The following is a 214,257-nucleotide window of genomic DNA, read 5'->3' as shown; positions in this document are numbered from 1 at the left end:
AAACCACAGAATGTGCTTCCTCCTTGGCAGTCTTACTATGCTTTTTATTTTTAACACCAAATAAATACAAAGCAATCTAATAAAAAACAGCAGTAAATCTAAGAAACTGGTTGCTTTTAAAAGCAATACTATTAACTAAGTTTAGGCCCCAGATATATGATTTGGGAAGGGAAGAACCTCCCCAGGTCTGTAGGACAGATGGCTTTGCATATATGACTCAGTATTTCAGCCAGGATTTGGGATTGTGGGGGCTGGAAGGATAGGGTTTTGCAAGGTAGAAACAAGAGGCACTTGAATCTCAAAGGTTTTTCATGAGCGCTAGGAGTTTAACTACTTCATGTACTTTTGACTGTACCTTTCTGAGATATTTCCTCCACTGATGATGGAGGAACCCCAAAGGAACTGGTCTTCCATCTGTCTGTCTCAGTGAAGAGCCTAGAGCTGGGTGGACAAATCTGGTCACACCAAGCAAGGCTGCAGCATCAATAAATACCTTGCATTGCCAACACGTGTATCTTGCCACTTCCCAGCTACTCTGCACGTCCAGCATAGCCCCCTTTTCCTATTTTTGTTTCAATAATCTTTGCCCCAGTTTTCTCATTTCTCTTCATGCCAGTGAAATACACATGCACAATGCAGATGGAGGACAGACAGGAAATGGGATCTGGTGACCGGGTAGAAGCAGTGGGGAGAAAAATAAATCTCTTCATATCCATGGCCATTGTTTCAATATTCCTACAGTCTCCTCAGGTAAAGGACTGTATACACTGCTGAGTGGGGCACACAAACAATTTCACCCTCACCTTGTAAATACACACTCTATTTACTCTGCAGTTCGCTGTGAGATTCAAACTCCCAATTTTACAGAACAAGAATCCCCTCCAAAATACTCCAAAACCAGTTAAAAATAAAATTAAAAAAATAGATAGCTATTAAAAATACTTCCTTGTTTCTCCATGAAGGGGAAGGTAGTTTCTGGTCTCTGTGAATCAGTAAACCCTTTCTCTCCCTGGGGTCACCCTCTGGAAAGCTCTTAGCTCTGGTGCCCTGGGGTCCCCCCTTGCAGAGCAGCACGACGTCCATGAGCTAAAACTTCTGCAGGAATTTGAGAACCAGGTCACGCAGTTTCACCCTCAAAGGTTCATCGTTGTCACAGATGATGTGTGTGGAGTCCTCCTCAATCTGAATGAGGGTTTCTGCCTCCTGGAGGAGTACGATGTGGCCCTTGGCTGTGTCCTCCACCTTCACGTCACTGAAACCATGCTACATGCAGCGTTGAGGAGGGGTTAAAAGAAAGAGATGTTACTACAACTCAGGAAAACAGATAAATGAGTAGGGCACAGGGGGATGGAGAGGGGAAAATGGTTACAAAATAAGAGTGCCACTGCAGACATCCTAGATCTCAAGGCTTTGCAGAGGAAACACACACAGACCCTCATTATACAGATGGATAAACAGGGAGGTTAAACCCAACCTTTTCCACAGCAATTGCAAAATCCTGAGAGGGAAAGAGGACAATAGCTCCTTTCACTACAGAAATGACCATCTGCTGACATTACTACCTCGAAGATGATAGTGGAGAGCTACTGAACTCCAGAACAAATTTCTTCACAGACAATCCTGCCCTTTTTCCTGCCAATTTTCTCCAAGGAATCCCACATGCGAGAGCAGGGCTCCACAAAGCAGTAACCAACTGCCTGCAAGTTCAGCCACCAAGCCCCTGTCCTGCAGCTCCCCAGAAAACTTCACAACAGTGGAGACATTTCCAGGATCTCTTCTTCACTCGCTTACCTTAAATACTTTTGCGACCTTCTCCCCACTGTTTCAATTTATTGCTGATAAATCCAAAAGTTATATAGGGAAAATTCACCCACCCAGAGTGGCCCCAAAAGCTCTACTTCCATGAGAAACCAAGAGGAAATGACTGTCAGGAAGCCCCTGTATCAGGCCATCTCTCCATGGAAACTGTTCCCTCCATATTCAGTGCAGGGATACAGGTTTCCTGAAGTACTCTGCTAGCTTATAAGCTCTTCTCCATTTTAAGCTACACGAAAATTATTTTCCCCTTCTCTGCTAGTAAAGCAGTACATTTATGAGATTAGAGTAGAAATCTGCTTGAACCTCACTTGCCACTAAAGACTTAATACCTTCTCAAGTGTCTGCACAAACTGGTCCACAGGAATGGAGCCACTCAGCAATGGCTTCAAAGGTTTACACTCTGGCACGTCATCATTCACTCGCTTTCTCTTCTTGCTGGCAGGAGGTTGCGGAGGTTTTGGAGGGAGCTAAGGGATGAGAAGGTGCACAGTAATGCTTGAATCAGATCAGCTTATTATAATGTAGTTGGAATGAAAAGCACATGAGACAGGAAAGGCATACTGATTTTGTTTTCTGGGACTACAGGGGAATATTGCAGTGCTGTGCTGAAGAGGAGAAATCCAGCCTTGGACTCCACTGCAGCTCTGCACACAGAAGCTACCGTTTATAGAAATAAGTCAGCAGGTTTAGTTCAAACCTCCATCATCTTGAAACTTCTGTCAAATTCAGTTCTGTTCAAATTTCTGTCATGCTAAAAGGCCTGTCTGACTCAGCTCAAGACCGAAGCTTTCTATTTTAGCATTCAAGTACTCTGCGGTATTTTCTAGGAATCATGCCTTAAAGAAATCAATACCTTGAAAATCACGCTCTAAAAGATGTAACAGGTTGAGAAACAGGCAAATCCAGAGCAAGTAACTACCCAGGGAATGAGAAGAATGGCTAATTTATTTCTCACTGGCCTCAGAAAAGTGAGCTGTTAGGAAGAACTTGAATACAGACAGGGAGGCGTGAGAGATGCTGCAGTGCCTGAAAAATCACTGAAGTGTGATCTGGGTGTAACTTTGTGCTGCTTCAGAAAGCTTAACTGATCCCTGAGACCCTTCTCCATCAGCAGGGAGGGCGAGGCAGGGTTAGCACGTGCAGCGGTAGCTGACCCAGTGCAGTATGCTGCTGCATGTGCAGGCACGGTGTGGAGCTAACTAAGCACTTTTGAAAGATCATTTCATGGAGATGAAAACCAGATTCCTATAAGAACAGTGGGGAAATTATCATGTAAAATAAGTTACCTCGAAGGAGGTGATCCTGCCCCTTTACTCTGCTCTCGTGAGACCTCACTTGGAGTACTGTGTGCAGTTCTGGTGTCCTCAACATAAAAAGGACATGGAACTGTTGGAAAAAGTCCAGAGAAGGGCCATAAGGATGATCAGGGGACTGGAGCACCTCCTGTATGAAGACAGGCTGAGAAAGTTGGGGCTGTTCAGCCTGGAGAAGAGAAGGCTGCGTGGAGACCTCATAGCAGCCTTCCAGTATCTGAAGGGGGCCTATAGGGATGCTGGGGAGGGACTCTTCATTAGGGACTGTAGTGATAGGACAAGGGGTAATGGGTTGAAACTTAAACAGGGGAAGCTTAGATTGGATATAAGGAAGGAAATTCTTTACTGTAAGGGTTGTGAGGCACTGGAATGGGTTGCCCAGGGAAGTTGTGAACGCTCCATCCCTGGCAGTGTTTAAGGCCAGGTTGGACGAAGCCTTGGGTGACATGGTTTAGTGTGAGGTGTCCCTGCCCATGGCAGGGGGGTTGGAACTAGATGATCTTAAGGTCCTTTCCAACCCTAACTATTCTATGATTCCATGATTCTAGGTTCATGTGCCCTGTGCCGGGATTGTTAGGTTATGGAAGTGTCAGCACTGGTCTTTCCCAGTGAACTAGCAACTCAGTCCCTGGGAAAAAGGTGCTGGTAAAATTTCTCCCAAAATTTTGGGAAGACTATTTGATAGGGGTGCGTCTGCATGACACACGGGGAATTTGCCTGAAGCAACTCCAGTGCTGTGTAGCACCCAGTACTCTCCAGGTGACAGCCTGGTCTCCTTTCAACTCTGGATCTTTCCCATCATGTAGCATCATGTCTGAACCTGCTGTGGTGATGTCCCCATGTTTCTTTCAACAGCCAGGGAAGGCTGTTTTTCATCCTTAGGAGAGAAATGCCATCTGCTAGGCTCCAATTCCACAAGCAGGGACGCACTTGACTCACTTCACAAACCCCACCATTTTCCCTTTAGCTGGTGTGCCTACGTGCATGCATGATGTTATTTACGCATGAATCATTCACATGGTTCTGTGTTTGTAGATAGAGTTTTTGAGGCTTGTCTACGCACAACTTCTGTAACTCCCAGAGGTTCCAGGCTCAGCCAATACTGACAGATACTGCTGTGCTGGCTTACCTCATCCACTTATGGGGGCTCTGCATTTTAAGGCTAGGTCCACATTTATTTGGTATCAAGGATCAGTAGAGAAGAGATTAAATGACCACCACAAAAGAGAAAGCGGTCTCAGATCAACTGGATTGCAATATTCCATTTTTTTCAGTGTTACCCAGTGTTGCAAGGGAACTGACTCGGAAAAAGTAAGACTGCCTGCTCTGCACCGATATAAATCCTTCAATGATCTTTACATCCCAGCATTAAAGACATTGCCACACTGGCCCCTCTTCCCAAGTGCAGCTTTGCTCTGCTGCCCAGTGAGAAAAGCAGCAGCATGCAGTGTGGCTTCACCAAGTTCCCTGCATGCTTATGCGTCAAAGGAGAAAAGGCATCAGGGCATCCACCACTAAGCAGGTCCACCAGACATCTCCTTCTGCAGAGGACTACTGCCATGAATTGCGGTGTCAGGCTAAAGGAGGTGGTAGAAAGAGAATGTACACTCTTTGCACAAGGATGTGCAATCTGCTTCTTAGAGAACAGGGCAATTTAAGGAAGACAGACAGACCCTTCACACGTCTGATGTTTTAAGTCATCTCTCTCCTCTCACCCTCAGTTCTAAGTCCATGGGAGGATAACGCTGATCCTGGTGGGTGGGTTATAGAGGAGAGCAGAATGATTTGTAGCCTCTCTTCAGGAATAATCTCGTTTCCCTTTTTATCTTCACCAGGCACGTGGCCAGTAAAAAGAGGGTAGAGATTTATCTGCATCCCACTCTCTACTCTAAGTGTAATTCCTCACTTGCACATGCCAGGACAAAGCATCTGACTGTGCTCCAATAGGAAAAGAGCTGTTGAAGGGGTTGTCTCATGAGAACAGCTGGGGTCCCAGATGGCAGGAAACCCAGTGTAAGGATATTTTTCTCCTTTTCCCATTATACTGTACCTGCAGCACATGCTTGTTGTCTTTAGTATGCAACACGGCAGAAACTGTTGCTAAGGAAATACCAGGCTTAATCTCCAAGGGCACAAGCGAATCTGCAAGCTAAAGCAAAAGAAGGATTTTGTTCAGCAAGTGATAATTTCAAACTTCGTATGACTCCAGCTGTGATTTAAATTGGCAGCATGGTATTTTTAAACATAGACTAATGAACTGTAAACACAAAACCACTGATACAATGACAAAGTGCTCCTCTTACCTGCTCTGTCCTCCTCCCAGCTCTTAAAGCTACTGACTTTCATACCGTTATCAGAGCAGCACAAGGTTTTCAATAACCAAGGCAAGCCTCAAAAAGCTCAATTAAAAGGAACCCTGGTTTAAAAAGACATCAATTAATTCATCAATAATTTTGATTAGTAAAACTCAATCTAATTTGGCATTGCTTAGTATGTTTGTTGTGTTGATGGACAATGAAAAATCCAAGCCATTTTCTTTTCAGTTCCTTACTGCTGCAGCATTCTGACTGCAGAATAGCTGGAAGAAAGGAGTTTGCCCTTTAAAACCCAGTGGCTCTGTTGACTGGTCTGAAATTTTTCCTCACAACACTGTACAAAAACCCTGCCACTACCTTTTCTGTAATTCCTCTCTGAAAGAAATAAAATTTAGCTTTGGCTCCATCCTTGAATTCAGTGGCAACCTCCCAAGCTCATCTGCACAGGGGGTGTTGGCAGTGAATGTGGAGTGGGCAGTACTGTATCTGCTGAGACTTGTGGAGGTTGGCCAACAGGGAAGCACCTCTCCCAGCCCTGTTTCCAAAGGAACACTGCAGAAAACAGTGCTCATGAACACAGGAAATTATTCTCTTTTTCCCTCTGAAGGAATTTTAGATGACATACATTGTCATCTAGGCACTAGGTGCCCTGGAGTTCTGTCCATGACTGCAGCCAGCACCTAGTCCTAGATAAAGAGGTACCTTCACACTACATGGGCCAGCAGCCCGAGCTCCTTCTGAGTATCCCTCCCTGTTATTCACTGTGGACCTGAAGGCCCGGGTGCATGAAGTCCGCTCTGTGCCTGTGGGGAAACCCTGCAGATTCACAGAACAAAAATGGGTAAGATTGCTCGTGCATTATACCTATGAATGGGAAGACTTTTTAGACCTGAGAAGAAACACCTAAAGGGACAGAATCCACTTGGCTGTTTATCCTGATAGTTGTACCATCAACCTACCCAGAGCATCAACCCAACTCATGTAAAAAGAGCCTCTACAAGATGACCTTCACGGTTCCTTTTCATTTCCAAACACATGGCACCTCCAGTTGGAGCCATACATGAAGAAAAGCTTAACCTCCTGGTAAACAAATTGAAACTTCAGTCAGCTACTGCAGCACTTCCACAGAGCAAAGCTCTGGAGAACCAGCTAGCACAATTGCCCTGCCAGCAAGGCAACTCCAGCAGGTTTTTAGCAACCTGGTCTAGTGAAAGGTGTCCCTGCCTGTGGCAGGGGGGCTGGAACTGGATGAGCTTTAAGGTCTCTTCCAACCCAAACCGTTCTATGAGTCATTCTAATCTTTACCTTGCCAGATGCTCCCATGTATGAAAAGCAGGAGAGAAACTGAACGGATTTTTGAAAAACATGTACGTTCCCATTTTGCAGACAAGGCACCTGAGGCAAAGAAAGATTATATTCTTTACCAAAGACCATCTAGTGATTTCTCAACAGGATTCAAACCAGGAGAGGGATGGAGCAGAACAACTGAATCCTGCCATTTCTCAAGAGACTTCAGATACCAATACTTTACTACTGAATACTCAGGTCTGCCATAAATTATGATTATGTAGGCGATCGCTGTATTACTGCAAAGCTCTAATCCTTGTGAACATAGAAGCAAGCGAACTTGACTTCAAAAAGCACTCACTACAGGCCTAATCCTTTTGCCACTGAAGAACTGAGAAGGTTTTCCTGTTTGTTGGCTTCAATGACAGCAAAGTTCAGCAAATTCTAATGACACATGAGAATCTTACCTACCACTATTAAAGCTGCAGGAACATTTTGAGAGCACCTCCTTGAAATAAAACAGTTGGATAGATGATTGTGTTGGAAACACACAGACATTTTAGGGCTGCATTCAAATCCCCTAAATTTTGCACATATTCAGACTTGGTGGATCTTAGAAATCAAAATTTCATGGAGTAATTCACATTGCTGTCTCTCTGGAACTCTCTTCAGGATCTTTGAAGCCAGCAGTTTGAACACAGCCTTTACAATTTGTTGTTGAAGGCTAAGAGAATGAAAATATAATGATAATCATTGCTTCAGATTTCCCCTGGGACCTAAAAATAGTAACACTTGCAGCAGTGTGTTATAGCTGCACTTTGCAGTGGTCGAAGGCACTTTCCATTTCTACAACCTTCCAGAGGAGGATCAATACGAAGTGGGCTCTAATGAAGAATACATGGAACAATGACAAACACTGAAAAGAGAAAGGTCCTTAAAAAACAGAGCTCTGCTTAGAATCCAAGTCCTCTTCTGCTACTGAAATACTTTTGTTATTAACATTTATATAGCTTTTAACCACACAGCTGGTGAACAGCAATACTTTAATTATTAAAAGTCAAACAGTAAGGCAGATGTTAATCTTTATTTTCTCTAAGATATTGCTTTGTCTCACAGCCCTCTCCATGTTGTGGCCAATCCTCTTATTATAGAGGTTCACTGACCCAAACCAAAAAGGTCATTTAATCATATCCAGTAATTCACCCACCAAGACTAGACAGCAGTGATATACTCCCTTCAACGGACCTCCTACACACACAGATCACAGAACTCTTCCAAAATGCTGGATTAAAGAAACTCTTCTCAGAAAGACAGCAAAACATGTCTATACTCCAAGCAATGGCAACTCCACCATTTCCTGTCACAAGCTGTTCCAAACCTTAATTTTCCCTGCAGCTAGGAAACTGTGTCTTATTTCAAGGTTGAATTTGTCCAACTTTCAGTTTCTGGATCTTGTTATGCCTTTGTCTGTGAGACTGAAAAGCCCCCCACTATGCAAGAATAAATGTGTCTTCCTTCCAGTCATTATCACAAGTCTAATGCCACATGCTGGCACCAGGAAAGTCACGAAAGCAGAGACACACAGCACTGAGAACTAACATCACATTAATCAATCCCCTGCCTGGGGATGGGCCCTTGGACTGCCTTAAGACCAACTTGTCTATGTATGTGTACTGTGTATTTCATTTTTTCAATCCCTCCTGTTAAGGGAAGTTTAAAACAGAGACCAACCAAAACCTAAGTCATTGACTCTCAGTAGTCTGAAACTGCAAGTGTTGATGTGAACCTTGTAACGGCTACGGGAGAGAAGACTCAGCTTGGGATGTGCTGCTCCTGTGATCAGAGCTGTCCATCTATGCTCTTACAAAGCAAAGACATTTTTAATGTAAAATGCAGTTGAATCTTTTGTCTAGGATTGCATTTCACACAACAAAATGAGATCTGACGCACAGTATGTGAAGCCAAACACTTCTGTTAGCCAAACTATAGTTATTTATAAAGAAGAACAAAGTACAAGTGTTAGGTTTCTCTGAAGTCTCTACTCAGGATTCACAAGGGACAACTCTCCCTAGCCTTATGGTCACATGCTGTCTTCTGTCACCAGCCCAAAATCCTCTTGTTGGTAATTAAGGGATGAACAATAACTGAGGATAGGATCTGAAACTCTTGGAGGGGAAAAAAAAAACCCAACCCTGAGGCTGAATAATCAATGAATAGAATCAGGAGAGGACCAGAATTTTACCACACATGGTCTTGGTCTTGTGGATGATTTTCCCAGGGACAGACATACACCAGTCAGTATTTTAACATCCAAGCTGCAGTGGTGACTACCAGTGAATTATTCCTAGATTTCTATGACACTTCTCCAAACTCCTCCCTTTTCCTTCTTCACCTCTAAGTTTTATAAGTGCAACAGCATTATGGTAAGAAGTCTGACCCAGCAAGGAGAGGCAAAGCCTGAGCTGAGTGAGGTGAGCTGGACCTTCGCCCTCTAGGACTGGAGCAAAGAGGAACAGGCAGTAGCACAGCAAAGCTTAGCAATACTTAAAATCTCTTTAACCTTTAAGATCTGAAATTCACTGATGTATACACTAGGTTATAGGATGTGTATTTAGAAATGGACACAGCTGGGTTTTTACATCAACATTAAATATGTATTTTCCATATCTGCACACTGTGCACAAATGTATGAACTCTGCCTTAGAGGTAGAAGCCAGAGTTGCAATTCTGGATCAAACCAGAGAAATCAAAGACATGAAACAGAGATGTGAAACCACTGGGCAGAACAGACCCATTATGAACTCAAGCCATTGCAAGTCCTTAGAGAAAATAAAGAATAGAGTTGTAATTCATTCCCTGTAGCAGGGACCAGTTCTGTTCAGTGCTTGAGCAATACGTAGAACTCAGAAATTATACTAGAGGGGTCCATCGTTAATGCTACTGTACTGTTTAAGAACATAAAAGTACAATAAAGTAAATGAAGGAAAAATTTTAAATATCATCAATAGTTGATCACATGTGACTAACACAAGAGCTTCCTCTGCTAAGACAACTACTGAGGGAATTGGGGCAGCCCCAGTATGTGCTTTATGAAGCACTACCAAGGTACCACATGGGAAATTACAAACTGGATTTGCACAGCAGCCCTGAGGTGGGGAAGGCACTGGCTAAAGCAAAGATATTCCCAGACTGACCCCTAAAGAGGCTGTCTTAAGCCTACGCCCATACAATTTTTATAAATGACTCAGTACAGAATGAAGAGAGTGTTCAGAAGGCCTCACTGAAGTTTGTAGAGGCACCCTCAATAGAAAGAAAGATCAGACTATCATACAGGAAAAACTAGATGACCTCAAGAACTGGAGTGAGAAAGCCAAGACAAAATTCAATAGTGTGAAATACAAGGCCAGGGGCTGGGTTAACCAATACTGAGAATTTCTGCTGTGAGCTGGCAGCTCCTGGAAATGACAGAGGTGAAGAGTCCACGGGTACTAGTTCATCCCATGAGTACTGAGAGTCACAACTGTGACACGGCCATGAAAAAGCTAAATGCAGCTCCAGAAAATACCAGGTAATTCTAGCTGAGATGAGCTACTGCTATTACATGGGGCCCAGGAAGATCTCATCTGAACTACTGGTAAATTGTGGGTAATTTAAGTTCAAGTAAGATATTTTGAAGGGTAGATTAGGGCAGGAAAAGCTGTCTTGTACGGGGAAACTAAATATCTTTGCTTGTTTAGCCTGGTAAAAAGAAAGCAAAAAGGAGAATTTGATTATGTAAACATCACAGGGAAAATACTGACAAAAGGGAAAATCTATTTATGCTAAAACATGATGTTAAGATAAGTATGTGCAGAACAGCCATGAATAAACGTAAGCAGGAAATTAGGATGTTTCTAGCCATGAGAGACAGTGGGGGTTTGAACAGCATTCTAATGGGAACAGCAGGGGCAAAAGTCTTCATAATTTGAAGCTGGTGCCTAGCATTTTTTGAGGCACATTATAAACTCTATTACTAACTGCACCTGGGTTCTGGACAGGTAACCCACGAGGGCACTTCCATTTCCGGGTGAAATGATTGTTTACAGCCTCGTAGCTTGCCAGGTATGAAGAGACTCTCAGCCAGATCCTAGCCCTTAAAAATAGATGCAATTTGTATGCGACAGAAAAATATTCTCTCCCATTTATTAGAGAAAAAGCCCAAAGATTTTGAGATCTGCCTGCCTTCAGAGGGAGTCCACCAGGGCCCAGGGAACAGTTTCACAGAGGATTTTACAGTAAGTAGTCCTCAGCAAAATCTGAACAAAGAACAACCTGCCTCATCCTCCATCTCTCCACTCACCTTGCTCCTCACACACATCAAATCCAGTTTCTGAATGCAGAAAAGCATCTTCCCAGTTTAACTTTAATAGGAAAAAAGTGACCAAATATTCCACATGCTTAAGAGCTGTGAAATAGCCCTTTCACAAGTAGGGTTGACCTGTATAGTCAGTCTTATAAACAGAAGAAAATACATGCTCTTCATGCTGTCACTATATTTGGATAGCAATGTTAGGAAAGGAAGGCAATTTACCTCACCTCCTACCTCCCTGCCTCTTCTTATCCCTTCACTATTTAAGCACCAGGAGCTACGTTGTCACTTAAAACCACACACAGAAATGCACAAGAGGTTATGGCGTGGGCAGAACTCTCAAACAGATTCAGCCTTGGCTTTATACCATCTGCTAAATCAGGCAGAGTCTGAGTGCAGAAAGTCTGCAAGTATCAGATCCTGCAGAGGAAACAAATAGATATGTAGTCAAACACATGCACTGAAGGGGAAAAGCCTAAAGATTTAAATATGCCTGTGCAGTAAGCATTCATGACCAGCAAGCACATTAAACAAGGCACAACTTTGCTGCAGGCTACTGTGCAGTACAATGAATTTGAGGAATTTTTGTAATGAGACTTAAAGGAACAAGGGCATTTCCAATAGAGAAGAATAAACATCTGAGAACTAAGGGCATCTATATAATCATTAGTGGGTGATCCGAGTCATGTCTTGTTGGATCTCCAGCCTCAGATTTTACAGAATCCAAGTGTTTTAAATGGGATGATTAAGTTGCTAAACTAACCCTCACTTAATAGATCTTTCAGTCTCTGTGGGTCTGATACAATTCTCTCTGGAGCAGATTTTCCAGTCTCATTAACTTCAGTGGATGAAGACTCATGCCATAAATATCTGAAGTTTTGATACTATTGCTTGCAAATGCCTACATCTTAGCTTTACTCTTCCATAGAGGCAATATCTAGTGGAGAAATAAAACAAGCTGAAGGGATAGTTCTGCAGGTTTGAGCAACAAAATAAGCCTCTACTTTTTCATGTACATGTTCCATGTTCAACTAATGGACCGGGGCTCCTGATCAACGTGCTGAAGCCTAGAAATCCAGAAATATACACACTGACCAACCAACAAGAAATAATCCTGGGTGAAAACATAAGCAGTAGTCTCAGTACTAAAGCTAAAAAATGGCTTTTTGCCAGTCCCGTGCCAAGAGACAGTTTTACGAAGGTATTTAAGAAGTGTAATGAAGTAGATTTATGGCTGTTTAATGAAGCTCTTCCCCAGTGTGCTGCTCATCCTGGGAGCAGGCAGGAAACAGTTGTTTGAGGAATGTACAAGAGGATGGTGGAAGCCAGAACCAGCTGAAGCAGAAATAAGCCTCAAACTTGAATGACAGGTAGGGGAATCAAGGACATAAACATCTTCAAAGTAAAGGCAAGCAGCTTATAGATGCAAAAGATCAGTATTTTGAAAGATATCAAAAGAGCATCAACCACAATATTAAAAAACAAAAATAGTAACCAGTTTACGGGTCAGAATGTCAAGTCAGAATGTGATATTGTTGAAGCTGACTGGGGAGAGGTGTGTGGCTAGAAAAGAGGGTTATCTTACAGTCAGCCATCAAAAGTAAGGGAGAAACAAACCTAGACATTTATATAGGCAGGCAAATGCAGGCTGGGAGCAGAAAAACAGATTTGAGTTTCATCAATCTAAATAGGGCAACATGTGGGTAAGACCAACCAGAAAAAAGGTACAGAAGAAACAACAACAAAATGAAAAAAAAAAAGCAAAGGAAATGAAGGGTAGCACATTCAAAGCAAACAAAAGAGGGGAGGAAGGAGGAGAATTCTCTGCAGAAGCATGGGAGGCTGAATGACCAGGCAGAAGAGACATTGGACTGAGGTGGGAGACATTTTTAAGAACAGAACAGCTGACTGCATTGAACACCAATCACATAAAGCAGAAGACAGCAGACTTCAGTTGCTATGGCTGTGTCTAAGAAACGGACGGTAAAAGCTGGGGCAAGAGTAGTTTTGGCAGAATGTCAAAAGGTGAAGTCAAACTCAAGAATGAGGGAGGGACTCTAGGCAATTTTACAGTCAGTGGATTCAGTGAGCTGGGAGCTGAAGGGAGGAATGACAGAAGTAGAAGCAAGCAGGTGGGTTACATTTCATTTACTTTATAGTAAGACTATGGAATCTTTATACAAGGGGGAACAGTCAGAGAAAAAGGAACAGACAGATCAGGAGACTGGATAATGTGGGTTTACCAAAATAAGCTGAGCTTTAGAAGAAAGACAAAAATTAAAACTCTTCAGTCCCTGAAACTTGAAGGAAGTTGGAGGGGTAAGATGAAAGCTGCATTTTGCCTTTCTTTCTCTCAAAAAAGGAACTGGCAAGATTCAATGTAGAAAGATAAGTCAGGCCAGGAGAAAGTTGGGGTGGCGTGAAAGCTACATCATTATAATGGGCTGCCAATTCTTCTCTGCAATAGCTGTTTATAATTTCACTTCATGACAGGCTGTGCATTGCACATTCACACTCTCCTATACTGGCCTGTGTTCTAAAGAACTTGCAAATAGAGTATTTTAAACCACAAAGCCCTCACTGAAGTCAGTCTGCTGCTGAAATCAAGTGATCCGCACCATTGTTCAGCTGTAATTAAACTGGAGGCACATTATTTGCTCAAACACTACTGTTTAATTTATCTGTTTGCTCCAGAAGGTGTTTTCCATTTTCCCATCATTCTCCTGTGAATAGACAATGCCTAGCCAATTTCCAGGAAGCAGTCTTTTTCTTTATTATTTTTTAAAGTGAAAAGCAGATGCCAAGAAGAACAAATTAGTTAAAATGTGAAGGTTTCCACAATCCCTCTGAGAGCCATTCCAGCCTGGTGCCTCGGGACTGTTAAAACCTCTCTCTAAACAAAAGCTGCTCCAAGTGTAAATCTCATTAACATACAACAGTCCTGCTTGACCTGACTTTGCTCTTCGGTGAAGTGATTGAAATGTAGACAAGCTCCAGCAATATAAATTTACCATAGTCTGACAGGCCAGAATCTGAACCACTATAACAGTTTTGGAAAGGAACTTTCACACTATCATACCATCAGTCTGTACTGACTGAAACCAAACTGAGACAACTGTTTGATTTTCAAAAGCTTTAAGACAGACAGCAGTTTGAGCACATGTCCATGTCTAAGAAAGGGCTGTGGCTGTTAGGACAGGGCCCTGATCAGGGCTTCATTGAAGCAGACGTTCATTTATGAGGCTTTTAGCTGTACTTTAGACACAAGTCTCAGCCCTGCAGCTCATGTAGCAATTACTTTTTTTCCAGGGTAAACTTCATCATTGCATTTTTGGCTGACACGGTTTTGACAAATAAAAAGCCTTTGCAAGGTTTGCTAGGAGCTATGAAACACTCTTTCCAATTGCCACTTGAGCCTTCACAGAACTCCAGAGCTAGTGGTAGTCCATGTGAAAAAAAAATGCCCTTTCCTTGCAATATAAAAATTCCTATATATTCAGGTATTGGATGAGACTACTGAAAAGGAGACATTAGGCAGCAAATATTCCCCACCAGTGAGCCTAATCAATCATATGTGCAATCCTGTACTGCCCAACAGACCCAGCAGAAGGGAAAGTTACAACCATTTTTTGCCCCCACTGTGAAAGCCCTGCCTGAAACCAACCATTTGCATCAGCCTCAAAAAAATGATGCCCTAATTACCTCTCTGCACAACAGGACAGACAGACAGGGCTCTTCTGCTGGGGAAGGGAATGAGGCAATCCATGCAGATGGCACATAAAAATTATTAGACCACAACAGGAGGTAAGGTGCTTATTTAAGGGAGTTTAGCATCAAAGGAAATACAAGCATCTGCTCCCATTTATTTCAAAACCAAAAAATGATCCTTTGGGATTGGCTGTTGTAAGTGGTTACACAGAGTAGGAGAGATGACATAGTGACACTATGCTGCTCAGACTCAATGACCAAAGTCACAGAGAGTGGGAGACAACATACCATCCCTCCCATGCTTTATTACTGCTCTGCACATCAAGCCGGAAGCAAAAACTGGCTTCCCATGGTGATGTGATGAAGACATGCTGAAACAGAGATTGTCCTGGAGACACAGTCTGTGATCACTACAAAGTTGGCATTGTTATTCCTCCAGCAAGTTCCTAACCTCTAGCAAGGTCTAACTCTCAAAGAACTCCCGCAGGCAAGCAAACACTACATACCTAACACCATTGGGAAGGACAAAAGCTTTCCTGAAAGTCTCAGAGATTATCTGGTATGCCTAATTTTTTGTATCATATCAAAAAATCTTTTCAGTAGTGTCACTACGTACCAAGTAGCTTTTTGTAACAAGTTGGTAAGTTCAGCTTTGGAACCAGAGTGAATACCTGGATGTGGAAAAATCACTTAATGTTTCTACTCCCTGAGCACAGATACCTGTGAAATTAGGACTCCTGAGTGAACAGACTGATGTTCGTTAGAGGGAAAAAGGGACACTTCTGTCAACACTCCTGCCTGCAGCTTTCTGCTCAAGCTCTCCAAGTTAAGAGTGAATGCAACAGAAACCAGCTCTCATCTTCTGCGTGCTTTTTTGCTGCCAGTTCCCAGGTTGGTGAATATAACATTGTCTACAGCAGTTTTGGGAAGTGCTCTTATTTCTGTGCACTGCTTTCACCTAGAGGTATAGGAAGAATCCATTCATTTTGGTGACAGCACCTAAAAACTACTGGAGACTGGGTTTGAGAAATTGAGAGCTTTTTCACATAAATAGCTTCCAATGAGACTGAATCCACATGGCCTCTTGAGTCTCAAGTGTAAGGGATCCTGCTGCCAACAGCCAAGCCAACAAGAGAAACACTGGCTTGTTTTCTGATGCAGTCTAGCCACATGAGCCTTTGGATTAATAAGCTTTGCCAAGGAACTATGCAGTCTTTGGTGTCCTTTCCAATGTGAGCTGCATTTTGTTGTTTAGACTTTGTGCTGATCATACAGGAAGACTGACAGAGCAAGAAACTGAACCTGCCATTCGCACAGACCAGCTACACTTTTAGACAACCCTCCCCCTTGATAGGGACTTCAAAATGTCTGAGGGTTGGTGAATATTCATCTGTAGCATCTGTGCTAACTTGCATTCTATTTGCAGGGAAAGCTGGTACTCACTCTCTTCACAGGGCTGACACCAGGGATAGGCTCACATACAAAACTTCACTCACCCTCACAGTTCAGGGGACAACCCAAAGCTTCAGTAGAATCTAAATAATAGGTAAGCCATGTGCTGGCTCTCTGCACTCAGAATATAAGATTTGCTTTGGTCACACTGGTGAATGGAAGCCATGTTTTGATACTCTTAGGTTTAATGGGATCCAATAAATATGCAAATTTCCAAAACAATTAAATATGCATGCCATGATGGAGTTGCATCCAAGTATATTTTCCAATTAAATAATCCCTCCTTGTCTCTGGCAGTCCTCTAACTAGTGGGCTGGGAAGACTCCTTACAGAAGCGATGTACAAAGCAGACACTCGTGAAATGGTAGGAATGGGTGTTGCAGACTGGCTGAGGGATGTCATTAAGGGAGTACCAGTCTGTATCGATGTTCGGCTTAACTATGGGCGCTTCCTCTACTCTCTGAGGAAAAGTAGACTTACATATTCGACAGTTTCCAAATGGCAGTAATGCCTGTTTGTAAAATGCCATTGTGACCTTCAATCCAAGGAAGCATTTGTGCTGATTGGATTGTCAAAAAAATATTTTAAGATCATGTCTGTTAGAATATGGGTTAGCCTTTGTATTATGGACACATTTATATTTGATTTATGGGGTTAATAAATTATTAATAAATGCTGCAGGAATAAGCAGTCCACAGTACAGAGGGCTACAAGCAACCAATTAACCTGCTGGACTTCAGCAGACTGGAGGAATTAAGTGTTTATTGGAACTGCTATAATACAAATGAGTCACCTCACTACTGCCTTTAACATATGACCGAATACTGCTCCTCAGGGGAAAAGCTATTTCTCATGGTAGGTACAGCTAGGGAAGGACTCCAACTCCTGGCTACAAACTCAGATTCCTGGGATCCCTTCCATGGCCCTGGGCCACTAATTCAAACTGCAGTGCCACAAGTTACTTATATTTAAACTGGAGATGACTGGCTTGCCTCACAGATGGCTAGCAGAGATTGCCCTTTGTTTTGTATCAAAGAATCACTGAATAGTTTGGGTCAGAAGACCACTTAGTTCCAACTCCCTGTCCCGGGCAGGGACACCTTCCACTAGACCAGGTTGCTCAATCCCCCAACCAGCCTTGCCTTCAACATTGCCAGAGATGTGGCAGCCACAGCTTCTCAGCGCAGCTTGTGCCAGGGCCTCAGCACTCTCACAGGGAAGAACTTCTGCCTAAGATCTCATCTGTATCTCCCCTCTTTCAGTTTAAAGCCGTTTCCCCTTGTCTTATCCCTACAGGCCCTGTCAAAAGACCCTCTCCAGCTTTCTTGTTGGCCCCTCTAGGCACTGGAAGCTGCTCTAGGGTCTCCCTGGAGTCTTCTCTTCTCCAGGCTGAACAGGCCCAGCTCTCTCAGCTTGTCTCCATAGGAGAGATACCATATCTCCTTGCACAGGACAATTAACCTGAACATATTTTTGCTTGCCCACAATTCTCCTTTAGTTTACACAGTGAAATTCACCCTCAGAAATGCTTCTTTCTTAGCCATCCATTTGATCGGAAGTGCTTTATGTGATCATAATAAACAGTAAATCACAGCCCCAAGATATCAGTCAAAGGGGCTACTGAAGCAAGAGCCTGAATTCGACTGTATGAGCAAGAAGCCACCATCTTTTTCCCCACTTTTGCTACTTACTTCTGGCATGATTTCAATCTTCTCATAGCGCCGCTTGTATGGAAGGGTCAGCACCTCTGCTCTGCGGTAGGACATTGGTGGAGGCTGACAGTCTATCATCAGATCTGTGCGATGAGACTGGGTGGGTGGTGGCTGAGTGTACTGCTCCGGGCAAACGACATGAAGAGGCTGGAAAAGAATGCGGTGACTTACAAAAATGTGTGGGTGATTCTGTGTGCTGCCCTACAGCAGTAATTACTACCATAAGGAGGTCTGCAGGTTGTTGTTAGCAAGCTAGTTTATCTGCATGAAAAAAACATGCAAAAGACGCAACCCAGAAGATCCAGTGAGTATCGGAACAAGGTGTTAAGGGGCAGGCAGTCTTTGCTTTGTGTACAACAGTGTCCAGACTAACAAGGCCTACATTTGTATCTTTAATCACCACTTCAGTATCAGTAGTCTTGTTAACTGCCATAGGGAGAAAAAAAAAGAATATTCAATAGCTTTTTCTTGTGAATTCTTGTCATCTATATTGGGAGAAAACAACAGTAGAGGCAAAGACCATCATACAATGGTGTGGAGTGAGGCAGATGTATCAACATGCAAAGCTGCAAAAAAGCACAATAAACTCTGAGTTTCCGTGACCTGTCAGCAGTATAGTAACAAAGCATAAATAGGCTGGTTGCCACAAGGATCGCTGCAGTATATAAGGAAGCCAAAAGACAAGACAGTGTTTCTGCAGACTGTTTTGGAAACAGCATTATACTTCAGTAGTAACATGGAAAGAGATGCTTGTCCAAAAAACAGGCAGTGGCAATCGCTATCAGTTGCGTGATGACAAGCCAGGTCACAGAACAGTAAGATATAGTGATCCAGGCATTGTTAAATGGTTTGGAAGAATATGTATTTTTGTGTTCAACAAGTTGAAGATAGAATGAAGGGAAAAGCTCAGCCAGGAAAAAAAAAACAAACGGGTATTATGTCATGAGTCAGAAAGCACATTTAAGTAGAAACAAACTGCATGGTCAAGTAGAAGCCACAAAAAAAAGAGTCAAAGGGGGAGAGCACAGACTACATGAATGCTTTGGTCTTCTTCCTAGATAGAAGTCTGGATTTTGCCAATGGAGTAAGGAAAGTAGTGGATTTGGAAGAAATGTGAGAGTGAAACTCCAGAGCAGCAGTGCCAGGACCAAAGCAAGTAGCAACTGCAGGATAAAGAGCAGAGGAGATGATTAAAGCTGAGGGTGTTGAGAATACTCAGTACTCAGTACCCTTTATATTAGACACAGCCAGGCCTATTCAACAAACAAGAAAAAGAATCTAGGGGAAAAACTTATTATGACTACATATACCTAAAAAGGAAGAAAGACATCTACACATCACCTGCTCTGCACTTTGACCTTTTAGGGATCTTCTAGCCACTCTGTGCAGATTGGCAGTCATGTCATGCTCATTTTGGAGCAGCATGATAAAGGAGAGCTCAAAGCCATGTGCTCTGTCATGGAAAAAAGAATCTGGCTGTTGTCTGAATTTTGTTGTTGTTTAATGTGAGAGTTGTTCACAACTGACCTATTTGTGTGAAGAAACGTAAGAAAAGGCAACAGAAAATTAATTACCTGAACTTCTTTGAGTAATTTAGACACCTGAATAAAATTCAGTCTTGTGTCAATGGGACAGTAAACACATTTCATCGCCAAAGGTTGGTAAGGAGCCAGGGCATCCAGGTAAGAGAAATCAGGTTCTGAAAAGAGAAATGTTGAAAACACTGAATGCCTATTAAAAACAAAGATGGCCCAATGCCTCTCTGATTCCATATTCTAGTCTAGACAAATTGTTGTTCCGCAATGTTAATTCTGCTTCAGATTTCTCTTCCCTTCTTCCTTCTCTCACCCGTTATTTTCAGTTAATTTGATGAAAATTATGCCCACAATTAGTCTTACCTTAATCAAGCAACAGAGCAATACTATTTCATTTGAACACATTATTGCATAATTTTTATAACAAATTTAAAGAAGACAAAAACATCACCTCTTATTTTTAATCAAATCCTGTAAAAGAAGGCAAGACTGAGACATTTTGGGTATCATAAGGTAACACAAATGTCAGCTTGTTTTTCACAGTGACAAAAAAGCTCATATCTTGATGAAAGTATACCGATGTTCTCTGCTGCAGGCACATTGCTTCCCAACTCCTTTTTTCCCTTACAACATATATACATATTTTTTTATTTATTTCTGAACAAAGTGCCAGGTTTAAACAGGTGGAAAAACAAGGGTCCAAAGGTCCAAATGTTAACACAACCCTAGAGAATCTGCAGAGAGCCCTCCTGTCGAAGGACAGACAATTGAGGTTTTTACAATCATGCCAACAGAGCAGGTCTAGTTCAGGCCGGTATGAAGTGAAGGTTGTCTTTGGTAGGGGCTATTCGGAAGGAGATAAGGCTTTTATTAGTTGTTATCTTTATTAGACCTAGCAAGTCTCAACTCCTGTTTGTACTTTTATTATTGACTTTTAAAAATCAGATTAGAGGTTTGCCAGGGAAAAGTCATGCATTGAATGGGCTTTTACTTACACAGAGAGTAATACAACACTGAGAATACTACAGAGAAACACTATTTTTTTTTGGTGAAGGAAAACGTAGGTCTCATAGGTGGCGCAGTGTAAGATACATGTAGCCACTTGATTCTGGGGTCCACTAATGGTCTGCAAAAGACTTATGCCATCACTATTCACCTGGTAATTGTGGGATAGATCACATAAAGGGAATGCTAGAGAAAGAAAGACTGGAATTAGCCTGGATAGTACAGAATGAGAAAGACTTATCTACTAGATACATGAAAGACTTATCTACCAGACTACTCCATACCTCAGGGTCTCAAAGGGCAACCCGCAGAGCAAAGCACAGTTGCAAAGCACCAAGCCTTGCTAGAAAACAGTATGAGGTATTTCTCTGGTATCTGCTCAGGCTGTGCAAAAGGATGAAGAAAAAGGACATTTAAATACAGACTTCAGTATAGATTTAGACAGCCATCTTCTGCAGTTTTATATCACCCTGATGAGAGCACTGGCTGGATTTCTCATGTAGACAGAAAGAAAAAGTGCTTTTAAAACTTTACCACAGGAAGTTCAGCACCCAGCACAGCATCCAACATTCAATATTGGGCCTCATTCTACTGATAAAGACAAGTTAATTGCTAGGCTAAAAATCTGCTACTGGCTAAGTCCCAGCGATCACGATGTGGTTATATTTACCCTGTGAGAACAGAATATAGCATCAGGCAATGATACATAAGTTTGGAACTGTCAAAGGGATAATTTTCCCAAGTTTAAAGCAACTGTCAGAATAACTGCCTGGGAACATCAAAGTGAGAAATATTAACAAGAAATGATAGTTTTACAAGAACATCTTACTAGATGCCCAAAAAGCCATGAATCCACAAACATGAAACAAAAATTATACTGGGCAAAAAGCCATGCTAGTTAAAAGCAGATGTGTTAGTGGCAGTGAAACAAAGCCTAAAAATATTGATGTAGAAAATGGGAGCTAATGGCAGTATAGTTTAACTGCAATGAACAGAAGCTTAAAAAAAAAGAATACTGAGAAGGTGTTTACTGAAGAATGGTCAGTGGTCAATTAGGGTTAAATCAGAAGATACTTTAAAATTTTTTGGAGAAAACCAGAAAACTTAAGTCAGACATGGGAGGTCTTCTGCTAGAGATGTACAATGAAATTAGAAATAGCAAGTTTAAAAAGTCATCAGAAGAGAGGTTTTCCAGCCTCTCTGGTGTTGTGGATGGCACATGGATTTGACTGCTTGTACCTGATAATGCCACTTAGCCTATTCAGACTAAGTATTTTTGAATCTTTAGGCTCAGATAACGTACAGATATGGATTTTTTGATCTAAAAATCCAAAATGGCATCCAGTTTGTAGTCTCTCTGAACAACTGTTAAGAACGTAAAAGCCTTGGAAAAGTGAGAAATTCTAGTGAAGGAATTCTAACCCAGGATTTTTAAGATTTAGAACTTACTGAAAACATAACTTGAGCTAGTCTCACAATGAGCTCATGGGACATACAAGGAAGAGCTGATCTGAAACTACCAAGAAACCAAAACTCACCTGTTTGATGGAAGACAGAGCTTGTCAAGGACACATACTGACTTTTTCCTGACAGAATTACAGGTATTTAGCTTCCCCACCCACCAAGAGACCTGATTTACTACTGTGTTATAAAATCTTCCACTGTACTGCACTGATGTGGCACACATGAGCTGTTTTTAAGATCTCCTAGGGAGTTAGTTTTTACAGCATTGTTGTAACTGGAGAGACAGCAAGAAGCAGACTTCCTTCTACTGTGTTTTCTTCTAGAATTTCTTTGTGGCTTAGTGGCATTCAATATTTTTTAATCAATAATCTATTCAATACTGCTTCAGCAGTAACATTTGCAGATAACACAAGCAAGCAGAGCAGCACTACGGCTTGCTCACAGCTGGTGTCCTGCCTATTGGCTGCAGCTGCTGTTTTAGTCCATATTCTTTCATAGTTGCCTTTTACATTACAAATTGGAAAGGTGGAGACTACCCATCTCCTGCAGACTGAACAAGCAGTGTCATCATTAACAACACTGGATGGCCTGTAGTTTAAAGGTCTTAATTACTAGAAGCTAGGAATCTTTCACAGGAAAAGCTAGAAAATCATCTGCTATCACACACTGCTTCAATGAACCACAATTCTTCCATAATTACAAGAGATTTTATCTTAAAACAGGAGAAGCTACATAATTAAATAAAATAAATCCTGGGCATTGATGGAGGTGCTTCAGATTTCCACTGGAGTTACTGAGAACAGAAGAATTTAATCTCTTAGGAATTTCTGTAGACATTAATCACAATCATTTAGATTGGAAAAGAGCCTTAAGATCATCGAGTCCAACCATACACCAAAACACTTCCAAGTCCACTGCTAAACCTTGTGTCTGTTCCAGTTGAGACAGTCATAAGGAATTAGGAACATATCACTGAGTGGGTATGCCTACACACAGAGTCCAAAAGCCATGGATAGATGAATTTAGGAAACAAAACCATCACAAGCACCTGGAATCAGTGTGCACTCCAAGGTCATCACAACCAAAGCAGATCTCACCTACAGTTTAATTTGAAGTATAAAGTAGAATGAACCTCAAAAGACCATGACTTAATGTATCTGTTACGATGGCCATTCAGATGCCTTAACAACTTTCCAAAACCATGTTTTAATAGAAGCCTCCTCTATTTCCTTATTTCACAGAAGGAAAGGTCAATTACCTCTCCCTATAAGAAGGCACAAATTAAGAGTTCTTGCCATCAGAGGCCAGTTTCTGACGCCCTCACTGATGGTGGGTAGTACATTCAGAACATGATTAATGCCACCTATTTCCTAGGGATTCCTGAAATATACAACCCAGCAAAGGGTGTGCGCACCCTGGTTTTAACTGAAGTCCCAGCTGGACTCCATTTTGGAGCAGAATTCCCTATTTCCAAGACAATGCATATCTATATTGCAATGTTACCAATTACTTTAATTGGGGCATATCTCTTGAAACTGCCTTGAAGGTCAGGAGTGACGGGTAACAGCTATAAAACAAACTGATTGCTTGAGGTTTTGGCGAAAGGGCAGGAGGAGGGATGAGGAAAGGTTTGTGATTCCAATGAAACATAGAGAAGTGTTCCTCCTTTCTGACCAGTACCAATTAGGTCTTGCCTGGATTTGACTTGCAGCCAGCCACTTTCAGTACAAAAATTAATTTCCTGTAGACATTTTACTGCTGGGCATAACAGAGATTTTACTTAGAAATGGCGCGAATGGGCTCTGCGTGGCAAAGGTTGGCTCTGCAGAGCTAAAACAAATTAAATGGTGCAATAATTATGTTTCTCCCTACAGTCAATCCTGGGGTCTTAATTTAGATGAGCTCCTACTGAACTCATAAACTTCTGCCCCAGAACAAATGAGTAAGGCCCTTAGGATGTGGCCAACTTCTTGTTAATTTGGTAATGATATCTGCATTTTACTTACCTGTGAATATAACAGTGTTCAAGCTAGATTTCCCCCATAACTCCATGAAATGAACCACATCCCCAAATCTAAGAGAAGGATGTCCAGTGAAAACAACACATGGCTGCTTGAAGTCGTTGCTGAAGTCTCCATGGATGCTGGGATAATGTTTCAATTTGTTTGTCTGAATGAGCTGGAAGAAAAACAAAAATCCAGACATTACAAACTTTTCACACCTCTACTCTGTAGTTTAGTGTGTTTATTTACATGAGATTATATTCTACAGTTTATTTTTAACTCATTACTGAGTCCTTTCCTGCATATCCCCTAGATTTTCCAACAAATTTAGTCATGACTATCCCCATATGTTATGAAAAGGAAGTGAGAGTATGGGGCCAGGTGCCTCCTAGTCCTTGCTCTCACTTCTTTGGTACAGCAGTACAGCTACAGAGAACTGCAAACACTCCCTGCTTAGACTTCCCTGGAGTGAACAGAATGCTCAGCTGCCAAATTCAAAATAAGCTGCTTTTTCCTATTTGCCATGTCTACAAAGAGCTCTGGGCACTGATATTTAGCCCGAGTTTCTTGCATCACAGTAGTACCAAGGCAATTTCGCCTTCAGCAGTATGTTACTGTGAGTTTCATTGGTGTAACGGGTTCACACAAAGTCAAGTCTTCCGAAAAACCATATGAAAGAACAGACTGACTTGCTTTTCCTTAACTATCACTGAAACTACTACTAACGATGAGCCAAGCAATAAGTACTTGTGACTAGAGCTGGCAAACAGAGTGCAATCAACCACGCAGGTGGAACAGATTTCTTTACTAAGGTGGGGAAGTTTATTTATCAAGGTGCTTTTGAGGAAGAATTTTGCTTCATTCCTCCTGCCACTGTTTTCTACTCTGCAAAGCAAGGTTCAACTTAAAAAGCAGTTTAATAGACTAGTCTGCCAAGCACTCTCATGCAATATTTTGCAAGTATTTTCTTGGCAGGTATATGTATCCTTCCCCAGCCTGAAAATAACAGTAAATATAGTTTTCTTAAAGAGTATGCAATGTAACATAATGAAATCACACACTGAACAACTGAAAACATAAAGAGTGGTAAAAGGGTGTGAAAGAGAGGAACAGTAATTCCTTTGTCAGCTGTTTTTTAAAGGAGGTGGCACTGCTCATCAAAGATCTCACCATACTTTGCTGCCTCCTGCTAGGAGTTGCAACATGGCTCAGAATGCAGAATTCCCATATGCAGGGCTCAGCAACACGTTTCTGGGGCTGTTGTGCCATGGAACCCCAGATGACAGAACTAATTAGCAAAGAGAATGCTCTTCACTACGTGTCATAACTTGACGTGTGCATCACGCCTTTCTAGCACAAAAACCTGCCACTCAGGACGTTGCTTTTCACTGTAACATATCTGATTTTCAAAAGAGGAACTAAGAAAGAACATTGTGATAAGCAGCTCCTCTGGTCTCTCAAAGCTGTAATTCATCTTTTTAGATTCTCTTTTATTTGTTACACTTTACCATGGTAGATCTAACTCAAGATAGTGTGCCTATATGGAAACGAACAGAAAGATGAGAAGTCTAATGCTTCCTTTAAGCCTTTTAGCAACTTATGCACCACAAAGCACTTCAGAACTTGAGGATATCACACAATTAGGTTCTTAATTGAATTTCGCATCACTGAGCAAAAGCATCAACCCTACTCAACTTCTAGCTGCCATCACCTAAAAATACGTTTTGGTGCTAGAACAGACAATGTACAAACTTACCATCAATGCCCTTTCAACAACAGGAAGTTGGCTGCACACTCCTTTGTTGCCGGCAGTTTGGTCTCCTTCAAGTTCCTAACAGCAAGTATTTTGCTGCAATTCTGCATCTGACTTCTGACACAAACTTCTGTTTGTAACTGCTGCCCCATACCTAAATGGCTAGAATGGAACTGGATTGGTATCTTTCCAGTGGTGGGCTCCCCGGTGATGGACACTGTTAAGATTCAACTAGACAGGATGCTGGGCCATCTAGTCTAGGTCACGCTTTGCCTAGAAAGGTTGGACCAGATGATCCTTGAGGTCCCTTCCTACATGGGACTATGTGATTCCTTCTGGGGTTTGATGTAAGATGGAAGCTGTAGGAGGACACAGCCTGTTACTTCCACATGGATCCTTGGATCATGGAAGAATTATCTAGGGGACTAAACTTTTTGCAGCTTACTAGTAATACCAAAATCCTGTTTAGTCTGCAAAAGGGAAATTTGGAAAAAACATCCGGTAACCATTCTGGTGGTTAATATGCACTGAATCTTGAAAACACATTTCTGCAATTAAGACTGCAAAGATTTCTGATTAACACATCTGGAGTGCAATATTTAGAATCTAAACTTAGCTTCAGTAATAAAAACTGCAGTTTAGCAGACAATGGGCAAAACAAATCTGATTCCATAAAATACTGGCATTTAAAAGTATGGGAAGGAAATGGTCCCATGAAACCAAAAGCCTCAAAACTGAAGCTGCAAATGCAGTTTCAATTGGGTAAACGGGAAGAAGGGGATAATTTCTACCTCATACAGTAAATTAGATATGTGACATTCCAGGGCTAAACTTTGTCAGAGACCACCAGATAGATATATGAAATACATTTTTACAGCTTTATAGCAGCCTGCAAATACCTTAAGTGGGCCTACAGAGAAGCTGGAGAGGGACTTTTGACAAAGGCCTGTAGGGATAGGACAAGGGGGAATGGCTTTAACCTGACAAAGGGGAGATTTAAATGAGCTCTGAGAAAGGAATTCTTCCCTGTGAGGGTGGTGAGGCCCTGGCACAAGTTGCCCTGAGAAGCTGTGGCTGCCCCATCCCTGCCAGTGTTTGAGGCCAGGCTGGATGGGGCTTGGAGCAACCTGGTCTGGTGGAAGATGTCCCTGCCCGTGGCAAGGGGCTGGAACTAAGTGAGCTTTAAGGTCTTTTTCAACCCAAACCATTCTGTGACTCCATGAAGCACACTTCTGAAAATCACAAACTGTTATTCCAGAGTTCTGTTTCACAGGTTCCTCAGGATTATATACATATCTGCATATAATCACAGCATTTAAACCTTTGCTAAGGTGTGAGAGCAGCACTCTGTGCAAAAGCATTCTTTCAACAGCCTATTTCACTGTTATAGCTATACAAATGATCATTGTTTATAAACCTAAAAGCTGTATTCTCTTCAGAGCATTACGGAAGCTTCAAATCTCCTCCTGTTACTTTGTAGAGAGAAAAAGGACCTCTAATCCAGTTTTCAGGACCTTGTTTTTTTTCCTGTGTCATTCGTTTTATTTTTCTCTAAATACTTTATTATTTCCAGCGACAAACCATCTAGCCCATCACTGTGCTGCACTGCTTCTAACTGGGGTACTAAGGAGGGAAAAGGGACACATACTGACTCCTCAGCACCATGTCCTGAATTGTGGTGTTCAGGTGTTTTTTCCATATTTACTTTTTATCTTGTGAGATCGTTTCTTGTAAGTCTACTGAAGCTCCATACTAACAATCTCTCACTCTCACTACTGGACTTGGCAGTGGTGAAAGGCTACAGAAACAAGTTTAAAGGCATTCTGTTCACCCCAGTGATAAAGCAGCTAGTAGATTTTAGTGTCTAGGGCAAAATGTCTCCTAATTACCAAATCAAAAATATATGGAGCTGAATTTGCAAACCAGGTCCAACAAAATTTCACAAATCATTAAGGGGGCTAAACTTGCAATGATTTGTAGAGGTCTTTTATATCTAGATATAAGACAGGTTGTATAAACACAACGGTCATTACTGTGTCACATTCAGATCTTCACTCTGTACTAAGATGGGGCTAAAACCAATGCCTGGCATTTAGCTAACCAATATTTTCACAATGGGACTGAATGCTGGAAACCAGAAGCAACATTCAGAGCATATTTCTACAGAAATGACCATTATTGACTGAAAGCTTAAAAGATAGAGGATGGTAAAGTACTGAACCGAGACTGAGAAGAGCTGCTCTTTTCCTAAATCCCAAACGGTTATGATTCCCTTTAAAGCAGTAGACTTGATTTAAAGGGTCAGCAACTGCTGCTATAAACAGGATAAATCTCCAGAGCCTTTGTGTATGCTTTATTGAAGTGAGCCAAAATGCACTGCTATTTACTCTGTCTGTGTTTTTAGGTGTGTGTGTTCTGGATCCAGAATTTTGAACAGATACGTTTCTCATCAGTGAATGAGTGATGCATTTATTACTTCACCTCCCTTTGTAAGACCAATACGAACAGGGGCCTAATTCTATATAATACTATAAGACAAAACACAATACTACACAATCATATGGTCCCAGGTATTTATTGCTTTTAATGTGTTACACAGAAACCGGTATATGGAGAAGGGAATCAAAGACAAAGATGACAAATGCTAGTATTTAACACTACAGAATCAATATTGTTCCCACCCTGGTTATTTTTTGAGTCAGAAAAAGAGGCTTTTCAAAGCCATTTCTCTTAGATGTTGTTAACAGAATCCTTAACAAGAGGACAGTAAATCCAAATTCTTCCTCCACTAGTAAACAATGATCAATATAAATTACCTCTCAATTTTTTCTGTTGCTGACATTTAGAGGAGTCTGGATTCACTTATCTTACAGCCTGAAATCATCTATTTAAAGACTGAGCAGAAAGGAAAAGGACAGAAAGCTTCTCATTTTGCCTTGCTAGAATAATTCCAGCTATTCATTTATGAATTCTCTACCTCCACAAAACGGATGGTGTGAAGCGTACAATCCATGGTTCCTTTTTAAAAAGCTTGGGGAGATGGCCGATTCCTCAGCTGGGGCTGTGTTAGGATGGGACATTCCCATGCACTCAAAGGATTTGGTAAAACATACGTATTGGTTCTGAGATACCAGAATAACATTTCTAAACAAAACAAATTACTGATTTATGCTCCACAGCATTCCAGCTAGCCATTGTGGAGCTTAAACCTAAGCCTGTTTAGACAGCTGATCCTAGAGTATAACTGATATAGTGCCTTGGAAGTGAAAGCCACCACCTCCCTCAGCCAGTCTGCTATATTCACAAACATTTGGGAACTCTAGTTCTTAAGTCTGCAAAAGCTTCCAGTGTTACTGCAGATTGATTGAGCTCCTTTCTCTCTTCCCCATCACAGACACTGCTGGTGAAAAACTGAGGGGAGAGCCATCCACACAGAGTGATCCATCCCTTCCCTAACTGACTGCTTCTCCACTTTCACAGTTTTCCTCCTGGGAAGTCACTGGTTGTAATGTACAGCAGTCCTGCTCCATATCCTAACTCCCTTCAACAGAGTCACAGCAACTATCACACCAGTTATCAGACAGAAATGCCTTTTAGAAGCAGCTCTTTTAAATTGTGCACTGCTAAAAGACTGCAGATGAGACTTCAAAAGCTTGTGTAAGAATACAGACACTCCATCCATATTAACACTAGTAGGAACTGATGTCCAAATCCATTCTTACAAGCCTAGAGCATTATAGCCTGCATTCCTTGCTCGTAACAGAGAGAAAAATACATTCCCTGTTCACTTGGACAAGATGTTAGGAAATAAAATGCCACCCCAAAAAATTGCACACAGTTACCATGCAGGAGGAAATATGATGAACACCTACTACAACATTAAAGTGGAAGTAACAAGGAGGGAAGTAGAAGTGTTTTGGGTTCTCTGCAGAGATGAACAGTGTATCTAGTTTTATTCAGCGCAGCAGAACAAGAAATGAGCTCAAAACAGGTAATAAATAATAAACCTGGAAAATTTCCATGCAAAGAGGCTGGAAAAGCTTCAAACAACTTAGTACAGATAAAAATAATAAAAATAATTGTAGAGAAGATGAAGATAGTTTTACTTATCCTCTTGTAACAATAACAAAGGGATAGTTAAATGAAATGCAACCATAAGGGAAGTAAATACTCTTTTACACTATGCATCAGGCACCACTGGAACTTACTGCTGCAAGAGACTACTTCGACAATTTGGGGGATTATTTTTCCTTGTTTGTTTTTAAATCTTGCAACTGAAACAACAAACAGGAACCTCAAGTTTCAGGACCAGACAGCATGCTGGGCTGGACTTATTCTGTAGATAATTAGAAGCTTATTTCCTGGTCTGTCCCCTTCTGATGTATCATGCCAGGCATATTATTAATGCTTGCTCATAACTAAGAGGCATGTCTGAGTAATCCCCTATTTTCTTCCAACAAGAGAGCAGCTAAGCACATCTTTTCATGATGGGCAATTTCCATCTAGGTTACATTGCAAAAACCTACCATTACTTTGAAAAAAGTACGGCAATTCTCCACTAACAACCTGGCCATGAGACGTGATCATTTGATGTCTGCTTCTGATACTCATTAAAATCTCCCTTAAGTGCTAGCAAGCAGAGCTCCTGATTGTGAGGTTGTGGATTCACAGATTTAGAAAGAGTGTGTTCACCTAAGACAAAAAGGCTGGCTGCTGATAAAAGCTCTAAATTAGCAACTGGAAGCCTTGAGTCCAAGTCCTTCCTAGACTGATGGTATGGCCATGGGCAGGTTATTCAGGCCAGGTCTGTATTAAGACCATTTTGCTTGGTGAAATTACACCAAACCATCACGGCAGCTGAGTCTACTCTGGATACTCTGTGCACAGGCATCACAGGGTTTCTGCCCAGGAATAAAACTGCATTTGTTAAAGATTGTACTGAAAAGAGGTTATGCAAGATATTTCACATATAAGTTACATATACAATGTTGGCTGCAAGGTTTTGCCCTTCTTCTGCTTACACTGTTTTTTCCAACTCTGTATTTCATAGAAAAAAAAGAAACCCAGCCCCTCTCCCATGCCTTAGAAACAGTATGACAGCATTAAACTGCAACCAGCTGTAGGTACCAATATAACTGGAATGCAGCCCAAGGTGGCTGAGCATTACAGGAGTAAAAGAATGACAGTAGCTGTCTCAGAGGACAGCAGCAAGGAATATAATGCAGGGTACCTGACATGGATGTCCTGGCACTGTGTTGGCAAGCATGTCTCACATGTCAGTCATCTATATAAAATGCAGTATGCTTTGTTTGAAACTAAACTAAACCAACCCATGCCCCTTAGAGAAGAAAAAAGGAGCAATCTGATCTGGTGCTCTCACACGTCTAAACTTCAGTGATTTGTGACCTTAGGAAAAACACTAAATGAAATAGCAGCCTCAGACTTTCTTTGCCTGGGTATTACTTTGTTTTGGTTTTGCTACTAAGCCAGGCTTTTGAAAGAGGTTTGCTGTATGCCTAGGGCTGCTGCCTCCCACCATACAAACTGGTTTTGCAAAACAGCCAATATATATCAGGAATTAGTAATGAAGAGACCCATTTTGCTCATCAGGGAATGGGGGTAGCACAGGTTACTCCCACTTTCCACTGTTTACTCCACTTCCCAGTGTTTACACAGCAGCATGCATAAGTGAACACCCGAACACACAATTTTAGTTATTTGAATTGAGGGGAAATATATAATACTTACTTCAGATGGTAGCTCAGTGCTGAAATGCCTAAAGGGTACAGGCATTTCATAGTTTGGGAGCCACAAGGATGTGCATTCACAGTATGTTGTGTCATTCAGCCCATTTAAGGCAATATTTAGGCAAAAATGTAAGAAGCCTAAGAGCGGCTGCCTGTCAATGATGTCCATGGGTCTGGATAAAGCTGTTTGTGCACCTCATAATAGTATGTCCCAAGCTTTGTGGGTCATGATCTGCATGATTTGGCCTTGTCAACCAAAGGCTGTACCTGTAACAGGCATGTTACTCCCTCTGTGCACTGCATTTTGTTATCCACTGATCTGTTATCCACTGCTGTGAGTCATTTCCTAGATAATTACCTTGATCTGCACATGAAGCATAGAGGAATGTCTCAATAGCTAAACAACAATTCGGCAAAATCTCATTATCAAAATGCCTCTGGAGAATATAATATGTCCTAAAAATTAGAGGACACAGTTATCACTCTATAAACACAAAGACCCATCATATAAGATGGGTCAATTAATCCAGTCTTTGACAGCTGCATGTTCGGCTTATTTTTGGAAGAGCTTTCACTTAAACCTGCCAGTTCCAGAGCATATTGTGAACTAAAATTTGAAGCAATGTCTTTGGTAGAATATAGGCTGTCACTAGGCTGTCACTGAAACCAATGACACTGTGGATCAACAAGGACATCCCAGAAAGCAGAGATTCAGGGGTAATTAGAAAGCACAACCAGCAGCATGGCTACAGAGTCTTTGTATTCTTGTATATTTCTACAGACTCTAATGAAAAGTCCCTCTCGGGCATCTTTCAGATACTGGAAGGCTGCTATGAGGTCTCCATGGAGCCTTCTCTTCTCCAGGTTGAACAGCCCCAACTTTCTTAGCCTATCTTTGAACATGAGGTGCTCTATCCCCTTGTCTGTCTGGAAAGAGTCAGGACTTCTGGTTAGATCTACTTCCAACAATGCCTCTGAAGCACCTACAGGTGATACATGTGATGGGCAATGGCAATTTCCAAAACAAGCCCCCTGATGAGATATCTTAGAGGGAAAAAAAAAACCAAAAAACCAAACCCAAACAATGCCTGAAAAAGCATTTTAACCTTTGGACTCTTAAACCTGTAATTGCCACTCTGCACATCTCATCAAACAGTTCTAAAAGAAGCAGTTTTCTGAGACTGCATGCCCCAAATGGTGTCTCACAGGAGTAGATTTAGCTAAATTTCTCAGTCCCATTTCTTCCTTTCCTAGACAGTCTCTCATTTACTGCTACCGGTTCATAGTGGGGAAACTAAGAGACATCATTTCCTGACATGCAAGATAACTCCAAAGGTATGATTTATACCACATTTATTTAACGTCTAGCTGCCTAAACCTTCCCCTCAAGTTATTATTTTGTTGCAGAGAAGATCCCCTCAACATGGGTTGTGAGGAGATCCCCCCAAAGACAAGAATCTTATTCTTTTTTGCTTCACTAAGATGCTAGCTCAGGTAATTTCATTTAAAATTGTCAAAGACAGCACCCAGTGCTGCAAGGTTTTTTACATTAGACCTCTCCTTCAAGATACCATTTCTCCTGCAGCAGACAACATGGTGCCTATCTCAACTAGGGAGATGCTGGGATGACTAAGCTGTCTCTGTTAACAAGCTCTTAGTTTTACAGATTTTGAAATAAAGTGCTTGGACAAAGGGGATATTCATGGTTGCAGTCTGATAAGAGCAAAGATTCACCATGTGTACACCAGATAGCCTTCTGCGGGGGAAGAAGTAAAGCAGGCAAGCATATGTAAGTTATATGCTGAAATAAACATCACGGTAATTTTTTTGAGCTGAGGGAACACCATCATTCATTCCTCCCCCATGCTCCCAAATTAATCACAGAAAGCAAAAGAAAAAAAACCCAAACTTGCATGGATAATTTCACAAAACTTAAATAGCTGTGGAAGTGTTCATCAGGAAAGCAACAGCCACATAGACCTGTGTTCCAAAAACCCAATCACACTATGACCTTAGCAAACAGCAAGACCGTGGTTTACTTACCTCAGCATGGGGAAAGGGAGGTTCTGGAAGATACACCTTTGTTTGTTTGTTATGACACAACCTTTAAAAGAAAAGGAAAATCAGCCAGGCTAGAGAGCTGCAGAACATCCTACAGTATCTGCTGCCATCTACTGTTAAACGCTTTAGGAGAAAGCCATTCCACACCTGTGGCATCAGGTGCAAAATCACCAATTTGTTCTGTTGTTCTGTTTAGGGGACCAACACCTACAGAAAATAACAATTCAGTCATAGCGAGACAGAATAAAGAAGTTGCAAGACAGCTGAGGACAATTTTTTACACACAATGTAGAAGAACTCCTTTGCTGTTGAAGACAGATTTGTAACTCAACATCCACATAATTTCATAGAGCAGAGCTCAGCAGCATTTGCAAAGCCAAATCGCCCATCAGCAGAAAAATTCCACTTACCTCATCCCACTTCTCAGCAGTGACTTGGTCGTTCCCCTATGCATTTTAGTATTGCAGCTACAAGGTTGGTTAACTGCCTCTCACCATGGCATAGTGTTCATTGTTACCTGAGATTCTACATCAGTCATTTATTTTTAAAACATAAATAAATATTGAAGGTTGTTGATCAGCTCTAGCCAGACTCATCTTATTACAGAAGTTGAAAAAGGATATTTGTCACAGGTCTGTGTGATGTTGCAGCTATCTGTAGTGACATTGTCCTGGTGGCTCTTTCTGGGAAACACTACCTGTCTCATACTTTCTTTACTTTATTACACAGCAATAAGCCTGGGTCAAATGAAATTTGATAAAGTCTGAGAGATACTAAGAGCAGGACATTTATTTTGGCTGACTAAGCAGTAGAATTGGAAGGCTGGAGTCCTGAATTTCAACTCCTGTTCCGACCCTCTAGTTTCCAAATGTTCAACCTCTGCCTGCACTTCCATGTAAGTAAAATGTTCACCTCACACATAAGTGTTTGGAGATAGCTAATGCTGGGTTTGACTTTTGAATATAAGTCATTGCAGCAAAGTAGATCTCCAAAAAAAAGGGTGTCTGACCACTTGGGTGTCTGAGTTGCGCCAGCGAGATGCAGCAAGCAGAACGACCTAAGTGGCACAGGTAACGCTGCTGCTACTTTGACAGCATTATTGCAACAAGGACTATATACTAGGTAACTACCACTTCACCTGCTACTGAAATGAAATCACCAATGAAGTACAAAACAAACAACTGTTTAACTATAAACTGCCAAGAGTCAACGCAACCTGGTGAGTACATAAAGTCTGGCCCAGACATCAACGCTTGATTTTCCTGCTTCTGCTGAAAGCAACATAATTAAATACACCAGATTTTAATCTTCTTTACAATCCTCCCATGGGATCAATCCACTTAAGATTTCCAGGACATATCTTCTTTCCTGAACTCCAGACTTAAAAGGGCTGGAGAGGAAGAAAGGAAGGCAAAGCTAACTTACTCTATTTAATAATCTAGAGAATGTCTCAATTTGTAAGAATTCAGGAACAGTTACAAGTGGTTGGGGTTTCGTTTTGATGTCTCTGAATCACAGAACCGTTGAGGTTGGAAGGGTCCTCTTGAGATCACCCATCCAAGCCCCTTCTCAACCACTACAGCAGGTCATCCAGGACTGTGTCTAGTTGGGCCCTGGAGCCTCCGTAGACAGCAACTCCACAAACTCGCACCACAACATGTTCCAGGGTTTGAACTCCCTCATAGTAAAAAAATGTATTTCTTCTGTTCAGACAGAATTTGTTTTCATGTGTTTTAATTTGTGCCTCTTGTTCTGTCAATAGGCCCTGTGGAGAAGAGTCTGGCTCCCTCATCCTCATTTCTCCCCATCAGGTATTTCTACACACTGATAATCATAGAATCTAGATCATAGACTGGTTTGAGTTGGGAGGGATCTTAAAGCTCACGTAGTTCCATGCCCCTGCCACAGGAAGGGATACCTTTCACTAGACCAGGTTGCTCCAAGTGCCATCCAACTTGGTCTTGAACACTGCCAGGGATGGGGCAGCCACAGCTTCTCAGGGCAACCTGTGCCAGGGCCTCACCACCCTCACAGGGAAGAACTTCTGCCTAAAATCTCATCTCAATCTCCCCTCTGTCACTTTAAAGCCATTTCCCCTTGTCCTGTCCCTACAGGCCCTTGTCAAAAGCCCCTCCCCAGATTTCTCGTTGCCCCCTTCAGGCACTGGAAGATGCTCTAAGGTCTCCCTAGAGCCTTCTCTTCTCCATGCTGAACAAGCCCAGCTCTCTCAGCCTGTGTCCATAGAGAAGGTGCTCTAGTTTGGTGCTCAAGCTGTAGGAGAGGTGTGTCCACCAGGAAATTGAGCCGTTGACTACAGCTCTTTGAGTGTAACCATCCCCTTCCTTGACCTGCTGGTAGTGCTCTGCCTAATGCAGCCCAGGATACTGCTGGCCCTGAAAAATCTATTTTCCTTATACAGTGATACCATGATATAGTTGTGGGGGCACTGCATAAGGTGCACAAACAGGCAGAGCTAAAGTTCACTCATGTCAGGTACATAATTTAATCATCAGTGCAAGTACCAAAAAGCACAGACTACTATGTTTGTATGTTCTATAGGAAATGATGTTTCCCTAATATAGAACATCCACTTACACACGTACACACGCCCTTGTGACTAAATAAATGTGTTCACAATTCTCATCAAGTATATACTGGAGTGTGTCAAGTAAAGACAACCTGTATACATCTATTAACCATAGCTGAGTATCTGAATTAAGGCTGATGAAGCAGCCCTTTAACACCTACCATTCAGCAAAGATCTGGGAGAACTCAAGGGAGCTGTTGGCAACAGGTGAGATGAAATAAAAAGGGATGTTGGAGAGTCCAGCAGAGTCAATATACTGATACAGGCACTCCAGCAGATCATATATTACTCCAGAGGGATAACAGGGAACAAGCACATTTCCTCCATTCCGGACAGTCATAGCTAAGAGAGAGAGAGAATGAGAAAAATCAATTAACAGGGTTCATATTTAAACTTTTTAATAAATTACTTTAATCCAAATATCACATAAGGTATAAAAAAGCTATCACATGAATTAGCAGAAGACATTATGCATATGAATAGAGAGGAACACTTATGATCATTAAATACATTTATTTACTGCCTTCTCCAGGAAGCAAGACTGGAGAAAACGATTATACTCCATTAGCTGGGGGGCACATAACAGACTGAGCACAAGCTAAACTCTTGACACGAGAGGGCGGTCTTGCACTGGCACATGAGAATAAACCTCATCATCAAAATAAACCCTGATCCATCTATATTAGCTGTGGACCAGAGGGGAAGGACAACAGTTCACAGGTCTCAGCTGAAAGCTCTACACATGGTAAACTGCTCTGTACTTGTTCTTCAGTACTCCAGATGAAAGGCTTAAGACAAGGTTATTTCAAACAGCCCTTGAAGCTAGAAGTGTATGGTGGACTGTTTCTCCTTTTTAAAAAAATTTAAGTATTTCTGTCATTTCAATGTAACAAGAACAATTTAAAACCTCTATGAATTGCATGGGACTAGAGAAAAACGTGGAAAAGGAAAAAGAAAAATAGGTTTACTCTGTAACTGAGACAGATTTGAGTCCAACAGCAAAATATTTTGTTCTATTGGCAGAATAAATGACAAAACGCTGTACCTTACGGGAAACTGGAAATCCTTTGTCCAGCTCACTGAGCAATTGCTGCCTCACTAGGATTTCATCTGTGGTCTTGGGGTAAAAACATCTACTGATGTTAATTGCAGTGCAGCAGCAGTAACATTATGCATCAAGGCATTACACAAAAAGCTGTGAAAGAGTCTGAAAAGGCATATATTACAACCCTCCATAATCACTTCCTTGACTTCAATTTATTGACAAGCTATGATGGGGTACGGATTTAGCACATTAAGGGTCTTTTTGCCCCACCTGCATGCTGAAGGAGGACTTTTATGGCTGAATGTGTTTAAAGGTTTTACAGAGTCTGGGGAAATGCAGAGACTCTCTCATAGGATTTTTCACATGCATTTAGGTGCTTAAGTCCTTTTAGCAGCCACTGCCTATTACATGCTGTTCGCAACAACAACTGGTGGTCCAAGACACCTTCTACATCACAGTTATATTAGAAGTGCACTGCAGTGAATTATTGCCTAGGTTTTATCCAGGGCACATGCAAAATGTATCACCAAAATATCTGTGATTATGAATAGCAATATTTTACATTTGTCTAGAACCTGAGATGTCACAAAACATCCCAGCAATGTGTTATATTATCCCTCTTACGTGGGAAAGTTTAAACTGTCCCATCTGTAAACAGGATGTGAAGAGAGGGATGAGATTAAGAACAGTATTTTCAAAGCCATCTGGGGGATGAAAGTTAAGTCTCTGGCTCCAGGACCAGACTTTGCATTGCTTTATTTTGCATCTAAAAATTCTGCACAGAGGGAAGAGGAGTACCTAGATCCATAGCAGCAGGAATGCTGCATGGGCCAGAGATAGGATGCAGAGTGCATTAGTGGTCAGTGGAACACGACAAGAGTTATGTCTGCAGGTCTGTATCTGCGCTGAACAGATACTGGCTGAAACACCAAGGTGTGCGCCTCCAAGAAATGGGTGCCCTCTTCTTTCCTCAGGCACCAACTAGCTTCACCTGGTTAAGACAAATGGCTCACCCTTCCCTTTGAAGATGCTGGAGGAACAGCTTTCATCTAATGACGGGCTGGTGAAAGAATTTGTCCAGGACATGAAAAATGTGAGTTTCATTCCAAAGACTCTGTGGTGTGTTGACCCCGTCTGGAGGCTAGGTGCCCCACTTAAGCCCCTTCATCACTCCCCTTCTTTTTCAGTGTCATGCTCTGCCAGTGAGAAGGGGCACAAGAAGCTGGAAGAAGCAGAGACAGGACACCTGACCCAAGCTAGCCAAAGGGGTATTCCATACCACAGAATGTCATGCCCAGTATAGAAACTGGGTGGACTTACCTGGAAGGCCCAGACCACTGCTCCGGTCGGGCTGGGTATCAGTCGGTGGATGGTGAGCAATTATATTGTGCATCGCTGGTGTTTATTGTTTTCTTTTCCTTTTTCCCTTTTTGTTTAATATTCTCTCCCCTTGTTATTTCCCTTATCATTATTATTATTGGTGGTAGCAGCAGTGGTTTGTGTTACACCTTAGTCACTGGACTGTTCTTATCTCAACCTGTGGGAGTTACATTCTTTTGACTCTACTCCCCATTCCTCCAGGAGTGGGGGGAGGAAGAGAGGTGGGGAGTGAGTGAATGGCTACCTGGCTCTGACTTACTGGCTGGGCTTCAACCATGACAGTTCTCTGTGGCATGAAGGGTTGAGATAACGACAGATCTGACCAGAGTGTGTCTAATTGTATTTGTGATAAGCATTCATTGTTTTTGGATTAATAGTCACTTGTCACAATGTTTATTTATATGCTCTCAGAGTTGTTGTGCTTAGTCACAGAGTTTCAGCACATTGTACCTTATTTGCAGCCAGTATTTGCTGTTTTAGCATTTATCAGCTGGTGGGGGCTGGGCTAAGCCTATTGTTTCTCTGTACTTCATGGTAATGACTTTTAATACAATAGACTCATCGATATGAAACTGATCTGGCATGCATTCTCAGCGTGGTCATCACCTCTATACTTTGGGAGGCATATAATGGAAGTATTTAGCAATTACACATCTTTTTTTTTCCTCCTCAGGTGGTCAACCTATGAAGGAGACATGCACACACACACACACACACACACACACACACACACACACACACACACACCCCGGACAAAGGGGGAGAAAATACAATGCTAGGCTCATGGGTTGAGATAAGGACAGGGAGAGATCACTTTCCAATTACCATCATGAGCAAAACAGACTCAGGGAAAGGAAATTAGTTTAATTTACTACCAATCAAATCAGAGCAGTATAATGAGAAATGAAACCAAACCTTAAAAAACACCTTCCCCTCACCCCTTCCTTTCTCCTAGGCTTAACTTCACTACCAAACTCTGCCTCCTCCCCTCCAGCAGCACCAGGGAATGGGGGTTACGGTCAGTTCATCATATGTTGTCTCTGCCACTCCTTCCTCCTCAGGGGAGGACTCCTCACACTCTTCCCCTGCTCCAGCATGGGGTCCCTCCCACAGGAGGTACTCCTTCCTGAACTGCTCCAGCAGGAGTCTTTCCCACAGACTGCATAAACTGCTCTAACATGGGCTTCCCACGGGGTCACAGCCTCCTTCAGGCACCCCCTACTCCAGTGTGGGGCCCCGCATGGGCTGTAGGGGCACAGCCTGCCCCACCATGGGTTGCAGGGAAATCTCTGCTCTGGTGCCTGGAACACATCCTCCCCTCCTTTTTCACTGACACTGGGGTCTGTAGGGCTGTTCCTCTCACATTTTCTCACTCCTCTCTCTGGCTGAAGTTGCTGGTTTTGCTGTTACACAGAGGAAGCTTCTGGCAGCTTCTCACAGAAGCCACCTCTGTAGCTCACTGAATACCAAAACCTCGCCAGGCAAACCCAATACACTTTGAATTCACAGCTCTCCCTTCCCTGCAGCCATTGGTTCACTATGGGAAAACAACCAGAAGTTCAAGATTCCTAGGGTCATGGAGAAAGTAACAGAGGATAAGGTCTTGGAGCAGTTGCCAACTTGAGTTTCTGTTCCCAGGAAAACTATACAGCTGGTTAACAATACTTAGTATCTCAATCAGGGAATGGAGCACTCTTCCAGCTAGCTGCCCTACCCAGGGCTGCTGGTCCCTTGAATCTTGTGCTGTTGGTGGCACAGTGATGCATCCTTGAAACTGGCCTGGTGCATACTTCTCCCCAGGGCAGGAAAGGACAACAGCATGGCTATCCCACCTCTGACAAGGCTCTGTGTGACAATTTTTTTGTTTAAATACACTACTCAGTTCCTTGGTACAAGTTTATACATATGTGGTGGGGTCAGCACAGCTGGGCACTGCTTCTTGAGGGTGCTATTAAGTGGTTCCATAAAGGGATAAGAGCTTCTGCCAAACAGGGATGAAAACCTCTACAAGCATATTGCTTCTCATGCAAACAGTAGGTCCAATCTGGCTCTCTGCACCACTACAGCAACTTTCTGCAGTTGTCAGTAAGAAGACACGTATATTTGAAAGCTGTTTAAGCCCAATTTATCCCCGTGACTGATGGATGCACTCTCTTGATAAAAGTTGCATAATAATCTTGGCATTTCAAATTTAGTCTCCTTCAGTAGTTCCATAACAAGTTTTTCAATTTACAGCTCACAATGAGATACTTGCTTTTCGAACAGCTGCCACCACAAGGTCAAGTTGGCACCTAAAAAGCAAACTGTGCTCTTTTCTGCTCTATATAAACATACGCACTCATACACAGAGGCACGATCGCACATGCACACAAAATATCACAAACTGTCCCTACAGACAGTCTGGCAAATTTGCTGATGATGCCCAAGGCAATGTAAAAATACAATTGCTTTTCTTGAGCTGCAGGAGTGCTGGTGCTGCAGTGCTTAGCGTGGAAAAATGGGGTTTGGGCTAAACTGAGAGGAACTGGGAGATGTGCCAAAGCGTGGCTTCAGTGCTGCACACACAGTGCTGGGACGAAATCATACGTGTGACTTGGTACTAATGGGAATTGGCATCTACAACTCTATACGCTGGGATAAAAACAGAGATCAAGGTGAAATTTTCACACTTCCATTTCTGTGCTTCACGACACTTATTCACAAACATGCCAGTACCTCATGATACACGTTTTTGGTAAATCCCCAGTGTCTGCTTTAGGGTTTTCACCTAGTGCATGCTGAGCTTCTTGTGAAGCGCCCTGAGCATTTTGGAAATGGGAAAAATATATGAAAATCATTGTGCTCGGCTTGCCTTCTCCATTGCTTTTCCCAGTAATTTATTGCTTTTTGGACTTTTTTATACGTTTGAAAGAAAACTGATTCACTATTTTCTACTCCTAATGTTGGGTAAATGTCTAAGTACTGCTGGTGTCATGTAAAAGACAACCCTATGACTGCATTATTCATAAAATTATTTAATTTCTTCAGGTTGATGTTTTGGGAAATACCACTCAAATCCCAGATTCTTACAATGGTATTATTTTAAGCATATATCTTCCTTGAGTCTTTAATAATTTTCTAATTTCTTTGAGTATGTCTCCTTCAAGATAAAAGCTGGCTTGAAGACCATCTGCAAAACCCTCAAAATAGTTCAGAATGTTTCTGTAAACCAAAGCAACTTGTGCAGATGAACATTCACCTGTACCTACATATATAACACATTTATTTATATGCGTTAATCTTTTGGATTTTGCTTTGGCTCAAGCTACATCTCTTTAATTTTTAAAAGCTTTTTAATTAACAACAGTTTCACTCTTGTTTACTCAGCATACAGCTGTTGCAGTTCAAGACATGACTGACCACGAAGATATTTGCCGGAGAACATTTGGACCTGATGGAGCGAGTCCAGAGGAGGCCACTGAGATGCTCTGAGCGCTGGAGCACCTCTGCTATAGAGACAGGCTGAGAGCTGGGCTTGTTCACCCTGGAGAAGAGAAGGCTCTGGGGAGGCCTTAGGGCAGCTTCCAGTGCCTAAAGGGGGCAACAAAGAAATCTGGAGAGGGGCTTTTGACAAGGGCCTGTAGGGATAGGACAAGGGGGAATGGCTTTAAACTGACAGAGGGGAGATTTAGATGAGATCTTGGGCAGAAGTTGTTCCCTGTGAGGGTGGTGAAGCACAGGCACAGGTTGCCCAGAGAAGCTGCGACTGCCCCATCCCTGGCAGTGTTCAAGGCCAAGCTGGATGGGGCTTGGAGCAACCTGGTCTAGTGGAAGGTGTCCCTGCCCATGGCAGGGGTTGAAACTGGATGAGCTTTAGGGTCCCTTCCAAACCAAACCATTCCGTGACTGTTATGATTTGCAACAGAGTTGGCGGCAGAGCAAGACATAGCACTCCTCAGCCTCTCCAGGGCAAAGCGTAACATTTCAGCTCAGATTTGCTTCTGTGGTGGTTTACGGTAAGACAATCAGATGAGACCATGCTATTATCTGTCAAAGGGACTGTAACCCCCATAAAGATCCATAATGGACAGAGAAGGGCAGCACATCTGGATTTAGTACAAGGTCACCAAAGCTTACCTGTGACATCTCATAGGGTAATAAAATTAACAATTCTTAAAAACAATGAAAACCCAGACCATAATACACACACACACACACACACACACACACATAAACACACATATCACTAAGGAAAGGAAGTCACAGGTGTTAAGAATTAACACAGCTTCAAGGGGAGGTCAAACAAGTTCCTGGAAGAGAAATGCACTGAACATTATTAACCACACAAAAGCCATGTCTGATTCAGGAAATTCCTAAAAGAAAAATACTTGAAGGCTATGAGATGAAGAGGGAAAAGTATCCTATAACCTCATTCTGTTCTGATCTTCTCTAGGCATCTGCTGACAGCTCCTGATGGAGCCAGGATGTTGGCAGAGAGGGTCTTTGGCATAATCGATGATTACCATTCTTACAAAATGCCAAAACACACTCTATTAATAGCTATTTACATGACAAGGAATCATTGCCCTGTAAATCAGCTTCTCATGCGAACAAAACCCACATCATTTTACCTTGAACATCACACAACAGGACCTATGACTCCTGTTTGAACTGTCACGCGTCCTAAGTAGGGATATCTGATTCTGATTTAAAGTTGGCGGGTGATGGAGGAGTCTATCACACTCCTTGAAGTATCTGCCTTCCACTACCAAGGCAATCTCACACTGGGCTTGTAAGACAGTACATAGATATTCAGCATGTGTGAATATGCACAAGGATTTTAAAATGTGGAAAAAAACCAAGTATTGCAGGTTTTTTTTACTTCTCCAAGCATGCATTCATATGTAAAAAGTAAGATTAAGAATTTGCACTTCAGTCCTATTCTTAACCTTATTCTGCAATTTTGGGTAAGCCACCTAAATACTACAGCTGAGATTTCTCTCAGGTGTGTGATGGGAACCAAAACACTTTCTTACAGTAAGAACTTCTAATGTCTTTTGATAGCCTTTGTAACAAATCTCCTATCACAAGCTTTTTTAGTCTTCTTTTTACAAAGTATTTGATTTAAAATAAAGAGAAGATATATGATAAAAGAACAGAAAATATACAGCAGGACAGACATAAGGAAGTGGTTTGATGAAAGAAGGGTGAGAGCACAGAGGAACTGAGATGGGGGAAGGGGAGAAAAGGGGAGAACAGCACTGGATGTGACTTTCCAAACAGTCTGGAAAATACTGCCATTCACACTGATACCACAGCTTTGCAATTATCAGCTTTTCCAGCTGTGAAAGCGTCTGATTAGGTTTTATATTTCTGGGGTCTATAAATATATCTTGGTATTTTTTTTTAAACAGAGATTGTGCTGTTTGCTTATGATATATTTAAAATCAGGTGTAAGAAGGGAAGCAGATGTACTTGTTTTCAAAACTGAAAGTCATAAAAAAAGCATGTAAAGATTTTGCTCTGGCTGATATACAGGAAGGAAGTAGTAATATTACAGATGGGAACAATATCCAAAACCTAGGCAACACGTAGTCTGTTGGCAGCTAAGCGACATACTTAGCAAACCAAGAGCAGCAGATGATTAAAACTCATTATACCTGTTCCATTCCAAAACATTTTAGGTACAACTTGTGTCTCTCCAAGCACTTACTGTATTAATGACATCAGGAGCACATCGTAAAATCTAAACAGCTAGTTTTATGCCAGAAGCTATAGCTGGACAACTTATTCAATTCCAGGAATCTCAGAATTATTTCCCACCAAGAGCAATGAATAAGATGATAAAACAGGCAGAAAACTTCTTTCAACAACCTACCCAAGTTGCTGCAGAATTCTCCTACCATGCCATCTGGGTTGGCAGTTGGGATTTGCGTAAGACCCGTCAGGATGAGAACATCACTGTTTTTAAGAGAAGCCTGGTCCATGGGCTGAAACAGAGTACAGTGAAATAAAATGAGTAACATGAGAGTCATAACACAGGTTTCTCTGCTCTCTACAAGAAGACTGCAATGCGTAATAGACGGTGGCCAAGAAGGAGAACACATGGTCCTCCATCTGTGGAAACCTAACTGGACTTAATAAAAACACATACAACTGTTTACCTGCACACTACAGCCCAAAACAAACAATAGAACTGTAACCAGATCCATCTCAAAGTAGTCTCCATAGACTAATCATTTCATGGCCTCAGGAGCTGAACACTGCAAAGGCAATAACTTGCTGAGAATGTGGCAGTATGGTCAGGAACGATTTGACACTTGAATTCTTATCTCTGGCTGCACTAGGTTCCAGCTCGCTTCCTTTGGCAAAGTAAGGTGCCAGCTTTGATTTCCAGGGCTCACTGTCTACAGGAGGCAATACCATTTTCCTCAACCTCTTCCAAGGAGAATCAGTGGATTCTCTTCAGAAGAGGTCAGTGAAGAAGCTCTCAATTTTGTGCAAGAATCTGAATGCTGCACAAAGCCTGCCCTTGGCTGGGGAGTCTGCTCTTCTGCCCACAGTGTTACAAGTATGACTTTCAAATAATCATTTAAGATTGTTTGTGCAAGGCTCTTCCAAAGTCTGTCCTTGTGAAATGGTAAATGGCAACTGCTGGTAGAAAAAACAGTTTAGATTCCTTAATATTGGGAAAGTTTATCTAAGAAATACACCAGTTTCTTTTTTTTTTTTTTAATACACCTATAAAATTAGGCCAAACAGACAAGTATTTCCATAACAGTCAGTAGCCGAAAACAGGTGAAAAATCATAGCTTCAACTGGACAAAAAACCCCATATAATAAAAGTAGTGCTCCCAATGCAACACCAGACCTAAAAGAATAGAGAAAATATAACTTGGCTTACCAGTCTCCCTAGTAAATCAGATTAGCACTATTCCCTCCTCCAATACCTTTCTTTGAAGACTGTACTACAGGCTAAGCTATGTCAAAGTGTAATAAATGTCTTCACAGGACTATGACCTCCAATGCGCTGGATCTACATTGAACGTCGTACTGATGACCTCTGGTCCTAGGCGCAATCCTAGATTTTGCGATTGAAGTGCTGGAGGTAGCTATCAAAAACATCTATCCATGCCATGTCTGCTTCCTGAGGGACAGAAGAGTTTCTATCCGCACAGTCTATCCTGTGACTCACAGCAGAGGGACTGATGATTAAACAGTCCAAGGAAACAGTGTAGCACCTTGGCCACTGGCAGGCAGCCTAATGTTAAAGCAAATGTTGCTCCTGCCTCAACTGTGCTTAAAGATTTGTTCCACTGAGGTCAATCATTTAACATGTTTTATATTGGCATTTTATTAAAGCAGAATGAAAACATACCCACTTCTCTCCATTAGCAAACATAGAATTGATATCCAGAAACAATACATAAGTTTGACCTGATATTAAATATATATTCATTATACTCAAAATTTAGCATAATCCAATCTTGAAAAGGCAAAATCCACTCCTCTCTCTGCAGATGCAGTGCAGCTATGGTGAAAAGTGAACTTTCAGCCTTGCTCTGTGCTGGGATGCACTTCCCACAGCTACTGTTCAAGCAAAGGTAGGTAACTGCAGCCAGATGTGTGGTACTTTATGGTTATGTATTCTTAATAGACTCTAGTCTCACCAACCAGGAAAGATTTTGACCAGAAGAGACTGACAAAGAGATTTCCTCTACAAGACCACTGTACCATTAATTTCCTTGCTCACAGCTCCTCAGTGCCATTCTTAAGTAGTTGAGAAAGACCTTGCTCTGTTAAAACATGCAGGGGAATTTCATATCAACTTTGACAGAAGTTTACGCTGTGCATCACCATGTTGGACCTGACCAAACAGGTGAGATTTATTGCAATCTTTGACTCTCCATCGTGTGTCTGTGAAAATGAAATGCCAATAATGCAATAAAAAATAATATCGAATCTGCCTGTGATAATGTACATAATGATTATCCCGTATTAGATACTCATAATTTCAGATGCTATTGCACTGAGAGGGCTTGAATTGATTTTGGGGGGTTAATGTAAAGAATATGTCTTGAAAGGCTTTTAGTGACATGTCTGAACCTGTACTGTCAACTCTTGCTCTCCACTTCAGTGGCAATTGGTGTCAATTCTATCCTCAGTGGAGGGTGAAGCAAAATTTTCAATAGAAACCATTTGCCAGAAGACAGAAGTAAAGGGAACAATTAATGATGCCAGAACTCTCAAAGAAACCTTTTCAAGCTGTTCAGTTACTTTCAGCAGCTATGAATACAATCTTGCTGAACCCTTCACCTGCTCTTCCTACAGACCGGCTGAGGATTTTGCAAGATATTCCTGCTACTGCATCCAGGATCGATCCAACGGCCAGCATTCACTGCACCCAGCTTCACCTAATCAGCACATCCTGGGCCATATCTAAGCTAAGCTAACTGCTTCACTTTCTACCAGTTGTTAATAGAGATGGACTGATTGCAGACATAAACTGCTGGTTTTTAGATGTAACCTAGATGTAACATAAAATGTCAAGAAAGCTTTAGGCTGCAATTTATGCCAAAGAAGCAATTTCACTCTCCTCCCGTGACTCCTAATTCCCATCAGTGCTGCCATCTCCACAATGTCAGCTCTTAAATCCCAGTGCTGGCAGAAAGGAAAAGGAGGAAAGAACTGGGTGGAGGCCCAGTTTTGGTCAGGTAAGATGAATCTTACGCTGTTTAAACCCTGAGAGAAGGAAATGCTTTCCAGGCTTGTCTCTATACTAGACAAGAAGTAAGAGGGCAAAGCATTTCTCCACTTGTATGGCCAAATAATCTGTGTCTTATGACCCTAAACAAATGGCTGATGAGAGCCTGGTCAACTGAAGCTTGCTTGTAATACCTATGGAGGAAATTCCAGAAGACTGGAAAAGTGCTAATGTTTTACTATTATACTCTGGATATAGTTTTACATAAACATATGCTGATTAACTGGATCTTCTTTTTGAAACAAAATGCAGTGACTGTTTTCATATGCTGTTAAAAGACAGGAATTTCATGATGACTGCTCACTATGGTTCTATGGAGAAACAGGTCAGAAACAACTTTTCAGGCCCTGAAGAAAAAATGCTGCTTTGTTGAACACAATTTTGACTCTGTGCCACTCAAGATATTGTTATCATTACATATTGTCTGTCAAACATCAAGCACATGAAGAGTTGGCTGGCAGCTCATAAAAACCACTAGTCATTACAGAATCACCATACTGTAGGAACTTGTACTGATGTTAACAGGGATTAACACTAGGACAAAAAACTATCCATTGTCTTAAAAACTATCTGGGAGCAAATGCAAGATGACGATGATATTTGATATGCAAAGGATATCTGGTAACATATTTGGTGTGGTTGTTCTGGGTTCAGCAGTAGCAGTCATTTTTCTCCTTCTTAGTAGCTGGTGCTGTGTTTTTGACTTTCAGCCTGGGAACAGCGCTGATAACACTGATGTTTTTAGCTGTTGCTCAGTAATGTTTACTCTGACCAAGGACCTTCTGAGTCTCATGCTCTGCCAGGGACGAGGGGAAGCCGACAGGAAGCAGAGACCGGACACATGACTGGAATACCAAAGAGGTATTCCATACCACAGAATGTCATGCCCAGTATATAAACTGTGGGCAGTTACCCAGAAGGGCTAGATTGCTGCTCAGGTCGGGCTGGGTATCATTCGATGGATGGTGAGCAGTTGTATTCTCTTCCCTTGTTATTTCCCTTATCATTATTATTATTGGTGGTAGCAGCAGTGGTTTGTGTTATACCTTAGTCACTGGACTGTTCTTATCTCAACCTGTGGGAGTTACATTCTTTTGATTCTCCTTCCCATTCCTCTGGGAGTGGGGAGAGGAAGAGAAGTGGGGAGTGAGTGAGTGGCTATGTGGCTCTGAGTTATTGGCTGGGCTTCAACCATGACAGCTCTTTGTGGCGCTCAACGTGGGGCATGAAGGGTTGAGATAATGACAGATCTGACCAGAGTGTGTCTAATTGTATTTGTGATAACATTCATTGTTTCGGATTAACAGTCACTCATCACAATGCTGATTTATTGGCTCTCAAAGTTGTTGCTCTTGGTCTCAGAGTTTCAGCATGTCACACCTTACTTACAGCCAGTATTTGCTGTTTTAGTGTTTATCAGCTGAGGGCCTTGGGCTAAGTTTCTTCTTTCGCTGTACTTTATGGTAATGACTTTTAATACAATAGACTCATTGATTATGAAACTGATCTGGCTTGCGTTCCCAGTGTGGTCATCACCTCTATACTTTGGGAGGAATATAATGGAGTATTTAGCAATTACACATCTTTCTTTTTCCTTTCCTTGGGGGTTCAATCTATGGAGAAGATATTCCCTCACACCCTCTGCTCCCTCACCAGGCTATTTACAGCGGGAGTAGATTCTGGAAGAGTTAAAGATCCTGAATATCCTTTCAATGGCCTTGAAAGCACCCTGCTCCTCTTGCTGGGAACCAGCTTGTTGCTGCATATGCTCTCTATGTTTTGCCTACGGCGTTACCACCCTGAGAATGCCCCATCTTGTCTGCTCAAAGAAGCTAAAAGGGCTGGGTTTGGGTGTTGTCTAGGGTTAGACAACGATATAGGAGGACCACCAAGATATTTTTGCAGAGGCTGGACAGTCATGAGTGGCAGGGTGTGTAGGACAGTATGGGCAAGTATCTAGTCCAGTGGGTCCCTCCAGTGCTTTGGAAGCATCGGAGATGGAAGGCAGCTGTATGGAGTCCCCAGTGACAAGTTGCAGAAACTGCTGAAGGAGAGGGTGAATCGAGTCAGTTTGTGTCCTGGGTTCAGCAGTAGCAGTCATTTTTCCCCTTCTTGGTAGCTGGTGCAGTGCAATGTTTTGACTTTCAGCTCGGGAACAGAGCTGATAACAAGCGATGTTTTGGTTTGGCCAAGGACTTTGTGAGCCTCATGCTCTGCCAGGGAGGAGGGGAAGCCAGGAGGAAGCAGAGACAGGACACCTGACCCAAACTGACCAAAGAGGTATTCCATACCACAGCACGTCATGCCCAGGATGTAACGGGGAGTTAGCCGGAAGGGCTGGGAGACGGCAGGGTTGGAGGAGGTATCGGTCGGAGCTTGGTTGGGCCTGGGGGGCGAGTTATCGGTCGGCTGGTGGTGAGATGATGTATTCTCTTCCCTTGTTATTTCCTTTATCATTATTATCATTGGTGGTAGCAGTAGTGATTTGTGTTATACCTTAGTTACTAAACTGTTCTTATCTCAACCCGTGGGAGTTGCATTCTTTTCGATTCTCCTCTCCGTCCCTCCGAGAGCAGGGGGAGGGCAAGAAAGGGGGGGAAGTGAGCGAACGAGTTACCTGACTGGGTTTAAACCACGACAGTTCTTTTTGGCGCCCAACGTGGGGCACGAAGGGTTGAGATAACGACAGATCTGACTGGATTAATAGTCACTCGTCACAATGCTGATTTATTGGCTCTCAGAGTTGTTTTCCTTGATCTCACAGCTTCAGAATGTTGTAACTTACGTAGAGCCGGTATTTGCTGTGATAGTGTTTATCAAGTATGGGGCCTGGGCTAAGGTTCTTGTCTCACTGTGCTTTATGGCAATGGCTTGTAATACGGGCGGGCTCCAGCAGCAGGGCGGGACGGACGTGGCCGTGGACTTGTACCTGGCCGTCCGGCTGCTCTTCACCGCCCTGGCCCTCACCCTACTCTCCATCTTCGTGAGGCTGCGGGGAGCCGAGGGGGAGCGGCCCCGGGAGCCGGCGGCAGCCGAACCGGCCCGGGAGAGCGGCCCCGGGGACCAAGCGGCGGCGGGAGCGGGGCCGGAGGCCGCGAGGGGACGGCGGCCGGTGGAGGAGGTCGGGGCGGTCGAGGAGCAGAAGGAAGGGGCTGCCGAGCAGCGGGAGAAGGCGGCGGAGGAGCCGAGCCCCGCGGCCGAGCCGAGCCCCGCGGCCGAGCCGAGCCCCGCGGCCGAGCCCAGCCCCGCGGAGGAGCCGAGCCCCGCGGCCGAGCCCAGCCCCGCGACGGCCGAGAGCGTTTCCCGGAAGCCGCCCGCCGAGCCCCAGGAGGATGCAGGAGACCACGCAGCATTTCCCAGCAAGGCAGAGGAGGAAGAGCTGGACTCAGGAAAAGGGAAGCTGGTGGTGGGAGAGCCGGCAAGCACAGCAGCTACACCAGCCCCAGTGACAAGCACAGCAGCTACACCAGCCCCAGCAACAAGCACAGCAGCATCAACTGAGAGTTCTGAAGGTTTTGAATGGCCTTTGGGTATCCTTGGAACCTGCCTGCTGATTGTGATGGGGATCAGCATGTTGGCACACACACAGGCTGTGTTCTACCCACAACCATCTTGTCTGATCTCAAAAGTTAAGCAGAGTCAGGTTTGGGTCTTGTCTGGGGTTAGACGACAATATAGGGGGACCAAGAGGTTTTCTCCAAGGCTGGACAGTGATGAGTGGCAGGGTGTGTGTGACAGTATGGGCAAGTATCTAGTCCACTGGGCCCCTCCAGTGCTTTGGAAGCATTGGAGATGGAAGGCAGCTGTATGGAGTCCCCAGCAACAAGCTGCAGAAACTGCTTAAGGGGACAGTGAATTATTTTGAGCCTGGTGGGCCCATGGCACTTCAGGCCATCAGAGCAGAGATGCAACACAGAGATGGACTCATGATCAAGGGGTGGACCTAGCAATGGACACTATTGCCTAAGTTATTCACGAGTGTGAACACTGCACACAGTCTCTCCTGCTCTGGAAGACTGTTACAAGAGATGGAGCCTGACATCATGGACCAGATGGACTCAGCAGCTTTATAGGGACTGGTCCATGCACTAAGATAAGAGTGATGGTATATGGAAAATGTGGGATCTGAGCATGACGTGAATGGTATGGAATAAGGGGTGGATAATGTCCTGGGTTCAGCAGTAGCAGTCATTTTTCCCCTTCTTGGTAGCTGGTGCAGTGCAATGTTTTGACTTTCAGCTCGGGAACAGAGCTGATAACAAGCGATGTTTTGGTTTGGCCAAGGACTTTGTGAGCCTCATGCTCTGCCAGGGAGGAGGGGAAGCCAGGAGGAAGCAGAGACAGGACACCTGACCCAAACTGACCAAAGAGGTATTCCATACCACAGCACGTCATGCCCAGGATGTAACGGGGAGTGAGCCGGAAGGGCTGGGAGACGGCAGGGTTGGAGGAGGTATCGGTCGGAGCTTGGCTGGGCCTGGGGGACGAGTTATCGGTCGGCTGGTGGTGAGATGATGTATTCTCTTCCCTTGTTATTTCCTTTATCATTATTATCATTGGTGGTAGCAGTAGTGATTTGTGTTATACCTTAGTTACTAAACTGTTCTTATCTCAACCCGTGGGAGTTGCATTCTTTTCGATTCTCCTCTCCGTCCCTCCGAGAGCAGGGGGAGGGCAAGAAAGGGGGGGAAGTGAGCGAACGAATTACCTGACTGGGTTTAAACCACGACAGTTTGCCAAGCTGTAAGCCATCCAGCTGGCCTTGGACATTGCTGAACAAGAAAAGTGGACAGTACTTTATCTCTATACTGACTCATAGATGGTGGCAAATGCCCTGTGGGCGTGGTTGCAGCAGTGGAAGCAGAGCAACTGGCAATGCAGAGGTAAACCCATCTGGGCTGCTGCACTGTGGCAAGATATTGCTGCCTGGGTGTAGAACCTGGTGGTGAAGGTACACCAAGTAGATGCCCATGTACCCAAGAGTCGGGCCACTGAGGAACACCAGAACAACCAACAAGTGGATAAAGCTGCTAAGACTGAAGTGGCTCAGATGCACTTAGATTGGCAACATAAGGGTGAATTATTTTTGGCCTGGTGGGCCCATGACACTTCAGGCCATCAGGGCAGAGATGCAACATACAGGCAGGCTTGTAATCGAGGGGTGGACTTAACAATGGACACTATTGCCCAGGTTATTTGCAACTGTGAAACATGTGCTGCAATTAAGCAAGCCAAGCAGTTAAAGCCTCTTTGGTATGGAGGATGATGGCTGAAGTACAAATACGGGGAGGCCTGGCAGACTGACTATATCACACTCCCACCAACCCGCCAAGGTAAGTGCCATGTGCTTACCATGGTGGAAGCAACCACCGGCTGGCTGGAAACATATGCTGTGCCCTGTACCACTGCCTGGAACACTATCCTGGGCCTTGAGAAACAGATTTCGTGGCAACAAGGCACTCCAGAGAGAACTGCGTCAGACAGTGAGACTCATTTCAGGAACAACCTTATAGACATTAGGGCCAAAGAGCATGGCATTGAGTGGGTATATCACATCCCCTACCACACACCAGCCTCTGGGAAAACTGAATGGTACAATGGGCTGTTAAAAACCACACTGAGAGCAATGGGTGATGGGAATTTCAAGCATTGGGATACACATTTACCAAAAGCCACCTGGTTGGTCAACACCAGAGGATCTGCCAACAGGGCTGGCCCAGCCCAGTCAGAACCTTTACATTCTGTAGAAGGGAACAAAGTTCCTGTGGTGCACATAAAGAATTTGCTAGGGAAGACAGTCTGGGTTATTCCTGCTTCAGGTAAAGGCAAACCCACTCTTGGGATTACTTTTGCTCAGGGACCCGGATGTACCTGGTGGGTAACGCAGGAAGACGGGGAAGTCTGATGTGTACCTCAAGGGGATTTGAGACAATGAGCTCAACTGTATGCCTGCTATGTAGCACTTTTATAGCCCACCAATTAGATGCCTTCAGTTCACCAGCAACTGGCCCTGACTTCCCTCCAACCATCATTCCAACAAAGAATGAACCTTGAAGAAACTAGACCAGCTCAGCAGTGACCAGATGAGTTCCGCGGTGTCATCAGCAGGCAATAATCCAACACTGCACACAGCCTGTCCCGCTCTAAAAGACTGTTACAAGAGATGGAGCCTGACATCATGGACCGGATGGACTCAGCAGCTTTATAGGGATCGGTCCATGCACTAAGCAATATATCTGTGTGTGTGTGTGTATGTGTATACATATATATATATGTGAGACAAGAGTGATGGTATATTGAAGAATGTGGGATCTGAGCATGACATGAATGGTATGGAATAAGGGGTGGATATTGTCCTGGGTTCAGCAGTAGCAGTCATTTTTCTCCTTCTTAGTAGCTGGTGCAGTGCTGTGTTTTTGACTTTCAGCCTGGGAACAACGCTGGTAACACCGATGTTTTTAGTTGTTGCTCAGTAATGTTTACTCTGACCAAGGACTTTCTTAGTCTCATGCTCTGCCAGGGAGGAGGGGAAGCCGACAGGAAGCAGAGACTGGACACCTGACCCAAACCAGCCAAAGAGGTATTCCATACCACAGCATGTCATGCCCAGTATATAAACTGAGGGCAGTTACCCAGAAAGGCTAGATCGCTGCTCAGGTTGGGCTGGGTATCAGTCGGCAGATGGTGAGCAGTTGTATTCTCTCACCTTGTTATTTTCATTATCATTATTATCATTGGTGGTAGCAGCAGTGGTTTGTGTTATACCTTAGTTACTGGACTGCTTGTATCTCAACCCATGGGAGTTACATTCTTTTGACTCTCCTCCCCATCCCTCTGGGAGTGGTGGGAGGAAGAGAGGTGGGGAGTGAGCAAGCAGCTGCGTGGTTCTGGGTTGCTGGCTGGGCTTAAACCATGACAGGTAAATTGCAAGCAAAGCACAAATCAGACGTAATTTTAAATATCCAGTAAGCTATTCCTTCAAACTATGCATTAATGTAAAATGATGAAAAGTGCAATGGACTGTATGCTTAATAAGGAAACTCTTTGAGAGTGTGTGGGACAAGCAACACTATCAGCAGAGTGAACAGTCAAGTTTTCACCTCTTGTTAGCCAACAGAGTAGGTCCCTAGGGTTTCAGGCAGGCTCACAATACTTTTCCCTGCACTTTTTAAAGCTGAAACTGCTCTGTCTAACTGCTACTACTTCTGCAGGTTGCAGTAAGTGAGTGCAGATCTGCTGCTCATGGGCTGTAACAAGGCAGTTCATTCACAGACCATTTCCTGCCATGGGGAGACAGTTTCCTTAAAAACAGGGATTTTACCAGAAATTTCCAGAGAAATGTTCACCTTTGCAAAATGATGAAGTTTGGCCAGTCTAACCTGATAAACTGAACCATCATTTCATGTCACAGAATTACAGAATCATGGAATGGCCTGGGTTGGAAGGACCTGAAACACCATCTAGTTCTAACTCCCTGCCATGGGCAGGGACACCTTCCACTAGACCAGGTTGCTCCAAGCCCCGCCCATCATGGCCTTGAATGCTGCCAGGGATGGGGCAGCCACAGCTTCTCTGGGCAACCTGTGCCAGGGCCTCATCACCTTCACAGGGAAGAACTTCTTCCCAAGATCTCATCTAAATCTCCCCTCTGTCAGTTTAAAGCCATTCCCCCTTGCCCTGTCACTACATGCCCTTCAAAAACCTCCTCTCCAGCTTTCTTGTCGGCTCCTTTAGGCACTGGAAGCTGCCCATATGTCTTCCTGGAGCCTTCTCTTCTCCAGAAGTCAGTGTTAGAATGTCAGTGAGGGAAAAATACTCTCAGTTACCAAATTACTTCTTACAGTGCAAAGTTTCTCCTCAGACAAATATTCCATTCATATATTGCCAAACATTGCTGCAGCTCCTTCGCTAGAAGTGACGAAAAAGCATAAGGCCACTATGAGGCCAATGAGAAAAAGGGATTTAAAGTCTCTGATATGCTGCATGCATATGGCTGCATACAGCCATACTATTAAGGATGGTTTATCTATTGCAGTTGTTCAGCTCCTGAGATCAAGCTTTTAAATGAAGGATGCTCAGAAGCAAAGCTCTTTAGGAGATACTCACCCTGGGGGAAATTACTTACTGATCATGAACCTGACACATTTTCTAAATTATTTTTAAATACCTCCTGCTAATATTGCTTTTAACTATTTTGACAACTTCTGAAGCACACAGTACTGCAAACTTCAAGCCATTCTTTGCACTAAGAATTTATGGATCTAGAGAGAATTAATTTACTGGAAATTACATCTACAGCACTATAAAGACTTTGCCCTTAGCAGAGCAGGGTGGAAAAGTTGGCAGCCAGTTAGCTATCATTTCTCCCAAGGAAGGATGTTTCAGAAGTGATATAGAAGCAGTCTGTGAACTGTCTGTAAAGGCTCTTCAGTGAAATATGGATTGTAAAAAAAGGCACTAATGCTCTACTGTTTAACTGTTGAAAATTTCCTATTTTAAGGTGAAGGAGAGTTTCATATCTTGTGAGTAAGTTAACATCAAATCATCCATAGCAAAGAATTTTAGTTATCTTTCCCTAGTAACTATTGATACCTGTCCATTTATCAGCGTAGTATGTCTTCTCAGTGCCTGTTAAGTCTAGTCAGTTGCTACCAGTTATCTCAGTACAGCTTCTATACCACACCTGATTCCAGCTGGAATAAGCCCTGCTATTTTTCATTCTTGAGCAAAGATACTTTCCACTATAGAAGACTAACAAAAGTCAGGGACTATACCTGAGGGTGTGTTGTAAGTAGAGAAGATCCTGAAACATAGGAAACCTTTTCATAGTGCGACTGGATAATCCAATTGGAACTTCCAAGAGCATAGCCTGAGCTGAGAGGGGTGACTTGTACAGCACCAAACAGCTCCTGAAACACACAGAAAGAGACAATAACATGAATGAGCCCTGAGAGATGTCAGAAGAAGTCATTTTATCATCAGTGGTATGAATTTTAAAACTGGTTCTGCTAGTCAAACCCCTTATGAAGCTGGTTTCCTGAGCTTCACGTTTGCTGTTTTTATTTACCCATGTCTAACAGGACACATGTTCTAAGAAAAGCTTTTCCTCAGGTAGTACCTTCATAAAATCTCTCTTCTGTGTGAATTCTACAGCGTATAACTGAGTTCACACTCAACCATAACTCTAAATGAAGGAATCAGCAGGCATCTTGATCCTCTGCCTGCCTTTGCTGTACTGAAGAAGACTGTAGGAGAATCTTTGAAGATGCTATACTCCCTTAGTCAAATTTTACTGATAGCGGCCTGCAGGAGAGAAGGAAGAACACGTAGTTCTGCTCTGATATAAACTCTATCTGGGTTACAGATTTTGCTGTAGAAAACATAAACTTAACCTCAAACTCACTCACTTTCAAATGTTATTTCTTTTTAAATGCTATTTACTAGTGATTTAGAAACAACACCCTGCAAACTCAATCCAAATTTCAGTTTCAGCTCTAAGCATAAGCAACCTGATAGTTGTCTCCTTTCCAGGTGTCATTAGACAGTGGATTGCTTTATCCGTACACAGTAATGCGTTATACTTGTTCTGCGAAATGAAAATAAGCCTCCACATATACCTCATTAATGTGATCTACTTTCTGGTTACTGAATAATAGAACAAGCATATGATTCATGCCATACTAATAATTTTTCTAGTATCTCAATATGTATTTGGATGCCTTGCAAAACAAGGCAGGGTCTCCATCCTTCGGAGTGCTTTAGGGTTCTGCTGATATGGAGACATGGAAAATGGACAGCAAACTATTCCTGATACTGTCACCCAGTTTTGGGTTAACTGGCTGATGAGAATCTGATTACTTTAAGAGCTAGCTTTGGGAAGAGATAAAATACGTCTCTTTTCCCGGTAACTATAAAAGAGTGATTGGCTCAGATGCATCAATCTAAAATTAGGCGAGATGCATCCACACTGTGAGGATAGTAAAAAATGAACAGAAACAGGGATAATAAGGAATCCAAACACCCTCAACCTGTCCAGCTGCTAGACAAAGCTGCAGCTGTTATTTATGTCAGCAGCCATGTTAGTGGTGGCTGGGGATCTTTTTCAGCAGCTCTAATGCAGCAGCACCACACAAACCCAAATCCACCCAATTTAGTACACAGCAGCACTGGTTACTTTTTCAAACTGTCTTACGCATAAATAGCAGTCTCCAAACTTCAGTGGCCCATTGCTTAAGAAAAGGGAGCAGAGAAAAAGCTTTGGGTACACCACTTATTTTAACCCACCTTTTTATTTTTTCAGCCCTGAGCCACAGTCGCAGGTCTCATGGCCCACATGCTGCCTGCAAGCCATAAGGGAACCTACTGAACTGTTTGTTCTGTTCATTCTAGAAACTTCATTGGGTTATAGTCAATAGCCTTACAGACAGCAAATGTTAGCTGGGAACCCTGGGAAAGGGGTTTCTGAAGTTCAGATTGAACCATTAGGTTTTGTTTACAATCCCTAATTTGCAGTATAAAAGAAAGTGGAGGCTAAAGCACTCAAAAGATTCCCAGAAGTGAGATACATGGTAACGCAGAAGGGGATGTGGCTTACAGACAGAGAGGATACATTTGTTTGGTACATCCTCCCAGCTCTCAGTGGGCCAGCCATCAATTCCAAATCTGAAGGTACGCTGCCTTAAAAATTGGTCCTCTTGGGGAAGAGAAGAAACAAATAGATACTCCCTGATTTCACCTAACAAGAACCCTTCCTGGGAGGCAGACTGAAGGACATTCAATATAATCTTATCTTGCTTTCCTAGGCTAGGGCAACCAGATCTTACACAGGATCTAGAGGTAAAACAGAAAAGGAAGGACATTTCCAGAGAAAAGCTGGAAAACAAGTTGTTACTGCTGACCTGCCAACAGCTTTACAGGTACTCACAATTTTCTGAGAATACCCCACGAGCTGGATCTTGCTGAGTGCAGCGTTCACTTCTGGCATGGTGTAGCACTTCCTCCACATAGACACCTCCACTGCATCCTTCAGAGGGACAGGCAGCAATCTGCAAAAATCAACAGGGTGTGAGCATTTTCAGGACTTTCTGATGGACCACCAGTTTCTATACCCATTTACATGCTCCACATCTTCAATTTTTCTCTTCTTTTCATCTTTTTATTTTAAATACACCTGTGCTTCAAAGTGAGGTGCATAACTTTCTGCCTGTTGAGGAGCACAACCAAACTGCTCATTTTTGCCTCACCCCAAAGACTGCTCTCCTCCAGCTCTCTTTGTAGCTGTTCCAACTCAGGTCTTCCATCACAGACATAGCTGTGATGAAGGTGTTACAGCAACTCTTCTGGTATTTTCACATAAGATGCTGGCTGAGCTGAGATGTCAACATGAAATGCACCACCAGAATTGATAGAGATGACTGGGATCTGGAATCAGGGTCTATTCTGCATATCTTAAGTATATGTATATTCCTAAGAATTTGGAAACAAAAGTAAGCCACAATCTCGTGATTAAAGTACAGGTACCAGACCATGAACAAGGGCTGGCTCTGCTCTTATTTCTGTCACCAGTCTCTTAGCAGAGCATATGCCCCTACACCTCAGCTTTCTTGACTTCAACTGCAATACCCCACTTACCTTCCCATGATACTGGCAAGGATATACTAGCTGACACTGCAGAGCTCTTTGAAATCTCCTACACGGAAGTATTTAAGATGTTTTACACCAAAGTAAAATCCATCCATTCTGCTCTTCACAGACATTGCAAGTTAGCTGGGCAGTGTCATCAAGGGAAGAAGTGAACTATAATGTCACAGGCTGTAAGAGCGATAGCTAACTTCTGGGAAATAAATCTTCCTTAGCAACATGAACTGAGGCAGGAAGCAGCACAGCTGCCAAATGCATAAGAAGAATAGGAGATTTTTTTTTTGTATATTAAACCAATGCTAAATCAAAGGCTAATTCAAACCAATTTCCAAAGATTTATGGAAATTGGTCAAGTTTCTTTGATCAATTTGTTTAAAGGAATTTAATTTATTGTTATATCTACTAGGTCAGTGAACTCTTCCATAATTTAAGACACTGAAGAAAGGATTAAGGCCAGCTATTGCCAAAACCAATGCACAGGTCTAGTGCGAGAACTGTAATTCCAGGACATGCAGGCTGAAAGCATACTGCGCTTAAGGAAACAAACAAAGTCTTCAAGATCTTTTTTGGGAAGTCGTAAGCAACAAAAAAGCCAAGCAACATGGATAGTTGTCCACCACTGCACTGAAGCAAATTGCCTGTAAAAGCCTTTAACCTACCATAAGAAGCATTTAGTGTTGGATGCTTTCAGGAGCTTCTCTTCTGGGAAGAGGAGAATATATCTACAGGTAATGGAGAAGAGTGGGGAATTGTCCTTGGTGATTGAAGTAACTTTCTATCTACACGGTATCTATCTCTGTATCTACACGGTAAATATACTCTGATCCCCAACAGAGACCAATGGGACAATTTTCCAGTGGTTGAATTCTTCGTCAGATGGCACACAGAGATAATGAAGACTGCTGATTCCTCAGATGTGGGCCTGCTGGCATTTAAACCTGCCACCCGCCATTTTAAAACTTGTACAGGAAGTTACTAGAGGATATTTTAAGATCTGGAGTCAATCTACTAACACTATGGCAACATCCCATTACGGATCACCTCATAACAAACAGATGTACATGGGCAGATACCAGGACAGCCAGCCCTCGGCCACAAACAGGAAGGTATCACAAAGCAGCATGGTCCTGTGGTTAGTATATAAAATTTATGCTTAAGAAACTCAGAGGCTGGTATTCTTAACTGCGCATCTGCAGACAGACAGTCCCTCCTGTTCAAGGCAAATAACATATAGTGTATAACATAATGTGTTCTTGTTTGAAGGGAGAGGAGGATGGTAGTACCAAATCAGATCAGAATACTGGCCTCTCTTGTCCTCTGTCTCAAGAAATAGCCTATTTCAGACACTTTGATAGAAAGACAGAAGAAACCATCAAATAGGTAGTCGACAAAGCATCTTTCATAGGGCAAATTTCTTTTTTAGCCTCCTGAATCCTAATCTGTGTGAAAGAAATCCTGGCTGAGCATCTATGGAGCTTCCACGAGACTGCTCATTTAAAATAAAAACCAATGGTAATAAAACTGGCTAAGCAATTAGTTCAGACTGGATCTGATAATGAAAAAAATGTAAACCACTATAATGAACTTTTATATTTATACAGTATTTGCATTTAAAATGCTTCAATACTTTATTTAATGAAGATGATAATACTTTGTGTTTTATACTAACTATTCAGAGTAGAACCAGCTGAACTGTAAAGCAGCAATGGTGATTGATCAGCCTGGAAAATTGAAGTTAGACTCAGAAGTAATATGTATTCTGTTCTAGCAGCTGCCAACTATTAAAAAAAATTCATCAAGGATCACATTTTCTTAAATAACGGATGTCAGTCCAACCCTGCATGTGCTATTAGCCAGGTGTTAATTTGTGGATCAGTAGATGTTTGCTCTCATCCTATAATAATCAGTTCCATTTATGCTTGCATGGCACTTGTCACCATGAATCTCAAAACACTTTGCAAACATTAATTAAGTCCCTGTATACCCTCTGTGGTGGATAGGAGCTCCATTTTATAGTAGCATAGGGAGCTGAAGGGGGAAACTCAGAGCACAGGTGGGGTACAGTTGGAAAAAGTTTGGATTCATCCCCTTGTTCCAGCTCACAGAATGCAGTGGTTCATACCAGCCTCAAGGCAGAGTTTTCAATACACAGACTTACATTACTGAAGAGCTGCAGTACTATGTCTGACTATCCCCATGAGCACAGCATTTCATTGCTCTGCCTCTGTCTCATATCTGAGCAATGTGTGCATTTCATGGAAGCTGAGGGACTTGCCATCCAACCGAGGTTCCCAACATACCATACTATAGCAGCAGGACGTGTCAGTGTGGATGTGTGGCAGTGGGATGTGGACAATGTCCTCATAGGTAGAACAGGATGCTGTTCACCCCGGAGTGGTAGGCTCTTATACTATTCTCCTACCTCATCTGGTACTCTGTTACAACAGCTACTCAACAGTACCAAGGAAGCATTACTGATGTTAGAGTACTTCCCAAGCAACATGAGACAGGGAAAAGTATTTTAAATACAGCTCCAACAGAAAGACTTCAGCCTTCTCTAGCAGACAAAGATTAGTTCTCTGTGTTCGCCCCTGGAATAGTCAACAGCACACAAAGTGCTAAACAGCACTTTTTCTAAAATATGACCACCAGTAAAGTGACATTAAATGAGCTCCAAGATATATGATCCTCCTTTAAACCATGCATACTAAACACATGCAGTAGTGTGTTGAGAATAATGGCTCTAATTCTCCCTCTTCACAACACTATGAGCTTCAGGAGTGGTTCTGGGCAGGCTAGCTGACCCAAAATTTAAAAAAACAACAAAATTCTGATCAGAGTATACATCAACCAGCACAAAATCCTGATCAACTTCACTGCCTTTGGTTTTGGTTTATGTGGGTGTTTCATTTGCCTTCTTCAGAAGAGTTACAGCGCTGAGTTAAGACTGCTCCTAAGCTCAGCAGGGCAGTACAATGCATAGCTAAATATATGTTAATTTGGGTTTTTCATTCCTTTGCTTTGTGATACTGGAAAATATCAGGACTACTTTTATAGTGCATGAAATAATTCATTTTTAGTAAAGGTTTAAATCAAGCAATGTTAAGAATTGGGAGTAGAAAACTGGGAGATCAATTAAAAATGCACAAAGCAGCTTTTAAAAATAACTTTCTAATCAACAGTCCCTATCTTTAAAATGTGCTAAAAATGAAACTGTCTCCTTCATAGAACATGTTGTGCACCTAAATCTGTTTTATTTCCAAGGAAAGCATTATCTGCAATTAGTAACCGTATGGATAACTTTCAGATTACATAGGCTTTCAAAGTTCTAGATGTGGAAGACCTCAATTTTGAGCACCTTGTTTTTATGTTTAGATGGAATAACGGACAGAGAGCTTGCAACTAACCTTTTTTATGCAGATTTCCATTTGCTTCTAAGTTTTGAAAAGCCAAAAAATAACCCTCCACACCTCTGCTCTTCATATGTGAAAGACGCTGTAAATCCTGGGAGGAAAGGTAGCACTGCTCTGTTGCTGGCCACCAGTGACCTTCAACAGCTGTAGCTTGACTTTCTTACCATTTCAGCAAACATTAATGTAAATATTGTAAATTAAAATTACTCCAACACAATATAAATAGGTTTAAGTTGCTTGCTAATTTCAACAACTTCTTACAAGTTAATACAAAAATTTGCTGGGTTTGTCTACCATCATGAAGCTAAACTATGTGAGCGGAGATCAGGGAAGACTTTTGTGTTACCAAGTCTTCCTCCAAGGTTCAAACTTGCATGGTTGTTTGAATGACCAATGATGGTTGATGAAAGAAAGAACTGATCCAAGGAGTCATAGATGTAAACCTGTTAGGCTTTTTTTTATCTGCTCAGTGGTAGTAGCAAATCTCAAATGGTGGCAGCTGATTCATTATTACAATGAATTCTAGACTTTGGTCAGTGTTTTGGGACAGTCACCCTTTCCTGGTGGCTTGTTCCTTACCTTTGTACCTCCTTGTTCTTCCACATGGAGGCAGACTGAGCTTTTGGCACACGTTCAATGGAATTCACCAGTTCTTCCATGAGAAGTCTGAAAAGACATCCATCCTAACTAAATTAGTAATTCAGCCTTTCACACAGGAGAGAATTTTGTCCTAAATGTTTCCAAAATACTACAAAAATTGTAACACTATTAGGCAGTTTTAAAGAGGGGTTCTTCCCAGAGGCATCCTACCCCTGTTTCTTCACTGAATGTTTCAAACTCAAGCTAGTTCATTTCTATCTGCTGGTTGCAACAGCAGTGGATCTGGCCCACTGGGTTATGGGTTATTTGGAAAGTGAAAAGACAAGAGGAACTCCCAAATCTCTCTTCTGCTGTGCAAGATGATTTCTTTGTTACTGACTGCTTGTCATATGGAATGAGACAAAATATACAAAGAAAACTCATTAGCCGATGCTTGTTTATCACTTAGAGAAGTCAAGAACATTGTCAGAGTGAACTCTCCCCATCTAAAAATGCACAATACAGCATTCAAGACAAAAAAATGTCAGGCATTAAAAATTGTCATTGCAGATTTCACTGCCCAAAACTGAACAGCATTTGTAATTGCATGGATGTTTCCCCTTGAAGGCAGAAGTCAGATATAACTGCAGAAGAATGGCACTTGGAATTACTTGGGGTGGGGAGAACCACACCAATATATTCTCCAACAAGACAATGCTTGTTACCTTGTTATATCCCAGAGGTCTACTATTAGTTCATATTTATATAATTCCTGTCACCTACAAGGGCCTTCAGTTTCTGTTTGTTTTTAAATAATGGGAGAATTACTCTGCCATGGAAAGTTTGCATAGGACCTTTAACAGAGAAAGATTCCTGCCCTGAAGTGCTAACAGAGAGGTCCAGTTACCATGGCCTAATCTGGTCTCTAATTATTTATCCTGGGTTCAGCAGAAGCAGTCATTTTTCTCCTTAGTAGCTGGTGCAGTGCTGTGTTTTTGACTTTCAGCCTGGGAACAACGCTGATAACACCGATGTTTTTAGTTGCTGCTAAGTAATGTTTACTCTGACCAAGGACTTTCTGAGTCTCATGCTCTGCCAGGGAGGAGGGGAAGCCGAGAGGAAGCAGAGACCGGACACCTGACCCATATTAGCCAAAGAGGTATTCCATACCACAGCACATCATGCCCAGTATATAAACTGGGGACAGCTACTCAAAAGGGTTAGATCACTGCTAGGGTCGGGCTGAGTATCGGTCAGTGGGTGGTGAGCAGTTGTATTCTCTTCCCTTGTTATTTCCCTTATCATTATTATTATTGGTGGTAGCAGCAGTGGTTTGTGTTATACCTTAGTTACTGGACTGTTCTTATCTCAACCCGTGGGAGTTACATTCTTTTGAATGATCCTCAGGACAGTGAGAAGAGCGCGCAGCAAGCTCACTGCCCTGGACTTCAAAAGAGCAGACTTTGGCCTCTTCAGGAACCTGCTTAGGAAGGTTCCATGGGATACAGCCCTAGAGGGCAGAGGGGCCCAAGACTGCTGGTTGATATTCAAGGATCACCTGCTACAAGCTCAGGTGTGTTGCATCCCAACCAGAAGGAAGTGCAGCAGGAGGGCCAAGAGACCTCCTTGGATGGATAAGGAGCTCCTGAGGAAAATTCAAAGGAAAAAAGAGGCTTATAGTAAGTGGAAGCAAGGACAGGTGGCATGGGAAGAGTACAGGGATGTTACCCGGGAAGCTAGGGACCAGGTTAGGAAAGCTAAGGCCCAGTTAGAATTAAACTTGGCTAGAGGTATTGAAGATAACAGGAAGGGATTCTACAAGTACATAGCAAATAAAAAACAGACTAGGGAGAATGTAGGCCCCCTCAGGAAGCTCTCAGAGAACTGGCTACACAGGATTTGGAGAAGGCTGAGGTTCTGAACGACTTCTTTGCCTCGGTCTTCACTGGCAAAGGCTCTGACCAAACTACCCAAGTCTTGGAAGGCAGATGCAGGGACTGTGAGAATGAAGACCTTGTGCCCACTGTAGGAGAGGAACTGGTTCGAGACCATCTTAAAAATCTGAACATGCACAAGTCCGTGGGTCCTGATGAGATCCACCCGTGGGTCCTGAAGGAGCTGGCAAATGAAGTTGCGAAGCCACTGGCCATCGTATTTGAAAAATCATGGCAGTCAGGTGAAGTTCCCGATGACTGGAAAAAGGGAAATACAACCCCCATTTTCTAGAAGGGGAAAATGGATGACCCAGGCAATTACAGACCAGTCAGTCTCACCTCTGTGCCTGGCAAAATCTTGGAGCAGATTCTCCTGGAAGGCATGCTAAGGCACATGAAAACAAGATGCTTGGTGACAGCCAGCATGGCTTCACTAAGGGGAAATCCTGACTGACCAGTCTGGTGGCCTTCTATGATGGGGCTACAGAACTGATGGACAGGGGTAGAGCAGTTGACGTCATCTACCTGGACTCGTGTAAAGCATCTGACACTGTCCCACACGACATCCTTGTCTCTAAATTGGAGAGACATCAATTTGATGGATGGACCACTCGGTGGATAAAGAACTGGCTGGATGGCCGCACGCAAAGAGTTGTGATCAATAGCTCAATGTCCACCTGGAGACCAGTAACGAGTGGCGTCCCTCAGGGATTGGTGTTGGGGCAGGTCTTGTTTAACATCTTCGTCGCTGACATGGACAGTGGGATTGAGTGCGCCCTCAGCAGGTTTGCCGATGACACTAAGCTGTGTGGTTCGGTTGATACGCTGGAGGGAAGGAATGCCATCCAGAGGGACCTTGACATGCTTGTGAGGTGGCCTAATGCCAACCTCATGAAGTTTAACCATGCCAAGTGCAAGGTCCTGCACCTGGGTGGGAGCAATCCCAGGCACAGCTACAGGTTGGGCAGAGAAGAGATTCAGAGCAGCCCTGTGGAGAAGGACTTGGGGGTGTTGGCTGATGAGAAAATGAACATGAGCCAGCTTCAGTGTGCACTCGCAGCCCAGAAAGCCAGCCGTATCCTGGGCTGCATCAAAAGGAGCGTGACCAGCAGGTAGAAGGAGGTGATCCTGCCCCTCTACTCTGCTCTTGTGAGACATCACCTGGAGTATTGTGTGCAGTTCTGGTATGATCAACATAAAAGGGACATGGAACTGTTGGAACAAGTCCAGAAGAGGGCCACGAGGATGATCAGGGGACTGGAGCACCTCCCATATTAAGACAGGCTGAGGAAGTTGGGGCTGTTCAGCCTGGAGAAGAGAAGGCTGTGTGGAGACCTCATAGCAGCCTTCCAGTATCTGAAGGGGGCCTATAGGGATGCTGGAGAGGGACTCTTCATCAGGGACTGTAGTGATAGGACAAGGGGTAACGGGTTAAAACTTAAACAGGGGAAGTTTAGATTGTATATAAGAAGGAAATTCTTTCCTGTTAGGGTGGTGAGGCACTGGAATGGGCTGCCCAGGGAGGTTGTGAATGCTCCATCCCTGGCAGTGTTCAAGGCCAGGTTGGAAGAGGCCTTGGGTGATATGACTTAGCGTAAGGTGTCCCTGCCCACGGTAGGGGGGTTGGAACTAGATGATCTTAAGGCCCTTTCCAACCCTAACTATTCTATGATTCTATGATTCTCCTCCCCATCCCTTCAGGAGCTGGGGGAGGAAGGAGGCGGGGAGTGAGCGAGCAGCTGCATGGTTCTGTGCTGCCGGCTGAGCTTAAACCATGACATTACTGAACGTGGCAGCTGCTCTGCATGAAAGATGCACACAGCACAACTCCAGTGAGACTTCATCGAGGGCCAAAACTGCAGCCTTTGGTACTGATCTATCCAATCAACAGACAACTTGTAAAAAAAAGACTATGAAATTTGATGACCAAGTCTTAAGTTTTTGACTGCATTGTCAGGCCTTATATTTTCTCCTTCAGTCTCATATTTCTGCTTGTTTTCTCTCTTTGGAGCTCCCCTTTGGAGTTCAGAGCTTATGTATCTCAACTGTCATTTGAGATGAAGCCAGCTTAAATTCCCTTCTGTGGTGTGAAGGAAAGTGTGATAATATAAATTTCAAACACTGAAAACCAACAAGGCAATAATCAAAGTCATTTACTGTTGAAAAGACTGGTGATTCCTCTTTTGTTTAAGGGAGCAGAGAGGAGCAGGAGAGATCTTTGATTCATGGTTTTTGAAGGTTTGAAGTTGGCTTTATGGTAATTGCTGCCCAAGGTGTCTCAGTCCACTCAAGATCTACCATCCCACATCTACTGGCTACACAAAGCACCTGCTGTAAATGTTGAAGACAGATGGTTCCAGAGGTTGGAAAACATTGAGTTAACTCATTTGCAGCACTAAGGACTTGGCTGGTGTTCAGCTACTGCCTGAGAGCCTCTTCGGAACATTAGACACCACTCCTCTACCCATATTGTCCTTTACACCTTTTGCTTAGCAGTGATGAAAGAGGAGTAAGAGAATATTAAGGGGCTTTTTACCTGCCAATTTGAACAGTGGGCTCAGTGGCATAAACTGTTCCAGTGAATCCTGTGTATTCTGTGATATAGGGCAATGCCATCATGCAGTGATAGTTTGAGATCAAGATTACATCTACCGTGGAGAGGTCAAGCAGCTCAGTCTGAAAACAGAGGAAAGAGATAAGCAATATGTAACCCTTTCATGCAGCTTAAGCAATGGCAGAAAAACTCCCTGTTCGTTTTTTTCTTTAAACTTTATATTGCACAAATACAACCAGTTTATAATCAGTTTAAAAAAACAGGGAGGGGCATGTGCCAGCTGTGGCAAAGAAATAACATTTCCTTAAAATCCACAATATTTATTTAAAAAGCCCCCTAAAATTATTCCCTTCTAAAATCTAAAATGGAAACCATGTCCTGGGTTTGTCTGTCTTTCATGTAATGAAATGGCTGCTGTTAGAAGAAGCTCTTTTATCAAAGAACTGCTGTGTGCACTTCCTTAGGAATACTGGGTAGACACCAAAACTTCCACAATTAGTGATTTAGCATGGTGTCTTGTATTTTTTTTCTGTGGCACACAGTACTGTACCGCAGGACAGTGAGAGAGATGAATGTACACCGTATGTATTCTTATGCTTAAAATAATTCTCATATTTTCCCAAACTAAATGCTTTGCATCTTTATCATTTATGTTTTCTACAACACGAGATTAAGCTCATTCATAGGATGCAACAAAACAGATGGGTGGGTCCAACTTGTTTTGATGTGACAGCTCAGACAGTAGTTCAGAGAAGGAAAGATTTCAAACATTGCTAGAAGAATTTTAATTAGAAATATTTACTGGTAATGCTATAACACAAATGATGTCAAGTCAGAAATTTACAAGATATATGACCTCTAACTCAGTTATTATAGAGCAGCTAATGGAATTCAACACTCATCAAGCACATATTATCTGATTGCAAGGCTTGGTCCAGCAATTTGAATGAAAAAGGCAAGAAAGTAGGTCACTCAGCTTTTCAGAGGGCTGACATGGTGCTCTGGTGACAAGCTGCTTAACTCATAGCTAAGCATTCATGATTTCAATCCATGATCACAGCTAATATTGGAGGCATGATCTCCAAGCTGAGTGCAAGTAGGTGAAACACCATCCCCAGATTTGTGACAAGGCACCCTTTTATCTTACTAAGCTTGTCAGTCAGAAATACTCTCTATGTGGTATCAGTCTGCTGATGCCTGCTCCTACCAAGGTGGCTCTTCATGCCTTGCTTTTCAGTTGCATCCAGACCATAATCAAATAGCCCAGCAGTGTGCACTCCCAGCCCAGAAAGTCAACCACATCTGGGGCTGCATCACCAGCAGCATGACCAGCAGGCTGAGGGAGGGGATTCTGCCCCTCTACTCTGCTCTCGTGAGACCCCTTTGCAGTCCTGGTCCTGCATCCAGCACTGGGACCACCAGCATAAGGAGGATGTGGAGCTGTTGGAGGGAGTCCAGAGAAGGCCACAAAGATGCTCTCTGAGGGCTGGAGCACCTCTGCTCTGGAGACAGGCTGAGAGAGCTGTGCTTGTTCAGCCTGGAGAAGAGAAGGCTTCAGGGAGACCTTAGAGAAACTTCCAGTGCCTAGAGGGGCTGGCAAAAAAGCTGGAGAGGAACTTTTTGAAGGGCCTGTAAGGACAGGACAAAGGTGAATGGCTTTAAACTGACAGGGGGAGATTTAGATGAATCTTGGGAAGAAGTTCTTCCCTGTGAGGGTGGTGAGGTGCTGGCACAGGTTGCCCAGAGAAGCTGTGGCTGCCGCATCCCTGGCAGCGTTAAAAGGACAGGTTGGACAGGGCTTGGAGCAACCTGGTCTAGTGGAAGGTGTCCCTGCCCATGGCAGGGGGATGGAACTGGATGAGCTTTAAGGTTTCTTCCAATTAAAACCTTTATATGATTCTATGAAGTGGGGAGTCACTCAGCCCTTAGCAAGCCACCAGGAGGATACAGACTACCACTTTACAAGCTTAAGCATCTCACACCTTAGCATGCTAGAAGCACTTACTAAGAGGATGAAAAAGGTATCAAAACCAAAGCAAAGTAAAAGCTTCCCTGGGACTCGTGGCAATCCCACTAAAAGTGCCTATGAACAGAAGAGGATTAAAACATTTCTTGAACGTGAAGTCAGAGAGACCAGGGGGTTGCCAAGCAAAGACAGGGCTGCACCCTGCACTCTGACATGTGGAAGTGTACTCTGCTGCTAAGACAGCCTCTTATCACCTTGTGGCTTCTGGATTACATTCAAAACTTGGCTTTCTTTGGCAGTGGTGTTCCTGGAAGTGATACTGTGATTCTCAAACTAACTGCTTTTGCATACAAGTTTCTTCAAAAGAAGTGGCATGGGAGGAGACAAAGAAAAAGACAGAGGCTCTTTCACACAAGCTCCTTCTTAGACTATTCTGCTAAACACCAGCAACATTTTTTACTCTGCTGATGCATTCCACTGGCCATGACATCTGAACCCTCCCCCAGACAGGGGAGCCTATGAAGCTAGAGATGAGAGCTGTGTACAACTAGCAGATCTGTTTCCAGGGCTTGTGGAGAAGATCTGGCACCTCCTGGGAACTTTGGGAACAAGCATTTGAGAGGCCATTTGTAAAGGCGCTACAACAGTGACATGCAGCTAGTTTGGATTTCCTAGTTGTAAGAGAGTTACATTTGGTGATAACACTGATAGAAGGAAGCAACAACTCCCCATCAGTAATATTTAAAGCTACACATGTGGGTATTTTCCAGCCCAACAAAGTAACCAGAAAGCCTAGCTGAAGCACCCTAAACCCCAGCAGATTACCACGACTGTATAGGGCCGAAGGGAATCCAGAACATAAAGTCTCTCTTTCCCAAGATCTGGGCCGTAATTTCTAGGTATAAAGATGCTTCCTATACTCCTCCCTTGCACAGGACAGTAGTCAGAATGCTCACAAGAACCTCAAATTATTAAGTTTTTGTTGTGTTTTTTTTTTTTGTGGGATTCAATTATATCCATTCCAGTTGGGGAGAACAAGCAATTACACACAGATCTGTTGAAACCACTTGCCAAAACCAGTGCCAGAGCTGCCAACTTGCTTAGAAGAACCAAGACAACAAGAATCAGAAGCAGCAAGAGGTGAGTTGAAAGGAATGAAAAGGCAGAAATGCTATTGCCAGCACCCCAGCAAAGCTGACAACAACCCTCCAGGAGCGTTTTGTACTTCCTGTCAACAAGGTCAGGCAGAAAGGACAAAAAAAAATCACTGCCCAAAAGCAATTGTCTCTTTCAAAGACAGAGAAAACATCCCAACATGAAATGAAAGAATTGATGTTATCACAGTTCGAACACAGCTGAAGAAAGAGGATACTATTCCCAGACTACTCCCCATCATGTACCCCCACCACTCTTTGCACAGCTTTTTACTTCTCCAGCTCCCCTGTATACACCATTAATTGATGAGTCAGGTAGTCACAGTGAATTTAACATTTTAAATAGTCGTTCTTTCCTTCTTTTGTTGTTTCTGTTTTTTTTTTTCGTTTTAACCCAGGTATTCTTGGGAAAAAAAAAAAAACAACCAGCCTGGGAAGCAGCCACTTGCAGTTATGTTAGTGGATATGAAGGTAAAGCCCTTCTCTCAAAGATGCAGTCATGAAAAGCTGAGAAGGAAGCAAAACTTCTTAACCTCAACTTGCTGCCAGCAGAACACATCTGAGTGCAGCGCAGCGGAATCAAACAGTGGCTTAACCACACAGTTGGCTCCCCAGGGGAGCTCCACTAGGCAGGTCATGCATCTGTGGTTAGAGACAAGTAGTTTTCCTTGTCTTCATTCACTGCTCTTATCTAGATCAGCACATGTATCCTGTCATACTCAAGTCCAGCCCAGTCATATTGTCTTTGGAAGGCCCATAAAAAGAGACAGTGAAGTCTTATTCTTCTGTGAGATATTCATCTGCTCAAGTAGACCTTCCAGTTTGCCCCAAACCATTGTTGAAAAGGCCTGTTTCCACCCTTTTTCCAGCGTCATAGATACTAGAGGCACCTTAACAACACAGAGGGTTTAGTAGCATTATTTACCGAGTGCTGATAAATTTAATAATTCAGCAAGTTTCTCCCACGTGATAGAATGGAATCAGATTTTTCAGCATGACTTTGAACAAACTCACCTCTGGTAAACAGAACTCTGGCACGGAGTCTACAAACACATGGCCAGAGCACTCCTTTAGTTCCTGTAAGAAAAGCACACCAACAGAACAGACACAAAATTACAATGTAATGTTACTCCAGTGCAGCAGATTTTGCTCTTTCAAAACCTTTTCTTTATCTCAGGTAATTTCCAGCCCACTCCTACATAACGTTTATCCATTTTCTAGATAAAATTTGCTGTAAGCAGACTTCAAGGGCTCACATTCTCATTTGGAGGAACAGACAGCGCTCTGGAAGGTAAGGAAAGATACCATGGCTCTTTCTGGCTGGTTTTGCCATGGCCATGGAGGAGGTGCTGTCCTGTGAAGCTGCATTTTCTCTGCTCTTCTAACTGCAGATGTATTGGCTGTGAAATGTGTAACAATGCAAACCAACTGTGTCAACCAGAAGCAAAGTACGAACTGAAAAGTGGGTCATGAAGACCACTCTTCTCGGAACTGCTGCTCTTGTAAAGGTGTGCACAGCACCTTTACACTGCCCTGCATGTCTTACAATTTTGGAATTTAGCTTTGGTTCCCAATAACATCAAACCTTCTCCGTCTTATTAGGAGCAGAATACGATTTTTAGCCCCTGTGTCAGAACATTTGATGAAACATCTTCAGTGGATCTAAGCTCCACGTGGCACTTTTTGTTAGACTTATCTCTACTGGATCTTTAGTCCTCTATTTTCTTCCTTCTTTTTCAAGGCTGACATCAGAAATCTTTGTCACATGAAAAGTCACATTCTTCAGGATAACGTATGGAACAAAACCATTGCCAGCTTTAGTCCTAACATACCTCACAGGCTACCTATCACCTGCTCTGCCTTCTCTTGTGGATGCTTCTCTTGCTTGTCCCAAAGCGAGTGGTCTCAGCCAGCTTCAGACTGACAGAATTAAAGATTGAATCCAATTCTTAATAATTACAGTGCACCTGCCAACTAATAACGAATGAGCAATTACATCTAGTGGCAGAAGTCTCCTAACCTCATCTCAAGGGTGTTCAAAATGATTAAAACTAGATCGCAGCAAATTTCAATGCCTCTCCAGGACTTAAGTTTTATAACTGTCATCCAGAGAGTGCTGTAACAGGAATGTCCACCCAACACGATAAAACACCCCCCTTTGACTCCTTCTCTTGCCTTTTTCCAGCATGGGTCAAAGAATTTACTATTCCAAGCAGTTACAATGGTCAAGGTGAAGGTAAGAGATGCTGCCTTTAAATTTTTAACACAGTTTCCACTGATGCTGAGTGAGTTTGAAGATTTCTCCTGAGCACACACTGCAGCAGCACCACAGAAATGTAAATACATCACATACAGAAATATACTGACGGCCTACCCGTTTGCTGGACAGAAGGGAGCCCAAAGCTCTGAGACCAAGGCTGGGGTTCAGGAGAAACAAATTCCAGGGAATTCAAGCTGAGCAATTCCATTCCTTCTCTGAGCCTCTGTAGCTGTGTGACTGCCACTTAGCATGTGCTCTGAACAGAGCTGTTACTATTTTACTAACAGAAATGCTGCCTGTACAGTTTCTTTTGTCTCCAATGAGAAGAAAAATCAGGTCTTTAATCTATGATCTTCCCCTTGTCTGTAAAAATCAGATCAATCCATTTTGTCCACCTCAAAGTCCCTACAAAAGCAACTATTATTACTGTTTTCCTTTAATGTTCACATAGTCAGAGAACGGTCTATTAAAACTGTATTTTTTCTACTGATACCTATTGCTGCACACATTTGAAATGTATCTGCCTATTTTACCAACATCTGACATATTCTTGTGTTCATTGTTCCCCTGTGGCAGATCAAGCTGGACACTGCAGTGCTTAGTTTTGGTTGAAGCCCCAGCTAAATTCTGCCTACAAAACTAATGTAATGAAAAGAGGGGAAAAGGAAAAAAATCTGTGTCTCTCACGTAGCTGGGTAAGTCCTGTGTCTTAGAATTAGGGGGCTGGAAATAATATCCTCCCTGCTATCTCCAGCAGCAGAACACGTGTTGATTTCAGAGGCCAAAGACATGCCTTTCCTCTGTAGGAGACCTCCCATGAGGGGAAAACCATTCACTTTCTCACAGTTCTCCTGCCTAAAAAAGGGTATGATCCAACCTCATTTATAAGCATGCTATGAAGCTTTAGTGTCAGAAAAGTGAGACTGTTGAATAAAAGGCACTCTAAGAAGGCAAAGCACTATTATTTATGGAGCTCCATGAAATAAGAAAATATTCATACTGATGATTTCTGAATTTTAAGAGGATTTTTTAATAAAGCTAGGCTACCTCTGAAGACTGAAAGCCTCCATGTTGCTATTAGCATTAGCATTTTGTTTCAAAATGTTCTGCTCTACAAGGACATCGTGGCTGATAAAGGTACACATAGAAACCTTTGCGATGAGTCAGCATGGAAGTATTGTTCATGCAGTGCAAGCTCCTAACCTGTCAGGGATCTTTTTGTATGCAAGAAAATTCTAACCATCACTACAGTACCTTGTCCAGAAATGTGCTTCCATCTTTCAAAACCCAACCAGGAAGTTTGGACAGCCTGGGGCTGCAGAAAGAGAGAAAAAGCATTATTGCAATATTAATTATACCATTATCAGTCGCTAAGCATAGACCTTCTATTTGGTGCTATACAGGAAAAGAACACCATTTCTGTCTCAGGGAACTAACAATCTCAATAAAACAGCTTCACTGTGTTTAAATGTTCACTAAAATGACTTTTACAAATCATGATTATGACACAAGTAAAAAGAGTAAAAAGAAGACGCATGCAGGGAGTTTGATTTTGGTAATTTACAGTGAGAGTTTCAAAAAGGCTCAGCACTGCTTACACTGCCCTGTGGTGAAACTGGGCACAGAAACAGAAGTTAGGGCAGCAACAAACCCTATGCCTGAAACAATACAAAACCACCTTAAAATTGCTCTGGGACAAATATTCCCATTAGCAAAGGCAGGGAAAGACAGAAGCTCTGGACTAAGTCATTTAGAGACACAAAGATTGTGATTTTATATCCACATAAACCATGGCTTCATGCTGAAGTCTCACCAGCTGTACAGTGCATTTACCTGTGCTGGAAAGACAAAGGGGGAAGGAGGTTTTGCTGTCAACTGCATGTTTTAAGCTGGCAGGTCTGGTATCAGCCAGCAATGGCAGGGCCCCTTTTTTAAATTGTTTTAAATATTAATAAAGAAACTTCAAGGTGGATGCTGCAATCCTGAGTTTACAGTAGTAATTGCTACAGCATTTCTTGCTACCATAACTGAGTGACTTATTCATACCTCACATTGACATCTGATTTTTGTATGAGCCTATAACTTAGTCCTAAACCCACTGTGTTGAAGCATATCTACAGAAATCCAAAAAATGAAAAAGTTGAGGACACAAAGGAATTGAAGCCCCCTGGAACCAAGATCTGTGCGAACCTCAGATTTGGAGACTTGAGATCTCACTTGCAATGAAATCTGCAAGCGTTGTGCACAAGCTCTACAGACAGGCATGCTTATATTCTATCAGGGCTTTCAAATTTAAGAACTTGAAAATAGGAAGTGATGCTAGGGCTCAGAGGAATGCTGTGTTCAGACTAACATCAATATAAAAGAACATATCCTAACTGGCACTCCAGAAAGTTGCAAGGAAGGAAAAGGGGGAAACCTAAGACTCAAGGAGTGAAGACAGAAGGTAACAGGTGAGAGCAGAAGGATATGTCATTGAGAAGCTGTACCAGAGAAGTGTAACGCCCTTTTGAGGATAAGGAGTAAATCTGAAGAAGTGTGATTATAGGAAAGATGAGGTGGCTAAATGTACTCCCCACTGCCACATTCAACAGCACAACTTAATAGCAGCATTTTGGAGACTGAGGAGGCTGAGTAGAATTGGTGTAGTGGGACTAAAAGAGTTATGGAAAAAAAAACAAAATGGGAAAAAAGTAAGAATAAACCATTCTGATGTGCAATAACTTTGACAGACAAGGGAGAAGACAGAAGCATTGGTTGGAAAGGACACCTGGAGGTCTCTAGTCCAATGTCTCAAAGCCAGCAATGGATCAGGTCAGCCACGGCTTTGCCCAGCTGTATCTTGCAAATCCCTGGAGAATGAGATTCTAGAGTCTCTCTGGGGATGGGTGAAATTGCTACCTGAGCCTCCCAAGACACAGTATGTGGCCATTAGCCCCTTATACTGAATGCCACTGTAGAGTTTGGCTCTGTTGCCTTCGTAACTTTCTTTCAGGCAGCTGTAGGTGACTGTTAGCTCCCCACCTCACGCCCTCTCTGCCAGACTGAACAAGCCAGCTCCCTCAACCTCTCTGCATAGTCATGGGCTCCAGATTATGACCATCTTGAAGGCCACCTGAACTCCTTTAGATTCTTAGTGTCCCTCTTTGACTGGAAATCCAAACCTGGATCCATTTGTGGTTTCACCAGCACGCGGCAGAATAGAATAAGCTCTTCCTGATATGCTTGCCCTGCTCCCCCTAATTTAGCCTAGCATGCGGTTTGCTTTATTCACGATGAAAGAGTACTATTCACTTGTACTAAACCTGGCATCCACGGGAGAGTATACAGTCTTGTCAGGAGACGTAAAATTAGCAGATAAGTCTTGTGTGTAGGTGAAAGTGGAATAAGCAACATAGGACAGAAAGGACTCTTTACCTTGGAGCCAAGAAGTAACACAGTTCCTGCTGACATAGTTTTGACATTGTAATAGAGTGATTGATTAATACAAAATAGCTAGAACTGTCCCATAAATAATGTGAGCAAGTGTGTCATGGCTAGACAGGAAAGGTTAAGAGCTTCCCACATGTTCATTTTACCGTTTTGCATTTGACTTTGGTACAGGGGAGAAAATTCCAGTTGACAAACCTCCTTTAAAGTATGTGATGGGGCATAAAGTGTTTGGCAACTGCAGGTACTTTGCACATGCTCCGTGGGCTAGTGAGAACAAGGACTACCATTTCCAGGATAAGGTGGAATCTAAATACCTTTTCACAGGTTTTTTTTCTGAATAGCAAAGAACTCTAAAAAATGTCCAGTCCCTTTAATGACACAAACACTACAGAACTTTCCTCTTACAGATTAAAGCAGAGTCTCTCAAAATGTTTGCTCAAGGAGGGCCCCATGCCAGGTACAACACAGGATTTAGCTGCATAGCAAAAATCCTCTGTAATACCATACCTTTAAGCTCCACAGAGGTAAAAACCAGGGCACTTTGCAGACCACAGACTGAGACTTGCAGAACCCAAGTGATTCATGGATCATACTCTGGAGACCTCTGGTTTAAAGACACCAGAGAGAAGCATAGCTATTGCACACGGGTCTATTTCAGCACATCTGGTACCGGGAGGACATACAGCTGGTAATAACCTCAGATCTGACAGATCTCTGCACAAATTCTTGTGATGCTATGTGCCTCAGGCTCAGGCAGTCAGTCCTTCTTGTAGTCTCTCACCTAGAAACTGATGATAAAATCAGCTCTTTGTCACACTGCCGTTTTGGCAATACACATTTTGAATTTCAGGGGTATTTAGACATCACGGTAATGGTACAACTATGAACAAGTCTTTATCTGGACTTTTTAGTGACAGCCACATTCCTCCTCAAGTTTCTAATTCATTTCCACAACTGCCTGCAGGACATCTGTTTTGTAGAGTACTGAAGAGATCAATTACTTGCCCAAGTCCATATGCTTACGACAATCCTTGCTGTAAGGGGTGCTCAATCACCTTACTGGCAAGATTGATTGGATTTAAATCCAACTGTTTGCTCCGGATTCCAGTGGGCCATCAGGGGTCACATCTGACATCCTTTCTTATTGAGTTTGAGTCATTTCAGTGCAGACATTCTGGAGGTACTTGGGGAATTTCAGGTTGTGACCTGCAATTTGGCTGTTCGTTCCCAGGGTCTGCTATTAGCAGACAAAGCTGGCATATCCTGGGGGAGCGCTGATGCCTGCAGTTCTAAAGAACCTCTAAAGCCTTTGTTCAATCACCTGAACTTGCTACTTGCTCCTCCCTGTTTCCTTTTTCTTTGGGAGGTGGGAGTGATTTGGAGAAAACTCCAGGAACAAACTTGCCAACAAAGTTTAAGTTGACAAGCAGGTATTCTTTATTGCGGCACTGGGAAACACGGGGGATAGCTTCACATAGCCTGTGTCCCCGCATTGCTACACAAGCCGTCCTTATATATTCACCGGGCATACATGCGTATTCATGAGGCTACATATGAATTACATACTTTTCCAGAAAGTTTCCCCACATGTGTACAAAAATGTGGTGGTGGTCTCTGAGGGTCGTTTACTTCTTCCAACAATCTTTATCACTTCTGGCAGCCTCTGAAGCACGAAGTAGATGTTTACACCAGCTTAATTGGTTCATTAACACTACAGACATAGCAATCATCCTGTCCTTCTACTTATCAGTTAGTTTAGCTGCAGCCCATCCTGGACATCTGCTAGTCCCAGATACTCCCCATCCCCAGGTCCTGCTGTTCTATCCTGGTTTTCTTACACTTATTTTGTACTAAGGTCATAAAGACCTAAAACTACGCCAACTACAATGGTTTATCTTACACAAGAATTCTCAGTATGTTCTCTAGCCGCACTCTACCTTTTTTTTTGCTGTGAATCATGCACCCCAGTTATTTTCCATTGCTCCTGTTACAAAGCCATCAAACTTAACATTATTTAAAACTGATTCTACTTATTTACAAAGGTTTATATTTCATTTTGTGTTTTTGTGCCTCCTTGTCTCAGGAGAAAGCAAATGCAAGGCAATTCTCCATTTCCCAACTTTTCTGGATCCCTTACAAATCAACTGTTGCCCCTAAACGCTGTAGTTAGCAATTACGGAATGGGACAAAAAATGACTACCACACTGATCTGTCTTAAGGCATCTGTTGCCTACTCTACAGCAGATCTTGAACTCCATGTTCTTGCGGAACAATGCATACATTGTCTATTCTTTTCCTGTCAAAAAAATAACAAATCATAGGAAGTGCTGGACAAACTGATTTAACCTCATTAGGTCTCTTAGGAAACTCCCTTTCCCAGTCATATTCTCCCTTTCTCAATCAAGCCTCCCCTGAACCCAGAACGTTCCTCACTTGTTTCCTTGTTGATCAAAATTACTAAATGGCTTTTGTGAAAACTCCTGTTGCTTCCCATCACCAAGAGTTTACTCATTTCCACCTTTCCAACCACTCATTTTCGCAATTTATTTCATTTATGCAAGACATAAATCACCCTAACTGAATAACTAAATTTCACCTAAAAACCAGGGAAAAGATTACTTTCTAGTTTGGGCATAGAAGGGAGCACCTTGACCTCAGGATTCTCTTCTAGATCCTACTTTTGTTTCATTGCCGTTCCATTCTCATGCTCAGCTGCACGGATCTTTTATTTAATTTTTAAAGGGGAACAATTATGACATCAAGTCAACTAATGAGACTGTTAAGTGCTATTTTTCTTTGCATTAGTCTGTGCTCTGAAGAAAAGCCTGAGAAGATGGTGGTTAAACAGTACTTGCTGGGCTCCACTCACTCCATCTCAGTTATCCATTTATCTCATCTTGCACGAAGAAGCCAGAAAGATGACAGATATGTGACCTCACTTGTGCTGAGCAGTTGCAGCAATACTTTACTGAAGCTTAGAATAAATTATCTAAAAAAACCAATCAATAAATCCATAAAATGTCTTCCGTCTACTGAGCCAAAGGACGTTATTTTGATAAAGAGAATTTTTAAGTGAACAAAGTCTATTTATGATATCGAATGATGCTGTTCATTTGTACTCATCCCCTCCCTTCTTCCAATACACCATTTCACGCAGAGCACTCCAACTGCAATCCAAGAAAACACAAAGCGCGTACAGGCCGCAGAACATACCTCTGAACCAATGGCAATGGGAGGAAATTGAGGGTAGACGTCATATCCAGTCCACAATCCAACATGATGGTGGTGGATTTGAACTTGAGTACATTGCATGGTAAGGTTGGGTGTCCTGACAGGCAGTACTGTAAGAATACAATCAGGATGTTGTTACTCATGACCTTAACTAACAGTGACCGCCCCTCCCCACCAAAAATTGCCTTTTTTTCCCCTTACTGTTAAACATGCAGTTTCATACACAGCAGAACAAAACCTGATTTCCTATAAATCCTATAAACACACCAATGTGTGTTCATTGAGATTTCCCCCGGTATTATGGGGTGGATTTTCTTCAGACAAGGGTTGAGAGGATGGCATAGTTCCTTTTACAATTTAGGACACATGAAGAATCTCTTTTTTTTCCCTAACAATCCCCTATTCTCACAAAAATCCCAGAACATTGGTTTTTTCAAAACTCGGTCCTACTGGCAAAACCTGGCTGAACTCGGCTAGCATATCTGAAAACTACTTGGGGTGGAAAGAGGGAGAGAATCCCTGCAGAAATACAAGTTTTATTTCCTTAAGAAACCTGACTAAACAACCAAACAAGGCGCAGCAGGGGCTGCGGCTGCTTGGCACAGATCAGCAGGGGAAGCTGTAGTGTGCACCGAAGCAGCTCTGGGGCATGCTCTCACCTGCTTTTTGTCTTGCTAAACGCAAACAGGAAACACGAGGGAATGGACAACCACACCTGAATGGAAGGGTTTGTGTACTGAGAAATCCCAACTGCTTTGCAAACTCAATGAGCCAGTGAGCAGGTTATGTACCAGGGCACTTCAGCATCATTGAGATGCAGTCACGTCTTGTATGGAGAGCGGCAAACACTTAACAAGGCACAGGAGCAGCTGAAGTTTTGAATAAGAAGCAAAGTGAATAAAAATGCCAGCTTTAAAATTCGGGGTTTGAAACGTAAATGCCTGAATAGAGCGTGGACGCCTCGAGGTGAGCGTTTCTCTTCTTTGAGAAGGATTAATTCCTTCAGGGTTTGCAAGTAAAAGAGATTTTGCATCTGGAAGGAAAGTTTTTGCATCTCTGAAGTCTGGGCGTCTGGCAGCTGAGGTGGTCAAACTTTAGCTTTTAAATTAAAGTTTTGATCAATTAAGATGAAAAATATCAATGATCTGGCCATGCACTGCACTAAAACCAGACTCAGTCATTTTCTAAGTCATTTATAGTCATGCTTGCTCTCTATATTTCATTCGATGAAGGGGAAAGAAGGTAGATTAATAATTTCACTTCCTACCTCTGCTTACGATATGTTAACACAGGACTGCAAGCGTCTTGATTAGCAACTCCCAAGGAGTCTATGAAATACATTCCTCAGAAACCTGTTTTAAATTATATTTAAATATTAAAAAGCTACTAAGGCCCCAATATTAAATTAAAAAGATCACAAAGACTTTTGTTTTAAATTCACAAAGCCTTGGTTATTAAACATTACATTTTGCCTGCTGTTAGCAAAGTTCAAAACAACGGTGAAAAATCAGGCTGGTGAAGAGGGGAGTACACAGGTAAGGAATTCAGCTGGTTTAGTCGTAAATGTAAAATACACATGTGAAATTAAGTTCTTGCCAGACCAGACCTCTGACAGTTATGCTATAAATCCAAGCAAGTAGAAAGAAACAAAGGAAAAAAAATATGATCTAAACTATTTTTGTAGCTTTTGAAGTATTGGTAATTAAAAAAGGCAATGAAATATCACCACTTTTATCAGCAAAACACTTTCTTGCTTTTATTAAAATCATGAAGAGGATCATGACCCTGACATCTCCAAGCTAACTGGAAAATCTTTCTTTTTTTCTTCTTTAAAAGCATCTAAAATAATCTATATCTGTGGCTGTCATGCTGTGGTAAATGGATTCCAGGGAGGCAATGGGTTCTTTCTACCAGATTCAAGTGAAGTGACTAGAAAGAACTAAAAAAGGAGTTCATATCTTATAGAGCTATTTGCACGGGTGACATTTCTGAGCTTGTACCTCTATTAGAATTTTAGACTAGTAATCTGAGAATCTGAATGCTTGTACTATATACATCTCTATATGTACTATAAATGTGATAATTTTTACCCAGTTCATATTTGCTACTGTTTAAAAAACAGATCCAGAGATTCCAGTCACTAATATTCCTGACTGGACTAAAATGCGCATCCTTTCTGCTCTAAGATTTCCTTCCTTCCATCTTTATTCCCTTATGGCTAAAGGCTGGTGCAGTGAACACACTAGGTGCCTAACTAAAATGTAGTAACAAAGTCACAAAGCACACAGAAGATATCAACATGCCCAGCTCAGCTCACAACCTTCTTGGCAGCCTTTGTAAACTGGATGGAAGTTTGACAGAGTGGGGCACAGAGATCAGAATGCGGGCTCATTCCAGCTGCTGAGGCTCTCACAGCAGGAGGTTCTCAGCTTGGAGTGTCTCTGATGATCTCATGGATGGCAATGTGACAGATGATGTCTCACACTAGCAGCTCCGAAACATGCAAGATTTTGCAGGTTAAAGCCAGTGCTTTGAATTCCAACAAATACTGCAGTGTATTCTTCCAGTGTTAACATCACATGCTACCTTAAAATCTAAGGGGAAATTAGCAACTAGATTTGCCTGGATCAAAGCACATTTGAATTTGTGGGAGTCTGACATTTTCACTGGACTCTGAAGCAGGTCTGGAGTCTGTACCTCTCCCTTGTTCTTCCAAATTCCACCCAAATAGATGGAAAAAATAAAGAGGATGAAATAGCATCTAACTCCTCCCACCACAACCCAGAGATACAGGCACATCTCCAGATAAATGTAAGATCAAGAATCTGTATGATCCCCAGTCTCCAAATTTATATACAGGTCTAAAAACATTATAATACGGATTTTAGGCAGGTTGCATTCCCCCCCCCAAACTCTTTCCTCTCTCTACCCCTGTGCAAGACTCCAGATTTTAAAAGAACCCTGCATTTCCACTGTGGTCTTCATTTAAATGTTTGCCAGTTTGCTTTCCCCACCCTACATTATCTCAGGCTCTACAACCGTGTCTGGAAGTGCTTAGCTTTGCAGTTTGTCCCACTGGTAGTATACACGCACAGAGGCTTAATTGCATATGTAAGATTACATGATCAGGTTGGATGGGGCTTTGAGCAACCTGGTCTAATGGAAGGTGTCCGTGCCTGTTGCAGGGTGTTGGAACTAGATGAGCCTTAAGGTCCATTCCAATCCAAATCATTCTGTGATTCTGTGATCAAGCTCTTCAGCCATCTGCCTACTGAATTTATTTTACATGGTTACACTGGAGATCGTGTTTTTGTTTTACTGGAAGCCTCAAAACAAACTCAGAATCCAAGTTAACTGCTATGAAGCTTCCTCAGGACAAACTGCTCAGTCTCAAAACTCAGACACAATCATATATTTAACAACAGTGTAACTTCAGGTTATACAACTCAAATGTTATGTTCAGGTTATCTTGAAACCTGCTTTGGTTGTCACCTCCAAAGAACTGTAGTACATTAGGTGTAACAGAAATTCTTAATCATAGAATGGTTTGAGTTCAAAGGGACCTTAAAGCTCATTCAGTTCCAATCCCCTGCCATAGGCAGGGACACCTTCCACTAGACCAGGTTACTCCAAGTCCTGTCCAACCTGACCTTGAACACTGCCAGGGATGGGGCAGCCACAGCTCCTTAGAAATAAAGTAGCAGAAATAAGCTTCCAGAAAATAAGGTAGCAGCTAAAGCAAAGGTCTCTGGGGAACTTAAGGAGTTGAAAAGGGAGATCTGGAGAGAAAAACCAGCAATATGGGTAACGTATTTTCTGTCAACTTTCCCTTTACAAGATTGTTATATCAGAACCAAAGTACTTGTCAGAAGCATAGTGCACACTTGACAAAGTTATTCCAGGCTGATTTTCTCATTAGTAACTAGCTGTATTAACAACATACTGCTGATGGAAACAATTTTATTATGAACCACGGGTATTTATTGATATTCTTGGAGTAACCCAGTAAAGTCACACATGCAGTGGGCTAGCTCCTGCTCTGTTCCATGGCAAGGCTTGTGCTGTGTAAAGGGCAGCGAAATTTCTCCTCCTCTTCCTTGTGAACCTCACAAACGTTTATCATAGAATCACAGAATCAATTAGGTTGGAAAAATCCTCTAAGATCAAATACAACCACTACCCCAGGACTGCCAGGTCCACCACTAACCCATGTCACTGAGGGCATCTACACGGTTTCTGAGCACTTGAAGGGATGGTGACTCCACCACTTCCCTGGGAAACTTGTTCCAACACCTTACAACCCTTTCCGTGAAGGAATTACTCCTAATATTCAATCTAAACCTCCCCTGGCACAGCTTGAGGCCGTTACCTCTTGTCCTATCACTTGTTCCTTGGGAGAAGAGACCAACCCCATCTTGCTACAACCTCCTGTCAGGCAGTTGTAGAGACCCATAAGGTCCCCCTGAACCTTTCCTTCTCCAGACTGAACACCCCAGTTCCTTCAGCCGTCTCTCACGTAAGACTTGTGTTCATCCAACCCAACCCCCCCAAGCCCGGGCAGCCCCTACACCACCGGCACAAGACCGGAGAAGCGCCGCTGCGGCCTGTGCCCCTGCCTTCACCCACGCCCGCCGACTCTCCGTGGGCCTGCCCCGGCGGCGGCCCTCGTGCCGCGCTGCTGAGGGGAGCGGAGCGCTGGGCCCGCCCCCACGAGCCCCTCTGGGCCACCCCTTGCAGAGCCTCAGCTTCCTCTCCCGCCGGCCGGGGCAGAGGCTGCCGCAGCTCACAGACAACCCGGGGAGCCCCACCGCAGGGGGCAGGCCGAGCCCCCGCAACATCCCCTCCTCATGCACTCACCAGCTTCATGCTTCCCCCGGCTCTATTTACCAGGACAATCCTGCCCGCCCCTCCCTTCCTGCCCGCGCTACACCGAATCATGGGACTTGCAGTCCCGCCGCCCCCCGCCCAGGATGAAGTCATTCCCGAGGCACGCCGGGAGTTGTAGTCCGCCTCTCGCTGAGCCCCGCGCTCCGCCGGCGCGCCGCGACGCCGAGGCGTGCTGGGAGTTGTAGTCCGCGCGCGGCGGGTCTCCTCGTCACCCTGGGGAGGCGGGAACTACAAGTCCCATGGTCTCACATCGGCAGCAGGTGGGAGCTTGGATGTTGATATCAACATGGCGCTTGTCAGACAGACAAAGACAGTCAGTCTGGTGTGATTGAGCCAAAAAAACCCAAACAAACCCGAGGGAGCGGGCGAGGCGCCGGGAGCGGCAGGAGCCGGGCCTCACGGGGAGGGGTCCCTGGTCCTCAGAGGGCTGGCGAGGGGGGCGACGTGGCCGAGGGTTTTCCTCCCCCCCCATTGTCCTCGCCCCTCAGCGCTCCCGTTCATCTCCCGTCACGCTGGGGCAGGCGGGGGGACCCCCCCCACTCCTGCCGTTACATGGTGAGGTGGAGGCGCCGCCGGCACCCAGAGGTGAGTGTTGCTGGAAGTGGGGAGCGGCGGTGTTAGGGGAGGGGACGGGCTGGTGGGTGGGCTGGAGGAAGGAGGGGAGGGGGGGGCGGGCAGGGGGTCCCCCCTCAGCCGGCGCCGTGGCCGCCTGCGGGGAGTCGCGCCGCGGCGGAGAGCGGGTTTCCTCGTAACGTGGGATGTGCGTGAGGGGGGCAGCCTGGGCGGGGGGCGGCGGGGGGCGGGCAGGGGCAGCCCAGCAGCCGCTTCGCCGGCTGAGTTGGAGTCGCAGCTCTGAGGGGCTCCGCTTATCCTCGGCGGCCCCGGAGCAGGGGAGGAGGACGGTGTTCCCGGGAGGCTGCCGCGGGGTCTGCGGGAGGGCAGGGCCACCTCTGGGCTTTACAGGAGAGCCCTCCATGGTTCTTCCTGCCGTTTATTTATCTGTTCTTGTTTCTTCCACACCCCCCACCCCACCCCCCCCCGCTGGGGGGGCACGCACTCCTGGTGGCGGAATCCCCACAGCCTGGGTGGGTGCCTTTTTGTATTTCTGTGGTGTTTCGGTTTTGTTCGCCCCTGAGTTTGGGGCTGGGCTGCTGCGAGACCCAGCGCGGCTGCAGAGGGCGGCGGGGCCCCGCTATCTGTCTCCGGGACCTGGGAGGTGCCCCGGCCCGGCCCGGCGGAGGCCGAGGGAGGCTCCGACCCCGCGGGGCTAGAGACCGGTTCTCCGTACGGGTCGCGCCCTGCATCGAGACCCCTCACCGGGGCTCTGCCATGCCGGGGGCCTGTGGAGCTGTCAGAGGTGTGCGAGGGCTCCGGGGGCTCTTTTCTAGGGGAGCCCAAGTGCTTTGTGCCTATGGGTGTGAGGAAAACCGAGGCCGGCTGTTCCCAAACCCTCTAGCTTCCAAGGCTGGGGCGCGACGAAGAGGGCGAGATCTGTTGCAGCTCCTGGGGCTTTGAGAGAGGGTTTTTGGGGAGGGCAAAGGCGTGAACCCGAAGGTTGGAGAGTTTAACATGAGAACGGGTGCGGAAGGAGGAGGACCCGCAGGCAGTCATTCCTAAATTGTGCGGGGAGAGCTTGGGTGGGGTGTCATACGCTTGTTTATTTTGTACTTGTTGGGAAGAGATGGGGAAGGGGTTAAATGCATTTGCAGCCGCGCCTGGGATGTTTTTTTTTCGGAAGAACAGTGTGTCTGACCGCTGGACCGGCTGGAGGAAGCGGCGGGGAATGCCGCTGGACTGTTCTGCTGGGGGTCGGGGTTAAAACAAAAAAAGGGGCGAGTGGTTTTAGGTGCAGAATACACATGCGAGGGAGAGCAAGCCGAGTTCTTAAACCTCTGTTTGGTCTGGTGGGTTTTTTTTTTTTTAGTTGAGCCTAGTTTAGTCTCTTGGTATATTTGCAGAGCACTTATTCGGGGAGCATTTTTGTCTTTGTGATAGGTCTGAAAAGCCTTACTCGTGTATATGTTGTTTTTTCCCCCGTTCCTTCGCGTTAGGGACAAAAAAAAAAAAGCAGCTTTTTGGGGGGGTGTGGGGAGAGAAGAAGGAAGAGGAAATGAAGATTGTGAGCGTGTTTGCTGGTTGTCTGTGGAATCGGGTGTATCTCTGTTTTCCTGCTGAAGTAACGTTGGGACTACAGATAAGTGGCTTTTAAGTACAAAAATGTATGTGAACAAAAGGTGGGAAGATTTAAACTTTGTAGGGAGGAAAGTGTTAAGCTGATGGCTAGAGCACGCTTTTAAGAGCAGTGCTGGAGCAGGTCTGATAGACGCTAGCTACGTGCCCCTGCTTCCAGCTGATGGGGTTGGAGAAAAAGAAACTGGTGGGGAAAATAGCCCCTTCCAATTTGCAGGAATGATGCCGTGTAAAATTATACATCGTATCAGAGAGAGGAACTGTGCTCTGCAGACAATTTGTGGGCTGGCAAAACCCTGAAGTGCCTGCTTGCGTCCCGTGATATGACTAGCTCATTTCTGCAGGGCTCATCAGGTACAGACTCTGCTTCCTTCCTGGGATGGTGCAGCTGGCGTTTGATTTCCTCCATGGATGGGAGAGGAGGAGTCCTGTGCAGTTTTTTTTCCCGAGATGATTGCATTTTCTTTGGCCTTGCTGTACCCTGCCTCATTAGTAGGAACTGCATCTATATTTATTTACCATTATACTGTGTCCCTTGGGATGTGGGGTGTAGTTTGGAGTAGGTATATATGGATTTATCACTTAAGGTTTTGTTGTTTTTTTTTTTTTTCTCCCATTAAGCTAGGACCAAATCTGTCAACAGCAGAGAACAAACTTAATTTATTTCTGTGTTTTGCATCTCCCTTTTTGCCATTTCTCTTCCAAATTGCTGAGAAAACATCTCTTCTATGTGGATGGGGGTAGGAAGTAGGGGAGAAGTGAGAAAGTGATGGGATATGTTATTTGTGCAGGGATGCATTTGTTATCTGCATGTTCTGGGAGCACTGGGCTGTGTGAAAGAGCAAGGTTTTGATGCTGCATCTGAAAACTGGGGTTTGGGAATGCTGTTTTTTCTCATGTGAAGCTGCTTCTTAAGCCCCACAACAGCCACAACTTTTTCTCTATGGTTGACAGAATTGTCTGACGAGCCTGGGCATGAGACTAGGAACAAGGAACTTGTGTTTTACTCAGCAATGTCTGTTCTTCCTCCTATCGTTCCTTAAGCACCAGAACAGGCATCAGCGTTTTTACTCCTGTGTCATCCAACTGTTCAGAGCAGGTCTAGACGACATTGTGGTATGCAGACTGCCAGCTGTGTTACAGGAATGCTACCTTAGGTGCAACTGCAGGATTTTTAAAGAGTGGTAAGGAAATGTTGAAGAAAATCCTGTGTGGATGAGGCCTGCTTATCTCTGTAACTACTTCAGTGACCCCTCTGGAGCAATTCCGTTCTATTTGTTGACCTTTCTAGAAAATGTGCAGCTCTCTAGCAGCGTGATTCTGATAATTCCATACAGTCAGAAACTGGTGTCAGCTGCAGAAAGCTTACTTCTGAGGCAGATCCTGTGTGGGTCTTACTGGTCGCTTTCAAAAGGATATTAAAAGTTCATGGTAGTCCTATGTTTTGAAAATTAAATTATTATGAAGTTTTTACTTTATAGTAATAATCCATAAATTCATGGAAGTGTTTACTATGTTTTTTTTTCATTGGTATCTGAAGCTGGGAAAACAGTGGGGCTCAGACATTCACTTTAAAATTAATTTTATTTTTAATAAGATGATTTTTTAATATGCATGAATTCAGGAATTGTTCTGTCATTAACTTTTAGGGCTGCTTTTTTTTTTGTATGTCAGTGGGGCAGTGGTGAAATTTGGGTCTTTTGGATATGATGTTTGGGTGGAGAACTGAAAGAATTAATGAAACTGAAACATGAGAAAGGAAGAATGCTGGGCTGTCCCTTTCATAAAGGGATCTCAGAAGATGTTTGGTTGTGTATGTCAGAAAATAAACTAATTTGCATGAAATGACAACACATTTTAATCTAAAGAAAGCAACTTGTGCTTTACAGGGATTTCTGTGCAGAGCTTTTAGGGACACTAAAGAGGTAACAGTGTTGGGATCTGTGGCAAGTATTTTTTATCTTCTGCAAAGTTTAGGATTTGAAATCAAACACTTGAATCTGTCAGTTTAGGAATCCTGCTGCACAAACCCTGTGCTGTTGTTTCTTCTATTGATAACTTTGTGCGGCTTTGACACTTCCACTAAAGTCACTGAAGTCGATTTCACTTAATACTGATTTTATCGGAGCAGGCATTGGATTCTACATACATGTCCTCGTGGGATTGGGCTTTAATTATACCTACTGATAATATGATATTGTGGGTTATCAATGAAGTGAGACCAGTGTCATGATTATAGTAGGATTTTTAGGAGATGATGAGAAGAATTTAGTTGTTTTTTTTTTGTCTAACTCATATCCCTAAATTTGGTTTTATCTATAAGATTACTAATCAGCTGTATTTTGGCATTCTCGTATTCCTGTATTGACTAAAGCTTTCTTCTGACATATAGAAAATTAGGATGGCTGGATAGCAAAGTATTCTAAGAGTTCACATTTGAACACTCACTCATGCAGACTGATTCTGTGTTAGCTATGAGTGCAATTTCCAGTGTTAATGCGAAAGATAAGTCTTTTGGCAAATGCTTTTAATTTGGGGAACAATACAAGCAAGAGTAACAGGATTTGAAAAGAAAATGTTATTTGTCATTTCACAGGTGGCAAACCAAGGTGTAGAACTATTAACTTACCTGGGTTCTGACGCGAGAACTGTGGCAAAACTAGTCATCGCTCTGTGATCTTGAGCGTTTGTCAGGGCTTTAATCAGAGGTTTTCTTCCTTCCTTCATTAATTGGCTAACTTCCACATTTTGAAAACAACATGTAGAGATAATTTTTCTTTCCTCGATTTTCAAAATTTATAGCCTGAATTTTTTTTGGGGTTTTGGTTTTTTTTTGTTTTTTTTTTTTCATTTTTCAGTCAAGCCTTGAAAATACAAGGTTGGAAAGCTGCTTTTGAACAGCACCTCCCTGACATATGATACTATCTTGAAACAGCCTCTGACAAGTGAACCCTCTCATTGAAATCATGTGAGGAATTTTATTACTCAACTCTGAAGATCTTCTGGGGGAAAGGAGGTTGCAAACTATTAACTATGTTGTCTTCGTTGCAAGTTGGCACGTTTAATGTCCTTATGTATTGAGACAGTCATGTGGCCACAGCCAGAAGTAGAGAATCGGCTTTGTAGTTTCTGACCAACTAAAAATTTCGTCCTGTAACTGTAAGAAATGCATTTCTTTTTGCGTTGTGCCTGCTAAAAGGAGATATATTAGCTTGAAATCTGGTCTTTAAACATGGTATTGTTTGATTTCCTTCCCTCTCCTTTCACTTGACTGGGTGCTTACACAGGGTTAGCCCGTGACCATAAAAGCGTGTGGAGGAGCTTTTATAATAGATAAACTTGAAAAGTATATTGTGTTTGGGATACTTCTGCTCACTGCTGTTGCAGTCAGGTTTACCAAGAGCTTGTGGCTCATGCATGCTGCCTACATAATACGCTGCTGACCAAAGTGCCCGTTTCATAGTTATGAAACTGCTACTATGACAATTACTGCATCATAAAGCCTAACCTAATCAGAAGTGATCGATTTATGGCCACAACTGGTGTGTGCTACTGGAGTACAGCTCTGATGGATTATATCTGATCTGTTATGGCCAAGCCACTGCCCTTTCTCGTTTACTATTCTATGATAAAATAATACTTTGTACCATCATTTGTAGATATTTAAGTGCTTTACAGAGGTATCAGTATTTTACAACTAGAGAAACTGATGTGTAAGGGCCAAGTGACTCACTTAATGCCTTGTATTGAGTCAGTGGCAACTGAACATGGCTGTCTCTATTCCCCATCTATTGCCCTCTTACATCTGTAATATATTAATATATATTAACCATATAAGGAATTTATTGTCATCTAATGTGCTTGATAAGAATACCTATGTCAATGAGAGTTTTTACAGTGATGGGAGGATTTCTCATGTTCCATTCACTTCCATGGTTTGACACTTGTCATCCTTACTTATTCAGTTAACTTCATTGCTTTTAAATCCATTAGATTTCCTGCCTCTCCATCAGGCCAAAAGCACCACAGGGTAAACTTTCTATCAGGCTGTAAGGGATGCCCCCTTTTCTTCCAAGGCTCTTCTTCTGTTTCGATTAATAGGAGTTTTTCAGCATTGTACTGCAGCTCTATATTGGGAATGCACATGCATGTTTGTTACTTGGATTGATTCAACACCATGTTAATGGAGACACCAAAAGACTGAACAGTTAGTGTTTTGATGCACTTTTTCAAGAATTAAAAAAATAATTTATAGCTGGTGGTTCTACCCGTCTGTGTGCAGATTTCCCTTTCCCAGTTCTTAATCAAAGCTGCATGCAGAGTCTGAAGTTAAAGACTGCTCTTAAAGCTAGGAACTACTGGAGCGCAGTGCTTCTGGCAAAGTGCATTCTGCTTTATCTTTCCTGTGCAGCCAACCAGAAGGTCAGTTAACTTTCTCCTGCAGAATTCCTCTTTGAACATTTACTTCATTGTTTTGTGTTGGTTTCAGTGCAATTACTAGTCTGAAAGGTATTGCCAAGCGTAGCCCTTCATCAGGTTGTGTGTATGTGTACACCCAAGTGCCTTCTGTAATACGACTTGACAAAGTCCTGACTCTGGGTGTCCATTGCATGCTGATGAGGACTGCTTCCAGGCACTGTTTGCCCAGTGGTGGATCTGTTTGCCCAGATCTAGTGAGGACTTTCTTGTAGCCCCAGAAAACAAATTTTATTACCCACTTCATCTGCAAAGGTGGCATTCTTCTGTTCTCCATACATATAAGATTTCTATTTAGGCTGTATTAAATTTATCTGAACCTCATTCACTGCTGTGGAGTTAGATGAGGTCTTACCATTCAGCTAAGGAAGTAATTTACAAACCAGGCATACAAAAGGTTAGACCAGATGATCCTTGAGGTCCCTTCCAGCCCGATATTCTATGATTGAAACATATTGTGTTTGGCTTTACCCCCACCTAAATCTCACTTGCCCTGAATTCCAGCTATTGATTTTCTCTCCACTTTTGAACTTAATATTTAAGTCTTATTTTCTTTCCCATTCTTGGAAAAAATAAAATGAAATTTTAACTGTAAAATTACTGCTACTTCTGAAATGCCTTATGTACAGCCAGTTCTGTTCTGATAAGCCAATGCTCTATCAATTGGGAAGCATAGCATATAGTCATTTCCTGCATTTTGAGCTGCCCATTTCTTATGAGCTCTGAAGCAAGCACTGAATCTGTTTTTTGTTCTCCTAGTGGTACTGTAGTCCTAATGGAAGCAGAAAGCATTTAGTTAGTTCATAAAATAAAAGCGCTGTTTCTACTTGGATATTTATTCTGACCTTTATTTTGGACAGTTTCTCTGCCATGATCAGATTCTCTGATTACAATGTCAGCTTTCACTGGAAGTCTCTTTGTGATATAGCTGGCCGGGTTTTGGAGTTTGAGCAGCTGGGTATGCAGCAGCTCTGACATGTTAAGTAGTGCTCAAATGTTGAAAAGGAAAGTTCTTCCTGGCAGTGAAATCATGCAGGGCTCTCGTTTCTGGACTCTGCCATAGGTCTTATTTCATGACCCAGGGCAAACTTCTTGACTTGCTTGTGTTCCAGTGTGTAATATGAAAATAATCCTTTCAGGGCTGTTGAGATGCTTTCATGTTTGTGAAGTATTTAAAGATTCTTGGCTGGGTGGTAGTGCATGCTGCTGCTCTTGGTAGTATAAGCAGGAATGTCGTAAGTGTATTTACACAGAATAAGAAGTAGTTATTTAAGCTAATGCTAATTTTTCATGCCACAGATGGGAGAGGTAAGTAGCTGCTCACAGTTTTCTCAACTAAATTGTATTATGCATGGTTTCCAGACGTTGTAGTTGGTCATTCACTGACTGCATTTCATGGGGGTTCCATCTGTTTGATGGAGCTATGCTGTTTAGTGGTGAGTATTAGCAGTCTGAAAAAGAGGGAACTTAACTGAACTTGAAACTTACTCCTCCCTCTTTAATTTCCTGGTCCATAGAAGTAGAATGATGTTAACATATTGGAGATTCATAAAATTTAAGGTGAGAACAGGCAATTAAATTGCCTTCTCTGATATGTTTTATATGCTTCATATCACAAGCTTTTAAATTTTGATCATTTACTCTGAAACTGAGACCAGTTACTGATGTTTGGCTAAACAATTCCAGAGCTTTCCAGCCTTGAGTGTCTATCATCAGTAATTTCAGACTCATCACTTCTCTCAGTAGTTTGTACCATCTCACTGTTAAAAATAAGTGGCTGATTTCTAATTTGAATTTGTCCAAGTTCTGCCACTGGTTCTTGTTACAGCTTTCCTAACAAGATTAGAGCCCTTTAGTATCCAGTACTTTCTTGCCATGAAGGTACTTACACTCTGTAATCAAGTTACTCGATTGATAAGGAAACAGAGTTGAGCTTTTAAGTCTCACTCTGAGGCATTTTCTCCAGCACTCAGATCATCCAGTGATTCTTCATGGTCTCCATTTATTTTTAACATTGTGGAAACCAAAAATGGTTAATGTTCCAGGCTGCGTCTGCTCCATACTGAACACGGAGGGGTGACAGCCCTTTTTGCTATGCAGCTATTTAAGAGGTTCACAGTAGCCTTTTGCATAGAGAAATCCTGTTTGTGAGCCTTGATCTGCCACTATTGGTATTCCTTCTCAAGTCTGCCACTTGGTAGTTAGTCTGCATTTCTCAGATTATAAATTTGCCTTTGTATTCGGATGTGTTGTACTCTCTTAAGCTGAATTAAGGTAGGTATTCATATTGTTTCCCTGTCCTTTCCTCATAATAATGTACGTTCCTATAGTCTTGGTGTCAGTCACAGATTTTTATCTGCAGTGATAAAAATGTTGAACTGCATCAGACCTTAAATTTAGTGACAAAAAAATTAGCATGATGCAGTCCCAGGAAGTAGATTAAGAACAGGCTAACTGACAGCTCTCAGATACGAAACGCCCAATGTGGATTGCCAGTAGAACCGGAGTACGCTCTGTGCACATACTTTGTTCTGTTTGACTATATTTGTAATCTGAAAGAACAAAGTTAGGCCTTTATAGAGACGTTTTCCATTAAAGCATGCTGACTTGCACTACTGATGTTCTTAAATTCTTTACTGGGAAAATATATGTCTGCTCCCTCCCCCCCCCCGGGTTTGTCTGGGTGGTTGATACTCAGCTGACCACTTTACACCTCCAGATTAGTTTCATCCACTTTTTGAGCATTGGCATAATATAAACATCCACCTGGCCTGGGGGTTTGCCCTCATTTTCTGGAGAGTCGCTCATTAAAAAGTAAAAAAAAAAAAAAAAAATACCCAAACACTCTACAAGACTGCAAAAAGACCTCTTTGGTGCCTGTTTTTTAGGGTGATTTAAAATGTTTCCCTGTTAATAGATTCGCTGAAAATCGTCTTTTATTACTGGTGAATTAGAAAGTACTTAATGTGATGAAAGCATGTTGCCCTGGTCTAACTGAAAACTGTTCACAGTGATCTCTCATTGGTACTCCTTTCCACTAGAAAGTTACTGTTTTTTTAAATTCTATTACTCTTTATTTCTTTTTCATATCTTCAATCTTGCACTTTAGTTAGTAAGAGGAACATACCAAGATCTTTCTGTTCCTGAATGCCTGAAAGTATAAAGTCACATCGCTTTCGGGGTAGCCGTGGTGCATCTGCTGCAGATTGCATGGCAGCATGGAAGTGAAGACCTTTTCCAACCTTTCCAAGTGGCTACTTCTGAAGACACTTGTGAATTATCCTTCAGTTAATTTCATGGGCATTATTCTCATAAATATTGGTGTCACTCCTCTGTCACGCTCAAGTAAATTCTGTTTTATTCATAGCAATCTGCTTTCTTGCTTTTTGTTAAAAAATGCAGCTGCCCTCGCATGCTGGCCCTGTGAATTTCCCTTTTCCTGCCCCAACCTGATTTAGCTTTTACTTCCTTACATGTTGCAGCTGTAATCAGCACTGCACAGGAATGTCTGTTTCTGTAGGGGAGGCTGTATTTTTGCCATTGCTTTTTAGGATACTGTATTTATGACATCTTGAAACCAAATCTCATTTAAATACCACTGTCAATACGAAGTGAAGTGTGTTGTGGTTTGGGGTTTTGTCTGTTTGTTTTTTTTCAAGGAAAGTGTTTGAAAGGACTTGTTCCCCGAGAAAGACCCTGTTTTGAAACCTGCAAATTCCAGGCAGATAAAATGCAAAGAGGTTGGGCAAGTGTCTGAAGTTTGGGATGTCTGCTTCCTTTCTGGCTGTCGACTGGGAAACCTGCCACAGCGATAGACTTTGAGGAGAGATTTGGAAGGGGGAAGAAAGGAAAGAGCACTGAGGTGCAGGATCTCAGAGGCTGGAAAAGATAGTGTAAAAGAAGGTATGCCATTTCTGCTGCTTGAAGTCTGAGGTGTGGCACTGGGGAAGTCTGAGGCAGGTAATAGGAATCAAAAAGTGTGTGCTGTTTGGTTGGACATAAATACTTTTTATAATGCGAGGCTCTGAGCTCAGCCAGTGGCTTTCCTGCCTCCTAGCTAAATCGGTATCTGATTTTTCTGTTCCTCTGCTGTCTTCTTGCAGGAGTTGTTTATTGACTGAAATTGTTTCCATATGGCTGCAATGTAGAGCTTGATTACATTAAACCTGGTGCTTTCCTGTGGCATTGCTGTGCTATGGAAAGATCATCTCTCTCCTTCCAACTTCCCTTTTTCTCCATAAAACCTTGTTTTTGGAACGTGTAACTTGTTTAAGTACTGTCTCCCCCTGCCCTGAGGCAGGTTCTTTTTGGGGTCTTCATTGCTTAGATGGGTTATGTTTGCATATAAATGGCTGTTAAAATATTTAAGATGAAGATTAGTGGTTGCAGTTTGGGAGCATTACTAGAGCTGGGGCCCCGAAGTGTTTTAAGCACTGAACAAGTATGCAGACAAGAGAGTCTTTACTCCCAAAAAGCTAACTGCCCATCAGGACAGTCCATTTAGATGTTTCTGTTTACACCAGTGCTCAATTTAAATACTGCTTCAAGAAGGTGTTAAGATTCTTGTACTGGACACTTCAGGATGCTCTCAGACCCCACTTCTTATCTGGGGTCTGAGAGCTACCTCTGTTTTGCAGAAAACATCCATTTAAAAGCAAATGGGTGCACCTGTATCTTTGATTAAAAGCTGATTGTTGGCCAAGTAAGCTAGCAAACCCAGCAGTAAAACATTTCTACCCTCTCTTTGAAATTACACTCTTTTTTATAAACTTGAGTTTATGATATGGATACAAAATTTGGGTTTTGTTAAAAATGTTTTCTATTTAAATAGGTTAAAATATAGAAATACCTTTTTTTCTTAAGCCTAAGCCATCTGTTGTAATGCCTGCAATTCTTGTATTTAAACAGAACCTAGGCAAGGCGGTTTACTGCCAAGTCACACCAATGAAGTGATGGTTGTCAGTCTTCACTGAGCACATGGAACCAGATTCTGATGAAGTAGTAAACCAGTTTTTGCCAGAAGTAGCGTTTTCTGCATGTCCATGGAGAATATTTTCTGGATTTCTGTATATACAGACAGTTCGGATCACAGACTTAATTCAAAGCTGAGAAACCATTTGGGAGCTGTAAATGCAGAAATGCTTGTTTTCCTCGCCTAACATAAGGTGGGAAGAAAGAACAGTGAGCAAAGAGATTCACTAATACTGAAATCTTTCAGTGGAGGACACAGCAAGGTTCAATTCACTTAATAAAGAGAATTCATTTGTTTTCACTAAAGCATTTTAAAATGCAAGCCATGTTTCTGTAACCCTTTTATGCATCCAGCACTTACTATGTATCATTCAAGATTAATAAAACTGTAATACATAAAAGCTGGCATTTTAAAATTGTTTTATAAACAGTCTGGCTAATAACCTGGGGTGGAAACTGGAACACAGGTATGCTGCTCAGGCCTTTGCCTTTCTGCAGTGTGAAGCTCCCTCCAGTCTTTTTTAAATTCAATGTAAAATTAAAGCTTCAAGGGGAGAAATAAGCTTTCCTGCCCATGGGGTATCCAGTAACTTGCTGGACGGTGTAGGGCACTCTGAGGTGTTCGATGTCTATGAGGCAGGTTCAAGCCACAAGTTATTTAAATGTCCCTCATAATTTAGAGGTGTTTGACTAGGAAGCTGGCAGGTAAAAGGCAGACAGTGACCATGAAGCTGTCACGGACATCTCCTCTGCTTGTCCTTTTCCTTAAAGGACTTGCCAGTGCCCAGTGCTTGTACTGAAGGCTGTAGGCACCTTGTTCTGGTTGGGATATTGCAAGTCTTAAACTTGTGGTCTGATGGAGCTGCTTCGCTTCAGCTCCCACCAAGGAACCCCACTCCAACAGGAGGGTGGATTAAAAACCTTTCATTCTCTCTTGTATTTCTACTTTAGATTGCTCCTTGACTAGCATGCTTTTTTTTTTTTTTTTTGTGGATTATTTGATAGATCATATAATTGCAGAATCGCTTGGGTTGGAAGGGACATTAAACACCATCTAGTTCCAACCCCCTTCCACTAGACCTGGTTACTCAGAGCCCCATCAAACTTGGCCTTGAACACTGCCAAGGAGGGGGCAGCCACAGCTTCTCTGGGCAACCTGTGCCAGGGCCTCACCACCCTCACAGGGAAGAACTTCTTCCTAAGCTCTCATCTCAGTCTCCCCTCTGCCAGTTTAAAGCTGTTTCCCTTGTCCTGTCCCTACAGACCCTTGTTATCTAGCCTACTGCCAGATATAAGGTGAACTTCTGATCTGTCACCACAGCCATTCATATATTTAACCTGATTTTAACTGATCTTAGTCTCTATGTTGAATTTTACAACTCTTAAGTAAACCTTACTTTGTAGCTGCCTGTATTCAGAGGTACAAATTAGTGTAGCTCTGCCATTACTGCAGATCAGAGCCTTGCTTCACATAACACTTTAATGATATATGCCCTTATTTTTAGAAGTAGTGTGCGTGTATTGCTGCTCTGCAGAAAAAGAGCAGCAAAGCAAGAACCTCACTGAATTCATAATTTCAAAGTCTACCATGTAAAACGCCAATTAAACAACTGGCTTCTAACCCTCCCTTATACCAGACATAGTGTTAAATCTGGTGAGAGTAGTATGTCTTTACGAACTGTTATAAAAGGCTTTAAATGGTACACGTTCAAGAATAAAGAGAGGAAAAAAAATGGGGGACAGGATGAAAAGCCTGATGATGTATCTATACGAAACCTAGTTGTTTATTTTCCCTGTTTTCACATATTACAGAATTGTGGAGGTTGGATAACACCTCTCAACCTTGTCAAGTCTAACCCCCCTGCATATGCAACTTTCTGGTGCAACTTGCTTTAAAAATAAATGTGCAGGGACGTGATGACCCACCTGGATTTAGGTTGGTGCTGGGGTAATAACTGGACTACAAAGACACATCTTCCTGCAAAGACATGTCCTCCTACAAAGACAAGCTGCCTCAGAGCTGCGAGATGGGGATACCCATACTTTTTGGCATGGTGGCTTCAGAAACCTGAGACAACATTGCTCAATCACTTTAGCAAGGTGGCTGACAAAAGCCAGAGCTAGAAAGTTATTTAAAATGAGGTTTAAGCTAAGTTTATAATTGGGAACTGACTTCAAATGGCATAGAAACAGCTATGAAAGACTGTCACCAGGAGCAACAAAGCCAGAAAAGCAAGACTCAAGATGCACTAAGAAACAGACACATTATTTGTATTTTCTCTGGTTTCTGTGAACACCAGTCACTGTCCAAGACTGTCCTTAGTGGCTAGAAGCACACAGAGCTCATCATACCCAGCACATCCAAATGAATGCAGAAGAGTTTAGGACTGCTCAAGTAATGTCTCCACACAATTATACCTCAGAAGTCATAACCCCTCCCTTTAAATATTTAAGAAAAAAAGAAATCACATTTGCAGCTAAAAAATACACTGGTATTACTGCGATGGCAGTATGGCTGTGAGCTTGCAGTCTTTTCTCAGAAGTAATTCTCGTTAGAAGAAAACTGAAGGATCATCGTCTTTATCCAGTGTCCTGTGTTTATTTGCAGGACAGCTAACACATGCTGTTCACTACTGGACATTTTGAAGAGTGGGCAAGGAGAATAAGTGTTTTAGCCCCAGCACTGTTGAGATTTTTACGGAGAACATGAAGGAACACTAGGGAAGCAGCACCCAGGAGGACACCAGAAGCAGATTTCTACCATGAAGTGCTGGGGGAAGGCTTCACATAGTGAACTTCTGGAAATCTCTCAAAATTACTAGTAAACTAATGAAACTTCATTAGTGTAAAGGTGCTCCTTGAAGGCAGCTTTGGAAGGGTTTAAAGAGAGGTGAAGCTTTGGTTTTGTTTTAGGTGGTCATCCACTGGGTGATAGTAGAATGCAGCTCTGACATGAAAGAAGTTGAACAGACAAAATTTGCAACAGTCACAGTTTACCTTTTCTTCTCCCTTTCTGTGAAAATGACAATGCTGAAACCTAAATGCAGTCATCTTAATTTCAGCTTCCATGTAGCTAGTGCATTTTATTTTGTGAGGCACACAAGAAAACTAAGAGCTTCTGTAGCTTTCCCAGAGCATTTAGCAAAATAGGGAGTAGAGAAATCTTCAAGATAAATCAGGATCTGTAGGCATTCTGCTTCAGCTGCAGGATTTACAGCCTTCCATGGAAAGTTCTGTCTTTGCTGTATATGCAAGCCATCTTGTTCAGAGAAGGTGACAAAGATGCTCTGAGGGCTGGAGCGCCTCCTATGGAGGCAGGCTGAGAAAGCCGGGCTTGTTCAGCCTGGAGAAGAGAAGGCTCTGGGGAGATCTTAGAGCAGCTTCCAGTGCCTAAAGGGAATGGCAAGAAAGCTGGAGAGGGGCTTTTGACAAGGGCTCGTTGGGACAGGACAAGGGGGAGTGGCTTTAAACTGACAGAGGGGAGATTTAGATGGCGTATCAGGAAAAAGTTCTTCCCTGTGAGGGTGGTGAGGCCCTGGCACAGGTTGCCCAGAGAAGCTGTGGCTGCGCCTTCCCTGGCAGTGTTCAAGGCCAGGTTGTACAGGGCTTGGAGCAACGTGATCTAGTGGAAGGTGTCCCTGCTTGTGGCTTGGAAGTGGATGAGCTTTAAGGTCCCTTCCAACCTAAATCATTCTGTGATTCTGTAAAAAACAGCAGTCCTGGAGGTGGAGGAAAGCCCCAAAGAATTGAGCAAACTTTTGGTACCTCCCCAGCATAGATTTGCATATATTCTCACTGTGTGCTAGGCCTGTTAGGTGTATCTTTTGTATCCTATCTCTTCCATTTTGAGAAGATCAGGTATGTTAGATCCTTAATGGTCCATTTGTCTAGACAAACTACCATCCTGAGTTGTGTCCATTGCAGTGTTTTCCACCTGCATAATGTCACATACCCGGAGGCTGAGTAGCCTTGATGAAGGGAGATGCTTTTCTTAGTTCAGTTCCTAGTGTGCAGATGTCTTTAATTGATAAATTACTTCACATTTTTTTGGATGCTCCGGTAGTTTTACTCCTTTTTTTGTTGTTCAGGTGTCTGCTCAGTCCTAACCTGTGCCACTTCAGGCATGAACAAATACAGTTTTTAAATTCTGTGTGCTGGATAGTAAATCCTTCCCTTCTTCCCTCCCCCACCTCTCCCAGTTACCATCCTCACGTCTATTCACAGGGCTTGTGTAATAACTCTTTCATTTGGTTCAAATTAAATTGGTTGGGGTAACCTGGACCTTTGCGTAGTATTATGCTTGATCCAGCCCAAGTAGTTTTACTGAAAGTTATCTGGGGAGTGCTCACCCAAAATTCCATGCCACTCTGCAAGTGCTCCCTCCTGGCAGGGGAGGTGATGGCAGGAGAGACAGGTCACCCACAGGTTGGCTTTCTGCTGACATACCTGCATCCAGAAAAATCCATCTGTCTGCATTCAGAGTAGTGTGAATGCTGCAGAACAAGGGCAGTGAATGATTTCTCTCCAGTTTAGGTCATCTGCAAACATCTATAGGACTAGCAGTTACTGTTTAACTGCAGCTCTGTGTACTCTTGATACATAAGGACTAAGTCTGCTGTCATTTAGAAAATGTAGGGGTTCTTCTAACTTGTCAGTACCTTTTTGGTGTGGTATGATTGCTATTCGGCTGTCATTTCTCTTAACTTTTAAAGCTCTCTTCAGTGTATGCAGTTTTGTATCCCATTAGCTTGCTCTTTCTCATGCTCATCATGCTGCACAGCAATCATCTCTTTTCTGTCTCCTAATACTGTTGGATCTTTCTCTTTTAAAACTGTTTTTGAAAATCCTTCTTCCTATAAAATGCCACTTGCGCAAGACTTTTCTTGGCTATGGTGATATTTGTAAGTCTTGAACAAGGAAGTTCACAGTTTTTCAATTTTTTTTTTAAGACATGTATTTGATAGCTACAGCTTTTTGGAGCCTGACTGCCTCCTAGTTTACCTAAAAGGTTATTTTAATTCTTTTTAATAGGATATGTGTGAACATACTGTTTCAAATGCTGTACAACAGGAGTAATTCTCTGGGGGCGGGGGGAAGTTGGAAGCAGTGCTTCAAAGGAAGTTCCCGTGAGCTGCATCATGGAAAGCAGAAGGGTTAATGTTTTTCTCCAGATGTTAATCTGTTTCCTGCTTTTATTTTAATGTATGCATATAAAAAGATTTTGGTTTCTTTGTCCCTTTGCACTTGAACTAGAAGCTGTAATCTATTTGTGGTGCACAGTAGAAAAGTATTTTTTTTAGTGCTTTTGGTTTAACAGTTTCTCTTTTAAGGAAGAAAAACCCCGATTGAGACATCGTTCCAGTGAAGTATAAAATGAGTGGACTGCAATAGCTGAACTTAGCGTTGTCACCACTAATAGGAACAGAAATGACAGAACAGATTGAATGGTCCCTTACTGCCTCTGTTTTGGAGAGAGCAAGGGAAAGCAGCAGGCTGAAGAAAATAATCTGCAAGTAAATGGCTGTGAAAGACATTTGCATTTCTCCTTGCAAGAAGTTGGTAACACTTCTAATAGGAATGGACTTGAAATGTTTTTTCTTAACCTGAAATGATTAGCATGCTAAAATTTCATTGCTGATTTCCATCCAAAGATTTGTTGTACAGCTGTTATTAAAAATTTATGGGGCAACTTGAGATCAAAGCAAACATATATTCTCTTTATTATGTAAACTTCGGCTTTGTGCAACATATGCATTGCGCTCATACACTTTATGCAGGAATTCTTGTTCTAGCAAAGGCAAATAGCATTTACTTTGTGCAGTTAGACCTGAGATGTGGAGTAACAGGGTCATATCGTGGTGATTAATGGTGGTCTGACTGTTTTCTTCACCTATCTCTCAAGTAACTTCTTAAAAAAAGGAGGATCTTTCCTATGGTGCTTAGGTGTCCATTTCCTAGTTGAAATTTTCTGTAATGTGCTTGTACTGTGCTGTGTTTTCTGTTCTCTACGTACCCTTGGTTTCCCACTGATGTGCTGAAGGACTACCTTGGACTACCTTTCACTTCTTAAGGCCTAGATCTGGAAACATTTATGTAGATACTTAACCTTATGTGACAGATCATAGTCTCACAGTTAGGGCTTTTGAGTTCAAGTGGTTTCAAGGAAGGGGGTGGTCTATCTTATGCATTTGTTTGTCGCTGGGAACAAGGCAGCTGTCCCTCCAGGTAACAGGCTCCTGATAAATGCTTTCTGTTCATTCATACTTTTCTGAGTATTTTCTTATTGTCCTCCATTCCCATGTTGCTGTGTACAAAAGCAAGCTGTCAACATTGGCATCTTTTATCAGATTTTTAGGGTGTTTTTTTTCAATGTCAGCCTTGAGAATCTGCATGTTATTGAATAATCTCATAATTTAGCAGGACCTAAGATCTCACTTTTGCAGTGAAAAGCTTACAGATGTGAACCCATGGTTCTAGTTTGAGAAGACAATGTGAAAACCTGTAATGGCATGGTTTCTGAAGGTTGGTTGTATTCAGGCATTTCTTTGAGCTTTGTACATGCCAGTTCTTCTTGGGTTTGTTTGTATTCCACTCCTGACCTGCTGTGTCTCCAGCTGGTTGGTGGTTTCTGCGCTCTTACGCGAGCTGTTGCTTTTGCACTCTATGGGGTTTGTGTATGCAGTCCTGAGCATAACTTAGCTCTTGGTGTGCTGTGACTTTAAAGCACTGATAAAAGGACTGTTAAAATGGGGTAGGGAAGGCAAAAATGTGAAAAGCTGTTAGATTTTAAAGATTAATCAGCCTGGTTTAAATAGCAAGCAAAGCTACAACCGTTCTTTTCTACACAGCGTGTTTTCTTCCATTCTCCTCTTGCAAAGTTTTTTCTCTAGGGGAAGATTTCAAGCTCCATAAGATTGTGTTCCTCTATTAGTGTCAGGACACAGGGTAAGATTATTTGTGTGAACATGTAAAACCAGTTACATTACCTAGGGTTACTTTTGTGCTTTCTCGCTTGGTGGGATTACAGCCTCATCTTGCACCATGGCTTATCTATTACTCTGTTTATACCTATCTGTGTGTGAGCTTCCATCGTAAGTGAGAGAAAAGTCAATGTAAATGATAGGGGCGTTCTAGCCTGTGTAGGTGATAAAACCAGTCCTATTTACAAATACTGTGAAGAATATACAGTAGTATTTCACAAAAGGGGTACAGCCAGACCTAGGGTTGCTATAATTATTTAGTTGGTTAGTGGTTTTCAGTTTTGGTTTTTCATGTGAGGGGTACGTACCCCTCCCCACGCCTGTAAACCATGTTCTGCACCCTTAGAACACACAGAGAACTGTTTCAGCTTTGCCACAGGGAAATAAGTGATATGAGGAGCCTGAAAGATTGGGGCACTTCCTAAAACAGATCAAGTTCTGACACTGTTATTCTTCCTAGACCTGTATGCTGTGGCAGCCACTCATCCTCTCCCACCTCTGCTCCTCTGGTTTGACTGCTTGCATAAGTAGGCTCAAAGAAAGGTTGAAAAACTGTGCTGGGGGAGGTGGAGCAAGGGAAGCTGGTAAAAATGATAATTTATTCTTTTACATTTTCTTATCCAAATTGATTACCAGTTGTGCTTACGGAGCACCTTTCACAACACAGATCAAAACTCAAGGAGGTCTTGCTTTAATCTGTATCAAACAAGTTTCCCTGTTAGTGACTTGCGGATTCCTCTTGGTCTAGAAGGTATTAGAAGGGGTGCCCTGAAATTGCTGCAGCAAAATTAAATATTCTATGCTCTACTTATGGACATGTTCTCCAGTGCTGTTGGTGCTTCTTGGTGTTGTCTGAGAAATATAAGCTGAAGGGATGCAGGATTTTTTATTAATATTTTTAATTAAGAAAATGTTCTATCAATAAGGTTTGTGGTTTTATGACTCTACCACTTCCATGTATCTTAGTGGGACGCAGGGTGCCCCATGGAGTTGTTTCCAGAGTATTGAGATTGGGGTTAAGAAATGTCATCTTGTTAGCCTTAGGCAAAACAAAGCAATGTATACCGTACAGGTTAAACAGCACATCCTAGGTGGTTAGCAGACCTCTTCCGTGCATCCTACCACTTTGGACTGTCTGTAAAGTTGATATGTTTTGCTACCATGTAGGGTTGTAATGAGAATGAATAGTTCTCAGTGTGCCTTGGTGATAGAAACATGTATATATGTGTAACTTATAACTGAAAATGTGTATTCATTTATTGAATAGTATTTGATACAAGATCAAAGTTTTCATTTATGGGGACACTAGGAGCTTTTTTTCATCTCACCCTGTCAAAAGCAGAGAGACACGGGCAGGAATTCAGTGGGGATCAAGTAGACGTGGAGCTGCACAGTAATGCATGTGAGTATTCTGGGGGAACTGCTTTGGTCCTTCCTGGTTGTACGCAGCAGGGCACAGTGTAATAGTGCTCTGGCAGCCTGAAGCTGTGGCAAGGTGAAATGGCAGAGGTGATCAGCAGTGGATGCAGAGGTTGTGTGGTGGTTGGGAGTTTACTGGGAAGGTTTTGCTCCTGATGGTGACTTAACTCCTGACCCATTAGAGAGTGGTTATTAGATTACCTGGCAAGCAAGAGAAAATAAGGATAAACGAGGAGTTGTGTTTTCTAGCGCCTGCAGTCCTGTTGCTTCCCTTGGCATGTTTTTTTGAGGGCTGTTTTTTAATTTTTCACGAAATAGTGGGCTCATATAACCAGTCAGTTAAGGGAAAATTAGAGCGTTGCACTTGTTTGAAATATATTGGAAAAGGAAATAGTCTTAAAGGCAATGATAATGGTTGCCTTTAATGCTCTGGTATAATGCAGGCTAAACCATACTTAAAGCAAGTCTATATCCATCATTCTGATATACTGAAATCCCAATCTGCTGATTTGATGTCAGGATGATGAATTATGACCTTTTTATTATTTATTTTAAGGTTTAGTGGCAGACTTTATAAAAACATAAAGCGTGCCTGGCTCTGGTTGTAAGGTTTATTGAATGGCTGGGAGAAGCTTTTAGATTTGGAGCACAAGTGGTGGTTTGTTTTCATGTATTTATACACACAAATGCACTTGTATGTACATAAAATTTATGTTTGTTTATGTATGTACCTTACAATGGGTGAAATTGCAATCAGGTATAAATCACATTTAGTTATGTGCATGGGAGTGGGTAGAGGTCAGTTCATGGGTATTGCCTTGCTGTGGCTTAGGAGAGCTCCTACAGGTGGAGAGACAAGCTACAGCTGATGGGGATCCAGTTTAAGGTGAAATGGGTACAGGCATTCAAAGTAGCACTCAGGTTGTGCAGATTTACTTAAATTGCTTTGAGGTCTGGTTTAATCATAGAATCCCAGATTAGACGGAACCTCAGGGATCAGCTGGTCCAACCTTTCTTGGCAAAGCGTAACCTAGATGAGATGGCTCACCACCTTGTCCAGCTGAATCTTAACAGTGTCAAATGTATGGGTATCCAGCACTTCCCTGGGGAGATTATTCCAGTGGCTGGCTGTTTTTGTTGTGAAAAGTTTTCCTCTTGTGTCCAGTTGGAGTCTTCCCAGGAGTAACTTGTGCCCATCAACCCATGTCTTTTCCACGTGACTCCTTGTAAAAAGGGAGCCTCCATCTTCCTTGTGCCACCATTTAAATAAGGGAACATGATGATGCAGTCTCTCCTGAGCCTTCTTGTTTCCAGGCTGAGCAAGCCCAGCTCTCTCAGCCTTTCCTCATATGGCTGTCTGTTCCTTGGATCATCTCTGTGTCCCTTCTCTGGACCCTCTCCAGCCCATCCACATTTTTTTTTTTTGTGTAGAGTGAGGACCAAGCCTGAATGCAGTATTCCAGGTGTGGCCTGGCAAGCACGGAGTGCACCGAGTAGAGTGGGGCAGCACTACAAATTCCAAGTGGAGGCAGGACCTCATAGCTTCTGCTCTTTGAATTGCAGCAGCAGCAGTGCTTTCTAGCTAGCCGTGTCATTCTGGTGTCCACAAAGACTAGCTTTGGTCTTTTAGAAGACAGATACAAGTTTCTCCAGGGAGCAGCTCAAGCTGAAATTAGGTTCCTGTTTGGAATAATCTGTAGAGGACTCTTTACTGTTAAGGTATTTTGTAGAGGATTTTGTAAGGGATTCTTCCCTGTGAGGGTGGTGAGGCCCTGGCACAGGTTGCGCAGAGAAGCTTTGGCTGCCCCATCCCTGGCAGTGTTCAAGGTCAGGTTGGACGGGGCTTTGAGCAGCCTGGTCTAGTGCAAGGTGTCCCTGCCTGTGGCAGGGGGCTTGGAACTATATGAGCTTTAAGGTTCCTTCCAACCCAAATCGTTATGTCATTCTATGACTCCTGCCTCCATTACCTGGAAGAGGAGCCTAAGGAACCTGTTTGCTTGTCTCTGCTCTTAATAATCCACCCAAAACAGGGACTGGCTAAACTGCCCAAATGCCTTTGGTCTTTCTGTTGTCTTCTCCCTTTCCCTCAGCTGCTTAGGGCAGAGATAGGACTGCCTCCTAGGTAGGTAAAAGATCTGTTGGATAGATTCCAGAAGTTCTTGTACCTTCACTAAATGCATCCCATAGATGCTGTATTAAGTGTGGCTTTAGAAGGTGGGTGGTTGATGTGTTGATCATCACAGTTAACATTGCAGCATGTAGATCGATTTGAATCAAAGTGGTTCGAATAGCAGGCGGGAAACTTTGGTTTGAATAATTGATCTTCAGTGTTGTTTTGTACATGTATGTATTTAGTTCTGCAGAGAAAGTCAGGTGTCAAGAAGTAACCTAAGCAATTACATTACTTCCTGTACATTTGTTAAACGATGAATTAGAAAGTGGTTAATTCTCTTCACATCTCCCAGCTGATTCTTATTTGAAATCTTGTCAAACTACATTTGGATGGAAAATGGAATTCAATTGAGAAGTGCTGTTTTACTTGACATGAAGGCTGTGTTAGACTTATGTCAAAATACAGTTTTTCTTTTACAATACATTTATTAAATACAATGAGTCTTGTCTGGATAAGGTAAATTTCACTTAATTTTGGGTTACCTTGCCCTTCAAAAACATGGAGCTGGTGGAGCTCGTCAGCTTATTTTTATTCCTTATTTAAAAGCGAGAAACTGTTTTTCCTGCTTTCTGAATTCCCAGCTGATTTCTCAACTTTGAAAGCAGTAGGCATTGAACAGAGCTAAATAAGCAAAGTAAAAAGAAAATGTTTGTTCTTTTGTACTTGCAGACAAGGATACTGCTTGAAAGATGGGTTGGCACTTAATCAGATGCTAGTTCCCACTGCTCACCAAGTAACTTCCACTAGTTCACTGGCTTGATCATCTTTTTCCCTTGGGAAATTTTTGCAAAACACGCATCTTACTCATTTTTGTAATTTCAACTATTTTAAATTGGAAAGTAATTTTAAAGCTTTTATTTTTAATCCGCATGACTCCGCAGCAATGCAGATGTACCTTTGCTTGTGAGTATTGCAGCTGTGTGTGTGAAACCAAGGGCATGTGTAACGGCAGATCCAGCCCTGTCAGATACCCTGTAGCTGAATGTGGGAGTGACAGGGCATGCTGCCACCTGGCTCTCTTCTGCTGGTTGGTGACCTCCTGTACATGCAGCCTGATACTACGGTGTCTGTTCTGCTTGGCGGCCTCATATCTTGGATTTGGGCACTCCTCTGTGACCAGCCTTTCAGTGGTGTGTGGGGCTTGGGACAAGGAAGGAAGTTCTTCCCCGTGAGGGTGGTGAGGCCCTGGCACAGGGTGCCCTGAGAAGCTGTGGCTGCCCCATCGCTGGCAGTGTTCAAGGCCAGGTTATACAGGGCTTTGAGCAGCCTGGTCTAGTGGAAGGTGTCCTTGCCTGTGGCAGGGGGTTGGAAGTGGATGAGCTTTTAGGTCCCTTCCAACCCAAACCAGTCTGTGATTCTAACTGTTTATTCATGGCCTGCACATCTGGACTCAGAAAAGAAGTGACCCAAGTACTATACTTAAGAGTTAGCTCTTCTCTGAAGATTATGTCTACATTAAGGTGCTTCAGCTGTTTAAATTATGGGATTTGATTTAGCTCTTCTGTTGTGCCTTCTCCTAAGTTTTTAGGATGACTCTCAGGAAGATTATTGGAACGGAACTTAAATTGCTTCAGTTGAAGGATACATTCATGGCAGGATACTTTCTGTATAACAGGGCTCTCTGTCAGCTGTTTTGAGCTTGTTTATCTTTATAGATAATGCTTGCACTGGCATCATTCATAGTACTCCTTCAACTTTTAAAGCCTTTAAATGTAAGTTAAACATAGACCATCTACTAAATCCTTCAAAGCTCATGTGAGATGTTAAAGATGGCAGCTGTATATCCTTTTACTGACCAAGCAGTAGTGCTTGAGTGGATGACAGAGCTTCAGTCTGTAAATGCTAAAATTGGAATTAGTTCATAGAAGAATAAGAAATGGTTTGAACTCTGCTGAAGGGGAACACAGGAAAGTCGCCCTGCAGTTGCTGGAGCAGGAGCTCAGTTTGCAAAATGAGCATTCCCGACAGATGCAATTTCTGTGCGGTAGTTAAAAATAAATTTTGAGGAGTTAAAAAAAGTTGGGAAACAAATCTGGGCATCAGTTTATGGCAGCTCGAGTTTTCTGAGCATATTGGGGAATGAATTTCTGAGATCTTGAGGCAGGAAATGTCTGTATGCAGCCATAATAGTGTCTTTTGCTCTCCTTTTGGGACATTAATGTTTCCCCTTCTGTAGATCTGGACTGTTTGGTCTCCTGAAATGAGCTAAGCTCCCTCTAATTTTTAAAAATGAGAGAAATGGTGTTTTGCTCCATACAAGGAGTATGACTGCTACTGCTGAACCCAGGACAGGTTCTTTTCTTGGTTTGTCCAGCTTTAGGATATTTTAGCACTCAGCATAATAATTTAATATTTATAAAGTTTGTGGGGTTTGTTCAGTCTTGAACAAATAAAAGCCTTGAGTGTGATCTGAGTTATTTAATCTAAAAATGTTGTATTTTCCTATTGCTTATTTTGTTTTATTTACCAATTAGTGATAAGTGCACAGATTATAAATACATGGACTTAGGTAAAACTACTTTACTAAACCGTAGGGTGTTTCCCTTGTATTCCTTCCCTGAGTTTGAAGTCAAAATCAGAAAACTACTTAGGATCGATAGCTTTCTGAATTTCTTAGGAACAGATTTCTTTTTCCTTCACTTTTTTTCCCTGCATGTGTGTTGGAGATACCATTTTTACACGCTGATCCTGAAAATGCTGTAGTAATCCTGCTAAATCCACTTTGAATTTCCCGAGTGGAAAGGCTCATGCAGTCAGGGCTGTGCACTCTCTATCCAAGAACTTTTCAAAATGGTAACTTTATATGAGAAATTGTAGCACTATTTAATCTTAAAATTACTTTAATACTTTAAACTCAAATGTATTGTAATTGGATCAAAATGACCATGATACGGTTATTAGCTTTGTGCTGTTGCCTTAAAATGTTTGCATTTTAAAAAAACCCTACTTGGCACTTGAGACAACTTTGCTTTTGTGTATACCAATAAAAAAGGTAAAAGCATTTAATGTTTACTCTTAATTTTTGAGACGTGTAGTTTGCGTAAAATGTTGTACATGGAAAGCATTGTCTGAATTCTTAGTGGCAGATTCTTGTGCTTTCCCATTGTGCTTTATACATGTTTAATTTTATATGATCCTGACATCCTTGGTGCACTCTCCTCCTTTCAGTTTCTCCAGCATTTCCTTTCCTCATTGTACCTTGAACTAGATGCTGCAGGGAAGAAAGTGGAACCATGGAGAAGAGTTGGTGTTTTGATGGGTGACTTACAAAAGGGCTTGGATTGTATCAGAATCACTTGAAAGCTCAGGTGAAGAGTGAGAGGGAGAAGGAAACTAGGTAAAAGTGGTGGGGAAAATGTAAGTACATCAGAAATAGTTTCTATAGGAAAGACCAAAGCAGGCCAGGGAGAACTGGAACAAAAATCCATCTTTCACAAGCACAGAGGTTGGTAGGTTCTGGCTAAGTTGTCACCTTTAGAAAAGGCAGGTTTGTTTTAATGAAGGAGCCCCTACACTGTGTTAATCCCGACTCTGCTCCAATGATCAATGCAGGAAAACAGCATGCTGTGAAAATTTACCACTGTAGATCAATAGTCCCTAGCTACCCACTGTATTAAAGATAATTGATGTGCTGAGGGGCTCTTGTAAACACTTGTTTGTCCCATCAGCATGTTTGCTTGTTTGTTGATGTAAGGACATCTACAGAGCAACCATCAGCTGTAATATATTTCTAGTTTTACTTGGGATTACTGCAGAATGTGCATTTGTTTATCTTTTAAACCACTTCAACATCCCAAATACTATTAGACATAGAATCATAGAATAGTTAGGGTTGGAAAGGACCTTAAGATCATCTGGTTCCAACCCCCCTGCCATGGGCAGGGGCACCTCACACTAAACCATGTCACCCAAGGCTCTGTCCAACCTGGCCTTGAACACTGCCAGGGATGAAGCATTCACAACATCCCTGGGCAACCCCTTCCAGTGCCTCACCACCCTTACAGTAAAGAATTTCTTCCTTATGTCCAATCTAAACTTCCTGTTTCAGTTTTAACCCGTTACCCCTTGTCCTATCACTACAGTCCCTAATGAAGAGTCCCTCTCCAGCATCCCTACAGTTCCCCTTCAGATACTGGAAGGCTGCTATGAGGTCTCCACGCAGCCTTCTCTTCTCCAGGCTGAATAGCCCCAACTTTCTCAGGCATCAGTGATGGAAATGTATTAGTTGATAGTGTCATTTATAAATTTTTAAAGGAGAGCACAAAAGCCTTGCTTATGTTGGGTGAATTGAGATTTGGAGAAATACTCAGCTGACTTTGGCCCTTAGATGACATTTTAGGGGATAAATGATCAAGGTTATGCAAATGAAGGAATTGATCAAAACTAGTGATTTAAATCACTTTGATTTACATCAGCAAGAGGCAAGCTTTGATTTAAATCATTGATTTTAATCTTGTTTTGGGATTGTACTTTCATTATTTTCCTGAAGGCAGGTTGATTTTCATTGGCTGGTAACTGTTTGGAGCGTGTTTATTTGCAAACAAGTATAGCTCTTAAATTAATTTCTTAATTTCTTAATTTCTTTCTCTGGGCAGGAGAAGGAATGCTTAACTAACTGGTAGGGTAAGTGGGGCAGGGATCTGTCCTTAAGCAGGTACATAATTTAACAAATCCTCATTGAAATTCTTTAACATTTACATTTTCTAGAATTGGCAAATGAGCTTTATATAGATGAGGATTGCAATTGAATGTTAAAAAATCTCACCATTTTGAGATCTGTATTTAAATGTAGCTGTCTAAAGAAGCCAGCTTAAAAAATAGTAAAAAAAAAGTAAGACAAAAGTATCTTATAAATGTGTAGCATTTTAAAACTGATACATTAAACAAAGAGAGCATTATCTGCAGTTAATTAACTGAACTGTTTCTGGATACCATGTCCTTCAAAGTGTGAGAGCTGGTAGATCTTATTCTCTTACCTGTCTCTTACTCAAAGATTAGAAGAGGAAAGCAAGCTTTCCTGCTTATTTTTTTAAAATGCATTTTATTACTGTTATTATTTTTAAACTCACAGTTGGTTATTCAGCTTGTGAATGAACAAGTAATTGATTTGAATTAGATGAATAAACTAAAATGAACAAAATACTCCCTGTATGTACAAAATAGGGCAAAAGTGCATTAGCGCTTGTGACTCTCCTTCAGGTGCTTATGCTGTAGTTTTCACTGGTTTGGGGGTTGGATTTATTTCCCTTCCTTCCCAGCCTCCCCTGAACAAAGCAATAGCAAATGTTGCTAAATATTTCACGTGTAATTTTAAATAACATTATAGTAAGCTTATGCTTTGAATAGACCAAGATTTGAATAGAACTTAAAGTCAATAAAAATGTAATTCAGAAAACCTTTTTTAATGTTCCCATATGAAATCTATAAGAATATCAATGCAGAGAATTTCTTAGCATTTTTTTGGTGGTGAATGCAGTCTAGGTTTGGTAATTAGGGTAAAAGAAATGTACGAAGCTAGTTTTCAGCATGTAGGACATATTAAGGTTTTTCCCCCATATTAAATTTCTATCCTCCCCAAGGGACTTTAACAGCAGATTTCTTTTTTAGCAGCATAAAGCGTGTCTGTCTCACAGACAGGTTCAAGGGGTTTGGTCACTGTTTAAATTCGCAAAGGCAGGCAGATGCAGTTCTGCTTCTCTGCAATTAAAACCAAAAGTCTTTTCACACTTTTTTTGGTCCTAAACCACAAGACTTGTTGAAGCTGTAGAGCGGTTATAATGAAGGCTGAATAAGAATAGGCAAGAGATACTGGTCTGTTTAGATTTTGTTACATTTATTTTATCTGAATTGATGGGATGATAACAGTTGTGTTTCAACTGTCAAGAGCACCTTAAATCCTTTGGTAGTTAACTATTTGCTTATTGCTTTACATTCTCAGGCACAGTAAGTACTTACAGTTAGGAAAAAAGGCAATAGTTTTGAGCAAAGCTGATGATACATTCCTGTCTTCAACAGTATCAAACCTCTGCTGCTTCTTACAGCACAGTGCTTGTGCTCTGCCGAAAACTTTATTTGGCTGGAAGATTCTGCAGAGCCTCTCTTCTTCCCCCAAAACCCCCAGAATTAATTCTTCAGAATGTACATTTCTACTTTTGTACCACTTTAAAACAAATGCCCCACCATTGTGATTTACCAGCATTCTGTTGTTGAATGTGCTATACTGTAAATCAGGGCTAAAAGTGAGGTCCCAACATTTTATCACTGTCAGTTTCACTTGAATTCTGTATTGTCAGGTTATTCATTTGCTGCTGTTTGTGTTCCTTGGTGATGCTGTGATAAATAGCTTTACCTTCCATCATTTAAGTGACTGCTGCTGGAAATGACAAATTTACCAAGTTCTTTCACATGTTAAGCTCTGCTTAATAAGTTAGAAAATTTTTTTTTTTTCTGATGGGGGTTGAAAAAAGCCTTTATAGGAATGCAACATACCCTTGCTCTTCAGATCTGTAAAACTCAAAGAAGGGAGTAATGGTATATACAATCTTATGATAAACCAGAAATGTCTGTTGTTACATCCTTGTGTGGTTATGTCCCACATCATAGATTACAGGATGCCAGAGAGGGACTCTTCATCAAGGACTGTAGCGATAGGACAAGGGGTAGTGGGTGTAAGCTTAAACAGGGGAAGTTAAGGTTAGGTATAAGGAAGAAGTTCTCTCCTGTGAGGGTGGTGAGGCCCTGGCACAGATTGCCCAAAGAAGCTGTGGCTGTCCCATCCCTGACAGTGTTCAAGACCAGATTGGATGAGGCTTTGGGCAACATGGACTAAAATAAGATGTCCCTCCCCATGGCAGGGCGGTTGGAACTAGATGATCTTAAGGCTGGAAAAACCCAAACCATTCTGTGATTCTGTGGTTTTAATTCTCAGTCTCAAAAAACCTTTGCACGTATCTGAATACAGAGCCTAAATTGGTGGCTGCTGCAGTGTACTGAGCCAGTCGGAACATCCATTTAGAAAAAAGGTGAAACAAGAGTAGAAATATCAAATGGTAACTGCTATTTGCTTTTACTCATAATACAGGGGGTGGTAGATATAAAATGAAATGGAAAGGATATCCTTGAGGATATATGCCAGCCATGATAAAATACAAGGATTTCTTGCCTGTTGCTGTGAAACACCCAATTTCTAATACTGTTATTTATCTGTGGACATGGGAGTAGCCATACAGATTTATGGTTCATCACTCCACACAGAGGCAATTCCTGACCAGCTGTAGCAGGTACTTCTTTTTGCTTAGTTGAACAGGCAAAAAAAAATGGGATGGGAGTGTAGGGCAGGAACAGGACTGGAAGCAAGGTGTGAAGTTAATCTAAAAGCTGAAAATGTGGCAGTGAAAGGATGATGAGTTGAGTTCTGAGATGATTCTTATAGGGGAAGGGAAGGGCAAAGACATTTAAAGTGAAACCATTAATAGCCCACCCATTTTCTAGGAGTTGTTTAAACCCAGTGTGAAAGCTTCTTGTAAAGAAATGAGTAGTACACTGTTTTCTGCGTTAGCTGTGGGGAGTACAAGAAATAGTCAACCTAATTTTCAGCAAAAAAGTTGCTATTAGGAAAGTAATTTCTGTGTTGGACTTCTGGAATGGCTCGCTTAGGGAGTCTTAATATTCTGGTTGCTCTTTCCTGCGTTGCTGTAAGGTTTTCCTGCCAGTAACTTCATCTCAATGCAGCAACAGTTATCTGTAATGTCTAAGTCATCCTGCAATAAAAGGGCCTTCTTAATCAAAGATGGTAAAGTCCGAGACAGTCAGTGCTTTCAGTATTGGCATCCTGTTCTGCTAAGGCAATCCCACATAGGAGGAAGACAGACACAAAAAGTAATTTGGCTGTTATGCAGCAAAACAAATTCTGGCCAAATTGTGGACTTAGAGTTAATGGGTACACAGTGTTACTCTGCAAGTCTCTATAATGCTGACTGGAAATCAGGGTGAGTTTTGTAGCCTCTTAACTACTTAAGATGGTTTTGTTATTTCAAGTTTGGCTTCAGCTAGTGAGAAATGGGGCACTTTCATGTCTTATAGTTCAAAACGAAAAATGTTTTAAGAATATTAAAGGTAAATCTTACTAGATTGCTTTACAGCAAGTGTAAGGCTGTGATCTAATCCATTTGTATGCATGCATGTGTCATCTCTCCTTCTACCCTAGCCAACTGGGTGTTGACTTATGGTGTCAGTTTCCTCCTTGATGTAGAATGAGTCTTTTCTGATGTGCCGTGTTTTACAATATATTCACATGCTCTGGCTTGTGGAACGGCTGTACATAAATTGTGCCCAGGTCATTTAGGAACATAATATCCCTGCAGGGTCAGACTGATGGTCAGACTAGCCAGATTACAGTAAAAACACTACTTGTAGAAACTCAGCCTTTATCTTGCAGTTGAAGAAGTGGCAGAAACCATGGTTAGGGCTTCAGCTTCATATATTAAGGCTGTCAAAAGTTCAGGCCATTCAGCATCTCTACTCTGCTCCTGGACAAATCTCTCTCCGTTACCAGTTTTCTCTGTAAGCCTACTTGACCTGCCTTCTGCAGCCCATCTGCTGCGCAGCAATTCTCAACAAGGCCAGTTGCTGGTTCTTGACTGATCAGTCTCAGTCATGGGTGAGAATGGATCCAAACTCCCTTTGACAGGTTAAGAGGGTTCTTTAGAACCCATTTGGTTGTTCCCAAGCACTTCATATTCCCAAATGTTAGGTGTGAGCAGTATTTTGAAATTTATAGAATCATAGATTGGTTTGGGTTGGAAGAAATATCCATCTAGTTCCAACCTCCCTGCCATGAGCAGGGACACCTTCCACTTAGACCAGGTCGCTCAAAGCCTCATCCAGCCTGGCCTTCAACATTGCCAGGGATGGGGCAGCCAAAGCTTCTCTGGGCAACCTGTGCCAGGGCCTCATCACCCTTATAGTGAAGAATTTCTTAGCTGATGTTTGTTATTTACATCATAAAATATGAAATAAAGAAGTTATTAAATCAGAGTTTGATGAAGAGGTTTATTTTTGTCTTAGGGAGGGTATAAGATATATTTATTCACTTTACATTTCTCAGCTTTTCTTTTTCCACTTTCCTTTCTGTCATTTGACTCCAGGAGCTGGAGCTTAAAGAGGAGCAAATGCGAACTGTGAATGTGAGAACAGTGGGAGAGTGGCTAAGATATTTTACTTTCTGATTTGGATTCTAAAGAAAGTCCAAAAAAAAAGAGACTTGTCAATGTTACCCCACTTTTATTTCTCTTTTTCAAATCCTTAAAGGGTTCTGTTAGTGCAGGTTGTCCGTGAGAACTGTGGGGAGTCAGCCAGCACTCTCTAGTTGTTAACCCTTCCTCATGATCCAGGTAGCTCACTGTGTGTATCCTGCTTCTCTTGTAGGGCTCATCATATGTTGTCCAAGCACCTTAATGGCAGCAAGCGAGGACAAGGCAAAAACATCCTCTTGGAATAGACTTGGTGGCTTTAGTTTGAGAGATTTAGCTGCGTAGCTGTGTTGATGGGGGAAAAGCATGATTTCTACTGGAACAGTAATACTGCATAGAGGACAGTGTTGACATGGTGAGGGATTACTTGCTTCAGTGTACTTGGTCCCGTGTTTCTGTTGGAATAGTGATAAAAGCATCCTTGTGTCACTGTAAAAAGATGAGGGAGGAAATCATATCACTTTAAGTAGTACAATATTGTAATTTCCTAGAGTGGCGAGGCTGGAGTTTAAGGATTAGGTAATACTGGGTCATAACTTCTCCTACTCCATTTGCTTGCTAAGATCCTGAAAGGATTTTGTGAGCTTTCTACATGAGTGGCATCGTAGTCCTACTACTGTCACAGCATGCACAGTCTGTCATGATATTCTCCAAGTACACTGCTGTGGTTTTTCACTCCCAAGATTCTGCTTTTAAATTAGCTGTTTTAAGATACCTTGCCCATTTAGAAACTGGCATCTTCTTACAGGGACATGTCGTCCCTTCTACTGTCAGAAGAAATTAAGATTTTTTTTTTAATGCGGAGTGTATCTAGGAAGATCCATCTGTTTTGGCTACTGTATGAGAGAGAAATCATAACCAATGCATGCGTGAATTTGCACTCACATCCTAAAACAGTGGTTAGGTACTTGATTAGAAAGGTAGGAACTGAGGGAGAGATGTCGTTCATAGTCTTCAAATGTCCCCAGCAATTGCTGTCCTGTTTTGTTCTCTGGAGGATCTTCCAGCAGTCTTACTGCTATAATTTTTTAATGTCTTCCAGGTGTTCTTTAAATTGTATGAATAACCTCAGTCATGGGAATTAGTGGTGTTGTCACTGGTAAATCGTATTTAAATGGGGGGTAAACCATTAACAAATAGTATCCTTGTGTGCATAGGGACAGAGATTTATATGTCAGGTAAGTGTGCCAATACATTATCAACAGGATGTAAAGAATCATAAAGATCTAAGTAATAAATGAAGTTGAAAGTAACCCTTTAGATAAGTCAGTATTTAGAACTAACTAAAAAGTAAAAAAATCCATCCTATAGTATTCTGTGCTTGGCGACAGAATTGTAAGTCAGCAAGAATGTGCAGAACTTTGTGAAGAAATGTTTTTTAGATAATTGCATGTTGCAGACTGTCTAGAGGAACTCACATTTTATTTCTGGCATATTGCATTATTGCATGGTAGCTCTTACATTTTAGAACTCGTGTTGATTTATATATCCTCCAATCCTCTGGTGGACATCCAGTTTCCAAGCTTGGATACCTCTGTTCAGTAACTAGAGTAAAAATTTTCAGTTCTCACGTAAAAAAAACTTTCCAAGATACCACCTCTGCAGCTCTAAGGACAGTGGTGAAGTGATGAGTGTGATAGGTCTGAAAGAGCGCATGGTAAGGCTTTATGCTCACTTGAATGGGTTGAACATTCCTCTGACCAGCATAGATGCACTTAGGGCCATGACACTTATCTGAAAGTTCAGAATCAAAATGAAGGTAGTGTGTGAATTAAAAGAATTCGGTTTTTCTGTCATTGCCCTTAGAATTGGAAACTTGTAGGCAGTAGGGCTAAACTAAAACAGCAGCTTATTGCTGGAATTGCTAGTTTTTGGTATCACTGATACACAGGATAAAATCATGGAATCATCGTGGAATCATCATACAATCACAGAATGGTTTGGGTTTGAAGTGATCTTAAAGCTCATCTAGTTCCAACCCCTTGCCACAGGCAGGGACACCTTCCACTAGACCAGGTCGCTCAAAGCCACATCCAGCCTGGTCTTGAACACTTCCTCTCCTCTGTCAGTTTAAAGCCATTCCCCCTTGTCCTGTCCCTACAGGCCCTTGTCAAAAGCCCCTCCCCAGATTTCTTGTCAGCCTTTTAGGCACTGGAATCTGCTCTAAGGTGTCTTGGAGTCTTCTCCAGGCTGAACAAGCCCAGCTCTCTCAGCCTGTCTCCATAGTAGAGCTGCTCCAGCCCTCAGGGTATCTTCATGGCCTCCTCTGGACTTGCTCCAACAGCTCCACATCCTTCTTATGTCGTTCCCCCAGACTTCGATGCAGGACTGCAGGGGGCATCTCACCGGAGTGGACTAGAGGGGGAGAATCCCCTCCCTTGACCTGCTGGTCATGCTGCTGGTGATGCAGCCCAGGGCATGGTTGGCTTCAGTATTGCACTGCTAATTAGGAGTCCTAATTGTTAGAAACATGTTAGCAGTCTGTGTGGCAGCAAGTCATGCGGGGAAGGTACAGTTCCCACTGTTGATGATACACCTGTGCCTCTTGAAGCATGTTTTGGGAGGATGCTGCTGGCTCATCTGTTGTACCACAGCAGCTGGCAACAGAGGGGATAGAAGCATCCATCCACATCACAAAAAGTCTTACAGCTTTTTTTTTTTTTAATTAGCAACCACTGTAACTTTAATTCAAATCTGAATTACACATGTGTGTAAAATGGCCAGAGTCCTGGGTTTCTCTCCAGCAGCTACATCTCTTTGAGTGTTGGGGCTGAATGGGGTGAGGTTAATGGACTCTGCATCATTTGGTTGGGTTTAAAATAAAGTGTGTGTGCCTGTATAAAAAAACCTCCACAAATATAAAATGCTTCCGGTAGTCTGAATGGTGAATTATAAAGAATCTTCTGTGATCTTTGAAATACAGGGTGTAGCGTGGAGACAGAGTAACAGGAAGACATATCGAAAAATGATGAAAGTCAGGGCTGGAATAATTCTTCAGATGGTTTCTGTTCATTGTGTTATCGCTATACACCAGAGTGGTCTGCTGCTTTGAAGGTGAGTCAACCTTGCTCTGAGATGCTCTCTTTTGAACTGCTGTTTGAGCTGTTAGGTACCTGACCCATTTGTACAGGAGTGAGGAGATACCTTAAGACTGCTTGACTGCATGAAAGGGTAGAGAGCTCAGCTCAGGAAAACAGCTCCGAGAAAATGCTTGTGCAAAGCGGTTTTAGAAAATAAGCTGTATTGTGGCTAGGAAGCTTTTTGGTTAGTGGGAAGTTTGGGGTTTTCAGTGCTTTCCATAGATAGGCAGTCCAGGAGATAATACAGCCCAAGGAAGAAAGGGTTTGTACAAACCATGGATGTGGCACTGGTTCATTCTGGGAGCAGGGAGAAATAGCACAATGGCCCATAGGTGTTACAGAAGAGCTCAACACTTGGGAAAATATGAAATATCTGAATGTGAGGAATAAATTAATGTTTTGCTAGCTTTCATTTTGGCCCGTTTCCTTCTGCTTCCTGAGCACCAGCCTGGACGCTGTTGCAAAGCACAAACGTTATTTGGTTCAAAACCAGCTATAATAGATAATGCATTTTCTGCTTGTTTCTGGAAGTGGAAAAAATCATGATCAGTCAGATATGAGAATAAGCAACTCCACCTGTCTTCAGTACTGATGATTTGTTTTAATTCTTCCTATCCCTTTGCCTTCTGTGCCTCTCACAGTTACCAAGATTGCTGCAGAAATTTCCTGCATTCAGTTGCATTATATTTGAAATAAGAAAGTTTTCAGAGAAGTTAGGAAGTGAAAATGGAGTGTATAATGGTAGCCATAACTGTAGCCATTGCTGCCAGTGACAGCTATAATTATATATGGGGCGCATACATTCTAGCAGATGCTTCCCATTTAAACCACACTGGTTTCAGCACAGACCAAATTTAGGATCTAGGCTTGGTGACCATAGCACTCGCTAAATCTCTCATTCCATCTTCTGCCATTTACTGTCTTTCTCAAATTCTCAGTGAGACTTTTTTCCTAGTTGTTCTATGGAACAGCTTTGATTTTTCTCACTTTGTGGTTATTTTAAGCTTCAGAAAACAATAAGAATGTACTTTTCTTCCCCCCCTTTCCCCTGTGCTTTTATGAAGGCAGAATCTGTGTAGATAAAGCACAGTTGATCTGTTAGGGATTACTGTTTCTCAGTTATTCTTTTGCTCTTGCATATCATGCCTTTATGTAGAAGAATATTTAAAGGTGCTGTGTAGAACAGCGAGATGAAAGATTCTTTGTGCATTGAAGAATTCTGGTGTCACAGGAGTCCACCTGTTCCCCCGTAACTTTTTTTTTTTTTTTAAAAACCCTGAAGTTTATTTAAAGTGATTTTTAGCGATCATAAAAGCTGCTGCATTTTGACAGTCTTAAAAATTGAAAGGCTGTCCCCACAGGTGGTGGCAGCCGCACTATGGCCTGGTATTCAGGGCGCAGGAGTAGGAATCAAAAGATCCAAGTTCTGTTCTCATCTTTATCACAGGTGACCTTGAGCCAAGTAGCATGTCGCTGAGGTTCAGTTTTCTGTAGAGAATTTTACCCTGGCTTGTGAGGACATTGTAAAGATTTGCTACTCTCTTAGGAAAGAAAAGACAAGGATGAAAACTTTTGGCGTCACTGTCAAGCAACAGACCTCATCTCCAGTCTCCCAAGGAAGAGAATAATTGGCAGTTTTCAGGGTGCAGCACCACAGCCCATTGAAAGTCTCGAAATAAGTGGAAGTACCTTTTGTCTGTGCAGCATTGTCTCAGAGGAGCTAACCAAACGTTTTTCATGCAGGTCCAAAATGACTGTTCCTGTTGGCGTGTCCTACCTGAAATCTTAGTAATTTTTGTGGAGAGTTGAGCTGACTAAATCCAGAGGTCCATTTGATGTAGTGTGTCTCAAGTAGTGGTCAGACGATTAATACACCTATCCAGCTCGTGAAGCTATTCTTCTGATTAAGTAAGGAGAAATTTTCTTTTTGACCCTTTCAGCCTATCAGCTTAATTCCCAGAAGCTTCAGATTTAATTACCCGTATCATTACCACAACATGCATAGCTGCAGATTTTATTAATGACCATAAAATTATAAAATCCTCTCTAAAATGAATGCAGATTCCCAGCCAGAATGTCCTTTCACACCTCAGCTCTAGTACAAGTGAATCACACAGGTTGCTGTGGCTCCTCTCATGTCCTTTTGTCAAATGCCAAGCCTAGATCAGTCTGTCTTTCTGCACCTGATTTCCTGCTAATTTACCAACCACTAGTAATACTCTTCTGCATTCTGTCACCAAATTCAGGTTTTCTTGCCTCTAAATTGTAGCTGAGCTAAAGTTTGACCCTTCTTGGAGCCCATTTTCATGCATTTAGCAAGAGACTGACCTTTACCCCTCTCTGTTTCAAACTCCTTCTGCTCACTGAGTTGCTTTTGTTCCTATCCCTAAAATGTTCTTTAATCTATTTCAATTCCTTTTTCCTGCACAATGCTTTATGACTTTGTAAATCAGTCTGAGTGGAACAAAATCAAATGCTTTCCCGAGATCCTGATAACTTATGTCCACTGTTTCACTCTTGTCTAACCTAACGATTTGGTCATATAATAAAAAGGATTTCAGCAGATTTGTCAGGCATGACCTTCCTTTTATGAATCTGTACTGGGTGTCCTCTACTAAATTATGCATTTCCAAATGTTCTGCAATTTTGGCTTTTATCAACACTTGCAATACATTCTCACAGCTGAAGCTGGATTTCCTGTTCTAAGAGAATTCAGCAGAATTCTGTCACAGCCCAACAAAATACATCAGTTTTTCAGAATTTTCCATAATAAAGCTTCCCTAGTTTCTACTTTTTGTCCTCATCTTATTGGGTTCTTGACATGGGAATTAGCATTCTCTTCTGTATAGCTCTGAGAGTACTCTGTGTTCAGGAAATAACAGGCTCGTTGTTGGCAGTTCAGCAGGTTTGTGTGTCACATGTAGAATGAGTTGCTGAGTCTCAGTCCAGTTGCAGGTAAGAAGATGTAGTCTGGTAGCTCAGTCTCGATTTGGTTCCAAGCTTCCTAAATAATTTCATTTGAGACTGGGGGTCAGTTCACCTCTCTGTGCATCTATTTATTTTTCTGGCCTGCTTCCTAAAGAGTATTTTACATTGCAGGCTTGTTTTGTGCTTTTGTCTGAATATTTGTATGTGTGGAGGGAACGCAAACTCCAAATCCTTTAAGTGTTCTTGCTTAAATCCCTTATGCTTATACCTGCTTTGAACGTATAGCTTGCCGCTTGGGCTATGCTTCCAAATACGGATTTCTCTTGGAGGTATGTTCTGACCCACCTACTTTGCATGCAGATATATTTAGCAAAGTTTTGCCGTAATAGTCCTAAAGCGCTGTCCCAGAGCTGTCATCTGCTCTTCTGCCTACCTCCTTCCCACTTACCTTCCATGCGTCAAAAGCCACCTGCCAGAGTTCTCTTTCTGTGGTCAGGGCTATCTGCCACAGGCACAGCTCCTTTTTGATGGCAGGTGGAGTGCAGAGGTTAAACATCCTTGTCCTTCTTGTGTGCTAGTGGCTGGGTAGCACAGATTACCTAGTGTACATGAGGTCAGGGCAACCCCAAGCACAACTACAGGCTGGTTGGAAAATGAATTGAGAGCAGCTGTGAGGAGGAGAACTTTGGGATTTTGGTTGATGAGAAGCTCACCACGACCAAACAATGGGCACTTGCAGCCCAGAAACCAGCCATGTCCTGGGCTGCATCACCAGCAGCATGAGCAGCAGGTCAAGGGAGGGGATCTCCCCCTCTGCTGCACTCTGGTGAGACCCCCCCCTGCAATCCCACATCAAGCTCTGGGGGCAATGACAAGAAGGATGTGGAGCTATTGAAACAAGCCCAGAGGAGACCAAGAGGACGCTCCAAGGGCTGGAGCAGTCTGCTATGGAGACAGGCTGAGAGAGCTGGGCTTGTTCACACTGGAGAGGAGAAGGCTCCACGGAGAACTTAAAGCAGCTTCCAGTGCCTAAAAGGGCTGGCAAGAAATCTGAGGAGGGGCTTTTGACAAGGGCCTGTAGGGACAGGACAAGGGGGAATGGCTTTAACCTGACAGAGGGGAGATTGAGATGAGATCTTAGGAAGAAGTTGTTCCCTGTGAGGGTGGTGAGGCCCTGGCACAGGTTGCCCTGAGAAGCTGTGGCTGCCCCATCCCTGGCAGTGTTCAAGGCCAGGTTGGACAGGGCTTGGAGCAACCTGGTCTAGTGGAAGGTGTCCCTGCCCGTGGCAGGGGATTGGAACTGGATGAGCTTTAAAGTGCCTTCCAACCATTCTGTGATCCTGTGATGATACTAAATTTGGGTTAATTCCTCTCTGTCTGTGGCAAAGATCATGAGTTCTGCGAGAAGCTCCCAAAGTTATGAATGAGACCTGCAGAACTGGAGACTTTGTAAGTGAAGCCTCCAAGTAGGGGGAATTTTGTGTTTTTCTTAAAGCAGAATGCACGGGTACATACTTCTTGACCCCAGTCCTTGCTCATGCAAAGCAAAGTGCTGTTCAGCCTGGTTAGGTTGAGGGCAGCACAAGAGGTTCTTACATCTGTATCACAATGCAAGAGCAGACCGTCTGGGCATTAAGTATGTTTTAAAACCACAGAAAATGGCTCTTTTTTTTTGGCCTGGACGCAGCTTATGGGAAAGTATCAGTAGAATACTTGTTGGGTATGTATCTGCCCTGTATCTGCTATTTATGCCAGGAGGAAATTGCTAGGTTATTGAGATACTTAAGTTATGACAAGATTATGGAAGACACTGCATCTAATGGTCTGGCTTTTCTTTAGCAAGCCAGATTCTGCCTCTCTCCTTCAGTCTTCCTGTTAGATGTCATCAAAGATGGATTCCAAGTCCAAAAAAAATGCCAAACAAAAAGTTCAAGCAAACCTGCACCAAGTGAATCATGCCTACTAAATTTAAACCACTTATTATGGGGAGGAAAAAAAAAAAAAAAGAAAACTTGGATTACAGGTTTAGCAAGCATGAACACATATTCCAGCATATATTGCCGTATTTGTAATTGCCAAACTACTGATTTCTTTGAACTCTGCTGTTAGCACTGTTAAGCACTGTTCCAGACAGTCACTCCTATAAATCCCTGTTGATATATTAAGTAGGAGAAAGCTTTTGCAACGAAAATACTTAGCTGGCAAGTCATCTCCATTTGGGAAGTGCTGTCTAGGCTACAGGGACAGGTAGAAAAAGTAATTGCTTGCTGTTACTTGCTTGCTGGTTTGGGTTGGGGGGACCTTAAAATTCATCCAGTTCCAAGCCCCCTGCCGTGGGCCGGGACACCTTTAACTAGACCAGGTTACTCAAAGACCTGTCCAACCTGGCCTTGAACACTGCCAGGGACGGGGCATCCACTTGCTGAGCCTCCAGTTGATGTTTGCTTGAATGTTATTGCCGCTTTTTTATTCATTTATTCATTTGGACAAAAGTGTAAAAGTGCATGAGGTTTCTGTACAGGGTACACTTCTAGTGTAAGGGTTATATTTTACTGATCACTTAGTCTCCTTCATATGTTGTTCAGGCAATAAGTAGTGACAGGAGAACCACCTCAGATCATCAAACAAATGTCTTTTTCATGGACAGATAATATTCTTTTTCAAGTGTGCATTTCCAAATAATGAAGTGCTTCAAACCCTGAAATTATGACAGCACATCGCTAAATTCCACCATATATATGTATATGTTTATTTTCATAATGTCAGTATAACCAGAACCTTATCATCACTGCCAGTCTTCTGACCAAAGTCTTCTCTGTCTCTTCTGAACTAGTCAGTGGGTAGAAATAAGATGGAATGTCTTGAGAATAAAGTTGTCAGAGTACAACTTTACCGTGGACAAAAATGATTGTCCTCTTTCACTCGCATCTGCTGTACCATGTACCTCTGCAGGGGTGAAAAACCCCCACAGGCTTCCTGGCCAACTATGAGAAAAAGAAAACTTGGATCACAGCATTTGCTTGATGTGGATAATACATTTAGAGGTGGTCCTAATGTAAGTCTGGGTCATCAGAGAGGAAGAAGAGGGGAAGGTGAAAAAGGAAGGTAGATCTGCAGATCAGTATTTTAAGCACAGCCAGTTGAGAAGGGCATGGGGATGGAGAGGGGCAAGGAGACTTGTTTGTTCTGCTGCTGAAGTGAGAACACATCTCCACATCCCAGCCCTGCTCCAGCATAACTGGTGGACTGCAGATTCCCAGATAAAAACTAGTTGCATTCCGAAGTGAACAACAGATGAGCGCTCTATGATTGGTCATGAACCTGCCTTCAGTTGTGAGGCAGAGGGCAGGCATTTGTGAGACTGCTGTGCTTGTAGTCTCTCCTTAATGGCATGATTTTATGCAGACTTGTTTGGGCGTGGAAAAGAGCTGCATGCTTATTTTATTACAAGTAACTGAAAGCTCACAGAGCTTTTCAGAACATTATTTAATGTTTTGTAAAGTTCCTAACAAGTTTATTCATTGTATATCATGTTATCAAGTTACTGTTTTGGAAAAGGAGATGATAATCTTAAATCCAAAATCTGTTTTAAAAAGATACCACATAAATTTTATGCAGTGTATTTGATGTTGCTGAGTGATTCTTAATACTTTGTGCCGTACAGCAAGAAGAACAGAAGGCATTACTTCTCTTCCATGCTTGTTCCTGGTACTAGTAATAGCAGATACACTTATGGTTTCTTTTCTGAAGTCAGCAGCTGGGTGTATGTTCTTCGACTTGCTTCAGCTGCATGTGCTTACATCTTGCATTAGCCATCATCATATTCACATAGGATTGTGCAGTAGCAGTTTTTTGTGCCTGCCAAACATCTGAGGTACTCCTGTCCTGCAGTTAATCTCTATCAAATAGTCTGATGCCAGGTACGATTTCTGGAATTCTGCTAAAGAAGAATTGGTGGCATCTGTGAAGATGCAGGGGACTTCCTGCAGGAAAGTCCTAGATAAAGGGTGGTCTCTGCTGGTCCAGTCAGATGAATGCTCCGTTTTCTTGGGCCTCTTGTACATTTTGCAGTGCCTCCCATTTCCATGCTCCTGAACTTGCCTATCACCATCCATAACCTACATGACAATGGAGTGTTATTCTTCATAGTAGACATTTATATTCTCTGGGGCAAGCAAGGTGCAGGTCTCAGTGGAATTGACAGCCAAGGGGAGTCCTGTCTTTTAAAGACTGTATTTTAAGTCCAGCATGTAAACCTGCACAGCTTCAAGATCAAAACCCAAGCTCTGTAAGCACTGCAGTCTCTATTAGTTGTCCTCTAGACATTGTGAAAACTAGTATGTTTTCTAACCTTCGTGTGTCATGTCAGTAGTAGGCTGAGATTAGTTTATTGAAGTTTTATGTTCTGGGTGGATGTTCTGAAGGTACTGCTGGCCATCTTGGACCCGCAGAATACTGTGCTGTTGCTGGTTTTCCTTCACTTGAATACCTATTGCTGCATGAGGTATGCAGGGCAACTTTGTCAGGTTCTCCAAAGTGAGCAAGCTCCTCACTGGGACCTGGAAGCCATGATAACAGTTTGCGCTGCTAGCCTTTATATGCTTGATCTGCATGCTCTTGCACCCAAATTTCAGTCAAACAGGGTAATTCTTCCTCTGTGCCAAAACTGATACTCTGTAGCTAGACTTGAGAGATGGCAAACAGTGGGGCACTTCAGGAGGTTAAGTTCTACCAGAGCGTACCGCATAGTAGTTCATTTGAGCAGCCTCAGCTGGTGTGAAATTTAACTGCAGCATCCTTAGGGTCATAATGACCAGGTGTGGACCGCACGTGAGCCTGCCTGAATAGACTAAGTAAGCAGAGCTGCTGACATCTAACAGTGTTCTGCAGTGGAGGTATACTTGTGGCATGCAGACATTATATTTGGCAATCTAGAATCTCATTTCAGTTGGCATAGCCAGTGCTACTATGTCACCATATTCCTAGCAGAAAATTGTCAAGGTAATTAGTGTTAATTGGGATCTTTTCTGAATGAGCCTCTCATTTATTGTATGTTTGGCCCAGGCTTGGACTCAGGGACTTGGCAGTCTTTCATCCGCAGTTCTGTCCAGATGAACGTGTATGCCTCACAGTGTATGTATCCAGAGTTCTGGGTGTAATCTCTACTGTTGGTATGTATTTTAAATCTTCATTCTACTTTCGGGTACATCTTGCCTGTTGTAGCTCTGTAGGAGTTAGCTGGCATTGGCAAGAGCAGAGAGCTGAAGAAGTCCTTTTGTCTTCTGACATGCAGTTGCTTATTTTGTGACAGCTTCTGCTCTGTTTGCAGCGCAGCGTCAAACATTTTTGTACTGAACCTGTCAGCTGAGAGTCATCGTCTCCTTAAAATCTCTCTTGTGTGAATGACCATCACTCTTTCTCATCCATTTCAGTGCTCAAACTGATCTAAATGTATTAAGATAACCTATTTGATCATTAAGTAAGTGGTCTTTGTAGCAGCCGTTAGCTACAAGTTTGTGTGCTATGAGTTCATTGCTGTCAGTCTTTCGCCATCGAGATTCACTTGCAATTTTAGCTGGAAAGCTGATTCAAATCTGGCCTCTGGTTCCACGCAGGTTTTTAGAAATGATTGGAGGGACAACATACTGAAATTAAGGAGATACAACAGCTTAGGTGCTGGTTGCATTAAGGCTGGAAGCTTATTTGTAAGCATTAATGGAAATACAGCCTGGGGTTCTCCACTGAAATGTGTCTGCAGATACCTTGATGACAGTGTTTCATTTTCCAGCTGCCACTAAGGACAAAGCAATACTTAACAGTGTTCTTTTACTGGGACTGTGTTGCCTCTTGTGTATCTCTTGGACTTCTAGAGTAACTAGGGGTCCTTTCTGATGAAATACAGATGATCCTGCCTTTTTAGAAGTCTTGTGTGAGTTTGGGAAACTTGATGATTTTGTGACCTCAGTTTTTCTGTAGATAGGATCTGTCTGCTTCAAAATGGAGCCTGGCCTCTGGCTTGCACTATAGGTAATGCCACCTAATTAGGGAAGATTGTTTTGTGTGGGATTGGAGAGGGAAAAGAGAGAAACAATTTAAACAGCAACTTTTGGCTAATTGTTCTCCAGGGCATGTTGTGGAAGCGATAATTTACCTGCTTGCTCTAAGTTTACCAACTGTGGCTTTATTGTAAGATTGGGGGTGTGTTTTCTAAAGGGGAAAAGGGTTCTTTTGGTGGTTTCTCCTCAGTTAAAGAGTTCTGAGGAAGAAGAGGATCCAGTCCCTTCAAAAAACAATTTGCTGCAGGCTTGGCATGATGCTTTTATATTCCCTCACCATAATCCCCAAATATGGCTTTTTCCTGTGTTGTACTGTGAAGGCTTTGGCAAACCAACACAAAATAATAAGACTGAAAACAGCATTGATTGGGTTTTACTTCTGAGCAGTTTCTTCAAGAATTTTTGTGTTCATAAAAAGTATGCTGTCTTGCTCCTTTGATTCACTAGTGCAGGTTGCCCAGAGAAGTGTTGCAGTGTCAAACCTTATTGATACTCAACAGCCGTCTGGACAAGGTCCTGGGCAACTGGCTCTGATTGAGCAGGGGGATTGGGCTAAAGGACCTCAAGAGATTCTCTTCAACCAGCCGTTCTGTGATTCCACGATTAGAAGGTCACAACCTGTCCCTTAAGATCTCTGTCATAGCAATTCATGCCTTGTTACCTTGCAACTGAGCCAACGTGCTCCTTGCAAACATGGATTCAAGGTTACACAGAAGCTGCAGCAAATGCAGTGACTGTGTTGCTTGTTTAGGCACGAGTTTTGACAAGAGCTTGTTGTTCACCTTCTTGAGGGTCTGCACAAAACTGTGCTCTAAGTACAGATCAATGTGCTAACTTAAAGTAATGATATTTAAATAACTTGGAGCCTGGATACTTAGGAAACAACTTTTCTCTTTGCGTTGCAGTGCAAAGGCTGCATAGAACTGGATGCTGTGTTCCGCCAAGCCGCAGCGAGCCACAGCATGTGCTTGGGAGGTGGCTGTTCTTAGAGAAGGTTCTTAACCTTGCTTTCCAGGGCACAAGTGTAACACATCCTCAAATCATGTGGCAGAGCTTTTTTATTTTTCCTCTAATAGGACTATTTTGGGAAAATGGGCTAGAGAGTCCTAGATTAGATTTAGTATTTTGGACACTAGTCCTACTTTTGTGTATGCATGCAGATGAATTTATCTGTAAGTTTTGGTACAAATGCAGTAGCTTGAGTTTTAAAAGCACTGGGTAAGCAACAGTCTTGCTGAACATCTCCCAGGAATAAAGAACTCCAAGCTGGCAAAGGAGTGCTTAACAGAAGCTGCTGTCTGGAATCTGAAGTCAGACACATTCAAAGTAGATATCAAGTACAAATTTGTAATGGAGAGGGTGATTAAGTACTGGAATGAACTAGAATGGACAGATCCTTGGTGTCTTGCTGGTTTTGAGACGAGGTGTCCCCTGGACATAAGTTAAGCCAGGTTAATAGGTTTGTTTTACTTCATGCTGGCCTCAGTTTAGAGAAGGTGAACCAGATGAAATGTAACAGCTTGTGTTTATAGACACATACACACACACAAGAGTCCAGCCAGAAGACTTGATGATTCCTATACACCTTCATTTGTACATTAAGTAAAAGACTTAAATTTGGGTTTGGTTTTTGTTACTTCTAGGAGTGCATTGGTTTGTAATTATGCGTGGGGTTGTGAATTCAGCAGTGGTAGTACATCATTTTCAGGGCTGGTTTTCTTCACTAAGGCACCAGGTTTATCAGCAAGCTTAAACTTGATTCTTCTGCATTTCAGTAGCTGGTGTGGTAATAGTCCTGTTTTAATAGTGGGGCCTGTGTCCTCAGGCAGATACCATGTTCAGCCACTGATAACCATCCCGTGTGGCTTTAAGCCAAGAATTTAGCCCCTCTGTTCATGTTTTATTTGTGATGTTTTTTTTCCCCAAGGATAAAGGCTTTTAATTTCTTATTTGTTAAGCCCTTTATAAGAACTTACCAAGGAAGATATTAGTGAAATACAAAGTGATGGCATTATTTTTTTACTATGTGACTCACTCAGAAATTAAGAGGGAAAATTAATTTGTCTTCCGAATAAGTGATATCAGCTTCATCTTTACCAAGTGACTTCCTCCTTGCTTCTGCAGGGCATTGTGGATCAGGGTGAACTATGCTTCAAAACAATTAACTGCATACAGTGAGAAATGAAGAAAACTGAAGTGGATCTCAAGAATGTATTAAAAATCAGAACTAAAATGAGAATGATTTCATGTCAAGTGAAACAAATGCAGAGTTGGTACTCCAGTGCTTCACACTTCCACTTGTCCTTGGCACCGAGAAAATGAGATTTTTAATATCGGAAAAACAGATTGCCATGAAGACTCATCCATTGTAAATTTAAGCTGCCTTTATAGCAACTTAAGCTGGGGACAAGATTGTTCGTTACATCTGATTCTACAACTGTGGTGATGATTTCCAAATTAATTTTGGATTTTTTTATTGTCTGTCCCAGTAATAGGAAGGGGAGCTGGTAGTGTTGTCCCAGTAATAGGAAGGGGAGCTGGTAGTGTTTTCCCAGTGTTAGCAGGTAATTTATTTAATGAATAATGTGGTAGGGCAAAGGTTGGTGAGTGCTTACTTGCGTATCAGCTACAGATAGTGGTGATACCTGCCTTTGCTGCTGTGATCAAACCTGGTTTTCTGCTAAGAGGAGGCTGAGGGAACAGGGAATACAGATTCATGATTTCAGAGTCATGATTTGTTGGTGACGGAAGTTATGTTGGTTTGGGTTGATTTTTATCTTTTTTTTTTTTTTTTGATTAAAAATTAGAGATGAGGGAGTTTCCTGTTTCCCATCTGGTAGGCCCTTAAATTACAAAAAAAATTTAAGCAACCGTTGCATGTGTATGGGGGCAGGGAAGGTATTTCTGTGCTACTGAACTTTAGACCAGCATTGAGTCAAAAACTATTTGCAACTTTTTTCAATAGCAGCTGGTCTGTTCTGGCATCAGGCTTCAGAAGCACTAGCTGTCCTTTTTTTCTGTGCAACTGCGTTTGCTTTCACCAGTGCAGCCACCAAAGCAGACAGCCGGATTCCTTGACCCGCCTTACTGCTTGGCTCTGTCTGTGATGGTTTGGGATTGTGTTCAGACTGTAACAATACTGCCTCAACCTTTAACATGGCAAAAATGGTGAATTTCTCCTGTATTCTCAGGAACTCTGACCTGCTTATTTCTGCCAAAATGCTATCATCCTCTGTCTGTGCTCAAAGATCTGGAGTCTCTTGGAAAAGCTCCTTCTTCCTCCTATGTTCTCATTCCAGATTTGGTCTAGATCCTAATGGCTCTTCATTTATAACATCCGAGGCCTGTACCATATTTCTTCTCTTCCATTAGTATCCCTAATATCATTGTCCTGCCTTTGTCATCTCGCACCTGAGTTACTGCAACCTTTTCTTTGGCTCTGTCTCCTCTCCTTGTGTTCCAGTTTTAATACTGTGTTTCATGATGATGGAAAATGATCTTTTCTTTCCTTTGTGGGTTTTGTTCTTTGCTTCTTCCACATTCCTCATGCTGGAAGCAAATCTTTCTCTGAGGAATCCAATTCTCTATCATTAGCCTCTCTGACCTTCAGAAAGTTTGTATATATTTAAGACTAATTTGTTCCTTTTTGGAAAACAAAGCAGCTCTCTATATTAACCTCAACATTTGGCAATAAGTCAACAGCATGATCTCATATTTTTTGTGACTGCTTCAGGGAATATGTTTTAAATGCAGTTAAGAGATTTAGCAGAGTAGTGTTTGGTATAGAACTATCTTATAAAGCTTTGGCGTGGCTGACCGTGAGACACCTGAGTATTTGTCTTTTCCATCCATCAGTACTTCGGTGCCACAGTTTCTCTCCTGTACCACAGTACATGACCTGGGACAGTATGCTGGGACCACTCATCTTGTCTGTGACCTTGCTCTTGGCAACCTCCTTTCCTTGAGAGGAAAAAGACAACTTGAGATGTAGATGTGGGCCAAATGAATTGTTTGAGAAATGGCAGCAGCCATCTCAGCAGCCTTCCTCCCCCAAGACACCCACTGCTTTCCTTGGCCACATCTGGGTGGTAGCAGTCCTATGGGGGCAGCCTTAATTCCCCTGGGTGAGCTGGTGCCTGAGGCTGACTGCTATTACTTCTGGAGGAGCTCATTCAGCTCAGTCTTTTGTCCTAAAAGTTCCATAGTTTTCCTTCATCAAGGAAAAAAAAAAAATCCACCTAAATGATGGTACAGTCTGTGTATGCCCAGTGGGTTCTGCCTGGAATAGGTGCAGTTCTTCCCCAAAGCTTCTAGTGGCATGATAGTGGAAGAGTCATACTACAATGTCTGGGCCACTCTTAACCGCTGAGAAGAGCCAAGATGTGTCCATCCACCAGGCTTGGTTGCTAATATTACAGGCGTCTCTTTATAGAGCAGAGTGAATTATCCAATGCAAACCCCTGTGCTACTCTACCCATTTTCTATTCCAACTCACGTACACCTGTAGCTCAAAGCGTAAATATTCTCTCTGGTTCTTTCTGTATCTTCCTGGATATAATATCCTGTCTTTCTCTTAGTTAATAGTTTGACTTTTGAAGCACTTCAGTCCTTGTTAGTTTGTGGAGAAAGACATCAGCAGTGATAGCTAAAGAAAATTCTATTAGGTCATTCCTTTTCAGAACATAGTACCTGTCTTTTAAGTTCTTTGCGGATGTTAGCCAAATAATCCTTTTAATAGCTTTTGTGACTTAAAAGGGTAGGTAACTGTCATAAGGCTAAATGATTGCATAGATTAATTTACTTGTGGCCAAAAGAAATCAATTGTAATTTTAATTTTTGTCTCAGGACTGATTATGCTGCCAGCCATCAACTTTCTCCTTAGGAATCTACCATTGAAGTATCTATCTGGGATTATATGTGGGCCTGGATTAGTCACAGATTATCCAGAGTAATGCGCTTGAACATTTCCATTTTTTAACCTGTGGCTGTACACAAGCTCAGAATACTCAGCTGGTTGGCCTTGTTTAGATCTATGAAGTATCCAGGAATAACTTGAGCCATTATAATCCATAGGATGTTTGTATGTAAAAGATTATTTGCCATACTTTAAAGACCATGGGTCCATTGCAGGCCATGTGAAAGCTCCCACTGAAAGTAAAGTAAAGAAAGAGGCTGAGGCTTTAACAGGCAATTAAGGAAAAAAAAAGGAATAAGTAGAAAGATGATATAAGAAAACTATGTGGTTCTAGAGAGCATTTTTCTTAACCATGGCTATATTTAGTGATTGGTATACATTCTGCTGCCTTTTAGCAGAGGGATGCGTTGGATGACTGAGAAGGATCCTGAAGGCTTTGGGCTTTGGTAGTTGTTTTTGGTTTTGTTTTCTGAAACAGGAGGTTATTTGCCATTCCTCTAAGACAGTTGTGTAATTGTAAGTGAATGACAAGAAGTCAGAATTTATTTGTCTTTCATAGAAATCTCTCAGCGTTCTCATATCTTTTCATTGTGTCTTACAGAATGGTAAATAACACTGAAGACCCTCAAGAGGCTTTGTGACGTCCCATCCCCATGTAAAGTATGCTCAGAACTTTTCCAGTAGTGTAAGTACAAGCAAAAAAAAAAAACCCACAAAAATGAAGAGTTGCTTGGTAGTTTGGGCTTTCTTTCTTTCTTGCCCCCCCCCCATTAATTTGTCTAAAAAGAGCAGTGTTTATCAACAGCTGGCTATATTGGAGGGTTCCACTGGTTTGGTATTTGTTAGATATTTGAACCAGGGAACAGGAGCATTTAATCTCTCTCTTGGTCTGGCTGATGTGTTTTTTCTACTTTTCTGTCACTGAAAGAAGGGGAACATCATGCAGTTCTTAGAAATTTAGCCTTGATCATAGGAAAGTTACTGTTAAAACAGAGGTCTCCATACATTTCCTGAACGTACTAGAGGCATACCAGAGCTGTGTAAGAGAGCTTAGCACTAGACTTGGTGAAATGCAATTAGTACACCATTAACGCAGTGTTATATAGCAAAGGCAGAAAACCTGGGGCACCTAACCTAACACTAGAATTGGATGTGTTGGTCCAAGTAATTGCTGCTGTATCTGGAATCCAAGTATGAACTGGAGTTGTCCAAATCTCATCTTTGAAGTTCAGCCTATTAATTTGTTCTTCCAAATTACTTCTGTCAGAAATGTTCAACGCAATTGGTATCTATGCTGTTTCTTCAATAAGCAAGCAAATGAATTCAAATTTGAAGCTTGTCAGGCTTAAAGGAAAGGATTGACCTGTACTGTGCTGTACATCCATCTCTCATCGGCTAGTCCTATATCACTGTTCCCCGTTCATGTTTTAGAGATATGACCAAATTCTTGTCCACTGGCAATCAGATTCTTTAGATACTTTGACCTCTTGACTTCTGATTGTACCTTCTGTCAGACTGAGTTGGAAAGAGAAATTCTGTCTACAGAGCAGATAGCGAGAAACTGGACAACTGTGAATGAAGACAGATTTTCCCAGATGGATTATTACAAGGATGATGATTATTCATCCAGCACATGGACAGTCACAGTACAAGTGGCAGTGTACTCACAGACTTCTGTAGAGGCACTCACAGTGAAAAGCAGCGACTGCCATGGGTTTTGCGTTGGAAACTAAATAACCAGTGTATTTCAGAAAGCTTTCTTGTTACAACCATTAATGAGTTATTTTCTACTTCTGGTGGCTTAGTCTTCTATTCAAAGCTAGCGGTTTCCTACTTTGTTGCCAGCCTGCTGAGCCACCTCCTCTGCTTTCTTTTAGCTGGAAATATGTTGGATTTCAGTATTAAAATCACCACTTGAAATTGTAAAGATCTAGTTCACAGCAGGAAAGAAGTCTGGAGGTAAGGCCGCACTGCCCTGTGCATCTTTATTACAGTGGTAATTCAGAGATTGCAGTGTTCTTAGAGCTCCCCTGTACTTTGTGTGAGCAGAAGGACGGCGTGTCAGCTACTACTGTGAATCAGACTTTTAAGATAAATTTCCAAACTGTGAGTTATTTAGTTTTAATTTCCTGTGTTTTAGCTAGATTTCAGTCATGTTCTGCCCCTGTACATTTTCTGCCCTGTTAATCAGCTTCCACCTTCCCATCCAAGAGGTAACAGCTTTTTCCATTTATTCCAGTATATGTGCAGTTAATAGAGTCATTGAGAATGCAATAGAAGTATAGGTGGATGATTTTTTGACTGAATGAATGCGGGGGTAAACCTCTTTGGAAGGGATTAAAGAGTATTAAATTAGACTAAATGGGCCGAGATGACCCACTTAGGTATAAAGTTTCCAGATTAAACCACAGATATTGTTGAAAAAGGGTAAACAGGCATTGTGGGTTTGGAAGGAGAAAGAAGAAAACAGAGCCTTTAAAAAAAAAGGAAAAAATAAAAGTAAGTTTTTACTTAAATATTGAATAAGATTAAACAGTCTTAAAACTACCATGGTTAGAGGGTAGTTTGTTTATTTCTACCAAGGGGAAGCATCCTCTGTCAGAACAGCAAAGTAGGCAGCTGGCTGCAGTTGCCATTTCACCTGCTTAATTTTTATCCACAGTTGAATGAGAGTCGGTACTTGAGAGGAATTTGAAGCATGGTGTGAACACAGGACTCTTGATTTTGGTCTCACAAAAATTAGTCATCTAAAACTAAGTCTTCCTCTAGCTTCTGAAAGAAAATCTCTGTTGAGTTCTCCATAATTACTGACTCTTCACAGACTTAGGGCAGTATTGATTAATTAATATGTGTTAATAGTGAGTGTTAATGTGGCCGTCAGTATTTGTGTTGCATGTTTCAAACTATCTCTCAAAATACAATTTCTAATGGAACTAGACAGTTTCAACATAACCACTTAAAGTTTACCTGAGTTATCAGGCTTGTTTATGAATCTAATTGCCAGCAGTGACAGAGCTGCCTTGGAAGTGAGTAAAAGTCTGCTGAGTGGAAAGAAAATCAGTGTGAGTAATGCAGATGAAAAAGGACTAGATCGAAGCCTTATCATCGTTTAGGAAAAACAACAGAAAAAAAAGGAACAAGTATGTGAATGATACTGTTTGTCACCATATGCCAACTTCAGTGGAGTCACAGTGGCTTAGAAAGTCATTGCCTGGCTGAGCTGTGCTAACTTTTGTCCAGCTTCCTTGAAATGTGACATGAAACTCGTTAGTTAAACTTGGGTGAAAGAGAACTCACCTAAATTGCTCCTTTTGTCTTCAGTGACAAGGTATTGCGTAAATAGTTGGTGTTTTAACCTTCCTTAACTGAAATAGCATCTTGTCTGAGCCGTTATTTTACTCAAGATAAACCAGATGAATTAATTTGATTTCACAAGCAGCTAAGGCATTCTGGAAGGGACCATAAAGCGGTCTTGTGTCACATGCGCCTCTTACACCTGCTTATGCTTTTGGCCAAATTGGCTTGTCCTAATGTGTTGAGGTGGTAATAGCAATCATCAGAGCCTTCTCTAAGCTCATCCAGCTTGCTAACCCTGGCAAATACTAGCTATGGGTGGGTTGGTGGTTTGATTGGCTGATTGTCCTCCTGGGTTAGTGAGCTGAACTGGTCAGTGGTGATTTTCACCAAGTCCTGGAGCTATGCAGAAGGGCTGAAGAACAGGTCATAGCTTGGTTCACCATCTCACTTGCATCTTCAAGTGTCCTCCTCCTGCTCTGAGCAGGATTTGGACTTGCCCTAAGGATATAGGCTGGGTTTTCTCTGTGTCACGCAAGAGGAAATTTCCCTAGTTTGATCTGGGCTGCACAAAGGGATGTTTGTTGCTGTAAGCGCGTTAGTTAAGATGTGCGTTTCTTCTTGAAATGCTTTTAAATAAAATAGAACTTTTAATATGGAAGCAAACATAGCCAAAAACCCCATGTTTTTGCTATTATATGTTCTTCAAGGAGCTGCTGTTATCTATTTGGGTTTGGATTTTAGTTTTCTGAAGTAAAAATTTCTCTTTTAAGTAAGTATGTTAGTTGTTACTGCTGGTAATAGATCCTGAGGAGAAAGACTGCCTGAAATACTTCAGAATGTCTCTTTTCCTTTGCGTGTGGAAGAGGTGGGGGAAATCCTGGTGATGGCATTGCTTGAAACTTGTCCTACGCCTTGTCATATCTGATGCTATAGAAGGACCCTGTAGGATGGCTGTATGTGTGGTGAGAAAACCCTCGAAGTCTGGCCAGATGCTTGGTTTGCGTTCTTGCAGAATGCCTGTGTGACTTTGAACAAGTAATTTTGATTTGTCTGAAGGCCAGGCTTTTCCTGTGAGCTCTTGGTCTCAAAAATTAGCATATTTCTACTTCCCTGCCTTATGGGGGTATTCTGTGGGAAGATTTGCTCAAGTATTTAGATACTCCAGCTAGCTTCTCCTTATAGAGAATTCTGAGGTGCTGGGTTTTAATAAAGGAGCGATTAAATTCTGAAGTGAACTGAGGAGGCAGAAGACTGCAGTATACCTACCCTGTAAACTTGACAGCTGAAAATGTGACTTGCCAGTCTGGTGGCTAGGTTACATCCATGTTTCAGTTTTATTGCTGCAATGACTGTGTTTTCCTCATATGGAATAACAACAGTATTTTGGTGTGTTGGTGAGATTTACTTAGCTGCGTAACTCAAGTACGCACAAGTCCTGCCCTGATTCTGTTACTTAGCTCATGTATCCGAAGTTTAGTCTTCGGCTCCCAGATCCAAGAGTTGCTCCTTTGCTCTTGGCACAGGTTTGGGCTTCAGGCCCTGGTTCAGCAGTCAGCTGCCACTACAGCTTTTTTCTCCCTGTTTGTTAGTCCTTCTGATCCTTAATTCTGCCCTTGAATCCAGCTTCAGGGTTTGAATTCCTGCCTCATTGCTGTAGAATTGCGACAATAGTAGGAAACTCAGATTTTAAAAGCAGGGAAGGTTAGGGTTAGACGGATAAGGTGTCAGTGTGAATCAGTCTGTGCCTTGAGTAGAATTCAGAATTATCTGGCTCCCAGCCCTGTGCTTAGTCAGAGGTCAGTCCCTTTTGTAAGACTTGGATTATGACAATAATTGTCATTTATATATACATATTTTTACCTTGTAAGATCAATATCAATTTCTCTGTCTCTTTCCCAAAGATGTAAAGCAGATACTATAAAGCAGAGTAAGTTACTCACCCAAGTGGAATCAGCAGCAAAACTGCTAGGGTTTGCTTACTGCCAGTGTGCCAGCAGCCAGTAAAAATATTTTATCAGCAGTAAAGAATGTCAAAGATCTAGTGGAAGAAAAGTTTATGTGGAAGAGGAGAATTTGGGTTTGGGGCTCTTTAACTAGCTGAGAAATTTGAAGCCTCCTGAAGAAATGATATGTTGATATTCTCCTCTCAGCTTGCCTTCTGTAATTTGTGTAGCGGTGAGTATTTGATTACGTTGGATTTATTTTCAGAAGTTTCAGGCTGCTCTTATTAATTGTCACCATTTTGATCGAAAGCGTATGGCAGTGTTCTGCATTCATAAGACACTGTTTTGCATTCATAAACAGAACTGGTGACGTTTAACCTCAGTAGATCAGCTTGTAGACTGATTTCACTGCTTGCTGCAGTATGAGGCTTTCGTTTCCCTTGGATGAGAGCAGTCATTACAAGCATTACATTTTGTTTGTGAATCAGGATGAATGGGAGTAGAGTCCTCTTTGAAAATCAGAACTAAGAGATGCAACTGCAGGAGATGATTATGCTAACGTATGGATAAGGATGGCTCTGTGTTCGTTGACATGATGAGCACTTGAGGCCTGATTTTTTTTCTCTCTCTTGAAAACTGCTACAACTCCACTGAAAACACTGGAGTTGCAACTGATGAGCATAAATGTTGGCTCAGATGAGTCAGATCCTTAATCCTCTGTTGCGCCCCAGAATTCATAGCATCAACTACTGTTTTGAAGGCAGCTTTGCTTAATACAGTGCAAAGCTTTGGGTACTTCTGAAATATTTGACTGTGAATAAAAGGAGATGCACTTGTTCAGTAAGAACAGAAAAGGCCAAAGCTTGAATTTCAGAAGACTAGTGTTATGCCCTAAAGGTCCCAGTTTGTTGTACCTTAGAGCTGCACTTGATGGGTCACAGTGTTTGCCTCTGAACATGAGTGCATGGTATGCACGGTGTACTTTGTGATATACATCAACCACTCTGCTTGTGGAACAGCTATAGCTTAGCATGAAGATCTCTTTCTTGAGCATTTTGTAAGAATTAGCTGCATCCTTTGGGATGGTAATGGTGGGAGAGATGTAGGAAAGGAAGGAGTGAATGAAACTTTACTTGGGTCCTTGGAGCTCACAGAAATGTTTGGAGAGATAAACAAGCTTGCATAATACAAAGCATGGTTAAAATAATAACAGACGGGGCAGCTGGAAGTGGAGTTTCTTTGTAGTCACTGGTTCTGATAGAAAGCATCCAGAGCTGTAGTTCATGTGAATTAGGTTGTTGAGTATCAGGCTGGTTGATAAGCAAATTACGTTCCCTTTGGAAATAGCAGTGCCATCCTTAATATCCATTTTTGCTTGCAGATCAGAGACCTCATGTAGAAAGGAAACATAGCAGCCCAGTCATACCGACCGACGGTGCTTGCAGACCAGTGCGTGGTCTGTGGCCTGGGCATGCAAAGCCACCACAGCTGGAGGACATCCATTTCCACAGTCATTCAGATAGTGGTGCTCACTAGTACTGTATGCACATACACACAGGAAAACAACTGGCAGGCAAAGGAGTTCAAGCTGTGAGAAAAACTGTGATGGCTAAAACACTTGTTCAGTTAACTGGTTGTAGAAAGTGATTTTTGTGCTGTGTTTTGGGATAATCTTCTTCAGCTGAAAAGCTATGTCTTTGCCTTGTAATTTTGCTCTTCCATTTAAAGGGCAAAACTGTATTCAGTGATACCAAGAAAATATATGTTATGTTGCAAAAAATGATGGTGCTATCAAAGAGAAGATAACAACTTCTGAAGATCCTGCTGGCAGGACTGTGTAGTGCTGTTAGCGACCAACCCTGGGCCAGCAGTATGTGTCATATGTCAAAGGAGCGCAGAAGCTGCCATCTCCCCCCATCCTGTTTGCCACAGTTAATGTGACTTTATCAGAATCATTCTTAAACCAATTACCAGGATCCTGTTCAGAACACTTTGGCTGTAGCCCACATCCATATTATGCAGATTATATCAAATATAGGTCTTTTATCAAAAAGTGCAACTGGTGGCAGAGCTTATTAGATAAAGCAGTGAATTTTAATGGATATTTAGAGAAGCAGAAGAGGATCTCTTCAGTGATGCTAGAGTACTTCCTACTCATGTACAGTGAGTAAAAGAGTGGAGAAAATGATTTCTTGTGATCATTAAGGAGTCCAGAGCCATTTTTTGAAGTGTTAAGAGGTGTTAAGGCTGGTGTCTGGCCCTATTCCCAAATAGGTAATTGAAATGCTTTGAACTTCTCAAGTTCAAATGGACATGGACTTAGCTCCTAGCTGGTTTTGTAGGATTATTCTGCTGTGTTCCAGCACCTAGAAAGTTAGTGTCAGGTAGATGATTCTTGTATCTGGGGGGGCTTGGCCTGTGATAGTAGGTGAGAAAACTGCTTTCTTTTTCCTTGCTTTTCTTTAAGAGATGCAGGGAAATAAGGGAAGAGAACACCCCTGTTAATTTGCTACATACCCCCACTCAAGATCAGTACTTTCAAAGTGTGGAGGGATCCTCATATCTAAAGAGTGAAATTCATACAAAAAAAAAGGTGGTATGACAAGGAAAAGCAACAATATTGAGAACAATTATGCCCCTAAGCAGCTTTGACTCCAGAAAGTGGTGTTAGAAGTGGAAAAGAGCAATGCTGCATCCGGCTGGTTGAGACCTGCTTGTTGTATCTATGGATTTTGGGGAGTAAAATAAGTTCTTTTTTGTTTAGCTCCTTATAGTTCTCCCTTCAGTGTGATATTCAGATACCTCAGGTTCCTTTTGAATGAGACAAAAAAGTGAAGTTCTAATGCTTTATTGATACCAAGAGACCAGGAATTGGAATTGGTCTATCTTACCTGGGGTGTGGCTGCCAACTCAATGTAAAAAATGTAAATAAATTTGATACTTCAGTTTACATTTATTTTCTGTCAGGATCTAAATAAACAGTTCACTTTAAGGGCCAGATTCAGTTGTTAAAAAGTTGGTCAGTTACAGATTTGAGCTTAATTAGTGCTTTCTAGAGGTCTTGCTTTCAAAATTTCAGGCAGAAAAATGCATGACAGTTCTCCCTTGGTTGTGCTTTCTACTTTGGTTATTTCCCCAAGGAAATTTGACAGTAACTGGTGAGAGTTTTGCTAACTGATAAGGAGATGAAGCGTGTGATTATAAGCTAAGATCTGCAACTGTTGAGGATATGTTACTACTGTGGCAGCGAAGTTTGCCCGTTTGACTACAGCAAAGCAGTCGGTCCACAGTCTTTGTTCTTAGGAAAAGTATTTGCTATCTTTATTTTCTCCTGCATGCCCCCAATTATTCTGCTTGCCTCTATCTTATTTTACTTCTTGTTACTTTTGCAGTTGATTGTATTTCATAAGGAAGAAGAGGGGGGAAGCAAATTGAATTACAGCTAGCCAGAGGAGTTCAGGAGGATAAGAGGCTCTTACAGCAGTATGGGGGGGGGGTGAAGTAGTGGAGAATATCCACTAATTAATGAGGTGAATGAAATTACAATGATTTTTTAAATGGCTGATTTACTTAACTGCTTTGTAAATTGATCTTTAAATAGGGTAAGTTTATTCAAATATTTTAAAAAGGGAAAATAACTGCAGCCCTGCGAGAAGGTTCTAAATAATGTTACTGTAGTTATTCATTAAAAAGGAGTAGCTAGTTGGCAATGTTGGAACAAGTTCAATAATACCACATTTTGCAATATTTGTTTTGGGTTTTTAATGGAAAATTCCCAGTTCCTGCAGTTTTCAGTACATAAAACTCAGAAGCATTGTTTCTAGATCTCACGGTTGTGTAGAAAAGTACCTGAAAATGTGAATAAGAGTTCAAAATCAAGAAGACCAAAGAGAAGTATGTCAGATGCAATATATGTTGTGTATGTAAGTATAAGCAAGGCAGTTTTTACTGTATATGACATTAGTTAGACCAGCAGTGAGATACTGTATCTGATTTTGGTGTTCTTATCTTTTTAAGCATTGGAAAAATTTTGCAGAAGTTTTCTAAAAAGGTTGGAGGGCTAGAAGAATATTTTGCGTGGTCAAATTGACAGACCATTGAATTTGGTTTGGTTTGCTTTGTTTTTTCAAATTGCCACAATTTTTCCAGTGATTGTGTTAACATAGTGTGATGGATATAATGTAACAGTAGGTTCGCTACTCTTAGATTACTTTCTGCAAGCCTCTTAGGTGCAGTTCACAAATTAAGAGGATGCAGTGGAACGTAAGTTGGAAGTCATTGAATATCTCATCCTTACAGCAGAGGATGGCCTTGTCCAGCAGCCCATGCATCCCTGTGCGATTGCAATTACTGCACATGCACAGCACATCTGTGGTACATTGAAGTGGGACAAGTTGGAGGCCAGACCACTTTCCCCACATACAACAAACTACAACAGGTAATAGAATCATAGAATAGTTAGGGTTGGAAAGCACCTTAAGATCATCTATTTCCAACTCCCCTGCGGTGGGCAGGGACACCTTAATGCTAAATCATATCACCCAAGGCCTTGTCCAACCTGGCCTTGAGCACTGCCAGGGATGGAGCATTCACAGCCTCCCTGGGCAACCTATTCCAGTGCCTCACCACCCTCACAGTGATGAATTTCTTCCTTGTATCTAACTTGAGCTTCCCCTGTTCAAGTCTGAACCCATTACCCCTTCTCCTATCACTACGGTCCCTGATGAAGAGTCCCTCTCCGTTATCCTTGTAGGCCCCCTTCAGATATTGGAAGGCTGCTATGAGGTCTCCATGCAGCCTTCTCTTCTCCAGGCTGAACAGCCCCAACTTTCTCAGCCTGTCTTCATATGGGAGGTGCTCCAGTCCCCTGATCATCCTTGTGGCCCTCCTCTGGACTTGTTCCAACAGTTCCATGTCCTTTTTATGTTGAGGACACTAGAACTGTACACAGTACTCCAGGTGAGGTCTCATGAGAGCAGAGGTGCAGGATCACCTCCTTCGACTTGCTGGTCACGCTTCTTTTGATGCAGCCTAGGACATGGTTGGGTTCTGGGCTGCAAGCGCACACTGGTGGGTCATGTTCATTTTCTCATCAGCCAAGACCCCCAAGTCCTTCTCCGCAGGGCGGCTCTGAATCTCTTCTCTGCCCAACCTGTAGCTATGCCTGGGATTGCTCCGACCCAGGTCAACCATTTCTCTTACAGCTAAGAACACTGCAGTTCATTATATGTAATTCGCTAGTAATTTACTAAAGGATACTTAGGATTCACTAAAGGATTATGTGTAATTCACTAAAGGAGATTAATTTGGCCTGACAACCCAGATCTAGAAGGACAGCCCTGACATTTTAGACAAATTAGGAATCACACTTAAATTTTAAAAGGAATGATTGGCCATGGCCACAAACTGCTGCAAGTTCTGTGTTACCTGGCGTTTTTGAAGCTACCTGGAAAGTCATGCTTTTGTCAGATGCTAGTTTTTCAGTTCTCGGGCTAGAAGGACAAAAGTTTCGGGTTTTTAGGTCTGTGACAAATGGGAGATAAACCTAGACAGTCTAAAGTATGTTTTAGTATTAAACTTTAAAGACTAAAGTAAGAATTTTGAGTAGTGGTAATTCTGCATGGAGGCTCTTGTTCATTAAATTCTCTAGTTCAACAAAGTACTTGAGCATGTGAAACTTGGTGTTGACAGATAAATGATCCAGGAAATGGTAGCATTAGAAATACAGGTAAGAAATGGGCCAGATGGGTTTATCTCTAATGAAAGGCAAGCTGGCATATCTAGTGAAATCCATCTCAAGGCCAGATGTTTAAGAAGAAAACCAGCCACTCAGAGGTGACATGGGGGGCTTTCAGGCTGTACCAGAATTTGTGATGTGAGTTAAGTCACTGTGACACTTCTCACAATGCTTGGAGAAAAGCGCTGTGCAGCCTTGCCTCCCCTGACGCAGAGGCCAAACCTAGAACACAATGTCTGTTTCCAAATGCTCCTTGTCAAGCTCTGAGTGTCTCGTCTGAGATGTGACTTCCAAATTTTAGTTGTTACAATTCCAGTCAGTCACTAGTCTACTGCTGCATTGGCTGCTGTGTCCTCCTTTTAGTAAAATAATCTGGTTCTTTTTCTTTTAAAATTTAAAATGGCTTGTACGTTTTAAGTAATCAATTGTCCAAAGGACAGCGCATTCCGGTTTGACTGAAGCACTTACGTGGCTGTAGTCCGTCTGTCTTCTCACACAGTCATTTTCTTGGATGGGAGTCATCCCCTTGTGTTGTCCTCCTGCTTCTTTCTCCTATGTTCACACTGTTGAAACAATTAAAAGGGTTCAGTAGTTGCTTGATGAGGCCAAAGACAAGAGCTTTTTTTCATTTCTGTATTTTCTAGGCTGCAGATGCCATTTTTATGGATTCACGCATCCTGGCTTTGTAGCTTTCTCTGTATAGCTACTCTTTACCTACAGCTTACTAAGCTGTAACTTAACTAAGCCAGTTCTCAGTGCTGTTCTTCAACCTCAGGGCCTCATGGCCACCTCCATACCACCAGACCTTCCTAGCCTTGGGACTGAGTGGCTGCATCCTGACAGGGTTTGTGGTTTCTGCTCCATGCAAGGTCTCGAAAAGAGCCTGTGAACTGGTTGGAAGTGCACTGGTTGTGATGGACCAAAAGTGTGCCAAAGACAGCTGCAGCAATTTAGTAATGCTGCAGACAACTGCATGTAGATGCTACTGTGCCTCTTCCTAGGCACTATTTAATTTCCTAGCACTGACATGGCTATACCCTCTGACTCTATAGGATGGACCTGTTCCCATTGCCTAGTCAGGTGTGTGTAGTGAGAGGTTACTCCCCTGAAAAGATTCTCTTGCTGCACACCAAAACCCTACAGATTTTGTTTACTTCACTGCAATTCATGTATCTTAAAAAAGACTAAATGCAGCAGTTGAAAAATTGTCACTCTCTGGCTTCTGCTGGGGACTTCTCTATGCCAGTGCAGAAATGGAAATGAGATGTGATCTTCAAAATTTGTGGAGAGAAATAGGCAGCCCTGTGTCTGGAAGGTCTAGCGTAATTGAGGCAGCTGTCATCCCTCTTTCTGTTTTCATCGGGTCCTTGGAACTCTTGCTTGACTTTCCTGAGGCTGTTGTTTGTCTGCTCTCACTTGTAGGGATTGTACATTAGCTCTGTCATGTCTCCTGGAGTTTGAGTGATCTCTTCACCCTGCTCTCCTGCAGGAATTGTAATAAAGCATTGACTTATAAGAAGATTCACAAGAAGGATGGAAAATGTGTTGATCTCTTTGCCAAGTTCTGTCTGCCCTCCATCTGCCATCCGTTCTCAAAATCTTGAGTTCTGAAGGAGGTGATCTTGTCATTTGTATGTCATTTGGATCTGTAGTGAGGAGACCTAGGAAAGAAAAGAGACTGAAGGAGCATATTGTGATTTATTTTTTTTCCAGTTCCATTTCTGGGCTTTGCAGCAAATATATGTTTGTTGTTTTGGCACTTTGGGAAGTTTAGGAGTTAAAAATGCTTTTGATGAGCCACCATGATGATTGAGTTACATGAGAAGCCTGCCTTTGGAGAGGAAAAAGCTGTAGACTTACTTCTTTAAATGAAAGCTCAGTAGTAATTGGATGTACTGCACTTTCCTTGTTAGGGCAGATGATCTGTGACAACATTGCAGGTTCAAAAGTTATTGACTTCAGAAATCAAACTTCAGATATGGGACTTCAGTCAAATCAACTTTTGTCCTACAGGGCAGTATAATTTCCACTAGATGTGTTTTTTATCTTCTTTTTTTCAAAGTAACAACAAAGTTAGGGCGACTTGAACTCTTCACACTTAAGATTTGAAAGAGATTCATAAAACTCATGTCATAACTGGTTAAAACTTCTCCAAAAAAACTCAACCTTGACCTAACAGGTTTGGAACCTGGGATTTCCGACTGGGGGATACTTAGCAGTGGACAATATTTTCTCTGAAATCAAGTTGCAGCCTTAATTACTGAGCAACCACTGTCTCTCTGTAGCAGTGGTTTATCAAAAGCAAAAGGGTACTGTTGTAGAAGGTGTAGGGAATGCTAGTAGAAGAGAGAATTCCTGTTTGAGCAGTTCAAAGAAAATAAGCTTTAGTGGGAGGTTGCCTGCTGAGCTTGTTTAGAGGTGGATTATTGGGCTGTCATTTCTGTCGTGTGTGACTCAAAGTTTTGGATCAGAATTGATCTTTCCGGTGTGTAAGGTACTTTCATGCACCACAGAGAACTGCTGAACTGAATTACTTGCTTTTACATTTTACCTTGTTTTAGTCTGCTGGAAACCATGTCTCACTACACAGACGAACCAAGATTTACCATAGAGCAGATAGACCTGCTTCAGCGCCTGAGACGTACCGGAATGACCAGACATGAAATCCTTCACGCTCTGGAAACCTTGGATCGGCTTGATCAAGAGCATAGTGACAAATTTGGAAGAAGGTCTAGCTATGGAGGTGGTTCCTACAGCAACAGTACCAACAATGTCCCAGCATCTTCCTCTACAGCCACAGCTTCAACACAGACCCAGCATTCTGGGATGTCCCCATCACCAAGCAACAGTTACGATACCTCCCCACAGCCTTGCACTACTAATCAGAATGGGAGGGAGAGTAACGAGAGGTTGTCTGCATTCAATGGGAAGATGTCGCCTACCCGCTACCCACTTGCAAACAGCTTGGCTCAAAGGTCATACAGTTTTGAAGCTTCTGAAGAGGACTTGGACATTGATGACAAAGTGGAGGAACTGATGAGGTTAGTAGAAGTCTTTGTAAAAAGCTTGGAAAGTCAGAGTGAGAGGTCCTCCAGAGGAGATCGTCATGCTGGAGGACTGCTCAGTAGTGATGGCTATTGCCAAGAAAGCAGGAACAGCTTTAGATAGCTGTTCCCCTGCTAGTTCCATAATGGTCACTATCTCAGTACCTCTCACCTGCCTTTTAGTCTTTGTGTAGAGAAGCCCTGGCCATGTGTGGGTATCCCAGTCTGTTTTACTGTTAAAATATCTGTACCAAAAATTTAAATTAATGTCAGTGCACTAATTTTCCACCCTCCTCTTATTCAGGAGACTTCTGACTGAGTGTTGATTCACATGAATCGTCTTCCACTACTTCATACCTGTTGTATTTCCTTCCATATATGGGGCGAGTAGAGAATCTGCTTGAATAATGCTTTCCAGTGGGATCTGCAGAACATGTTATGTTATCTGTTTAGAGTTTGTGTCAGGGCTAACTCTGAGATTTGCACAATCTGCAGGTTGGCATAGGAAAATACAAATAAAGAAGAAGCAGAAAGTCTTCACTGAGAGCCAGTGGGTTGGGATTTTTTTTACTCAGACTGACCTTCCTTTACCTTTAGTGGCTTCCTTTTCAGCGTTAGGGCAAAGATGGAAGGAGGGGATTACACTACTGAGGATGAAGGTCAGAGTCAGTGGGCTTGATAGCAAAAAGAAATAAGAGGAAAGGCCAAATGTCTCAAAACAATTTTGGTCATAATATTGGAATTCTATTTCTGCGCCCCCCCCCAAAAAAAAAAATAAAAAAAAAATTGCAACATTTCTGAAGTACCTGTGATAGATCTGATGGGTCCATAAGCTCTAGGATAAAAATATGTTTGAACTAGTTTGGAGACTTAGGGTAAAAGTGTGGCTTTTGGAGGAGAGGATTAGAGATGAGCAGTATGGAAAGCTGATCAACCTCATGTACTGTCAGCTGCAAGATAATGGAGTAATGCAGGAAGGTGGTGCGTTTAGCAGTGTGCAGGAGTTCTCATTGCTGAAGTTTAATCATTCCTTTGAGTTTTGGGTTCCTATGCAGTAAGTCTCAGGTAATGCTTTTAATGCTTATTTAAATGGAAACTGCTTTTATGTGCAGGCATACAGAAGATGAGCATTGGTACAGAACTAAAAATGAACCCACAACACAGCATTTATTTTGCATTTACATTTGCAAGCTTGAATCGGCCTTGAATGCTGCTGGGGCAGGAGTGGAGAAGAGAAAGGCAAACTACTAAATGATAAAGTCTGGTTTTAATTGTCTGCCCTTCTCAGGAAAGGAGAAAGGAAGAGGAGAGAAAAGTACGTGTTTACTGCAGTTAAAATTTTCTGCATATCACAGTCCCTGTGCAACCTACAGATTTTATTTTCTTTTTAGCAGTTTCGGTCCCTTCTGAACTACCTTTGCACACCTTGTAAAATCATACAAAGGCTTTAAATAACCGGCACTTGTTCATTCAGTGCAAGCTGTGGACTAAAGAAGTGTGTGTGGGGGATAGAGGTTGCAAAATCTTTTCTCCTTTGAGTTTTTTCCTTGAAAGGTTTCAGGAGGTTTGTGTATGTATATTCATTTGTGCAGCTAACCAGGCAGACCCTGCTATCCTTTATATTTTATTTTTGTGCCTCATTTTTATGACTGAGGTTTTTATGCTGGTATGTGAGATTTATTCATCCCTGTGTAATGAAACTTTGTACATTCCATATGGCAGTGCTGCACCTATTATGAATTATATAGGACATGAGTCATCCATTCTCCTGCTAGGGTACTTTGATCAAACGTGACACTTGTTAAAAGAAGTGTCCACCGGTGAGGCACTTTGACTATTTTAATGCCTGCCTTCCCCACTCCTTGTCCCCTAAATAAAGGAAGTAAAGCCATTTTGCATCTCCAAAGTGCACTTTGGTCTGTCTTTTTGTGTGTTCTTTTGTGTTGTTTTTTTGTTTGTTTTGGTAGGAGGGACAGCAGCGTGATAAAGGAGGAAATCAAAGCCTTCCTAGCCAATCGGAGAATTTCCCAAGCAGTTGTTGCACAGGTAACAGGTAAGAGCTCGGGGAGTCCTTTCTTCATTTTGGGAAACTGTGCGTAACTGTCTGTCTCTGAACATTGCAGATGTTGGAATATTGCTTGGCTTTCTGCATTGCAGTGCAGATCTGTCAGCTTAGTCATGATAATGTATGCCTTTGATTTAAGACCCATTGTCCTGCACATCATGGAACTTCCCCAGTGAATCACTTTTTTCTTTTTTTTCTTTTTGTGGCTTGTGCTAGCAGATTTTATTTTACAGCATTATAATAAGCCCAAAGTTCTTATCTTAAGATGAAAAAGGTTTTCCTTAATTCTAAAATTGTTCGTGAAGAGTGGCAAATAGATGGCGTATCTTCATCTTCATGTATGGGGAGTGAGAGATATATAGATATAATGTGTATTTTTACCATAAAATGTATATGAATAGTAGGGAGACACAGCTATAGTTTGTATAACTACAGGCAGAGAGAGCTGGGCTTGTTCTGCCTGGAGAAGGCTCTAGGGAGACCTTCCGGTGTGTAAAGGAGCTGACAAGAAAGCTGGAGAGGGGCTTTCACGTGAGCCTGTAGGGACAGGACAAGGGGGAATGGCTTTAAACTGACAGAGGAGAGATTTAGATGAGATCTTAGGAAGTTCTTCCCTGTGATGATGGTGAGGCCCTGGCACAGGTTGCCCTGAGAAGCTGTGGCTGCCCCATCCCTGGCAGTGTTCAAGGCCAGGCTGGACAGGGCTTGGAGCAGCCTGGTCTAGTGGAAGGTGTCCCTGCCTGTGGCAAGGGGTTGGAACTGGGTGAACTTTAATGTCCCTTCTAACCCAAACAATTCTGTGATTCATGAGTCATATTATGATAGATTGAAGTTTTTGAATCACTTGCCTTTGAGCAACATCCCCAGTTCCCTCAGCTGTTCCTCACAAAACCCTTCATGAGCTCCATTGCCCTTCCCTGCATATACTCCAGCATCTCAGTATCTTAGGATGAAGACTTAATAAAATAGATAGCTCGAATTCCATGTTATACCTATAACATATTAATTTTTTAACCCAAGCTTGAATTAAATCTTGAAAATAGGTTTTTAAGGCTTCTTGATGACTAGGAATTACAAACCAGCAAGAGGGAATTTGTTTTCTATGGTATTTCCAGTATTTGAAAGGTCAGAAGAACCCATCTGTCTGGGAGATTTGGGTCTGCAGGCATGCTAGCAGTTCAGGTAGGCAGGCAGAAATGGGCACTTGATCCATGGAGCTAGGAATTCCTTCCACGTCTCCAGCTCTTCTCTGTGATCTGGGCTAAATTATTTGTCCTTCCCTGGTTTCAATTTCGTCTGAAAAATCATGAGATTAACATTTAGTGTAACTGAGGAATATTATTAGCTTTATCAGATGTTAGCATTAGTACTTCAAAAATTAAACATTAAGTCTAGTTGCTTAAATTATACCTGAACTCTGAAGTTTTGGCAGTTAGTAGGTCCCTCCCCTACTTTTGTGCAGTCCTTGCCTGCATATAGTCCTGGAATAATGCTCTCTGATTTGACCATCATGTCTACCAGCAGTCAAACTAGCTTCAACAGAAATAAAGCAAAGAGGGAAAAATTGCAGAAAAAGACTCTCTAAAAGAAGCCAGCATTTTTTTATTTTATTTTTTTGTCAGTGCAGACTGCTGCATGCTGGGCCGTTGAATCAGAATTATCACACCAAGTCTAAGAGTCTTTATCAGTAAATGGAATGGAGCCAATGATAATGATATAGGTGTCTTGGTGCACGTCTTTGATACCCCTGCAGGCAGACTGTAGGAAAGTCAAGACTGGTCTCTTCACACCTCATTTTGCTCCTTCTTTCCTCAACCTACTGTCTTGCATTTCAGTTGCTGTTAAGTTGGCATTTAGCCTTTGGGAGGTTTCATTGTTTGTCAGGCTGCTCCTCCTGAAAGGACACCATCCATGTTGTACACAGTTGACTAAGTTTCACACCCATCCCACTCAACTCTCCTGGGTAACAAGGAGGGGGAATCCAGAATGTAGCTGCACAGTGATCAGAGAAAATACTACTAGATGTCGCTTTTGAGTTTGTCAGTGGGACAGGCAAAGATCTAAGTAATGGCAGTGCTTTATTATCTTGTTTTCAAGCCATATCAGTGGTTAACCAAATAGATCTAAATGTTAAATGGCTGCATCCTTTTGCAGCGGTGCTTCCGTGGACCTTTCAAATGAGAAAAGAAAGTGGTATTTTGCACGTGATGCAGTTTCTCAGGACGAGGTGGCATCAAGGCTTGCACTGCACTGTCATGCACCAGTCTCTTCCACCTACTACCCTTGGCAGGTGAACTGTGTCATCCTCCATATGCTTGGTGGGAAGGTCTATGTGAGCCAATTCATTTTAAATATAACCCATAGCCTCGCGTAAGCAGATGTGTAGTACTTATGTGCCACTGTTAAGTACATAGTTATGGCTTATCTGAAAAGAAATAGTAAATCTCAAAGAAATGTTTGAAGGGACCAGATTAAAGAGTATACTCAGCACTTCTAGGGAGAAACATCAGCTTCCTCTCAAAAGTACAGCATGGTGAAGAGTGACTGAAAATGGCTCGGGACAGAGATCCAGCACAGAAAGCACAATGTCCGAGGGCTCTCACTTCCAAAGCTGTCTTAGGCCAGCTGAGTGCTAGCTGACTTGTGTATTCTTCAGATGTATCCAGCATCCCTTCCCATTCAGGCTGTGAAACAGGCTCCCAAGCAAACTGTTACTGGAGGCTGCAGTGTGGATGTTGGATGTATTTGGCTTGCCCATCCATTGGCTGCCACCCTGCATCAGCTGGAAGTCTTTTGTGTAGCACTTGAAGTAAATGCAGAATAGCGTGGCCTCAGCTTTTAGCATCCATCTCTTCTTCTTGGTGTACTGAGAGAAAAGGACAGACTGGAAAATAGTAACCAAGTGTTAAATAGTGACTTGAAATAGCATAACACTTACTAATGCTGGTCTTAAATGCAGGAACTGCTTTTTATAGAAACTTTTTTAATGGTGTCTGTAATAAGATAAACAAGAAGCACTTGGGTTGGGCTCTGTATAAATAATCTCCTACTGATAAGAAAAATGACAGTATAAACAGGAGCTAATAATAGTTCCTGCGGAATTTCCTATCGTGTTAGTTGAAGCTCCTTTTAACTTAACTGCAGCTTACTTGGGGGTCGGTATTTAGCCCTACATATGGCAGTTGAGGTGCCAAATTTTTTATCAGCAATAAATTGAAGTTGTGTGCTGCAATTTGCTTTAATTGCCATCAAAATTGTATCACGGTACCAAGGGTGTTATGGTCAGAGGGCAAAGGATAAAGAGATAAATATAAAGTAGTTAAGAGATGCTGTCTCTTAGCTTCTGAATGTAGATGGAGGGTGAGTGAAACGTTTGCAGAAACTAGTGTCTTTCTGTTATGTACTACAGTAAAGGAGAAAGGAAGGAGTATACACAGATGAGCCTTTTGCAGCAAGGCTAAATGCTTTGATGGATGATGCCTCTGCAAGGTTTGGAAATAGTAGCTTTTCCATTTTTTACACATAGGGAGTGAAGAAACAAAAAAGAACCTTACTTCCTTGAGGGTCATAGTGGAGACAGTCTGTTGCAGAACAGGAATTTGAATCCAGGTATCTCAAGTCATAGGCTAGTAGCATAAAGACTGAACCACCATTTAAAAAAAAAGAAATCAACAACAATAAAATGAAGAGGCCATTTATTTTTTTTCTTTTAATACAGAATACGTAGAGCTTTCCTGTGTGCAGTTCTGCTAACCTTCCCAATTATTCTGCTTGTACCATTCAGCTCTGTCCTACTGTCTCTATCTTAATTGATATGAGATCTTCAGGACTTATGTTTGTGTTTGGTAAACACACAGAGCATCTTGCGCGGTGGAGGGCAGCCTTGAAGCACTGCTGTAACATAAATAAAATCCCTTAAGGTTTGGAAGTGATGCGTAGGGATGCTGAGCAAATGTAAATAAAAAGTGAAACTGAAGTACTTCCATTGTGAAGAGAATTCAGAAAATTGCTTAGTTACTGATCATCTGAAATGACAAGAAATAGGATTTTGAAAAACATTTTCCTCCCTGTTTTTTTTTTTAATACTCATGACAACACAGTGAAAGATGTGTTTTTCTGTCACTTTGCAAGTTTTCTGTAGACAAGGTTTACTAATCTAAATTGATAGATGTCCTCTGCTATGGGAAGGAGTAACATGTGACATGTCAACATTTCATAGAATCACAGAATGGTTTTGCGTTCATCCAGTTCTAACCCCTGCCACAGGCAGGGACACCTTCCACAACCTTCCAGGTTGCTCCAAGCCCTGTCCAGCCTGGCCTTGAACACTGCCAGGGATGGGACAGCCACAGCTTCTCTGGGCAACCTGGGCCAGGGCCTCACCACCCTCACAAGGAAGAACTTCTGCCTAAGATCTCTATCTCAGTCTCCCCTCTGTCAGGTTAAAGCCATTCCCCCTTGTCCTGTCCATACAGGCTCATGTCAAAGCCCCTCTCCAGCTTTCTTGTCAGCCCCTTTAGGCACTGGAAGCTGCTCTAAGGTCTCCCTGAAGCCTTCTCTTCTCCAGGCTTAGCAACCCCAACTCTCTCAGCCTGTCATTGGAATTGCTGTAATTCTTTGTGATTACCACTTCTTCCTTCATTATGTTCTGTAAGAAAACTAGTTGTCCTCATTACAACGTATTCATGCCCCTGTTGATGCAGAGCCCAGAGGATTGCAGTCTTCCTTGAGGTCCGTGATTCAGTTTGAGAGTGAATTTCCTCAAGACAGCTGTATTTTCAGTACTGCAGAGAACTTATTTCATTAATCTGCTTCTGGCAGCAGACTGATTTTTTTTTTTTTCCCTGCCAGTGCAATTTCCTAAAGTAGCATGATTATAGACCGTGTGACAGGAGGGTACTGGTGATAGTACTAGTCATTGTCCCTGTAAGTCAACTGTGCAAAACCCACCTGAGATTGAAGAAACTCTGATGTGACAATTTGGGGATATGTTTTTTTTAATTGAAAGGAGTGAAAGATGAGTTTGTGATTAAGACACTGTACCCAGGATCTAGGTGATTCTGCTTCAGTTCTTCTGTTAGGACTTTGCATGTGACCTTGAATCAGTCAGGCTGTTGGAATATGCTGTTTTGGGGCCTCTAAACCAAGCTAAGGTACAGATTAAAGACATTTATATCTTAAAAGCAGAAACAGGATGAGTGATATAGGTAAAGGAAACATTTAAGAGGGTTGGCTCTTATTACAGATGTATGAAACAAGGAAAGAGAATAATAAATAGGAGAAAAGAATAACAGGATATGGGATTCAAATGGCCTTCTAGAGGTTGTCCGCTACTTTCCTGTGACCAAACCAAAGATCAGCTGCCTAAGCCATACCAGGCATGTTCTCTGGGTTTGCAGCATTGCTATGGAGGTCTGTAAGCTGAAGAGCAAAATGGGCTGTGGGCTTTTTGCTAATGCAAAAAATGCTATGGACTACAGCCTGTTCACGAGATGCCACAGTCAAATAATAATGTACTGAGAATTTATTGTTGAATTTATTGTTACTACATCTCAGCATCCTTTACAAATCTCCATTTTGCAGAAACAACTTTATAAACTGTGAGGACTTGCAATGGGTCAAATGTGGACATGGAAGTACACAGCTTGAATCTTCTGGCTCCTGCTCCTTTGCTTTGTCTTGAGCACATTGTCTGGAGTGGCTAACATCTGTACCACTTTATGACCCTATCAGACAGCCTCTTGAGCAGCATTTGGATTTTCCAGTAGCCTCTTGTTGAAGATACTTAATCTCTATTTATAATTTTATGTAATAATGCTTTTCATTTGTATCTTACCTTGTTACCCAAACACTCAACAAATATTAATTCACTGCAGTAAGCCTAAGTGGACTGTAGTAAACACGTTAATTAATGGTGCTGTTACCCATTGATTAGTAGGAGCCAGGCAGCCAAAAGCAGACATGAACAGTTGTGACCCGCAGCACTGTGTTAAAGAAATGGCTTTTCTAAATCATAATAGTAAGGGAAGAGCTGCAAATTTTCAAAACTTGGTCTTTTCACTGCCCATCAGGCGTCTGGATTGCGAGATTTCAATTAGACTGAAGCCTTGTTTTGAGTCAGAGAGGTTTATCAACTTTTATTGACTTATTTTGGTAGTAACTTGTATGCTTCCACAGTTACTCAATGTAAATTTGGCAGAATCGAAGGTTTGTGTTTAGCTGAATAATTTTGCTTCCCTACTAATATGAACTCAATAATATATCCCAATGGGGATGATCAACTCCTGAGTGGCTCAGCTGTTTCTGAAATCTTCCAGATGTGGGGCAAATGCAGTTGCTGAGAATGGGTGTTAAGAACGTCAGTAGATGTACAGGAAACAGACCTGAGCAGGTTTTGTGGGCAGAGCTCTGTTGAATAGCACTAAGCTTCTGTACTCAAAATATACCTGTCCCTTTTCCCCAGGACAATTGAAACTTCATATGCTCCAAAATCCTCTGTAAGGAAGAACAGTTAAGAGCATAAACTCCGCATTGTAAAAATCTGGTTGGAGTGAATTCCCCTGAATATGATACTTGAGAGTCAGGTTGCATCATTGTGAAGTTAACTAGCTTCAGTGTTTCAATGCAAAAAAAAAAACAACCACCAACAAAAAAGCAACCAAACCCCACACATAGTAAAATCCCCTTATTAGAAGTGGTAAAACTACAGGGGGTTGTTTTTCATGAGTTAAATATGATTATGAGATCTTATAAAAGTTTGATGCATCTCAAGAGAGGAGAGGTAGTTTGGTTTCCATGTGAAAACCAGCCTTCTACCGGCCTCAGTGTTATCACCAAGCAGGTGGTAGCACAGGTGGTGTTCAGCCATATATTATTTCTTGGAGCACCTCCTAAAGCTTTACTTCTCAGGTGAGTTTAGATGTTATTAACCCTTTTTGTCAGCTGAAGAGTCTTGTGGAAAGCACCAGAAATCCTCCAGTACTGCTTCAGTTATTCAGCAAACTACATGTATTTTGATATTTTCAAATGAATCTCTTAGTGCACTTTTAAACTTATTGCACTATTTGGTTCCTCTCTTTTTTTCCCTTTTCCCTTTCTGCATTTGCTTTTCTGCATTGATCCTTCATTCAGTGTCGCACTTTGGAAATCACTATTAACTTGTAGGGGTTTTTCCCATTTTACTATTTTCTTAGAATTCCTGCCTTAAAAACTCTGGAACTTTTTGTCCCTAATCTTGTGTGGATACCTAGAGCATGAATCCTGCTTTTCTGACAGACAGCTGCCCTTTGTCTGTTTCCTGGCTGCTGTTATAGCTGCTGGTAGTTGGCTTGCTCCATTTCTGGACTGATTTGATCTATGTCACATAAACTGTTTCTGCGTTTATCTCCCTTCTTATTCAAGCCTTGAATGGTAACAATCTTCTAACTCCCTTCTTTATATATAGTAGGGGGTAAGGGACTTGTTTCCATTTCACAGATGACAAAATTCCAGAATGTGGGAAGTTGTGAACAGTTCAAGTCAATGGTAGATCTGCCTTCCCAATTTGTACCCTCTTTGCTTGTAGGTTGATTGTGCCGATTCCAGGATGTACCTTGAGTAAAGTTGAAGATAACAGGGAGAAGTCAAAACAGTTAGGGATGGGGATCGGAAAGCTTGAACCATACATTTTTTGTAGTTGAAACATTATGAGTTCCTGAGCTTTGTAAGACACCTTTTATCAGTATATAAACCACTTTAAAATGTTTTGAAAAGAGCAAGTTTTCTCTTCCCCTCTCTCTCTTTTTCTTTTCTTTTGTTCTGTTTTTTCACAGGTATCAGTCAGAGCCGGATCTCCCATTGGCTATTGCAGCAGGGGTCGGACCTAAGTGAACAGAAGAAAAGGGCATTTTACAGATGGTACCAGCTTGAGAAGACAAATCCTGGTAAACAAATACAGCCTAAACATCTCCTGCTGTTTTATTTATGGAAATAAATAAAGCCTTTTGTCACTGCTTTTTATTATCACTGATCATTCACCTCTTGGTCTGGTGTCCTGTAGAGGTATTCCCTCTCACCAGTTTACTTTTTTTTAGGAGAGTAGGAACAAATACACGCTTTGCTTTGCAGTAAATGATCTATAGCTGACTCATCTGTAGCCATGTGTCCAGTTCCTCAGTCATGTTACCCTGTCCTCAGTATAGCCAGCTCTGGGAATCAGAAGCTTTCAGGTGAAGTTGTAGTCAGGTAACATGAAATACATGCTGAGGCTCTTCAGAAAAAAACAAATAAAAAACATTAATAACATCTGCATAATAGAATGTTGCATTAAAAAAAAAAGCAGTTTTGTGTAGAGGAACCTTGAGATAACTTCAGAGGGTTTCACTTTGGGTGGGATGTTGATAGGTAGAGCAATAAGTTGGAGATGTGCCTCTCAAATCCCACCTGCTTCTTCAAATCTCAAAATAGATCTTAAATACAAAAAGTAAAGCTCCTCGTTATCTTTTCACTCACCAGCAATCTTCAAAATCACAGAAGAACTAATTTCCTTGCATTGTTCTTCTCCGTAGATTTATTTTTTTTTTAAAACAGTTCCTATTTTTCCCTTTAGCAGTTTTATTGTAAAGATCAAAATATTTACATTCAATTTCCTTTAAACTATGGCATGATTAAATTAACTGTATAATTGTTTTAAGAAACTTAAGACTTGGACTCCCTAATGTGAATTTGGCTTTATATCCAGAATTCTATTAAGAAAAATTCCAGTGAAAACAGATCTTTACAACTTCTGCTTTGTGTATAAGCTGAAAATCAAAGAGGCTGAAGCTGTTGGTTTGAGAATGAAAAACTTGAGCTTAAAGTTGGGCTGGTTCAGATTCATGGCTGAGCCCATCCTTTCTGTTAAACATGTTTAGAAAATGGTTTTAAAGAATGAAAGTGCCAAGGGTTGTGAGGTGCTGGCAAGCTGCAGGGATTGCCAAGAAGTCTTGATTTTGCAGTGGGTAGAATTGTGATACTAAGGACCAGCAAAGTTACCAGTATAACTGCTTTGAAAGCCTCAAGTTGTACCCTATGAAGTAACTCTCAGCCACTTCCCTTTTATGCAAGGTAACGCCTCCAAAACAGTGGAGAGAACTAAAGGGGGTTTGGAAGATGTAGGTTGTTTTGTTTTTTGTTTTTTTTTTGGGGGGGGGGGGGGGGGGGGGGAAACAAAAAAACCCAAAACAAAACAGAAGTTCCTCCACTAACAGTGAAAATTGTGTGGATCTTTCTTATGGCTTTGCACCTTGCCATTTGGAACTGTTTAAGAACTAGTATTCTGTGGTGAGGTAAGCGAAGCCGTGTCAAACTTAGCACTAAAATCTTTACTTCCTCCTCTTAAACTTCTTTCTTTCTGCACATCCACAAGCTCACATCTTGTTTATCCTTTCACTCTTGAGAAACATCTAAGAAAGGAAGACTTACAACACGGAAGGTTATGGCTTAAATTGAAATGAATCAACATTAATCTCTAGTTCTCTGATGCACTGTCTTCCCGAAGTCTTGTTCACTTTTCTTTATATACACATGGAAAAAATTCTTGAGTTGTTGCTTGAGTGTAACTTATTTTTGACCAAAAGTTATTGCACAGCATTTCCAAGAAGTGTAAAAAGCAAAATAGCTCATCAGCCTATGCCAAGGGACTATTTAGATGCATTTAAATTCCCTTTAGAACCAAGGAACATTTGGTTTCTTTTTAGAGACTGAGGTAAAGGAAGGAGCTCTCAGTTTTCCTGTAGCTGTTGGAAAAGTCTACTTAAGGAAAATGTGGTGGTATTTATTTATTTATTGTAGGATAATCCACTGCTTTGAATTACTGCCATCTACTATATTGCAGGTCAGATTGGCTAGCCAAGAGATAATTAACATGGATACATTCAAGTGTATACAGTGTATTAAGAAATGTACAACCTTGTTCAAAGAACCCTGGCTTTAAATTACTGTTACAAAACCAATTTGGAGCCTAAGATTTGGATACTACTTACAGTGTCCTGTGACTAGTAGACTAGACTAGCCATTCAGCTGTCATCTTTAGAGTCAGAAAATGAGAAAATCAGCAGAACTTCCTGCCCTGTTCAAAAGAATCAATGTTGTCATTGCACTTTCTGTAGAGTGCAAAATTTTGTCCTTCCCTCATAAACTTATATTAAATGACTGGCATGTGTTTTTTCTATTTCTCACTTACTAGGAAGTGGCATTTGGCTTTATATTCTCATATATCCCATCTTTTCCAATTCCAGCTGCTGGGAATAAAATCTCAATCCTTCCCCTTCGAGTGATAGAGTCAGATCTCTCTGTGCAGAGGCACCTACACATTCGAGTTGCCAATGGACGAAATGAGGTCTTTGGAAGCTTTTAGTTCCCCCATTTCTTCAGTTCCTTAATTTGGAAAACTGGATTTTCAGCGTTAGTCCATTTTCTGGCTGAATTCGTTTGTGTAATAATGGGAAGAAAACTTTTGCTTAGAATTGAAACAGTTTTGAAGGGCTAGGATATCAAATATAATCAATTTATGAACTCTCAACAAAGAATAGTTGTTTTGTACAGAAAGCACTGGTGATCACTTGGCAGACCTGTAGTCTTTCCTTGGCTCTGCCAGTTTTTCTGTGCAACATCTAGCAAATGACTTCTCCTTTGCACCTCACTTTCCCATCTTGTAGATAAAGATGAGACTGTTTACAGTGTGTGACTTGCCTGCCTTGCCTGTAAGCTCCTCACAGCAGGGACTATTACTATGCCTATATAAACAAAAGAGGACTTACAAATACATCAAAAAAGATTTTATTTTTATTTTTTTCAAATGTATAATGTGCTATATAATGCTTTAAATCGTCCACAAGCAGTCCTGCATTTGCTAACCCAAGAACTTTGTGTTGTGGAGCCTCATAAGGTTTTTGAGATGTTGCTGCTGTTGAGACGTTGCTCCTATGGAGAAGGGATTCAGCAATTCCATTACTTTCCTTATTTGTCAGCTTGCTTTGAACTCTTGAATATGCTGTTTATTATTTGCTTGGTTTTGTTTGCTGGTTTGCATGCACAGGTTCTGTACTTCCATCTTCGGTGGTGGATGTTCAGACAACAGCAAACTTGAACACTGCAAAAGAGACTTAGTCTCATGTATCAGGAAAATAAAACAACTTTTCCTACGGTATGCAATAATCTTGCTCAAAAATTTCTTGATCAACATTTTCCTGGTAGGAGTGATGTCAGAGTTAATGGCAGTGCTGCAAATTCCAGTGTACTGGTGATTGTAAATTCTTTCTGGAAACAGTTGCCAATTAGGGTGAAAAGCAGTTTTTTGTTGAAGGGAAGAATTCAATGCTAAATGCTAGTGTTTGAAAGGTCTTTCATCCAGTTGTAGAATCATAGAATCATAGAATGGTTAGGGTTGGAAAGGACCTTTAGATCGTCTAGTTCCAACCCCCCTGCCATGGGCAGGGGCACCTCACACTAAACCATCTCACCCAAAATCTCACCAAGTTAATACGGATACTTTTAATTTAGCCTGAGGTTTTTTCGGGCAGGCACTATATCTCTTGTGTTTTGTAGAGGACTGAAAGCATTTTGGCAGTAGATAAATAGTATATGTTTCAGAAGCTGGTGTACAAGTGCAGAGTCCTGTAATGTTCTGACTGTTTTTCAGAGCCCATAAGTTATAAATACATAAAATATTCCTTTTTACATTGCTAGTTGCTAGTCCGATTAGTTTGGCAGGCACTGGGTCTTGGGCAATGTGGAGAGTTTGTCATGAGAAACTTTGGCATGTCTTTTGCCTCCGTGTACTGCATATTGAAGCTGGCATCTAGAAATGATGTGTGGAAGTTACAGATGGATACAGACTGATTCCATCTAGTCTGGCTATTTATTTCTGCCAGCCTTCTGTAATAGGAAGGCAGCTGTGGTCACCTTGGAGAAAACCGTGTGCTTTTCCTCCTTGAACAAAAGGGAAAAAGAAAGGTAGTTATTATCAAGTTGTAGCATCTCTTGTGTTATTCCCATAGCAGTTCTTGTTTAGCTATAAACAAAAAGCCTTCAAAAGGGAAAGAAAAGAAAAAAAAAAAAAAGAAAAAAATCAGGGGCTGGATATCCCATGAGATTTGAACTGGAAATGTATTGTTGCTGATTTACTGTTTTACAGAGTAAAGAGAAAATAGTCCCTGCTTTGATCTTCTCTATCCAAGCAATGAGCTCTGTAGGGGGGGGTTTGGTGTGCAGACTGCTGATTCAAATCTAGCCTGGCTGAGGAGTAACTGAAAGGTGTTTATTATGTGATCTCGGGTCAGCCTGGCTAAAAATACAGCATGACATCTGTTCTTATCAGTATAAATATATGATAAGTACTTGCTGCAAAGGCTTGCCAGGAAATGATTTCTTGGAGCTGGGAGATGGCCTGAGGCTTGCTCCAACCATTTTGCACATCACCCCTGTATGATGGGGCCTCTCTGAGACATGTGATGTGGATCAGGAATTGCATGTGATGCTTGTAAGACCAATGCTCTTTCTTCAGGAAAGTATCTGGGATGTGCTGAGAGAAAGCAGGCCTTTGCCTTGAGGAATTTTGAGTATAGAGATAGAGCTGCATTCCAGCTGGAGAGCACCACTTTTGCCTCCTCTCCCCAAAACCCACCTGCAGCATCCCCATATGTCGTACCTGGCATTTATGAAAATGCTGGCTTGCACAATGGAAATACAGTACTGTTGCAAAAGGTGCATGGCACTGGCAGGGAATGAGATGTTGCATTTCATTTTTCTCTGCAAAAGCAGTTCTTCCCAGATGCTTTACCTCTATACCCCTTAAAGATTTATTGCTTTTTGATGCATATCCTAAGATGAAAATCTTACACTGCCTTTGCTCTGCTCATTCTGCTCAAGAGAGAATTTCCACTTCTTTAAAGTGTTTGAGGGGTTTGTAAAAAGAATCTGACCTAGTAACAAAGATGAAACTTATTAAGTTGCAAAGAAGTTGAGCTGGGTGGCAAGGAGACTGAAATGAAGCATTCAAACAGTGATCCCCAAATGCTCATTTAGTTGAGTGTGATGAAGAAAAGCTCCATAGTTACCTTATCAAAAGTGGCAGCAGTGCATATGTCCTCCACTTTTGCCACTTGTGTAGTCAAGCACATTTGGGCCTCTGTATGCATTCAGATGCATCTGACTTTATCTGTGTGCAAAACCAGTGATGGGTCCTTGCTTGTAATTCTCAGCATACTTCTTTCTGACCTGCTGCTGATACTGATGTTACCCCATGTAAAAGAGAAATAAGTAAATTGATCTTGCAAGGCTACTAAAACAAAGCATCTTCTATTCAATAAGTGAATATAACAGTAGCAGGAGCAAAGTTACGCTTTAAATGCAGATCCTTTTCCAACCTTTGTCTGAAAAATCTCAGACAAATTTAACAGGAGTACTTTATGCCTCTTATCTCAATCATAGAATCACAAAATGGTTTGGGTTGGAAGGGACCTTAAATAAACTCATCAAGTTCCTGTCCCCTGCCATGGGCAGGAGCACCTTCCACTAGACCAGGTTGCTCCAAGCCCTGTCCAACCTGGCCTTGAACACTGCCAGGGATGGGGCAGCCACAGCTTCTCTGGGCAACCTGTGCCAGGGCCTCACCACCCTCACAGTGAAAAATTTCTTCCTAATATCTAATTTAAATCTACAATTAGATTGTTAGGCATCACTGAGATTTCTGTGCTCTCCCTTTTGAAATAAAATTGGCAGGTAGGGAAAGTATACTGCTATGGCAATGCAGGGAAAGGTAATTTCTTGTCCTCTTCTTCCCTGATTCTTTTTTAATCTATTTTTTTTATTTATTCTTGAAGTGTATTTAAATCCTGGCAACTTGATACTGACCCAGACCCCTACACTGTGCAAGAACTAGAAAGTGTAGATAAGGAAATTTCCTTGAAATGGCTGATAAATCAGTAATATAGGAAATATTTCACGTGTCAATAAAAGTAAGTAAGCCATGTAGGCTCATTAGCTGGGAATTAGGAAGAGGTACCATACATTGTGCATGCAAGGCAGAGTTTGTGGGCTTCCCTTCCTGGAGACTTCTGGGTAAGAATTTTAAGTTATTTTGGGCTCTGATACCTAACACTGATGCAGGCCCCTAGCAGTAAGGAAAAAACTCACTGTGCATTTCTGGAAAGGAACGCAGCCAAGTGCCTAAATAGCCAATTTCTTGCTTTTTAATTCTAGGAATTTGTTTATTGGTTAAACTTTAAATTCCCTTGACCCTTTTACTCTGTTTTGTATTAAAGAAGAAGTTTTGTTTCACCAACACAGTATGTTTTCATTATTAAATCCTAACTATTCTGAGTAAGTTTGACTACCCAGAGGGATTTGCTTTTTTGGCCCTGCTTTTAGGTGTGCACAGTACTGTATTCCTGGTGTGAGCAGAGCTGCCTGCTTCTCTTGGATCTATACAGGCTAGTTTCGTGCATGAATTCCAGTAGAGCTTAGTATGCTCATGGGATACATATGGTGATTTATCTTGTCATGCAACTGGAGTTTTTTACTTTTTTTTTTTCACACAAGAACTTTCTTCCCTCCAAAGGAAGTCACTGAGCACAAAGCTCTCCTTCAGAACATACCCTGTTTTACGTACTAATGTCCTATACCAGGTTCCCATCCTCACCAAGGGATGTATGAAAGATCAGTCTTTCAGTTTGCTTGATTTATCTTGATTTATTAACTGAGAGACTCTTGTTGAAAGAATCAGTGGTAAGTTTCAAAGGGCCTTTCCTGAAAGTATTTTGCCAAGTCCTGACTCTTGCTTGATGCTTTCCAGCTCAGGATTCTTGAAAAGAAAAATATATCCATAGAAGGGGGACAGAAGAGGAAGGGTGTGATGTTAATTTGCTTTTGGTGACTTTTTCAAGCAACCTAGCTCTTTTGGAGCCCATGTTTGTACAGGTTATGGGGTGTGTTTCTATTGGTGGAGCTACTTCAGTGTTTACTCAGCTCTTTGGACATGTTGAAATACCTTGGGTATAAATTTACATTTTGCTTCCTGAGACTGATGTACATTTAAAGAGAAACCTTCTATTTCTCATTTTGTGGCAGAAAAGGTAGCATCACGCCTAAATAAATCCCAGCTGGGGCATAGCTCATCCTTTCCTCTCAATGAAGATAGGACAGTTTTTTCAAAGAGGCTGTCAGCTCAGTTATGTCTCCGTTACATATCCGTGCTCACCTGATACCTCTCTGGCTTGGAGGTTGGGGATGGGAACTCTATCTGGTTTTGTGCATCTTCAAGGTGTCTGTGTTTGATAATGCTTTGCTTTTTTAATTTGAATGATTTCATCATCTGTCTTGTCTTTTTTTCATGAGCAGGAGTGAGAAAATGAGCATGGTTTTAATACATTAGGAAACACAATATTTATTATTCTTAGGGGCTACATTAAGCATGAGACCCGCTCCTATGCCAATAGAAGAGCCAGAATGGAGACAGACGCCTCCCCCAGTCACAGCTACCTCTGGGACCTTCAGACTACGGCGAGGCAGTCGGTTCACCTGGAGAAAGGAGTGCCTGGCTGTTATGGAAAGGTATGTCACTCAGGGGGTTTGGAGATGGGCATTTTAAAGCCAGTACAAGTGTCTTTTTTCCTGCTCTGGTGAACACCAGCTTCATTTTCGTGGATGTGTTTTAGCATCTTAAGTCCAGTAACAGTGTAGTAATTTGATTTTAGATGGTAGAGTAGGAGGAACCATTTTACTGCTTCTGTTTTAAAAAATGTTATACGCCTTTGGACAATACCTCATTTTTTGTAGCCCCTAAAACATCTTGTCCATAGCTCAGTCTGGGAGCATTGCCATTCAGCTCTTCCTTTGCTTTTGCAGAAGCCTTTCCATTTAGCCTAACACAGGCTCTGTCTCAGTGGGGGTCTGTGCATGCTCTTTACATTCTGCATTTCTCCTTTCCCAGTTTACTCATTTGTCCTCATAATGAGTCATGTTATAGTTGTAACTGGCATTTCTGCACTGCTGTAATTGTTCAGGATGCAAAACTTTGTCTAACAAGCAGTAGATTCCTTGTCCAAAAAGGCTCTTACAACCCTTTTACATGAGCTGGGAACAGTACAGAGCAAAGTGGATCTTTCAAATACATATGCAGAGTGGCAGGTGATCATTAGAGCTCCCAGCCCTTCAGTCCTGCAGAGAGGAAGCACTCTGAGTCTGGGCTCCTGGCTGCCTATGTGCTTTGCCTTTCCCTCTCCTTACACTAATGTCTCTTTTGTGGATAATGTCGTATAATAGAAAAGGGCTAGTGAACTCAAATGTAGTTTAGGAATGAATGCTTATTTCTGGTAAGGGCTAAATGGCTGGGAGGAGTTTTATTCCCTCGGAGAGTGTGAGAAACCTCCTTTCCATGGAAGCACCAGATGACTCTGTGTGTGCTATACTCCTCTCTGGTTTGCAACTCCATTGAGTTCTTGGCTAGCGAATTTTTAGGATCTTCTGCCATTTCCATAATGCTTGTCTTTCATTTTGCTTGCACAAGGGCCTCTGGAACTGATCAGAAGCAGGAAAGTGCCTCCATTGCCTAAGCTAAGATCAAAACACTGAGCTCCCTCAGGGACCCAGGCCATTTTACAAACAAGAGGGACGTACATCTGTGTGGCCACAGGCTGTCACAGGGTCTTTGCAGGGCTGAGACCAGTAACAAAGTGTTTGTTTCCCTGTTCTGTCCTGGCACTGCACTGATGTTTTCGGCTTTGGCTGAATGTTTCCCCAAAGGAAATAATGTAAATATTTGAAATCTGTTCTGTTCTGCTTTGCTAGACCCAACTAATGCAAACTCCTGAAGTCTAATAGTGTAGGGGACTGGGTTTTTATGGTGTCCTCCTCCACACAGGTGGTACAACGTGCAGTAGGATCTTTAGCACTTTAAAATGCTTATGTGACCCTCCTGATTGCAGTAAGTAAAATGGCAGAACCATTACAGCTTCATGTACCTTCAGGACAGTACCATGTCCTTATTAACTCCTCTGTGTGTGAAATACTGAGTTACTCTGAAGTAAAATTAGAGCTTTTGGGGGATGGGTATTTTCCTTCTTGGTTTCTGTCTGGCCTAAAGTATGATAACTGCTGTTATTTGCTGTTTGAATCACGATAGTGCCTTAGACTCCTTTGTGCTAGGTGCTGTGGAAACACAGAGAAGGAGGAGAAAGCTAAGCAAGTGCTCCCTTTCGTCCTTCTCTCTCCTAAAGCCAGTCTCTGCTGTGACACTCTGAAGAAGTCAGGCAACCTGTAATGATTTGGTATGTGTCTGTTAGAAAGGTGTGAGTTTTGATTTTGGATATGGAGAGAAGCAAGTCAATGTGTTGACATTGGAAACCATCCAGTTGTATATACAGATACATAATCACTTGATGTAATTTTTTTGTCATTCTTGGTTTTGTTTGCTGTGTCTTGTGCTCTGCAAGGTCTTTGTTGCTGGGGTTTTCTTCATATTCTGCTGTTTCATGGAGACTTCTGCCACATTGCCTTAACCTTGGCTTTAATATTTATTTGCAAAGCCTTTGCTAGGTCACTGCAAGCACTGGATTTCACAGCCTTGGGTGTGAGTACTGCAAAGTGTGGCTGAGGATGTTTACTTGATGCAAGAACACAGTAAACTTGAGCTGTGGTAAAAGCTTTGTGTGACAATAAAGCTACACTGGAAAGTAAGTTGTGGCTATGGTTGTTTAACTGTTACATTTTAATAAGCCTCGTTGAGCGGTAAGGATGAGCTGTTTTATATTATGAGTTTTGAAAGCATAGGAGGGCAGCACTCTCTTGTGGGCCCTAGGAAGAAGCTAACTAATTTCACTTACAAGTCACTGGAGTCCTCTAGACTTGTGCTTAATATGACTGATTAACAGCAGCCAGGTTGGATGTAACCAGACCCCTGGCTGTCTGGCCCAAGCAGATCAGGTTCACTGGATGCCATAGGGTCAGGAATGAGCATTTGGACCAGTGAAATGGTCCAAATTGAATTGACATGGCATGTGGTCTGATGCCATTTATCTGGTAATTTGCGTTTTCTTCTGAAGGATTAAGTTTTGATTGTGACTGGAAGCATCTTACTCAGTTTAATGGACTATTTTCTTTAATCAATACAAATTTCATTGCATTGTGTTTCTGTGTCCTGCAGCATCTTGATGGTACACCTAGATTTTGGTGCACACAGGGATTTGCAGATATTGGTGAACACAGGGATTTAGGCACCTAGATTTGCGACTCTTATTTTGGAACCTCAGTAAAGTGCTTTCATCTTGGCTTCTAGCTATTCAGCAATGAGAAATAGAGATCCAGAAGGCAATTCTATCCCACTAATGCAACTCCTATGAGGGCTATGTGCTCCTTCTTCTCTGGCTACAAGAGAGGAGACTTGTGCAATTAGACCTAACTTTTGTGATTTAGTTAAATGCCTGAAGATAAGAGGATTGGATCTAGACCTTAATGGAAACTTGTGTAGGTGGTGCAGAACTACGTCTTCCTATAAATTCTGAAACATTGGTGTGAAGCTGTATAAAGATACTTTTGGCGAGGATCAGTCTTGGGCTGCTCCATCAGTTAATTCTGGTATGTGCTTCTGACTTTGATTCAGTTGGTAAGAAATGCAGTTGCTAAAAGTCGATGTGTCAAACCAGCTGAGAGCACTTCAAGGAAAGAATCTGAATTTGATTGCAAAAATTAGAGAGGTTTGCTTCTAGGAACAGGCTCTCCAACTGAAAATGCACAGCACCAGTCAGTATTTGGCACATGAACTGAATGAGAAGGGTTGAAGGGCTAGTTTCTCTTTTTTAAAAATATTTAAATAAACAAAAAATCCAGTGCAATTCATTATTGTATTGGTGCCAACCTGTTATAATTAAGATTAGAGTTAGGGTCAGCATGTATACTAAAATGTCTAATGTACGTAAGTGTCTGTGTACAGGGTATGTGTATTAAAGAAACTAATTGGTTTATACTGGATTTCCGGAATGCTGCTTGTGGTTTCTGTAATTCAATTCTCCAGTCTTTACTGCTTTTTTGGAAATTCTCCCAGGGTAGTTTATTAGTTGCTAGGCTTAGATTTCGGACAATAGATTCAGGACTCTTTCTCCCTCTTTCTTTTTTTTCTCTTAAATATCTCTCTGAATATTTATGCTCTGAAGGTTAAGAGGAGCAATAGTTCCAGAAAGTAAAGTTCTATATTTAACTGCAGACTAGGTGTGGTTCAGACAACTGCAGTGCAAGCTCCCTCTCGCTGCTCTTCTAGTGGTATCAACCTTGACCTGTTCTCTTCTTGAGCCTCCTGCTCATGAAATATGCTGAGTTTTGTGTGTGGTGGTGATGTCGTGTGGCTTACCCTCCTTTGGGAACAGAGCTAAGACTACAATAGTCCTTTCTGAGGTTAAACTTGAAAGTCTGTTTCTGGTTCAGTTTCATGTTTTTTGTTACATCTTGCCCCACAGATATTATTTTTTTCTTTTCTCTGCTTTACTTTTTCTTTTCAACCCCTCTCATTATAATTATGAATTTGAAAATTCCCATAGGGTTTTCTCTTTTTAATGACACTGTATTGTCTTGTCTATTTTTTTTTTTTTCTCCAAATGACTTGTGCTTCTCTTCTCATCATATGTTGGAGTGGAATTTATCTTCTTTTTCAGGGAAAAAAAAGCATCCAAGATTGGCAGCAGAATGAATGACTGTATACCTGTTTTAAGGCATTTTTGTTGGGTGCTATTAAAGACTGGAGGGGAAGTCTGAGTGTCGTTTTTTAAGTGTATGCTTTATCGAAAGATTAAATTAAAATAACTGAAAATTCTGCTCTGAATAAAATGAATAATTCATCAGTTGAAAGTATTTCACTTTGTCTAGGGAGCAGGGACTTTGCTTTCTGGTTGAGGGTTATTTGGTTTGATTTTATGGGTCTGTTTTTTTATTTTAATGCTTGTCTGTGTTTTTGAAGCATCCTTTTGTAAGGATGTATTTAAATTAAATCAGACTAGATGATACAGCTACTTAGTATCCCCGTTTCATAGGTGGCATTCCACTCGGCCTTGTGATCCAAGGCAACTTTATTCATAAGAGAAATGGGTTTAGATTTCACAAGGTACTGAGGGTTTAGTTTCATGATACAGCTGAGCTGAATTAACAGTTTGTCACCATCTCATTCTTAGGTGTTACCCTGTCTCATTGCCCTTCTCAGTTCCTCCTCCTCAGTTTCCCTACTCCTGCCACCCCGCTTTGTGCCAGATACGTTTCGTGTCTGATGGAAATACCAGCCAGTTCAGCTCGGTTCAGAGAAAAATAAATCCTTTTTATTTCCCCCTGCATTTTACTGAGTTGGTTCAGCTTGCTGTGCAACAAGGGTGTGCCAGAACTGGCCCAGGGCATATGACAGGAGTGCACCACTGAGGGCATAGTAAGGGGAAGTTAAACAAAATGAGAAACATTTTTTCCATGGTGTTTAGTTTTGTTTTTTTCTTTAATCTGCTTGGTTTGTTCTGATTTTGTTTACTTTCAGCTGGATGAGTTCCTGCTTTAGTTAACAGCATGGTCATGCTGACAGTGGTGCTGGCATCGTGGAAGAGGTGTCCTTTGATTTTTGCCATGGAGCAGGAGTGCCTTAAACTGCCAAACTCTTTGTTAAATTTCACCAGGTTGTATGCTTGTTCCGACTTTAAAGTGGAGCCAGGTTGGTGAGGAAAGTTATCTCCCTGCTAAAACCAGTCACTGTTGCGTTTCCATCAGCCGCACACTTACGCTGGGGAATATTTAGCATCATCTACTCTCCTGAAAGAAGCTCCTCCTGCAGTGATTCCAGTGAGGCGGTGTCGGGCTAGGCCGGCAGAGCCCTGTGCATGGTTCTGGCGCTGAGTGGTATCAGCCCTGACATGCGTTATTAGAAATTCTTCCGATTGTGAAAGCGCTATTACTGCAGCTCTCCTGAGCGCTGGGGCTTCCACGGCTTCCCTGGGGAAAATGAGAGCTCTATTAGCTCCTGAAATTCAGTTAGGATATTTTCTTAGTTAATTTCATCCCATTACTCTTAGTTATGTCTTCTAGCAGAACCTTAATACTGGCCCCATAGGGGATCTAAGTTTCCTGTGGAAGGCTTTGGAAGAGGTTTAAGTTTTGGATTCATTGCGTTTCTCCCTTTTCAAGCTGACAACAGAGCAGGAAGTAATGTCTTTCGGCCCCTTCCATTAGGCTTGTGCATTGTTAGAAACGGAACATCAGTTTATCATCAATGTAACGATGTCCATTGGTTAGTTTGGGAATGCTGCTTGTCTTCTTCAGGTTTGTTTCGTAGCCTGCTGGGAGATAAGGAGTGCTGAGAGTTATGCTCTGCTCTCCTTGTGAACATTGCATGGTGTTGCACCTTTCAGTGACTCGCCATTGTCAACTGTAAAATATCTGTCATAGAATCATGGAATGGTTTGAATTGGAGGGGACCTTAAAGCTTATCCAGTTCCAGCCCCCTGCCATGGACAAGGAAACTTTCCACTAGACCAGGTTGCTCCAAGCCCTGTCCAACCTGGCCTTGAGCACTGCCAGAGATGGGGCAGCCACAGCTTCTCTGGGTAACCTGTCCCAGGGACTTAACCACCCTCATAGGGAAGAACTTCTGCCTCAGATCTCATCTCAGTCTCCCCTCTGTGAGGTTAAAGCCATTCCCCCTTGTCCTGTCCCTACATGCCCTTGCCAAAAGCCCCCCCCCCCCCTCCAGCTTTCTTGTTGGCCCCTTGGGGCACTGGGAGCCTGCCTTAAAATCTCCCTGAAGCCTTCTCTTCTCCAGGCTGAAGAGATCTCTGTGCTTGGGAGACTGAGCCAAACCTTAAATAAAGGATGAACAAGGTGCTAAAAGCCTGTAACTCCTTGGTTACCAAGGAAGATTGGTGTTAGACATTAGGAGAAACTTCTTAACTTTAGCAATGGTTGAGAGTAAGCAGGCTATCTACAGAAATTATGGAGCATTTCTCAGGAGCAAATTAGCTAAAATCTGTCAGGATGGTTCTGATGTATATTTGATCTTAATGCAGGGGGAAACATCAGGTGGCTACATTATCTTCCAGCTCTATTCTGTCATAAGGTGTTTGTTAGTCAGCAACTTGCAGTGGGAGGTTCAACTTCATTAAGTCCTTTGAGATGTAGGGAGTGTTTTTTTAGGATCTTTGTTTGACATTGGTGCTTGTGAAATGCTTTGCAATCTGTGAGTGCAGGCACTTTGCAAAGGCATTCAGTAAAGTTCAATTTACAATTTAGACCCAGGCAAGATCATCTTATTGTCTGAAAGTTCAAGTGGTTTTGCTCAGGGTCATTGCTGTATGTCTTCAGAAAATGCAAGAGCAGACATTTTATGCTTGCTACACAGTATCTTCCTTATTTTGCATTAGATCAAGCTATGTTCCCTCTTAGACATGCATAATATACAAGTTTCCTATTCTAATCAGCTGTAAGCAAATCCCAGTTGTTTGGCAGATTGCATGCAGTAAAATATAACTCAAGGATGTCAGTCCAGAGTGCTTGCCAGACTCTGGTCTGTGAAGGATCCAGCACTTAGTGAGTTATTTTTCTTTCTAGGGAGCTCAGGTGCTTTTTGTATCTTTGTGTCCTCTCTTTCTCTCTTCTAAAATAATAAAAAAATCTGTGGGAGGAGCATCTCTTTGTGGCACACTCCAGATAAAAATTTTATATCTGCCAAGGTCAAAATAACTGAAATCAACATTTGCAAAAGAGCCTTGTCAGTCTGACCTGCAGCACCACTGTCTGGTGAAATAAACCCATATTTTAAGAATAGGAGTTATTCTCTAGTCCACATATCCTCCTGCATTTCTCCAGCACCAGCTGAGATACTTCACGGGCCCCATACTTCGGGGTGGTCCTGTGCATGCTTACATGTGCAACATCCAGCTGCCCTGCTTGCCCTTGCAGTGATTTCATGTAGCTGTCCCCAGTGTGTAAACCTGTGTTGGGGCACTGTGTAAGAAGAGAGAGGTGTAGAGTCAACCCTGGTTCAACCTGAGTTCTTGCTACGAAAATGTTTGTGACATGGCAGGTCTGAAAAGCACCGTGAACTATAGGCTTCTTAACATCTGCTAGGTCAGCCTAGTCTAAGAGCAGCTGTTTTGTCCTTGGGTGCCTTTTACAGCTCCATCTTCTGTCCCTGCAAAAGGGCAGATTTGGCAATATGTACCCATACCACACCACCAGTGTGGAATTCTGGCATGTGATTGATGCTTCAATGCTTGGCAATAAGCAAGACTTGTGCCCTGCAGTGCTGCATCCAGTTCTGATGCTCCTGACATAAGAACGACGTGGAGCTGTTGGAGTGAGTCCAGAGGACACCATGGAGGTGCTCTGATGGCTGGAGTACGTCTGCTATGGAGATAGGCTGAGAGAGTTGGGTTTGTTCAGCCTGGAGAAGTCCCTTCCAACCCAAACCATTCCATGATTCTGTGATTAATAATCCAGGTGGTGGTCATGATAATCATGGTGGTGTTTGTTCTTTCTACCTGTCCTCTTTGACCTATGACTAGTTCACACATGCCTGGCAACCCTTTGGCTGTGGACAAAAGCTCTTATATCCAATCTTTTTATTTAAATCCTGCTATTGCAGCTGTGGGCATTCTTATTATTCACATAAACATGTAATTCATTCTAAATTCTGCTAAGGTCTTTGGGGTACTTTGGGAGAATTAATTATGCCTAGTTTTATTTTATATGCTAAAATGTGTTTAAAAAGTTGGAGGTCCCTTTTGCCTGAGTATCATGAGAAAGAAAGAACATCATGTTTACCTTCCCATGATCATTCATCGTATATACTGCTGTCAATGTGCTGCTTATTTATCTCCTCTGAACTAGTCATTCTCTTATCTCTTCTCAGATGGCAAGTCTTCACTTGTCTAATAATATTAATTGTCACTCTTCCATGGATCTTTTTTATTTCTACATTCAATTTTTAGTGACCTAGGGTAGGTGAGTAGGGACAGGAGCAGAACTGATTACCATATTTCCAAGCTGAATATTCCAGTTTATACCGGCAGCAGAGGCTGATTCCTATTGTTCTCTGACCTCCAGCTTCACATCTGGTTTTTGCTGATCACTTCTGTGCATTGATTGAGAATATGTTGGGCTAGTCCACAATGATGTATGCCTTTTTCCTAAGCATTTACAATCAACTTAAGACCATGTATATGAGGAGTCCGGATTTGTTCTTTTCCGTCTTCATTACCCTGCTTTTTGCAAAGATAGCAGATAAAGTTCAGTCATGGGAGTGTTTAGATAATTGCTGTGAATTTCAAAAATAACAGCTTTATTTGTATCCAATATAAATAATTGACTTTGCAGAACATCATTTAGTGTAACTGTTAACGCCAGTCATTTTAGGTTACAAGTTTGCTGAGCCAAGGGCTTGCATTCTGCTTGTATACAGATCCTGGTGCAGTGGGCTCTCTACAGTCACATTGAGACCTCTGGATGCTGCTTGCTGTAAAGAGTGTAAAAGTACAAGTCTAGTGCTGTCGGTTATCTTTCTTTGAGCTTTCTTCTGTGGCAACACTAGGGTTCTTCCTATGACTGTTCTGTTTAATGTACAGAACCAAATAGTAAAAAAAGCTCATATTTAGCTACAATGTGATTTTCTTACCTGTTAAAATGAATTCAGGGGGCAGGGAAGGTCATGGCATGCTTGTCATGGAAACTGTGTGAACTGGACCCTGGCACATTGTCTGTATTTTGTAGCTGCTTTATAATGACTATTTATTGTAGGCTGTCTGGAACAAAATTTCTTGATCATATTGCAGCCCAGGTAAAGGTGGTGTGTCTTTGCATGTGCAAGGGTGTAACAGTTGCATTCTACTGTCTCTCTGTACTGAAGGAGCTTGAGACCGTGCTGGGGAGTGTGCTCACTCAGGGTGATCAGATAAGGTCAAGGTCCTGCACCTGGCTTGGGGCAGTCCCAAGCACAATTCCAAGCACAGGCTGGGCAGAGATTGAATTGAGAGCAGCCGTGAGGAGAATGAGTTGGGGGTGTTGATCACTGAGAAGCTCAACATGACCCAGCAGCGTGTGCTTGAGCCCAGAAACCATCCGTGTCCTCGGCTGCATCACCAGCAGCATGACCAGCAGGTGGAGGGAGAGGATTCTCCCCCTCTGCTCCACTCTGGTGAGAACCACCCCTCGACCCTGCAGTCCTGCATCCCACTCTGGGCCCCAAAATAAGAAGCACGTGGAGCTGTTGGAGCAAGTCCAGAGGAGGCCACAAAGATGCTCCAAGGGCTGGAGCAGCTCTGCTGTGAAGACGGGCTGAGAGAGTTGGGCGTGTTCAGCCTGGAGGCAAATGGCTCCCTGGGCAATGACAGGCATAAGTGACCATAAAGATATGATCATTCTGCTTTTGGCTCCTTTTCAGCCTGCTTAAAGTCCTGAGAAAGAAGTAAGTAGCCCTGTCCTGCCAAGGAGGGTCATTCCAGGTCGAAGCTCAGCTAAAAGGGACAGTCATCGCTCACAGTGTGATTTCCCTGACCTGTATGTAGTAATATCCATGGAATAAACCACTTAAGTGAATTACAAAATTAACTTCTTGAGTGGTCTGGAAAGCATTCAGAAGGAATTAGTAATCAGGTTGGCACCCTGTCACCTCTTGCTTTGATGGAGCCAGCTGTCAGCATGGAGCATACATGAGCACCATCCAGCCCAAAACACTGTTGGGTTTGCCCATTCCTGGTTTCTAGAAGTATGCAAAGTGTTCCTGCTGACTTGCACTGCAGCTACTCTCTGAACAGAGTCCAAACCTACCTCAGTGAAAAGAACTTCTGCCATCTAGTAACAGATGTGAGGTCTTTATATAAGTAATAAAGAGAGTAATTACAAGGAATAGCGAGGGAGGAAAATTCCTAAGTAAAACTCTTAAGTATGTTGCATCATGTATTTATGGGCTCTTGGTCAGACTGCGGAGCGCTTTAAACAGAGTTAAAAAGAGTGCTTTATCAGAGAACCATATGGGCTTTAACCACAAAAGTCACTACCACATCCTTTTTATCCTTTTTTTTTTTGGCGGTTCAGGATAGTACAATTGACCTTTTTTAGTTTGATTTTCCTTTGCAACATGCGTAAGTTTTATTTTTTTTCTTTTAATACTGTGCTGTTTGTGAGGATCTCTTTCAACTGAATAGAAGACATGGATCTGTTCCAAAGAGCTTTTTTAATATGATTTTCTTATAAACAAAATAAATAATAGGGCACATAAGCACAAAAGATACAGAAAAAGTCGCCTGGTTTGTTGCTTATTATATGCATAGGCTGGCTTGCTCTCAGTTTCTAAATGCCCCTTGATTTTCTCTTAATCACAGGAGCATTGGACTGGGATTTCCAGGTTAATGTCCAGCTTTTTTTGTTTCACTCAGCCTTTATAAGCTTTTCATAAATTGATTAAATTCCCTCTCTCAGAAGCAGGTGTAGCCAAGGGTACAAAAGGCCATCAGGAGACGGCTACCCAGCAGGCTCTTACCATTTCAGCAGCTAGATATCTAAACTCCTGAGATTTTGGGACCTGTTGTTCTCAGATCAGTATTATCATTTAACTAAATAAATCCGTACCTCCATTTCTTGTCTCCAGTGTTAGCCCCCTTCATGCATTTATGGTAAACCAAAACCTGCCTTAAGTTTTCCTTGGGTAAAACATGCTGTGTCTCCTGCAACACAGGCTTTCTGTTCCACTGTCGTCAATTGCTCATTTAGAATTTCAGTTTTAAATTCATCTTCCTTGAATGTGGGAGACCAGGATTGTACATACTCTCATGCAAGCATTTTAATACTTTTCTTTCTGGACTGCAAAGAGCTGGCATCCTTAGCTATATCAGGCTTTGCCTTTTTGGTGGTTTTGTTGCATTGGGTCTTTTGGTCATAGTTAGCAGAAAACAATCTTTACAGCCCATGATCTTTTTGTGTATATGAGAAGTTGTTGTTCCCAAACTGTATGACCTTGCATACTGTGCTGTTAAATTTCTTTTTAGTTCTTGCCCTTAGGATTGCCTATTACTTTTTATGGTGCTTCAAATTCAGTGTATTGACATGGCTTCTGACTTTGTCATCAGCAGATTTCATTACCATGTTCATACTTTGTGTCAAGATCGTTAAGTGTTTCATTCTTAAGATATTCCAAAGATGATACTTCAGGAATATCACTGATATCCATCTTCCAAGCCATTATTTCAACTTTTCAGCCCTGTTCCTTGTTATACATTTCCTTTCTCTACTATCTTACAATTGTACTCTTTGTCTTTTACATGAATAATTTCCCATTTGTAACTGTATCAAATGCTTCTGCTGAAGTCCAGAAGTTGTAAGAATAGTTCATTTTTCTAGACGTAGGGCATATAATCAACAACTTCTCAGTTGTTTTGAGAGCATCACTACCAGGACTGTGCAAGTCATGGCTTCTAAAGACGCTGTCCCCAGGGAGCTTGGCTATTCTGAGCTGGAGTGGCAATGACATTTAAAAGGAAGCACACTGCAAAAAACATGGCTTGTGATAGGGAGCACAAATCTAGGAGGAAGGAGCTGTGGATTGATTACACGGCTCTGTGGCTGGTTTCTCATGTCTGTGTCTGTGTTTTAACTTTGCTGTTCTTCTACCTGTAAATTCTTCCAATAATATTGAACACAATTTTAAAGGAGTTTATGATCTGGTTATAGGAAGCACTTTTGAAATATGGAGCATGATGGGTGTTCTTTAATGAGAAGAGTCCTTGGAGCGTATTATTTCCAAGGTAACTATTTGCACTCCTATTTGAAAAAAAAATAAAATTACAGAAAGTTGGATCGTAAGCTCAGCTCTTTCCATTCCCCACAGAGGGCGAATGGTCATGGAATAATCTGTACAAATAAATAAAGATGCCAGACTTGAGAAGTAGTATTCTTCAAGGATCCACAAAGCTACCTCATTGCTTTAAAACTTGCCTTATCCCTTTTCATTTGCTTTGATGGCTACAATGAACATCATGAAGTTGGTCTTGACACCATAGTAGTTTAATCAACAGGCATGCTGGCTATGCTGATTCATTAATTTTGTTCTCATTTGCTTATATCCACCTGTTGCATTGTATTTAGGTTCCAAGGCAGAGAATAGATTGATTTTTTTTTAAAAAAAGCAACACCTTTTTCTGCTTTGTGTCTGTAGAGCAATTAAAACCAATAATAGTTCTTGTCCAGATCTTGGAGGTACAAGGTATTAGGGAAAATACATCTAATGATCCCTAAAACAGAAGCTTTGATCCTGAGCCTTTTGACCTTAGGCATTAGATATCCTGTAGAATTGGCCTGATCTTGTATTTTGAATCCTGTAGGATCCTTTTGTGAGTTAATCAATTTTTATTTTCTGAAAAGGCACCAGCAGTGGTGGTCTGTGTGCTTCTGAGCTGAGTCTGTCCAATGCTGGGAAATTGAAAATAAAAAACTTCTTTGAAGGGAAATGCTAGTGATGATGTTGGAAGTTGTCAGTTCATACTAAGCTTTATCACAAATCTCATGACTGGTATTTTTATTCCCAGAGGCTCAGGACAAAGTGAGACTTCAAGCTTCACAGCCAGAAGGACTATAGATTTTTGAAAAACATGGCCTTATTGAGGCTAAGCTAATAACAATTTGAGGGACCTTACTGCTTACACTTGACATTCTGTACATACATTTTTTGTGATCTAGTGCTGAACTTCCCTCTGAGGCAAAACTAGGCTATTGTTCTAGAAATATCTTTCTTTAGATGAGCTGAAAACAGTTCTGGCTCTGATGAGTTTAATATTTTCTTCAATAGTTCAATACAGTCAAGGGAGGGCATTCTCCCCATTACTGTTGTATTGAGTCCAAAAGAGGCCAAGAAGATGCTCTGAGGGCTGGAGCATCTCTGCTGTGTAGACAGGTTGAGAGAGTTGGGCTTGTTCAGCCTGGAAAATAAAAGGCTTCAGGGAGACCTTAGAGCATCTTCCAGTGCCTAAAGGGGCTGACAAGAAAGCTGGAGAGGGGCTTTGGACAAGGGCCTGTGGGGACGGGACAACGGGGAATGACTTTTAACTGACAGAGGAAGATTTGGATGAGGTCTTAAGAAGCAGGTCTTCCTTCTGAAGGTGATGAGGTGCAGGCACAGGTTGCCCAGAGAAGCTGTGGCTGCCCCATCTGTGGCAGTGTTGAAATCCTCTGTTTTCTTGCAAGTAGTATCTCATCTCCATAAGTCTCATTGGAAGGGTGGGTCACCAGGCAGCAAAACAGCCCTTACAAGTGGGTGGCTCTTAAATGCCAGATCTGATTTCTTCACAAATTGATTTCTCATCACTTTTTGAGGATGTTGCATCCAGGTACTGACCCTGTCTTAGCTTTGCTTGCCATGTGAGAGCTAGATGATCCAAAGGATGTAACTGAATTAACTTCCCCTGTATAAAGTTAGTGTAGATGAGATGTTTGTTTCCCAATTGTCTTGATATTATCAGTTGGTTAAGTCCAGAGGATTTAATGCACATATACATCCTTGTAGTGTGTAGGCCTCAATTTAAATATTGCAGGTAAATAAAGGAGAACAGGAGATACTATTATTCATGCTTAGATGCCTTGTTAGGAAGAGCTTTGAAGGTGCCGTATACTCACACCAACCGGTTATTGAACAATTGTCACTTTATCTTGTCTTGATGTGTTAGTTAGTGGGTGGCTTATAAAAATTCCATCTTTTATTTCTTTTTTTTTTTTTTTTCCCCCTCTTTCATTTTGTGAACAATTTAGTTACTGTGTTGGTTTGGGGAGTTGTCAGGGTGCCTTCAGTGGAAAGTACCTGTATGTTTCAAAGTGCTGAAAACTCCAAATCTATCTACTCAGATGTTGTGTCATTTCAAAAATATTCTTATCACCAAATCCAATTACAGGGATGAGTAAATCGCCACCTCCAATGTCTTTACTATTCTTTTTTTAATTGTTAATTATCTCAACAGTAGGGTGCTATAGATTAGGAGCCTTAGATTATCTTTTGGAAGTGTGAGGCTTTCAGAGCCATTATCAATTAATTCTGGTTTTAAACAAATTTTAGGATAATATTAATAGCTTGATAGGATTGTGATGCTTGAGAATGCTGTCAAAATACTGAGAAAATGATTTCTAAAAAGTCAGAGAAACTTGATGATGTTATAGTAGCATTGAAGGTCATACAGTTTTATGCACTCCAGTGCAAGGTGTATTTTTTGGCAGTTTAATCTACATTGCAGAGTAGATTCCTGCTAAGAAACGTCAGTAAAATGACTGTCTCAAAGTTCAGGCACTGATTTGTAAAACCAGAATAGTCACCTCTGTTGTACAAGGGTTTTTTAAATGTGTACTGAAATGACTGTGCAATGTACATACACAGGCACATACTGACTTGTGAAATAGTTTGTATATATGTGGTGCTCTAAGTGATCTAGTACTGTTGAGATCTCTCCTCCAGATTTGCACTTTCATTCCAAGAAGGAATGAAACTTCTCTTATGGCGAGAGACTTAAAAACTGTTCTCTCCCTGGACAAAGAGTATGGCAATATGCTGGGGTTGAAAGCCCAAGCGGGGAACAAGATGCAGATTTTAAAGAATGAGGATTTTCACAATTTGGTTCCGAAGCTTACTTAAAGTAATGGTAGATTCTGCATTGGATAAAATGCCGAATTTTTTGCTAGGCCTGGGTAGCTCTGTAGGTGGAACAGAATATCTAGGCTTAATGCCAAGATTGCTGAGAAACCTGGTCAGTGCTGTAGAAGAGGTCAAGCTAGAGTCCTGCAGTGGTTCTACAGTCCTTTAAATCCATAGACTTAAAGAAATGATAATGCTATAGGGAAAATAGTAGAGCTGTAGCAATCGTGTTCATCAGTGTTTTTTATGGGGTTGGGATTTTTTTCACATTTGTCTTTTGCCTGGATGGAAGGTCTGTTTGAGCTGATGGTGCAGGAATCCTGAGATTCGAGTTCATCTGCTGGCATCCAGAGAGCTGCAGTTCTCTCATCCTTGGCTGATCTCAAGTGCAGAAGTGGCTCACCAGATGTTTCCTGTAGCAACTACACTGGTGGTTATGTTTTGCAGTCTTGGGGGGAAAGAGAAGATGGTGTCTTCAGTGTAATTCTCAGCTCCATCAGAGTTTATATGTGTAGAGAATATCTTAGAGCTTTAATTTTGCTGTCTAAAATAGAAATTACTGTGTATTGTGAAGCAAACTGTTTAGTTGACACATGTGCTGTTGTGATAGAATCTGTAGGAATATCGGTAGATAAAATAGATGGTGTCATCTGTTGACCTTGCTGAAAATGGCATTGGTGATATTCCTGGTTAGTATTTACTGGGAAATAAACTAGTCATTACACTTTCCAATGAGATTATGCTTAGAGTGTCACTTCTCTGACAGTCTATCTCATGCCACACAGAGATAAGATCTCAGGCACAGATGACAGACTAACTTCAGAAATATTTCCATTGATTTGACAGCATGAATAATAGTTCTGTTAAAAGCCACAATGACTGAAACAATGACCTCTTGCTACTGGGTGATAGTATGTTGATAAACATACTAATGAGAGATAAAGTAGGTAACTATATTCGAGTGTTTTATGTAACTTGTCAGTGAAAAGCAGAGGTACCGTTGGAAGGGAAACTAGATAGGGAGCTGAAATTACAGGCAGTCTTATCAAAGACAAAAGAGCAGCTTGCACTCTCGTGTATTTTGAGACACCAGAGGTTTTGGCAGGGAGCTCGGTCCCTGGTGGCAGCAAGATCTTCTGTTTATCACCAGGGGTCAGATGGGAGCTGGGGAAAATGGGCAGTTCTTTTTTTTTCCATATGTCCCTGCGCCAGCCGCCGAGCCCATCACTCAGGCTTTGCTTTTAGTATCAGTTGAAGGGGATGTGCGTGAGCTGTCATTGAGGGAGCTGATCCCAGCTGCGTGTTTCAGCCATCTCCTCCCCGCCTCTCTTGGCTGCACAACCGCTGCTCCTGGCATGGGTGAGAAGCTGGACCAGAGAAGCAGTTGGGCAGAAAACCTTCCCACTAAAAGGGAATGAGGGAGCAGATAAGACCATTCGTTTCACCTGTGTGAAGCAGGAGCCTGTGCTAGCGCGCTGGGATGTTTCACTTGCAGGTGCTTCCTGCATTGATGAAAGTGGAACCCAGAGGTGCAAATATAAAATGAGGGAGTGAAATAATTATTTGCAAACTTAAATGAGGGAGTGAACTTGCAGCATGTTCGCTGTTCTTCAATAAATATCCATCTCCGTGTTCTTACCTACCACTAATTGCAAGGTAAATTATCCTTCTTTCAGTGAGACTGCCCTGGTGTACACATACCTGAATTACCTCACCTCGAAGTGTGCGTAATTCTGCTGTAACAGCTGACTCACAGTGAATTGTTATCCTGCAACACATTTGAGCCTTTCTGCTTTGAATCACTTGCACACTTTGAAGCTTTAACCGTTATGTCATGCTGTAAACTAAGCTTTTCCCCAGCCCAGGGTCTTTTGAGCATTTCTGTGTTTTTATTTGTTTGTGTCTAACATCCAGACATATAAAAAAGCATCCAACCTGGCCGTCCTTCCGCTACTCCATACGTTGGGTCATATCAAACCCTTCCCCGGCAGCTGCAAAAATGATAGGAAGCAGCAAAACTTCCACTGTGGATTATCAGAAACACTACAGAGGCATTGCTTAATGCATCTGATATCTAAGCCTGGATAACAGAAGCCATACAGCCAAGCAAAAAAAGATTGGCAGCTATTGCAGGAATTCAGATAGGGGCACCTTGGTAAAGGAGGGGGGGAAATGCGTTTTCTTCCATTACAGAGCCCAGGGCTGAGATGGATTCTCTTTCCGTCATTGTCCTAAGCACATTATCCCTGAAAGAAAAAGGGTTTCTCTGAATCTGCAATTTTTCTAGGCTTCAGTGTTATTGAAATGAAACTGCTTCAAGGATATCTACATTCTTTACCATCATATGGATTCTCATCTCATGTAAATTATTTGGCCACTTTTCATTTTAATCCTCCACTGTCATTTCCCACAAAAGAGATCATTTGGTTTCTTCATTGAAGGTATTCAGCTGACAGCTGCCCTTTGTCTAGAAAGCAGTGTGCCTTTGCAGGATTTATTTCTTGTGCCTGCTCTTTTTATTTCCTTTTTTTTTATTATTTTCTTTCTGCTTTTTTACCCCCACTTTTAAGTTCACGTTGCTTTATATTTTTCATCTTTATTTTTTCGGAACTTTTCAGATGGTGAACAGGCTGTTTGTAGCTATGAAGAGCATGCTATGTTTTTTCCCTTAGCAAAGGTATACCTGGCTGGTAAGAAACAAAACTGGAGGCATACTAATTAAATTTCCTGCTTGCAAGGAGAACTGTGTTTTCACAACTTCTACTTGAGCAGACTGAAACAGTCAATGATGATTTTTTTTTCCATGACTTCCCTATCTTGAAAACTCAGTTATTCTCCCTTCCTTTCCAGAAGTGTTGGAAGTCTTTGAATTTTATGCTTTGTGTCACGGTATATCACCCCAGAAATCATAGAATCACAGGATGGTTTGGGTTGGAAGGGACCCTAAAGATCATCTAGTTCCACCCCCCTGCCATGGACAGGGACACCTTCCACTAGACCAGGTTGTTCTAAGTCCCATTAGGACATTGAAATAAGTGATGAGAATTAAACGTGACATGTTGGTAGTATGCGTTTATGGCAAATTTTGAAGCTGAGCATGAAGATCAGTTCTTACTGTTGAGGTTGCATGGTTTTGGTTATCTGTAGCTGCATGAGACCTTTTCCTTTCAGACAGAGAACTCCTGAGTATCATCTCTTCTCTGATAAAACCAGCTTACACTCTGTCAAAGGTTAAAAGCACAATGTGGTGATGAAGAAGTATAGTATCAGAAGATACAGTTTTGGGGAGCATGAGTTGCCGGTTGAACAAGTTTACAGGCAGCTTGAATCTGTGGGGGAAGGAGGAAGGAAGCATATCATGAATGTGGATAAGGAGTAAGAGACAGGTTCTAAAATTACTGTGTCAGCTACAGAAACTGAATTTAACAACTCCGATAGTGCCCTTCCAGCTCTCCTCTGGTATCTGCTTAGCTTTGTGATTTCCATTAAAATTTCTTACTTACCAGGAGAGCTGCCTGAAAACTCAAATTTGGGGCAGGCTGGGGTTGTTGTTTTATTTTTCCAGGGGTTTTTTGTTTGTTTTTGTTTGTTTGTTTGTTTGTTTGCCTGTTTTTTTTTTTCTTCAGAAAACTGGATTTCAGGGTGAAAAGAAATTCAGGTTTTCAAGTGGGAATCACTTTTCTTGTAGAAATTTTGGGACATTTACATTAAAAAAAAGAAGTTGGAATTAAAGTGTTTCAGAATGATAAAAACTATGTTTAAAATGTGTGTAATTTATTCAGTTGTAAAATGAGTTTAAAATTACTGTTTCAGCAACGAGTTTTTTCAAAATCACAAAAATGATTGGACTACAGTCGTTGGTTGCCAGGAAAGGTGTCTCATTCATTGTCCAGTTCTGAAAGTTAGCTCTATCACAGGGAAATTTCCTGCTACCTCAGAGAACTGTAAACCTGAGCCTAATTTTTGTTGTTTTAGAAAACTTGAGCCTTGTTGTTAGACCCAGCAGAAGTGTACAGCAGTCTGTGCTTGCTAGAAGAGGATGGTATTTAAGTTATGTGCCAAGAAAAGGATCACGCTAGTGCCTCTTGTCTTGTCTTTTCTTGCATCAACATAAGAATGGGCAGTTAAATTATATATGGTTCCTTAATTTTACATCTTTTGTCATTTCTTCCATAAAGTTAGGCATTGTCTAGCAACTTGGGGACCGTAGGGGATCTACATCCATAATATCACATGATACCATGGTTTCACCTTCTGGTTTTAGTACATCACTGTATAGATCCATCAGGTTTCTAATTTCTGGTTTCTTTTGTGGTATTTTTTCTTGATTTGTTGACAAGTATCTGTAAACAAAATAAATAAGATTCAGCAAAGGGAAGCCATAAAATAGCTGTTATGGCTACCAGAATTTGCCAAGTTAATTTTTGTACACATAGTGATGACCTGGGTACTTTATTAGAACTCCAGGTCATCCAATATATTTGTGTGAATAGTAGTGCAGTTTTCAGCTGTGATGTCTTGACTTTTTTGTTCCTTTATCTTATAGCACTTATGAGGAAATAGTTCATGGCTACAGGCAGAAAGTGTTCTATTTTGTAGGTGAGGGAGATGAGACGCTTTCATGGGGCAGCTGGACTAGGGTCCTGAGCTTCTGCTTCCATAGCTAACTACTAGAAAAAACATTTTCTGCTCTGTTTATCAAGCTCTCCAAAAAAGTCTTTGTCGAGAACATGACCCCTTTGAACAGAATTTTGTAAGTTAAGATAGACACGCATATCACTTCAAAGGCTTATAATAATAGAAAGGATAATATGTCTGGAAGAGGAAAGAATATACTTTAAAAAATACCATACACAGAGACTGGAGGCACTGCTGGGAGGGGAGAAAGAAACTCTCTTGCTGATAATTCAGTGAGAATTCCTGTTGGTAACAGTGCCAGACTTGATAGCCCTGTGTACTTGAACCTTCCCAGAAAGTGAGTGTAACCAGGCATCCTCATCTCAGCTCTAATGGCAAAATCTCAGCTGCTTTTTCAGAGTAGGAGCAAGCATAGTGAGAATTGCAGTTATGGTCATTCTCTCAGGATTTACTTCATAAGAGCAACTTGAAGGTCCAGGGAAGTAGTAGTTGATGTTCACATGTAAATGCGATTGCCTCCAAAGCCCAAATGGGTAGTATAGACATAGCCTGCCCTTCAATTCGTGAAGACAGATCTATTTCTGTGGTTTCGTTTGCTAAGCTATCAAATCAAGTGGAAGTACATTAACAGTGTAACTAGCTATGCTCATGCTGATTTCTCTTAGTCGGTGTATAGTGACTTTGAAATAGGACCTCATTTGTTAGTATAGTTGCAACTGTACATAACACTGTGACCAACAGGATGAAGTAGTAGCTAAAATGCAAAGGGAATGTTCAAAAGGAGCGTGGACAGAAACAGTTGCTACATGGAACAGATTCCAGGTTTCTGTAGAAAGTAACTGTGCTGGGGTGATCCACCGGAGGAGAACTATGACCATGGAAAATAATAATTATAGAATCATAGAATAGTTAGGGTTGGAAAGGACCTTAAGATCATCTAGTTCCAACCCCCCTGCCATGGGCAGGGACACCTTATGCTAAATCATCACCCAAGGCCTCGTCCAACCTGGCCTTGAGCACTGCCAGGGATGGAGCATTCACAACCTCCCTGGGCAACCTATTCCAGTGCCTCACCACCCTAACAGGAAAGAATTTCCTTCTTATATCCAACCTAAACTTCCCCTGTTTAAGTTTTAACCCATTACCCCTTGTCCTGTCACTACAGTCCCTAATGAAGAGTCCCTCTCCAGCATCCCTATAGGCCCCCTTCAGATACTGGAAGGCTGCTATGAGGTCTCCACGCAGCCTTCTCTTCTCCAGGCTGAACAGCCCCAACTTCCTCAGCCTGTCTTAATATGGGAGGTGCTCCAGTCCCCTGATCATCCTTGTGGCCCTTCTCTGGACTTGTTCCAACAGTTCCATGTCCTTTTTATGTTGAGGACAATTGCCTAAATATGCCTGAATCTCCTAGTACCAAATGATCTGAGGAATAAGGAAATATCTTATTTGAAAAGCCAGAGCAGCTGTCCAACAGCTGAACCTGCTGCTGATCAAAGTTGATCAAAGAATTCCTAGGATTGCGTATTATGGACAATCTACAGAAAAAAAATGTGGTAGTCTCTGCTTACAGCATGCTTATCAGAGTCCATTGAAGTAAACAGGACTTTTTGTTGGTTTTAATGCAAATCTGATAAGCTCTGTAGAATGTAAATCAGTTCATTAAAATTTGTAAAGCACTTAAATGAAATAAAAGAGAAAACAGTTTAACTTTTATAGGATGTTTACTGCATATAAATACAATAAAATCATGATTATTCAGAAAAAAATACTGTTGGAGTATGCTATACTCTATGTTCTGGGGAAGATTTAAAATTTTTAAATTGTGATTTTAAAAAAAGTAAACATACCTGACTCTAGAAATCTTACTGTGTTACTGTGTAATTTAGGCTGTGTAATCTTCAGACCATATCTGTTTAAAGGGTGCACTATTTGTGTGTGTTTGTGTGTTATATATATATATGTATGTGTGTATATATTAACTCAGGGATCAGCATAAATATTGAACAGCTCCTTTGTTTGTAGGATGCTGCCTAAGCTATCCTTAGGCAGGGTAAAACAATAAGTAAATGATAATAAACACAGGCAGAGGTGTGGCCTATGATGTCTTTTGACATGATGATTCTGCTTCACTTGACAGTCATAATTCGCATATTCGTAGCATTGCCTACTGTGTTATATCTCCAAGTGCAATATTCCAAATGCTGAGGTGACAGTGCAGATACTGAGATAATATTTATTTACTTGAGGCATTTGGGAAGGTTTATCCACTTGGTGGATATGAATGCATGCACATACTACCTTGTGCATATACAGGTTTACATAAAATTCGCTGCTTCTGTGCATAAACTAGCAGCTGGCACCTTTAATGAAGCTGCTTTGGAGCCTTCATGCTCTTTATTTCTGATAAAAATTACCAACCTTTTTTTGTTTTCCCTCTTGCAGTTACTTCAATGAGAATCAATATCCAGATGAGGCAAAGAGAGAAGAAATTGCAAACGCCTGTAATGCAGTTATACAAAAGCCAGGTGAGGAGCTGATCATGGTGTCCTTTCCAAAGGCAACTGCAATTAGATTTCAACATCTCCGGCTAAATTCAGCACATCTCATTTTATGGCTGTTACTAACAAATGCACTGCTCTCAACTAGTAGTAGGCTTTTTCGTGAGCAGTCTATGACTCATGTTGTTCAGAGCTGCTGTACTGGGATGAACGTGACAGCCAGTGCAAGTTTCAAACCTAAATGCCAATGTGTGCAACTTAAATTCCCACCATTTGAGATATGAAGTACAAGTTGTGCATCTGAACCTTTCATTTATACAGCTTGGTAAATGGCATTGCTAACAAAATAAACATGTCTGGAAGGATTTCATTCTTTATGTTCAGTTATTTCAAAATACTTATCTAAGCATTCAGTAGCAGTCTGAGAATTTTACACTCCACAAAACTGTGTTTTACTGATTCCTTTTTACAGATGGGAAATTTTAGGTTCAGAGGCTGAGGCTTGCTGGAGATTATAGAGCAGGTCGTCAGAGGAGAAAGGAGCACAGCTTTCCCAGCTTTCAATTTTCTTTACAGCTTGTAGACAAGGGTCTTATATTAGAATCTCTGTACTAATAGGGGAACTTGGATTTGGGTAAAAAAAAAAATTGCACTTTTTGTGTTGTTTGTCATGCTTAAGAGAGAAGACAGTCTGAGAGGGCTTTGGCTGTTCAGCCTGTAGAAGAGAAGTCTCCAGGGAAACCTTAGCGCAGCTAATGGAAGGGGCTTTGAGCAGCCTGGTCTAGTACAAGGTGTCCCTGCCTGTGGCAGAGGGATTGGAACTGGATGAGCTTTAAGGTCCCTTCCAACCCAAACCATTCTGTGATTTTGTTAGAGACATGAATATTCAGTGTAGTATTAGTGAGTACACCTGCGTTCACTTAGGTTTGCTGACTGTACATTTACACAGTTTTCAGAACTTCTGTTTTGGATATTTCAATTTTACATAACCAGAATAAAAATTAACGCAAAAAAAAAGAGGCCAGGGCATGACTCCTGGACACTGGTACAGTCACAGAACAGCACAGAATCATAGAGCAATATAGGCTGGAAGTGACCTCCGGAGTTCACCTGGTCAGGCAGGACCAGTTAGGTTAGGTTGCTCAGGGCTTCATCTTGTTCAGTTTTGAATATCTCCCAAACCAGAGGTACCTCTGGGCCCCCATTCTACGATGTTGAGCCACTCTCATGGCAAAATACTTTTTCCTAATACCTAGTCAAAATTTCTCTTGTCACAACTTGTATATGTTGCTTCTTGTCTTTACCAGAATGATCGATCAGGCAGAGGTCGGGATTTTATTCTTGGCTGTGCTGCTGTTTGGTTAAGTAACTTGGAAAAAACGGTTTGAACACATTGTGTCTCAGGATCAATAAAATCTTGTGAGTGGTACTGATGCACAGCATTAGTAAACAGCATAGCTGTCTGTTTCCAGATTTTAATTTCACTTGTCTCATCTCTCCTTACCTATTTAAGTTTTCAGATTGCTGCAATTACATAAATGCTTTGTATGCTGAATAAATAAACTATTGAGAGACAGTCTGAAGTAGGGGAGTCTCATCCCCACATAGCCTGCAGAGGACTGAGGATGCAGCTACATCCAATATTTTAGATAAGGTCAAGGCCAGCTGAAGAGGTTTCCACTGTGTGCTTGCATTCCCTCTTTTCTGTTGGTGATCAGCAAAAGGCAGTGTTTCCTGTAGCTGGCTGGTGGTGGCTGGCATTTTTTTTGCTGGTTTAAGCATAAAAACTCCAGCAATCAGGTTTTGAACATCCACCCCTGTTCTCCCAAAAGATCGCAAGTGTCCTGGCGCATTTGCGAGGGTGTGATTAGAGCTGCGGGAGCACGACAGCAGCTAGTGGTTCAGAAGAAGGAAAGCAGGTTGGAGGGGATGACACAAAATTTCTTCATTCATTTTGCCACTGAAGAAGACACGTCATTGAACTATATCCTTGTGGCACATACTAAGAGAGCTAGCCCAGAGATACACGATTTGTGGTAGGGCTGTGAATTGAATTTGAGTTTTTTGAATCTCAGTTTTGTGCTTGAACTAGGAAAGCAGCCCTTTATTCTCTCCCACGGCTCTGGATTTAGTTGATTGAAGCTGCAAAGCAATTCCTGTAGTTCAGTTTTTTTTTTTTTAAAGAAGAAAGGCTACTTTGTTTTTAGAGAGATATTTGGTGTTTATTACCATAACATCTGGGCACAGTACTTTGATTCACATAAAATTCACTTTATTTTCAGTTATAAGCACTTTTCAGTGCAGTCTCTATTTCAGGGGTTTATCACAAGTGTAATGGTCTTTTTGCCTGCCTCTGGAACCCAGTGAGTAACAATGCTGTATTTATTCCTCCTCCCCACCTCCCATTACTTTCATAGGGAAAAAGTTATCGGATTTGGAACGAGTTACCTCCCTTAAAGTGTACAACTGGTTTGCCAACAGAAGAAAGGAAATCAAGAGAAGAGCCAATATCGGTAATGTATCAGAGAACCTGTTTTCAGGGTTTAGTACTCATACTTGCTCAGGAGAGATGGAAATTACGTAAGATTGTATTAATGAAAATGCTAGATGTTCTGACATTCTTAGTAGAAATGTGGAGGAATTATTAAAATTAGTCTCATGCTGTTCCAGATCTTTCCTGAAATATGGGTAGGAGTTTAATTTATAGAAATCCATCATCAATGCAGGAAAATGATGCTGTTAGGAAGTTTTACTGGAAGATCAGTTTTAAAAATGAAACAGAATTTGATGGTGGGAGGAGAATTGTATCTCTTTATTCTTGGGCTCCTTTGGGTATCCAAAATAAAATCTAAACTAAAACCTCAAAATATCTGCAGTGAAATATGGGAAATAAGGAATTTTGAGATGATGGCAAGTGCACAATCTTAATATGCAGTTTAAATGAAAAGTAGATGTTTTGAAGAGCTTTTATCTGGTTGTAGGTTTCTTTGTGTCTGTGTTCCACTGAGGCTGTCTTTCTTACTGCCATCCCTGAGACCCCACAGGGATCTGACAGTCCAGTGAGTTGTTTTACGTCTCAGATACAGCCACTAGGACCTAAGGTTCTTCAAGCCAACTGCTTAGTCTGATTGTACTTGTCTTCCTTACTGCTTTCCAAGGGATTGCACAGGGACAAATGGCTGGAATAAAGTAGTAATTTTTCTCGATGATCAGGATAAAACAGAAGTCACTTCAGAGTTAGCCCTGCAGGTTCTTTGTGTGAGTAGCAGATTGTAAGGAAATCAGAAGTGACTCTGAACTTGTAAGATGTACACCTTCTAATGTGAACAAACATAAGACATTCTGATGAGAATAAACTCACATTAGTGGCCAGGAGCCAACAAAGTTTGGCAGTGCGTGCAAAATCTTATGTACTTCCTTAGATACTATGCAGAGTTATGTTTGTAGTCCATAGATGAACAGAAATCCATACCTGTCTACTACCCAGTATTTTTGCAACTGCAGAATGTTGTGTCCTATTCCTATCTGCTTTTTCTTGCCGTATTTATGATCAAGAAAAAATTCTTTTTACAGCATTTAATGTGTTATTGAAATTTAACCTAAATTTTTTTTCTGTAACTTAAATCTGTCAAGGAGTAGGGTGAATAAAGCAAAGTCAGTCCAAGGTGGGTGAAGTTGTAGCTGTATCTGTACAATTTGAGGAGGAGGGTTAGAAGGAAATTAAAAAGAACCGAAGGGAGCTTTAGATGCATGAATCCTACTGGAAGGTGAAGATGTGTGTTTTTAAATCCCTTAAGTGCTTTAAAGAATTTCTCCATCTATCTTCAGATACTCTCTGTCCCCCTCAAATCCTGCCAGTCCAAACTATGTAGAAGATCTACAGGGAATGCTTTTGCCACTTCAGCGCATCAGACATTAAGCTAATATCTAATACAATTGGCTGGAAAATGAGGATTCTTACTTGCAATCAAGTCTGTTAGTTGGCAGGGAAGGATTTCAGGCAAACCAGTATCTGTACATGTGCTACCTTCCCAAATACTGTAGAGTGAAGCGGAATAGGCTAAGAGCTAACTCTGTTCTTCCAGTTGTTCTAATTTCTTGAAAAAAAAAAAAAAAAAAAAAGTAGTTACTTTCAGTTACTATAATGCATCAGATAAATTAGGGATCCATTTGCTTTTTTCGAAGAAGCAGCAATCCTGGAGAGCCATGGAATAGATGTACAGAGTCCAGGAGGTCATTCCAACAGTGATGATGTTGATGGCAATGACTACTCGGAGCAGGTAAGCACTGTGGCCAAGCTGCAAGGCCCATAAAGGGGAAGTTCAGTTGAAACAAGAAGAGGCTCTTAACCTCTTGCAAATCAGATGTCTCTTGTTGTTTTTCTTTTATCTAACTGTAATGGGGAAGTGGAAGAGCACAGCTCCCCTATTTTAATGTGTTGAAGCAACCAGTATTCACCCACATGGATTTATTGTCATACAACAGGACACTTGGCAAGTACGCAATGGGGAGGAGGAGGGAAGATGTTCAGAGGGAGGCAGAGAAGCAGAGAAGGTAGAAGAAGACAGGAGGATCTGCTCCAAACAAGCAAGTTACACCATTCACGCCACACGCAATGTATGAAACATGTTAGGAGAGTGTTAACTCACCCAGTGCACCATGCATAACTTACGCTCTCCTTACCCCCAACACTGTTCTAGTTATTCACCCTCAAGAAAGGTCTATAACAGTTGCTCCTATATATCAGGCACCAACATTCTTCCCTGCCAAACTAGGCGTGTCTCTTCCTTTTACACTTATTATTTCTTTCTGCAAGAAATGCCTCCTTTACAGCTTGTGCTACAGCTCCTGTGAGTTGCTTATCTGGCACCCAGGCAAGTCCCTGCCCTGTACACTTTATAATCCCTTTTGGCCGCCTTGCCCAGCAAGATGCTGAGTGCCCTCCTATAAGGTACTGAGCTTCCTCTCTTTGACTGTGGCAGTACCTTTCAGGAGCATCTCAGGATCCATCCCGAAGACACTGACAGACAAAGGGTGAAGGGTGGGGGAAGGGGTTTGATTAAATGAGGTTTGACTTTTATTTGGCTCTGTACCTGTTCTGTATTGTTCTGCAACTATGTGCAACTATTTGGATTGTTTACATATTATCTGTCTTTTTTTGGTTTGTTTTTTTTATGTTTGCATTTTAACTCTTGCCTATTCTCTATTTTCCTTGGTTATTTTTAACCCTTGACAGCAACTTCTTTTTTAAATTCTCTAGCAAAAGAATACCCCTTCCCGCACTCTGAGCCCTCACCTACCCTAAAGTTGGTGACCCTTCCTTCACACACCTTCCTGACAGGTATTGCATCCCCTTCCCAATTTTCCTTCAGGTGTCATTGTTGGCCAACCCCCCCCCAGGGCTGTGTGTGCTTGGCACCAGTGGCCTTCAACAATTCACTTAGTTCTGGTTTTGCCATGAGCTGTGTTCTGTGCTACACCCAGCAGCAGCTGGGGTGGGCAGATCACTTTTAATTGACTGATTTGAGAGAATTAGGTAGGTCTCCTTCTATAAAAGCTGCTGGTAGAGAGTAATAGCAACCAAGTGTCCTGGAATGAGTCCTTAACACACTTGGCTATGGCCCAGTACAACAGATATCTGGCAGACACATTCCCAGCCACTCTGCTTCTGATGGGTATTCAGGCCTTTCTTATAGGTCATCACCAGCAGATTTGGTGGAATCAACTTTGCCAGCTGTAGGTGATGGAAGGCTGCTTTGTAATGGCTATAAAATATGTTGAAACTGCTGCTGAGCACACATAATTCCATGTCAGTCAGATACAGGACCTGAATAGGAGGTGAAGTGTTATGTAGACTCCCAAACTATGTTTTTTTTTCTGTATGCTATCCAAAATACTTTGAAAAGATAAATAGATTGGTTATTAAAATTTAAAGGTCTTTATTTAGAGCCCTTAAAAATTACGTTTCTCAGTAATCTAGCTGGCCTCTCTATGAAGTGTAATTAGGCATTAGCAGCAAAGCAGATTAAATGGCAGGCTCCTAATGACCATTTAACATCCCTTAGCTGTTAAAAACATAAAGTCTCTTTTCTACAGTGACACGCTAACTCTGGTAAACCTTAAAACACCAGGTTCACCCAAATACTAATGAAGTGCCTAAAACTCCAGAAGTCAGGACTTTGTATTTCTTACTGTAGTAAATATTACTGAGAGGCCTTTAAAAGTGTGTGCACATAACAGTATTTGCCTGACATTTGTTGTAAATAATTGTATTCCTTTAAATAACCTCAGGACTTTACCAAATCCTGGATTTTCTGTCCCCCTCAGCATTTACAACCTGTCATCCATCTTAATCTGAAATGCGTAATGCACATTTTAAACCTTAAATTTCACAAGTTTATCACTTAAAGGCTGTTGGAAGACTGATAAATGTTTATCATTTCCTTTCAGTAAATAATAATAACTAAAAAAAATTGCAGGATCATAGTGTGGTTACTATTGGTACCCCGTTTTAAAGAGGGGAAAACACCATGATTTTGCCTGAAGTTCTAGAAGGATTCATTTGACAGCTGGAATTAAGAGTTTGGATGTTGCGCAGTCTCCTTATTATTGAAAACCAGGCCTTCTTTCTGATGTAGACTGTGAGACATGCACACTTATATAAAATTTATGCTAGAATTGTCAGCCTTTTAGGTCTGCAGTTGTGATGCCATTATGCACCATGTTATGTGCACAACAGTCCACTGAGTTTAAAATTTTCACTGCAATACTTTAGCAGCAGAGTTTCTCAGTGTCAGATTTTTTTTTGCCAGCCACCTCAACCAAAACCACGCTGGTTCTCTTACAGCTGAGGGACTTTGCACTTTAGAAAATAGGCAAAGAAATATGAGACATATAGTTCAGTGGACTGGAGAACCTGGCAGTATCTTCACCTATGTATTTAAATTACTTTGGTTCCAGCCCTCTGAAATCATTGCACTGTCTTTCTTAGCAGTCTTAAGAGTTTTTTGGCATCTTTTCCCCTATACATGTGTGAATTCAGCATCTTCACAGCATACTATCTCAGACCAAGGGTTAATCTAGGTTTTTATCCTCTTTCTGAGTGAGGACAATAGTAATATTTAAAGAAAAAGGATTCTTAAAGGATATATATTTTATTATAGTAGCCTCTAGCTTCTGGAAGTCGGCAGTTTTGAGAGGCTTCCTGAACCAGGCAGTGTATCCACTTTCAGCTTTGATAATTTCTAGCAGATTAAATTTTCCCTGAACTTGTCTAAACCCCACCTTTTAAAGCCATTTTTACTTTCATCTGAACTAAAAATCAGTGAATCCTACAACTCAATCATGATAAGCAAAGCAGAGCTTCCCATTGCCACTTTGGAGTATAGAATCATTCCAGTGAGTTAGATCACAAGAAGCCATGAACAGTTGTTCTTTATTTACTAATTATTTGTGATAAACATTTACCGTATCAACCACCAGCCATTGCTTTTTCAAACTGAAGAACCTGAGTCTCTATAGCCTCTCCTCATAAGGAAGCCACCCCATGCCTCTCCTCCCCAGGGTTGCCGTTCTCTCTACCTTTCCTAGTTCTATTGTGTCCTCTTTAATTGGGGTGACCAGAACTGTCTATTCAAAATGTAAGCCTAGCATGAATTTGTGCAGTGCACAGTGCTTGCTATCTTAGATTGGTTTCCTGACATACCTAGTGTATCACTTCTGTCTTTATAATTTAGTATTTCCTCAGAGTATCCACCTCCCTATCCTCTCAAATTCCTCTCAGAAGTTGGGTGTGCCACTCCTTGCCTTGCTTACCTTTGTCTGCACAGTGTGGGATATCAGTCCTAAATCAGTTTTGTAAATTTCTTCCAATTCCAATTCTGCCCCTGTAACGAATGTGTAATTCACTGCCCTTAGTCCGTTACACACTTGTTTGTCTGTGGGTTTTGTACTCATGGAGTAATAATGCTTCTCTCTTCTCCTTTCTACATTCACAGGATGACAGCACTAGCCATAGTGACCATCAAGACCCCATTTCATTAGCCGTGGAAATGGCAGCAGTAAACCACACCATCTTGGCATTGGCCCGGCAAGGAGCCAACGAGATCAAGACAGAAGCTCTAGACGATGACTGATACAAAGAGAGGGGAGGGTCAAAGCAAGAAGTAACTTAGTTTTAGACGTAGCACCTTAGCAGACTTTCCTCAGTCCTTAATATGTGTTCTTACAGTATAACTTTGCAGTTTCTTGTACGTCAGTTAGCTGTTAGGGTCTTGTTCTGTGAAGATGGCATGGTGCCCTCAGCCTTTGCATATACTCTCTCAGTATTAATTCCCAGTAAATAATCAATCAACCAACCAACCTCCCTCTCCCAGCCCCAGTGGCTAGAAAAATCTTGCTGCTCTGTCTTGGCATTCAAAGTGCTTCCAGGTATTTTAGACAGCCCTCAATTACAAGTCTTAGGCTTCACTTAAAACCTTGGATAACCTTAGAGATCGTGTTAAAAAAGTAGTCTGTACGCTTTCCCTTCTTTGAGACTGAAAGGATGCAAGCTGAGGTAGTGGCACAGGGTCGATGGACACCAGATCGAGAGTATCACCAGAGAGTAAAAAGAACACTAGAAACCCCACTTCAGCATGGGAATAAATCATTTCCAGCTGCAATAAGCCGTGCCTCACTGGTCATACAGTGACTTGATATACTTTTGGGTGCTGTGCTGAGAATGTCCATTGGAAACACATTCACGTATTTTGGTTGATGTTCACATATTCAACACAGACATCCTCTACTCTCACGAGCTACGTGGCTTAGTGGATAAGTACTGCCTTCTGCCTCTGGGACCATGATTGAAGCCCAGCCTGGAATCATATGAAAAATGAGCTGAATGTCTAATGGACAACAGTCCACTTCTCAAAACCACTATTCATTATTTGGCATGGCTAGCAGTGCCTGCTCAGAAGAGGTCTAGACTCTATTGATCTGTCATTAACAATTTCACCTATTATTCTTCCTCTCACCTTTTCTGTCCCCACCCTATTCCCCTCTCCACTTTGCTGCTTTCAAAAGCAGTGTTTTCCAGGAAGGTTATTAAAGTCATAAAATGGGTGAGTGGATTTTTACACATCTGTGTAACTAATGCCTACATCCTGACTAGCCTGAAAGGTTCTTGGAGAACTTTTGCATCTGACCTTTGCTAGGAAACCATCATAGCATAAATATTCTCCTAATTATGAACTCTTTTTGTTTCTTTAAAGGCAGGAGGATCTCTTACGTGAGAAATGGGGTGTGAATGTTTTGTGTTCTCTTTACTCTGTCCTTGTTAAGATGTGAGAAAGCTATACGGCTACGAGCAATTTAATTAATAATTGGAAGCCATACTGATAATGGATGTGGTAATATTTGTAAAGCAAACCTACTTTAAGTAGCAGAAACTAATGGAATTGTTTTCCTTGATCATATGTAGCACTTTTGTTACCTTTTTTCTTAAAGATATTTATATTTGATAAGTCTTTTTTTTATCATTTGAGAATTCAAAATACCAAACAGCAAACTTGCATTACAGAGTCACCCTGCGATCACCTTGTCATCTAGTATCTAAATGATGAACTGTGTGTGCATCTAAGAAAATTACATCTGCTAGCATTGTGTGGAAATGATCTCCTGGCATCCTGATAAAATGATATGCTGCTGCCGGTAAGAGGAAACATTTCAATGGAAACAGCATGGGAAGTGTTAGAGATGGGCAGGACTGTGTTGCATTAAAACTAAAAATTAAAAACCCATGTAAATTTTTGTATGTAGATATATGAAAATTTGCATAGCGTTTCCTCAACATTCCATTTTTATCTTCCCAGTTTACGTGGGAATAGCTTAAAAAAAGGAAAACAGCTCAGTCTGAAGGATGGGTTTCCCTTTTCTCCCCTCCACTTTTCAGGTGGGGGAACAAAGGGAAGTTGCTGTTATTTGTCTTGTTCTCATCCATTCCTCACATTTCACTGTCAGATAGCATTGTGAACTCTGAAAACGTGGCTCCTCAGCAGGTTTATAGCCAGTTTACACCCTTCAAGGCATAGGCCAACTAGATCATCTTTACATCTGTGAATCTCATGAAAATTGCTTAGGTAAGTGTGGAGGAGATTTTGTACTTTCAGGGGGCACAGGGTTGGCACCTCTTTGCTCTGTAACTTTGAAGATGTGTAGGTAGGGCTTGGCCTCGTCTTTCACTTATGGATTTCATTGGAAAATTTATGTGCTTTCCTTAGATATAGATCACTGAAGCAGAATGAAGCTGTCTTTTTTTTCCTGTTTATTGCATTTCTTGATTTGGAAAATTCGTAAGTAGCATCAGAGCAGACTCAGGAAAGAAAGGAATTGGATCAGCGACCATTGCAGCAGGAAAGTTTCTTCTTAACATGTGTATGAATGTCTTGGTACTAAAGAGTGAGAGGATGGGGAGAGCTTTTATTTCTATTTTTGCACAGCAGAATGATCAAGCAAACTATAGCCTTTGTGGAATTTTACCTACTTACTCATTCCACAGTCACACACCAAGCTGACAAGCAACATCCACGATTTATAGTGAGGAGATTTTAATAATCGATGACCTCTTTACGCTGAGCTTGCCACCACCATTTGTTCTGGCTGTTTCATTTTAAAAAGAACAGACTCAAAATGTTGGACAGCTGTAATTTTAAAAGAAATATTGCTTACTATACCATCTTAAAAAAAAAAAGTCATTGTTTCAAGCATTGCCTTTTTAAAGCAATAGAGAAGAATAAAAGTAGTACTAGAACTTCTATATCCTGATTATAGGTTCATGTGATGCAGGGTCAAAGTGACACCATTAAAATTGTATGTCTATGCCACCTAATGTAGAATAATCTCATCTTAATTCTGTTTGTCCCTGTCAGGTAGCTGCTGGTCTCATCACGCATCAATATCCTATCAGAAGGTTAAACAGTTAAACCCCTTGTGAATGACTGGAGTTTGACAGATCCTCCCTGTCTGTAGCTTCCTGGTAAATACCAGTTTTCTGCTTTCCCACAGCATCTTCTCACCAGAGAAAGTAACAAATGGCTTAACTAGGGAATCAGACAGTTCCATGTGTCAGTGTCTGGATTGGCCCTGTTTTGGCTTTTCTTCAACCATTGAGAGGTACGAGGAAGGTGTAAGATTTCAGCCATTACCAGGGTGCTTATGGCAGTTTGTTTCCTTGATTCTGAACAATTTGCTGTTGGCTGGTGGCTTTTTGGTTTCTCATGAGTTAGCTAGAACAGATGGTGGTGTGGTGATATCGGGAGAAGTGTACATAATCTGGAGTGAGTGAATTGGTGGAGAGTGTGTCCTGGAATTCAGTCTTTGTTTTAGGGTTTTTCCCACAATATGGGGCTGTTGGTTTTCCATCTCTGGATTTTCTTGAAAATTAGATCTCATTTTTGTAGCTTTTCAATTCAGTTGGAATTTGTTGTAGCCAATCTGGAATTACTGCAATTTGTTCTCATGTCAGTTCCCTTGAAGTGGATCTGGTGGCAGACTAGATTTACCTTACTGTTCTGTGAATAGAGAAGAAATTATTTAAGATGCTTTTCTTCTGTGATGGGCACAGATTGCTTATAGTTTTGTAGAATAAGTTGTAGCTGTTATTTTGTCACTCATGAAGTCCTTATACTTGAGTTATTGTTTCTTACTGTCTTCTTAAAACAACAATTTCTACCTCCACTTCTTTTTCAGGTTGTTTTTTTTTTTTCAGTTTTTGTTTGTTGTTTTTTTTTTTTGTTTTCCTGAGGATATGAGATCCCAGATGTTTGCAAAAGCAGTATGAGTTGATAAAAATAAGTCGACATAGGGGCGAGCAGGCATGTTATCCACTGATTGTGTAACACATTGTCTTGTGTTACAGAGACATTTTCTAAATACTCTATAATCATCTGTGGTGTTCCAGCATAATCCTGTTAGTCCCATGTTGGATATGAGCAAGTTGGTTATGAGTCAGCAGTACACCTTTGCAGGTCACTGAGAAGAGCCTTCAGCAGGTCAAGGAAAGTCCCCTCTGTTCATTACTAGCGTGACATCTGAAGTATTGTGTGCAGTGTTGGGCAGGAGTGAGTCCACCATAGGGCTGCTGAGGTGAGAGGGTCAGAGCGCATGTCATGTGGTGAGAGATTGCAAGAGCTGGGGTTGTTCAGGCTATGGAAGCATCCTCTGTTTCATTCTTCATCTTTCTTAATGGGTGGGTTTAGAGAAGACATAGCCAGGCCCTCCTCAGAGGTGCATAGCAACAAGGTGTGGAGCAGTGAGCTAAAATTGCATTAAAGAAAATCCCAAGTGAACATGAAGAGAAATATTTCTTCATGCTTAAAGTGGGACAGTAGTGGCCCAGAAAGGCAGTGAATATCCCAGCCTTTAGGATATTCAAAACTCAACTGGAAAGGTTGAATTAGAGACCTCTAGAGGTCTCTTCTGGCTTCAATTACTGTATGATTCAATACAAACCTGCTCAGGTTGAGGTGTTTCTTAGTTCTGATCTGTTAGTGTTGACTTGTTTAAAGAAATTCCCTCAATTTGTTGTTTTTTGTTTTGGTGTTTGATTTTTTTGTTTGTTTGGGGTTTTTTCTTGTTTGATTGGTTGGGGTTTTTTTCTCTTTTGCTATTCATAAGAAGTTCTCTTTCCTACTTTTCTAATAGAGGGGAGCATTATTTGCAGGGTCTGGCTCCAGGCTCCAATCAAGCCATAAGAAATACATGTCATTAATTATTTCCTCTGTTTACACAGTTTTTCAGGGATATTTGAATTATTCTGTTTGTTTCATTGCCTAACGTCAGACTGGTAAGTTTTCCGTGTTTTAGTAACATTTGTGCTGTAGATCAGATTTTGCCTTCGTTTGTGGGAATTTATTGTTGTCTTACTGCTGTGAGTGCAGGTGAAAAATTTCACATAGCTGAACTTGTTAGAGGAAAACTGTAATTAACTTAAGCCCACTGGTGACTACTATGATAAGCTAGGTTTTGGTTCAGTAGATCATGAAGTGGTGATTATCAGAAGCTGAAAGGGTCTGACTAGGAAAGAGTCACATCCTCACTGAGATCTTCCTTTACTTACCTTAAGTGTTTGCTGCTGGCTGCCACTGGGAAAAAAAACACACTTCAGGTCTGATTTGGATGTCAGTTTGAAGAGCAATAGTAATGGTGTTTGTCAGTATGGACTGGGATGGGGTCAGTTAGACGCCCGAGTGTTAATTGCTGCCTTGAAGGTGACTAAGAACATGCCGATGAGTTCACCAAAATTTTGACTTCCCTTATGAGATAGAAACATTTTCCTCCACAATGAAGTGCTGCTTGCAAAGAAGTAAAATGAAAGCGTTGCTCTGGTCTTTCACCAGAGCAGTTGAGTCACTGAGACATCTGGTAGTTGTAAAGGGGTTTCATAAGGAAACAGGTTTTATTTTTTGTGTAGACAAAACCAGCAACATTAGTATAAGAGTTCTGAAAACTCAAAATCGCTGCTCCTAAAGTACTTAGAATCATAGAATCATGGAATCATAGAATAGTTAGTGTTGGAAAGGACCATAAGATCATCAAGTTCCAACCATCCTGCCATGGGCAGGGACACCTCACACTAAACCATGTCACCCAAGACTCTGTCCAGCCTGGCCTTGAACACCTCCAGGGATGGAGCATTCGCAACTTCCTTGGGCAACCTATTCCAGTGCCTCACCACCCCAACAGTAAAGAACTTTTTTTTTGCCCTTAGTATGAGACCTGTGGATGTTTAATGGAAGATTTCCCCCACTCCTTTATCCCTGTAATTCTGCTCATTTTAGGTAATAATATTCTTCTAAGAAGGTTTATATTCTTCCTTCCACCCCAGCTACATCATTATACAGCCCTCACCCCCCAGTGTTCATCAGCTTCTTTTAAGTTCATTGGATAATTACCAGCAAATTCTAGGGATTGTTTTTGTCAAAATAATTTTTGCTCTTATTTTAGACAAAGCTTCCCACCCAAGTAGCTCTTGCACTCTTTGAAGTTATTTAACGTGATAATACTATTTTGATCAAAGTCTTAAGCTTGTAGGCAATAATCTTGAGTTTGGTGTAGCTTTTTTCATTTGGCAGGAATCTTTGTTGGCAGCATTGGTCTTGAAATCTGTGTTATGTATCAGTGACCTAATGTGTTCATTAGGCAGCTGGAGATTCTGTGCGTTAGTAGCAGTAGTCAGGGTTGTATTGTGTTCCTGGGTAATTTAGTGGAGTTTTGTGGAATCAGGCATTTTCACTGTGATTTCTTGGAAGGGAAGGTTGATTGCCAGACCAAAAAGTACCTTGCAGTTCCCAAGAAGAGTTGCAGAGACATTTCAGAATAAAACATCTCCGCTTGGACTTTTTGCAGCTGGGATATTTACTCAGGATATTAAATCAGTTGTTGGCCAAGAGGCATTTGGCAAGCTGAAAAGCATAGCCCTGAAACCTTCATTTTAGCATCTTTTATTGTTGTCTAATTTATGGGGTTTAAACTGTCCGACTAATGAAAAGAAGAGCCATTCTAGAGATGGCAGCTGTAAATTCAAATTTAAAATACGCAAAAACTTACTTTTCTCCTTTGTGAGAAATGTTTTTTAACTAGAAAAGTGGGCTTGGTCATTTTGAGGACTGTCAGTAAGACGTCAGCATTTTGATGTTGCTTTTTGTCCAACAAATATAAATAAAATCAAACAAATGACAGTGATCTCAGTGGCACCACTGAAACAGAGATGTGGGGAAAAAAGTTCAAGCAATTTCAGAGTTGTTCATCACTAACCATGGCCTTAGGTTTTGTCACATAAAAATAGGCTAGAATTGTTTGTTCATGCCTGTTTTTACATATGGATCCATTGAACATAGGTGATGCTGTGGCTAAGATGGTATCGATACAATTACAATAATCAATACAAACTACTCTCTGTTTTTGCTAAGGTTGTTCTTTATGAATACCCATATCATACTTTAGCTTGAGCTTGCTGGAAAAAGTAAACAAATATATTCTGCTCTTTCAAAATGATAAGATATGCTCTGTGATGTCTGCAATGTGCTTGTATCCAGACGATAATATTGATAGCTTATGTCACGGAGAGAACAGGGTTTGCCATCTTCAGTGCGGAGGGAAAAAAATCGCAAAACATATTTTAAATGCCTCTTTTAATCAGGCTGATGAAGAAAACGAACTAATCTGTTCGATTGCTGCTGTGTTGCGCTCTTCCTCGTTCTTTCCAGTAAGCTTTGGAGTGCTCTGGCCAACAGCTTAAGCGGGAGTGAACTAAACCCATTGAACTGGAGTGAACTGCGTAATGGGCCTTTGATGTTTCTGTATGTACAGTGCATCTCTCGCTCAGATGGCTTGGCAGAAGGCTCTCTATGCCATTTATTCCCTCACTTCTCTCTGCTGTTAAATGGAAGCGGGTGTATTCTGCTGATCAAAACATCCAGCACACTTCTGCTAAATCCTTTCAAACTGCAGCCAGGGTAATTGGGATGGGTAGGATAAATGCGTAAGAGTATGGCAGTAAAAGTGATGGTAGTTCTTTTGAATGACTGGGTGTCCTTCTGACATGTAATTAGCTGCTTTAGAAAGATGTGGATTGGCATGGTCATAATTAAAAGGATTTCTGTCTTTTCTGTGATTGAAAACAGAAGATCTTCCGCCCTCTAATTCACTTTAATACCAGTGTTATTAGTGACACTTGGAACACAGCTACTTCGTAAACTTAAATAATGACCTGTTCCTAATGGTAACTTACAACAGCAGGGACTGAAACAGAGTTTAGTTTCTATGCAAAGCTGCTTCTCTTCCTTTCTCCTCCCCTCGTGAAAGTATTGCTTCTCAGTGGGTTTTAGAAACAAAAAGGACTTTTAGTTATGTGTGACAGCATGATTACAGATTACCCAGGATTCTGGTTTAGCTGCTCTTAATTTGTTTTAGAGTGTTGGGGAGGATTGGCTATGGTTCAGGACTCCACTGAATTACTACTCATCTGGTGTTTTCACCCTGCCTGCAGGTAGAGGGTACCAGTTGCACTGTTGTCCTTGGTTCCTGAAGCAAGGAATCCTGAAGCTAGCTCATCTGTGCCCCTCCAGGTTCTCCTTCATAGTGTCTCATAGTTTGAAAGCCTTATCATCCGTTGTTGCCAAGTATATAACTGTATTGTCCTCAAGCTGTCTCCTGTCTTTTTTTGGTGTCCTGATACAAGCTAACACAGCTTTGCTTAAGAAATCTCAAGCTAGCCTGCGGCTGGAGAGTTGGCCGGACAGCATGGTTGGCCCTCACTACAGGAGGGGATATATAGTGGTGACCTAAAATAACATCGTAATCTTTCTCTGATAGGTTGCTGGATTCATAGGGTGTTATGTGCCTTTTTATTCTGTGTTTTTGTGAAACATTATCTGTTGACCAGTCTTGACCACTGCAGAGCCTGTGCTCCATTTTTGCCCTCAATTTTCTTGACCATATTTTTCCATAATGCTGTTCTCCTGCTGTAGTTAAGTGTCAGGTTTCCATATGCAGAGATGCATATAGAGATTCTTAGTCAAATTTAGAAAAATTAGCAGGTTCTTGACTCCCAACAGATTTGCAAAAAAAGTTAGGAACTTCCTTAGGTTCTTATTTAAATCCTCCAGATACTTCTCAGTTTCTTTGTAGTGAAATACTTGTGAGTAAATCTCATCCAGTGTCATGTGGTTCAGAACAGACCTGTGGATCATGGGTACTTCGGTTCTTCCAGCATGGTTAGCTCTGGTGGTACTACACTCACAGTAGCAACTTCTTTTCAAGGATGTGTTTTTAGACATTAACTTGCTGCTGTTACTGACCCCAATTCAGCTTCCTATCCTCCTCTCCCCAGCCTTTCTCCTTAACTAATTAAAGTCTTCCATGTTATGGCAAAATGGCATATGTACCTTAAATAATCCACCTCTGTAGTTAAGAGGTTGGCTTTAGCCTTCTGAGATATATTTTACGTCATTTGAGATTTAAAAATACATTTACTTGTAAAGTTGGTCTGTGAAATCTCTCAAGGAGGGCAAAGAGATAATGAAAGTAAATTATTAATTACTATTTCTCACCCAATATATTCCATTAAGACTATTAAGCGTATGTTCCATTCCTCAAAGCATATTTGACTTTGGATATATGTTTTTTTTTTAAGTCTGCCTGCTGATGAAGTTGCAGCTATCTTTCTTTGACAGGACTGTAATGGCAGTACTGAAAATATCCTTCAGGAGCTAACCAGGGCCTAGAACTCAGAGTATCAACTCACTGATCAGGTTTTCCTATACTGGAGTGCAGACCATTTAATTTACGGCAAGTGAGCAGATCTTTTCAAGACCAAAATGACATAGACTCACACTTAACACATTCAAGCTTTTCTTTTGAAAAAGTTTGATACATTTTTGGGGTGAAAAGTAGCAGCAGGAGCATCTCACCTTTCTGAGTATTGGATAGAAAGGTTTGAGTTTAGGTGGAGTGATGCTGGGTTCAGAACGGTGAAGAAGTAGTTTATTGTGTTGCTGGGTGTATTGCACAGTATGCGTAACTACTACGCGAGTAGGGTAAACATACTGGATGCTTTATTGATGAGGTAGGCAAAGCAGTTTATGAAATGCTCTGAAATCTCCAACATATGTTTCTGTGTGCCAGAGTGTCTTCATGGCTCACCATGTAGCATTATAATGTTCCTCGAGGAGTTGTTATTGGAATTTGAGACATGCTTTGGTTTGTTGAAGGGGCAGTTTCGTATCAGTTTAGCTATACAGTTACATCTTGGCACACAGCTGCTCCCTGGGCAGTAATGGTTTAATTCTGCAACTCTTCCTTCCTTTAGAGCTCTCTTAAGACACAGTCCTCTTTCTTCAGGTGCTTTTTTTCTTTTTGCATTTGGAAGGGCAGGATAGTTCATTCATCCCAATGGATGAGGTAAATAGAATAGGGAGTTTGCATCAGGATTGTGGGAGGCCATCTAAAATTCAGGGTCTCCTTGTAGGTGATAGATTGGTCCCTTCTGGCCTTAATTGTAAAACTATGATTCCAAAGAGGTAAACTTTTATGTTACCTTTATAACCTGTTCATAGTATTTAATAATTTATAGAGATTTGAGTACTAGAGGGGTTCTCTGCAGTAAGATCTTGTTTAACTTTCCATCAGAGAACATATTGTGCCTTATGTCTCTAAACCACGTGGAGTTCCAGTTCTGTATGATAAATACCTTTTTATACTTTGTACTTCTGCCATAATGAGAATCAAACAAATGTAGTTTTGATAACAGGTGGTTTCTGTATGCTGCTGTATTATTTAGGTTTGCTCCAGTATCTTACCAATTCAGGCTGTCTATTCCACTGACACAGTGATATGTACTTTCATATCATCCAGTGTTGAGCAGCTAAGGTAGCTCTGGAGCAGCATTATTCTGTTCAACTGTTACTTTTGCTTCTTACATAAAAATCAATAAAAGCCCCCCAACCAAAAGCCCAGGTCAGTCTGAATTTCTAACCTTCATTATGCTAGACACTGGGTACATGAATTCCAGTTGCTAAGGGTACCTTGCAGGGATTTTTACCATTACCCAAGAACGTTCAACATGAAAATCATTCGGTATGAATAAAATTTGATCAGTCGTGACCATCCTCTAGCTGCAGTGCCTCAAGCAATGGCGGTTTTTACTTTCATCAGTTGCCAAAGTGCTTCAAAAAATATCACAGCCAGCAGAAGTCCTCTTGCTAAACTGAGCATGTATTTCCTACATATTTCCTACACTGAGCATGTATTTCGTTGACAGAGTTCCATATGGGCATTTTGAGCTGTACCTCTCCCAACTGCTCTGAGCCATTCCCTTTCCTCTGAAGTTGATTCTCGTTGGTACTGAATTTGTCACATACTGTTTTCCCAAACTTCAGTTCTTCTCATGGAGGTAATTTCTTTTATCTTTATCCAAGCTTCTTCACACGCTGCAATCCTGTTTTACCTGGTGTGCCAGTGGTTTTCTCACACAGTGCTCTGGCCTGATCCTATTGTTCATACAGTCTCCAGATAAGGGATATATATTGTTTCCATCCTAATAAAAAGCCATCCAGTATAGTGCTGAAGCTTAGATTTGGTTCAGTCTTAGGAATTCTTCCAAGCTTTCTGTACCCAAAATACCATGGGGTTTTCCATCATGGTTATTAGTTAGCAGCCCTCCTCCCTGCCTTCATTCCAGTTTTGCTGCTTAGATTAGAAAATCAGGGAAGCAGTAACTTTTAAGTATAATATTTTTTATTGCTACTTGGACTATTCTTTTTTATTGGGAAGACTGATACTGAGCTGTGCGCTTCAGCAGATACTCAGCAATGTTCTAGCAAATTGCTTGCAATAATTAAGGTCTATCACAGGTACAGCAGTGCTTCAGAACAGACTGATTTGATGTTTCTTGCACACAATTATCATGCTCAGGTTTATCTGTTCTGTTAAGTTCTTCATACCATTTGTTTTTGCTGCCTCTCCCAGTCCTGGTGGGACTCCTTGTTGCTCTCTGTGCCCTTTCACAGTCTTTGGTGACTAGTGTCATTTTAATTTTGTTCTTCCCTGCATTCACTTGTTTCTTCTTCTTTTTCCTGCTCAGGCACTTTATTACCTTCAAGCAGCTTATTTACGGTTAGATATTTTTTAAATTCCTTTAATACTACTTTACTCCAGCTCGAAAGGCATTCACCTTTCCTTTTGCCTATTAAATGGTGCTGTGTCAATTGCTTACTTGAAGTCCAAATCTGTTTTGTCTACAGTGTAATATAAATGAAAAAAATCTGTCTACTTTGACCATTCAGAAACAAAAAATCAGCTCATAGATTCCATCAGATTACAGCAGGATTTTTACTTGCAACCTCCTGTATGAAATAAGATAGTTCCAAGGTGTTGGACTGTGGTTGATAGAGACAAACAAGGCGTTTTTTTCTTTCATTTTGTTTTGTCTTGCTGGCACTCAGTGTTGGAAGCTGTTGTAGTTGGTGTGGTTGTTTCTCTTGGTTGGAGGGCTGTTGCCTTCTTTTTTAATGTGAGGGTTTAGGACAGGATGCATGGATTTGCATAGCTTTACGGAAGGATGCTTCCCCTTGTCACTTCATTCACCCAGGATTTGGGATCACTTTTTGCAGACAGAGTAGCTTTTTACTGGATTTTTTTAAAGTTGTTTTAGATTTGAAGAATTATAATTTGAAAAATTATAATGGAAACAGAGTTTGGAGTTTGAGCTTCCCACCTTTTGGTATCATCCACTGAATTTTCTTGTTTGTTTTTGGTTTCTGCGTAAGTTTACGTATCATCTTGAGACGTGTGCTGAACTGATGCTCAGGACTCATTTCTAGTTGCTGTGGGGCCAGAGTCCTGTTTGTCCTTTTGAGAGGGATGGATTTTCCATTTCATCACCCCTTGCAATACGAACTCCAAAGCAGAAACACCTTTGGCTGTTGGCTCTACCCATACTGTTAGGAATGTCTTTCCAAATCTTGTCTGTCAACAGCCCGCCCTCCTTCATTTGCCACCAGAGGTGTTCTGGAGGGTTGTGGGCAGCACATCCCGCACTGGCGCCACACTCAGCATGCTGCTGCTGGCTTGAACAAGGAGAGCACCGTGTCTTGCTGGACATCAGATGTCTGATCTGAAAGGATAAAGCGATACCATCGCTCCACAGGACCACCATAAAGACAGGCATTTACCTTAAAAATAATACAGGAATAAAAAAATTAAACTAGGTTTAGTTCAAGAGCAGTTCTATCAAAGGGTGACAAATAAAAGTCAGTTGTGTCCATGGGGAGCACTGTTTTCTTGACAGATCGCCTTGGCTGTCTCCCTCTTGGTCTTTATGATCTTCCCAAGGCTGATGAAAGCCCGGGAAGTGTGAAATATGTGCAGTACTTTTTTATTTTTTATTTCTTTTTTTTTCTTAGTGTCAATTTAAGAAGTGCCTCAGTGAGTAACAGGACTCCAGAGTGAGCTGGAGGAATAGGATTAGACCTCATTTCCCTCTTAAGTAAGGAGCCCTCCCTACAGTCCCTCCGCACACCTGACTCCAGCCAAGTGGTGGGAGTCCGGAGCCCCGCAGAATCCCGCTGGAAGGAAATCTCTGCTCCTTCCTCATGCTCCCCCCTCAGTTTTCAGTCTGTTGTGGGGCTCTTCTTAACAAATCTCATTTCTCAGCCAAACCTCAGCAATCTCCCATTTGGAGTGGATGGTAAAGAGGGGGGAAGCTTGAATAGAATTCAGTAGGAAACTGCCTCTTGGATTGCAGATGGAAATAGCTTTGTGCATTGAATATGCACCTCTCAGTAACCATACATCTGAGACTCCGGATAGAAAAAACTAATATGCATATTGATCATCCCTTTCTGGGGTCACAGAAGCGGTTTCCTCCTATATTCTTACTTATTTCTAGGTTTATAATAGTGGCACCTGCTAAGCATTTTGTCCAAATAATTGTAACTCTTGGCAGGTGGTTATAATTTTGTAAGCATACACAAGAATTTTATGTGGGTTAAAAAAGAAAGAGATATCGATGCTAGTTTAAAGAATTGCATTAAGGGAGAATTTCTTCTGACCATAGTAAAAGGAAATAACACTATTAAGATGTATTAGTACCACTTAAGGATTCAGAAAATGAAAGCAATCCATATGTAGATGTTTTATTTTTCATTAGTAACAAAATGTTGTTTTCACTCTTGACAACTTAATAACATATGAGTTAGGAAAGCCTAGGAAATTACTATTGGCAAGAAAAGCTGTAAGGACATCTCTTTTGCAGAGAAGAGAAAATTAGCTTGTAGGATGTTGATGGGTGTTGATATAAGCAATGATCAAATGTGAATCTATTGCTGGGGTACTAATGAAAATAAAGTAGTTGTGGAGCCTGTAACACAGACGAACTGTTGGATGCCGTACCGTCGCCCTGCTCTAGGGATGCCTTTTTTAACAGTGATTGTTTTTTCCCTAAACCAAGTGATTGTCAATAGCAGTGGTTGTAATTGAAAAAAAGATTAATGTAGTAGTGAATGTTGCAAGCCTAGAAGCGAGAGGATGGTGGAACAGTATCTGAGGCTCACAAAAAGCGAAGCAAAACCCCGTCAAAGCGCCTGGGAGTCGCAGCTTTCACTTCAAACTTTTGTGTGTCTTAGTTTTGTTCCCCTGTCACAGTGATTGGGAGCTGGGGGTCATGTCAACCTTGCATCTCCAGAGGGGGCAAGTGCAGTGGTGGTACTGTGTGTGCTGGGTGGCTGGTGGTCACCTGCGGACACTTCATGCATCAGTAGCTTAAGGCGAGCTGCATCCCACCTCAGCCAGTCACCGCAATGCACCGGCAGGTTCTTACGTGTCCCTGCGTGTCCTGTGTTGGCATCTTCCATGCGTGTGTTTGTTTCTCCTGCTACGTGCCCCGATGAAACGGCACCTGTGTCTCGTCTGCTGTAGGTGTTCTGCCTACCTCAAGAGGTAAACATGGTATCCTAGAGTCGTATGTTCACAGTCTGTTCTTTTTTACATGAGCACTAGCGCACACACTCACACACACACTGGAATGTATATTCTCCTCCCCCACCTCGTCCCAAAATAACCTCTTGACCTGATCCTTGCTGTAGCCACCACCAACTCCTCTTGCAAATTGGATGCTGCTTTAAATGTGAAAACAAATGTTCGAGAAGCTATAAAACCTGAATGAAAGCTAAAGCTGAATTTATAAAGCCTTGTTGCATATGAGCCAAAAGTGCAAAAAGCTCTATATAATGAACTAACCTGCCACTCATATAAATATAAATATATATAAATATATTAAAATCAGACTGTTCTACAAAATTGTGTATTTGTATTTTTGTGTACGTACAATTTTCTGCTAAGCAGAAGGAGGATGTAGTATAGGATGATGTGAGAAGAGATTTTGTTTAATCATATTTCTTTGTTACTTATTTTTGTTAACATCCAGATGCCTGTCTTTGTCTTATGTGTATGACACTGTTTTAAAGGTGCAGTATCCCTCTCCCACCCGCGTATTGAACCTCTTCCACCATGAAAGAGTCAGGTAACGCTACACACCATCATCATCAGACCCACAAACATGCCTAGGTCTTGATCTTCGTAAGGGCTGCTTGTTCAGCTTAAAGACTCTGTGATTCACACTGGCATTTAGTGGGTGTGTTGTGTTGTTGCTCCCAGTAGTAATGTCAAATATTCCTGTGCTGCTTGGTGGCTTTGCACACGGGTGTTCTCCATACCATCTGTAGGATCTTTGCTACTGGTCCTCAGCTTCAGATTTTGGGGGATAAATGGGGTGAAGAAGTAGGATAGATTGGGAGGGAAAATGATTCTTGTGTTGGTTAAATTGCTTATGGTAAAAAAAGGCACCAGGGAAGCAATACTGTGTATGGCAGGGGAGTGAATCTCAGGTAACACCACCACAGAGGGAGATGGAGGAAGGTGCCACAGGGAACTCGGGTTTTCCACAGCTCTCTGTGTGTTTAAGTGTGGGTTGGCTTCCTGGAAGGTGCTGTGGGAAGGGTAACGGGTTGTAACTTCCCCTGTGCCGCTTCAACCATGCCCTTCCGTCCCAGGAGCTCACATGAGGTGAGTTTTGCTGTAGGAGCAGTCATAGCAGCCATACTGGACAAGGTTCACCTTCTCATGGCTGGATGCCATTGCAGTAAAGACACTGATTTTTAAGAAGAATATTCCAAAATCTTCTCCAAATCACTGCTTTTATCTGCAAGGCACCCATGGGTCTGCTTCCTTGTTTCTTGCAAGGAGGAAAGTAATAGCTTTTATCCCTTGGGTGCCCTTGGAATCATTGTTTATCTGTTATAGAGGGAAGAACTATCCAGGAAAAGGGGAGTCAAAGGAGAATAAGACAGAACATGGTGGGAAAAACAATGCAAAGCTTTGGGCACAAGGGAGAGCAGTTCTCCTCCCTGTCCCACCACAGGCTGGCTGTAGACCATCAAGGCAAATGGGGTTCTTCTATGTGTGTCTATGTGCCCATCTCTGAAGTGCAGGTGAGAGCCAATAACCCCTCACATCGCCCTCAAAGTGCTGCAAAGGGCGAAGTATTGACCTGACTCCTTCCCCGTGTCCTTCACTCTCTTCCTTTATTTTCCTTTCATTTTAATGATTTCTAACACTGTTTGGATCCTGGCCCAGGGTGAGCGATACTGCATCTTTACATGTAGGGCTCATATTTATAACAATGTGTAATGACTGTAGCAAAAGTCCTTGTTTCTATACGTGAATGGACAGAGAAACAAGTGCTCTATTGTATTGATTAAAATAGTTAAAATGAGTCCTGTATCATTGTATCTCCTATTCTGGATTAGTGCCTTTTGGACAGTAGACTGTTCTGTAATTAAAATGTAGTATAACTGCTTTTTTGTACAGTTTTGTTTTAATAAAACTTTTTTTTAATTTGTGTTTATTTTAGTATTGTACCTATTAGAAAATAAAAATGTATAACTCCAGCACGCTGCCTTCTGCTCTCATCCTTTCTGTCTGTTGAGCCTGGGGGAACCTTGGGCACATATAGGACCTAAAATGTGTCTTGAGCAGTTACTAAATGTACAGAATACTAACAGTTCCCTTGTGAAAGACTGAAGTTTTTGTGCCTTCCCTTTTCCATAAGGATGGCCTCAGAGGGATGAAGGTGGCAGAGGTATGTCAGAAGCAGCTGCATCCCCCTTGGCCTTTGAGCACTGGGCCAGTGTTGGAGGCTCCTTCCACTAAAAGGAAAGCCGATGAGTAGAGTGCTGTCTGCTCCTCTGAGCCCAGCTGCGTTTGTCACAAGTACACATCATACAGGAACGGGATGACCAAGGAGGGTGGAGGGTCTCTTGCTTGAGGAGTTGTTGGAAATCTGGAGGGAGGAGACTTCAGGGCCATCTGATAATAAGCCCCAAAAGATGGTGAAGTAACAAGCAGCAGCATAGCTTGGAGAAGCCAAAGGCAGGAGGATGCTTTGGGTGCCCATTCCTCCTGACAGGTTGTGCTGAGCATCGGCGGGGGGGAGGGGGGAGCTCCAACCAGGGGGAGCTGGTGCCTTTTGAGCTGGTTTTCATCAGGGTTTGTTTCTTTACGACTGAATTCCCAACACATTGCGTGCGTTTCTGATTTCCACAGTAAGGGTGAGCCCTTGGAGCAAGTCGGCTGTTATGAAGGAGCTGGTAACAGAGTTGCCCATCAGTGCCAAGTCCCCCGCTCCTTTACTTGGAGGGGAGCAGTAGGATGTGCAAGGAGGGGGATGTAGAAGGTAGGAGGGGTGCTGACAGGGCCTTCGCCAGCTTGACTTGGAGCACACGGGGACCCTCTTTCCCAAGTAGAGACAGCCCCTGGGTGGAGGATGAAAGATGAAGCCCTCACCCTGCTTCAGAGACAAAACTGAGGGATGCGGAAAAGCTCAGGCTGGAGATCTTCTGTAAAGGAGAAAGAGACACACAACAGGGGCTTGTAATTTGCAAAAAAACTCCACTTCCAGCCCATTTTGTGCCTTTTTTAATCCCTGGAGAACCAGATGAGCAAGGGAAATAAATAAATACATAAATTCATCCCAAGTGGGGGTCTGAGAGTGAACAAAAATCCCCCTTTGGAACCTGCTGAGCTGGTGGCAGAGCTGCTCCTTGCACGGCTCAGCCGGTGTCAAGCCAGACCCCCCCCCCAGCCTCTTGCCTTCCTGCTCTTCCTCCCCTGAAGGAAGAATCCAGCCGCCCCTGGAACCCCTCAGCCCCGCTGGCTTCACCTCTTGCAGCAGAGGGCCTGAAGCCAAGTGAGGACAATGCAAGCGGCATCAATCCGAAGGCAGGCAGGGAAAAGGTGTTCTTTGTGGTTTGTTTTTATATTTATTTTCCGGCTCGTTTTGATCAGGGCCCTTTTAAAACCGGCTTTGGCTGAGGAACAGAGAGCGGCGCGCGGCTGCGGTGCGGGGAAGGTGTTACAACCACCTTCTGCGAAGAGCGGGGTTTGAACAAAGCACCGGCGCTTCAAACGGCTCCTGCGTTTCAGCCACGGATGGGGGCTTTTTTTTGCAGGAGGTAAAACATTAAAGGGAAGTGGCTTTAGAAAGGGAGAAAAAGGCAGCTGTATTTTCGTGCACTGATTGCAAGACAACACCGATAAAAATATCCTTTGCTAAATGACTTTCAGTGGGATTGTGGGATCAACACAGCGCTGGTTGCTTAAAAAAAACCCACAAAATGAAATGAAGCAAAACCAGCCACAAAAAAAAAAACCAAAGCAAAACTCGACAGCTCCGTGATGGAGCTGTGGTTTAGAAGTAGATGTTGCTAAACAGAGTGATGGGACAGAGGGAGGCAGTTTCAAGGCCGTGCTGCTGCTCTGAAGTATTGGGTTGGTGCCTTTTCCTGCTCAGGAGCTGGGGGTGAGGGGTCCCCCAAGGGCTTCTGTGCCTGCAGAATAACACCAGGGTAATGGCTGCAATATCCCACTGCCGCAGACAGAGCAGCCACTGGGGAGCACGTGGCTCCTCAGAGGATGTTTCTCATTTTCAGACAGTGCCAAGAGCGCTCATGGTTCCTACTCACCCCGGACACCTGCCCATGAACACACCCATTCCTCACCCTTACATCTTACTGGCCACTGTGAAGAGATGCTGAGCCTGGGGCAGCCCCTCTGCCCATCCATTGCTTGTTGCCTCTGCACAAACCTGGGGGCTCAGGTAATGCCAGGCTGCAATCACATTAAAATAAACAATCACATCAAAATCAGCACCAAGCTCAGGATGATTTGTTCTTCCAAAGGAGCCAACCCCACCCCAGCTCCATCCCACACACCAGGTCATGATTTCTAAGCTGTTTCCCTGCCCCATCCCAGCTGGCACCTGTCCTCCTGACCCCAAGTGCTGGGACACTTGCCCGGTTTCAGGGGGCTGCAGGCAGTTCAGTTTTAAAGCCCATGAGGGCAATGGAAGGAGCAGAGGAAAGAACAATCCCTACAGGGACTGAAGGCAGGGCTGGCAGCAATAACCCCTCATCCAGTCTGAGGTCCAGCAGCTGGGGAGCGTGGAGGGGGCATGACCAGACCTCTGCCTGTTTGTTTTAGTGTAATAAATGCATTTTATTTATTGAGCTCTGCAACCCCAACATAAGAAGGACGTGGAGCTGTTGGAGCAAGTGCAGAGGAGGCCACAAAGATGCTCCGAGGGCTGGAGCAGCTCTGCTATGGAGACACTGAGAGAGCTGGGCTTGTTCAGCCTGGAGAAGAGAAGGCTCCAGGGAGACCTTAGAGCAGCTTCCAGTGCCTAAAGGGGCCAACAGGAAAGCTGAAGAGGGGCTTTTGACAAGGGCCTGTAGGGACAGGACAAGGGGGAATGGCTTTAACCTGACAGAGGGGAGACTGAGATGAGATCTTAGGCAGAAGTTGTTCCCTGTGAGGGTGGTGAGACACTGGCACAGGTTGCCCTGAGAAGCTGTGGCTGCCCCATCCCTGGCAGTGTTCAAGGCCATGATAGGCGGGGCTTGGAGCAACCTGGTCTAGTGGAAGGTGTCCCTGCCCATGGCAGGGAGTTGGGACTGGTCCCTTCCAACCCAAACCATTCTCTGATTCTAAAATACGGAAAAATGAGCTCCACAGGCAGTGATTCCCCCACCACAATGG

General features: G+C 41.9%; 2 protein-coding genes across 24 annotated transcripts; one reads left to right on the top strand and one right to left on the bottom strand.

Moving 5' to 3' along the window:
• Window positions 1-789: 789 nt before the first annotated feature.
• INTS9 (integrator complex subunit 9) lies at window positions 790-84,401 on the bottom strand. 2 transcript variants are annotated; one of them, XM_062618572.1, is made up of 17 exons: window positions 84,297-84,401; window positions 79,422-79,549; window positions 74,031-74,091; window positions 71,531-71,593; window positions 67,379-67,518; window positions 62,909-62,995; window positions 58,201-58,321; window positions 56,051-56,185; window positions 44,391-44,502; window positions 36,270-36,450; window positions 33,504-33,564; window positions 23,964-24,135; window positions 19,528-19,652; window positions 17,933-18,100; window positions 5,182-5,280; window positions 2,148-2,285; window positions 790-1,263 (listed from the first exon to the last, which is right to left on the bottom strand). In XM_062618572.1, the coding sequence occupies exons 1-17, from the start codon at window positions 84,375-84,377 to the stop codon at window positions 1,087-1,089; spliced, it is 2,049 nt and encodes a 682-aa protein (XP_062474556.1). In that variant the 5' UTR covers window positions 84,378-84,401; the 3' UTR covers window positions 790-1,086. The 2 variants fall into 2 exon arrangements, with proteins under 2 accessions (XP_062474556.1, XP_062474557.1); XM_062618573.1 differs by lacking the exons at window positions 790-1,263; window positions 2,148-2,285; window positions 5,182-5,280 and adding an exon at window positions 10,836-11,501.
• A 75-nt stretch (window positions 84,402-84,476) lies between these two features.
• On the top strand, window positions 84,477-196,436 carry HMBOX1 (homeobox containing 1). Of its 22 annotated transcripts, XM_062618587.1 has the most exons (13): window positions 84,564-84,586; window positions 133,367-133,450; window positions 134,643-134,724; window positions 141,398-141,535; window positions 146,304-146,783; window positions 148,754-148,839; window positions 156,663-156,773; window positions 164,268-164,421; window positions 186,569-186,651; window positions 189,042-189,137; window positions 190,810-190,904; window positions 191,110-191,241; window positions 194,622-196,436. In XM_062618587.1, exons 4-13 carry the CDS (start codon window positions 141,531-141,533, stop codon window positions 194,757-194,759), a joined length of 1,380 nt encoding a protein of 459 aa, XP_062474571.1. In that variant the 5' UTR covers window positions 84,564-84,586; window positions 133,367-133,450; window positions 134,643-134,724; window positions 141,398-141,530; the 3' UTR covers window positions 194,760-196,436. The 22 variants fall into 22 exon arrangements, with proteins under 22 accessions (XP_062474566.1, XP_062474571.1, XP_062474575.1 ...); XM_062618591.1 differs by lacking the exon at window positions 141,398-141,535 and having other exon boundaries at window positions 84,565-84,586; XM_062618581.1 differs by lacking the exons at window positions 84,564-84,586; window positions 134,643-134,724; window positions 141,398-141,535 and adding exons at window positions 84,593-84,911; window positions 126,859-126,927.
• Window positions 196,437-214,257: the final 17,821 nt, after the last annotated feature.

This window comes from Pezoporus occidentalis, unplaced genomic scaffold, assembly GCF_034315485.1.
Source record: "Pezoporus occidentalis ecotype Australia unplaced genomic scaffold, CSIRO_AGI_Poc_V1 ctg201, whole genome shotgun sequence".
Classification (NCBI taxonomy): Eukaryota; Metazoa; Chordata; class Aves; order Psittaciformes; family Psittacidae; genus Pezoporus; species Pezoporus occidentalis.
The sequence above is the reverse complement of the archived record's forward strand: the minus strand, read 5'-3'. Positions and strand labels throughout refer to the sequence as shown.

What these genes read in the sequence shown, in the direction of transcription:
- HMBOX1 (XM_062618582.1), top strand. Translation starts at nt 133,428, where the DNA reads ATGCTCAGAACTTTTCCAGTAGT. An exon ending in TGCCTGGCTGTTATGGAAAG is followed by an intron (nt 164,422 to 186,568) that starts GTATGTCACTCA and finishes TCCCTCTTGCAG; the next exon opens with TTACTTCAATGAGAATCAAT. An exon ending in GCAATGACTACTCGGAGCAG is followed by an intron (nt 190,905 to 191,109) that starts GTAAGCACTGTG and finishes GTCATACAACAG; the next exon opens with GACACTTGGCAAGTACGCAA.
- INTS9 (XM_062618572.1), bottom strand. Translation starts at nt 84,377, where the DNA reads ATGATTCGGTGTAGCGCGGGCAGGAAGGGAGGGGCGGGCAGGATTGTC. An exon ending in AGAATTCTGCAGCAACTTGG is followed by an intron (nt 36,451 to 44,390) that starts GTAGGTTGTTGA and finishes TCTCTCTCTTAG; the next exon opens with CTATGACTGTCCGGAATGGA. An exon ending in AGATTGAAATCATGCCAGAA is followed by an intron (nt 5,281 to 17,932) that starts GTAAGTAGCAAA and finishes CTTTTGCTTTAG; the next exon opens with CTTGCAGATTCGCTTGTGCC.